General features: G+C 41.8%; 13 protein-coding genes and 1 long non-coding RNA gene across 42 annotated transcripts in view; 5 read left to right on the forward strand and 9 right to left on the reverse strand.

Annotated features, from left to right (window-relative positions):
* The window catches only part of LOC106743900 (protein abrupt-like), a 93,805-nt gene extending 91,502 nt beyond the window's left edge, over nucleotides 1-2,303 (reverse strand). For 5 of the 6 annotated variants that reach the window (XR_001374409.1, XR_001374408.1, XM_014618187.1 and 2 more), the window contains exon 1: nucleotides 1,613-2,303. The gene's annotated coding sequence lies outside the window, so the exon portion shown is untranslated. The remainder of the gene's footprint in view (nucleotides 1-1,612) is intronic. The other variant, XM_014618189.1, reaches the window with a different exon arrangement.
* Nucleotides 2,304-6,489: 4,186 nt separating this feature from the next.
* On the forward strand, nucleotides 6,490-100,681 carry LOC106743884 (voltage-dependent L-type calcium channel subunit beta-2). Of its 17 annotated transcripts, none has more exons than XM_014618122.1 (13): nucleotides 6,491-6,703; nucleotides 9,416-10,130; nucleotides 83,387-83,503; nucleotides 86,086-86,205; nucleotides 86,298-86,502; nucleotides 87,300-87,397; nucleotides 88,986-88,991; nucleotides 89,076-89,212; nucleotides 89,586-89,751; nucleotides 89,877-90,246; nucleotides 91,060-91,098; nucleotides 91,715-91,795; nucleotides 94,704-94,792. In XM_014618122.1, exons 2-12 carry the CDS (start codon nucleotides 9,900-9,902, stop codon nucleotides 91,768-91,770), a joined length of 1,545 nt encoding a protein of 514 aa, XP_014473608.1. In that variant the 5' UTR covers nucleotides 6,491-6,703; nucleotides 9,416-9,899; the 3' UTR covers nucleotides 91,771-91,795; nucleotides 94,704-94,792. The 17 variants fall into 17 exon arrangements, with proteins under 17 accessions (XP_014473602.1, XP_014473608.1, XP_014473609.1 ...); XM_014618123.1 differs by having other exon boundaries at nucleotides 91,715-91,777; nucleotides 94,704-94,775; XM_014618116.1 differs by lacking the exon at nucleotides 91,715-91,795 and having other exon boundaries at nucleotides 6,490-6,703; nucleotides 94,704-100,681.
* LOC106743887 lies at nucleotides 71,584-75,100 on the reverse strand. Its single transcript, XR_001374403.1, has 4 exons — nucleotides 74,994-75,100; nucleotides 74,569-74,771; nucleotides 74,114-74,467; nucleotides 71,584-73,181 (listed from the first exon to the last, which is right to left on the reverse strand). It is a non-coding gene; the product is annotated as an uncharacterized LOC106743887 (long non-coding RNA).
* Nucleotides 100,682-105,670: 4,989 nt separating the features above from the next.
* LOC106743886 lies at nucleotides 105,671-143,882 on the reverse strand. The gene is made up of 6 exons (XM_014618134.1): nucleotides 143,439-143,882; nucleotides 141,423-141,642; nucleotides 111,207-111,463; nucleotides 109,831-109,894; nucleotides 109,111-109,359; nucleotides 105,671-108,403 (listed from the first exon to the last, which is right to left on the reverse strand). The coding sequence occupies exons 2-6, from the start codon at nucleotides 141,624-141,626 to the stop codon at nucleotides 108,032-108,034; spliced, it is 1,146 nt and encodes a 381-aa protein (XP_014473620.1). The 5' UTR covers nucleotides 141,627-141,642; nucleotides 143,439-143,882; the 3' UTR covers nucleotides 105,671-108,031.
* A 21,133-nt stretch (nucleotides 143,883-165,015) lies between these two features.
* Nucleotides 165,016-172,974, forward strand: LOC106743918 (LIM domain-containing protein jub). 2 transcript variants are annotated; one of them, XM_014618240.1, is made up of 7 exons: nucleotides 165,016-166,365; nucleotides 166,465-167,440; nucleotides 168,854-168,944; nucleotides 171,264-171,433; nucleotides 171,502-171,564; nucleotides 171,631-171,813; nucleotides 171,894-172,974. In XM_014618240.1, the coding sequence occupies exons 1-7, from the start codon at nucleotides 165,500-165,502 to the stop codon at nucleotides 172,113-172,115; spliced, it is 2,571 nt and encodes an 856-aa protein (XP_014473726.1). In that variant the 5' UTR covers nucleotides 165,016-165,499; the 3' UTR covers nucleotides 172,116-172,974. The 2 variants fall into 2 exon arrangements, with proteins under 2 accessions (XP_014473726.1, XP_014473725.1); XM_014618239.1 differs by having other exon boundaries at nucleotides 165,016-167,440.
* Nucleotides 172,975-174,349: 1,375 nt separating this feature from the next.
* Nucleotides 174,350-176,032, reverse strand: LOC106743919 (uncharacterized protein C18orf19 homolog A). Of its 2 annotated transcripts, XM_014618243.1 has the most exons (5): nucleotides 175,290-176,032; nucleotides 175,063-175,208; nucleotides 174,883-174,965; nucleotides 174,750-174,768; nucleotides 174,350-174,582 (listed from the first exon to the last, which is right to left on the reverse strand). In XM_014618243.1, exons 1-5 carry the CDS (start codon nucleotides 175,772-175,774, stop codon nucleotides 174,524-174,526), a joined length of 792 nt encoding a protein of 263 aa, XP_014473729.1. In that variant the 5' UTR covers nucleotides 175,775-176,032; the 3' UTR covers nucleotides 174,350-174,523. The 2 variants fall into 2 exon arrangements, with proteins under 2 accessions (XP_014473729.1, XP_014473728.1); XM_014618242.1 differs by lacking the exon at nucleotides 174,750-174,768 and having other exon boundaries at nucleotides 175,290-176,031.
* A 1,248-nt stretch (nucleotides 176,033-177,280) lies between these two features.
* LOC106743873 (angiotensin-converting enzyme-like) lies at nucleotides 177,281-180,963 on the reverse strand. The gene is given in 13 exon segments (XM_014618103.1): nucleotides 177,281-177,417; nucleotides 177,478-177,662; nucleotides 178,014-178,136; nucleotides 178,221-178,381; nucleotides 178,501-178,676; nucleotides 178,738-178,862; nucleotides 178,964-179,116; nucleotides 179,204-179,507; nucleotides 179,625-179,768; nucleotides 179,857-179,956; nucleotides 180,135-180,293; nucleotides 180,396-180,533; nucleotides 180,737-180,963. Coding segments are annotated over 13 exon segments (2,004 nt in total). The 5' UTR covers nucleotides 180,836-180,963.
* A 1,483-nt stretch (nucleotides 180,964-182,446) lies between these two features.
* On the reverse strand, nucleotides 182,447-183,641 carry LOC106743855 (coiled-coil domain-containing protein 113-like). Its single transcript, XM_014618077.1, has 4 exons — nucleotides 183,427-183,641; nucleotides 182,992-183,224; nucleotides 182,735-182,934; nucleotides 182,447-182,579 (listed from the first exon to the last, which is right to left on the reverse strand). The coding sequence occupies exons 1-4, from the start codon at nucleotides 183,606-183,608 to the stop codon at nucleotides 182,460-182,462; spliced, it is 735 nt and encodes a 244-aa protein (XP_014473563.1). The 5' UTR covers nucleotides 183,609-183,641; the 3' UTR covers nucleotides 182,447-182,459.
* Nucleotides 183,642-184,822: 1,181 nt separating this feature from the next.
* Nucleotides 184,823-186,964, reverse strand: LOC106743874 (fas apoptotic inhibitory molecule 1). Its single transcript, XM_014618104.1, has 5 exons — nucleotides 186,945-186,964; nucleotides 185,900-186,132; nucleotides 185,697-185,822; nucleotides 185,570-185,619; nucleotides 184,823-184,984 (listed from the first exon to the last, which is right to left on the reverse strand). The coding sequence occupies exons 1-5, from the start codon at nucleotides 186,962-186,964 to the stop codon at nucleotides 184,823-184,825; spliced, it is 591 nt and encodes a 196-aa protein (XP_014473590.1).
* Nucleotides 186,965-187,323: 359 nt separating this feature from the next.
* On the reverse strand, nucleotides 187,324-190,475 carry LOC106743862 (fumarylacetoacetase). Of its 2 annotated transcripts, none has more exons than XM_014618088.1 (8): nucleotides 190,191-190,475; nucleotides 188,984-189,213; nucleotides 188,758-188,898; nucleotides 188,430-188,683; nucleotides 188,131-188,337; nucleotides 187,881-188,026; nucleotides 187,573-187,690; nucleotides 187,324-187,504 (listed from the first exon to the last, which is right to left on the reverse strand). In XM_014618088.1, exons 1-8 carry the CDS (start codon nucleotides 190,272-190,274, stop codon nucleotides 187,428-187,430), a joined length of 1,257 nt encoding a protein of 418 aa, XP_014473574.1. In that variant the 5' UTR covers nucleotides 190,275-190,475; the 3' UTR covers nucleotides 187,324-187,427. The 2 variants fall into 2 exon arrangements, with proteins under 2 accessions (XP_014473574.1, XP_014473573.1); XM_014618087.1 differs by having other exon boundaries at nucleotides 187,881-188,029; nucleotides 190,191-190,472.
* A 379-nt stretch (nucleotides 190,476-190,854) lies between these two features.
* On the reverse strand, nucleotides 190,855-216,355 carry LOC106743944 (glutamate decarboxylase). Of its 2 annotated transcripts, XM_014618299.1 has the most exons (11): nucleotides 216,154-216,355; nucleotides 213,554-213,642; nucleotides 213,155-213,245; nucleotides 209,700-209,936; nucleotides 203,121-203,437; nucleotides 202,741-202,992; nucleotides 202,057-202,124; nucleotides 198,025-198,103; nucleotides 196,581-196,730; nucleotides 196,224-196,418; nucleotides 190,855-195,550 (listed from the first exon to the last, which is right to left on the reverse strand). In XM_014618299.1, the coding sequence occupies exons 2-11, from the start codon at nucleotides 213,608-213,610 to the stop codon at nucleotides 195,377-195,379; spliced, it is 1,620 nt and encodes a 539-aa protein (XP_014473785.1). In that variant the 5' UTR covers nucleotides 213,611-213,642; nucleotides 216,154-216,355; the 3' UTR covers nucleotides 190,855-195,376. The 2 variants fall into 2 exon arrangements, with proteins under 2 accessions (XP_014473785.1, XP_014473788.1); XM_014618302.1 differs by lacking the exon at nucleotides 213,554-213,642.
* Nucleotides 216,356-221,415: 5,060 nt separating this feature from the next.
* Nucleotides 221,416-222,624, forward strand: LOC106743869. The gene has a single exon (XM_014618095.1). The coding sequence runs from the start codon at nucleotides 221,416-221,418 to the stop codon at nucleotides 222,124-222,126; it is 711 nt and encodes a 236-aa protein (XP_014473581.1). The 3' UTR covers nucleotides 222,127-222,624.
* A 2,843-nt stretch (nucleotides 222,625-225,467) lies between these two features.
* LOC106743870 (SIFamide-related peptide) lies at nucleotides 225,468-227,065 on the forward strand. Of its 4 annotated transcripts, none has more exons than XM_014618096.1 (3): nucleotides 225,468-225,503; nucleotides 226,124-226,277; nucleotides 226,708-227,065. In XM_014618096.1, the coding sequence occupies exons 2-3, from the start codon at nucleotides 226,148-226,150 to the stop codon at nucleotides 226,797-226,799; spliced, it is 222 nt and encodes a 73-aa protein (XP_014473582.1). In that variant the 5' UTR covers nucleotides 225,468-225,503; nucleotides 226,124-226,147; the 3' UTR covers nucleotides 226,800-227,065. The 4 variants fall into 4 exon arrangements, with proteins under 4 accessions (XP_014473582.1, XP_014473584.1, XP_014473585.1 ...); XM_014618098.1 differs by having other exon boundaries at nucleotides 225,473-225,503; nucleotides 226,130-226,277; XM_014618099.1 differs by lacking the exon at nucleotides 225,468-225,503 and adding an exon at nucleotides 225,880-225,931 and having other exon boundaries at nucleotides 226,130-226,277.
* A 1,974-nt stretch (nucleotides 227,066-229,039) lies between these two features.
* On the forward strand, nucleotides 229,040-230,385 carry LOC106743876. Its single transcript, XM_014618106.1, has 5 exons — nucleotides 229,040-229,117; nucleotides 229,533-229,717; nucleotides 229,837-229,924; nucleotides 229,998-230,097; nucleotides 230,232-230,385. The coding sequence occupies exons 1-5, from the start codon at nucleotides 229,063-229,065 to the stop codon at nucleotides 230,299-230,301; spliced, it is 498 nt and encodes a 165-aa protein (XP_014473592.1). The 5' UTR covers nucleotides 229,040-229,062; the 3' UTR covers nucleotides 230,302-230,385.
* Nucleotides 230,386-259,741: the final 29,356 nt, after the last annotated feature.

A 259,741-nucleotide genomic window follows, 5' to 3' on the forward strand; every position in this document is an offset into this window, starting at 1 on the left:
AAATTTTTAATTAATCAATGGAAAATCTTAAAAGGATATGTGTAGAAACACTTATGCACAAGTTTAAGCGACTGTAGGTCAATAAATTATTTCAGGTATCTGTAACACATTACTGGACATCTGATCCTGGGTCAGTAGAAAAAATGCATGCTAATATATAAGATATACACATATATATATACACACACATACATACATATACACACACATACACACACATATATATATGATTTTTTTAAAGAACACAAATATTAAAAATCATTCTAATAATTTCTGTAAAATTCTAACAATTCTTTTCCTCGTTCTAATCTTATTAATTAAATACTACAAATACTACAGATACGTTACATATATAGATGTAAAAAATGCATATAGCGTATCATATCAAGTGTCAAATTAATTTATTTTTTAAATTAATCTTTTAAAACGTGTGAAAGGAACGTTTCGACTAGTGATCGATGTCCATGTGTTTGTCCAGCAAGCACGATACCTCCAATCACAAGACCTACAATGCAGTGATAAGATTTCAGTCTTGTCTTAACTGCGGATATCTTTTATTTCGTACAATCATTTAACCAACAGCGTTTATTCAATTCACCTCTCTCATCATCCCAATACTTTCACGTAAGATCATTTTGTACGAATACCGTCCACGTTCACGTTGCTTCAGTCGATACAAAGTCCTTTAGTTAATACAGGTCCCGACCAGCTGAACCGGACAGTCGTTCATGACCAGTCGAAGAGCTTCACCCTAGCAAAATGTGGTAACATAACGCGAGGTCTTGCTTGTTTATCCGTACGACACCGAGCCACGGTTGTTCGTACAAACCTGATACCGTGAATTTCAAATGAGCTGATTATCCGTACCCGCGCGGCCCTCATCTCTCTCTCCTCGCGGATTCAACGTCCGAAAGGAGACTCTCACTGAGCTTGAAGATTCGCGGGATTCTACCGCGGAGCAATCGTTTCGCGCGCGCACCGAGCGCGCACGTAAGCTCCGTACTACATAAAAGCGCGCACGTCGAGCAACGAGCAGGACGGCGCAATTAACGGCGTGGGCCGTGGTCGATCGTGCAATTAACTTTAACGAACGGGCGGCCTTGCGATTAAACTTAATTAGTATCGCGGTAATAACTCGTTAATAATCAGAGCCGTGTGTATGGGAGCGTGGTTCTGTGTGTGTTCACGGCCGTGCGCGCACGTGCACGCATTTACAGATACACGCCGCGTCGTATGTGCGTGCGCGTACGTACGTTGTGTTGGTACACGCGCGTGTGTATCACATCACACGCATGTGTGCGCGCGCGTCTGTGCACATTCACGAGCCAGTGGTGTGTGTGTGGATGGGTTTCATATTTACGTGACGACGACGGCGACGAAGAGGAGGAAGACGATGCTACACGATCTCGACACTGAGCGATGCTCGGGTGAAGACTCTGCTCGTTTCACACCAAATCAAGAAGCGGCAACAAAATAAAGCGCACATTCAGCACCAACCAAAGAAGACAATCGGAGATCAACGTGTAAAATGGAAGCGGCACGACAATGCATTCACACTGGCTGCGTCTCGCATTCGCCTTTGATCTGCCGCGCACGTAGTCTGTGAAATTACCTTCGCTCTCCGTCGGGTCTCTTCTCTCTTAACCGCACTAGCAGCCGAAAATAACGGCCTCTTCCTCGTCGTCGTCCCGGGTGACACGTGAGAATCGGAAGGTTCGGCCGATCCGTAAGCCGGGCGCGCGTGGCCGATCACGGAGCAACCGTACGAACGAAGAACGAGTAACTGAACGGACTTCGGTGCGTCACAGCGGCTACCGGTGTGGCATCGCGCTCCTCTTCATTCTCTCTCCCACGTTCTTCTCGCTTGTTACCGTTCCTCGTCGGGGCACCACTACTCTCCACCGAGAGCGTTCCTCTCCTTCGCGCGGCGACACTGTCCTGTCGCGCGTTACCGCGCGATATACGAATCGAAGGCAGCGCGCGCGCGTTTAAGATCAATGAATCGCGGATCACGCGCACGCCGCTCACACGTAGCGTCAGGAGTTGAACGAGCACCGGAGCGAGGTAACCGACGCGAGTAAAAGCGTGCACAGAACTACCGTCTCTCTCTCTCCCGGATGACGACGAGCGAGGCGGCTGGATAGCACGATCACGAACCTGATTGCGGGGCGGCGCACCGAATTATGGTTCGCCTTACGCTTTCGGCGGTCGCTCGCTCCCTCTACGCGCACGTCTCTGCCCTCCTCGTCCCTCCGCCGCGCGCTCCCGCTCGCACTTCTGTATTTCCCCACTACCCGCGTACGTACGCGGCGGGTACAGCTGGCGGAGCGGTGGATATCGCCCCACCGCGCTCGGTTGGTACAGTGACTCTTTATAGCGCAGACAGCAGTCTCCCACCACCGGAACGCGCTCTGCCACTACGGCGGTACGCTTCTATCTCCCCCCACCAGGAGACGGGATACTCGCGCGCTCGGTAGCATTGCCCCTTGCGAGAGGGGCGAGACGCGCGCGCTGCCACTTTACGACGTAGCTGCGGGGATGATGACGGATACGTCGCTGAGGCGAGGCAGCGCGTGAGGATGCTTTACGTCTTCCGGTGTGAGGTTTTAGCGCGAGAGAGAGAGAGAGAGAGCATGGTTTTCGGGAACGGGCTGCTTTCAGCCCCGCGGAAGCCGGCCTAACGAGGCAGGATGTTTCTACTTGTGCGCCTCATGCCGATTTCGTCTTCCGATATAAATCCGCGTTCGGAACCGAAGTCGTTTCCGCAGCGACCGCTCGCTCACGGATCGGCTGGATCGGGATGCGTTTTCTCTCATTGCTTGAAATCGAATGGACCTCCTTGTCGTGGAGTTTCGGGAAAGAAACGCATTCAGTCAAGTCGCTCGGATTGTTTCCGCTCGAATTTCCGTTGTCCGAGATGATTTTATCCCGCTGGCGCGGGAGATGATAGGCGGTAAAATTGGAGGTATAATTCAACGGAAGGAGGAATTACGCGGTGAAAACGACATGCTTGAAAATTCGTCTCTTTCTCCACGTTTCTTCCCATGTATGTAATTAATGAGATCGATTCTCAGCTAAATTTAACCAGTGTTACCCTGGTAAATTTTTGATGTGGACGTGAAGCAGCTTTTATTCTCGGAGCTGCTGAAGCCTCCATCAGGAAAATCTTAGATATTTAATCGACGTGCTATCTTTGAGACGCTGAAAATACATAGTCCCCAAAGACGTCTTTAAGTGTCATAGTTTTGGAATAGAAAGTAATCGATATCAGAACGAGAATATCTCCTCATAATTAACAATCGAATTATCAAGACGAGATCACATCGCCGTTCGCAACCGCACGCGTTATTTCCTGCGGACTTTCACAATTTTGCCGCAAAGACGTTTTCCATTTCAGAGAGAGACAGTTATCAAATTGTTAAGAATGTTTCGTTGAACATCACTGAATGTGATATCGAATATTTTAAAAACAACGTTCTATAAGCAACTTCATTTCGAGCATCGAACACGACATTATTCAATTATTCCCGAATGCATTTTCCGATGCATGAGGTGTCACGGCACGTGAAACAATTCCGGGAATGCGTTAATCCGCATTAGTCATATGATGTGTAACAAGATTCTTAATGTTGTGCTTAATAGCTTTGTCAATTGAAAACTGAGTACAACAAATAATACTTCTAGATACAGTGACAGTATATATACATAATTACAGTCATTAAATCACTATTAAGTTATATTACTTATCAATTACGGATGCATGTTGTAAGACCGTAGATTACATGTCGGCATAATTTTCCTATAATTGTTCTTATATGTATATATTTTAATGACAAACTAATTGCTTCGTCCGACGTTCTGTTTATTCTTCGTCAGCTTATGAGTCAGTTGAGAATGTAGATTCGCGAGGCAAAATATTTTTCATCTATAAAAGAAATATACAGAAATTGCAATCTACTGTATAATGACAATTATTTCTTTCTCTCTCTCTCTCTCTCTCTCTTTTACATCTTGCAAAATGTGCTTTCTAAGTGCAGCCGCCAGCATGCAGCACCGTGCGGTGTACGCTGAGCCAGCGGTTCTCTCTTGCTACCCCTAATAATGTCACACGATCGATAGTCTATTCCGAAGACACACCCAGGAGCAACTACGTCCTTATCAGAAGGTGGTGAGCAAGCCGGGGCGTCCTCAAGTATCGGCGTTACCGCTGAAGGTAAAGGGACAACGTGGGAAAAGTTGCACGCCGAAGGTGGAGCAAGTCCATGTGCGGAAAGTGCCGTGCTCATTGCACTTTCGCTAACTCCTTCTTTCGTCTCGCTTCCTTCACCCTCCGGTAGATGTCGGCGTTCGCGAAACTGCACGAGGGGGTGCGAAACCGTAACTGCTTCAGTGGACCGCGTGCAATCCTTTCGCGAGCAGGATCTTTCTTCGACTTACACGCGTTAGAACAAATCGATTTCTCTGTAGGAGCAAATAATAATATCGTATTGTTTATAACAGCGCAAATATATCGTACTATGTGCATGTTTCCTTTGCTCTCTCATTTACGTTGTGTTTCCTTCCTTGCCCAAAAGTTTGTGTTTTCTTTTCTCTGTAGAGCGCCTCGGATGGATATATTTCGCACACGCAAGCTATCCGCAAGCCCAGCCAAATTTTACAATCCACTCGGAATTATTATATCGCAACGGCGACGCTATAATTCATAGTAAGCCTATTGTTTCTTAATTACTCAGGTAGTATTTGTCTGTTTATTTGGTAGAAAATTAACTCTTCGGATATGTTCGTTGAAATTTCCAAATCATTCTATAAACGTTAGAAAATTGACAGACAGAAGTGTCCACATGGAATAATACGATTTTTAATATGTTTTTTTCTTTTTCTAATAACCAGTAATTAACTTAATGCGTTGAAATTGTGTACTTCGAAAGTAGCTGTTATTAATGCACTGCGCGATATATTCCAATGCGTTTTTAGCGATAAGTAAATGCGCCGCGCACTGAAAACAGTAAACGATGGTTAAAAACTAATTAGTAAAATATTAGGAAAGTAAAACATCCTGTGTGTAATTGTACGATTTTATTATCGAATCGACACTAAATTGAATATTTACTACTTAGATATATGACGTTAAAAAAATATGTATTTAAATATTTTTTACTTATAAATAGGAATATATATATATATATATATGTTGTTTTTAAATATTTTTAAATATCTATAAATATTAAATTTATATTGGATATATATATATATATATATATATATATATATATATATAATCTACACATGTTACTTGCTTCTAGAAACGTCTAGGAATAGAAATACTAAGCAGTTTATAAAGCATCACGAGGGACGTGATAATATTGTGTAGCTTTAGAATGAAAGGAACGAAGAAATATCGAATTGACAGGTGGTATGATAGTTTGAGGAAAAACAAGGCCACGAATCCAATAACTGCTTTCTGAATAAAATGACGCTAATAGTGATAACGGGTACAGGCGTTATCGTTTAATTGATGACTGATTAATTCTTTTGACTATTCCTTTCCTAATTTAAATCATACCGAAAATTGTCGTGACACGTAACGTTCACGAAACGTCACTTAAGCTAAACGTCGCTATTAAATATTACTCAATTGGATTTATTTATCGCGATTTTCGCAGCTGCTGAAATCCATCGGTACTGAAAGATTAACGAATTAATAAAAACGATCTTGCCGCTATAGCCGCGTTAGCCGGCGTTAAATCGAATTTCATATTTGAATATTCAAGTATTGGAATATCGACAGGTACACGCGACAATGCGTGGATATTTTAAGAATGAAAAGCTCTAACTGTCTATCGCCGGTCATACGACGAACTGTATACCGCCGGTCATACGGCGTTGGCTGTATTATTCCAGATCTATAAACGTCCAAATCACAAATAAATCCCAACATTTTCGTTCCGTTATCACCAATCATCTTTGAAGGGCAAACGATGCGCCGAATATTTCGATGCCCTCAATGTCAGACGCGGTGTTTGTATTCACCATCGTTGACTACCTGTCGTCATTGTCACGAGATGAAAAATTGAGCGCATTTACACCGCTCGGTGCGAAATTCCAAACGATTATCTGAAAACACATCACAGTTCGCACAAACTCCCGAGCGCAAGAGGACACGAACTGAACGATCCCCACAAGCGCAGCCAATCGTCGGTTGCGAGGGCCAAACTGTCATCTTGCCGGACCTCAGCCACGTGTCCCGCGTCTGTCTCCGATCTAACGTCGCGGCGCGAAACGCACCCTCGGCTGCGCCAGCGCACGCGATCGATACCCCAGACCGGGGTTTTCTGTCTGTTCGCGTGACGTCACAGTGCGCGAACCAAGCCGAGGCAAGTAGCGACCGTAGGCTACCGAGGGTGACCGAGGTGATACGAGCCGTGTTAGCAGCAGCCCGTCGACGCGAGCACGACCCAAGCTTTACCGTCGTTTCGACGTAGTGTCCACTGCGTCGGTCTCGAGCGTTTCACGCGGAAATTCATTCCGGCTGCTCGCGAGTCGCGTCCGGTGGGATCGCTCGGTTCTCGCGGGTCCGCCGTTTCCGGATCCCGATCGCGAGCGTCGAAACGACGTCCACGCGCGAAAGTGACAGCTCCGAGTGGTGTGCTCTCACGGGGAACGTCGGGGGACCCCCGGGCTTGCAGGCAGGAAAGAGAGTCCCGTAAGTTTCGACAACGCTGCGCCACCGGGGTACGGGATTACGGGGAGGGGGGTCGGGAGTGCGATCGGACGAGGCGGCAAGGTCACCGCCGGAGCGAACGGAATCGTCTTACGGAATTGGTCCAGGCGTGAGCCGTCCCGTTGTCCCGTCTGATTATTTGCCGGCGCTTTTTCCACCGACACCGCGTTTCCGCAGCGTACAACTGCGGAGAGCGGACGGAAGACAGCGCGCCGATCATAGGCAAGCCGCAACCCCTTCGGGTCGCGGCGCAGCTGAGCTCGACCGGGCGCGACCCACAGCCCTACATTCGCGGTCTGCGGCGTGACCTAACCTCATCTCACCCCACCTTAAGCGAGCTTTCGTCGCCACCCTCCCTATTTCAAGAACCGCGGACGACGACAGGATCTTACGCATCCTCATCTATTCAGCTTCTCGCGCTCTCGTCCGAATTAATCGATCGCTCGTTATCATCCGTCTTGTCTCGTTGCTTTGTAATATCACGCTTTTCAACAGATACTTTCGCCATCCGAAAGACGTCGAAGACCTACTGTTTTGTTGCAGCGGCTTGCGCGTACCCGGATGTTTGCTTTTTCCTCCGTCTCCCTTAATTTTCTGCAATGACGATTTAATTCGCTAATTCTGAATCTTCTTCTCTTGTTACTCTGCGAAGAATGCAATTTAACGTGTGAAGAGGGATGAAACGAGCTTGATTTAAGCGGTTAGTGATGCGATTATCGAGAAAATTGTTGGCACCGTGTGTGCGTTCGGCGAATTGACCTTGGCGAGAAATCAATCATTCGCGTATAGCGATAGCCTAGGGACAACGCCTTCGGATGATAGTGCCGTTAATTAACGACGAACGATTTGACGGCCGCAGATCGACCTCGTTATCGTTGTAACGATCGTCGCGATGATAATGCCGCACCGCCGAGTACGAGGAATTTATGAGAACGTCCGCTTTAATATTCGCCCAGGAAACTGCCGTTGTTCCTAAGGATGCGCCTCTCCGTAAATTGACAACAAAGTGCCGCCTCTTCGATCGGCAGCCGCGATATCTTTCTGATTTGCGGAAGTCCTTGTTAAAATTGCGTTATCCTTGGCTACATGAGGATTGCCATTGCTTCGGTACTCATTGACACTAATAACAATCTTCATTTAAGCGCGCGATTAAGCTATCGGCGTGATAACGCGCGATCATATCATCGACACGAGCGAATATTTCGTTCGAATAAGTATAAAGAGGCCACGAGTGATATTTTCTCGCTTAGAGCTTTGCGATATCACGGCATCGCGAGCTGCGATGTAAACAGAGGTTGCTTTCTAAGAAAAGAGACGTAAGTCGATACAAAGTCTGGCTGTGTCATCTATTATCCTTTTCTTCACCAAACGCGAAATAAGGACAAATGATGATATAACAAGTTTTGTGCTAACTCGCGTCTCTTGCTGGAAAGCAACCAGAGACTCTCTCTGTGTAAATAGAGGAGATGATATAAAGAAAATTCTTAGTAAACTTCGAACACAGATAATCGGTTGAGCAGTGCGTAATAGTGCGATATGGTAGAGAGAGAGAGAGAGAGAGAAAACACGTGTCGCGTTCGCGAAATTGTTCAATCTGATAAAATCGAGTTATCTTCCATACAGTGCGCAATAACAATGACAAAATTGAATTTACGATAAGTGAGGATTATAAACGCGTCGTATTATCGTATGAACCCGGCTCTTCTCGCGTCTGCAAACAACACCGAAAACCGATAAATCATTACGGCGTGTAACGTCCAGTAAGTCACCCATTAAATAGGAGAAAAGACTCAACGTATGACAATTATGAATATTGAAGAAATTCTGGAGAAATATCGCAAAAAACGTAGAAATCCATCGCCTATAATTAATATTTGATTCCGGGCTTTTTATATGCATTTATCTGTTGTATTATCCGGCATAAAATTGCACAAATGGCGAGAGAAAGGAAGAGGAAGAGGGGGGCAGAGAGGAATGTAGTAAATGACTGACTGCGCTTGCGATACTACGATGATGTGCAATTCCGGTGCCGTATTGAAACCTTGTTGAAGTCGCCATGTTGCTCGGGCCTCGGTTTTACTCAGCTATTTGTGTCACCCTAATGGATTCTAAATAAGAGGGAGAAAGTGCGGCTTATCCGTCGAAATGCGCGTAGAGATACCATTAAATCCGGATTTTCATGCAATTTTACACGCCCGGCAAAATCTATCGCGCCTACATAGTTACAACGAAAAGCACGCTTTATCCCACCTTGTTATGCCATTTCGTCGTGAATAATTATGCACCGGCACGTACGGAGGCTAAGGAAGTCGTGGTCAACAGGGAACGTGTAGTCCGCGCTGGCATCAATAATGCGCGCATGCAATTTGCACCATCATCGAAAAAACATGAATGATCTCATTATAATTGCACGTGTTCGTGTATTCGACTCAGACGCGAAGTATCGAAATCGCGTTTACGAAACGCTGCTCAATTGGTCAAATGGATTAATAATTATCAGCTATACCGGAACGTTTCCACGTTTTCTACTCGCGCCGGATTTAACGCTCCGCGGTCGGCCGATACAGCGTCCCGCCAATTCGCGACGCACGCGAGAGAAATGAAAAGCGACACTTTCGGAAAAGAAAAAAAGAGAGAAAAAGGGAAAGGCAAGGTCGAGCATAGTCCCTGATCCCGGGCTGTTTCTATCGTCAGTTTGCAGGTAACCGCGCCGCGTCTCCCCGAAGCCACCTGTGCACTACCCTCGCCTTGAGCGGCACGTGAAGCCAGCGGCATTCCCCGCTGTACTTGCAAGACTAACGGTGCCGATCCGTGGACCTGCCAAGCCGCGAACCGCAAGCGGTCCAAGAACGAGGAAGAGCTCGAAGTCGAGGACGAGCGGTGGACGCGGAAGAGTCGGGTCGTGAGAGCTCCGGGCGGGGTAGCCTTTGATTGTGATGTGGTGGAGCCCCCCGGGGGGCCGCGGGGGCAGGAGGTTAGAGGCAGATCGGTCGTGAGGGCACCAGACACGGCTCGGCTGCCCCGAGGCGAAATCGCCGGTGGGGCGGGGGAGGAGGTAGGATGGAGGTGTGACCTCCGGCGTCATCCCGCCCGACGCGGAGGTGGTGCTGGAGGTGGCGGAGGTGGCGGTGGAGTCGAGCAGCTGCTGCCCGACTCGGAGGAGGAGGAGCCGACGGCGATGTCGAGGCAGCCTCGAGATGAACGGGACCACATGAGCCGTTGCGAGACACCCCGAGACCTCCGTGACCTTCGGAACCGCGACTTCAGGGATTTCAGAGACCTCCGGGACGTCAGGGACGGGAGGGACATCAGAGAGGGACACGTCACCGACAGGCACTACCGGGACGATTATCCGGAGTACGATCATCATCCTACCGTTGCATCTACCTCGGCGCTCACGAACAACCCGGTGAGTGACAGCTTCTTTTCTCGGGGGGATGGATTGTTACGAATAAGCGTAAACTCCAAAATCCACGGATTATTGGCCTTCGTTGGCCGGATGATCGCCTGCGAAGTAGCGCAATTATACCGAAGGAAGAAATGGCTGCGATCCAAGTAAATATTCGCCGAGGAATATCGGAGTGATTATTTTTCTTCGATTAAATCAATATTACTTGTATGTAGCACATTGAAAGGGAAAAGTGCTACATTGCAATAATATTTACTTAATCCAAGTAATTATTCCATTAATTACTTCAATATTCCTTGGCAAATACGCGCAGAGAAAAAGATTTCTTTGGATTTAATGAAATTTCCTCGAAGTCGAAACAAATTTCTCCTCTGAAATGGAATAAACAAACGGATGTGCGATTCAATGAACGGAATTGTTTTGTTTCTCAAACAATCAATATCTCTACGTCAAATGTTATAAATATTATTTCGTCGCCATCCGTCGGCGACAAAATCGCGATATGCCCGCCCCTTATAATAATCAGCGTTGAAAAATAAGCAATACGAAAAAATTCGAGGTAATTATAACTTTGAAATACATCCTGTCGCCCGCCAAATAGAGCGTTGCGCAACGTGATAGCGGATATTTTTGCGAGGGCTCTTTCTCCGCGGTATTATATCTCGCAACTGCATTTCGCGGCAACGCGAAAGCGCAGTCGTTTCTATTAAAAACTTGCTCCCGCAAGCCCGTTTAAAACTTGAACAGCTATTTGTATAGCGTTGCCCGTCTTTCAAACGCGCCGCCGGGAACGAGGAATAGTTATGAACTTGGACTATCAGCGAGGGAGCTTCAAAACCCATCGAAGATTTATACCGTAAATAATTTCCATTGTGTGTGCCGATTTCGTCGCGTGATAATGCACTTAATATGCAACGCTCTCCTCGCGACATACGCACAAATACACGCATAGGAATTCGTGGAAATACGACGCGAAATAATATTATCTAGTATAAATAGAAACACGAGACGCTTCGTATTAATTTCATACCCTGCGCATAGCCAGCAGTTCATATTATCTATCACAACGTTGCGCAATAAAGCGTCGCTGCGCCGTTCGATGCGCCGACTCGCGTCGGAGGACTGATTTTACGGCGGCCCCTTTTATTGGGAAAAAATCTCACCCGACCGTTAGGCGACAATGTGTATGAGGCACAGAACGAATGCGCACCGTTAGGGTGCGATTTTTCTCTCTTCCCGTCGATACATTGACTACCGTGACAGTCGTTTTGTAATGTTGCACGCACACCGTGTTTCACAATATTGCGCTTCGCCCGGATACGCCATCAACACTCGTATCTCGTACACTGGGACTTCGTATCTCGGCGTACACGGAGATTTTACTTCAGCCCGGCTCCATGTATTTTCTTATCAAACAATAAATTCAAATTAACCGGACCTCTGATTAATATCGTCGTTACGATCTACAATAACCATTTATCGCGGTCAACGTGGTGCCGCTATCACGTGCGCGCATACGTATATTAATTCTGGAATTCCATATAATCGCGCCATGATTCGCTTCGTCGCAGAGAAACACGTGCTCATTGATATCGCTATCGTGAGCTTTTATATGCTCGTGTCTCGATCGAGATTGCTTTATGCACGGGCCATCAAGCCGGAACTCTACGATTCGCGGACAACTTACCCACGTGAGCTGATTTCACATTTGCTCTCGCGAATCAACTTTTTGCTTATTTTTAGTTGAACGAATACATTTCATATAGACTGTTTAATTTTCTTCAAATGTATAGGATGGACAAAAATACATTTTATCACAAGCAATTGTATCGTAACAGAAAACCGGAAACGTCGATATTTCTCTTAATGAATAAATTAATCACGGAAAAATTGTGCCGATGAGAGCCTGAAGCGCAGATATACGTGCATAATTAAATGGACGAAGGGATCAACTAATGCGAAGGAATCCTCTTTCAAACTTTCAAAGCAAACGTTTCGGTCAAATTACCGAAAAACAATGCAGATCAAAGTGTAGAAATTTTGATTAAAGAAAAAATTGTTAATAATAAATCACCTTGCAAGAGGTGAAAAAGAGACCGTACTCTTTGGAGCTGAGGAATCAGACTTCGATAAATATTCCTCGCGTCGGAGGATGCCCAAAAAAAAAGAAGAATGTCCCCAGCGGTATCGACCAGAGAGCAGAAATAAACACTGAAATTCCCAAATCCAAGCATAACTCACGGTATTTGGCAAATCCGTGCAAGGTATTTTAGCCGAAGGACATAAACAAAATAGAAAATCCATCTTTATCCGCGGATATCTAAAGGCACGTAAAGAACGTTACAATAGAAAAGATTAACGAAGATTAACGAAGGCAACGCTACTCAAAGTACATAAAGTATGCAAAATTCGGACTTATCGTTGGGACCTCAGGGTCGCAAGAAAATCCTTCAGCGCGGAACCTTTATAATTGTGAAGACGCGTACTACACGAGCGGGATCACAGAGGAACAAAGCCACGAGGTAACGGGCGAGATAACATTGAAAAGTTAAGAATGTACGGATGGAAAAAACTACCAAAGCGTGATCGGAAACAACGGTCGGGAGGCTTTACCTGAGGAATACACAGTTCCATGACGTTTAACGGGAAGCAACGGTGAATGTTCGAACTCTACGAAGCCTTTTTATAGCCGGCAAATACACGTTTCTCGACATTTCCGCGCCAGATATGCGTTTCGCGGGGGCCTCCGGAATCGGGACAAAATGTTTGTTTTGACATTTCTCAAGGAGAATTTTTTTTCCATTAGCTAACTCGGCTCCCCCGTCAATTGATTTATGCGCGATTTATATCCGCGCCTTTCATTGACCCGATTTCTTTCGCGATGGAATATTTAAATGCCCCCCCGCCGCTCAAATAAATTAATAATGCTCCCATTTCTCATATCATGTAACGCCATTTGTACCGCGGCAAAGAAATTAATGAGCCGTAGATGAAAAATACAGATATTGTCCGTACAAAGAAGAAATATCACTGAGCAATTCGCGGATAAATACATATCAGGTCAGGTCGGGAGAAGTTAAGCCCATCTAAGCCGGACCGGCGGCTCTGTGTATCCCGCCTAAAGTACGAGATACTTGGAAACTACACTATTCTTTCCAGTTGGCCGTTCCTCTGTTCGACAGTTGGTAGGCCACTTAGTCGTAACCAATCTTGTCTGCGCGCAGCCAGACCCCTGCGCGAAGTTTCCCTTAAACTCGGAAGGAGGTCAAACGTGTTACGAGACGAAATTGTACAGCGAGAGAGAGAGAGAGAGAGAGAGAGAGAGACTACGCGTTGTACCACTCGGGAATGAGGGATCGGCCTCTTTAATCACGACGTCCGCTTTAGGCCCTCTGCGACATCCTCGGCATAATCGGCGCCGGCGCTTTTCATTTAGCGTTCTTGCATCTTTCATGCCGCGGCGACTTCGGTGCCGCGTCTGCGGCGTCTCTCTCATTTGCGCTGCAATTCACCGCTGCCGCCCTCCCCCGCTTCTCGAGGGTCAGACTCGCTAATGAGAGGGACAGGGACGCGCGTAGCCCGAGGGAGACGCGCGACGGGGATGACAGGGTGGAAAAAAAATGGGGATGTCTCTCCCTCTCTCGGAGAGAACGCTTTTTCACCGAGCGAATATGACGCACGTGTATCGCGAAACTGGGCCATCCCCCTACTACGTCCGATCGCGATATTAGTTTACCCGAACATAATGCTATATAAATCCGCATTGCGATTCACCCCCTCCCCTCCCCCGCTCTTCTTCTCCTTGCAGAAAGCGGTAAATATTGCGAACGATGTCTCAGTTATCGGCGGGCATCTTCCGGTTGCGCGGGACGAATTACAGATATCACGCGTGTCATTATGCGGTCTCAGTTTTATTTCAGCGAGAATTAAGAGATATTGCCGTATTCGCTGCTAACACGAACGCGAATATCAGAGCCGTTCTTCACACGTGAGCAACGGTATCTCGTTGGGAAGTTAACTGATTTCTTCATGGACCTCGAGACGAGTCGCCACGTTGAGCCCGATGTTACCTATTACGCTGATATATATCTCCGGCATGATCGTATGCCATTGCACGTCTGTTTGTGCGGATCGCGAGCACTCACCTCACGTCGCTCGATTTGTCGGGATCGGCTCGGGAATGTGGGACGATTTGATTTCTCTCGGCCGCTCTAATGTTGCTGCATTTTTTCTCGCGGATCTCAGACTTAAGATGCCCGGCCGTTCGCTCGCGTTACCCTCGTTAAGTAGTGATGTTGCGAAAGCGGAGTTGCCAAGTAGATTAGCGCGTACCTGATATATATGAGAGACGTGAATTTATCCGTGAATTTATTCTGCTCGATATATATATATATATATATATATAGTATATTTCGGTCACTCGACGTTATCGCGATCTTATCACCTTCGACGTCGATCAAATTTCGGCGCGCAAAGAACCGTAAAATCCTACGCGTTTATCGCGGGCTCTACACGCGGAAATAACGCGCCGGTGTAATCAAAATATCGCCGCGCTATTTCCATTCACACGTCCATAAATAACCCCGCGTCCCGCGCGTAGAGAGACCTTATCGACGAGAGGTGGTGGGCTGTCAGAGCCCGCGCCACGGTCTCGATCATTTTATTAAGATGTTACCGCCGCTCTCGCCGACTTGTCGAACTGCACGCGGAGTAACACCTCCCGCTCTTCGCGATCCGCTGGTCGAGAGAGTCGTGCGCCTCCTTAATCGATATCGTTAGGTAACGGCACGGGCGTGTTCGCATCCATCACGCGCGCGTTTATCGTTAAACCCTTCACTTACACCGCGCGCGCGCGCGATTGCGCATTCAGGAATCTTGCACGCTTCGTAATCGTACGTCTGTAATTATGCAAATGCCGGCCGGCACGTATTACGCTGGCAACTATGTAGCTGCCGCGTACGCACGATAAACGTGCGTGAACTTAAACGGGACTGCGAACCAGCGCGGACCCAACGGACGACCGAGCGTCATTGCTTTACCGGCTGGACCGGTTGGCAGCCTTTCTTCCCGAATTACCGCGACCGCCTGTTACCGTGGTTTAATGCGCAAGGATCGATAAACACGCCGTTCGAAAGTGAAAATCGCACGGCCGGCAAAGAGAGTGAGGACGGCGCGTAACGTCACGGGAAAATCAGGCCGCCGCCACCGGCCATGTAACCGTGCACGCACGCCCGAGTGTCCGTACGTTTCCAAAATTCCTGATGCGTCGCGCGCTACTGTCTGCGTGCGTGCGTCCGGTTACAGGCCTGCGTGCTGCACCGTAGCAAATGGAAATTCGGGCCCTTCCCCCGGAAATGTTGCCTGGCTATCATCACGTCGGACATTTGTGAGCGTATGTACTCTCGAAAGTGCAATCAGTATGTTATCACTGCAGTCGATAATCATCGGTGGTTCGATAGTCACCATAGTTGTGAGTGTAGCACCGCAAATCGGTAAATTTTCCCCGCGAAAGCCCGTTAACAGCAACGACCGTTCCCATGGAGGAACTTTAATTGCAGAAGCAGTGACAAGAGATATTATTTAGCACTTCTTTCGTATCTTAATCATATTCTTAAGGCGTTGTCAATGATTTTACTTAAATTACTCCTTTAATCATGTATAATTCATTTAATTTATATCGTACTTAAGAGAAAAATACCCTTATTCTGGTGGAAATCAAAGTTGAAACCTCCGGCCCTTGAATCCATACAAGCTACGCCAAATACAACATATGGTTGAATGTACATATATATATATTTCATATATTTATATATCTCTACTACAAGGCGTGTAATAGCGATTTGCAGTGAACTTTTCACTGATTAAAATCAGTAAGCTATAAGACAGAAGAGCTAAATGGAAGTTTTCCCGCTAAAAATTAACGAATACTTACTGATTATCGGTGCAATACTATTTTATTACCTTAATCAGCGACATTTTCACTAATTCGATTTTTGAGAGAGAATATAGATAACGATGAAAAAAAGAATTATATAATTATCGGATTGAGAATATCGATGTTTCGATTGAATAGATCGTAATAAACAAATCGGGTCAACGGATCACGCGTGACGTGAAGTTGCGTTAGTATCAGCATCTAATTGCCGCAATGCGCGCGCACGTGCAACTGGAAAGTAGAGCGTTGTTATTGCTACCGCACGCAATTAATATCTTTCGATCTGCATGCAAAAAGGGCGAGCTATTACTTCCATAATAACTTCACTGCCTCGAAACATGTACGAACTGCATGCCAGGGGTTTTAAAGGATTATACCGTCTACATTTATTTCTCCAGCTGGACTGATTCGATTAGTCAATTATGTTCGTTTGCGATGATAATACGTGAGACTGCAACGACGTTGCAGATTATTCCTCATACTCGGTGTGATGAAAACATAAGTAACAGCGAGAGTAGCGGTTAACAATTAATGAATGATCAATATAATGGATGTGTTCCTTTCAAGAAAAGGTGAAAGGTAGAACGAAAAAAGAAATTATGAGTATAATTGAAGTTATATTTAAAGGAAAAATAAAACTGAATAAATTGAAATTATATTTGTCGAGAGAAGATGATTATATAATTTATTATTACACCGAGAGAAAAGAATATTTGCTGTTACTAGATAATTTTACTATAATTTATAGACTTTTTCGGATTTTTATAGTCATAACAACTATGGCTATGCATTCGTGCAACTATATTTTATAGTTGCCATAAATTAAAATGAGAGTGAAAAAAACGTACTATAAAATCAAATTACCACAAAAGAATCCTATGTATTCATATTTCTGAATAGAAATTTATTATTTATTTTTAACTGTGTTGTTCTTAACGCACTAGCGAATGATTATATTTTGTCTGAAATTTTATTTATTAACCATTTAATATTAAATCGTATTTGTAAAGCACACCTTACTTGGTGAGATTTGAACCCGAGACTTCGGAGTTGTGAGTGAGCTTGCTTCACGTACTATGTCAATTCTTCAATTGATAAATGTTTCATGTATAAACTATATATAAACTGTATATAATGTAACACCGCAATTATATAACTTTTCAACGGTACAATTATAATATTACAAAAAGTAAATAATTAAAATATTAAATTAAAGTACATCAACAAATGAGTGCGCAAGAAGCGGTAGAACGAGTTTATATTTATAACTTGTAATTTACTAATTACAAATATCAATCAAATTAAATATTAGTATAGTTACATACATTTTTATATGGTTATTTCTTTCAAATAGTTAATTCTTTCATTATTTCATTCATTATCATTACCATATGTATAATACAACACGTGTTAAGAATGTTGTTACATATAATATTATTTGTTATATTACGATTGTATTGACTATTTAAAATGGTCACTTTATATTACAACACCATATATTTTCTACTTTAATGTAATTATATTTAAATCATTATAATTCATAGTAAAAAATTTACATAAGTTGACGATACATTATCTATGCCGTAATTATAACCCATGTACAGTAACATCTACTATATTAATGGTTTCTTTCAACTATAATTTTTGAACTATACCATTACAGTTCCAAATATCATACGTGTTTCTCTCCGTGCACCGGCCGTGTTTGCGATTATTGTATTCGCGCGTCTTAATGAGAGAAATCGCCGGTAATCTGAAATGATTCCGCAAAGAGTAACCAAGCTCAAGAGATGTACACACGTTTGTTAGGAAATGTGTACTTACACATTGTGCGACGGAGCGAACATGTGAAACGTCGCGCCGAAAATACAGCGGCCAGCTCTGCCCGTGGAACTATCGGCGGGCGGGCGGCGCGATTCGATGGGCAGCCTGTGGAGACCTCAAGGTAGAGACGGGGCCTCTCGTCGTCTCGCGGAGAATTCTTCAGGGTAGTGGGTCTCTGTGGCTCTCTCACTCTAGGTCTCCGGACCCGGTTCCAGCGAATATAGGTCAGTGTACAAGCCGGCAGGAGCAAAAGGGCTGGACTTTTGCCCGTGAGCACGTCTCGATCCTCCTGGACCGAGACTGCCTCAGTGTCGGAGAACTGCTAACGGCCAAACGGGTTTGCACGGGCGTTCCCTTCCTCCTTACCTTCTCCTCCACTTCTCTCGCGTTTTCTTCCACCAAGAAAAGATTCCACTAACCGTGTCTCCCGGATCTATTCGTCGTCGAAATTATTGTTAATAGGCCGCCGTCGTTGTATCGCGGATATACCAACACCCCCTCCCCCTCGGCCATCTCTCTCTCTCTGGGCCCCCCGAGGAATTCGTCTAATGCGTTGTAGCTTAATGCCTCCCGTAATTAAATACTTATTGCTCGCGGGCCGCGATCAGTCGTGCGTTCGTGTCGTATTTTGTTTCAACCGGCGCGGTGGTGTCCCGCGAGCGAAGATCGCGACGACCAATACGAGAACGATGCGGACCGGGGGATAGTTAACATCCAAATAAATTTGGCGCAACAAGTTTTATCGCGATGTCCTTGCCATTCTCCCGACGTGTCTTTTATGCCGTACATTCATTCTTATAAATAAATCCGATGTTAATCCTCCGAGTCTTTGCGGCGATACGCATTCGTGTAACGCGGCAATGTCTACTTCTCGGGTGTATCGCCGTGTAAAAAGACGCAACGCGCGCGTGATTGTTGATTGAAGAAACAAAACAGGTTTCGGCATGCGCGAACTTTAATTTCAATATTTGCATAAATACGACGGCCACGGGACTCGAGAGTCGCGAATTAACGCGATTCCGAACGTCCCGCATCTCGTTAAACGGCGAGCGGCGATCGGTAATATTAAGTTGCGACGTGGCACATGAGCTATCGCTGGAGCATAGCCAATAAGGACCAAGCCAGGACCCCGGCGCGGGTATATATCGGTCTTCGATCGTGCCGCTTCCCGCGTCCCTCTCCTCCGCGTGACCATGAGTTCCGATTTGGAATTCGCAGTTGCATTCTGATACGATACCTCGAGTGCGTGATGTACCTGTTAAGGCGGCATGTCTGCAGTTATAAATGGCATACGAGGAAAGGACAAAAACGAGGCTCATAAATTGTAGAAATATTGCGATTATCTGCTACCTTTGGGTAGCATTTTCACACACAATTGGGACTGATCGGAATCGTTTACCGCGCTGAAATACGCGGTTTGGTTTTGCTCCCAACTGGCCCGAGCAGGCTCGCATTTCAGTGACATTTCAGTTACAAGTCATTTCATGACTTATAACCTTTATCGACATATATTTCAATCGAGTCGGCATTATACATTGTAGTTATAAATACAAATTCAACGGAAGATTAATTAAGGCGCAAATACATGAGAAATCCTTCCGCGTGAGATCTCGAATTTTCTCCAACTAGCAAGTCGTTTTTATATCTTGTTCATTTTTATGCATGATTTAATCTACAAGACTTGTTTACTCTTGTAACATTCCTGTATCACCAGTGTGTAAATGACGAGAAAGTGCGCATCACTTCGTGGTCAAAACTGGTATAAAGATTCACCGAAAAATATTTCTGATTTACGCGCCTCACGCACAATTTCCTACCATCGAGACGTGACGCGTTAACCGGCTGATAACGCGTTTTCAATCAATAGAGCCGACCGAGCGGACGTGGAATCGACTTAGCAATATATTTATAGACCTTACATTTTTCAAATTAGCAATATCCGGGTAGATCATGGCGGCAACATTTCTCTCACCGTACCGTTAAACCGATGAACAGTATCGGCCACCTAATATCCTTAGTTGAAGAACTCTTGTCGCTCGTGCTTTTAAAGTCGATCGCACATTTTCTTTATTGCGCGAGAAATTCAGTTGTTTAACGAGTTAATGACATTGCTCCTTTCTCGTGAAACACTCGCGGAGGTAGAAAAGACCAGAAATACGGGAAAATATCAAACATAAAGATACATTGCGCGCAGCATCGTCGAGAGCGTCGATCGCATCGATTGTGGCGAAGGAGGATGCAGGCATGGAAGAAGAAAGAAAAATTAAACGCTGTAAAAAGAAGCGGGCGATTCGAACAGCATATCGGACAAACGCGCGCGCGCAAAGGCAAGACTCAGGGTCTTTGTTGTCCTAGGCTGGAAGGCTACGGCCCACTTCTAGACTGTGTTTTGTTACAGCACGCCATAGTTACAATCTTTGTTTCCTCCCTCCAACTCGCGGTTCTTAAACACGTTCTTCTAAGCCGCCATCCTTTCGCTCTCCTCAACCCCAGGCTTACACACGCGCGCTCTTCCGTGTGCGTGCACACGCATTGTGCGCTGCACTGGAATGGCCAGTGATGGGCTTAAGGAGACTGTAATGACGTGAAACTTAAAATGCTCAAACAGTTAACAGTATGTCGCAGTTGATATTTCTTTTAACAATACACAGTACATTTTATGCTGAAAACTGAAATTTTTTTCTTATTTTAACACGGAGAGCATGTTGATTTAACATTATATTTCCGTACTGTTCAATGTTAAAGTAAAAATTTCGGTGGACCGTTTTTAACGCAGAATTGTTTACCGCGTACGTTGCATTCATTTGACAGTGTGTGAGTGTAGTAATCATTCCTCTTCATCAATTATATAGCTGAACAGGAACGCCAACGCGACGTCTGACGCTGATCTCATCTTACTTCAGTTACGCGGCTCGCGACTTTCCTTTCGCCACGTCGCGAAGCGATACGCGTCTTCCTGAAATACGTCCGTTCGTTCGCGTTGTATTGTTCGTCTATACCGTGTCGCGACTTAAGGCCAATCCTACTTCCAACCGGAGACCGACGAGAGGCTGCTTTAAGCCTCGCGCAAAACGTCGCCGCTGCGCCGTCAACGACGGCCGCGACGGCGGCGGTGGCGGCTGGTGCCGCTTCTGCCGTCTCATCCGGTACACCTGCGGAATTAGCTGCGAAAAAAAGCCTTCGGTGGGCCGCATGCCTCCAAAATTGCAGAATTATTATTCTTCTTGGAATGCCACGGCACGAGTGTCGCCGGCTTGCATTAGAGAGGACGCGCAAGGTGAACGACGGGAATGGAAGGGAACAGGGAGGGGGAGGGAGACACGGTTAAACGAGACGGGTCAAAATGGAGGTAAAAGAAAATAGAGTGACCGGCGCGCGATGAAGCGGGCAAAAGGAGGGTATTTCTCGGGGCCTTAGGACTTCCCTTTTCTCGTGACGCGCATGCCCTACGGCCAAGTGGATGGAACGGAGCGGCTGGAGCGAGCGAGCGAGCGCATGCACCCTCTCATGCCTCTGCACCTGATCGGAGGGGGAGGGGGGGACTCCTGCCGCTTAATTGGAAAGATCCACGAGGATCGAGCATTGTGTTCGCGGACAAGAGTCGCGTGAAGCACGCGAGGAGGTGGCATGATCGCGGCTTAGTTTGATGGAAGCGCCCCGCTCGACAGCGAGATGAGAGGGTTTCGCGGCGCGATAAGCGATAGCCGGGGATGCAAGGTGAGTCGGATCGTTAACTCGCTCGTTAACTGGCCGGAGTTCTCTTGTTTGCGGCAAAGCGTTACGCGTTACGTAATGAGTTAATACCGCGGAAGTCCGCAGCATCCTTTCTCTTTGTTCACTTCCGCACACTTTCAAGTACGACGAGCGTATTATCACTGAGACTTAGTCAATGGTCGCCGGTGGTCACGTTTATAAGTATAGCACTGCAAATCAATAAGATCTTGCCGGTAGCCTCGGTGAACGGCAGCGACCGTTTTCACCCGGTAAAGGTCTGACCGCGCTAAAAGAAAGTATTCATACTTTCTTGTCGTATTCATCTTCATTATCTTGCAAGTGTTGTCGGTGATTTTTTGTCCGACACGTTATTAATTATGTGTGATTTAATTTATATTGTATTTGTAAAAATGTATAAAAATATTCTTACCCCTGGTGGAGCTCGAATCTGAAGTCGTCCGGCTCCTGAGTCTGTTATCTTACGAATTATATCAAATGCGATCTGCGATTGAGTGTGTATACATATATTTATATATAGTTCACAATGAATCTTCCATTGATGAAAATCGACGAAATGTAAGGCTAAAGAGATATGTGCCAAGTGTTTCCACGAAAAATCAGAGAATGATTATTAATCGTCGGTGGAATACCGATTTACCGATTCAATCGCTATATTTCCACTAATTCCATTTAAGAGAACAAGCGATCAGACGTTCTTTGCGTCTTCACCCGCCCCCCTAAGAGGATTAAACACGGCGCGCCGGCTGAACTGCTATTCTTGTTGCTTTCGAGCGGCGCGTGGCGTTGCAGGGCGATTAACCGTTCCTGTTAATAACGCGAAAGATCCTCTCACGACGCTTTCTCGTCACGAAATTACGCGCAATTAAAGCCGGATCCTTCACGCGCTGTGACTTTCAGCCGTTCGTTTTTCCGCAAATTTACAACTTCATCGTGCGCAACGACGGCCACGGGCCGAAGTGTGAGCAATGCCGCGGTTTTCAAGTTATAATGGGGATATTACTTTGCAACTCAATGAACGCATGCGCACGCGTTATGGGTCGATTATACATATGCGCATACTAATTTTAACGAAGAGACTTTTTATCGCGTTTTTATACATCCTTTAAATGACCATAATAATTTCCTGTTTAGAGGCGCGCCCCACTACGCCTGCGCTGCGGGTAAGGCGCTAAGCGATATAAATAACGCCGTTACGTTTCACCGGGCGGCTGTTTACAAGTTACCAGATTGTAAATTATTAATGTCGTGGTCTTATTGCCAGATTACTTGCACGGCGCTTTTTACATCGCGCGCGCGCGCGCGCGGTGTGCAAGGCTCCGTGTATCGGTGTATCGTAACACGCACTCGCGCGTAATTCCAAATCAACAATTCGTCGGGTCCGACGGTGGACGTACATATCTCACAAAGAGACCGTGGAATTCCTTCATTTCCGTAGAGCACCCGCAACTTTCTATTCCCCACGAGAGGTCCGAGAATTCGGCGTGTCCTCTCGCGCAGGCCCGAAGCTCCGGGAAGAGTATAAACGCGCGAATCCAGCGAATCCGCCATAAACCAGCAGAGAGTCGCAGATCCGCGAATCCTGCGGCAATTCTCGATCCTCGCAACGAAAGAGGCCGCGAGGATCGAGTCCGGTTCGCATCCTTACGTAAAATATCGTGGTGGTATCCGGCCGGACAGCCGAATATTATTTCGCCTCGTAAAGATCCTGATGAGAACGTCGGGCCAGGATTATTTAATGACGCGTGTATCTCCGGTGCACGCAGTTCGCCAGGTATAAAGGTAAGTAGGGTGGCGCGGAGAGTGGTAGACTAAGAGGGGACTCCTCAGGTATGCGAGTGCTCGACGAGCAGCAGCGGCACACACCGTCAGAAAGCACGGCTGTATGAGTGGGTGGGATACGTGCATGCATGGAAGACGAGTCTTCTCGTCTTGAAGCTTCGAACAAATGACAGGGGAACGGAGAGGGCTGACCTTCTCTCCACCGAAAAGTCCTCTCCCCCCTGACCCCCCCCCCCCCNCCCCCCCGGCCCCCCCCCCCCCGGCCGCTGGTGTGTGCTCGTCCCGCGCTCTGTACGCGGACCCTTCAGCCAAATCGAAACAGGTACCACACCGGTCGACATTTTGAGCGGCAGAAGAGAGGGAGGACGATGAGGCAGGGGGAGCTCTCGGGATGGATGAGGGGGCGTTTTTCGGGTTCCACCCGGTTTGCGCGTCGATTTTTTGGCGGCTGTTTACCGCTCTCGAAACGAGTATCCTACCTGTACTATAAATATACGCAACGGTGTACCATCCACCTTGTTACCACGGGGCTCCTCACGAAACGAAATCCTGTCGTGGTATGTGCCTCGCGTGTGAGAGAGAGTTCGTAACTAATCGGATTAACACGGATAATAACAGCGAAATCTTGAGATTAATTTTCACACATACATACGCACACACACACACACCATCACCGTGATAAGCGCGTGAATATGATGAAAAAAATAATAGCTTTCCTGTTTCCTTCAACATTTTTCTCCTAAACGAAATCAGTGAAATATCACTGACTGAATGAATAAAACAATATTTCGCCGATAATCAGTGAATATTCACTGACTGTTCACGGACACACATTTCCACGTCCTTCCGTCTTATACTTCACTGGTTTTGGCCAGCGGGAAATTTATTGCGAATCACCGTTTTGCAACAAAGCTATATATATACACGTATGCACATGCACTCAACCATATATTGAATTTGATACGTTGAATAGTTCGTAAAATAGCGACTCAAGAGCCAGAGGTTTCAGATTCTGGATCCCGTCAGAATAAGAATGTATACATTTTTATGAATATTATGTAATTAAATCAATTAAAAATGATACACATCACTGAGAACATTTCAAGCAAAATTATTGGCAACACTTTAGGAATAATTAAGATAATGAAGAAGAATAATTAGTATTCCTTTCAATATTTCTGCAGTCAGATTTTACTGATGGAAACGATCGTTGTCTATTAACTGAGCCTATCGGCAAGATTTTATTGATTTGCAGTCCTATACTTGTAACTACCACCTGCTTCTCAGCGATAATACACGGATTACGCTTTGGAGGATAGGTATATTTGCATCACTTTAAAGGAAAAATGTGCGGCCTAGTTCGGTGAAAAGGAGCTTCATAATTTGCATTCGCCTGAAATCCTCCGAAACGCAACGGCCGGGCATTTCGAAGCCGATGAACGATAAGGAAGGGGGAATAGTCGGAGCGAGTGCGAACGTGCGGTACGTACAATATAACCGTAAGGCGGTGCTCGTTTCCGAAAATAGATTGGTGCTTGCATGCACCGCGCCGCTGGCGTTTACGATTCGTTAAGGTGGCCGATTGTGTCGGCGCTGACAAGTTTATTGCGATCTTTTCCGCGGCGGCGAGCAACGCGCGGCACAATACCGAACATCATAACGCGTTGGCAGGTTATTGCGCCGCGGTTGCAAGCCGTTCCTCCGGTAATTCATGGATATTTATGGAACGCTAAGTAGCACCGGCGACCCTCTCGCCCTGGCAACTCTCTCGCGCCTCTCTCGCGCGCGTCCTCGCAGCCGGACGGAATCTATTGCGCCGCCAGTATGCAGGATTCGGCCGGGCTGTCATCCGGAGATTGTGCTCCGGCGAGTAAGACGAACGGTCGCGTCTTGTCACTTTCAAGATTCCACGGGCACTTTATCACGGAGGATCTCACCCCGCAGCCCTCTCAGCCCCGATTTACTTACGGACCGGGAATACGAGACCGGCTACCTGACGTTAAGGATGAAGAATCTTCGAAGCCATCCAGAGAGAACTGACCGGTTCCAAGCAATCTGAGCCGCGCCGAACATTAGTGACACTTCATTAAGATAATTCGAACGGATCTCTGAACAATAGCTCCCCTTATTTCCTAGTCGAGGAATAAAATGTGACGATACAAAGGATGTGGACACGGAAAGTTTACACTTTCCTGAAGGAAGGATTTGTTTCTCCATGGGACATTTGTTAGGCGCAGCTTCTCGCGTTCGCACCTTGTGGTACACCATCGTCCTTCCCCCACATCCCAATACATATCTTAGGTCTGTTCTTCTTCGCTGGACTTCGCTCCGCTAGCTTGTACTAGCTCTCTTCTTCTCCTCCTCTCACCAAGTCTTAACTGTACACGTGTCTCTTTCTAAGTTCCATAAGTGTACGTTAGCTCGACGAAAAAGAACAGACCTTTTGATCGAACTCTCGAGTCGACCTTTCGGCAGTTTATGTAATATTTTTTTTACGGATTCGTACTTAAATATTTGCTCGGAGGACTGTCAAACATCAATTACCGTCGACATCCCACAAATGTCCTTATGTTGCTACGAGCTGACGAACCATCTAGTAAACAGACAAGTTCCAACCGCGAGGATCCTCCGGTGTTGCGGTAATCGAAGTCGCCCGGGCCGCACTACGCTCCTGGCACACTAATGGTGTGTCTAAAGCGCCCAAGGGGAACAAAATGAATTTTGAAGGGCAGCGCGGGACAGGGGGTATGCGTTCGGGACCGAGGCTCCGAAAGGCGAGGGAAAAGAGTGGAAGTCTCGAGACTGGCTTACGACCGCTTCTTGCTAGAAACGCATGAATAATGCAACAATTGGCCGGAGCGACGACGAGCCTTTGTTTTCGCAGGCCCTTCGTTACCAGCCGCCAAATTGCTCGCGACCTATCCACATCGCCGGCTAGTCACCGACCAATTTCTAGCAGAAGACAGCGCCTGCCGTATCTCTCTCTCTCTCTCTCTCTCTCTCTCTTTGTTTCTCGAGCACGCGCTATCGCGATTCTCTCCTCTTTACTCGCCGAGACTCGACGAATAATTAACAATTATGGATGGAGCATATTAGCCTGCGTCGCAGCTGCACTTTGCACGCAGAAGGCTGTCAAGGGAATAGATAGCCCTTTCCGGGAAACAAGTTACACCAGCAGATTAGGGGATGAAGGCTCTGTGATTAATTCTTAACGGCGCGTCCCGTTTTGGTCCGGGTTTCTCTTTTTCTCTTTTGTCTTTTTTCATACCAGTGAGGTGCCACTTCTATATTTAGGGACGATAGCAAAGATCGAAGATTTTCGCGGTCTTTTGTTTTTAAGTTAGGTTATAGAATTTAGTGAAGAAAAGCGCTAAAACCGACGTAAGTACAGTAAACCGACACACCCCTAGGTTGTAAACTGTCTAAACCGGGTTCTAAATCTGGCGGACAGTACATGAACTTCGTCTGCTGTGTACATTGGTTAGAGCTGAAGTCGCAGTTTCTGTTTGCTAACGCGCTCGGTTACGTTATTAGCGTCGTTTGATTTTTCGTTGTGTCGAAGTTTTGCTGAGCTTTCTCCTTGTGAAAGTTCAAGCAACAAATCGGCGGTAAATAATTTATTTAACGATGCTGTTTTATAGTGTAAGTTTTGAACTTTTTAGGTCACTTTGGATCTTGCGCCAAGCTCTATTCTCTGTCATTAAACCACCATCTAAGAAAAGTTAGAGTTTGGTTCCATGATCTGAGATACTTGAATTAACTGGCCTACAACCGACATAGCTAAACTTTGCTGTGAAATATCATTTCACAAAATACAGTTGAAACTGTCGCAGTGATTTTCCTTTATTTTTTGTTTGTTTGTTTAAGATGGTCAGGATATAATAGATTAAGTAATACACATCGTAGAATTGAACATGTTTTTAAATATCTGAAATTAAAAATAACATGTGAGGATATACAATAAAAACATAAAATAATGTAATTTCAGTATTTTAATTTTATTTTTTGTTATTGTGCTATAGGTATCATGGTTATGTCAATTTTGGGATCTAGTTTTTAGAAGCATCAATTATCAAACATGAAAAAAAATAGTCATTCGCAAAGAAATACATAATAATTTCCATAAGATTATCATATATTTTCGCAAAGAAATGTTGCTGGTTTGTGTTTTTGCGCGTAAAATTTAATTTTATGCTTTCAGCATTACTTTAGAGTTCAGAAATAAAACGATATATCAATGTCTTGGTGCTCTCCTCTATATTCGACATTTAATTTCATTAAATCAAGTAAACAGCTTTGTTTTCCTTAATGCGATGAATGAATATATTACGTTTTTCTTCATTTATTATTGCGTACAAGTATTTATATATGCATATGCCACGCATACGTAAGTTACCTCGCTGATCATATCGGGCCTCGTGAACAATATTTTCACCCAGCGATCGCCCTCGGGGCAACAACGGACACCCCGTTGAGCGCGTTCCGACAGGATACCGGTGCCAGATCGAACACCACCAGCGAGGCATCCCAATCTCGATCGCGATTGAGGCCGAATGGTTGCTCCTTAGCGACGTATTGGTGTAGGTCGGGCAGACTCGCCCCTTCGTGCCGTTCAGATGGCAGATTGCACTCGCAAGCTCGCCCCCATCGTTCCATCCACACGGAATCCGTTCTGAAAACCGGTAACTAACTTCTCCGGAACTAATGGAATTCGGCCAAATGCCGTGGATTTGAATTTGGCTCCCTTCGCATTGATTATCGTCCAGCTCCGTTCCCTCCTTCATTTTCCCGGCCGCTGGACCGACCCACCACGCCTCTTCATTGCCTCTTTCTTCATCCATTTTACGAACAATACTTTGTATTAATTGCGTGTATACCGAGGACCGAAGCAGGTCCCGATGCCCCAAAGTGTGTTTACTCCAACCGTCGTGTTTTCATCGTCAAGTAAATACGAAAATATGTGTATATTGTATTCCCATAGCATCGAAACACGAACCGCAGAATCATATTCGAGTTTCCAGTTTCGCTTCAGCAAACAATCGGTTTATTAATTCGTCATACTGTCGATATAAATCGATCATTCCAGTGACCCAGCTTTCTTCCGTAGCCACGATTCTCGCGATCTCAAGGAGTGGTTTCAGGTCGTTCTCGCGAAGCAGGAAGTCGCGCTAAGTCTCGCAGTGCATGTACGTAGATTCCAACCAACAAATCAAGCGGAACATTTAAGATTGAAAAAGTTATCTCCGCAATGAGACAATCTGAACGATTCTACCGATCGTTTTAGATCGTTCCAATATCTCCAGCAGCTCATCAGAGGGGAAGAAGCGTCCAAGTGAAAGAAAGTGCAAGTGAAAAGAAATAAAAGAATAAATATTTCTTTATTTCTCAGAGGGAGACTAAAAGATTATTGCATGCTGCGAGTAATCGTACGATGCAAGCGGATGGCGTGCGCGTTTGTCTATTTGAAATTGGATCAGCCATAATTGCTCGAACGAGTCGGGTACGTTTCGCAACGTCGCGAGAATAACTCATTCGCACCGTAAAACCCGGAACACACGATGAACGGTACATCAAAAAATCCTCCGCATAAATGTCAAGCTTCCTCGAGACACCGCGGCGTATCTGCGGCGGGGAGCAGTATATCGAGGATTCGCGGACTATGAACGGAGGAATCACGAAAAGGACAAGGAGACAAGCATGAAGAAAGAAGGCTTCAGTGCTCCCGGCTAATAAAGAATTTATAGTCCTTGTTACCGGTACGGTTTCTACGAATTAACGTTGATTACCGGCCGGGCCGGTAAAAACCTAGAGAACGAGATATCCCGGTACGCGCAGAAACCGATTAAACGAATTCATGAATAACTTAAGAGCGTTTCACGACGCACCTGTCCCCCCTGCTCCCCCTCCACTTCCTTAATCCCCTTACTCAAGCTACGTGACAGTTTCGGAGTCGTTCGCACCGGCTTCGTAACGTACTCATTTGGACAGAGCTGACAACGTTGATGTTGGAATTTTGATGTTTGATGGAAGCGCGTGATGAGGGTGTTACGGTCTTAGATGCTATACCCCTGTAAGAAAAAAAAAAAAAAGAGCGCTCTGTGGATAATAATATTTGGATAGACAACAGGTGGAACTGAACTTCATTCTTGAGCTTCAATGGAACGCCCATCTTTAATTTTGGGAGTGGAAGCGGAATGTCTGCATAAATTACATAATTAAAATCTAAAGAGCGGAACAGGTAATTAGAATAATAAATGTCTTCTTTTCCCTCTTTTTGTCTCTATTCTCACAAATATTTTTCCTCTTTTTTATGATGTGATCCACGCTAATGGCAATTTTCATGATTATATAAACTTCTAATATAACATTGCGCATTGTCATTTAAATCACGAGTTGTTGCACACAGGGCCACCACCTCCGTTCCATTTGTATGGTATTTTATTGCTGTGCATCCTCTTATTTGACGTAAGATTGTCTACTTCCAGAGCCGATAGTAAACATTCCCATTCTCGTTCCTTCCTGCGGGTCATAATAAAAGTTACAAGGTATGCTAGGCGCGAACCTTAATCGAATTCCAAATTTTCGAAAAGTCTCCCCCCGCTTGCCTTTAGGCCTCCTTCGGCGGCAGCAACGACTTCGTCCTGGAGCCCTTAATTCGCCAGTAAAATGCGTGCAGGAATTAAATGAAAGTCGTAAAACCTGGCGACCGCGCCTTGGTATAGCCGCGAAATTGCCTTGCGAGTTTTGTTTCGTTTAGATGCTCGTACGCTGCGTAGCGCACGGAAGAGAGATTTAACGTTTTATGGACGTTCACCGGTGATTTACGCGATATCGACTGGCCTGGAGATACCCGCAGGATATCGTACGATTATACGATAAGAAACATTACACTTGGCTATTTTGGCTTTCTCGTAATAACGGACGATTCTTAGCATCGTGCACTTACGAGGCGACATCAGTTTCAGCTCTCTGTGTTTGCATTTCAAATTACTCTTATCGGAATTTCTACCATTCGGTAGTCCGAAAAATACGAATGATACACGCGAATTAGCAACGTTAAAACTACACTTTACATTATAATATATGAATTTAATAGGTATTATATATTTTTAAATATATATTATCATATATTATCTACAATTATCTATATACTGTTTCTATATAACTCTATATTCTGATTTTTATCTTATAATTTGTATCATATAATTATAGTTGTAATTATACCATATTATAATTATACTATTTACACGTATTTTTTTCAACAGGATTAATTTATGAATTTGCAACGAGATTCGATTCAGGAATCGTAGTGAATAAGTCGTTAACTGCAATTTTCAGTATTACGAATTGGAACTGATCTAACTTCAAAGGCAATGACGCACGATCTGTCTGAAAGAAGAAACAATACAGTGAATATTAAGTATGACATTACTTCCTGGAGATATACGCGAGAACTTAAATGAAACTTGTCGGCATCGTCAGAGTAAATTAATACAAACACGACCATATACAAAAAAGGGGGAGATAGAAGATTCTCCTTGTAAAGTATAATTTACTTGTAACGCGCGATTCTTAATGCTGAAATACGATAGTCGTCTGCGAATTAATTGCGGGGCACCGTGCGTAGAATTTTAACGTGTCGCCGCGCGATGTAAATCACGCGTGATGATCGAAAATTGGATTTCTCTTAAGCGATCGTAAAATATTTTGCCTGCATTTCTCTCTCTCTCTCTCTCTCTCTCTCTCCTTCCCTCCCTGTCTCACCCTTTCTCTTTCGCTCTTTCATTTTCTCTCTCTCCTTCTCTTTCTGCGCGCGCTCGCTTCGATGGCATTATCCTGGATTTGAAATGGAGCGACTGTGGGAGAGCAAAAGGGAGATAACTGGTTCTCATTTGCCGTTCGCTTGTTTATGATTCGGCGGGGAATTAGTCGCGAAATATACGCGAAATATTCATCGGCGATATATACGTAAAACAGTGACGCCTCATACGCGTATATTTCTTTTACGTGTTGACAAATGCTGTTATTGCGAGCATAGTCGAGCATGAGGAATAATAAACGAGTCGAAGCTGGTCCAGACTTCGACGTAATCGTAACCTTTCTTCTAAAGTGGAAACACACAGCGTGCGATGTCGCATTTCACGTTCCCGTTCCAAGGTCGTACAGTTTCGTCGGATGGATACGTACCCACTCGTCACATAGAGCTCAGTGACGCGTGTTGATCGCAGAGACACCCGGTACACGGGCAGGCGAGCAATGCGCGATTCACGGGACTGGCTTTACCGGGCGAGCCGTTAATGAAGATAAAAATCTAATTAGCTGGCCATAAACGAACGTTGAGAATTTTTAAAGCCGTCACACCGACATGTAGCCAGGCGCAAATTCATGAGCTTCCTCTACGCGCGGTAAAGAGGCTCTTTTCGATGCTGACGTCACGCGGGTGAGAATGCGGTCAGTCCGGATGGCACTACACGATAGTCCTAGAAGTATCAGCCCAGGAGGCGATGTGATTAAAATATTCGCCGTAAACGACGGCCGTTCCTCGAGATTCAGCTCATTGCTCGTTACCCGTGGTCTGTGTTAAATTAATCCGCGGTATAAACCTCGCGACAGAGACGAAAATACGATCTCCTCGTAAAATATGATTTTATTATTCTCGCGGGCGCAAAAATAATGCGAGGCCTGAAAAGAATGCGGAAAGGAGACTGCTTGATACCGACGGCAGTGCGGCACACAACATGATGAAAAACACATACGCCAGATAATAAACGTATAAATTATGCTTCGCGTGTGTCGAGCTGATTATTATATGGCCCGATTAGGCGGAGATAAATTAGAAGAATCAGACACTGCAACGTTTCGTGAAAACGAAGCGAGTTGTTAATTAGTCCATACTTCCAAGAAATTCTGCAACTGTGTCCGACACGCCAATCCTCTATTCAATGCATTCGCGGATTATATCACGAACAACAAAATGCCGTCATGCTAACCGTGGAAAGGCCGAAGGAACTCGCCGCAGGAAGCGGCAATTACAGTCGGTGATTTAAAAAGTCGCGTTATCCTCGGGACCTCGTTATGTTTGCCGCGTATTTTTCATGTTAATTGAAAATTCAATTAACTCGCGATATCGACGCACACGTCCCGTCTTGAATTCATTTACCGGTAAACGCGAAGAAGTTCGGCCCGAGACCAGCTCGTTTCTCTGCTTCTTCCGACACGTCGAGCGTCTTAATCCATAAGAGGGAACACGCGGGTATAGTGGCTTTAGGGACGCCCTTGTCGGGCCTTATTAAGTATTTAGAGAGCATAAGGGGTCCGCACGTTGCTTCACGGCCGCTGTTTAACCGCGCTCGAATTACCTCGCCTTGTATCCTCCTCATACGAGGAGAAAAATGCGTCGTAGACGCACACACGCAGAAAGAGAAAGAGAGACAATCGCCTTAGGAAAATTAATAGGCGGAAGTACAGGGATTACTCGACGTTCCGCCGCGTTCTGCCGTTAAGTCGCGATACAACCAGGTGCAGCGGGCCGATGCAGATGCAAAATTACGCCGCTTGTCGTGAAAACTTCGATCTCGTGCCTGAAAACGCATCGAACGAGGTAGCTTCGTGCGAGGGACCTTTGAAAGTGAATTTCGCGAACTTCCGACAGCGGAATGCCGAGAAAGTAACAGCCTTCGTGTGGAAGATGAAAATATGCACTGCGTTAATGGCTCGTTGTCGCGTGTCGGGGCAGAAGAAAATCGATTATATTAATTATTTTATTTATTTATTTATTTATTGAATTAACTTCGATCTATATGTGCAGCATCTGAGGCTACGGAAAGAAAGAAACGTGACTCGCACGACTCTTTGCCGGCCAAATTATCCACTCTTCTGGAACAGTCGAGTTTTGGTGATTTGTGTATTACTGTTACGTCGTCGGGGAAATTTCCGTATCGTCTGAGTGTTTGAACGGCTGCTCGGATGAACAATCGCTGCACACGTAGCGAATTTGCAAAGCGATCGAGGGAAGACGTCCGGATCTTAAGTCAGAGGTGATTTTCTGGAGCATTAGCTGCGGGATTCAATGTTCGAGAGACGGTGGATGGTTGCAGCAACAGCTGAAAGTTGCGACGCGATTCGAGGGGATACGTGCGTATAATAAAGCGCAAGCACAAGGGGTGATCAATATGGGACACGCGCCACTGACTCGGAAGAGCTCGGTCACGTTATTCTCAGATTTACAGAGCATAAACTATAATCCCCCGACCCCCCTGAGAGTGTATCCTACTAGCTTCGTGCGATGAATTAGTGCTCAAAGGCGTTGGGATTCTGCATCCTTTAGCGATACGTTTCGCATGCGTTCTGGTGTTCGCGCGATACTCTCGAGCGTGAATCTTAATGCCTGCCGAAGCAAATGCTATCGTGTTGAAAAATATCTGCAGCTTTAACGCGTATCACCCGACCCTGAGCTTTTGGTTTGTGTTTTGTGATTATTACTTATTTATAAAAATATCCGTGAATCCACAGTTGCCGCCGAAACGTAACGTTACACTTATTATTATTTCACATCAATTGCTAACTAGCATTGTTTAAATAAACGATATACACATATAGCAAAGTTTTCGTATCTGTTATTAATTGATGTGGATATTGCATTATAAACATGTTATAATGCGAAATAATATGAGAAGCAATTAAATTATTCAATGACGTGTATCACTATGTGTTTAGTATATCTCATCAATTAATGAGCCCCTCAACATGATTAAAATAAAGTAATTAATATCGCAAATTTAATATTTATAATAACTGTAATTGTATAAATATATACACTCCCTCTCGGCACTGCCATAAATACAGTAATTAGTTTCATTTGATAACACAGGAAATTAACGGCGGATTGCTTCCGGATATAGTCATTTGCGATATATTAACATCAGTATTGTCGAACGATGAAAATAAAAGGGAAAGATTCCAAGAAAGTCTTTGACAGACATTTCCGCATTGTTACCCAATTACAGCAGCAAACCTGTAGAACATAGGTCCGCCGGAAAGTGTGTACAATTTCTAGTTTACCAACCATAACATCACCCATCATACATATATATTTTCGGAGGAGAGAATATATATATATATATATATATATATATACATACACACATACACTTGTGATTCACAGATAATTTCATCCGTTCGCCACGCAGCAGCCGCACTACTCTTTGTTTCGGCTTTCTTCGTGGCGCGCCTTATACCTGGCTGTTGCCCGAGAGTCGCCGGGAATGAAATTATTGCTGGATACACGAGTTTTCATGATGCACCCCGCGCGTCTCCCTCTCGCCGGATCGCTATGTTTTTTCGGCGGCGCCGATGAGCATTGACCGACCAACGGTAATTTCGATGCGTGGCTCTTCGAGAAAACTCGTTAGGCATCGCCCCTCCTAACGCTCCCCGCCAGGACCGTACTTCATCTCGCGCGCGCTCTATGGAATGCATTTCCATTAATCCGCCCCAAATCCATGGCGAATTCCATGCCGGATGCAGTTCGGAATGTGACGAGCTCATATTGGACTCCGGATTTCATAATCACCATGCAGCTGCACGAGTATGAGCGATCCTTGAATTATCAGGATTAAAGGAATAGTTTGGAAGGATCATAACTGTGAGAAATTATGTAATGTAGGCATACATCGATATTATTTATATTTATCGATTAAGGTGAATGAAACAAAATCTCTTTCTCTCTTTCTCTCCTCTCTCTCTCTCTCTCTCTCTTTTTGTTTTCCAACTCACTTTTATTTAACTTCTCTTTTGTACATAATTGAAAATGCTAATTTGCTTGATTAGGCTTTCGGGTCAGCGCATTCATATATTTATTTCCGACGTTTCATCAATATTCCAGTCCACTTCTTCAGAGAGAGTAAAGATATGAAAGTGAAGAAATGACACACTCCGTGTATAGAATTTTCTTACACTCCAAAAAGTCTAAAATGTTCGACATTTATTATAACGCATTTACTTTCGAGCATTTCGAAATGTCTTCAAGGTACATTTAAGCGTTTAATTACACATACTTCTTTTTAAACTTGGGTATATTATCGCACGAATATATATAAATATATATATATATATATNGACAAAACACTGCCGCTTTATATAAAAATACGTAATCTTTAAAGAAAATGTCGTTCGTTTGCGAAATCACATTCAATCTCTAATAGAGGAGAAAATAATATTACGGCTCTTGTAAGATGTTGTGGCTCCCTTATTGCAGTAGCTATTTAATAAATCAATAATTCAAGTTAAGTTTAAAAGTCTATTCGTTTTGTAAAAATTGTCATTTTAACAGTTTGCATCTACCTTTTGATAAGCAAATTAGTATCTATATTAAAAATCTACGGTTATATTCATTGTTATTTCTTTTAAGAGTTTGTTTTGAATAAATATATAAATTTATAATAACACTGTTTTTTTAAACAAAACTAATTTTTTAATCTATTTTAGTTGGGGGGCCACATCACCACTTCTGTTCTTCTTCGATCCATTATGTAGTGTCGCTATATTATTATAAATAACGATCTAAACAATACACACTTCATAATTTTGAGTCTAGAATCGATTGAACAATTTGTGACGAGTATAATCGTTAAATTTTCAAGTAAAAATATTGATTATTAACAAAGTTATTGTACAAAATGTAAATGGCAAAAGGGGCCGTAGTACCATCTTCTTTATTAGTGTCAAATTCACATTATTTATCAAATGCACATAATAAGAGGGTGAGAGGATATCATATTTATAGAAAGGAAAATACAGGGGTCATCGAAGTTAAGCCCATTTGTATCCCTGACCTCTGGGTTCGGGTCGCCGAGGGTTGACGGAAGGTCAAGTAGGACGTCACCAATACCCTGCACTCATTGAGGACGAGCTCCACCGGTAGTTGGAACAAAAGGACTATCTTAAAGGGATGCATGTAAAGGTTAGCGAAACATATGTGGATAGGACGTCCGCGAAATGATGCCGGTAGCGATGACCGGTCGGTCCGTCCGTCCGTCCGACGTGTGCACGTAAAAACCATAAGGAGGATTAAAGTAGCCTGTTGGAACAATAGTGCAGCTAGAGACGAATAGGAAAGGGCGAATAGTAGATCCTCAGACCGGTAATTTGTTCGTCGATCAGATGGCGCCTGCGTGACCGGCGAACATTATGGTCGAGTAAAGCCGGCTCGAAATTCAAATTCAAATGCGCGACCGCGTACGCTGGTAAGGTAAGGCATAGCTCGCGGCTGCTTTTCTACTAAACCATTTTGATTATACTCATTACCCGGGCCCTGCCCAACCTCGTCGTCCTCCCTTCCCCCTTTGCCCGTCTCGCTCACTCTCTCTCTCTCTCTCTCTCACACACACACACACACACACTCTTTCTTTCGCTCTCTAACGCCTCTCCCCCTCTAAGCTGGGCTCCTCTCCTCGAAAGTTTCTAAAGTGGTCGAGACGAACAGACCTTCGTCTTCTGTTATTCCCGGAAATCGTGGCCCTCGGATCGTCTTTGATACGCCATACGTGTGCGTGTAACTCTTACGATTTACGATGGCAGACGTCGAGCGCGTCTGCGTGAGGTCCGATGGGTTATTTCTGCGCATCTTTAGGCCGGCAACGCGCGGCTTTTTTTATTGGTCTCAGCTTGCCGGAAGGTGTCGACTTACGATACAGCATTGCGTAATAAATACGGATAGCGCGATCTCGCGAGTATCGGAGAGAAAACGTGCGTACAAAAAGTCCCGTCCCACTTTGCTCTCTCTTTCTCTCTCTTTCTCTCTCTCCCGCTCGGAGCTCCTATGTTACGTGTGACAGCATAACCCGGCAAGCGTAACGTTATAGCGTACGGTATAATCGGGTCGTTTATTCAGAGTCATGGATAATGCTCCTCCAATAATACATCTCGGAGACAATCACGCGACTGGGACAGGTGTTGGTAACACACAAATGAGTCGTGGGCGCGCGCATCGCTAAAATGAGTCTCATCGCGAAACGATTTCAAATTAAAGCCGAGCGGAGACGAGACGTCTTCTTCTGTACACGAGCGGCGAATTATTGAGTGAGAAGCGGGCCGCGTCTCCTGCGCGCGAAATCGTCTATTCCAAATATATTCTTCGTGACGTTAATTGTTCCGAAACGGCGGACGGATTTCCCGACGAATTTCGGCGTACAATTATATTATCACTCGTACGTCGTTACGGGAACAGGGGAGGGATTATTTTTGCCGGGAGCACATTTTCCGAAGATCTGCCGGGAAGTACATTACGCTGCTCCCTCCTGATGGCACGGAAAATAAATCAATAAACGGCTGTTTAGTGCGAGCACGGTGTAACGCACGGCAGGAAATACTTCGCAGGAATGATTTATGCCAGTGTAACAAGTGAAACTTCAGCGAACGGGCGAAAGTCTAAATATACATATTGGTTACCGTGCGGAAGCGGCTCCATCCTGAAGAAAGGTGTCAACAGAAACGCATTGGCTGGCAATCGATCGGCTGTTCGCGCACTTTGATCGCGCATATTGACGAGCGACTCCGTGCGTTACACATTAGAATCTATTTAAAACGCAGCCAAAAAAAAGCTCGTGAATAAATCCACTTGTTTATCACAAAGACTTATCGCCGTATACAACAGTGACGAAATTCGAATTTGATATTATTTCTACACCCGTTACACAAGATTGAAATGCAGAATTCCGCACACATTTGCTGTAAAAAAATCACGAACGGAATAATTATGCGTGCAATTATCATGTGTTTTCATCGTTGCGATAATTAGAAACATTGAGTTAATAATATGGAAAATTACGTAATTGCGATACTAATTATAAATCTTATCCTTCTTATAGGTAGACAGAGAACGTTGTGAAGGTTTCGTTATTTTTCCTGCCTCTCTCTCTCTCTCTCTTCCTAGAGAAATATATATTCGCAGGTAGAATATTTTATATGTTAGATATTTTTAGTCACGTAATAATAACGGTAATTACGCAGTAATAGATAGATCAAATGTTATGATAAATCAAATCACATTTTTAAATTTATTTTGCTGTACACTGTTACCGTACTTCTTATCCTCATTGAGAGAAAGAGATAATTTGAATAACTATAATCTACATATTTATAGTCAACTTTGGTCTTAATTATAGTTCTTTCAAGCATGCAAAAATAGTGAAGGGATAAAAAAGCGGTATTTATAGTTATAATAACTATGACATTTATTCGTGCAACTATATTTCATGATTGTCATAATCCGAAATGAACATAAAACGTACTATAGAATATAGTTACAACGATGAATCATGGATATATATTCATATTCCTGAATATGAAATTTATCATTTATTTTTAATTTTTATTTTTAACAGCGAATAATGTCAGCGAATAGTAATTTTGCCTGAAATCGTATTAGCCATTTAATATTATATTGTATCTGAAAAACACGTCTTCTTGGTGGGGATTCGAGAATCCGAGACTTCTGGGTCGTGAGTTCTTTACACACTACGCTAATCCTACCACTGATGGATGTTTTATATATGGTCCATATGTAATGTAAGCAGCGCAACTTTTCATGTAGTTTTTCAACAGTATAATTTAATACTACAAGAAGTAAAAACTTAAAGCGAACAAGTAAAGTAAATTAAAATATATTGGCGAATTAATCATGCCATAATTATGCTTAAAATCATTAAAATTCACGATAAAAACTTTACATTCGTTGGTCGCATCTATGCCTATATATTGTAATTATAACCCATATAATAATAACACATTACATTTACGGGTTTTCTTGACTATAATAATTTCTTAGTTATAACATTATATATATATATATATATAATTCCAAATATCATACATTTTTCTCTTGGTGTAATTTTGCAATGAGCGCGTGTTTGCGAAGTAAGTGCATTTGAAGAATCGCAAGTGACGCTTCACAGACGACATAGCATGCGTCATTCCGTAGAAGCGTCGACGAGCACTAAATGCAAGTGCAGTTGTATAGCGGAGGGAAGCGCTAACAGAAAGCCATTATGGCGCGATCGATCGAGCGTCGGCGCTTTGCGGAACAAAGCAACCGAGATTAATTAGGAATCGTAAGCGGCGACGCGAAAATATTGGAAGCCTTATCAATCCGACCGCATCTAAATATAAGTAATAGCGATAATAATAACGTTGCTGCGTAATGGCACCAAAGATTTATCGAAACCAGCGGACGCAGAGCTTGCATACGGAACGGTAATAGCGTACGAATGCTCGGGACGCGCGATGTCACGCGAGTGAAATCCCCGCGCGAATGCCGCGTGTCTAATTACGGCGTATTATAAAATTTATGGCGGCCTAAGTGAAATCTCTGCGGCGTGGTAAACGTTTAAATATAGGCGCTAGTTAAGCGCGGAAGTCAACATCGCGAGGTATCTGCGCGGGGACGCATTGATCGATGGGCTTGCAGCCTCAGCGAGAGAGAGACAGAGAGAGAGAGAGAGAGAGAATGCACTTTCTATGTAATGAGCGGCTCGTATAATAAAATGCAATCGTAAAGTGTCTAACGTCCAGTTGATTGTCCGTTTAGCCGCATTTCCGGGGGACACGCTCTCTGTCGACAGAAGTCAGCGACGCACTCGACCTTGGATATTTGCACCATATCTACACATGTAGGCCGTGCGCCGGTGGTATTTTTATTTTTTCAATAATATCGTGAGGATATATTTGCAAGACTCGTATTCTCGTCGTCGCCGTCGTTATCGTAAGCAGGCTATTAATAATATCCTGCTCGGGAGTTTGATCGAATTAAGTAGACGAGGTCTTTTCCGATATATAAATCATACGCGGAGTATTTCTTTAAGATCGCGACGTTCACCAGCCGGAACTTTACGGAAGGTATCAACGGATCCTGCCTCGCGTAAAAATAACGGAAGACCACGAGAGAAAGAGAAAGAGAGAGGATATTATTGGCAGTGTTAAAACATCACATGTATCAGTACTATGTATTAACATCAGAAAAATGTCGCAGCGCGCATAATTTGTTATATCAGGAGATACAGTTAGACCGGACAAAGTGGCACTTTCTATACGCGCAGCGGACAGGTTCTATTAATGTCGCTTAACGTGAATGTCTGACCGAACGTGCACTACGTGCAGGCACGTATTGTAAAATTAAAGCCACAACCTGCGGGCCGAGCTGCCTAGGACGTCAGGCCATATAATCGGATTCCTCGGGGAGCTTCTGATTAGGCGTACTCCGATCAAATGCGACATTTCCACATTCTCCGTGTCATCGGATCGGTGATGCTTGGATTTAACGCGACACCCGTGCATTCCCGATGTCCAGACGCGGGAACAGCGATTTGTTAATTAATTATGCCGCCGTGCTCGATTAAAACGTTATTAGGCACCGATCCGGTGGGCCAGTGATCGGCAGTCCGAAGTTCCCGGAATGCGCTTTCCAGCTGCAAACGCGTGATATTCCCAATACGATCGTCTTAGGAAGGGATAAGAGGGAACACCCGCCGGACGACATTGTAAGGACTTGCGACATTCGCGGCAATTATCCGCTCGCCGTCTCATTTGCGATTGTAATTAAGATCGGCGCGGCGGCGGACGCATTGGACCGTTGCCGTCGCGGATCGCAGGCCGATTGCGACGCGGTTCGGGCGCGAGTTGCGATTTCATTGCGGCGCTAATGCGACTAAGTGCCACTCGTACACCGGCCGGTCGTGCCGCTCGTTTAATCATCTTCGTTTCTTCTCTCTTCCTTCTTCGTTCTCCACGTAGCTCCGTCGTTCGCGACTTTCCTCGGCCGCACTGACAGTAACGATGCGGGCTGCGGCTTACAGTTGCCGCACGAACACGTATCGCGGAGTTAAATAAGTAAGTCGAATTCCTGTCGCGCGTGTTAACTTTGCACCCATATGCGCCGGTTCTTACAGCGAAGTTGGGTTCACTTGAACGGCTCTTGAGAAACATGCAGTTAAACGTTTAAGCAATAAATTAAATCCAATGTAAATGCAATGTAAATTCGATAAATATATAAGATATATATATGCGGCTTTTGTGCGCAGCGTTCCTTCGATTTGGAATGTTTCAATAACACAGAGAAAATATATGATCTCAAGCTATTGATCAGATTATTCTCACATGTATAAACAAGAATATTATAATATTCTTAGGAGATTTTTCATCTCGAATTGAGCGTAATATTTGCGTCGGTACAAATTCAATTAAATCAAGTCTAAAGATCTTCCAAGTAGATTGTAACATTCTTGCTAATATTCTATTCTCTCTAAAATCTTCTAAGAAGATTGTAATATTCTTGCTTATGTATGAGAACATTTATTTTTAATGTAAGGCTAATTTGTTTTTCCGTGTAAGATTTTCCGCGTAAGATTAACTTTTTTTCCGTGTACACGGTAAAAAATTAATACCGATTCAGGCCTTATATTCTCACATATAAAAGCGAGAATGTATAATCTTATGAAAATAAAATTTATTTATAAGGAAGTTCTATAAAATGTTCGAAAAATATCATATCAATAATTGTTATGGGTTGAGAGAAAAAAAAATATTCGATTGAAAGAACGATATCTACAAACTGATGCGATTCTTAGTTTGGAGATATCGTTTTTTCTACCCAATATTTTGTCCACTCCATTCGTGAAAATTATTCTTGAATAACAAGAATATGATGTTTTCATCGGACTAGAATCCCCCCAATATGGGGGTAGAATTTCTTTACGTGTAAGCAAGTGTTTTATCTTTATATAAAATTATATATTCTTGCTTATAAATACTCGAATATGAACCTTGAATAAATACTAATTTCTTTTCCGTGTAGCAATTAATGCAGCTTAATAAGATTTCCAGGGCTGTAATTTACCGAGCATGTAATACTGACTAGGTTTACATGCGACTGAAATATGCAGCTTCGTTCAATCGGGTTACACGAATACGCGGGGAGCTGCCCAATGGATCTGGGCCGAGTCTTATCGGTAGGTGTAATTACGGGTCAATTAAATTAAGTACACACGTGTCCGAGCGTGGAGAAACGACTTTCATCGAATTGATATATCGGTGCCGAGCGCGATTTTGCGTTATTTGCCTTACCGCAAAAGTTACGGATCGATATTCACCGGATGGGAACATGTTTCATTTTCAGCCTGAGCCACAGATAAAATGTCGCACGTTTGTGCTTTGTAATTAACCCACTCAGCGGATTATTAGCGAGCGAATGAAATCTTGCGCGAGCGCGGAGCACTTTTGCCTCGTATTTTGTTTCGCGCCGCATTTAATTAAAGGCGCATAGATGGATAATTTGACGCTCAATAATCCCTTTGTGATAACGACGCAATAGTTATGTCTCAGAATCTAAGAATAATGTTCCGGAAAATATCAAAGGTGAAATGAAAAAAGGTGCGCTTTAAAATCATTCCTTCGATAAACTGCCGAAGGAAACATCGTCTCGGTCCTTCCGCTTCCAGCGTCCTCAGACGTTCCCAATATTACCTGATGGCACTTTTCCTTGAAAAGATGTACATTTTTTCTTCGAAAAGATCGTACATTTTTTCAACCCAAGTCATACGTTTCGTTTCGGCGATTCTAAGTAAATTCCTGCGCGGTTTAACTGAAAGGACATTTAGGATTTTGAGGGTATCAATCTTTACAATCATCGCGCAAAAGATGGTGTGTCCCAATTCGAAATGCTATTCATTGTCGCTTTTATAAGTTACCTTTTCCTTTCCACCGGATGCGAAAAGTCATTTTACGGCTGGTATGAATCCCACTTTCCTTAAAAGAGCCCGCGGTTGCCACGATAATCTACCAGTCCGACTTTTACTCACGTAGAGACGGCCCCTGGTCGCATGACTTTTACCTGCTCGGATGATCATTTTTTTCTTGACGTATCGCGCTCGCCATTGCTCACTTGACGATGCGAAATGCAACGGAAACGCGGTCGCGCACGCGCGCATCTGGCGGAACGCCGAAGAAAGGGAAAGTGAGTGACACGCGCCCGTGTCACACACGTTGGACACGCACGCATCATCATCGTTATAACCACAGCTGACTGAGATGAAGCCTCGAAATAGGAGACAGCCGCTCCATTGCCGTGGCATATAATATCAATCAATCAATCAATTTCTGCTAACAATATTCGCATTATTTCATCGTCATCATTTTTTCACTCACCCCAGGTCATTCGATGTTGGATCCTCCAAAAAGTGAAATATACAATAGGGATAGTTCGTCATGAATTTAGCCAAAAATGCATCCTCTACTAAACAAACAGTAACGCAGACTCACGTTGGATTCTCCGTAAAACTTTTTATCCCGCCGTAAATTTGTTCCTATTTCCGTATATATAGGTTTCTCCTTTAACTCGCTCTATCCTCTGTCCTTTAGAATTCATTCATTTTCTTAAGGCAAGCGATAAATAATGGCCCGTTTGTCGACAAAAGCAAAGGTAGGTAAGCGGACAATAAGAAACGCATTCTTAGAGATCGTCTCCTCGGAGAGAAACTTACCGAGGGTATATAGGCGGGCTATGTCACCGCTAACCACATGTTGCAACTTTTCAGAAACCGACAGATATAGAGAGAGTAGACCTTTGTTGGTTGCGCGGCTTTGACGCGACTTGGTACTCCCTTTGGTACCCGAAAAATGTCCCTTCTGCTCCACTTTTTTTTACTCCCGCTTTTGCGCCGGCTACGGCGCGGTGGCCGCTTTCTACCGCTTCGACGTCTATTACTTTGTGCCCCGGACGCTGTTGCCGATTACACCCCGAATTAGGCGATGCGGCACGTACGTGTAACTCACTTCAGCAGGCCGCTCGGAAATCGCGCGGTTCTGATTGCATCGGCAATCATCGTAATAAGGTGGACGTGCGTGCCGCCGGGCCGCGAATGCGGCGCGTTTCTCGTTGTGAGGTGCATCCGAACGGCGACAAGTTCCACCTGAATTCCCCGGCTCCGTCGATAACGTCGTTAACGCGATGCGGTCCGAGCGTCGTGAGCCACTCTGGCACGTAGCTGATGATTTCGGTATCAATAGCAAGTGGCTAATTGAGCCATTTTGCGCGAGGCTAAGCTGTGGTTATTATAGTGCTCTCCGGCCGTTATAACGCAATTATCAAAACGATAGCGTTTCACCTTGACGCCTCTCTATAACTCGAAGAGTTCATTATCAACCTGCGTTGGCTACTTGCGTCGCGATTACGGTGCATTAAACGTAAGTTCCGCGATTATGTTAACTTTGTACGGTTTACGTGGCAAAATATCGATCTTAAGGCTCCTAGTCGCGGTCACTTTGTTCGATGACGTCACGCCGAGGAAAAAGTCGAAATATTCAGAAGCAAATGTTACTCGTGACATTTCTTCCATATCTGTGGGTTATGGAAAAATTTGACTGTGATGACTGAATATATATTTCTCTGAAATATTTCTTATGAATTGTAGGAAAAATTTCGTTTAGCTCTTGCTGGAGAAATAAATTTACTTGTGGCAAATTTCTATCTTTAGTAGCAATATAATATTTAATTATAATTTTGTAGCAATATAATATTTAATTATAATAGGGTTGTGTTTGATCATTATAGATAAGTGACATTTATTTCCGGAGATTAAATTTATGTCTTAAAAACAAATCTTTATTTGCTTGGATCTAAAGTTACTTCTAGCTGATTCGCATTGCATCATGCAATATAGCAAACTAGTAGCAGCGCGTTGTTGTTCCGTAAATTGTGAGAAGGAATTAAAGTTATTTAGAAAGAGTTAATTTATTTGTTGGAAATATTTCGATAAAAAAAAATTAAAAATTTTTTTAATTTTGATATTTGCAACTAAATAACTTATGTCGAGGAAATGAACAATTATTTGTAATAAATAATATTTATTTCAAAAATAAAATAGGTGATTTATTTATTAGGAATAAAATTTTGTTTCGCTGTATTTGAGTAAGAGATTTATTTCTATGAAATAAACCTTATATCCTTTATATCCCATAAATAAATGTTTAAATATTTTTTTTCAATGCGGAAATAAAAAAGACGCTTGCTCCAATTCTTATAGAATACAAAATAAAAAAGGATATGTCTGTAAAATGACACTTGTGATCGATTGAGCATATTTGTAAAATTTTCTGAAAACTTCTTTTCTGTTCTAACAATCAATACTCTGAAAGAAGACTACATTGTTACATTGAGATAAATATTTGCTAAGGAGTATTGGAGTAATTATTTTAATTAGATTAAGTAAAATAATTACTCCAATAATCCTTAGCAAATATTTATCTGAATGTAATATTTTTCCTTCGAGTAGAATTAACTGTGAAGTCAACGTGATATATGAAGCCTAGATAATGAAAAAAAATATGAAAAATAGATGAAAACTTTAGTCTTGTCTTACAATTTAACTGATAATATATTTCATGTGGGATAATTTCGCAATTTGATCGTGATTGGATACGGAAAATATTGCTTTCCCATGCCGTTTAATATCTCAATCGATTTACAACGCAAAGTCATCACTCGACGAAGAACTATAAATATCATCAAGCCAATTACGAGAATAAATAACTTGGGAAGAAAGTTCATTACGGGCGAGCTGACTGGCCATTTACTAAAATGCGCTCTCAAACGGATGTGCCGGGCGAACATTAGCGTGTTAAGCGCAACAAGAGCATCGACGTGGGTTGCTTTTTGGCCTAACGATGATCCGGTAAGGTGAAGAAAGATGGTTGAGAAGCACGGGAGAGCGAGATATCTAAGCCTGGAATGTAGCATAAGTGCACCGTCTTGGTTGGGTCAGCACGAAGGGGCGAAGCTGGATTTGACTTTGCAGTTATGTTGCACGCGGCATCTCCTTTCAAATATGTTTAACTTGCTGTATATTCGGGAAGAGGAAAAAGGAGGTGCGGAGGGTAGGACAGTTGAGATGAATAGGAAAAACGCACCTATGGGAGGGACGAAGACGCGTCGTCCTCCTTCAACTACATATGGGAAGACAGAGGAAAAGAAGTAAATTTGACGAGGGTATGATGTTTCGCTTTAATATCTACCAGCAGGTAGACCTCTCATTTACTGGTTTTCTTGTCCTTACCCTTCGTCCTTCGCTTTGGAGAAGAATTCGGAGGTGTTTTTCTTTGAACTTCTCGTAAAACCAATTGTCCGGATTCATAGATACGCAGTTTCTTCGTATTTGAAGATGAAGGAAACGATAGAAGGAAACGAAATATTAGATACGTGCAAAAGTTTTAACTCTTTTCGCAAATTTTTGCTTTATTTTTATATTTGCCAAAAGGCTAAGACATTTTTTAGTATCTACATCTACATCTATCTGTATCTGCATGTATTTGTATCTACATGTATCTACATCTACATCTTTGAAGTTAGAGAATCACTTATCGATGTTCATAAATAATCGTTATGGTAAATTGAATAATGTTCACACAAAAAATCAAGGTAACTTGTAAAATTCGAGAGAATACTTTCTTCTTGGAAGAAATGTATCTCCGGTACTTTTGGAAATAATATATTTTCGATATCTTGAAAAGATATCGAAAAGGATGCAGAAAAACTTTTGGCCAAGAGAAAATTTTTGCGGGAAATGGCAAGAAGTATTTACCTACGATTAGAATAAGAAGGATAAGAAGTTTGCCACTGTTCGGTACTAGGAATTTCTCCATTCCAAGAACTCGTTGTTGAAATACTGTTGTTGCACTCTGACAAATCGTTCATTCAGTTGAGCCATGATCGAAGTTACAGCTTCATTGGTTATTTGCAGTTTATAAATATATAAATATAAATTTATAAAAAACAAAAATAAATAAGATAATTATAAATAGAAAGATATATACACATCCTTTTCTCAACACTAAATTCATAGGTTTCTACTTTTATGGTTGAATATTTTGTATCTGGCGATAGGAGAATCAGGCCTGTTATATAATTACCGGGAATGAGAATAGATGAGAAGGAAGCCGAGACATCCGTTTGTAAAACCACCTTTCAAATTACTCTTCATAAAAGGTGTCTTGGAAGATATTCTCGTGCAATATCCTCAATACACGTTATACGTAGAAAGGACTAGCGGCGATCGTAAATAAATAAGTGGACGCAATCTCGCCGTGGGCGATTCAAATAAATAAATGGCGGCGTGTGTATTCTAGCTTATGATCGTCATGGATCCTTTGTGTCTGAGGTCCATGCACATCGTACAATGTCTGAAGACTCCGATATTAGGATTGGACACGCCGCATACCCGGAAAATCAACCGAACCTTCTTTATTTTCCATGCGGTGTAGTGTTGATGTGTGTGCTTATACTGGGTGTCTCTCAAGTACTGCCTAATATTTTAGAAGTTTATTGTTAAAGTTATTTTATGAAGAAAAGTTCATATGAATTTCATTAACAACCATTTTAATCACTTTTATTTTTAATAATAGAAAGTGCTTCAGACAAAACTTGTTTAGTTTCATCCGGTGACATCTGACGATAAGATTGTTTTGCTTTGGTTGTTTGGTTGAAAGATCAAAGACATTTCAGTTATGGTTTCTTACCTTGTTTATATTTTCTAATGTGGATCGTTTCAAAATTCTTTATTTAAAAGTGCGCACGCGAGACAATGGCTGGTCCAAGATAAATAATTATGTGGCCGACAAGGATTATATCCCAGGAGTTGGTACTTTTATTATTTCTCGCAAGTCTAAGGTCCGGCAAGAACATGTGGTTAGGGTCCTATATCTTCGAAGGATCTACGCACATTTTCACTTAACCAGGTACATGTTTCTACCGACATCAAGACGTCCCAGCAAGTCGGATCATTAATACTGGCCGTTAGACAGTCTTCAAATATCCTTCGACCATTTCTTATCTTTTCTTTTGGATTTATCAGTATTCCCTTGTAAAATTACTTATTCGTTCTGACGTTTTCATCCGGTTATTTGAATTTTGGCACTCAAAAATGTTGCGAGTGTGTAATACCTTGCAGATGACGGACGTTTCACAACAAAGACTATTGTTTCAACAATAATACAGATTCCTTAGAACTATAGAGGACGATTTAGAGATTAAGGCCGGTATTCATAGTCGAATCTTATATTTAAGACCGTCTTAAGTTCATCTCCTGGACATACCTTGTGATGAAATGAGTCGCACAACATCTGAAAATGAACTTAAGACGGCCTTAAATATTAAATCCAACTATGAATACCGGCCTAAAAGTTGACACGAGCAGTTTATTATTATAAATGCAACATCATGCGATATCAATACATATAGTATTCTAAAAAATCATATTCATTTCCTATCCGAAACACTTTGTCGTGACACAATAAAATAATTAATTAATTATCTAAAAATTATACATTCCATGATTAATTTACTGATGCTTCGTGAAACGCGTTTCACGTTTTGCCGACGACAACATTTACAGATCAAATGAAAATTGATGGGGCATATATCTTTAAGATTGATAATGATGTAGCATGCGGTGCGAGATGTTCACTTCGACCAGATACTGTTATGTACATGTAAAAGTAACGGATACGTTTTTGCGACCATCTTTATTCATGACTCCTTTCGTTATTGAAAGTATACGACCGACCGCTCCATTCCGCCGTCTCGTGGCAAATAATTTTCAAACCTCCAATTAACTAGTGTCCCCAACATAACTGTCCTCCTGTCGCCGAACGAGAATTTGTCTAAGGTTAAGCAGATCGACTAACGATACAGTCGTATCTAAAGAACCTGTCCGCCTTCGGTTTCTCCGGGTTGTACGACGCGACCTCGCTAAGGAATAATCGTGGGCTCGAGTGAAGCAAAAAGATGGCACACGATCTATGTATCGTGAAATAACGGTATGAAATAATTAAGAAGCGCTTACGAATTCGAGGACACGATATACATAGCTAAAATAATGCGCCGTTAATTGACTCATATGCCCGCTGGAAGAGACTGAGGAATGTCCGCTTGTTAAATTCGAAAAATCATTAAAGTCAATAATAAATGAGAGTAAATGTCGTTAGGCCAGCAGATAAATTTTAATAAATTACGCATTAATTAATTAACGTATGATATATAATATGATAAGTGATGTAATATTATAAAAATATCATCGCGTCGACTGAAAATTTCCAACACACCGACTGCTGTGTCGATCGACTTTTCTCGAATTAAGAGTTTAATGGGCTTTCAGGAAAGATCGAATGGAAGGGCCACGCTGCATGAGGGTCGCAACGATCTGCAGTTAGTGAATTTGTGCGTACCTCCAAGATCGGCGATCGTTGTAAGTAGATCAATCGTGACGCTGCCCGACGCAAGTTGAAGCTTCAGAATGACCAAAGTCCATACATAAACTGCAATTGCGCAGCACACTTTCGGCCAATATCCGAAAACTGCTTCTTAATTTACTCGCACTTCTGTAGATCGTGACACACGTTTCACATTAAAAGTATTGAATCACGGCTACACATGTACACACACATGCACCACATCATTATATTTGCAATCATGAATTATTGTTCATCGCATACATTAATCTGTGCGTTCTATCAATATGAACACATAAAAGCAATATATTTGACGTATTCGAAAGAATCTATCGCCCTTTTTTGCAATAACTAATTAAATGGTAAATAACGAAATAACAAGCTTAATTTGGCTTCCGGGTTAGTGCCATATTTAACGTAGATTCGTTTTCAACGTTTTGTGAACTGGAGCGTTCAGGAAACGTCGGTAACAAAAAAAGAAGAAATTACCTGAACTTTCAGGTCACTTTTCCTCAGAAGTGCGACTGGGATATTCACGAAACGTCGCAAACAAATCCATGTAGAGTGTGGTACTAATTCGGAAGCAAAATTAAAACGTCTCCGCATCGCGGAAGCTTAAAATATCAAGCAAAGTAACTAGTTACTTGTTATAATTAGTAACTTGTAAAGTAACTAGTAACAAGTTTGTCCAGTAGTTAAATTCACTGTCATATTGGAAACTAATTTTTTTACCGCCTCTTCCTTGTTTCTAACGCTTCCCGATTGATGAAATTATTCGTTGATGCAACGCATTCCGATCCATGAAAGCTAATGGTGATGCTCGCCAAACGAATGATACTGAAACAAATGATCGGCCTGCCACAATATAACATCGCCTTAATTCGCCGGGTAGAAGAGAATTGCCGCGGACGTAAGTCGCGACAATGGCACTAACGAGCCAGGACTTTTAAAACGCTCGAAAAAGAAAGCGCTAATTCGAACCTTTCAAGTGTAAATTCCTGCGCAGCTCCGCTCCGTGGACCCACGCTTTGTGAAAATGAGAGCGTAACGGGTATGACTGTTCCGGTCTTCGATTGTCGCTCTGCGACTTCTTCGTCCGCCTCACGCCGACCGTTTTTAATCAATTAGCCGCCTTGCAGCGTTTAAAAAGAGAATAGCGATTTCTTACGAATTTCATTCTGTTTAAAAGAAGGATAGGGAGGGATTGAAAATAGAAGCCGACCGTAAAGTTCTCGACAGTATGAAAAACTTATTGAAACTTTTTGCGGAATTTGATGTACGTAAAAAATTTGATGTCCCGTAATACGAAAGAAAATTTTCTGCAAAAAGTTCGGAAAAACCACGCTTGAGAAAACGTATTTGTTAGACGATTTAGTTTAGATCAATTACAGAGGACAAATTATAAATAGAGAAAGGATGTTAAATAGATTTATTGTACTCTTAAAACACTTTGAAAACGTGAAACGTATTTTTCGTCCTACGGTTGCGTATCTTGCATTTTCGGCGGTACCTCGAGGTACTCCGAGTTGTATTTAGAAAAGCATTAGTTACGTGAAGGGCGAACATCCGACAGCTGCAACTCGCCGTTGCGCTTACGTTACACGGTGGCGCGAGCGGCCAAGCTTGCATTAGTGCAATGACGGCTGCTATGGCGTGGCAGAAAGGGGATGTTCTTGAAGCGAGAGGAAGGATGAGGGACGGGAAAGGATCTCTTTGTCCTCACAGCGGTACTGACCTGCTTCACTGGCGTAGACCCCACCGAGTCTTGAATTATCGAGTGTCCTTTCGAATGCTGCCAAGCATATAATTTCTTCGGACTATCTTCTCGCCGTAATAATTATGATATTATTCATTAGTGACTGCATTAGAAAACGGTGACTACGGAGAACGGTGATAATCGGCGCGATGGCAAAAATAAGCGACTGAAAAGATCGTGAATGACCCAGCACAAGAATGTGAAATGGTACAAATCGGGTACTATCACTATTACTAATCCATGTCAGTCGATAAATTCACAAGCGATCGTATCTCGGAAAATATTCTATATTCGTGACTCTACCAAAATGTAAAGAAAATCTACAGGAATAGCTTTAGAACATACTGATATTTTTAGAAGAGTATGGATCGTGGCCTTGTATTGTTTCTCTGACAATATAGTTTATCTGATACAGTCTGATATTATCTCTACCTAACATTATCTGATAATACCTAATATTTTCTACTATTTGATGTTATCCATATATTACCTGATATTATGATTTCTCAGATTTGAAATGTTAAGTAGTATTCTTTATCTCTTTCTCTGAGTAACGTCACGACACACGTCATAACAACGATCGGAATGAGCTAGAATATACACACGTTTTCGTCTCGAAATCGTTTCTCTCTTAAAAAGATTCTTCTTTAAAAACGGTGCCCGTTCTACGCCACTGACGGTGTGTGCGAGTGTGTGTGTGTGTGTGTGTATGTGTGTGACTTATTTTTCTCGCGATACGGCAAGGGCCCATCGAAACCGGCGAACTAGCCTCTCGCAGCCCTGCTGCGTTGCGGTTAACTTCTGCCATGCGAGGCCCTCCGACTCCATCTCTCGAGGTATTGTGCACCCCATTGCTATTTTCTGACAGGTACCAACGCGAGTCCACCTACGTACGTAGGAGGGATTAGCGTGTAAAATCAGAATGCTGCTTCTACGGGCTCGTGAGCGCGGGTGGTGGAGAAGGGAAAGAGGAGGAAGAAGAGGAGAGAAGGGAACCTCTTTCACTCCGTTCATTGGTATTTTATTATCGTGGCCGGCCGAGATACTTCGTCCACCAGCGGACTGTTAAGCCCGGGGATGATAAATTTTTATAAAGCTATTCTACCGTTAATAGTCACTTACTTTCAGTCAGATTCCTACGAAACCTGTTTTTTAGTAAGACCGAGGTAACGCACATGCGTGACTGCGTAGTACATTGTGACAGGTCGGTGTACACGCAAAACCTACTTACCGCCAGGCTATCGAGCGTTCATTTTTTAGGCCACCTTTCCAACACCGGATTTTTAACGTGCGACAAACGACGCGTGAAATATTGGATTGCGGATTTGAATACGTTGCGATAATAGACAGGTCGGACGGGTTTTTATTTGTCGTCTGTCTCGCTTCGGTGCAAGAAGCGAGGAGCTGACGTGCTTCATTACGTTCCCAGCGGCACGGAATTGTAATCCCTCTAATATTGTATTACTCCCTGCCATTTCTCGTTTTTCTTCAGCTTTAGCATTACCACCAGAGGCGCCATCGTGCGAGAAAAATTTCGTAGAATTATCATGCGACGATCCCTTTTATAACGAGCTTCGAATTCCGCTGTACTTGTGCCGATGTCTGAAAAGATCGGCCATATCGATCTTCCGACAAAAATTAAGACTATCTCTCGCACGTTTGAAAAGGATCAGGTGATATTCCTCTGGTCAAGTGGTCCCATCCTCTAGTCTTTTTCATTTACTTTCGAATGGCGCACAAATCGTGACAACCCATAATCCTGATCTAACTTTTTGACTACCCGTACGGATGTATACGTAAATATCTTCAAAGCCCTTGTTGCCCTTGCTGTGAGAAAATTTACCCTCTCTGTCTCTCTCTTTTGACTTTCTCTCCTGACTTTCTTTCTTTTTTCGTCGTTCTTTCACACATATAATTCACTCCAAAGAAGAGTGATCATTTCTTCGATGTATACGCACAAGCGGGCCCTTGTTCGTTGCGGGATTCCACAATTTGTCCCGAAATCTTTATTTAACCTCCCGAAAGTTAGGTTAGGTTAGACGGTCCATGAGACCGCCGCAGCCGCATTGCTGTAAAATCTTTTCAAATAACGCGTCTTACCTGAGAGAGTTCTTTTCGCTTCTCCGGCCGAGGTGTTTCGCATCTTTGATTCGAGATAAGAATCTCCCGTCTGCGCGTCCGTCGAACGGCCGCGACGGTATTTGATGAGGGGCGACAGGGCGCGCAGCGGCGTGAATGTGCGGTGAATGTTTTTCTCATTGCCTCTTTACACTTGTTTGATCTGTGAACGTGCAAGTCTCTCGCGCTCGACGCGCGAGTCTTTCGTGCCTCCCTTGCGAAGGACTACCGTGAGAAAGCCCGAGGACTCAACGCACGGATATTATTCAGTTAAGGGAATTATGAGGGCCGGAAGTGAGTTGCTTTTTTGATGGGGCATCGGAGATAGAGAAATTTCGGGTACGTGATGAATTATGATGATGAAGTATCAGAATGGCAGGGGTGTCGGGTATCTGTAAATAATGCAAATAAGACCGTGATGAATATCTGAATTTTTCTATTAATTAAAGTTACAAATTTATAATTAATCAAACTTATATATAGCGATTATTTGGCGTCTGCAGAATATTCGTGAGCGACGGAGAATCTTGAAAAATCTCGAGATAATATTTCGAGAAAAATTTCATGACCACAAGTAAATAGAAGAATGAAGGAAAGAACTTCAGTGCCTCGCGTTAGGATCGCTACTGTGAAACATTTCGTGGTACTACGGTGGAATGTTGCACTTTAGCACGGGCCATCCTCGCGAGATCCCAACCTCACCGTTTCTTTGATGAACCCACGAATTCTTCTCGTGCCTTTACCTATCGGGAGACGCGGTAACGCAATCTCAGTAACCAATAGCGTTGTCGGTAGAGAGTAATCCCCCTCCTATGGCCCGAGAGGAGCAACGAGCTAAGAAGGCCCGAAAATATCCACGAAGCGTAAAATGCGGCTCCTATATACGTATACATGGGTACATAGGCGTCAACGTATATAGGGTGTGTCGGATAATCGACGCAACTAAGATGTCTAAATTCTCCAGTTTAGCGACTTATTTTGCAAATTGTTTCTTAACTCTTCAATTTTATAATACCAATACATGCAAAATATAAATTAGATAAAATAATTATTTTATTACAAAATCATTTCTCAGCGCTGAACATGATGTAGATATCGTGCACGCACCACACACACACACACACACACACACACACACACACACACACATATATATTTATATATTTTAGTATATAACTTGTACTGTATAACTTGACGCGCAGAATCTTTTCCTCAGCATATATCTGATATAGGCCCATTTTACGATGCCTTCTTTGTGCGTTGGGGCCTCACCAGGTAAGCTGGGCGATGCGATGCGATTCATAATGCGGGCGCTAATGTCCACTTACTGCTCGCAGGCCACCATGGGCCTTCTACGACTATTCGGCTGTTTTAGTGCTTTACAGCTGCCATAATACCTGCTTTCTTCGGTCAAGTCAGGTAGAAAAACCTCCAACCCAAAAGCAAGATTCGATACTACGCCTCACGATACGCTATCGCATGAACGTACATGCGCTCGTCAAAAGTTATATTACTTTATGCTTGCGTGTAAAAATATTTATTGGCTGTCATTTTCGGGTCAGTTCGCTTAAACCGTTGCACTCTCGCAGATTTAACCAACGAGGGTTTTCTCAGTTCAGTTTTATGATTAAATTGAGGTTTGATGTAAAAGACGACGAGAAATGACCGCGAGCGAACACTCATTCATATATTCAGTGAAAATATTCCAACAATAACGTATATTAAATTATCAAACAACTTAAAATGCACTTCGCACATATTGTCTGTTGTAACAATACTTATTGCCTTGATGGAGTGAGACAATAATATTCAACTTTGATTAATAAAAGTCTATTTATTTAAATTAACATGCGTGAAATTCACATGTCAGATTTTAAGCGCGATGCGCGCAGCGCGCGTTTCTGCATATTACAAGGGGGAAAACGCAACAAGATCGATTATGCACGGTTAGATCCCACCTGTAAAATAATGAAGCCCATAATGAGAGGTTTTTGACTGAAGTTTCCGTTGATTTGCCGATCGGCAACGAAGTGCTCATTGGGTGGTCTCTCATTACGATCGTTTTCTCAATGACTCCATAGCACAGTCGGTCGGAAACATATGGTTCCTGGCTCCGTTGATTCACGATGACTGGCCCTACAGAGGGCGGTATTGTATAACTGACGAGTGATTTTTCACGGTAGCGGTCCGTCAAAAAATTCACTCTCGTTCCGCAATTAGGTCTCATCGCCACAAAAACATGGCTCGATTTAACGCGGGTAAGATCGTCGAATCGGCTGCAGACGATGGTGATTTGGGCTTTTAATATTTTTGGAATAGGATTGTCCCGATCAGTAACAACAAAACTTTCAAATGGACAAGTTGCGTTACGGGATTTTTATAAATATATTAACGTCTTCGCAAAGAGAGAGAGAGAGAGAGAAGAGAAAAAGAGACACAATCGACTGGTACCTCATTTGGCAGAAAAGAAGAAAAAAAAAAACAGATGCAAGGATTGAGCTTCGGGGTATGTCTGAAAAAGAGCTGTCGTCCATTATTTTCGCGTTTCCGATGGCGATTCGAGCGATAATAAATCAAGTGAATCTACCTCTCGTCTAACCATCTCCTCTTCTTAATGCTTATCCATCCTCACGAACGACGTTCGTTTGAATGCCTAGGCGGGTTAGACCGATGTGAGAAACAAAACCAATAATCACGCATGGAAGCAACTGCCGAACGGAATACTAGTCTGTATCTTTAAGGGAACATTTCGACGTTCGTTGAGCAGCACAGAGGGAGTCCTCAAGGATACTCCCGGAACTCCCCTCGCTCTAATAACCGGTGGCTCGCGAAAAGGGGTAGCTCTCGCAATTCCAATCGCACGGACGGAGGAAGCTGATAGAAGGCTGACGGGGGAGGGGGAGGGAGGAAGAGCGAGTAGATAGACCAGGACGAACTGCGGCATTGAGCGGTGGGGATACCGGCAATTATCATTTCTTGTAGGAGCCGGCTGTACCGTCACAGACACACAGGCGGTTTTGCAACATTCGGGCCCTCATTGTGGCGTGGTTCCTCCGAGTTGCCTCTTTCCCCCGTCTCTCTTTCTCTCTTACCGTCCGTCTCCTTCCGCGCACTCTCTCTTCGCCTTTCCGACCGCTTCGTCCCGCATACGCTGAAACAAAACAAAAGAGATGCACGGCGCGCTTTCAAGGATAACGACTATGAGGCCTAGCCGAGGAGCCGGCGGCCATATTGTGGACAATTGAAACCGTTGCACCGTTTCTCGGTACCTGCAGCTGCGACAACACGGACTCGTATCACGCACGTCGCAACAACGCAGATGCCCGTCGCCCGGGGGCAATTAATGCGCTCTCACGTACGTCCTACCCGGAAGAAGGGAATTGCGGGCAATTAGATAAGTCCCGAAGGAGCGGGCATCGCGCCACAGATCTTGCGATTCGAATCAGAGCACAAAGTTTCTTTCGTGGCTGCTGGGTCACAATGAATAATAAATACTTGTATCGAGACACTTTTTCATCTCGGGGGGGGGGGGGACACCCAAAATTATAAAATTATAATTTGCTTCACTCTGTCAAAATATACGTGATGTGCGGAATAGTTGTGATTAGTTTTTTCACGCTCTAGCTTTGATATTACTTGCAATTCTATTAACAATTGTTTTTCTTAAATAAAATCTACGCGTTAGAAAAATTGTTCGCTTCTTCTCGAGAGTGCGCGGCGGATAAAATATCCACGGCATTGCGGAGGCGAAATATCGTAAGCTTCGAAGTATTTTTATTCGGTGCCGTCGGACTGAAATGTGGCCAGCCACGCGGCTTTCACACTCCGGCTGAACAAAGAATGCATTTGCCGTATTTAGAAGCGGGATTTCTCGAGGACGAAAAGAAGGAGGACTAAGTAACTCGATGCCACTGGTAGTGATGCAAGTTCGGCACCAATATTTGAAGCTAAAGAGGGGAAGGCCCGTCTGTGAAACGTACACTGTACAACATAGGTCGTGTAACTATGCGCGTAAATGCGCCCAAAGAGACCGACTTGGTGTAACTGAACTCTTTTTTCCGCCAGAGAGCGGCAATAATTTCTCTATAATCGGGCAAACTTTCCAAAATATCTATCACAAATATATACACATATAATCTTACGTGTATTTCCTTCAAAGATAAATATTTAACGAATATACAGGATGTCTGGCGCAACGCGTACGTCCGCTCGTGTGCAGGTAGAATTCATCAAATTGAACAAAGAAGTCCTTTACCATTTTGCAAACAACACCCTGTATGCGTGTGCGCATATCTGTAAACAATATCTTGAATAATAGAAGACAATACATAAGAGTATATATTTGTAAATGATAAACGATATATATCTTTTTTATCTCTCGCTGTGTGTGCACTTAGCCGGGCTAAACTCGCGACGATAAAGAGGGACTCGGACGAATCGCCTCGAGCATTTCGGAGTCGTGCGTTTGTCACGTCGCGCATTACGCTCGCCTAAATGCGCGCGAATCGCCGACGAATCTTTACGATCGTCTGTCGTAACGGTAGCGATTACTCTCGGCGCGCCGCGAACGAGGATATAAAAATCTCGAGCCCGGGGGAATAAATGTAAATCGCCGAATTTTTCAAGATGGTGCGAGAGGCCCGGGTCGGGCGTCGCCGGTAATGGAACTTCGACACCGCCGAGGTCGGCCGCAGCGGTGGAGGGGTGAGGTGGAGTGGGCCTTACTGAGCGTAAAGGACTTAGGCGGGCCGAGCGGGACCCAAAAGTCGTCCTGCATGGTCAGAGGATCCAATCTCATTTTGTACTAGCATGCCTCGCTCACTCACCTTCGGGCCTCGAATTACTGACTCTGCTCTTTCCTTCTTTCCTTCCATCTCTCTCCGCCTTCCTGTCTTCGCTCTTGCCGCATCCTTGTTCCGCGGAGAGCGCTCCCTCCGCGGCACCCTCCCTGCTTCGACGTTGATCATTATCGCCAGACATTCCGAGATGCGTCCGCGGTGCAAATGCAGCATTACCAGGATGCAACGGTCTCTCGCCTCGATATTTGTAACTTCGAGGAGAATAGAACAATGCGAATAAGTGATTTCGAACGGGTTTCTTACGGGTTGGAGGGTTGCACCTTTCTCTCCGGGGAGAAACGCTTTTCCTTTATTCTCCCGCGGTAGCGTCTACGATAACTACCGCTCGAACAAATCGAAATCCCGTTTCCATTATCCTTCCGTTTATCCTCCTTGTGTAAAATTACACGTCTAATGTATCGCGCTACGTGGGATAAATAAAAACACTCTTCGAACGGTAACAGGAACGACATTTTTCACGAAAAGCACGGGAGTGCCCGTGCGGTAATTGGACTCGTACATTTTTCTGTATTTCTCGGATAGAGACTGAACGAATGCGGTATCACTTTTTTCCTCGCGTCCCTCGCATTTAGTCGGGCGCACACGGAGGAGCGGGCGTACGCGTGAAAGGATACGAAATAATATTCCGTGCGTTTATCTGAATTACATTATCAATTCATGTTTATTGTCGTTATCCGCCGGCCGGCGATATCTCGATGGGGGCGATTCTTCACGCTGCACTAAGGCCGTGCTAACAAAACTGACTGGAAATGAACTCCCGACGGCCTCATCATCGCCGGCTCGAGGAGCTCTATCCGGCTGCCTCGCCTAACACCGACGCTTCCGCGCGTTGCTCATGCACTAGAGAAGCCGTGTACGGTTTCAAAGAAATGAAAGAAACAGAAGCGGCCGACGTTGATGAATGAAGCTGATGAATCAGATATCCCCCGTGAGTATCCTCGAAAGGCCTTTCTTTACGATCGCGGGCGTCAAGATAAATAGGTCCTCCTTTTTATTTCGCTTGATATACCCGAGGCAGTTATTCGGCCGTCGGTGTATGTCGGATCGAACGCTCGGGTTGACTACGCTTTCGAAATTCTCCAAAGGATTCGGATTTTCGTCCAGCGCCCGCGAAAGGACCCAGGCTCTAAAGTATTATTTTCAGCAGATTCGAGGATATCGACGGATAATTTCATCCGGAACGCGTCGTGGCAAGACGGGGCAAATAGTGAATGATTTTTATAGTCGTCGATAATGTTAGGAACGAGAAACGTAAACGGATTTTTTGTCAGATAATGAATCGGGGGAAATATCTTGGGTAAAATCGCTATACTTATTTAATTAGCGTTATTTAGTCGGGGGTATATTTCATACTGCGGTTTAATCGAAGCGAATTCAGCGGCTTGAAAATGGAACGCCAAGGGGGAACGGAATTTTTTCGCGATAGCGCGGCCAATCTTCACGCGATCACTCGAAACTTACGCGAGCATTGCGCACTTTTCGCGATCCCACCCGCCGTGCGAATTATCACTTGTCCAATGATAACTCGCGACACTATTCGCCGGCGTCCTATCACGCGGGTATCTCCACTAATTGGGATTTCGCAGGATCGTAAGTTGGTCTGTGCCTAAAAAAGAAAAGAAAAAGAGAAACGCACGGCGGCACGGGAGAGGGCGTGGGTCCCAGCACGGTATGACGCGATAATGTGGTACGGACCCCGTTGAGATGGAGGGAGGGGGGCCGCGCGGGTGAGAAAAAGGCAAAAAGAGAGAATCGGACGCGAGGAATAAGAAGAAAAGAAACCGAAGGAGGTGACGGAGAGGGGAGAGAGAGGGGAACGGGTGGTCCTGCCACACTGACCTTGACTAGGCCCGAAGTTGAGGTGGGTTGAGGTGCTGCCGGGCCCTCTTGTCGCTCCCCCTCCCTCGTCTTCCCGCTCTCTTCCGAGATCCCTACCGCCTGCTCCCCGCGGCACTCCGTGCGCACCGACGGGCCCCACCGGGCCTGCCCTGTAGTTCTGCATTCGCAGACTCCTCCATCAAGGACATCACAAAAAGTACATTAGACGAAAACACGTTGCCATTATACCGCGGCGCACCGCGAGAGAGCGAAAACGCTACGTCTGCGCCGAGGCCGGTGTGCACCGACACTGCAGGCCCGACCGCCGCCATTCGGGCCCCCGCAACACCGTCGAAAAGGCCCACGGGCATCTCCCCTGTCCCTCTACGACTACGCCTGGATTAGGCCGCGCTCGTGACTGCGAGGCGTATTTTTGGTAGGAAATCAATGAGAAGGAAGCCGACTGGTCTGCGAGGCGAGTGTGATCTTCTCACACTTTTCTGGTCAGATTTCCGCGATTTAACGTGCACCACGCGATGTTGCATCGTATTTTGCTGATTAGAATAATTTAAGAAATTAAGGTAGAGACAATCGACGAGATAATACCGTTATTATGTTAGTGTGTGTATATTTTTTTTGAAGGGACGTGCTGTAATATGACGAATTAAAATCGTTAGTATTTTTTATAGGGAAAGGTTATATTTCTGAGATATAAAGTAGTAAACTATGGTATAAAAATGCACGACGAAGCCGAAATAAGATGTAAGAGAGATATCAAATAATGAATATAAGAGTCAGAAGTAACGGTTGTGCAAATTTGGTAGTCTCGATCAAAACAAGAGATTCACACGGTCAAGAAGGATATATGAATTCATCGTCAATAAAAATTACGAACACTCAATTATCGTCTGAAACGAAGAGGTCGTTCTTTTTGTTAAAACAAGTGAAAATGAAACGCCGTCGAATCTGACATATCCTGCTTGTCGAGATAGGAAACAGATGAAATCATTAGTATAATAAAAGAAGTTATTACGATAAGCATGTAGCGCCGTTAAACCACAGCCGGTGATTGTGCACTTAATTCATGAGCACAGAGAATCGTAAGGTGGCGAAACGCGCCTTAACTACCGCCTTTACTTCTGGCCCTCACGCTGCACCTCACCACTCACTCTCTCAAGATCAAGGTCAACTCTCGGGAGATGACTGGACTCTTTAAGCGACGTACCTTTTCTTCGTTACCCGTTACGTTTCTCACTCCGGCTCACATACCGTGGCCTGCTTGCGGAAACACTCGCGCGAGCAACAACGCGCGTAACGCCGGCTAAGGACTTTAGCACGCAATCTTGCGAACAAGACGATAACGTGGCAATCGCGAGTTGTAACGGAACGCATTATTGCGTTAAATTGCCTCTGAGTTCTGCGCGCCATCATTATCACAGTGAAAATTCTAATAATCATCACGATATTAAACTTAATTTGGCACTCACGGGTCAAATTGACCCAAGAGAAAAATGAAGACGCTATAGTTGTCAAGTCTTCAATTATTTCACACGCAAACATGGAATTCTTTTCTTAAAGCACGCAAAATTGTGCACTTCTTTCTTTGTCATGTAGAATCAATATAGCATTTTCTCTCTTGAACTATCTCCATTTTTAAGATATTTGCGACAAATTTATAAAATTTATCTATATTATACAATCAGAAATATAATATCTGTACATTATGCATAAGCACATTTATGAATATTTAAGTAAGGACATATAAAAAAAGGTTACTGGTTTTCATAGAACCATAGTGTCGAACTAAGCAATGAAAAGTACGGGTTATAGTTAATTATAGTTAATTATAACCGCGACGTAAACAACAATCTGGATATGTTCAGCAACATCTATTTAACAAAAATAATTGAGAGGTTTTGAATTATTCGTCATATTTTTAGTAGCTTTAATGATGTCAAAAATCAGCTAACTCTTCCTAAATTGCGAGATTTTATCAAAGAAGACATTTACAAACTAATGGGATTGCTTATTTTCGTCATATTAAAATGTATTAATTCTTCGTAAATAAACAACTAATCCTCGTTTCTTCTCGCAACTCTCTCGGATATAAGCGTGAGAGACATTTAGCGCTCGTTTGCAAATTCGAACGTGATTTATTAACAAATAATTTTCGCGACAAGCTCGATTACGGAGCACTACAGACGACTATGATGCCGAGAGTCTGATTCTCGCTTGAAGCTTTCTCCAAAGTAACTATTAAGTGCCAACAACGGCTGTGGCGTACCTAATCCCCGACGCACCTACACATGCTCCGTGCGCGATTTAACGGATTTATTATCTACCTCGATGTTATATTGTGCGTGGGCGGCCACCGTCGCGTCGACGTTACCTTCATGACGCAGCCTGATACAACTTTATGTTTCCGAGTGATTCGGTAAGCCTGTTCAACGCCAGCAACCAGTAAAGAGAAGCGTATAATTTATAATTTTGTGTTATCAACGTAATATGTTATAATTTACGAAGCATATCAAATGTAGCATACTTTGTTTCGAGTATGGACATCTTATATTCTCGTTTAAAAAAATTCGATACTGTGTCCGTACATGGAGAAAATATTATAGTAAAAATTATCAAAATTTAGTAATGCTGGACCATACCGGGATTAAGACCGAAATTATTATGTATGTTTTACTCTTTAATGATGTGTATAATAAAATACATCACTAAAGATTACAACATATATCATGATTTCAGTTATAACTCCGGTATGATGCAACAAATAAAAAATTGTGTGACAACTTTTACTACAATATTTTTTCCGTGTATATAAAATACAATAATATATCCTCTTTAAGTTTGACATTTTAATTATTTAAAGAATTAGAAATTACGCAGGCTAAGTATTTTTCCAGGATATTTACGCACACAATTTCGGTATGATACTAATCTTTTTTTTATGACGGTAATGGCAATTCCTTGTGGTTTCTTCGTATCTAGACATTAAAATCCCTCTTCGGAAAAAACATGAGCGTGGTGAAACGTGCAACGTCGCCTGGTGCGGGGCGAGGGTTAATTGTATTATTTAGAGGCAAAGTGATTTGTAGCGGGAGGAAACGGCGAGCAAACGAGTTTCCATATATGGCGGCGGGTTCACCTATATATCCGTAGTTCGTCCTGTGAAAGTCGTGCTGTGTACTCAACGTATTCTGCACCCACGTAGCATGATATCTGATCATTATCACGCAATATTTTAATGGCAAGTTTCTTTTGTCGTAAAATTTTCTGTAATGTAAATTTTGATAGGAGTGCTTCATTAGGAAGAACTCTGCAAAAAGTGGAGCAAATCCTCAAAGATGGACAAAAAAGGATATTCTTTCCCGTTGAGTTTGAAATGTAGACGTTGTTGCAATGGAATATTAATTCAGACTTCGTTACCATTTCGACGAATGAGAAATTTAAACTGCTCCAAATTTCCGTCCAGCTATCAATAGTGAAATTTGGCATCGTTAAAGCTCGTGTATTTTCGGTGATGAGGTCATAAACCTATTTTCCTCGCAGATATTTAAAGAGGAAATTTGTCTAAGAGGAAATTTCACTCACATTTCTAAAAAACATCCTCAAAAGATTTTTCACCAACAGTGAGATATTCTATATTTTATTCTGTCAGTACTCGCTAGATATTGGCGTCAAAGCGTAGCTTGCTTTCTGGTTAAATGGTTTCTGATACGAGCATCTAGAATTCATGAAATCGTACGATATTTATGGAGCGAGATAATCGATACTTGGTTTTTAGTCACACTCTTTAACTAGTTGAAAAATAATGTTTGTTCTTAAAAAGTCCATGACATATTTGTCACGTACAAGTTTAAACTTCTGTGTCGAGACACTAAGGTGTCTTTCACACGAAAATACATTTGTCATTTCGAGTATGTGAAATTGTCTTATATTCTTGCGGGAACAAAATTAGAATTGACACCATTTAAGTCTTTAAACGTGCCGCCGAATGCGTGGAAGGAAAATGTTCTAAAAATGTCAACAGACACATCTGCGCGTACAGAGCTGCATCGATCATCGCTTAAATTGTAGAAACTTTTAGATTTTTCTCTAGAAATTCACGTTCGATGCTTTTTTTTTCTTATCATTCAGAAAAGTGCCTCGAGCGATTGAGAAATTGAAAAACTCGTGTATTAATACTCGAAACTACTTTGAGAAGTTCCGTTTTCTAATTACTCCTTCTAATTACTACTACCAACGGACTTGCCGTGTGCAGTGAGATTGCCCACTGAAAATAAATCCAAACGGATTTCGCGCGCTCTTTCCCCGCAATGAAGCTGTCGAGTTTCGTGGTAGCGCGACAGCTCCGTTGACAAACGATATACTCGGGCCGCATTGTCAGACGGATCGATTGGCGCTCGTCAACCTGTAAATAGAATTGATAAAGCGTCCAGTCATTCCTGACGATAGGATGACTTTGCCGGCGTCATTACTAGTGGCATCGCGTGTGCGCGCTTCTGCGATGATACACTCGATGTTTCTCAGGCCATTGAAACGCGTTTCTCATTCAACTACGGTGATTCGATTATAGTATTCTGCGACTCGAACAGTCGGAGATGTAACGAAAATTTCTGCTTCCCACGGCGATGCATACTTCGGTGTCGCACGTGAGAATCATCTTCGATCTCGGTCGTTACCTACATTGTAAGATATTAGCTCGAACTCTCAGAATCTCACGCGCCTGCTTGGACGTAATCTCTCACATCTCAATTCAATTCATCCTTTATCTTGAGCGTCCGTTTTCGAATTAACGCGGCAGATGTTAGCTTTTCGGAAAGATACTCCCAGGTGCGCGTATTTTATTGTACGTTTAACGAGTCAAATATTACAAAAAGATACGTGAACGTACCCGTAGGCGTTACCCACGTTTCGGGCATAACTCACAGCAAGTCCTTGGCATTAAATATGTAAATGCCAGGCGATCGGCAACGCGGGCGTTTAATTCGTCGGTGAATTGCCAATCGCGCGGGCATCTCGTCAATTGGATTTCGAATGGCGTTCCATGAAATCATTGGCCGGTAATTAGGTTGCGCATAATGACGGCAGCCAGACAAACAAGGTTCGTTTGTGCGCAAGAGGCGGACGCGACGTTCGATTAAATTATTAAAGGTTGATTCGCATTTGTGCGTGTTCTGCAGGCTTCGTTTGCGCGGATGAATTTACGGCCGGTCGTTGAAGCGAACGAAAAAGATGAAGATATGACTCGGTCGGCGCACAAAAGCACTCGAAACGTGTAAAAATGAATTTGCCCTCAGAGAGAGAGAGAGAGAAAGAGAGAGAAAGAGAGAGTCTAACAATCGAGCGGATTTCGAGAGTCGTTTGATACCTGCTGCGCCATTTGCGATTAACACATCGTCAAGATAAATAAATATTTAAGCATCACGGAAGAATTGAAATTTGATCCCGGATAATTGTATTAACACATTAACGGCGGGCGATCTCGACGAAAGTATGATAGGTAGCGCGGCGGCCGCCCGCCTCGTTTTTCGGCCTAGAGCGGGCGATATTTTGTGTGATCATAAAAACTTTAAGGTACAGTCGAGCTAAATCGTATTTACTACGACTCCCGCCTTTAAGCAGCAGTCGAGCTAAATCGTAGTTACTACGACTCCCGCCTTTAAGCAGCAGTCGAGCTAAATCGTATTTACTACGACTCCCGCCTTTAAGCCGCAGTCGAGCTAAATCGTATTTACTACGACTTCCGCCTTTAAGCCGCAGTCGAGCTAAATCGTATTACTACGACTCCCGCCCTTAATGTGTTAATCTTAGAATGTATGAGATCACGCGCAAAAGCTCGCACAAACGCGCACATACACACACACACGCATATACACACATGTTCCTTATTGAATGTTATTTTAGTATACACTTGAATGTAATGCGTCATACGCAATTTATTTGCGTCATGCGCACTTCATTCGCGCAAGACGCATATACTTCGCTGAAAGTGTAAATAGGTAGTTTAGGCATTATCGTTATATAATCATGCGAGCGATATTATCAACCGTGATATTTAATCTCGTTCGCATTCCTTGAAACGCACTTTTCAAACTCATTGACATTCACAAAGTGGCTTTCCTGGCGGCGTGCGTGATAGTAACTTAAATGCTTTCGATTAAATCGATTTTTTTCTATCCATCCACAGCGGAAACATGCATGACGCTAACGGAAAAACGAAGAATAATGCATACGGACGTTTTATCTGAGTTTACTAACAATCGAAGCAATTTCCAACGGTGATATAGAATATTACAAGCTGACGACCGAGTGGGGAAGGGATGGGTAGGGGGGGAAAAACTAAAACCGATTAGAAAATCGGAGTTCCCGCTTACGCAACGCGAGTGTTAACGGCAATTGGTGCTCGTACGTGTACGCAATCGTCGTCGTCGTGCGTACATAACACGTACTTATGTGTACGCACAGCGGTTCGGGCATGTACGGTACTTACATGCCAATGACTGTAAACACCCGGAGCGATTGCCGAAGTAATTTGTACGGAGCGCATGTTCGGATACGCGCCGCTTACACTCCAACAGATGTCGAACAGAGCCCAGGTATTCGAGAATTCCGGGCCGATTTCTCGCCTATATCTTGGCTTTTACTTCGCCGTGCCACCAGTAATAACATTATTATCCGGCGTATCGGCGCGCCGTCACTTTGTGGGTGCCGAGAAATTGAAAGGAAATGGCGTAAACCTGTAACCTGCACGAACGAATGCTTGCCGTTACGTGTCTCGCCTTTCCTCCTTTTGCGTGATTTTTCGCGCGACAGAAGTTTTGCCGATACGTGTCGCGCGGTAACACACCGCGGTATGTCGATATGCTTCCCGATATATCGGACGATTTATTTAGTTCGTAATGAAAACGTTCCCGGGGCTACAAATTAAAGAGGCACGTTTCGACGAAATGAAATTTGATTAAGTGGGCATTCGAGTTATGCTAGGGAACGCGTTTACCTCGTTATACCGCCGGGACCAGTTCGAAGTAGTTGCCGTTTATCAGACCGTTCCATTTCGACGAGGAGTTGTAACTTCGACACGGACGCTAACCTGTATTCCACGGGGGAAACTTCAGTGGTGATTAGGGACTCCAAACGTGAGGTGTAGAGTATGAAGTGACAGATAAGGCTTCCTGTCTCACAAGATACGAGACAAATTTTTGGTGGTTCTCATCGGGTCATAACGCCCAACGTCTTTCAATCGCTCTCGAAAGAGTTTCGACTCCACCCCGGTAATTATCTGACAAATAATTAAATATCAATTCCACAATCATTATAAACGTAACAGCCATCGTTCTATTGTTCTCGAATATCTGTGTCGAAGAAAGTAAGGAGAGACCAGGCTTCCTTCGACGGGAGTGGTAGAACCCGATCGCAAGATCGCGGGTCAACCGGACTCCTTAGCCGGCGATATTTCTAAATCTAATCAACGTGATATATACTCGCGGGCAAACCTCTTAAGGGCCCCCATCTCCTCGAATATCCCAACAGAGGTTGTACCTGAGCATTTACGTATGCGCCGCAATAATGCGTGTGCGCGATACACCCACGCGTTTAGTGTGTGAGCGGCAGAGCAACAGCAGCGGCTGCGGCGGCAGTTCACGACTACGCTTTTGTGTGAAGCATGGAGGTGAGATCGGTACTCCGAGGGCTATAAAAAGAGAAAGCTGGACGGTATTCCACTACGCGCACGTATCTAGGTACCTTTCGTGCACGCACGCGTACCTGCAACATAGGTGTAGCCGGTGCGCCAGGTGGCCGCCAGGTAAACGCGGCTGTAAAACGCACGGCGCGCTTCAATTTCTAAGCGATCTTGATTCTCACTCTTCAGATATGTCTACATTTTCCGATCTGACCATAAATAATATATTATAATTCAGTAGCGCCACGACAACAAAGTTTTAAATTTTAACTTGACAAACACGCCGAAGGAGGATCTGCCGAGCAAGGGAAAGAGGGGTAAGATGACGATCTTAAGGTTTGCCGATTGTCTCTCATTTTTCTAGTAACGTAACAATGATTATCAACATTTTCTTGAGTAATTAAAGCTTTGCGTATTGTAATGTGTAACTGTGTAACCTGAAAGAAATATATAAATAAATAAAATTTGAATTGAAATTTTTCGAGAATGTGTCCAATTCGTCATCTTGCCCACCCATCTTGCGCTTGCAGATTATGGTTGAATTGTTAATTCGTCTGCATGCGGATATATAAAATCGAGATTCGATTTCAAGAAGTCTCCCTCGTAGACGCGGCGCGTTCCTTGGCAATTCGTGCGTTCAGGTCGCGTTTATTCTCTCGAATCTACGAAATTGTCCCCATTAGCGACGTGCGCGCCCGATGCACGAACCGTGGTATGAGCGTGTGAGAGAAGGCGGTTGTAAATCGCACGACACGTTTATTTCTAAGAGCATGCACACGTCGCTTTTAACAGACCGGTATAGCGTGCGCCTAGAGCGACGACCAACGTAATTATCGGGCCGACTCCCGTCTCTCTCCTTCTACCTCCGCCACTCTCCCGATCCCGTATTGCATTATCTACGATACAACGCCGCACCGAGATCATGAATCTGTACATACGACGTAACGTTGACCCACAAATTAAACGAATCAGGTAATCACAGTATTATGCATGGTATTATGCTTCTTAATTTAATACACTCGCCGGCAATATTCCTCCTGACGTTTTTGCGTGCTCATTACTTTACACTTGTCATGCGCGAACGCCCCTGGAATTCGTTGAATTTTCTGAATAAATGAAATATTCCTCCAGCTTTCCCCCATTTGCGCGTATACACCGGAGCGGGGGTAGGTATGAGGTATTTTTCTGGATGGAGGAGTCACAATGCGATCCAGTATTTTCATTTGCGTTCCCGTTTCATTTACATCACAATGCTGGTCGCTGGTCCGCACGCGGGACGCGACCAGGGATCAACGATCTTCTTTAATTTCATCGTCGTAACGATAATCGAGCTCTGATCGCATCTCCGATTACAGTTTCGACGTGTATTGCCGCGACTCGAGTTACTCTATCTCTGAAGTAACCGAGTCCTCGGGCAGTTGTCGGTCGTCCTTAATCGTTCGATTGGATCTAATTCGCCTTCATGACTATCTGTGTCGTCGTCTTCGTTGTCGGTTCAAGGCCATCGCACATTGAGGCGCGTCTAATTCGCCTCTTTCCTCGCGGCGTATCCTTTAATCGAGCCGCGAGTAAACTGATAATTGTACGACGGGCCCGGCGATATACCACGTGAATTCTCCTGATCTTATCGCCCGCCTGCCAAAACTTTCGAGAGAGGATGCTCAGGTGTCCGCCATCTGCTGTCTATCCGCCGGCCTACGGCGAACTTAGCACCTTACGTACTCGCGCGCTCACCATTAGGAAAAGTTTACTAGCCGTTCCTCCGGCCTGCATTGTTTCTCTTTATAGTAACCCGAGAAGACTCGGCCGTTATAAATATCGCGGCGGACTCCGGCTATTGCGATATAAAAAGAAAATCGCGTGCAAAGTCGGGAATATTTAAAAAAAAACACACGCACACACACACACACACACATCACGTTCTATTTTTTGCGGTCTGATCTTTCGCAAATGGTTAGAGACCGTTATTCCGAGAGTGGGAAATTTTCTCCCGATTACCGTGGATATCGTTAACGACGCCGGCGAATATGCGGCGAGATTAAGAAAATAAGTACGGCCGTCGATATCGGGTCAAACTTTACCGCTTCCAATTTCCAATATCTTTCCTTCTTAGTTGCGAGTATCACTTCTTTCGCGTCCGCTCTTACGGCCGCGGGTAATAAAAGGTTCTGATATCGGACGGATATTGGAGGCTAGGTGTTTTCCTCGTGGTGTGAAAAAACTTAGGGTGCGCCGGGACATTCGCGCATTATCGGTCGCCAGCAGCACGCGGCCGGTTCGAAAGGAATAATTCCAGGTTCTCGATAGCGATCGTCCGCTAATTTGCCGCAATAGAGAACAATTTGCGGCTCGACCTTTTTCTCGTGCCGCGGCGCCCGCGTGTTGCTGCAGCTGCGAGCGAGCGTCACGAAAGTGCGCGGGTACGCCCGATCTCGTGCTCTGGAAAAACTCGAAGCAGCACGCGTCGTAGGGCCAGGCCGGATTCTAAATCTGCCGCGAGCGCTTCGTCAAAGCGGCCTACATTTCCGGAGGCAACGACGGCGAGAGAGAGAGAGAGAGAGAAGAGGGGTGATGCAATCGCGAGAAAAGCGAAGCAGGTGCAGGTACGCGCTAACAATGTGACCGAATAGCATATGCAACGGGAGACGAACGAGCTCGTTAGTTTTGGCCGGCCCGTTCCTCGAAGTAGCAAGCGCGTTGCCAATTGTTAAATCAAAGTAAAAGTAAGTACGAGGTTTCGGAAAGAGAGAGAGAGAGAGAGGGAAAGAGCCATGCACAATATTCGAAACAACTACTGGAATTCTCTATTTGGTTTTTATTCGTTCGCGTTTATGTGAATTATATTGTAGCGTGGGTCTGATAATGACGGGAAACCGTAATTCCATTTTGATTACCCCGCAGTATCTCCCCGGGTACTCACGGCGGACATTCCGGCGTGCTCAAGTGGTACGCTACCAGTAAATCTTATCGCGTTATAATACCCGGCATCTCGCTTAATGTGCGCATTGTGCACAACGCGGCCGGCGTGCGGCAACGAAAATACCAGCGGAAATACCAAGACGCTGGAATAATTAAAGCGGGAAACGTAACAGCGCCCGAGAGAAGCGCGCGCGCGTCGAGCTCGTGAAGCAACGACTTTCGGCTCCGTATATTTAGAGCACCATCGATTCTTTCTGAAAAGAGACGTCCTGCCTCGACGACAGCGTCCATTATTCAAATCGAGCGTTGCAGAAGCCGATCCGAGGCGCTCTTAAACGGAGAACATTGACGATTCGTTTGCGGCCCGAAATGAGAAGGAAGCGTCTCATTATTCGCGAGGAGATTGCAACGATGGGATACGCTATTTTTGTCCCATTCGCGCGGAAATTCAGTTCACGTTATTGAGAAATTGACGCGACTTTCTTAGCCAGCATTTGAAAAATCCGACCTCATAAACGCTGCATGCATAAACGATGACACAACCCGCTTGCTGTCATTCTTATTTATTTCTAGCAGATGCAAAACATGTTTACTTTGCTACTAAGAGGTTTCAATAACAGCTTAGAAAGACCGTTTGTTTCGGACCTTTCAATTTTGACGCGTTGATTCATCGTAAATTCGTAACTCGATTCGATCGTTTAATCATCAAAGAGATATTTTATCTGAGCTTATTTCAGAAAGAGAGAGAGAGAGAGAGAGGATTATATTTCGTTAGCGAAGTAAATTATTTGAAACTGATACAGACAAGACTGAATTACAGACATCTGGTGAAGTTTCATGTTTTTAGAGTATTGTTTTCAGGTATCACCGTTCGTCGGTAAAACAGAAGGTGGTACATTTTCGTTACTAATCGAGGGACGGTTGAGTCATAATCTATAGTCGCTACAAGTACCTACAGTTACATCAAAGATTCCGGTTATCCCACCAGGATAACGTTTCAACTGAAGATTTTGCAAAGTGACCTTCCCAAGGATAGTTATCCAGAGATAATTATCCAAAGATCAGATGATATACAAAGTAATAGTGCACAGCTCAACCTGACATTGCGGACACCTCACGTGTTTTTTTGACACGTGACTATCGCACTACGTTATATGAGCCGGCGCATAGTTTTCGTACAAGATCGTACCCGGGTTATTTGACCCGCCACTCGATCTTCGCCTCCTGTGAATTGCGTCACTGTAAAATAATCGATAAATTTCGTTCTCGGCAATATGTTCAACCTGTCAGGACGGGCGCTACATTTTTGTAGCCTTAGTCCGAGGTATTTTTAATTTAGAATTCAAGTTAAACATTTCGATGAAGTCAGTTACATATTTATCAATTTAATTTGAATAGTAAAATGTTAGAAACATTCTGAGCAAAGTCTTTCAAGATAATTGTTGTTATTACTGTGTCACGACTGTACGTCACGACAATATATATTTGAATTAGAATATGTTATTTGAAATATCGATTAACAGAGTTTCATCTAAGAAACTGTAAGAACTTAACCGTTCATAGATATCTCCCGATTCCTTAAAATAAAAAAAATATGCATTAGCAACCTCAACGAAATTTTATAAATCCATCAATGTTATTCGTACCGAGCTTACTGCCAATAGAGCATTCAAAACAATTCTGAGAAATACAACTTGTAAGAGTTGAGCAAAAATAATTACGAAACGCTGAAATAAACTGTCACTTCTAAAACTACATTCGTTGCAAATCTTTAGCATAGTTTAGAAGAAATTTTCAAAATTTTTTTAATATGATGTAGGAATATTTGAAGGAACAAGTTAAATAGCACGCGAAAGAATTTCTATTCGTTTAACGCGAACCAGGTACAGATAGCGAGAAAATTCAGGTCTCAACAAACACGACATCTAAGGTGACCAGTGTCACTTGGCACGCAAATCGACTCGTCGAACCTGAAGACGTCGGCGGCGCAATCTATTGCGGCTAACTCCCGTCACCCGGAAAATTTCCCGGTTTCTGAGTCTCGCGAGGAAAATTACGATGAATCGACGTTACCCGTTTCGTTGGCAGAGTTTTCGGTGTGGCGGCCGCCGTTTTATTTATAGCGGAGGAGGTCGCGGTGCGTTCCAAAAGCTCCTCGACTCACCAGTAGCACCAGCACATCCACACCGAGCTCATCTCGCACCAGATTCCAGAAATCGTCGTTTACCGATAGATCGGACTTGTCGGAAGAAAAATTTTTCTCGAAAATCGCGAGTCCACCTCGCCGATGTGATAGCTCGAGTTCGCGACCGATACATTGTCTGGATTGAGATTCTGCAGCTCTCTGGAAAACAAACACGTGACTTACTGGTACCGTCGCGGCTGGGTTGAAAGTGATTGATTTAATATTGATATAGTGTAGTTGGAAACTTTGTGTCGCGACTTTGTGTCGCGAAAAATGTGTCTTAGTTTACTGACAAGTAAATTGATCGAAGGCCTTGCAGGTGTGTAAAATACAGCGATTAATCATCATATCTTAAGGGATTAACGTTTCTCGTGATTGTTTACTGGATTGCGCCAATTTTACAACTGGATTTCTAGATCTTTGAAGATTACTAGAAGCTAAAATAATTTATCATGAATTCACGACGCCATTTTCAACATTGTTCTATTCGTCAAAGCAATTTTGTATATTGTATATAATAAAAATAAAAACAAATGAGTTATTTTAATCTAATCTCGTATTCTGCACTTCAAGCAATTAATAATATTTATTGTGAAAAGTTCATCTGTTCAGCATAAGATGTAATCGTTGAATGATATCTATAATTGATAATTTGCATTCAATTCCCACGCTAAAAGTTATAATGATGAGTCAAGGTCAGGGTTAAAGATTTATGTGTCTGATATATTCCTGAGAACGTCAGAGACTGTTACACTTACGTGTCGGCATTGATCCAAAGATTGAACGATATACGGACCAACACATCAATCTCCGGTTTTCACGAGACAGAGAATCTAGATATTACTCATTTTCTCAAAGGTAATGTCACTCAATGAGACCAAATATGTATGGAACTGCATTATGAAATAACTTCACTCAGACTCTAAAATATCAAACACAATTTCTTTTACTAAATCTTGATACATTTTCAAGAAGAACAACTTGTAACATTACGTGTGGATCATTCTGTACGAAATAAAATTCTTGCCAAATCCAGTAAACAAGCTCAGAAACAACGAATCTTCAATTAGCTATTGCAGAGAAGTGCTTACAATCAGTCATTGCAACAAAAGACAGCTTTGTTCCTAGAATCTTCCTTAAGTGTCTGAATCACGGTTCGCTGCCATTTCGATGCATCTCTTCCACGTAAAATGCGTGCATGGTGTGGATCAGTGTTGGGCTAACTAAGAGAAAACAAACGTTAGGACGTGATGAACGCGATTTCGAGTCTGGGCTCGACGTACTTTGCGCCGGAAGTCAATGGACTCGCGAAGCTGACGAAAACTGATCCAGTCAACCGGATACGTCGGATACACACGTGGCAGATCGGTTTTTCCCTCCAGTGTCAACGAGCGTCCATAGCTTTGGTTGATCTTCATTTCCTGTCCGATTCGCCAATTACCGTCCTATAACATGGCACACATGCGGGGACCACCGAGACGAGATCATTACAAGCCTTTTGGGAGAAGCCGGATGAATCGTAGGGTAAACGTTTTTATAATATTACCTATTGCTGTTTTTTTAACGGGAACGTGATGGAACGCTGAATTCCGCGCGTCGAGTCGGTCGAGTCTATTTCCAGGAGGAGAAGTGAGGAGATATTAATGTGCTGCTGAAAATTTTTCTCAAAATAGCCGTTCTGTCCTTCGATTGCCGAAAAAGTCGTCTTTGTAATCGCGATAACTGCCAAGCGCGACAGATATCTCGTGTCTGGAAAATAACGAGGTCAGAGCATTCAGTGGTCGATGGACCGATGATTACGGCACCTGTTTTAGCACAGATGTATTAAGGCACGACTTCGTGGCGATAAAACAGAGATCACGCGAATAAAAACGGGTCGACATCGTCCAAAGACGCGTTTTATTTCAATAGCTGTAACATTTGCATTGGCGAAATGCCATTTATTGGTAAGATTGCACTATAGATACGTACGTATAAAAGCGAGTTCCAATTCGATCGGTTTGCGTCCGCTAGCTGTATCGCGAGCATGCGCGCTTCGTCTCTGCAAGCACAATGCTCTTAAATTTTATTTTTGCATAGCGCCACGTGACCGCGATGAAAGGAGCTGCCGTCACGCTCGTATAGTTCGTCGATCATTTATTTACGAATTACGACTTGAGATCAGAGCTGTTGCCCTCGGATACCTACAAGATACTCTCCAGATTTAACACGCTTGCTTTCATCCGCTGAAACATCGAGCGAGATTTGGAGTATATTTTTTCTGAAAAAAAAAAGACTAATAAGAAATTCAAAATTCGAGATCTAGATTCTTTGAGAAATACGCATACGGAGAGAAATGAAGAGATTACAAGAAACAGAAAATAATAATGGAAAACGAACTTTTTATGCGTAAAAGTGTCGGTGAGTTTTGTGAGAGAAGAGCGCAAAGTGGTATTCGCGATAAGCGAATAAAGCTGACTGCTTTAAGCTGACTGCAATTTAGGCTGCGAGGCGAAAGGCAGCGAGCCGCAAGGGGAGGAAAGCAGCACGCGCACGCACCCTGCGTGACCTACATGGATGACCCAGATTTCAGCTATGTAACTGATTGCTGAAAATAGTGAAATTTTTCGCTTACTTCGTTTTTAACGAGGAAACTCGAGTGTTATTTCCGTCTCGCCGCCGCCATTAAAAGACAATACACCGTGTCGAATCACAGGACATAAAGCGACCCAATAAAATTGGGGACGCGTGTGAATATTGCCGCTCGGAATCATTAACATTTGCACAGCTCTTCATAGTAAAGTTCCAAATAGGAGCGACAATGTTGATTCGGAATCTATTGTCGATGACTGTCGGAACGATAAAGTATCTTTATCGCTGAACAATATTACAATGTAGAGTACCCGCGATACAGAGGGTGCCGTTGGTCGGCACCTCTTTCGAGATAAGAGTGGCTACTTTTTTATCTGCAATCCCCGCGATGCTTATGACATATGGGACACTCATATACGAGCGCGACCCGAATAAAAATGGATCAGCTTGAAGAAGGAATTAAACGCTGTCTCGTTTTAACACGCTGCCGACGATAATAAGAGCAGCCAACTGGGCAACATATTGAAGAGAGCAAGACCGAGCTAGATAAGAGCTCCCTAGGTGTTACTCATCGTGACGGTACTATCGAACACGGTTAGTCTCTCAGATAAATATGTTCTTCCGTCGTTCTCCACACTGGGGAAACTGTCCCTGCAATTCCGATTTCCAAACGACGCGAGAAGGGACGCGTCGATCGAGTTTATGTTTTCACCGACTTCGTCGCCCATCGCGTTGCATCGGATCGTGCTCGGCCACGTGTGTAAACGCGAAGGGGAACTCGAAATTGTAACACGCCCCGCGGAGGAAATGAGTTTTCCCTCGCGTTTTCCGATTCAGCCCAGGCTGCTGCTCCTCGGCTGCTGCCATACCACGCGGTCGCCGGTTCTATATCTGTATAGGGGAAAAACGCGTATACCGGGTGGTTGATAGGACACGTTGCTGTCAGGGTGCAGTGGCCTGGCGTTATCGTGCGCGTCGCATCGGGTGGTTTGCGGAGGAGGACGCGGCGGAGCCGGGGCGCCCCGCGGATCGATATAGTCACGGGGGTGTCGTCCGACATCCGCGCTGGCGCCCGCGCGCGGACGAGTCGCAAAACGTACTATTGCCGGAGTACCGGCGACCCGGCCAGGAGTGCGATTCGCGAGGACCACGTAGTGTCAGTGCGCGCAGGCACCGCCGACCAATCGCTCTCGCGGACTCCGCGTCGCGACCGTCGTTGCGAAGGCCCGACGCAGGGGTGAAAGCTCGCGTGTCGTGGTTACGCGCGATGCCACGCACGCGAACCACCAACGCCTCGGGAACGATGTTTCGTTTGCGGTGCGATCGCAGGAACCCTTCGACATTCACGAGATACGAATTTTGCCCCCTTTGAATCGTCGCCCGAAAGCGTTCTGTGATATATTGGAGTGCTAGTATAGGACGCGGTTTTACGTGCGCTCAAGGTGCTCTCAGAACCCCTGAAACGGAAAATAGTCGCTTATATCGAGGAGGAAAAAAGGCTTTCCAAAGTGAACGGGTGATCCATTCGGTGCTTGCATGGGGTCTTCTTGGTGTGGAGGAGAGTTCATGTATGGGGGTGAGAGGAGAGAGAGAGGGAGAATGTCGAGATTAAGGAGAATAGCAGAGGAATAATAGAGCGGATAGGACATACGCAGATAGAAGTTAATAAGACCGACGCTATTTGTCGATCGGTTGGCGAGCTGGAACGTGGAAACTGTACTCGAGGTTGCACGATGTCGTTGACCTGCTTCCAGGCGCCACGGTGCTGCGGTGTACCATCGGTTTAGCGGCTCGGTGTAGGTCGCGATGAAGAGTTTTGATTTGTCGAGCTCGAGGTGGATTTTATTTCATCAGTTTAATTGATCTTTTATATCGGTCGCGCCCCGTCGATATTTTCCGAGATTCTTCCCGAAGATTAACGCTTGAGAAGTAATGGCCAGCTCGAAAAATCTTATTGATCCACAAAGCGATCGGTGTTTTGGCCCAATTCGTCTCGCACAGTATGATCGTGAAAAGAGGAAGCTCTGAATGCAGAAAAAGAATGTACAGATGTTAGGCTCGCAATGGCTGTTATTCGTGTTTGTTTAGCTGAAAGTTAAACTCGCTGAGAAAGGGTGCGTAGTACCGGGTATTAATATCAACGTGCAGCACGATACGCAATTAAAGTCGCTTAAGCTAATTAAGATGTAGATTTCGCGATATTTTTCAGGTTTATAGAACAGGTCTGTCTCCATCGTTTCTGCTTTTATTCTCACTCTGAAGTGAATGTTCTTTCTTCGTGATTTTTCAGTCGGGGAGAAAGAATCTTTGATTAACTACATACTAATTCGCTAATACCTTCATTTCGAGAGCACAGTGTCGAGATTTCAATCGGAAAACAAATTCGGCGAACGGATTCCTAAGAGGGTCAACAGTATCGATTGTCCCAGAATGAAGTTGATAATTCAAGAGTCGATTTCGTTTCCTCGAGTTGCTGCACTTTCGTTTGACATGTGAGGCCAATGACGATGCCATTTGCGAGGGTTATTTTTACGGTGGATTAATTAATTACCTTGATAGACGTGGTGATCAGGGAGTTGCGTGACGATGCCAGTAGACACATAATTCTTTTGCGGGGTCACTTTGCTACTCCAATCTAATTTCTACCTTTCCATTCTTATTACACGTCAGGGTTTTTTGCCAAAGGTGATGAGAGGCCGATAAATGGAAGCCGTGAAAGCCTCTCTTTGATATATTATAGAAAAATTGCCTTCGCGATGACGTCACTTATATTTACCAGGAATTAAATTTTTAATTCCTCTTTGCACCTTATTGCACGTCATAATCAGATTATCGAAAAAATTGTACACTTTCTTTCAACTACATTTCTGCTTCGACAAAATTTTAATTTTTATCTTAGCACGTAGATGCGCAACAAACTTTTCTTGGAAAGTTTTCCATCATCAAGTTTGCCGTTTGAATGTTGCCGAAGAAAATTAATCCGTCCTTTAACGAAAAAGAAAATCATTCTTTTTGATTACTTCAGTATAATTCTTAGAGATATAAATAATAAATTTTTTCTTTTTTGCGTAATCGGGATTTTTTGATAAATTAATATTGGAAAAATGTAAGTTTTCTACATACGAGGCGTGTAAATAGTCGATTTACGTAAATAGCGCCGTTGAAGGCCATCTCTGATCTTCTTTACCTCAAGGATTGTTCAACAACGAGGACAATCAGTTGAAAGTTTGTCGTCAAAGCTGCCGACAAACAAGTCAGATAAAATAGAGCATTATCAATTGCGAAATTTAGTCAATTAGAGAAGTTAGCATTGTACTATGAAAAGATCTATCCTTATCTTTTGCATGATACTTCTCAAGTTCTGCATAAGTTTCAGAGTGACAAGCAAATTTGTATATAAATGAAAATTATATTTCTCCTGTTTATTATCGATTTTTCCTTTGGATGAATAAAATAATATTGTTAAAAAATTTGTCTCTTATTAGAGATGGAATGTAGTTTAAAAATTTTTTGAGATAGAGAGAGAAAGAAGGATAGAGAAATATTTTCGCTTGTCTTATTGATGAAAATCATATCGTTGGACAAGTATCGGTTGTTTCTGAATTATTTAATTCCAACAACACCCCATCAATGTTCCCGGTAGTTTACCTTTTCGAAAATGAAAAATGAAAAATGAAAAATGAACTACGCAGCGAACGCGTAAATAATTCACTGGTGAAATTATTCGCTGATAGTTGTATAAAATCCTGTCACGACGTTTGTGTCGGTCTGATGCTTGCTGTATCACGTGACCTAATAGGATTATCGAATTGCGCGAGCAATGAAATTTTCAATCGACTACAATTACCTTGAATATTTTAGGTGGTTAATGGAACAGACGCTGATCACGTTCGTGGAATTAAGTAGTGCGAATTTATATCAGTCGAATCGTAGCAAAAGTGACGGACCAAACTCGTTAAGTGCATTCCGTGATTGTTCAAGTGGAGTGGCTTGTGAACGTAATAGAATCTTAATGGGTATCAGGGGCCGGTAAAAATGGCGTCGTTGTAAATTGATGGTCTTCTACTTCTCTCTTCGTTACAAAATGTTGCAAGTATATTTATCCATAGTTCGAATAATCATCAATTATCGAAGCAACCGGAATTAAAACTTCCAGTTGCTATTAAAACATCTTGTCACCAATATAGATAGGAGCCCTGAAGCGTGGCAATATGTATTATTCATTATCACCAAAGTATATGATGTGATGTATAAGATATTTTTATTTTCTGCCGTTGCTGTGTGATTTATTGATGCTGTGTGCTTACGTATACATTTTCGGCGATGTGGGTCAGACAATTTTAGGGAGTGGCATTGAGTTCTTCGTAATCGTTCCACGTTCCTTCGTAAGCAAATTTGGCCGGGTCAATTGTAGAACAGGTCGGATTGAGGAGCAGTTCGATTCCGTATGACGATTTTTATTGCTTATTTTTAGGATATTATATAACGCTTTTCAATATAAGAACAAGGTACGATTAAGGCCTATTAATTAAGGAATTAATATCGCGTTAAATTCCGTTATTTATCCGCGTGTGTCGTTTCACGATTGATTCTTTACAAAATACTTCTTTACAGTCGACGCAAATTAGATGCTAGGTCATCATCTGTTATACTGAGGATTTGATAAGAGAGGAACTTTTGAGAGAGAATCGGGGACTTGATAAGAGAGGAACTTTTGAGAGAGAATCGAATTTTATTATTATTTTATTATTATTCGCCATGAGCCCGGAATACACCGTAGCTTGCTACTGTGAGACGATGCTGCTCGTTCGAGAATAGATCAGGACTTGTGCTTGGATGGCTTGCAAACGAAAGCGAAAAAAGCCTGAGACGCGACAAATCTGAGGGAAGCTCTGGGGAGCCCCACGCCACTGCGCCATTCAACATGGCGTAGCGGCGCGAACTTCGAACGTCAGTGCAATATAAACGTGTATTCCGACGAGAATCTCGCACTTGAGGAACAACCATGAGGTAGCGTGTGCTAAGCGAGAGCTTAGAGCACCAGCCGGATAAACTTCGTATCCGAATCGGGACGTAGGCGGATAAGGACCATCAGAAGAACGGCCTTGGCGTTCATGCTGGCGAGTCCCGGCGATGATTGGATACAGTCAACACAATTCCGGCTATAACAAGCTATTCACCCAGGTACATCGGAAATCCATAGATCCTTCCGTTCCTCTTTCTATGCTACAAACAAGCGCGGGAAAAAGTGTCGGCGAATTTCAATATTTTTCTATAAATTCGCATCGGAGCTTATGTTGACTCGGTTCTGTTTACTTCACTAACTGGAGAATTTCAAGCGACAGATCCATGCTGTATTTTCTGTTGATCATTTTGCGTCTCGCGCTTCCTCTATTTTTACACTTTGTTTATCCTTTTCTTTCTCCTTCAACGTCACTCGTCGCCTTTCGCAAGGCTGTGATAAAAAAAAGGCAAATTTACGTTCATACAACAAGAAAACAACAACACCTTTCCGTCCTTTTATTTTCCTCGTTGAGGAACGACTGTAATTAAACTTCGCCATCAAGGGACTCTCCATGCGGCGAGGACGGGACCCGTATAAAAATAACTGACTATCGTGACCGCACTTTGAGCAAGGAGGCGCAAGGAAAAGTGCTCGCTCACGTCAAAGACTCGTTGCTTCCTAGACGTATAGGATATTCTGCAACGTTTAAGGCTCGCATTAAGCAGTGTGGCGTGAAGCTGAAGCGATCATCCGTGCAGTCGTTGCAACGCAGCGACGCTTTATGTCGACCGCTCGCTCGATCGAGGCTTTCCTTTTTTTTCGCTTGAAACCAAGCTTTACTCGGGCGATATGTTTTAATGGCCTTGGGGCTCTTTATCCTTGGTTCATTTTTCTCAGATCCGATGTTTCTTTCGATTGTCGTCGGCGAGATTCTACGTCGTAGTCTTTGTTTCGTACGTCGACCTTATTCGACACTCTTATATTAATTCGCAATTCATCTCGCCGATATAAATATAAATACAGCACAGAAAAAGTAATATATTTCATCGTGTAAAAATATCAATATATTAACTGTATTTGTTAAACGATATAAAAAATATAAGACGCGGTCAGAATCGTCGACACGTTTATTCGAACATTAAATTGGCATGTAACATCGAGTAGCAGTGCATGGCAATGTAATTAAAATCAATATGTCACATCCTTTCAAAAGATCATCAGGCAGATTATTCCAATTTGGCGAAGTCAATCTTCCACTTAGCGAAAGTCCTGCTATCATCTCACAGAGCACAGGAATCTTAGGCCACGCATGTATACACATTTACACACAGGGGTGAATACGCGCCGTCACGAGGTGGTAACTAAAGGCCGTTGGCATGGCTACGACCTGTTACGACCGAGCAAATTCGTTTCTCGAAAAGCTCCTTTGATGTGAGGGAATGTGCCGGTAGGTTCTGTCGAAGCGATCTCTCGGCCATTTTATAGTTTCTTATTGGTGTAAATCGCGCATAGTGCAATTGTAAATAAACGAACGATCGAAAAAACAATACAATCACATTGCAGAGTGAAGAAACATGCGGTCAATGTGACTACGTAGCAGAAGAATTTTCATTTCAGACATAACTGAGCCGAAAAATAAAAAGAAATGTCTATTTCCCTCCCTATATTGGTCTCTCACGTTCTTCGGACAAGTTCTGCTTGAGATGTCACGCGGTTCAGGCGACAGAAAATCCTTCCGAGTGAAAATATTAATTTATTTCTTATCATCATTATTTCTAATCTAAAACAGTGATATTCCTGTATTACACTTGATAGGAGAATAATTACGCGATTTGTATGAAAACATTACTTCCATAATTTAACAAAACATATTACGAATCTACGATCTACGAATCTACGAAATAATCGGTCGGAAAATCGCTGCCATTTTATCGGCGTATATCGTCGCACTTCACACGTCAGCCACAATTCCGTACTATCCATATCAGACATGCGTAGATCTTTTTTCTTATTTCAATTTATTTTAATTTTCAAGAAACTAATTAACCTTTATCCAACCGATTTCTTTTGTACCAAGGGGATCCTCGTCGATGCTCGTAGAGTGTAAAAGACGTCATGAACTACGTCGTAGAGTATCTTATCACTCACGGTCTTACGAACAAAGTCGCATTTTGCATCACATGATAACACTGAGCGCGCAAGTAACGTTTAAATATACTGTTTTTCAAAGAGTGGAACTCTTCTGGAAATACTCAACATTTTGAGATATTAAGCATTCACAGTTGATGCGTCAATGTTGACATTTTTTTACATGGCTGTGCTCTAAGTGGCATTTAAAGAATTCCAGTTGAATCACACAATCAGGATATCACCGTTGCTAAGCGGGATATATATTGTGTGGAACGCCTCATTGAAAAGTCACGTCATCCGCTTGAAATACCGCGTATGTATATGCTACAGTAGTGATAAATCGATATTTGAAATTTCTTGGGACTGTTCTACACACGATAATGTCTAAGTCTCGACGGGAAACTTTCAATGTCACGCGTCAATAGGTAATAATATTTAGAGAAGTTCGTACGAACCGCGCGAGGGGAGTAATCATAATAATTTGCAGCGAAGGAGAACGTTTCGCACCACAGAAGTTGTATGGAAAAGTTACTTAGCTGATATCGCCATATACGATTAATAAGGAATAATTGGCGAACGTTTCCTACATCTTAAAGCTTCTTGGAAATGTGCGCGACATTTCGCGATGAAATCTAATAAACGACCTGTCTGATTCCAGGGCTCGGCGGACTCGAACTACTCGCAGCCGAGCTCGGATCTCTCGCTGGACGAGGAGAAGGAAAGCTTGAGACGCGAAAAGGAGAAGCAGGCCCTCAATCAACTCGAAAAAGCCAGGGTGAGTGATTGATCCTCCCTGCGCTGCAGCGTGCTAAGCGTGCACGGGCGCGCACTGTTTCCTTTTCGCGCGCCCGTTGATCGTCCTTTATCGATCGAACGGACGTCTCATCATCGTCGTCGTATTTCATTGTCGCGTCATAAACACCGTGGATTTGCATGAGAGGCAACGGGGTCGGATGCGTCTGCGACGGAACGTAACGTCGGGATAGGAAGCGAAGGGAGGAAAAAATAGGACAGGGCTCGGCGCAGTGTCAATCAGACGCTTCGCGTAACTTCTCCTCACGCCCGCTCCTCCCTTGAGCGGTGAAGATAAATCTGCGGTAAAGTACGACCCGGCCCAAGATTTACATGAGCACTGCTGCTTTCAATGTTTAAACGCGGCGGTAATGCCGACGCTTTCGTATCGAGAATTATCTCCCGAGAAGAATGCGCGCGTGGCTTTTTTAGAAATACCTCAAAGCAGTTGTATCGTAAAATGCCGTATTTTTAGTGGCGCACACACATCAAGGGGGCCGCTTGTAAATTTAGTATTTGTCAAACAAAATTACTTCTTGTACGTGTTCCTGTACATTTATTTCACTACTTAAATAATAAATATTAATTTGAAGTAAATTTGAGGTAGACATATGTACACAACGTTACAAATATGGAAATATTATTACTTTTTATTTTTTATCTTTTTATTGACGCTATTTTTATGCATTAGTTGATTTAATAAAGATGCATAGATAATAGAAAGAGGTATATAAGTGTTGAAATACGTGCACATGTATATGTAAACATATACTGTGATATTAAGGGTTGATATAGAGGTATTAATATAATATAAAACATCATAAAAATTTCAAAATTATTGACCATTTTGTTTTGAAAATATAGCCATAGGAAATTTACAATTTATAGCGGTACCCGATATATATATATATAAACATAAAATTAAAATATTTATATATTACTTTCTATCATGTGTGCACATCTATTAGCTAAACCGATGTATAAATGAAGCATTAATAAGAAAAATAAAAAAGAAATAATATCTCTGTGTTTGTAATATTGCAGGTATATTTCTCTTAATTTCGCATAAAATTAACTAAACTAGCTAAGTAAGTTAAATAAATCCAAATCAGCTAAATAAAGTTATAGAAAAGTGTTTCTTTTCAATAAATAATAAATATACGTAAGGGGATTTTATATGCAAATTACTTCACATCGCTACTAAAAATCCGACTTTACGATACATTTGCTTTAATTAACCGCGAGAGTTTCATTTATATATCGATAAAAATCTAAATTCTCATTTTTACTTTTTACCACGTGTTGCGAGGTAGCATTATATCGGAATAAAACTGACGGTCTTTAAATTTACATTGAAAATTTACAGAGGAAACAAAATTTATGATAATACTTTTCGAGTAAAATAGTTTTCTCGTAATATATCGGCGTGTATTAATTTGAAAGAGTATCTATTGCAACGAGAGAAAGAGAGAGAGAGAGAGAGATTCAGCCGCGATTACCTATCCGCGGCAAGAAAGCACGAGTCATGATTATCAACTTCCATGACAATCGCGGTGTCGTCGCGTACCAGCGTGTTTAGTTACGTCTCATCGCCCCTTCGTCCGTGTTATCGACTTTTCTATCGGGTCACGGTGCAGTCCCTATATCGCAATGTGTACACAAACACGGATAACTATATCGCGTGTGTGAAGTGGAAAATAAAAGCCGGCCGCTGATGACAAGCTTCACGGCCGATCGACACATTGTCAGCTATGCGTGGACGCATTGCCAGTGACAACATCATCGCTTTAATAAAGAATAAAAGACTATTGCGCGGGAACGTGACGCGAAGCTCTTCATTTTTATTGCGGCGAGCTGTCCCTCGAAGGTCGTCTCCCGCCAATCAATATCCGTTCACTGCTAAGTCGAAGAAGACTCGAGCGATCGGATCCTTGTATTTGACGTTTGTGCAATTTCATACTTCACTCGCACCTGCCACTCGATCTTGCGCCTGTGTCCGTTACGTATCGCGAGAAGAGATCTCCGCGAATCATTCCATTAATTTGATCTTGATAATCGTTATAAAACAAAAAAAACACGTGTATTATATTTTAATGCGCAATATCTTACTATAACGTCGAAATAAATAAAAAATAAAATTAGTTTAAAAAATAATAAGATAATATAAAATATAATAAAAGTAAATATTAATATAGTATTTGTGTTTGTATAGCATATGTACTGTTTGTTATGTTGAAACTTACTAGCGAAATTTATTTTTAATAAGGCAATATCCAAAAAACATGTGTGTGAGTGCTTAAAGTAGTTGTAGCATAAAATGAATATTTTAGAAATTCGTTGAAACTTACATAATATATATATATATAAAAATGATATTAAATAAAATTATATACAAATTTTAGAATTATTGACAATTTGTTTTGAAAATACAACAGTGTAAAGTTCATAACTTATAGTAACACTCGAAATACATATATATACATTGCACGCCACAACCATCTTTAAGCGGGTAAACGATTTTTTCTGATTGTTCACGGAAAATCATAAGCTCAATCTACGTTTCAGACGAAGCCGGTAGCGTTTGCAGTGCGAACCAACGTGAGCTATGACGGATCCGTCGACGATGATTCACCCGTCCACGGCTCGGCCGTCAGCTTTGACGTTCGCGATTTTCTTCACATCAAGGTACGGGCGCACGTTCACTCCGTCTTATGAATGTCCCTCCTGTCGCGCGTTTTATGACTTCCGTTCGCTTACGAATTGCACCTCGTTTACAGGAAAAGTACGACAACAACTGGTGGATCGGCAGGCTCGTGAAAGAGAATTGCGACGTGGGTTTCATCCCGTCACCGGTGAAGCTGGAGGCTTTAAGGTTGCAGGCGAACGCCGCGCGTGGCTCGAAGGGTCTCTACTTGGCACGAGGGTCTTCAGGGAACCTTGAGAGTGGTATGCCCTCACGTGGTTCCACACCACCTACGCCAGGTATCCTAGCACGTCCTTCTTTCTTTCCCCCAAAACTTACGGTGTACCCAACCTGGTGTACCTGATCGGGAACTCTATCAGCTTGACCCTCGTCGATCCTCGACAGTGAATTACAGGCGGACGGATCGTTGTTACAGGCCGGTTTTAAAAATCAAAAACGATGTGACGCGAATAACTTTTGCTTTTGAGATCCTAAGTATCCTACTACTTCAGTCTCACAAATACCAGCTTCCATCGCTTGTATCGTCCCGAGATATATTCTAGATCGAGAGCAACCCCTGTGTGGTCCGCAAGTTGATGTAACCACCTGAACGGGTGGGATTACAACGTTAAATAACACGTTCAGGAATGAACGTCGATGCGATGATAATCTGTCAAAACGTTAAAATCAACGCGAAAATCGAAGTTCCTTTTCCTATGGTTGTTTGCGGCTCACACGGAGATCTTCATGAGCGACTCCATTTCTGCTCTCACGCGAAGAAAATTGCTCACTACTGCACCTGCTTCCTCATACATGCTCTACTTATACTTTCTATTTCATTGCTAAAGTCATCAAGGTAAGTCACCGTATTCGTGCTGCTCATCAACGCACGTGCAACATTCGATTCTGTCATAACTGAACCTCAATAGTCGCTGCCACAGGCGGACTCAAGCATAAATTACCGAATTACTACATCTAGGCTGTATCATCAGTTTTGAGTGCTGCTTAATAGCTTCATTGAGAGAAAGAAGGACTCGTCGGTTACTCCGGACACGAGCAAAATGTTTGAGTAATGTTGAACGTATTCTTTTGACAGGTGACGACAGCGACAGCGTCGGGAACGTGCGACCCGGCAAGGCGACCCTGACGACACCACCTGCGAAGGAGAAGCGGAAGAACTTCTTCAAAAAGCCGGTAAACGCTCGGCGAGTTACGGTGTCGCGAATATCTAATGCACCATGCACATCTTACTCTTCTGATTCGTCGGCTTTTATTCTACACTTGGATCGAGTTGCGCACGTGGAACTAGCGTGACGTTTAACGCGGTATATTGTGCATAAAAAAACAACGGGAATCATTATCTGGATGTCAAATTGATAAAACTTGGGAAGTGCATATCTTTACGGCCTCTTTAAGTCGATGTTGATTATTGCTGAAGATAACTCGCATCTACTCCTCTTCTTACGAAGAAGACTCTTTTCCTTAAGAAGGAAACGTTGCTTGGTGAATGCGTGATTACTCATTTCTACTCACGCTAGTCTAGCGTGCAGACGATCCTCGTTTAGCTATGGGCTAAAACGACCTTGCGACTTCAGGCTTCGTCCATATCGAAGTAATTTATTTCTGGCGACGGAGGGGAGAGAGGATTTTATAATATCTCGAAAAAATCGTCGCGCAGAATGAGAAGTTGAATCTTAGTGGCGCGGAAATATGCGAAGATAACGTTGTACGATGCCAAGAATTTCGTCTTCGGCTGAACACGCGTATGGACGCTGCCTAAGAAGCTAAATTTACCAGTCGACGCTAAAAGATATCATGGTCCTCCTGAACACATTTAGAATTATTTTTGTAAATGTGCATGTGTATGTAGATGTGTGTTCGCGATTATTATTAAAGTCCACGCACGTGCTGTCTTAAAAACATTATTCCGAGCGCCGACGCGCGCCTCGGAGCGCGTGATTAATCTTTTTATTCGAGTGAAATACGCCATGATGGAACTTCTAGATGTAAACTCTGTGTTTGACAACCTGTGGCTTGCAAGCTCCGTGAGCCGGAGGCCGATGCAGATCAATTTTGTTAAAATAAGTCTGTTATATTCAAAGGAGAGATTTCTTTCAGACAAAAATACACAAAATGTGAGACCACCTCTCGAGAGACTTCCGTTATTTTCTCTCGCACTCCGACGGCAAAGATAATAGCGCTTGCTTCGTAACATGTATGATTTCTTTACATTTAGATTACTTTTGATTTAAAGTCTCACTGGGCCATGTTACTGTCGATTGAAGTTTCTGTTATTGCCAAATGCCTTTTACGAGTCATCCCCATAACAGGACCAACATATGTGATCACATGGTGCCAGTATATGTAATGTTGAATGTGGGACGATTTCCGGCAATGACTGGTAAATATTGTCGCGCATTAACACATCCGTCGATCGATCTATTCGCCTCCCCGTCACCACCGCCATTCGGCATCCGTCCAGCGATCATCTTTATCGGGCGGCGCGCATCGTCGGGAGGATCGTTCATCGTCGTCATACAGTAGAATCTAGAACCGAGACGATTAGCTCATAGGAGGTTGTTAACACCTTAGCTCGATATCGATAGTTACTAACAAAGCTGCTTGGCCAAAGTACCTTCGGTACTCCAAGAGAATCGCACATGGGCTCGTTCGTTCGTTCGTGCGGGGAAGGACTTTGGCCGTGCAGGAGGTCGCATGTGTCAAGTCGACGTGGCCATTAACTGATTTCAATGTTTCAATGTTGCATACCGTGCTCACGCAGTCCTACGTAAGTGAGACTATCCTGGGACTGATCCCGGCGAACGGGGCTCGTCTCGATTGGTCGGACTGACCGTTCGCTCAATTTTTTCAGGAGACGACAGCTCCCTACGACGTGGTACCTTCCATGAGGCCAGTGGTGTTGGTCGGGCCGTCGCTCAAGGGCTACCAGGTGACGGACATGATGCAGAAAGCGCTCTTCGATTTTCTCAAACATCGTTTCGAAGGCAGGTCGGTCGACCCTTTGAGACCATCGATTCTATTGTTTCTAAGTAGGCTGCTCCTCCTTTGGGACCAGCGAGAGAAGGAACCGGGCGTCTCTTCGTCTCATTTCGTTCAAATCTTCTTATTGTTTGTGTGTAACTAGATACCTAGTTCGGTTTATTATACGCGCTACTGCTACAATATGTTGCGCACAGTGAGCGCGCCGTGTATCAAGTTTTGTCAAATACCGTGAAGTTATTTAATATACAACACTTGTGTGCGTTTATACTTTCCGTTACTGTGGTGTGTTTCAGAAGAGTTTGTAGTTTAGTAACGCTCACTTATATACTTCTGTAACACCTTGCGAATTTTATTGCATACAAATAATCGATCGTTACAGGATTATAATCACGAGGGTAATGGCGGATATTTCGTTAGCGAAGAGATCGCTGCTGAACAATCCAACGAAAAGAGCGCTCATGGATCATCGGACCAACAAGAACAGTTGTTTAGCGGAAGTTCAGCAGGAGATCGAGAGGATTTTCGAGCTTGCCAGGACTCTTCAGGTTTGTGGGAAAAATTCCTTAGAACGATGTTTCGAGAACCATTCATTTCGGTCGTCCGACTCGCGTCTATTAACTTTGATATGGTGTAAACGAACTGTCCTTAAGCCTAATTAAACCAATTCCAGTTAGTTGTTCTCGACTGCGACACCATAAATCACCCGTCGCAGCTGGCGAAGACCAGCCTGGCGCCCACGATCGTCTACTTGAAAATTTCCTCGCCGAAAGTCCTGCAAAGGCTGATCAAGACCCGAGGAAAATCGCAGATACGTCACCTGAGTGTACAAATGGTGGCCGCGGAGAAGCTGTCACAATGTCCGCCGGAGATGTTCGATGTCATCCTGGACGAGAATCAGCTGGAGGAAGCATGCGAACACGTAGCCGAGTACCTGGAAGCTTATTGGAGAGCCACGCATCCGCCAGACATCTCCACGGTGCCACGTGCCGTGCCAGCACCTGATGCACCTGTAGATACGTTAACGCAACGCGTGCCATCAGGTATGACGATTAACACGATCAGTTAGACGCCATTGATTAACTCCGTATAAATTATTTCGGAAATTCCTCGATTCGCAAATATTCCCTATACTTGAATAACTAAGACAATTGATTTTTACGTGCAAGTTAATTTACAACATTGTCGTCGTGATATATTAGCGTCTTTGTGCGACCTACTTGCAATATTTGCGCATCAATGACACGACATTAGATTCGGAGATTTACAAATCGGTCAAGGGCCGTATCCGTTTGTCGTAAGCAATAACGGATTTTGAGTCAGTGGGAGATTTTGAACAGCACCGGTGTAAAATATCGATACTGACGAGCCAATACTTCGGTCGGTCGCAATGGCCTTGTGCGGAGATTATCGTCGAGGAAAGCGGAGGGCAATGTAGAAACGAGTGCGAGACGATATATTGTTCTTGGCAACGATACCATCTGGCAAAACGTAAATTGACGCGTAATACGTGGACTGACGTCTTTGGCATCGCCGACCGGAAGTCGGTCTCATCTATAAACGAGTGTGACAATACCTGAGACAAAGTACAGACCGAAATACTGGTTTCGAAGAAACGACTGTCGAGTTTTGAAGCGCGATGAGAGTATTTTGGAAAAATTCTCTAAGATCCGTGTTATTAATCGTTAGCACTCTCAGACATCCTCTTCTCGGACGCTCCCCCCCCCCCTTTCCCTCTTCCTCCGAAACGTCCTCTTTTGATGTCGTAACCCCGCTCGCGCTTCTTAACCCACTCAAAAGTTTAACGAACCCCAATTTTGTCACTAACACTCGACACTTTCTTCTTGTTCTCTCAGGTGCCCATCACGAGAGTTACTACGGTCACGAGCCAAGAGGTAACCCAACCTTTTCCTTCGAGCACATCTCTGTATACACTCCGTACTCTTTGTCTTTACCTTCATCCAGCGAAGTACATCACTAGAGATGGTTGCACGTTGACGTTGCACGCATCCACTTTTGAAGTAGAAACCTATATATATCCTCGAAGACTCGCCCTAATAACATGCATCTGCATTCTGAATTAGCTATTGCATCTTGAGGTCTATGGCAGCTCTATTACGATCTCTATATTGATATTATATAAATTATTTTCCATGTGTTACATACTCTAGAATCTATTATCTCTTTGAAATCTTCCTTATTTATTTACTTTATATCTATTATATTTAATGTTGTTTTTTTTCATTTTTTTAACACTTCACTTTATGAAGCGTAACTTTGTCATGCTTTTCGATGTTATTTGTAATCTTTAATTGACGTAGAATTATGCATTATTATACGTTTCGCAGGATCTGTCGATATTACTGAGCGGTCTTCGAATCTTACATTTTACATATCATTTACTCACTCAAGACGACACTGACGACTAAAGCTGCTTTTACAATTAACATGTGTCCGTCCGTCCGTCATCGAATCGATATCATTTTATCCTGACGTTGTATTTCTTTTCAGCGGCAATGTACGGATCAAACGTAGGGGTCGAAACGAACATGTATCCAGTGCAGTGAGACCGAGGCGCGTTTATTCTCCCCTGTTAGTGCGGATAATTCTACGTTTCGTTTTTATTTGTGCAATCGCTCTCCCCCCGATTCTTTTCGTGCAGCCACGAAAAGATCTCCCTTCGTATTTGATATATGTTAAATAATCATTAAACATGTTTCTCGTATTTAATCGCAACTTACTTCGTGCACGCTGCGCTGTCTATTAGCACAGTCACAAGTATTTCTTGTTTATAAATTTCAACTAAAGTGTTGAACAAGCGAATCCTCAAGTATAATGACACCTTAATTATTGAAGAAATCATACTTTTCTCAATTTCTCAAGATTTGAAAATTCGCAAGCGTGGAATTTAATATATTCGACTAAATATTCGTCTAAAGATGCTTTTCTGCAAAAATTAGAATATACTGATTCTTTCGAATATTAAGCATCAATTCAATTTCGAATTTTACAAAAATCGTGAACCCTCGAGACAAAAATTTGTCAAGATCCACGCACGCTTTCAAGCTACGCCAAACTAACGCTAAAGCTGTTACGCGTTCACGCGAGGCAGAGAGCCAATGATGAATTCCGTTCGATTTCACACTCTTAATTCGCCCCCTTTGCAAGTACTCGTAATTATCGCGAGTTTTTTATGTTCTCTAAGTCACGTTGCGATTTCCGTCTCGTCTTGCGAAAGAATTCGCGAAAGGCATTTTACTCGCGGGGGTGCCGCAAAGAGCAGATATCATCGGCCCCTGTTGTCGTCAACAACGAGCTCTGACTCCGATGTTCTCTTTGTTTACGTGTAAAAGTGGAGGCGGTGGCTGCCACGGGAGTCATCCGAAAAGAGGGCCAGTACGACTATGGTCGCGGTGACGAGACCAAGACGAAACAATCGAGTTAAGAAGGCCCGAGAACGGGACATACCTGTCGTTGTGCGGCCGCTTCTACTTCCTCCTTCATCGCGGATGCGATTTTACAGCGTAGACCGGCCGAATTGTACGCTTCATCCGGCCCGTGAATATTAATTCCGGGTGGATGCGGTTGAGAGAATTAGGGACCGTGTAATAGGGATACCTTTGTGAGGGCGCGTAGTAAGTACAGATGGGTTTGGTGCATGGGCCCGGAAACACGGAACCGACCCGATTCCGTCTCTCTCTCGAGCAGAGAACATGATTTATGTACCCCTGTTACTTTATCCTCCTTCATGCAGTGGAGTAACCACGGATTCCGTCATGCAGATAGCAGTCGTGCGCACGAGGGCGCTTTCACGTAGAATATAAGACTTTGATGTAAATAACATGACGATTTTATTCTCCGCGTATCTGTGCTCTGCTTAAAAGTTTCACCCTCGAACCTTGGAACTGCGGGAATGTGGGAATTAAGATTCGATATTTTTCGCAGTCACTTTTAATATTCTTTTACAGTCGATTATGTCACATGCTTTTAAGACCAGGTCGAAAACCGAGTTTTAAAAGGCATTCATTAATTCACACGTTAATTTACGGTTTAAATTTATGTGTATTACAACGGTTATTACTTTATTTACGAATAGTTACTTGCATTCGTTAAATCTATTTAAATAGATATCGCAAGAATCATAAAAATCATTAATCGGATTGCTGCTGCATCGACTCAATTATGCCACTGTGTTGCCCAATTTTATTTATTTATTTTTATTCTCGCCCACGAGACAACAACACCTCTATCCCGACGAAATTATATTTCGACTGAACTTCCGGTCCGGACACGCTTTAAAGTTGTGTTGCTAATTATCCAACGTTTCCTCCTGAGATTAATTTAATAAAATCTATCATCATTTCTCGTGCATTTTTCTTTCTAGATGAGATATTACTTTTGGAAATGAAAGTTTCTAGATTTTTATGCTGTGTTAATGAAACTTGATTGGATTCAGTTTCACCTCGTTGACGTCAGAGTCTAGCTTTGACGTATCGTAATCTATGCCTCTCTTGTTTCATTATCCTTTGGTTGTGCGAAGTAATGTTGAAGTTTCTAACGTGTCGCGATCGGGAGTCTAGTCGTTGTCTTCGTTTACCTCCCCGTTTAATTTGGTACATTTCACCAACCAAGCCCTTCACCAACCCCTCTCACATAGAGTAGGACTATAGAATAGCTTAACGGTAGAGATTAACGACGTGGCCGCGTGAGTCGAGAGGACAGAAGTTATGGAGGGTCTCCTCATCCTCGACATGATCTATCATCTCGCGAGATTCATGTACCGAGGTTGCATCAAAGTGTCGAACACACACAAATACACTCTTCTACTTCTCGATTTCTGCGCACCTGCGCAACGGTAGCTCGAACGTCGGAGTCTTTGCGACATATCTCCCTTTTCTGTTTAATTTTTTTCTCTCGCTTAGAGCTTGCATGGATTGAATAGCGTGAGATGTTGAAATGAGTTGGCTGGAAGTTGGCTGGAAGTTGGACAATTTGATTCATCCCTGTTGCTCACAACGATTAACCACTCGTGACCCGGCTGGCGTTCTTTTTCCCCATAGGATAGAGTTTGAATGACGTGAATGTGTAAATAGCTTCCTTGTAGCGAGATTTGTACTTGTCAGTTGACTATTACCCGAAACTATGTGAATTCCATTTTATTCGGCAAGAAGAAAAAAGAATTCAGAACGCGAAAGCTGATATAATTCAGAATACGTAAGTCGTCGGAATAAACGTGCGTCTCCTCAATATAGTACTGTATCTCGCGGTACACGCTATTGTATTTGATATTAATATTCTCTTTGCAATAATATCTGAATAAACCGTAAAAAATATCCATGATTTTGAAAAACTCTTCGAAGTACAGTTTCAACAACGAGTTGCTTAATTTCACGAGTCTTGTCGATAAACGTGCGGAAATACTGCCGATGTCGCTTGTGCAAAACACTCGGATGTCGTCAGCCGTGCATCGCGATCTAACGTTTCTCTACCTGACACACAGGATCCGGCTCGTACAGCGGTGGACACGTCAGCGGCGGGACGAGAAGATCGCGGCTGGAGCGAATGGATCGCGATCGGGGCGATCGCGGGGAGCACGATTACGGCACCGAGGAAGAGTACGGCGTCGACTACGGCAGTGCCTCGAGGCGTCGTCAGCAGCAGGACTCGCGTGCTCTTAACGCTATTTAGGAGCTGGGGCCCCGGGGCCTGTCGCTACAGCGCTGTCCCCACCTGCGCACCACCGCCCTTTAGTGAGCTCACCTCCCGGTAACGCTGCCGAATGTAGGAAGTGCGCAACGCTACCTCGCGATAAGATCGCTGCGCTCTGTTAGTGGGGCTGTTTCCTGTCGCGCTACTCGCTAAAAAAGTAACCAAGAGAGAGAGAGAGAAAAGCAGAAATCCAGAAACCTCGGCTGAATGCCACGCCATTTCCGCGCGCTCTTGACCGAGCGAGCCTAGAAACACACCGTGTATCATATCGATTCTCTATCCGAACGCACCTCGATGACCTCGAAAAGAAAGAAACACCGTCGACAACCTATCTCCGCGTACTCTCGTCCGACTGGGGAACCTCGCTGTCTGTTGTAAACCGCCGGTCGCCCGCAACGTGCACGCTAATCCCGCATTATTATGTTCCACGCGTTCTACGCTTTCACCTTCATTCGCGCTGCTTGTAACCGCGACTGTGTAACACACGACACCTCATCGCCCGATCGTAGCTAATTCAGTCGCGGCTCTGTAACCGTCGCAGTATTTTCCGCCACGCTCGGAGCGTGCGTTCTTATCTTCCGGGAGCTCCTGCGCCTGCAACACCGCTACAATGTTTGCTGTTCACTAATGTTCTTTTACATCGCCGGGTGGTTCAATAACGCCCACTGTCGATTTCATTGTATGTGGCTGGCGCTTCGTCGACTGTCACGCTGGATCCCAATGCGAGAGCCTCAACAGGCCTAAATTCTGCGGCCGTCTCGCGCGATCCAAGACAGAATCACATCTCTTAAGATCGGGTTTAAGCGGTGATCGACCTGATCTGTCACAACCGAGAATTTTAACGTGACACTTCCCTTATTATTCTCGATTATCTACGAATGTGATTATTAATCAATTCGTTCGCTGCTTAGATCTTGGCTGGATCTTCAATGGCGTAGTATAAGCTTGCAGCTTTTTGCTCTAAGTAGTAAATCGTAATGCAATTTCTAGCGAAAAGCGTTTCCAGCTCTACCAAAAGTCGCGATTCCTAAAACTTGTTACGTTATTGCGAGTTTGGCAGCGCAGAGAGCGCCTTTTGTCAGAACTTACGTTTGATCGCTCAGAGCAAAAGATTAAACGCCTACTACCTCTATCGTAAATCCGGACTTACTGCTCACACCGTTTTTCTGTGTCCAACACGTTGCCAACCGCACGTGTTACACTTCATTGGCTTTGAGACTTCGATAAATCATTTCTAATTAGATAAATGAGAGCGTCACTTTAGCAAACGGATAACGAAGCTTCTACGGAAGCTCACGCTTAATATGAACGGCATCGCCCTCGGCGTGTTAATAATGAATCAGCGAAGGCTGTTCCACTGTTAAAAAACGACGATGAAACAAACTGAAAGCTTTCCTTCCCTCTTCTGATATGCTGACGTTCATCGACAGCGTGCACGTACGGCTACCAGGGTTAACACTCACTTCGATAACCGAAAGCCGCTCATTGTCGAACTACGCGTACAAATACACAAGCAAGGTCGTCGTTATTCCCGCGCGTATCCGGACGAGTTCCGTCAGCGCATCACCAATCGCACACGTCACCTGTACCTGCGGAAACATATTTTCACGTCTTTACGCCGCGTCTCGCTTCGTCTCTCGAACGAACCCTGATCAATGTCGCCTGCCATCCTGACGATGTTATCCGCGATTGCGGACTTATACTACTGGTTGATCACACACCGCCGAATAATCCACTCGCACAAAATATCATGGAAGTGTACACCGATGTGACGTAAGCTACATTTAAGAACTCTGGCTGTATTATGTCGACCACGTCGAAGCATTCATCATAACGATCGCCGTTAGCAGTGTCGACCGCGCGTTATAATGCTGACACCGTGTGATTGTTAACCCCTGACGAGATGATGATGATATATCTCTGTATCGCATCCTCGTGAGATCTCTCTCACGTCCACTTCGCGCCGAGGAAGAACAACGTTGTTGAATAATCCCTTGAAAAGATAGGCACCCCGGCTCTATCCAGTGCTCCTTCGTCGAGCGCGCTACTCAAAGTCGTTCGCACACTCAACCGAGGACCCTGCACACTTTTTTCACGCGAGGATACCGTACTCGCTCTCGAATCTTCTCGCACAGGTCTCGGGCACGACTGCGAAGGAAATCCGTAACGCGAGAAATGATCGGGACGACTTCAACGCACGCGACGAGACGCCCCCTTCATGTTGAATTGACGATTGGGATTTCACTCTGGTTATCAATTGCGATCGGTTAATTAATTGTTAAATCGGTAATCTTCATGTATACATCTCGACACATACACAGACTCTCGTGTCTCCGGTGGATTCTACTTCTAGATACGTATTACTTGCCAAATCCCAAAATCATTGCGATGAGGATGGACTTCTTCCAACGTTCACGCGCGAGTTTTCTAAGTATATCGAGTGAAATCATCGCGAAAACACACGTGTTAATTAAGGATTCGAGTATAACGTAACGATCGTTTATTAAACGATCTTCCTGACAGGAGCTTTGGTCGAGTCGAAACGATCTTCCAGTGTCCTTGTCATCGCAGTACACGCAGGACAAACCCCATTTGCGGAACCAGCTCGACGACACTAGTAGACGCGCGAGATAATCGCGTGGAACGAAGAGACCAAGATAGAAAGTGCACTCGAAAGAAAGTGAAGAGAGAGAGAGAGCCCTGGGGCCTTAATTCCTGCACTGACTCCTCCCAGGCCCCAAAACCACATCTTTATGTGAGACAGCGATCGGCGATCGACGCGGAACCGAATGTCTTCTCGCGATTGGGAGAAATCTACGAGAAACGATTGATTTCCACTCCAGAATCGAATTGTAGAAAACGATAAAATGACGATATTGATCGCAGCCGGGGCGAACTAACGATCGTCTGGAGAAGCGACCCGCGATCGATGTAACAGCTAATTCCGCTCGTAATTGAAACGAAAGTAGAGAAAAAAAGAGCTTCAACGGGTCTCCGAAGCTAATCGCTAAGATTTCAATTCGATCGTCGATCGTGGCAGCAAACGTCGCCGCCGTAATTTAACGATCACCGCTGAGGAGCGATCCACGATCGACGCGGCTCCGCAACCTCTCGAATTTGATCGTAGAAACTGAAATCCGCCGTCAAACGTGACGGCGCGAACGTAGCTGAAGCGACTTAACGATCAAAGTAGTGATAGTTACCATCGATCACGTAATTAAATTAGACGAAATAACGTAAAGACGAGGTCTTCTGGGGGAATTTTTCATTTGCGAGACGAGACACGCTGACGATAGCTCGAGATCGGAAAATGTTGGTGCGCTGAAAGTTGCTCCGTTGAAAGCTCCGTTAAAAGTTTTCGATCGGGCGCGTCGACAATCTGTCGCGCCGCCAAAGATATGTTTATACATTTTATTAGAGTTATGCAACAGTGTATGTGTACGTACGTGTGTGTTTGTGTGTATATAAATACACATACGTTCACATATACGACACCGAAGAGAAGACACTTTGTGTATATAGTATACATATATACATATAAATTGTACACAAACGGCAAGTGACTGTTCTACGATATCACTCGGCAAATTTTCACCGAGATAAGACAGGTTCAAAGAAAATTACTATTCAACGGAAATGTGAATGAAAATTATCTGTTTGGTCCGTGGGTAATGATAAACTCTCCATTATGAACAGAATTTCCGAATTGTCGCTGCAAAACATTGGAAAAATTATATTTGTACCATATATTTTTCATCTCACATACAGCTCACTATTAACTAAATTTGCGCTGTTAATTGCTGCAATTAGAAAATTGAATTTTCTTATAAGCACTCACAGGCGAGACAATGTCAGAAATTTAAAATATTGATCGGCAACACAAACGACCCGCATTTTTATTCACATTTCCCATCCACGGCATCATGTAAATACTGTAAGAAGCCTTTAACGAGTGCCGTTTTCAAGTTACTCATCTGTGCGGCGTTGACACGCTGCATATAACAGGGGTTATAACACTCAACTACTTGTAATTAGATACTTGTAATTAGATCTTCGATTTGTTTTTATGCTAAAAATATCATGAAAGGTACGAAAGGCATTTACAGTCACGCGAGACCCTCAGCACACGCGACATGCTCATCGCGAATATAGCTCGATCCCGACGTGTAGGAGCTATCCGACCGATTATGATGAAAAAGAAAAAAAATAGAAGAAGAAAAAGGATCGAACGTGTGTCGGCCCGTTTTGTACAGGCACATAAATGAAGTATTTCCCGCCTAGGATGACGATTATCCCGCATTTTGCTGGGGACAACACAAACGTAATATTCTGACGAAAATAAAAGTTCTTAGGACGTTCTCGCGGCCAAGTTGTTCGAAATAGATCACAATCATCGGCATGGATCACATCATTTAGAAGAAATTTATCGAAAACTTTCCCTACGTGGCGGCTGCGTACAAATGCCGCGTTTTTTATTGGTCTATGGTTTTAAAAAACTGCATTTTTGAGTTTTTGCTCGGAGAGATCAAAAAAATCCGTGGAAAAATTGAAAAATCTGGATTTTACCTAATTTCTTTCATTCATTCACGGAAGGAAATTGAAAAAATCGCGGAAAAATTGAAAAAAAAATTGGATTTTTTCCAAGCCTTTAAAACTATAGCGATGTCTGATGTTATGTTACGTCACTGTAAGAACTAGCATAAACTAGGCGCGGGTAATCTCGGTTTCGTTTTCTTTCATACGTTTTTCGGGTAAAACCATTGTTCCTTCGAGAGTCGAGTAACTGAGTAATTGAGCCGTTCTTTTAGAGGAGGAAGAAAATTGGTTGAAAGTACACGACCTCTTGATCGTCGGGTCTTAGAAAATTACTTGCGTAGACTTGTTTTATTCTAAGCGTCGCAGAGTTCACAGAGCATGAATAGATTTTTGCACATTTCTGCGATCGATTCTCGATGCGTTCGTGAAGATTGTAAATTATCGGATTGTGGTTTGAACTCATATAGGTCACTCGTTTGTTTGATTGTTCGCTATTTAAACGTTAGATAGATATGTATAGTTGGCAAAGAAAGGAAAAGAGAGAAAGAGGAAGGAAGTGTGTGGCGTTTGAAGAAATGATTTTTATGGTTAAATAGTGGTATAAAGTTCATCCTTAATTGGTACCTACTTGCGATGTGTAATCTTTTTTTTTATAATTGTATAAATCGGTTCGAAAAGAACTCAAAGTAGAGAAGAATATAATTGCGTTCCGGGAATTTGGTTTCTCCTTCGATCTTACTCAACTCAGTCACATTCAGCTTTATTTAATTAATTAGAACGATTAAACGTTACTTGATAATATGTTTAATTAAGTTACTTAATGTTATTTAATCGGTTAGTTAGTTTATTTCTTACGTTATTCGATCGAGATGTATCTGCAAATGATAGTTCAAGAACGTTAGTTCACACGAGACGTTGAATTTCACAGGATCGCGCTTGATGAATCGGTACCGATTAAGGACACACCTCTAGGAGGGAGCGTGTCGTGAAACACGATTGATTTGCGCACGTTACGATCATGCTGGTCTCTTTTAATACTTGAATCTTACAATTAGATAGATACATATTTATACACGAATATATCTCTGCCTCTGAAGCAACTCGAAGCTTCGCATAAATTTCGTGCCGACGTAAAGCACTGCGTCAGTATCGCTTGTCAGTGTCGAGGATGTAAATTTTGTCTTAGGCTGAAATTTTGTAAAAAAAAAAAAAGAAGAGACACACAGGTATAAATATCTAACGTCGCATTTGAATAAGGAAGTCGAGAGCAGCGGATATCCCATTCTTCGGCAAACGATCGCCTGAAAATCACCGCTGAGTACGATCGACGCGAAATTTTCGTAACGAGCGACACGGCGCACGTTTCGGGACGATTAACGATCACGAGGTCCTCTCGCAGCCCAGACTTGTACATATTAGGTAAAAAGACGTTTCGTCACGATCGCTGTGAGTCTATTTGACGAAAGATACACACGCTGTGTCCGCTTCCGTGCGACGAATTCATTTCTTGCATCGACTCGCATCGAATGAGACAAATGAGAGATCGGTACTTGGTTTGGTTACAATAAAAAAAATCGGATTTATACTTTCCGTGACTTTCTCCGGTGTATTTCTTTTTCGTTCTCGCTATTACACAAGTTCGTGAATAGTTACATGATATTTCGTGGGAACTAGATCTAAAACATGTTGAGTATACTTAATACTTTGACTGCTACGTTGAAGTTGAGCGTGTGAGTTTCATCAGGCCCAGTTTTTCTGTGTGCCGCGACTCTAACACATTGCCAGCCGCACGAGTTATGCTCGACTCGGTTAAATCTTAGTAGAATTACTATTGAATATCTAATTGAGTAAATAAAACCGTCAGCCACAATCGGAGAGACGTGACCTCCTGCGGGAACTCACGTATCGCCCAAATGCGAGCGACGTGGCGTTAATGTGTTAATTTTGCTTAATTAACTTATAATAATTGAACTTATTAAAACTTATAATAATTTAAAATACAACCATAGTGCTAATTTGCATTACGGTGAAATTCGGTGATGCAGTTTCCCGCGTATGAACATCATTCGTTGCGAGATCGAATATATCGCTCGATTGATTGATTGATTGATTGATCGATTCTGCTTGTTTGTGGGCCAAGCAAAGGTCTGAGCGAACGTCTGAGTAAAGTCGTACGCCATAGTCCTAGTCATGCAAGATATATCTTGTAGACACTTTGATTGTCGAGATGCAAATTTTTATAATATTTTGTAACTCCTCGGAATAAGCAGATGAAAATTCACACATCTGTGAGTATATTGAAGGACTCATTCACACATACACACACACACACACACACACACAACACGCACGCACGCACGCACGCACGCACACGCACATACAGATATATGCAGATACGGTCATATATACATGTACATGTGCGGAAACGTTCCTTTAGTACCTGCGGTGAAGATATCGGACTTGAGTTTAAGAACGATCCATCCGTTACTTTCGGTATCGTTGATAACGTTGATCTACGTAGCGTTCAAGTAGCGCCGAGAATTCAGTATGTAGCTCGATGGAAACGATCCTAAAGAAAAATATCCCCGTCCTTCGACCTTACAATTTGCTTAGATCGACGCTCGTAGTTTCTGCGTGTAGCCACACGATCGACTGAAAACCTCGCTGTCGGGAAAAATCGCGTCGTCGAATTTTCAGATTAAGAAGGCACGATTACCTTCGGAGGATTTTTGCTGGAAAGCTTGTCATCGTTGAACAAATTCGCCACGGCACGGCGTGAAATTACAGAATAAACTTGAAATCTTTTCTCTGGCGAGATTGATACGCGACCCATTCTGAATTCGTATAAATTTTACGCGATTACGCTGTGTTAACGAAAAAGCGCGATATTTGTGTGTCAATTGGCGATATTTTTTTTTGAAATTCGACGACTCCAAATTCGATCGGAGCATGGACTTTATACAGAGTACATTTGAGTAGAGAGTCCCGTCGTCTAGGCGTTATGCTAGATAAGAAGCTTTGACTAGTCGAGGATGATCATAGGCGAGGCGAAACACTGAAAGTCCAATTGGGAACATACGAATTTTCTGAAGACTAAAATGATTCTACGAGTATCGAGACGTTAGGTGAAAGGGGAGCGCGAAGGTTGGAGGCGCAAGAATGAACGTTCGATGTTGCACTTGTACGAACTGCGCGTGTGTAGGGCGCGAACTGACCTGATAATTGCGTGAGATTTGGTTCGTTGGCTCGCACGTATAATGGTAATTATTCGCTTAGTTAATTAATAGTTAGTTAATTCCGCCATTCGGATTGTCAGGCGCTTATAATCGCTCGCGCGCGCATACTATCGATGCGCTCGCTCGCGAAGCTTTGCGCATCCGGATATTTATTTGTTGAAGTTGGAGAGGGAGGGAGAGAGAGAGAGAGAGAGAGAAAGAGAGAGAGAGAGAGAGGAAGAAAGAGAGATTTTAATAATTAATTGCTATTTGATTATATATCGATGATTGATTAATGATAACGGTGATTACGTACTGAGTATTTAGTCGTGTGCACGTGGATTTGTAAGACGGAGTTGTACGGAGTTGTGAGGCCGCTTTTAGCTTCGCACGTGGGCAGAGTGGAAATCTTGAAGCTACTCGCGGATCTAATTTGATTTTGTACGACGTGCGCAGGTGTAAGATTTTAGCGAATTTATCGTGGCGGAATCGTCGACGACGATCGCTTCGATCGATCGAGAGGCCTCTTCGAGACGACAAATAACCACCCTTGTCGGCGCGAAGATAATCCGATCGATCGCTAACTATATGATTAATCGCGTAATGGGTACTTTGTAATTAATAATTCTAGTCTCAAATGCAATTCACACACGACGGCGGTAGAATAAGATCCCGGTTATGAGATCGCAGGTTTTTCAGTATTTCTTAAGATAGGATACATTTCGATCGACGTGGCAACAAATTTTGTGGATTTTCGTTCGTCGATTTGCAGCATGCGATGCTAGAAATGCGCTGAGTCGTCGACGACGATTTCCCTCGTTCGTCCCATCGACGTGTTCACTGAATGCAATCTCAATATGGTTGGAAGGTCCAAACGAGGATTGAGCATGGGCCTCTGAAGTGCCTCCGCGACCCAAAATGTCGCGAGGCACATTCGGCCGGTGTGAATCCCCTCGGTGTGCTTAAAATATCGCGAAATGCCTGTCCCTGTATCGAGCCTTAAGGCTTTCGCAATAATATTGCTGGCCGCGGTATGTGGTTTCGAAAGTATAACTGTATAACGAAGAGAGGAGAGCGGCAGTGTAAGATTGTGCGCGCGGCAGCGTCATGCACATCGGCCCGAATCGACCCGCGAATGCGTCCTTTGCTCTTGTATAATTATTCAGCAAGACGACGTTTCGTCAGTGAGTTTTATTCGATCACAGCGGTGAGAATATGGCTCTGGTTCTGCATTCGTATATTATTAAATTGTAATCTTGTGTGGCTGTTCGAAAGTACACGGTGTGCTGCTTTTTGGTCAATCTAGATTGTATTAGAAGTATTGTTAACGCGATATATTACGGCATCGTCAATACCGTTAAGTGTGCTCGCGAAATTCGGACTTTTCATCGCGCGCATCGCGAGAAAATAATCGTCGATTCGGACCGACTAGCACTTGTGCGAGGACCAGACGCAATCCTGTCGTATGCGTGGGGATCGTGTCGTCGAACGAATGATAGACTTCGTGTACGCGCGAGCGTCCTCGATAATTTCCTTTCGTGGCTGGTTCGTCGGATCAAAGATTTTCTCTGTATATTATCTATATTCCTGTCGCGAACGCGCGATCGGTGTCGCCCACTGATAAGCACGCAGAAAGATTATTTAGCACGTGACTAAACGCGCCACGTGACCTATCCGCGATCCATTCGTTTTCCTCGAGGAAAGAACTTTATTTCACTGTTGTTGCACCAATAACGGAAAAAAAGAGAGAGAAAGAGAGCGAGCGAGCGAGCGAGCGAGAGAGAGAGAGAGAGAGAGGGTATGAAAGTGAGCGAAAGAAAGAGAATATTTGTGAACTATTGCGTTAGATTGTGCCAGTTCTATTTCTACTATTCGATTATCTAATTGTTATGATTGTAAGGCAGATGCAAGATGTATTGAGGGGAAGAAGAAGGGAGAGAAAGAGATTGAGAGAAAGTCAGAGAGAGAGAGAGAATGAGAGAGAAAGAATGAGAGAGAGGGAAGGAGAGAGAGAGAGAGAGAGAGAGAGGAAATATGCGTGCGTGCGTGAACGAGCGAACGAGCGAATGAGAGAGGCCGATTACAGAAGAACACAGTTTGCGTATAATGCGTGCAGTTGTTCGAAGATGGAATTGAGGCGTCTAATTAATGAGATGTTGTAAATTGTTCTATAGCAAACGAAAAGTGCTACGGCCGTTGCAGCGCACCCCTCAAAAAGCTCCGAGCAGCCACGGCGAGCAACCACTCGCTCCCTGTTTCTTATATCGAATCGGCGCGCTATGCGAGTGAGCGGAAACTCGTCGGAAACTGCTCGGTGACTTTCGAGGAACGCGGTGCACTGATCGTTTCGATGTTGATATGTCAATGCTGTGATGTTATCCTTTTCAAACTTAAAAAAGTATATTCCCAGCCCCCCCATCCTCCTCCTCCGACACGTCCCACCACCTACCCTCCTCCCTCCCCAAAAGAATCCTGCAACAGGAAGAACCTCCCCTCTCGAGAAACTAAATATTTCTATTACTGTAATTCCGCATAGCCCTTAAAATAGCTAAACTTTAATCGTATTTAATGTAAAGATTATGATTGTTACATCTCAGTGATTATCTCCTTCGCCAGTGACGTCTCGGAGAGATAAAAGCGAAAGTAAGAGAGAAAAGTGCGCGGAATATAAGGAGGATCCAGTTGTAACCAGTTGTTGTGGACGATCGATCGGTCGATCGTGTCGATTCTCTCCCACATGTCACTGGTACCCGAATTCCTACATTTATCGCATTTGTAAATAAAATTTTTATCATCACATGAGACACCGTCGTTATATTGCTTCCCACACAGGCTGTCCTCGATCAATCAGAAAAATATTTTAGAGGGCAGCTATGCACTACGAAAAATTCTATCTCACAGTGAATGAAGTTAAAGCAATCGTCACATTGTCGTCGGTGCGAACGCACAATCGTTTTTTTTTAAATTTTACGTACAGGCGGAATAAGAATAAGAACACAAGGGACGATTTAGGACACATAAATCATTATTCGATATTTTCTCTTATAAAATATGAACAGAGATAATACAAAAAGGTATTTACACTCTACGTAGGTACATTAGCTCGAGAACGCGGAAGTTGCGACACGAAACTACGTCCCATCGACGCACGCCACCACTGACGAGATACGCAACAAGGATTCTTCTATGTAAATGCACATTCGGCTGCCGTAATAATCGACGCGCGTGTCACACTTTCATATACGCATCGTACCGACTCTTTGGCAAAGAAGGATATAAAGAAACCCGGTGGCGAGAAGATACGGCTGATCTTCGTTCATTTCCTTCCGTGCGGAAATGACGAAGTCGCGCGAATCGCCATTACCGCATAGTAACTCTCAAAGTCTTTCGCACAATCTCAAATGTTGCATTACCACTGCACGGTTGATTAGCTCTGACGCGATAAAGCTGTTTGTTTCTCACGACGGCGAAAGAAATTGAATTGCGATCGGCAAACAAGAGGGCTTAGGAGGTTGAACGTTTAATCAATTGTTTTCGTAATCACGCGTGATTAGGAGGAACGATATGTACATACATGCACTGTTGATAGCGATTATTTCTCACGGGAGTTCTAATCAATGCGACAACAGCGAGTGTTGCTTAAATATTTGCCGTTTTTCTCTTTCCGCCCGTCAATTAGTATTTACACACGCAGAGAGGATATTCGGTAGTCTGTCGGCTCAGATTGCACGAAATTTTGCACAGAAGAGAGCGCTATCAATAATTTAAAATTGCTTTCAAACGAGCTTAACTAGACGCTTTACATTTTAACATAAATAAATAATGCTACATTGTTTCATTGACGCTCACATATTTCAAATACGTCGCTCTACTTGAGCGCGTCTTACTTTTGAACTGTGCGATTATATTTTCGCCGTTATCCTAGGACACTTGACAATTTATATAATAAAATATACAATTATAATAAAAAAAAAAACAATTAATTTCCAAGGTTTCCATCGTGATCGACGCTTGATGCTTTCTGTCGAATATCAGACAAAAATGTGAGTTCATAAAAATTACATAAATTTTAAATCAGGCTTGATATAAGCGCCGCAAATTTTAATGCGGCGTATATTTTATACATGTATATGTATATGTATATATATATATATATTACGTACGTCTACCTTTGGTACAATTTCCCTCACTACTAACTAATATCGTAAATTCTCTTTGTTCAGTGTTATCGCGGCCTTCCATCAGCCGAGACGCAAGCGTCAAACGAGCGTTTGAATATTCAGAAGTTTGTCGGAAATTCCCGTTGAATTTCATTTAGAATACCACACTACTATAACGGACATAATGAAATGCAGTTGGAAGAAAGATCATCGGCAAGTACAAATGCGTTTCGTGCGTTCATTCAATTATCAATCGAACATCGTGATGTCCGATCGAAAATGATCCTTCTTCGATGCACGCAGATCCTCTTAATAAAGAAATAAACATTTCCTCGCGTGTCATCGTAGCGAGATTGATCGGATCAAGCAAGAATTAAGCAAAATTATTTCACACCAAAGGCACCAATCCTTTTGTACTATCTTTCAAAGATATACATTTATATTGCGCAATTCTAAGTAAAATCGTAAGACTCGTAACTTATTTCCGTAAGATTCGTAATAACTTATGATTGGAACTGTAATTCTATGTGTATCGTAAGACGTACGATCACTTATAAATATTTACGACTTTTCGTAAATTTTACAGCCAACTGTGAAGCTGCTTGTCAAGTTACAGTTCGTGTGTGAGCTTACGAGCACAACTAATAACTAATAACAAGCTTAACAAATTTTCAACCGACCCAAAATATTCACCCGACCCAAAATATGAATAAAAAATTTTTTAATGATATATAAATCATAAAAATTGGCATATTTCATATTAAAAAAAAAAAACCAATCACTTGAATCTGCAAATAAGTTGATGACTTTCATATGACATGTTATATTTGAAATTAGCCGCTCATCATAATCATGAACATGTAACGATAAGTGGTGCAAATCGTAATACATAATTGCAATTTAAGTAAAACCGTCACGTAAAGCGTGAAAAATCAGATTCTTACGAATGCTTCGTAAGCTACGATTTTACGATTTTACGATGTATTTACAAATTTGCTTAGAATTTGCAGCATTAATCACGTCTCAGAGTATTCGTAATATTCGACGTCCGAAAGTTACGCATGAAGAATAATCAAATAGCACTGACGCATGTTGCACCACCAACGAATCCCTGGTAACTCTGACCATTTTGCGAGGTGAACATGCGCGACCGATTTTCTCCGTCTTCGATCGCGCCCGATGCAAGCTCGTGAACGATTAAACGGTCCTCATATAAAGAGATAATTCTCGTAATCGGCGTAGGAAGAGGCAGTCACGTGTTTCGACGAGAGCGGCGTCGACGGGACGCTCTGCGGGAGTTGCTGCACCCGCGGCAGTTGCACCTGCGGAAGATCCGCGGCGTGAGGTACGACAATCCGCGGCATCTGACTGATGGAGCCCAGCGACGTGTGATGTTGATCCCGATGGATGATGTTGTTGTTGTTGTTGTTGCTCTTATTGATAGCGGTGACTTTCCCGGCGAGGTGATGCAGGCTCAGGTGATTGTTATTGTCGAGCCTGGCGTTATAGTTGGGAAGATCGTCATGGAGATTCAGTCTCGACATCGCCATGGTGATGCTCGAATCCGACGCCCACATGCTCTGAAACGACGCCGGGTTGTGTAACGGATTTGACTTTCTATCAAGCCCTTATGAATAATTCCGATGGCAGCGTAATTATACGGATTGGATTTGACGACTACGGTCTCTCTTTGTTTGGGTGTGCAATGCGCTTCGTGCTCTTTCCTCTCGGAAGATCGACGGCGAGAGGAACGTCGAAGCTGAGTCACCACGTGAGAGATAGGTATCGCTTCTTTACAAACCAAATATCACAATCAATTTGAGCCGTGCATTTGTTCACACGTATGCTTCGTAAAGATAAACAAAGCGACTGATGGAGATCACTTGTCAATCTTTTAGCCGGAGACATTTTGAGAAAGTTACATTCGTTTATTCAATAAATCGGAGGGTGCGAAAACATTCTTTTCGTTCAAATGCACCGCATGGGAAAAACTGTTAGGTCAGTAAAATTGACGGTCAAATTCATCGCAAAAAATACTGCGTCGATACAGTTGCAGGCCAAATCGCGATCGTCGAATCAATTGATAACTCATTACGGTAACTGCATAATTTCTTCAGTGGACTAAACGTTGCGTTTGAAAATGTGTTGTTCGCTTAAACAAAATCTCGCTGATTCTACTACTTTTCTTCTCAGTGTGGATTTTTCTCACTCTGATAATGAATACGTTCACGCATTTAAACAGATTTAAGAGCTCTCGCACTAAAGTGGCAATAAATATAGTAAATACCTTCCGCCTGTGTGGATTGTAATCTGGATTGCGTCTAATACGAAGGTGTCGATCCACACTAGTCCACCGTTGCGTAACCTTGAGCGGGGAGTCGTCGGGGTGTAATTTCCTCTGGTACTCTTCACCTTCACAGACCTCGTAGAGAGAGAACTGCTCCACTGGTTCCTTGGAGCTGTAGCAACTCAGCAGCATCTGGATCAACTCGTCTACGGTGGTCTGCTCCGAGACCAGAAGGCTCTTGTACTTAGACTGCGAACCATAAGAATTCCGTTTGCTCTCAATTATTGCGGTAAAGAATGAAACCTCTTGGAAGAAGAATTTTATTATCGCGCGGGGAATGCTTGGGAACAATATAGTTGCCGATTTTACGTACCGTGACCGATACAAAATATGCGAAAATGGGAGGAACGATTAATCCTGATGATTTTAGAAGAAAAGGTACAATACAATAATATAATTACATATGTACCAATGTAATATATATTATACAATATAATTTGCAATTTACTCTAAATCATAAGTTTTGAAAGAAAAATAATTCTGTTTACATATTACATACATTCATAATATATTTTTATTTATATTTGCATATATATATATATTTTTTTTTATATTTTAAAAATATAATATGTTATATCATAGTTTAGTTTAATGTTAAGTGTCGAACGTTAGGACGCAGTTCGCGTCTGTTAGTTTCTACAAAAATGAAAATTTACTTACCCCGGACATGAGTGCGCTGTCGTATATTTTGACGAGTCCGCCACGGCGCGTCTGCAACGAAAACCTGCAAACGAGAGGAGGCATATGTAAGCACACACAAGTTTATACAGCGGAGATTCCGCGACGCGCTGGCAGGAGTCGGTGAGTTCAAAGGACATCAACGAGCGTTATTTCAGAGTAAAAGCACCGGTTTGTGCTGGGAGACAAATGCTCTCGTCCTGTATTACGTATAGTCGCGCCGGAAGTTTCAACCTACTGAGGAAACATCGGCCGCGCGCGTTAGAATTCCTTCGCAAATGAACCGTTCCGAACATCAACGCTGCGCCGATTATTCTTTTCATAAACTAGCGAATTGCAATAATTTTTTCCACGGCTCACCACATAACACGATATCGTATACTTCTCCATCATAATGCACATTAACAGATTGCCAACTGCGCAAATAGTGCTATATCAACTTTTAAGAAGAGTACATTTCGTAAACAATACGTCACGCAGTAATATATCTTGACCTGAATCTTTACAATTTTCGTAACACAGGATAAAATAAAATCTAAAAATAGAAGTGACCATTTTCCTTTAAAATCATTAAAAATTTATTGTCGATTATCGGTCGTTCCAACAATCACTGAGAAAAAGGTAAGGGTAACTTCTACCAAACTCTTTAAACTCCGATTAAGCTAATCGATGAATAATAATGAGAATTGTCAACACCAATTTTCAGTTCCGTAACTTGTCGTTCAACAATAATCGGAAGGTGAATAATTTCTATTTACGTTAGCAAGATAGAACAGGTAACACTTGACTGACGGCAATTTTATATCTCCGATTAGCTTAATCGGAGTTTAGTGAGAGTCACTTTAATACCCATTTCTATCATCATGGCTTAAATCTAATCGACGATTAACTCACTGGAATTAACCGATCGCATTGATCAGTTCAGCTAATCGGCCAATGCGATTGGTCAATTCCGTTGAGTTAATCGTCGATTAGATTTAAACTGTGATGGTAGAAAATTAATTAATCCATTCGATCGGTCAACGATACGTTTACACGACCGTATTATCTCGGTCGTTTCCGCGCGTTTTCCAGCGATCTGTAGCGTTTACGATCAAGACCACCATGGCATTTCGCAAATTCCGCCCGACTTCGCAACCGGACAGACGCGTTCTTCGTGAACCGCGGGTTAAAAGTCGCGGAGACCCACGCGACCACTTGTGTCCAAGGATTATGTTGGTGAGCGACGCTCGCCATTGTTGGCTCGTGCTCAGCGATCCACAGGACGTGCTTATGGACGCGAGCCCTGAAATTACGTCACGAAGCCGACCGAAACCGAGGGAGGGCCGGTGATCAAGTACAAAGGCAGCAAAACGTACTTGGAATCGCCGCGAGGATGGCAGGATTGCAGGACGGCTGGCCGTGAGTCCTCGTCGAGCGGTATGATGGTGCGTACATTGGCCCTTCTCACGGTCACTTCCATAGTTAGGTAAAACAATCGAGGATCACGGTGCCTCATACGGTATTTGTTCAAGAGGTTTTGCACGACTTCGCGACAGGTTGTCTCGTAGGTGATGCTCAAAGTCTTATACTCGATGTCCGGCCGCAGACAGTTGGCGTAGACCTTGATGGTCGTCTGCAACGAAAATCGAAAGTCACCTATGAACATTTGAATATACGTTGGAAAAAGCAGCTTCATAAAACTACTCTGTAAACTTTATAGTATATAGTGTATATTTACGATATAATAATGTAATCAAATCTTAGAGAATCTCCAGAAAGATTTATGTTAAGAATTATCTTCTAAAAAAAGACGTGTATGCTCATCTTTCGCGCGACGCTGATCAGTATTTGGATAATTTGGATATCAAAGGGAAACGAATGCCACCAAATAATGTGTAATATTTATATTATTATATGGGAAACGTTAAATAAAAGAATATCCAACGATCCTCCCAGGTGCGTCTCGTCGACGAAAAGTCACGTGACCGCGGAAACAATAACATATCTAAGTACGTGGAAAAAAATTAATATCAATTCGAGACTCGTATCTTCATATTAAGCAAGAATATATAATTTTATATGAAGATGCAACTTAGTTACATGAAAAAATCCTATACAGTTCCACTAAAAATGTCATATAAATAATTTTTATGAATTGAAAGGAAAGCATATTAAATAGAAAAAACGATATTTTCAAATTGATACAATTCTTCGTTTGAAGATATCCTCCCAATCCAATATTTTTTCCTCTTAATTCATAAAAATTATTTTTTTTACAAAAATATGATAAATACTGCAGGAGACGTTATTTTCGATTTTTCAGTTATGATTCATTCAGTCATCATTCATCATCTGAGCGAATGTTCTTTTTCCTCCGTGATCTCGTTGCAACGCCGTGATATTTAATTGATAATTTTGTACACGTCGTTAGCAAGTAGATTCTTCAAGCACTGAAATTTATTGTGTATTTTTCGTTAAATCGCCGTAAAAATAATCACGGTCGCGAGTGCAGGGAAGTGAAATGAGTGAAGAGCGACCGACGTGGAACAACAGCTGGTTGCTGGACGGATGCGGAGCTACGGTCTACAGTCTAGATGCAGCAGTGGATTTCGTCGGCAGACCTGGACGGTTAGACGTGACTGGGATGTCAATATGAGCTGATGAGTATACAATTTGAACGCTCAAAAAACGGTCATAATATAAAATGCAAGCTTAGATATAAAAGTCTCATTGATCACTGACGAGAAAAATTAACGATAAGCGATAGAGCGCATTTGCAATACCTAATATTCGTTAGAAAAAAATAAGTCATGTTAAATATTTGCCGAGGCAAAAAATACGCCTAAAAGGAGTAGGGGATGATTCTTTTCGAGTTAAATCCTTTCTGACTAAGTTCGGTAGCAACAGGAAGGAAGACGGCGTTTGGCAGGACGGTAAAAAGTTCCAACGACGCGAGTCTCGACAATTAGTCCATAATTAACTCGGAGACAGTTGGCCACGCGCGCAGCATAAAATGCTATCAACCCTTCAGATACGACCGGTTATGGGGGGGGTTCGCGCGCACCGAAAATAAACCAGACACCAGATCACCCCGTTCGCAGATGCCGCATATGCCAACAATCACACTGATACATCCGCTTTTAGGAGGCACTGCTTGCGGATTTGGGGTATAATAGACATAAATTCGTACTAAGAAAGTTATTAGAAGCCGGCAGGATATATATGAAAGAATAGAAGAAATATGTGCGCGTTTTCGCTAATCAATTTATATTTTACCACATTTCATATAAAATTATACGAGTATGTATATATATGGGTATGTATCAATATTTTTATATATTTTCCTACATATATATTTCAGTTAAATTAAACCTGAGATTTAATTTGATGTTTAAACGTACGATAAAGCGCAGTTAAGTGTTGAAATTCTCATAATAAATCATACGTATCTTTGTACTTCCTAAAACTCGCTCTTCCTAATTCGCATCGCTCCCTTGAACACGAGATATTTCAAATGTAAAGTACCAATGTTACAAATCTATCGAGTGTCAGCTCTGATACGTCGCTGACATATGTTTGCAACGTGTTTACACACAAAGGGTCGTCGAAACTTGACTTTTCGTCGGTAAAGCTTTACGAGCCAGTCGTATGGTTTTATCACCTTGTCGAAAGCCTCTCAACACATAGTCTTTTGCGATCACATGCAACCATGCGATTCGAACGTGCCTGTACATTCGTCCGAGAGAAAGAGAGAGAAAGATTACCGAAGCTCGTATAAATTGGAATCGTTGTGAGAAATCGGAACCTGGATCACGAAATCCAGCTGGATCCGTCCGGATCGGGCTAAGCCTCTTCCGCGCGAAACAAACACGTTTTACGGACAATCGTGAGATTACGTTTTCAATGCGCTCATTACAATATCGACAATAGCGCCTATTACGTACCGGCGCAATCGCGTATTAAGTTGAACATGTCGAGGTTAAATTTCACCTTATTGTGCAACGCCACGGGCAGGTCTGTGTAAAAAGTTGAATGTAAAAAGATTCTCTTGGCCATCTCTCACCTATATGTAGATTCAAATTACTTTTTTACATATTTTGGTGTCGCCAGTTATAATGAAATTCACTTTCAACAGAATTCACGCGAATTTATAAATGCCGCGGGATTCTCGCTAGAATTTAACGACGACTCGGAATCGATGGGGAAACGTGAAACTCTACTTATCAAGTAACACTCCAACGAGGCAGAAGGTACACAATGTCGGTGTAAATATACAACGATCCGGCTGCGAAAAGATTTTCATCTCACGACGAACTTTTCGCGGAAACCTCGTGTATGTAAACGAGATTTCTGATTCAGCGGCTCGAATTCCAATGCGCTTACGTTAATGCCGTTTACGTGGATCGCGCGTGCACCAATCTTCGAGCAGATTTCTTTCCTAAACGTGTTGCGGAGCCGAGTCGAGGTGCAAAGATCGTTATGAATCATCGATTCCGTCCAACAGAACTCGCGGTGTTGCGGTGATGACATTTCTCCTCTTGTTATCAGAACATTTGACATTTGAAATTCACAAAGAAAGAGAGAATATTTATCTCAATTACAGAATAGATTATTTAATAAGTAAAATTGGTGAGAATGAGGCATGCGAAAAAAATTCACGTTCAATTCGGGATTTAATCCTCAAGACTTCGATTAATTTATTGAGACACTGCCGGCATATATTATATTTGTAACTACTCTGCTAAAAATTACACAGAGTACCACCTCGTGAAAACAGTCGGCCGACTGGCGGCTAATGAAAGGGAAAAATAATGTGGAAGCCGAGAGGTGTGCGGGTGTCAAAGCAACGGCTGCATCTCGTCAGGATCGGAAAAAAGGTACGACACCCCGTTACGAAGCTCCAATATCTCGCACCCGGTTATACAGAGCGGACAGAAATATGTCTCGGGGATATTTCGGTGCGGCGTTTTTCGAGTCGGGAGTATCGAGCTCGGTTCGTGCGCGTGCGATTGACACTGTCGTTAAAAGCGCCGCCTTAATGACTTTATCGCCGTAAGTATAACGGAGTGAACGTAACATCAACACTGATACCGAGAAGGAACCGGGGGAGAGAATAATCCGCAACCCCATATTTTTCGAGCTATTTTATTATGTCCCACGTGCGCGCACAGTAAGAACAACTCCTTCCGAGAAGTATATTTATATTTCCGATGGTTATCGCCATAAAATTCACCTTGCACAATGCGTCATGATATCATCGTGCGCTATTCATAAAAACGCGCACGAAGGGGTTTCTAATCGCATGCGGATTGGCTTTCGTGCCCTTGATCTTGCGTTACAGTCGGTAACACAATGATACACTGCCGAGTTCTTTGCCATTGAGATGACGTGACGCGGTTTGTGTGCGTCATACTACTTTGCAGTAAGATAAGGTACATCGAGAAAATGATGAGATGAAAATTTTCAGCAATTTAGCCATTAGAAAAAAACACTCCATGTCCGTTTCGATATTACGGTACATTGTGCAAGGCGAATTGCACGGTGATAACCATCGGAAATGTAAATATACTTCTCGGAAGAGATTGTTCGCTGTAAGTGGAGAGTGCACAAGAGTTGAGACATAATAAAACAGCTTGAGAAAGATGGAGTCGTTGATTACTGACTACCCTTCTTCCTTCTCGATATCAAAGTATCGATGTTATTCTTAAACGCTACGGTTTTCATATATAATGAATATAGAAAGTATCGTATAAAATTATCGTGAAATACGGAGCGTTCTTTTCTCAATGACATTCCTATAAGACCTATTTCATTCTGTAAGACCTGACGATGAGTTTAATCGATTGCCTTGTAAGAGTCATAATTATATATCGCGGATAGGAGAAGTTGTCTGACAACCTCGCTTTTTACACAAGTTATACAAGTCGTGGCGGATTGCCTATAAGGAAAATGGCTGCGCTTTTACGTCGCGCCAATGAGTCGTTCGAGTAAATCGAGGCACTAATGGGAAAACCACGCCGAGGAATTCGAAGAAGCGGAGGAAATACCGAAATCTATCCGCTAATACACCGTATCGAGCACACGGTGCGACAAAAAGCGGGACACGGAATGAGACAGTGGGCGCCATATGTCACTGGATGCTCCCGTAATGAGGGGGTCCAATTTAGCTGGAATCCATAAAAATCTCAAACTCGCTCCTCTCTCGCGAGGGAGGAACCGCTCATTCGTGCGCATAGTGTCGTAACGTGCACGTTCTAAATCAGTAAATTAGACATTGCTCTTTTTTATTTACGCTTCCCACTGTCGGCTCGTTCCGTTCGGCCAGCAGCCATATTGCTGTTCTAAATATAGCAGCCTTTATCACGTGCTTATCCTTATCGGCAGCTCAGTTCGCAATGCTCGCCTAGAAACGTCATCTAGTATACGTCTGCCCATTTCAGAGCAAGGTAAACGACACCTTTCAACGGAAACGGTCTTAAACGAGTTTGCCTTTTTTCCAATTGATAAATAGTTTCATACCTGTGCAATGATTCACGCAGTGAGTTTAAACGTTTATACTTTTTTTTTTGGAAAAGGATGGTTATTAAAGAAGAATTCAATCAATCAAAGAATTCAATAAATTTGAACATTTCTCATATCACTTCACGCATAATTAATTTGGATAAATGTATGATAAATCTACTTGATTAGGAAACCAGGAGTTTAACTGGAAATCAATATCAGCGGACGTCCGCATCTTTCCGAGGAAGTGTGAGTTTGATATAAGTAAATGTGTATTTTAAATATAACGAGAAGGATGACTCCTGAGCCAATTCATTCGGTTTTATTGTTCGCGTTCGCTGGCACGACGCTGTCTATTTTTACTTACTCTCTGGCCGATAAGATGAGCAACGTCGACATCATATTCCGGTCAAGCGGTGAGATAGAATTAAATAACGACGGAATAATTTTACTCCAAGATAAAAACAGATTCCTCGTTAAGTTTAAAAACTGCTAAATTGATCGATGAATTATAGGCGGTGGACTAATCGTGCACTGAACTGTCAACGATACGAACGGTGTAATCTAAGGTCGCGTTCAATTGCTCGAATTACGATAGCGTTGGGAAAAAGAAGTAAAACAAGTAAATTACGCGTCTGCTTGCTTTCGCGCGGAACAATGTAAATCCGTGTGACCGTCTGAAAATTCCACATACGCTCTTAATCATCAAGTCTTGCTGAAATTCGCATAAACCACCATGATTTCCGGGTTTCTTAATGAGACCACTTGCACGCTACCGTAAGAATTTTTAAATCACAGTTATATCGTGACTACACGTAAGCGTGCGCACATACATTTCGCAAACACGTAAACGACTTTTACTGTGTTCTTCCATAAGATAATTTCCTTCACCGAAGTTCCATGATATTCCGTACACTTCGACAATAGATCGACAAACGTTCATTAGGATACCCGAGTGGTCAATAATTTGTTAGTTCAAATGAGTATGAAAATATCATGAGCACCCTATAGATTCGGCATATTCAAGATGGGATGATGTCCGTTCATTTCCATGTGACCCCACGTAACCCGTGAACAGCGGTTTCAATGGCTACTACCTTGTATTGGTGTCCCAGGTATGACCCCCCTGCATAATAAATTTCTTATCCCAGCACTCTATTGAATCTTGCGTCTCTTCTTTCATGCGTGGCACGTGCTTTTCGACCCTCAGCTGCCATTTTTCCTTACGGAGCCTTCAGGTACCGTCGTTACTCGAGCACGTGTCCCTCTCGTTTATCCTCCTCGCGGCTTCCGGTCGGAGGAGTCCAGGTTTAAAACAAAAACTCGCTTCTGAACGGATAGAGAGAGAGAGAGAGCTGTTCTGTATTTCTTTTAAAGGTTCGAAATGCTGCTGGTATAATTATCTACAGAAGCTGATCTAGTAAGCATCACACTGCGATTTCAAAGTGTAAAGCTGTATTTAAATTCATCAGAATATTTTCTTATTTTATTATTGTGTTGTTTTTATTTTGTGGGGTGGCAGATATGGATTTGAATAAAAAATCACACATCTTTAATTTACGAGATGTACATATTTTTATATTTACTATGGCCTTCCGGTATCTTATACCGTGTTTTGTACCGTTATTGTTGTGTGTAATATTCGTAAACATCTTTAAAATCTTTTCTTAATTGTTTCTCTTATTATTATTATATATCGCTGATATGCATAGTCTTTATGTTGATATTATAATAAGATAAATTAATTTATCTTCCCGAAATAATACAGGGAAAAAGAAAATTGAGTGTAATAAATAGAAATAAACTACACGCGCGATAATTTGTATCGGTGCATAGTTCGAATATCCATTTGATTTGCCTGCTTATCAGCTACTAAAACTCCGCTACACCTGCAACACGTGGTAACAGAGACGTTGCTGATCGCATATAATTCGACCGGCGGATCACGCGGTCTCATTATTGGCCACCTTGAACATTGTCAGCAGATAATATAGAATTACCAGGTTGTCGCCGGTTTGAATTAATTCGCCGATCACATCGCACTCGCCGTCGCGACGGCGGCTGAACACTCGCAGCGATTATTAACACGCAGGGGAATTATTAACGACACTTTTCCCGAGAGACGAGCCTCCATTGTAACCTCCGTAACTGAAATTACCGCTTCACATACAATTGTCGCCGTGTATTCAATTATTCAATTAAACGCGCGACTACAATTCAAGCTCGCGATCGCCATGTAATTTCCAACAATTCTGCCGTGCCGACAAATTGCTCGTTACATTCGATAATTTCATGCGATGAGGTCCGGACGCAGTCGTTAGATCTAGGACCCTGTGATTGATCCGCACACAATCGCCACTCTCTCCGTTTCCCCGGGTCCCACGTAAACCGTCCTTTCAGGATCACCCGCTGATCCACCGATCTGATCTATTGCATAGCGCGAGTCCGCTGAGAAACCTCTCTCTCGTATGGTGCGGATATATCTCCTGCGGGTTCTTACTTTCGCGCCACTTTCCCGGCGCGAGACAATGCTCGCCACGAAAGCTATGGGAGACTTAATTGTTACCGAACGAAACACATTTCGCACGCTCGGTGGAAAAGCATGTGACTGGAAACCGCTGGAGGCGAGGACGGGCCGACTGCGACTTTCTGGCAGGACGTCACCCGTGCGACTTTTGCTTCCCCTGTGCGGCGGAACGTCGCACGACCCGGTTTACATAACTCCGATCTATAACATGAATAACTGTCGTGGATTGGGTAATGAGCTCGTTTCTGCGAATACGCGGATGTTCTGCCTGGGAAATCGCGGCGTTTTCGCCGACAGGAACGCGGCCTGCGGAAAATCATTTCTGTCATGGCTGGCTGTCACCGTCGTCGGATAGGTGGCTTTTAAGCGATTACGTTCGCTAGAACGAGAAAGCGTTAAATAAGCACATTTAGAAAGGTAATTATCCTGTAGTAATAAGTATCTTTGTTACAGTGGTTCCGGTAAAATGAGAAAGATCACTTTGCAACTGCACTTTATATCACATTAGGACATCCGTGCTTTGACTCTTAAAAGTCTGTTACTTTTTCTTTCTTTGGTTTAACAAAGTAAAAGCTGTTTCATGTTAAGATCACTTGATATTTTTATCTTATATATTAGTACACGTACCAAGTGACTTTCTTTAAATTTACTCAAAGAGTAAATGAGTTTCGAGAATTTTATCGCACAATAAATAATAACAGGCTATCTCTTGCGAAGTTAATTTCATTTTCAAGTTACTTGCGCGGAACGAGATAAGATTAATTAAAAATGATATTTTTCCTACCACCGTAGGAGCTTAATTGGCGCACATAATTTAAGCTTCGCACATAACGAACTCGTATTTTTTTACCCTGAAAGCCCCCTATCTGCTGATAGCGTGAAGGCGCCGGTTTTCACGGTCCCTCTCGTCGGGAAGAGAACGACGTTAAATCGAGCGTGCCGAGGAGTTCAGCCACGAAGCCTCTGAACCCGATACCCCGGGGTCAGGAATTCCTCGCGAGGGTCAATCGCTGTCACTTGCCCGAGTCAAACATTTCGAACAGGCTGATCAGGCGCGACACCGGTAACTGTTTCTTCTCCTTTTCTCCCAAAGTATCGTCAAATTGCTTCGCCAACTTTCAAACGCCTGCGATACCTCCGACATTGATCGCTTTATACTGGCCGAGTCGCAGCGATGTTCCGTGAAAATTGAAAGAGCTCATTAAACATAGAAACTTATTGCTTCGGTTTACAGCCCGACATCCTCAATTTGCACGAAACGGAACTATTAAAACCGGAATATTACTGCAACATTGTGCGCGATTTATGTTCTATTTCCACGGAACAGTAAACTGTTGCATTTGGGTTATAAAATTGAGGACGCTACATCGCATGATGTTGATGGCAGTAATAATGATGACGAGGCAGTGCCATGTAGTGTGGGTCAAGATTATCCTGCGATCTCCTTTACGGATTACCGTTGTAACGGCAGATTTATTCACTTCCATTTTATCGACAGTGCTTTCATCGTTTCATAAATCTTGGTAGGAGGTATTGTTGAAGAGAGCCGTACACAGAAACCATATGATGACTGACTGTCTCAAACGGGTTGTCTCGTGTTCGTATTAATTGGCCCGTGACAGATGTCCGATGATGCGTCCAACAATGTTGACATGAAATAACAAACTATATATAACGCGTGCAGGCATCACGTTATTTCCTTTGTGTAAACTTTTTCTAAAAGAATCCTTCACTTATTATTCGTAAAGAAAAGCAAGTAAGAGCCAGATCGTCTTTTCTGGCGGTAAATTTTCGAATATTATACAAATTTTTTATTCGGATCTTTCGATCCTAATTTGGATCCTTCCGACGATATACAAAAAAGAAGAAAAAGAAAACTATACAAATAGATAAATTTATCCTCAGAATATATAAAAAACAATAAAAAGTCATAGTCGCTGATGGTTCCACAAGACTGTATTAATCGGCGGTTGTAATTGCTCAGGCGTGAGAATGTCTGCTATCTTTATTAATAAGTTAACCAATAATATTGTATAACGTACAAAAGACAAATGCTAAAAACATTGGCTTATCAAGCGGGCATCAACTCCTCAATCTAATTATTCCTAAATAAATATTAGATAAGGATCATACATTAAGGCTGTTTTTTGAAACGTTTTATAAAAAGCATTTCGGATACGTATCTTTCAATATAAGGATATTCTCGGTCTAAAACTTCGATATTATCTCAATCCAATTCATATCCTTTCAATTTATGTTCGAAGGCAACTTCTTCACTTATATCACCTCGTTCTCTTTACGACGAGACCCGCATAATTTTTCCAGTATGAATTTTTTCACGAAACAAGAGCTAAGACTGATTCGATCCGTGTGTGCACTCCGCCGTGAATCACATAGGCGAGAAACAAAGAGCCGTACTTGCAGCGCGACACGCAAGTTGAAAACCACACGGAAGTCACATCAGTCTCAGATGACCAGCGAGCTAAGACACGCGTATGGATAAAAGCGTCAGGCGACGCCGTATTTACGCACGTCCGATGACACGCACTGCATCTCTAACGCTCTACGCTCGCACGTTCCGATAAGAAGCCGGTGGCGCGCAAGACCACACGCGTGCCTTCTCGATTTCGCCGGTCGAAGGACCGTGTCCGGCCGTGGATGTTCGAGTGGCTGACAATCGACACCCGTTTCCGGTCGTTCTGCCGAACACAAAGGACCCCCGATGTCCTCAAGGGAAGAAAAGGGGGCACGTGCCCTCATCGCGTGCCCTGCTTTTACAGGCTCGGGACCTATGTTCCTCGCAATGTGTTCTCGGTACACAGAATATAATACGGCCGTGCTGGAAAGCTTCCTTCCTGCGAACGCGTCGTCGCGTAAGCTCCTTCTTCTGGTGCCATATGGCATCGGGGCTTCTTCAAGATGAAAGCGAAACCGCACGTTACTCATTGCACGGATGAGTGCACGCGCGTGCCGTCACGAGGATGCAATTCGCGTGATAGACGTGTCAGGAATAAACACCCGTCTCTCCAGCCGGAAGCTCCAGCTCAAACACTTTTCGTCAATTGATCTAACGATCAGCAAAAGATGTCCCCTCAACAAAATTCCACGACTACTTCACAGACTTCTCTTCCTTCGTTACTGGAACATACAGATTTAATAGATACATTGATTGTCGCATTTGAGTTGCATCAAGGCCCCCTCGCATATTTCCGGCACGCTCAATGTGTTATTTAAATTCCATCCGTATCAAGATTCAAAAACAAGTTGATAAATTAAGGGAAAATTTACTCGGTCTTATCGTACGTATCTATTTTCGTAATGACGTGCTTATTGTCTCTATTCGGACGAGTTGAGCCTGCAATGACATGCACGTTGCATTATGCAGCGGGCAAATCAGATAAGTACGTTATGCCATAAATTACACGGAAGCACGAGCGGTCGAATTAAGTGCGAAGACCGTGAGGGAAGTACTGCGCAGCGTTTTCTCAAGTGTGTGTGGAAAATCATCATCTCCCATCGCCAGTTCACTGTTTCATGTTTACCAATCTTAATCTTACTAAATTCCTGTGATAATTTTTCTAAAATACGAAAGAATAGGCAAAAAGTGTTCCTGATATTTTTTTGCAAATTATTGCAAACCACAGGATACTACCGAGTCAATTGACGACCGGTGGTAGTGCCAGACAGTTTTATTTTGACCCCTTTTTACGCGGATGGGGTGTGTTGCAGCGGGTCGACGGAACATGGATCGTTTTCGAGTTTACATCCTGTCGCTTCTTAAAAGGCGGAACGGACGTGGTGTCGCGTGCCGACTTTGCGTTTTTAAAGGCGTAAGACAGCTGACAAAGTTTCCTTTTGCGAAAAGAGTGTCGCACTGCTCGCTCCAAGTGTTCATTCAATTATTTCACAGAACAAGCGCGAGCATTTTCCAAAAGTATGATAATTTTTTATTTTTCCACAAAGAGTTACAAAGAGGTTAGAAAAAAATGCTAAATCCAAGTAAATAATTATTTCAATACTGCATAGCAAATTTTTACTTTAATTTAAATCGGATTAAATAAATTTTACTGAAATCAAATAAATATTACTTGAATGCGGAAAAAAAGTGCTACATTTTAGTAATATTGGCTTAATTTAAGTAAAAACTTGCTATGAAGTCTTATAGTAATTATTTATTTGAATCTAGCACTATTTTTCTGCTTAGAAATAGAAAGATACCGTAAAAAATGGAATATAGAGAAATGCAGAAGTAGAAACGCCCCCATCGGGAAACTCTGCCACTTTGCATAAACCATATTTTATTTTGCGCGAATTTTAACACCATCGTGCTCTCGATCTCCGGTTCATTAAGTGGCAATAAAACCGTAATTACATATGCATAGCAGAATAGTTTCTTTTCACAGGATACGCGAAAGCGGCGCTTCTCCCCCGAGAAACGTTACATTGCCACAGGCGAGCAATTACGCTCATGCGTAATGTTGCTTTGTACACGCTCAATGTAGCAATTTAGCAACTTTCATAAAACGAATGTTAAGAGACTTTGACGTGGTTATCCGCGGCAGAATTGTTCGTACAATTAGGCAATTAATCGAGACAAATAAGGAATCATTTGCAATACACGCGTTATTTATGCAAATCAATAACGCATACGGAATTGAAAATGTGCTACAATTATCGTCGTTGTAGACATTAATTATAGGAAGTTTCAACATCTAAAATATAATGTAAGAGACTGAGCACAAAATAGAACGAACATCCTACTATTTCTTTACTTCCTCTCTCATGCCATTACAAAACTGTCCATGTTACTTAACCCCTCCAGTATTTTCTCCTTTCCCAGTCCCACGCATCTCGAGAATCTGGATTAGCCGCTTATTTACATGTGTACGAGTACGTTGTTTTGGTTACTCGTATTTGCCACTTTAACCTGGCGCAGCACACCAAGGCAACAGGAGGTCGGTGACAGAGCATCGCCGTATAATTGGTCCTTCCTCTCCTGCTGATTGTTTTAAACGAGAACAACTCGACCAACTTTAAGTCCCCTGTTACCACCAACACGCGCGCGATTATTAGCGACACACTGCCGCCATGCGTGGAACGTTCGCATCCGGTTCGTAGAGTGTGGTGGAGCGACAAAGCGCCTCTCCTATGCCGGCCCATAGACACGACTCTAATCACATCAAGCGTGACACGCTAGCGATCTCTTGAAATAGGGAAACAAGCATAGTTACTTGCGACTCTTCGAACATCCGCTTCTTAAGCGGAAGACAAATTAAAGCGTAATTGCGATCTCCTTTCGTGCGTCCGTATACCGGTTTACATGATTTGACCTTTAACTGATTGAACTACACGCGTCAAACATATTTGCGAGAGAGAATGTTGATCTGTAGATTATTAACAAATTTTATGTTAAAATAATATGTACTTTAAATTACATACGATTATATTTCCTTATATCAAGGTCGCGAATTTACTTTAAGAAAACAAATCTATTTCTAATTGAAAAAAATAATAAGATTATCATCGTTGATAATATGCATTTCAGCTGAATAGGAATATCGGTCGTTGACTGTAACTCAATGTAAATATAAACTTCGTTTAAATTGAATGATACTCGCGCGCTTACATACATCAGTTCAGTGGCTTAAATTTAGATTCGTGATTAGTCACGGTTTATAAGCGGAAGTATTAAATTTGAGTTCAATTAAATGCGTCTCTATTTGAAGTGTGGAAGACCAGCATAAATATCCAGACGCATGATTACACCAAAATGTCTTTAATGTTTCTCGAATTCCAAATCGCGTTTAAAGCACGTTGAACATTTTTTCAAGTGCAAGTCAATTGGTTTTAAACATTTCTTTTTCTTGACAACGGTTGATGAGTTAACGTTCGGGAACTATTTGTATAACTTTTACGATTTATTCGCCCGCATAACGTTGTTATTTGTAAATTCAGCCTAGGTACAGAATGTTTTTCTAGTTTATCTGGCGCCGGCGACTAAGTGATAATATATCTTCCACTTCTAAAGTGTTTAATGTAGTGCAATAACGTACAGGCTGGGACCCGTTGCCGGACAGTGCTTCCTTCGTGTACGCGACACGCGTGCCGAAACATCCATTAAAGCCTTTCGTCTGCTCTCAAGTGTTGGAGACATAGAGTAGCCGTGGTGGTTTATGTTCGACATGAAAGATCTTCTGTAATTTATCGTGTTGTGTGATACGCCTTGCCGAATATTTTACGCTCTAAAGCGTAACGTGTAAAATATCCCCCTTAATATTTAGAAATGTTCGATATCTACATTATGTGTGTGTGTGTGTGTGTGTATATATGTGTGTATATATAATAAAAATATACATATATACATATAACATAATACATATAATGTATATATACATATATATAATTCTCTGCAATTGCATTCTGGTTCAAACCGTTGTCAGGAAAAGGTAGTCTCCAATTTCACGAAAATATCCGCCAATGAAGTGGTAAACTCGGCATAGAGGGGGAAATAAAGAAAAACTGTGCCATTTCTTTTCCCGATACGTATCGAGGCGATATTCGACGGTAGTGTATAATTTGCTCGCAATATCTGATTTTTCGCAGTGATACGGGCTCGCGGGATAATTCGCGGGAGTCACGAAAGGGCTCGCGAAGGGAACGCGGTCGTGCATCCGCGCGCGCACAATCACGGTCGCCGCTTTTCTTTGTCCTGTTCTCCTTCGACTTTCGTCCAATCACGTCGCCACGCTCCGTATCTTGGCCGCCAACTCGCCCTTGTTCCCAGTCAATGCACCGACGAAGTCTTCCGTTGGACGCACACCTGACCGCGGCTAGCATAACCGCGACGATAACGCCGAGAAGGGCGGGTTATCTCGAGTTAAAGTGCGGGGGTTTCCATGAATAATGCAAAGTCGCGCCAGGAGTCGCACGCCATGAAATTTATACAAAGAGGGCTTAGATTCATCGATTTCTCGACAACAACAATTTGTTCCACACCGCTCGGTTCTATTTCTCCGTAGCAAAATCAACGCGTTATGATAACGTTATGATAATATTATAACATAATCTCTTATAAAGTAAAGAAGAGATTCGAATCGTCGATCGGAAATGATTTATTTAGAGCCAATTGAGCGGTTTGGCCAAAAAATACAAAATATCATTTTCTAAAGATTTTGCGAGTCTCTATGTGTACTGTTTGTATGTGTATAACGTATAATATGTAATATCTGATATAAACTGCGTATAATATGTATATATCTGATATATATCGTCAGATATGTACGACATTTACATTTGATATCTATATCAAATATATATTTATATCTGATATATTTATCATTATACTAGAGACAGGTCATTTGAATAGGGCCTTCATGTATGTTTCGATCAACTCCCAAATACGGATTCCCTCGCCCGAAAAGCCGTTGTGATCCGAGATTATTGTTTGCGAGTCGAAAAAGGCAAACGACGAAACGCGATGACGTTCCGTTTCATTTAACCCATCCTTTTGACTTCACTTGACCAAGTGTCAATAAGTCGTGCGCCACCGCGAGAGTGAAATCCGCCACAAGAAATCTAACCTTAGGTTATAATTTCTCCCCACTCGGTGAATTCCAAATAAATCGAAAAAATTTCACCTGAATTTCCTCAATTATCGTGATCTTTAATATTTATCTTCATGGACAACGAGCGATTATCCGAAGCAAACGTTAAAAGCAGAGAAAGTTATTTACCGCCGTTTGTGCCGTTCATTTGGTCATCGCTGGGGGTTCGAAAAACGCAGGTGCAACGTGCACCTGCATTCGACGTGTTCCTTTTTGTGCAGTCGTAACCATACCTATATATAGGCTGTCGAACGCCGTGAGACTTCGATGAAGTATATCTTACCTAACTATTTCTAGAGGTTCGCAGTAAAACTAATATTGGTGTCGTAATAACTTGCGAGGGTGTTCGACGGGTTCATTGCACCGGAAGTGTCGTGTTCGTGCTTTAACTCTTTCGTCGCGGTCATGAAGAACTTCGGAATTGAGGCAGTTTGTCCGTCAACGATAAAAAAGGCGTACATACGTGAAGAAATCGTTAACTTTCAGTTAACTATAATAGTTATTATCACTATTCCAGTCGTGAATGATAAGACTGCTTTTTCGAAAAAGATCAGAAATCTTTTTCGAGGAAAGAAAAAGATAAATCTCCCGTCACACTAAAAGCAATAAAAATGCTGTGTGATGCTGCTAAATGCGGTTGAAGCAACAAAACTGATTTCACTCAATTATTTTATTATTATTTCATTGAGGACTCTATAATTCAGTAAATACAGCATTTTTCGCGCCACCCGTTACACAGCAGGGAAGAGAAACGCGATATCGCTGGCGCCACATAAGTCAATACATTATTTAAGTCACTGTTGATCGCGATGCTTAACGAATACATTCGCAACTCATCCGTATAACTCCATGAGATTGCACTAATTAAATTTAAACACCCGTTTCATAGATATTTAAAGAAACGAGCGATATTGATGCGCCACGCGCATGACTAGAATATCAATTTATATTTCACCGTTCGTATCGATCTTATTTACATTTCAGTCGCGATAAATCGTAAGAAATGTTTAAGATAAAATTAATCAAATCGACAAGTAGTGAAGTGAGCGGATAGAAATGCATGCAATTTTTTCAGCAGGTTTAATTTCCAGGAAGGCATCGGTATCGTGTGAAATAATTAGTAAGAATTTTATCGTGCGGACATTCCCCTTGACACCCGATACGTAGACTACAGACGCAGATACGTCGCGGTACTGGCGCCGTGGCTATCATTACGTTGTTTAACTCATAATACGGCGTAACATGTACGCTACTGCGCCATGTATTACAACCGTTTACGCGTTTCAACGACCCGCCTCGCACGTGTGCGTGCACAAAGCTGGCACGAGCACACGCGCACGAGACACGGTACGCTGACCGTCACGTCGATATTCCGTGTGCATCACGCGTAGCGCGCTCGCTCCGATTGTTCCAGACGTCGAAACGCAAGTATATCGGCGCTTTAATCACCTCGAGATCCGATCAAGGGTTGTTCCCTTACAAGTGTAATTGTACCTTCGAGAATCTACATCAAGAAAATTCGTATATTTCCACTCTTCCCGGTCATTTCGTTTCACGTGACTCCGGTTATCACGAGTAACATACTATTAACGTAAACCAGATCTCCGAATTTACGGACACTACTCTCCAAATTTCTCGGAGTGAAATTCCATTCGAAAAATAGAGTGACGGCTGAATCACTCGGGTTCGAATAATTTTCCATTCGTATTGAGTGAATTCTCCACTCTGAATCGTCGATTGAATATTTTGATTCAAAACTGAAGAATGAATGCGATATATTGCATTCGTGGGAATAAATTCACTCGAGGTATAGGGACAAAAAATATATAGGGACAAAATAATTACCTAAATTAACTAAATATTAGGGACTAAATAGGGACCTAAATTAACTAAATAATAGGGACAAAAAAATTACCTAAATTAACTAAATTTCAATTATATTGTGTACGGCTAATTTTTATCAATGAAAGCTATTCTCTTTTTTTTCCGTGCGCGACTTCGGTGGCGGTATCTTCACTATCGAGTGAAATATATTAAATGAAATATTATCATTTTTCACTTGTCTTGAGTGAGATTCCATTTCAAGAAAAGAGAGTATCCGGATTCCTGAGTCGATTTATCACACCAGAGAAATTATCCAAATTAACGGGTTTTATCCGGATATCCAAACATGCTGCCCTGATTTAGAAGGCGTGTACCCAGGTACATCCAGCTATCTAAACTCGCGGGTACTACCTGGACACCTAGAATTGACACCGGTGCTTTCCAACACCGGATAATTACTCCTGTTCCACGAGTTACCTTCTGTTTAGTTTTCCTGCATTCCTGCGCGTCTAGTCGGTCGACTTCGAAAGGATGTGCAACATACTGCGTGTAATCCTGCAGCTTCGCTTGAGCTTGTAAAATTGCCATTTCGTCCACGCGTTTATCGTTAAGCCCAAGACGCTTTTCTGCTCTCTCAGAACGCAATTCAAATATTTTACGTATCATGAAGTGATTCGTCTCTCTCTAAAGTTATCGCCCGTAACGCCGGCTCTACTTCAGCACTGAATATAAACTTTTCTCTTCGCTCGAAGCTATTCCCGCAGCACAAGAGACTCCTGCTGTTCTCTCCTCGGCTCTGCTATCCCGATTGTCCTCAAGGACTCGATAGTAACTCTAGATTTTTCCACACCCGCCGAGGAATAAACGGCGCCCACGCTCTTTACGATTCCTTCGGATTCGTAGAAATCTCGCGGTGATAAACCGCGGCCGGGGGTTCATAAAACGCCACGGATTGTCAAAGGTCAGTCGTATGACGGTTATCGGTCGGCGATATGCTTCCCGTACTGCACGATCGTCGATCTCTCTGGGTTATTATATAGTAATGTGATCGAGTCGAGGAGTCAGGGCGCGCGGTGCGCGTCGTCTCCGAGATCCGCCGAGCCATCTGGCGCACAGTGCTCCCATTCACTCTTTCTTTCGACGCTCACTATACCCCTGCTGCTCTCTTCTCCGCCGTTGTAGTAAGTTTCTTCATTCGACTTCCCCTTTCTCGTTCGCCGACGCGCTTCGTCCCGTTGAGCGTGTATCGCCGCGCGATATCAACGCGCTCGTGTGGAGCCGCCGCGATAACTCTGTTTGCGCTCGGCCGTGCTGCGCGCTGAATTATTGCGACAACAGACAAACATCATATTTCTGTAATACGGTGAGCTTTGTCGCGACGGAAGGTGTGACCAGAACGATCCGTTCGCGCTTCCGTTTGCTCGAGATTAGCAACAAAACACACCGGTTAATTTGATTGTATTGGAGCTGCGCAGATGTGTGGGTAGAGAATACCGGTACAGTCGTGGACAGGAAGCGTGCTCCATTCCCCAGGCACAGTGATATCGGAAATTTCGAGTTAGACGCGTCATTTTTCAATGATCGCATCGTGACCGCTCCTTTGGAGCATCCTTGCCGGTTCACGGAACAATCAGCAGTCACAATGCACGAATATTCCGAGAGGATGCTCCAAATTCAGGATTTCCGATATCACTGTGCCTACGGGAATGGGACGAGCTTTCTGTCAACGACTGTACGCTATGTTGGTACAGGGAAAAAATATTGTGGCACCTGGTCTCCTCTTAAATTGCACGTGCAAGAGCCGGCAGTAGGACAAAGGATTACCGATATATGTACACATAGATAGATAGGTAGAATGAAAGCGTTTCTGGTGTAAGTAAGTGTAACCCAACGCACCGTGGAGAATCGATGGTGTTTTATCCGCGATAGAAAAACGATAACGGGACACGGTGCCGAGGCAATTTTCGACGCGAGCATAATAACTCGCGGAACGAGCGGAAAGGCGCGGGACAGAACACGCACAAAACTTCTCATTCTCTCGACAGACCGGAGATCCTCCCGTTCCGGAATTCAACACCTTTGCCGATCGCCGTAATCGGCTCTGATCAATGCCGCCCCTTCACGCGATTCCACCGGCCACCGCACAATTCGGCGCTCACAATATACAATGGTTCGCTTTCACTGCGACATCATCCCCGCGTATCGTCCGCAGAAAGGACGGTCTTCTGCGGTTTCGCACCGCGGCGGCCGAGATGATGCACGCGCGCGTCCGCTCGTTCCGTCGGGCGTTAAACTTCCCAGAGTCGCGAGCGACGAAGAGCGAGTGGAACCTGTTCGCACATCATTATGCTTTTGGCCGAGGCATGGAAAGATCCGATCCCCGGGGTCTCGCGTTACTTCCTCGACCGCAGGAATTAATCACCTCGTCTTGCAGCCCGTCGCGTCGTGTAATTTTTCTCTCGTCGCCGCTGTCCGCGGTTGCGCTTTCATCCTCGCGCGCGAGGAAAGACCGTACCGTTATCGAAAGACTTTTAAAAACCTACTTTTTTTTCGTTGTAAACAGAGTAAATACACGTGCTTCATGTTTCGATTCTTGACGCATCGCCAGCTGATTCGAGATCTATCCATTTCTCGATAATCATTGGTCAACCGATCAACCTGAATTTTTGGCGATTTTGCGAAAAAAACTCTCTCAAATTTTGTTTTTAGATTTTATCATATGGATTATTTTATTATACTTCTATGTCGCAAGAGTAATCAAAATTTAATTCGAGATACAGTTATTGCGTACTGTTTACGAAACGTATGCTTTTCAAAGCCTGATAAGGCGCAACTTGCGGGGCTGGTGATGTGTCAAGATACTTTCACAGACAGCGACATAGAAATTACTTGAAACTCCTGAAAACTAATTTGATGAATCCAACTTTTTCACATTGCCGAAGTAACGTGTTAATTGTAATTGCAATAATAGTGATAAGACAATCGAGTATTCTGCAGCGTTGTATTGTATAGTATTGTACGAAGGAGAAGCTGGTTGAGATGTGAAAAGTAGAACTTAAACACCTTTTAACTCCTTCGATCATCTCGAGATCCACCCCTTTCCGCCCATGCAGCATTGTACCGCGATGTTAGGCCATTATTATGCGACGTTCATAAAGGCCGGCAGAGCCATAACCGAAGAATATTAAATGTAACAATCATCATTGTTCGGTATCGCACGTACGAGAAGCGCGACCATCTGTACCGGAGACTCGCACCGCAATTGACGATCGGCCAGATGTTGCATGATGTACGTTGAGCAGGAGAAACGACCGAGGAGGGATTCTTGATAGTCGCAGAAACAAAGACACTGTACGAATGACTCATGGATTGTTGCATAATGCGACTCGCGAGGAACCACCTGTTTAAGAGACGATTGTGATCCTACTCGTAGAAACGCAGTGAAAGAGAAATGCGCAATGAAATTATAACTTTTAATTGATTTCTGACATTTTTTCAGGTTCCGATCTGGCATACGTGAATATTCTTGAAACTACCGAGATACTCGAATACCTTCAAATTTGTCGAAAGTTTAGTAGATGTCCGGAAACGTTCAGTTCAAGAAATGATTATGGACGTAACTAAGAATGAACGGGAGGGGAACTCCCGTAAATTTTGACGAGGAGAGAAACAGTTATGGAAATCATAAAAGTAAAAGAAATGTCACTGATACGTTACAATTTACATTTCGCAAAAAGCAACAGCGTATATTGTGATTAAAAACTCATGACAAAGTATTAGTAGTGCTTTATGAAAATGAATATAATGAAAATTTTCTCAATTTCAACACCGGACGTCAGTACTTTCACGACCTGCAATGATGTTGGCGTATTTCAGTTACGTAGGAAGATTCTAAATAAATAATAGTAAAATTTGCATGAAGATAGATTTCTGCTCCCCGCCCCTTTAACTGAAATCCTGGCCACGCCCATGAAAGCACATTGTTGCACAAATGTACAAAACGATATCGCCAGATGTATAACGGCCTTTCGAGGTGTGACGGGTCCGGATACTTTCTCGCAATGAGCATCAGGAATCAAGGACATTCAAGCGGATTCCCAGAATGCAATTTCTCGTCCCACACGGTGACACAATCGGGCACTTCGCAGAGTTGTGGTGACATAAGGTCTTTCGACGCCTGGTTGGCAAGTAACCAATAGTATATTGCAAACACATTAGCACGCGCTCGCGCGCTCGTAATCGTATGCAAGATTAGAAACGCCAACGTTGCACGCTTAAATGTTCTCCGAAGAATTTTCTCCACGGTCCGTTTGTATTCGTCTCCGATTGCGGTTATTGTATTGCGACAACTGATTCCTGAAACTAATAAACCCGTTGGGCAGAAGAGCTTCCCGGCATGAATAATACTAATAAGGTCACGAATACTAATTATCGCTTATTAGACCGATGCGAACCTGATATTCAACTTGAACAAAAGGAAAAAAGAAAATAAGAATGAAAGTGTCGCGAACGATATGGCATTGCACGAGCGAAATGTAAAGGTTTACTCGCGAGGTTATGGCTTCCAGCCACAAATCGGAAAACTCTTTTATTTCGCGTCTCCTTTATTTACGAGTCATGATTTACGTTTCCAACGCTCTTCATCCTTACGTATTACTGAAGCTCCCTAGGATCGTTCGTTTTATGAGCGTGTAAAGCGTCGACTTTAACGGCGCGTGGACCACGCTTTCGGATCGTCCAAGTTTAACTAGGCAATAATTCCCGGTAGCATGAGTGTACTCGCGAATGAGTACTTTCGCGTGCGGCGAGCGACCGACTCCGCGAGTGCTTTCACCAGTAGCCCGTGACCGGACCTCGACGGCATTCACAGCTCAGGAATTCTTACGATAAAACTCATGAATGAAATCCGCTCGCTGTCGATTCGCGAGACTCGACCGCGATCTCGCTTCTCGCCATGTGCTGCTTTGAAAAACTGTGAAAAAAATACAAAATACAAAAAAAAAAATACAAGCTCGATTTCCATTATTCACTGGTCTCTCGTCGGTATTGCTTATCAAAAAGCTAATGGAAAAGTCTTCCTTAAATCGAATCAATGAAAATATCTCTGAATGAATCAGTAAAACAGTATCGCTGCGATAATTAGTATTCGCCAATTTTTTGCGGGAATACTTCCATTTAGCCCTTTTGTTTTATACTTCGCTAATTTTGCCCGGAGAAACATTCACTGGAAATGTCATGACGCGTTGTATAGCAGAAATATATATACGTATATGTGTATGCATTCAACCGTATCGTATTTGGCATAATTCGTACGGTAGCAGATTCAAAAGCTAGATATAGCTAGATATAGATATCAGGTTCTGGTCTCATAAAGGTGAGCGTGTTTTTCTCAAATATGATGTAAATTAAGCTAATTAAGCATAATTAAAAATGTTTCAGATAAAATCATTGACAATACCTTAAGAATATTTAAGAATTGTTAAGATAATAAAAATGAGGTAATAAATAATAACTTCTTTGACTGTTTCAGCAGTCAGAGCAGTCAGTTCTCTGATGAAAACAGGTCGCTGCTATCGATAGACTTTTTCAGTGAAATTTTACTGATTTACAGTTCTATATTTATAACTATGACTCCCAGTGACATTTAACTAATCTCAATTATAATAAACTTGCGCTTTAAAGAGATAAGCTTCTTTTAAATATATCACTAGTATCTCCCTCTTCTCCTACGCTGAGACAGTTTTCTGCATCGCGATGACGTTATTCGCGAAAAATCGCACGGTGAATTGATCGTCGGTTTCCGAAACGCATTAGCATTTTCATATTTTCACCTCTCGATCTCCACGATTTTACTGTGACTGTGCAAGATTGCGTATAATTCGATCATGCAAAACGCTACGCGATCGGCGAAACGTACTTGGGAGGCGTATGAACAAACGTCATATTGCGTAATACGCCGATTATCATGACGGTTAAGCAACGGATTCCGGTTCACTGCCGGCTCGAGTGTTAAATCGCGGATGTAGCACTGCGCCATTCCCGCGTGATAATGGTCAAGCATTTCAATTAGGAATTGTCATCCGGTGACATTGAGCAGGACGAGAATGCTCAATCGGGTGAACCGGACTTGTTTTTTTTTCTCGCCGGCCGGAAAAATCTGCTGGTTTTATCAATCAAATATCAGCTCGGTCGTTACGACCGACAGTACGTAAAAAAGTATCTGTCAATGATCCTTTTACTTATTCCGTTTCTGGTTCTAAATGGTAAATAATATTTTTCATCATGCGCATCGAAGCGTTATGTATGTACGCATCACGTCTACACAGAATAATTCGTCATGCTTTTCATTTAATTGTTTCTTCTTGAAAACGTAGGGGCAGCTGCTTTAATCTCTTCAAACCATTTGTTTTCAAAGCCGTTACATCCGGTCGTGGAGGCATGTAAATTCGGAAATTGTTTTTAGAGTTCTGACGAGATTCTTCGTGGTCATCAATTAGTCCGTAGAATCTGTAGTCCGACTTCCGCCACGATTAAGCCGGACACATCGATCTTGCCCCTGTATCTATAAATAAAATCATGAAACGTTTCTCTTCTTTTCGTTTATCTACTTCGCCAGCGTCCGACCCTATTGGCGGTTTTCTTCGCTCTTATCTGTGCCGTTTACCCGTTTTTCCGCGAACTGTCTTCGTATCCGTAAGGAAATAAAACCAATGTACCGGCGTCGCCCATAAGAATAGAACGAGATTCACGTGTCGAACAAGATAACGGCGTGAGCTCGGCGCGATCTTTTTCCCATTCACAGATATTCGCCGTGGAACGATGAATGAGACGATTGATGAATTCGCGCGGACGTAGCGAGCGGAATGTAAAATCGCCATAGCTAATTCGAGAAAATGAAGGAGCAATGTTATTTCGTACCTAGGGGAAACGTAATTGTTCGAACTCTTTCATGTGACAGAAAATAGGATCATCGTCACAACTTTTCGTGATATACTGTCAGTACATAATATATAATACGCCATTTTAGTTTAGTAAATAGTATATTAATATATTTGTTAAATTATAGTATTCATATACGCTCTTCCGACTTCATTTCTTCGGTAAACACGAGAAAGACAAATTTTATCGACATCTTTAATTTGACGTCTAAATTAAAGCTGTATCTTAAACCCACGAGTTCATCTTTAGCCCAAAATGTATCTCATGGTACAGAAGCCAGCCTCGAAAGATAAGGTGACAAGTTAAATTTTATTTTCTTAATATTTCAGTCGATAACCGAAGGTTTTTGAGTTCGTGTGAGATTAGTTTTATCATGGCGCGTGACTAATGTTTTCACTCATTAACAACATATTTCCATTCCGTAATTTTGAACATAACAGCCGTCTGCATCTTCATCTAACACGTGCGATACCAAGTCGCGATAATAACTTGCTCATGTCATTATATTTCCATATTTTCATAGAAATAAACAGCGATTCTTATTCTTTAACGATGACGTGTCCGAGGCATTTCCCGGCGAGGATCTCCGTGGATTTCTCACACAGTATACGGTATCCTCTCGCGGCGATGTGCGTTTTTCCACGTGTAAACTAGGCTGGTCTCGATCCGGGCGGATTATGGAACACCATCGCCTCAGTTACGTCGGCGATGAGGAATTCCACGCTGCCAACGACGAAAAACGGGGTGGCCTGTAGTTCTTACTTTTTACCGAAGTGTTTTCATACGCCGGCAGCGTGTTTGCTTAAGAGATCGTCCATTCGGTAAAGTCGAAAGCCAAGTTTCGGATCTGTCCCAGAGAAGGAGTTCATCTTGTTCGTCCCGAGAGAAAGAAAAAGAGAGAGAGAGAGAGAGAGAACGCACAAGCGGATAATAATCTATAATTATCTCTCCGGAGCAGGGGGAGGGGGGACAGGAACATCGCGTCGCGTTCGGTACTTCCGTAATAGTCGTTCAATATGGCGTTGGAACCGGATTGACGAGCCGATCGTCGAGAAAGGGTCCCCCAATATGCAATCGGTGAATTCGTCGATAATATATCGTAGAGAGGGGTGAGGGAGGGAGAGGGAGAAGAGGGAGGGTCCTCATTTTCTATTCGGAATAGCATCTTTTCTTTGCCTATCATGCTCCGTTGTACAATTCGTTCCGCGTTATAAGAAAGATATCCTTGGGTCTGGACAAGGACCCCTGCTTGAGTTGTATCCTGATCATAGGCCATTGCGACCGGTCGTTCGTCATCATACGGGGCCTTTGCCACGGTAAAGAGTCTCGACGAGGATAGCGCTTCGTTGTCTACTCTTTTTTCCGTTTCTCTTTCCCGGCGCTTCTTCCCCTCTCGCCGTTTTGCCATCATGCGGGCGAGGCGGCATGTAATAATTAAAGCAACATACCATTTATCATGCTCGTTCCTCGTCCTCCCCCTCCCGTACCACCGTGAACAAGCGGAATCGGAGCAGGAAGAGAAAAGACAATGTTTGTCGTGGATCCGGCGGATTCGCGGAAACGGCGCGCCAAATGGATCTCCCGATTCTCACACGTACGTGCATATAGCCATGCGAACGGCATTAACTTGATTGCGAACTGCGGAATAATGGCCAATGATTCCCCGGCAAATATCTGTGTAATTGCCGGTCTCTGAACACGAAGGACGGCGCGACCAGGTGCAATGTTAATCAGAGTGTACAGCCGTAAGAGAAGAAAATCGAGAAAAAGATATTGCCGCCGCGAGTATCTCATACGATTCATGCCCGTTTCTATCATCACGGTTCAAACCTCATCGACGATTAACTGAACGGAATTTGACCGGTTACATTGATCGGTTCAGCTAATTGGCCAACTGCGATTAGTCAATTCCGTTGAGTTAATCGTCGATTAAATTTAAACCACTACGGCGGAAACAGACATCAGTCGGACAAAGTTGACTGACACTTTCGCAAGTAGACGGATTTCAATTTCAAGATTTTTCTTCGGTTAGAAATATTTTCCGAACGAGTTGTCAACGCGGATACATTTATGTCTGCGTATCGAATACAAAAAGGTAAGCACGAAGGTATGTCGATGACACGCAGTGATCTCGCAGCCACGCGACCTTGGATTGCGAACATCTCGGCAGAAGCGAGAGAGATCCGCTACGTCGTGAATCTGACCTTCCTCGAGCCACCGATGCGAGAAACTCTTGTACTCCGCGAGGGAACTGCGGGACAATGACGTTTTACGAAATACACACAGAGATTATAAGATTTCGTCACTTCCGATTATCGTCCTCGCGGCGTGAGCGCGACTCATTTGCCGAGGAAAGTCGATCAAGCGACACGGATGAAAATAAAATGAAGTTTTATATAAGTATACTTCCGTCTCGTAGCAATAAGTAATAATGACGGAAGCTTGATTTTGACCGAGATGATGGAATACAGAGTTCATCGAAATATAGTCCAACGGAATCGGCTCGACAAGGCGATGTGGAATCACGAGACGGCCGGAAACACGGCCTACCGCGTCGGATATTACAAGAGCCGGGACAAGTGCGGAATCAAAGGCGTGACGAAACACGGAACTCGATCCTGTGTGCGTAAAACGTATAGCTAATTTATTCGATGTAGGATTCAGTCGCTTCATTAACGCCGCACATTGATATTTGCTGATACCGAAAATAGGGAAAAAAAGACCGCCGGTCTGCAGAAAAAACCGCGAAAAATGAGAAGATCGGAAATTGGCGAATATCAAACGACGCCGCATCTCCCACGTGTCTAGTGTTTCAGCGCGCGTTAATTGCGAAAAATATACAATTTGTGAGCGAGAGCGCCGACAATTGTTCCAAGGTTCCTCTCTGAAAACGCACCGCCTAATCGTGAGCCGGCAATAAAGAACCAACGCAGAGCAGCAGCGAATGCGATTAAGTGGATCCACCATGGTTACCGTCGCTCGTTTAGTTTTTCACTACGCATTGTGAACTCGGTTGCAATGTGTGACATCTCGGTATGCGGGGTTCTCACAGAGAATCACCATGGCCCCGTCGACAAAAACTGCGGGACACGCGTATCTCGTGCTTCGAAAAAGGGAGGTCCGTCCCTACTCTCCGCTACATCTCGCGATAAAAAGATGATACTTCTTGTAACGATGAGGACGCTTTCGGGATTTACCGTGGCACGAATATCTCATAGTTAAAATTTCATCCCGCGATCGTACGAGGTACAATGTGAAATTATTGCTTGATAAGGAAAAATCGATTCCTATCTTCACAGGGAAAAATTTCAAACGGATTAATGTAATAGAATTATTACGTTGTTGTGCGCACGATTGAGTTACAGTTACGGTAATTGCAGATATTAACGCATTGCGGACGGATGACGAGATATCTCGTCTTTCCTATTTCGTCGTTAGAGGCCGGATGACGAGATATCTCGTATTTCATATTGCGTCGTTAGAGGCGAAAACATACCCGGCTACTGGATACGGTTAGCAATAAAATGTCTGGTCCGCAATGTGTTAATTAAACATTCGTACTGCCTACTTGGGAAAAAAATTAGTATCGATTTAAGACATATATTTTCATATATAAGGAAGAAATGTATAAAAATGATAGAAAAAAAAATATATAAATAAAATATACTCGTGTTATTCAAGAATAATTTTCATGAATTGAAAGGAAAAATATTAGTAAGAACGATATCTTCAAACTAAAAATTGCATCAGTTTGAGGATATCCTTCTTTCTATCCAATATTTGTTTCCTCTCAATTCCTAAAAATTATTCTTGAATAATAAGAATATGATATTTTTTGTGGAATTATGTAGGATTTCTTCATAGAAGAGTAAGTTTGATCTCCACATAAGATTACATGTTCTTGCTTATGCCATGAGAATGAGTGTTGAATGAATACTAATGTTTTTTTCCTCATTCCCTCTTAATTATGGAAATATTTATCACGTGTGATACGCGTGGCCGGTATCGCGAACGAACTAACGGAAGCCACTTGTACGTTTTGCGACAACCTTTGCAACCCGCGTGCGAAACAGGTCAGACAAGAGCAAATACAATGAAAGGTCTTCGCCATGTGCGCATCGAGGAGAATCGCGCGCGTAATATCTAGAGCTCAAGTGGAAACGGGGATAGTGACGTTTGCGTTTGAGCGCGGTTATATTTTTAAATGCACCGACCCTGATCGTAATCAGCCGTGTGAAATTGCAAAAACACAGTCGCTCTAGAAAACGCGCGCGTTTCGCCGCTCACGATCGTCTGTTATTGTTTTACCACTGAAAAAGTATCCGCGAAAAATATTATATACCTTAACGTGAGCTCCTCCTCGACTTACTCGGAGATCGTTATTTTAGGATGATCATTCGATCGAGGGTGCTCGATGCTCCTGCAGAGGAGACGAAATTTCGAATGGCGACAAAGACACGTGTCCCCCCACGGTTTGTGCAGATGGCGAGGAAAAATATTCAGGCCCTAACTGAACGTCTTCCTGGGACGAAAGCCCTCAAGAGAGCTACGTATATGTATCTGTTCGCGCAAAAAAGGACGCGAAACCGTACGGCGTGCAGTTATACTATAGGATCGACTTAAGAAGCTGTGAGAAATTATGCGGCTCGCATTGGAAACTGACTCTGACCACAAGGGTAACAAACGTTCCAAATATTCAGCGTTCCTTCCTCTTCACACGCGGCTACAGCTTTATTTATTTTATATTTAATATTTATCTTATTTGCAGCTTTGAAAATAATAGAAGGAAAGCACCAAAACTGACATGGGTATGGTAAGTTGACTTACCTATATTTCTCGGCTATAAAGTATTGGACTATGTCGGACAGAACATGGATTTAGTCGGAACGAAAAAGTCGGGAAATCTCTTTTCATAAAAAAAATATCTAAGGTCAAAGATAACATGTAAGGATATATAATAAATATATAAAATAATGTAATAATTTTTGTTATGTATTTTATTTTTTTGATAATTTTCTATAGTTATATATCATTAGTATATCGGATTTGGGACTCAGTTTCTCTGTATGTCGGTTTTGGTGCTTTCCCTCTAAATTATAATTTAAAAAAAATTCACTATTCTAATATTCTATAGCTATAAGGAAAGATTTCATTGTCATCACTATCGACTTATCGTTTTGCGTGATCATTACTTCACGACTGTGTTTCAAGGGTAGACGCGATGTACTGCGAATTAAGAGTAATAGCAGATTAGACAACAGAAATAATTGTGGATCAAGTATGCTACTAGCTGACGAATTCATCAACGTTGTCATTGCTGGCGCATACGTGGTCCAGCTGTTAATAAATGTACGGGAATTGTGTTGCTCTCGTTTTCGCTAAACCGCTTTACGTCACACACTCGGTGCCACACGCGCACGAATGACGTTTTGTTCTCCTCGTTTGCTTCATTAAATGTAGCATCATCGCTTTTTACACTCTCCCGCGTTGTTCTTGACCATCTCCAGCAGACATAGCGCATTAACCTCCACGCTCTTATTCACATTACGCGTTTATCGGCTGAATGCTCATCAAACACGAGCATCAATACCTCAAAATAATCTCGTATTTATCGAATAAATTCGTCGCTTCGCAAACGATATGCTGACGTGTGGAATAACGAATAGTTTGTGATAAGTTCGTAGGAACTTTTGCGAAGGATACAAGGTCGCTACTTTTATAGTTAGCTATTTTTATAATTTGACTCAATAATATATTGACCGTTTTCTTTCGATAACCTGCCATCGCAAGAAAAGAAAAAAAAATTAGACTTATACTTAACTATTAGAGTTATATTTAACTATAAAAGAATCGTTTACTTGGTTTAGCTTCCGAGTTAGCGTCGCGTCCTTCATGGATTTGTTTCCTGACGTTTCGTGAACATCGTAGTTCGCTTCTTCAAGGTGAGGTGCTACCTGAGATCGACCCGAGAAATCCATCAAACCATCGGAGACAAATGCGACGCTAACTCGGAAGCCAAATCAAGTAATCATCCACATCGCGGAAGTCTAGGATCATATAAAAAAATCGATTTTGAATTTTTCGGAAAAATCTCTGTGGCATTTATATGAACAACTCCAAAAATTAGGAACGCATTGGGAATTAATCCGAGAAAACGATCTTCCCGATGCGTGAGAAAATAATCACCGAGTACTCACCTGTTGGGGTGCGTTATCGGCCGGTGAAAAGCTCGACAGGGCGGTTAGAGGTGCTAGGGAAGCGCATGAGGACGCTCTCGAGGGTGGTGGTGTGTGACCAGGGGTAGGACTTCCGCTTCCGCAGCTACTCGCCCCGCCGCTGGAAGAGAGACTCACGCTGTCCGATCGCCCTCTCCACGGCGAGACCGACACGTGCTTCAACATTCCTCCTGGTTCTAATCTGTAATCAGGATCCATGGGTCGTTTAACGTTAATCGGAAGTATTAAGCTGGCAAATGTGTGTATATAACTGCAACTGTCGTTAAACTCGACCGACTGTCCGCTCTAATGGATCGGCACGATAACGATGATAACTTTCGATTTTCCATCGTAGATTTACTTTTAATTGTATCACTTCCATCTACGGTATGATCGTCGAACGGTTGATTCATATTGAAAGATGAGTCAGGTGCGTCCGATATAATCAATGAATGAGGTCGACGCGGGCAGTGATTCGTAAAAAATTCGCGACGTAAGGAGCTCACGGTGGGAATAATAATTTTACAACCTGCTGCCAGGACCGTCAAGTCCAACGTCAGGACTACTTTCGACTACTACTTTCGTCGCAAAGAAGACGAGTGAAATTGTCATTTTACGTTTCACTCGTTTGTAGATTTCCGGCGGTCGTAGGAGCGTCTACGTGGGACCGCATAGCAACGTGCGTTTCAATTAATCTCTTTATGCGTTTCCTCTCGCAAGGTCGTAGAAAAACCGTAATTGGTCTGGCGGCCTTTCGATAAGTAGTGTCCAGCGATTGTGATTGCTAGGTTACACAAACGTGGAAAGTGGCGGGAAGCCTGCTCACAGAAAAACCGGACGCATGCAACGGTACACTTTAAGCACGCCTGTGTAATTTGTCGCCGGAGTGAAACCAGACGGTTGCACATTTCGTGCATACGTCCATCGTGTGGAAAGCAGGAAAAACACTTCTCGTGTTTGGTGAAATATTAGGGTCCAATCCGGATGTCCAGAAAACGTCGAACGTGCAAAAAATACGGATGCGTATTCTACGAACTGCAATACTTTAAAAAGAATCCAATGGAATAATTCTCTTGTTCTACATGTACGCCGAGAGAAAAAATATCTACAATTTAAACAAATATTTATACGGTCAATGCTAATACATATTTATTTAAATTTAAAGTTTTTTATTTAAATATATTTATAATAAACGATTGCTTTCATGAAAAGCAACGATTTAAGAAAATATATATTTTCTCATCTAAGAAAAGACTCAGAGTAAAAACATGCGTGAAAAAAATCTGGTTGCATTAACCAGAAAGGGAGCACTCAGATGCGTTCTGGTTGAAGAAAACAAAATTTCTGGTTCTTAAGACCCAAATATGGTTCTTATAACCAAAACTTATAACCAGAAATTCTGTTTCCTTCAACATGTATCTGGTTCTTTTTCTAGTTAATATAAACAATTTTTTTTCCTCGTTTACATTAGCATCAGTAAATATGTATTAGTACCCACCGAAAAAATCTTTTTTATTTCTTAGATATTTTTTTCTCAGTATAGACATTTTTTCATACATTCTTCAGAAATTATGAATATGAATAAATAAAAAAATAGTAAAACCATCAATTTCTATGATAAACCTTTTGATGTATAGACGCAAGCTCAAGAGACGATATTTTTCACCGAGTTCCGAAGCACAAATTACATTTCAGTTTTAACCTACGTAACTTTGTTATCAGCGAACTTCGTTATCAGTGAACCGATGTGCGGACTGCGGTCACGTGCATCCAAAGGATGCAACGATATGATATCACGGACGCAGAGAAGGATATGTGAGATGACGCGAGATGCGGGAACCGTATATCTTTGTTTCTAACATCGTGAAAGAGGCAATGTGAGATATTTTGTTGTAAATATCGGATACAAGTCTGAATCTAGATACATGTATGCGTATATGTATATGAACGAAACACTTAACATATATGAAATTCTGCGCAAGCTCGAAATATACTCACTTTTACTGATTCGCAGTCGAGTGATCCGCGGTGTTCGTAATAGCGCACGCGTCAACACGCGGGAGTCATATTCAAAGTGAATGTACAAGCAGCATCGATCCAAGTTCACTGTCTCAAACCAGAAGCTAGCACCTCGTATCAAGCCTCAGGGTGATTTACCCGATGGTCACAACACACGAACGGATTCACCACCTCATCGCGTCGGGGGAGCGTATTTGGAGGGACTTCTGGCGCGCATTTCGTGAACGAAACTCTCCACACATTCCGCACGAGAGGTCCTCGGAGCAGTTATCCAGGGAGTCACTGTGTAACGAACGATCGGACAGAGAGACGAGAAACGTAACTCTCCGGAACGAGGAGTGTTCGGCAGAGTTGGAAGTTTGACTTGAGGTTTCTGTTTGAAACGCGCGCCGATGGATACGCCACGGTGTGCGCTCCGCGAGCGCTCCGTTACAACTGGCGAGAATGCGCGAGTAAGCCAACATAGTAAGCCTCGCGCCGACGGATGGCCGAGGTGGAGGAAAGAGAACGACCTTCCTGTGTAATATTTGCCGCTGTGTGCGTGGGTCTGTGTGTGTGTGTGTGCACGCACGCCGACAAGCTGCGGGGGCGACATTGTCTGCTCAGGTCACGAAAGGCCTATGTCCACGGAGCCAGCCGCTCGTAGGGAGACGAGTCCTACCCTTGATGCCTCTCCTTGTCGGCGACGATGAGAACGTAAAATGTTTCTGGGATATACAGAAAGGCGGACGGCTGTTATTCCTGTTGTGGAGTACTCGCTCGCTGTACGGAATAGAGAGATCGCCATTTTTAAATGTCAAACATTGTGGTATTGGTATGTTGATGTTTATATGTTCGCTTTGGGGTTTTCAAGATTATTGCTATCGCGATATTGGTATGAATTATAGTTTTAAAATTTCGGAAAGAAACCGCTCTTTCCCAATTTTCCGCGGATTTCTTCGGTTTCCGCCCGAAACGTAGAAACGTCCGTTTAGAAAAATTCACGCGTGTTCGATCAAAATTTGCCACATTTATTTTTTTTTTCCCCGTAAAGAAAGTAAGGAATCGAAAAAGATTCTGCGGAGAAATTGGAAAATTCGGGGTTTTTCTGAAACTTTAATATTCGTTTTCCCGAGCTATCGAATAATATATCGAATAATATATTGCGAATTATATCATACGTTGGACGGAATTACAGATATAACTTGATACGAAGAAAGTAACTATCGTTGCTGATAACTTAAGGTATTTTGCATGTTATCAATAATTTACGGTGATTACTATTCAAATTGGAGAGCCGGAGAAAGCACGGTTCGCTGTTATGAGGGAAGAGTAATTTTATTGCAAAAATAAATTAAGATCCAGTGTTACGTGGCGCACACTCAGGTTCCGCGTTGTATTGTGGCAAGAGAGGTGTGCTACACGCAATACACACTGCATATCGCGCAACTCGGTCTCGCACCGTGGGGAAAAAGTCTGATAGAGGTACCTCAGTCGTTACGGATAAGCACGTCCGGCAATTTTATTTTCTATTAGTTATTCCGCGCACAAGATTCTTTGCGGGTTCCACTCTGAGGTAAGCGACGTGTATAAGAAGCTATTACGTGATGGCGGTAGCGTGTGCTCGTTAAGGTGATCGTCACTAGAGGACCTGAAGAGTGTCGCGACAATGACTTCACATCTACAGCATACGAATCGTTAATGTGAGCCTCCTAAGAATCTCTTTCCATCAGTGTTGAGACACATCTTTGCGATAAGTTTGTGCTCTCCTTACCTGTAATCGCGAGGGAGACACGAGTGAGTAACAAAATCGCAAAATCTAAATTTTAGTCTTTTGATATTTCCGAACGAATTATTCGCATTGATTTTCACGGAGGAAATATTCATTTCTGAAAATACTCAATCACTGCGCGGGAGATAAAATATTTCACTCTCTATTTCCAGATAGCACATATTAATTTCAAATACGTTTTTTAAACGTGTGTAACGTTTTACAATCGTGTTATATACATCGAAAGAACGTATATGAAACTAACTGTGTTATCCGGGTTGCTCCTTTATTGCACGGTTCAAGAGAGGAGAGGAGGGTTCATATGTATTTTTGTGTAATTTTTCACTTACTAAAAAATGAGCATATTTATAATAGTACACAGAAATAATTAGTCTTAAATCAATGACAGATATTTTCATACATAAGCGAGAATATCTATCACTGTAAGCCTATTTTTTTTCCGTGTAAGCGCGTAACGCGTTGTAAAAATCGATTAGCTGCTTTTTTTCATGCTGATGGCACGAAAGTTAATCGAGACTCCGCGATAAAGACGACTAGCTGATATCCAAACGATCGGACCATTCATGGGGCTACAGACTGCTTATCTGACTCGACCAACAAATCTTCGCTCCTACCACCTCGCGGCGATATTTTACATACGCGCCTGTACCTGCCACATTCGAAAAGAAAAGGAAAAAAATAAAACGCGAGAGGCGCGTCCTACGTGATCGTCCGACGAGCGACTGCATGGGCGTCGAGCTCTCGTCGCAGAGAGAAGGGCTTACGTCTTCGCGAGGGAAAAACGAGAGAGACGCACGTGGGAGTCGGCACGATTCACTCAATAGCGGTGCCGGCGCGCTTCTCCTTCCGATTCCTTTAATAAACTCGTTACATCGCGCGATCGTAACACGCCCGCCAGGAAAAACAATGACTTGCCGCTGAGAAATTCGTAGATACGCGGAAAGTGCGTTAATACGCATATAGCGAGAGAGCGAGCCGCCATTATACTGCGCGATCTAGATCGGAGCGTATATTTGCATTTGCGTCGGTATAGATGCAATCGTGCCTATTCGCGTACCGGAAGTACGAATGAGCCTCCCCCATTTCCGGTTGTGCGATGTTTCACGACTGAATTTTCCAAATAGATGTTGCAACTGCCGTTGCACTTGCCGATAGCCGTCATCCTTCGAAGTAATCTTGTAATAGAGTCGTTCGAAAGAATCGGCCGCTCCGCAGGTATTTGGGAAGATGCAGGTTTCAGAGCGGGAGAGGAGGGAAGGAGCGCGCGATTAGATACTTGGGTGGCATTTACGGTGCCGCCAAGTGCAGCGCAGGGTGGTCGCACGTGTAATTCGAGGCCAATCTCAGGCGTATAGGCGTGTCGAAAATGAGGGTTATTTTCGAAAATAATGCTTCACTGCATCGTAATTTCACTGGAAACACCGAGCAGGTCATAATATACACATGTATCTATCGCGTCACAAGTTGAGTTTTCTCCGGTTTCCTTTTAATCACATGATCTATCATGGATTCGGGATTCATAGATGATACTAGAACGGAGACGCGCAGCGTTTCAGCTGTTTCAATGAATGACTATTTTTTCTCTTTTTTAGAGAAATATAAAAAAACTTAATACTCGTCATGTATATTTAATGTTTGTTAATATTAATATTTATTAGAATCGTATTTATATACAATGTAATTATATTAAATAAAAATATAATATAATAAATTATATTGTATAATAATATTTGTGTAATTAACCCTTCAAATTATGGATTAGATAGACCCAGTGAATCCGAAGAGCTATAGCGAAGAGAAATGCGTAACCCATGAGTTCCTTCCACTCCCGAAAAATCGTTTAATAGTCGCAATGCATAATTAAACATTAAAGTGGAAGAGTTATACTTTATTTTCTAGAATTTCGTCAACTCCTTTCTTTTCGCAGTTTTTTTAGATGTGGAATTTACAAAATCGCACAAGACGACCCTATTTACGGTGTTACCGGCTTTTCAGAAGTATATGGTTTTTCAGAAGTGTGTCGAAAGGTTAATTCTAATTCTAATTTAATATTAATTTATACACACGATGTAATTTAATATTCAATATTGTCAGTTTGTCATTTCGATAGGAAATTCGAGATGCACTTTTCCAATCGCAAGACATGAGTTTTCAATTCGAAAGGTCAGTTCGCGTTCGCTTGTAGATCGCGTATCATCGCACGTTGTCTCGAATATTTTCCATCGACCCCGGCGGGGTCGAGAACCGACAGTCATGGAAAAACGTCGTTCATCTAACGGCGGCATGTCCGTAAGAAGAGCGCGCGAGAGCGACTTTGGTCCCGAGATTGCAGCGCGCGCCGGCGAGAGCACGAGAGTCCCGTGCAGCCACGCGTACTATCGCGATTTCGTCGTGCAACACGCGCGCCTTTTGTCGCGAACACAAGGGGCCTCACTGTAAAAGGTCCTTCTTCCATCGGCTCTGGCTTCGCTCACGACGATCCCGGGGAGAAAATTCAATTAGCTCCGCCAGGCTAGATCACCGTCCACGCCGCGCGGTGCAGCTGCAATCAGCAGATAAGGCCTGCCTATGCGCGTCGGCCGACAATGCGAAACGAGTGTGCACGTACGCGCATTGAAGTCTCGTGAAGCAATACCGGCTTATCGCAGACGCGCACAGGTACGGGCCCTACGCGAGAGTCGATCTGTCGCGCACCGAGCCGCTCTCGTGACGAACATTTTCGTACGTGGTTGCCTGCAGGCGACTTCTGCTACGATAGGCGGAGATGGGCAAGAGATTTGCATCATATTGTGGGATAATGCGAGAATTGCCGGCCGTCAAGGCGACGGAAAAATCTCTAACGGTAAATGGGGTGTGAAGATCTTTCTGCGATACTGGAATCTCCTAAGGTAAATACAGAGACGCTCGAATATCGCGGTTGAGATAAAAAGAAATGCAGGAATAAAAAATCTCCGTTCGCGTAACCGAATGAGGAGATGAAAATTCGATAACGAGAAATGATACGTCAGTTATCGCGACTGAAAATGCGTGTCCGAGCATTCGATCGTAGTAAAACTCGGTTAAGATAACTGAAAAGAGGAAAAGAGGATCAAGTGGAAGCTTCCTGTAGAAATCTTTCTGTCCTTACAATCGAGTTTTCCGTCTGGTCTCTATTCTTCCTAGACAACGGAAAATTTTATTACATTCACGGAATTGTTTCCTGCGTGTGAAGATCTCTCGGAAACGTTGTGTTAATTATATTTACATTTGATTTGATTTCCCAGAATTTAATCTCGGCTTCTATTCGTTTATTAACGCGAATTCAACACTTGAGATTTAACCGATTATTCTGTATAATATTGAAACTTTAAGACGCGCATGTAAAAGTGTAATCAGCGGCGATATTTCAATGGAGTTGCAATCGTACTTTTCATCATTTTCAATGCAAGTGACGTAACAGACTTAAATGAATTACATAGCATTACCGCCAAGTGCCTAGTAGTTTAGTAGTTTAGCCTGTGGAACCTGCTGAGGTGTACTCTCCAATAATACTATGTAATTTAACTGCGTTACATCACTTAGAGCTAAAGTGATAAAAAATACAATCGGGACATGTGGTTGAGGTTTCAAACGATCTTCGAACAAAAATTAAAAAAAAATTGCTTTCAATCTCAGTAAAAAAAAAACGAAAAAACAGAAAAAAATTGCATAATTTTATTGTTTTTCTTGCATATTTTGTTGTTTTACTGAGGTTAACCTTGAGAAAAAAAATGTTTTAATTTTTCGAAGATCGCTCCAAATTGAACCACATATCGGAACGCTATTATTTACGTTTTCGCGAAATTCGCAGATTTTCGCTGAATTTTTACGAGCTACTTTGCATGTATATAACGTCACATGTAATTGTGCGACGAATTCGAGGTCACGAAATACACATGAGCGACGATAAAGATATCAGCGCATTTGTCCATACGCAAATTCCGATGCGCAAAGTCGATTGACCACTTGAGAACCACTCGAACCGACGAGAGGGAGGAAGTGCGAGAGGGGAAATCGGAACCATGGTGGTCAGTTACTTAAGCCGTGTACGCACGACGAATGCAACGAGCACGACGAAGCGTGGTATGCGCAGGATACCATGGAACTTTGGTAGAGCAGCGGTCCAGCCCGGTGGGTCCCATGGTGTAGCGTTACTTTCCCACAGGCGAGGCTTCTCCTCCGTGTGTGCGATTCTTACCAGGCGTGCATCTATCATGCACCTGCACACCCCGCTCTGCCTGTATGCGTGCACGAGATGAGGGGTGCAACGAAAGGGGCATGTATCTCGCTTTGCAAGGCGAGCCTGTTGTTCGTCAGCACCGAAACCGAAGATCGACGTAACCGAGTGTTACCGTCCGAAAAAAATAATTTTCACCGTAGAAACCGCCAATTTCGGCCGTTGTAGGCAACTGGGAGCGAAGCGATGTCTCACGGAGGAAAATGAACATCCCGGAAGGGAGAAAGATGGAATTACGATAACTGCAAATTTTTTGTTCTCGACGAATGCAACAATAGTGGAATTTGCATATTGCCACCTGTCGAGCAATTTTCAGTTGTGCTTCAAATTTATAAAATGAAATAGTTTGTCGCAAAGACCAGAAATTCAAAAATAGATACATAGAAAAAAATGCTAGGTTTAAATCAATAATTACTCCAATATTTCTCAACAAATTTTTACTTGGATAAATTAGATAAAACAAATAGTTTATTTGGATCAAGTAAATATTACTTTATTATTTATTTGTTAAGGAGTATTGAAGTAATTATTTATTTGAATAAATTTTACTTCTCAAAATAATTACAATGCAATATGAATATTAAAGCTTTGTGTGTTGGCATTTATTACTTCTTTTGTTGCGCGAATATTCTTATTTAAAGCACGTATACTGTTAGTCAAACGTAAACAGCCCCTCCCGTAGGAAGTGATGGTCCAAGTCATCAATGATTATGGAGGGGAGAAAGAATACTCGCTAGGGTTCCCTCCAAATAGATGGGACACGGAACCTTCCCGGAAATGAAGCTTGTCACGCAGAGCGGAAGCTGGATCCTGCCGCATCATGGAATGGCTGTTAAAGTACATCGATCGTGGTCAGAGTGTCCTCGATTCCTGAAAGAAGGAAGAACAGCTGTTCTTTACAAATAGCGCATTTTATTTATCCGCCACCTTCACAATTTCCGATGTAATTCTCTTCTTGTACCCTTTTTACGTCTTTTGGAGACAGCTGCAATTAACAGAAGAACTGCGAGACGTTATATCGAGTGCTAACTGCATATTATTCTGCCTACATTTGTTATATTATAATGGAACAAACGACGAAAGATTCCAAAAGTCATTCTTATCGATAAGGGCACAAGAACAAAATAAATATGAAAATTCAATTGGTCTTCCATCAATACACACACACACGCACACGATAATACGAAAGTTAGCAAACATCGGGTGTTATGGAACTCTAAAATCAAATCTGTACGACAGCCGCCGTTTACGAAGCCCTGTTCACACTGAACGTATATTTATCTTTCCTTTACTGGAATACAGAGTCTTTTCTGTACGAAAAGTTCACGCGACATCCTTCTCTACCCTTTCAACACAATATGTGCCGCAGTTTCGAAGTAGCGTTGTTAAGGACAATATGTACTTTGTTTCATATTTTGATATTATTTCAAACAACGTTTCTTTATATAAGTTCCTTTATATACGTTTCTTTATATAAGTGTATCAATATAAGTTTTTATTTCGAGTTGAATTTTATATATTTCAACTATAAACCTCGTTCTCTTTCCTACTTACGTACTTCTTCAAGATAGGATCAGGAAGACGAAGCGAAATTGTATACCACAAGCCAGGTGTGCGTTATTAGCTTCATCTTCATCTTGTATCTAGCACGTAGATGTTATTAAGACAGGAAACTTCCGCGTCTGGTAAAAATAGCTCAGTCATCCTTCAAATTATGATACTCTCTATTAATCACTGATTCCTGACAGCTTAAAATTGCAACTTTTACTTTGAAAAAAAAGTACGAAGTACAAACACATGAAATATGAAAGTACACCGTGCGAAAAGAACTTGATAATTATGTTACATATTCCTTCGGAAGAAATTCATATAAGGTTCTCGATGCTTCGAGATGCCATTAGATACTTAGCAAGCTCACGCAATCCAGCCATCGATTCTGCATTAATTGATTTAACGCGATGTTTCGCAGAAGATGAAAAGTTGTTTCCTCACCATTATAAAGATTTTAGTTAGGGATTATTACGATTAATTGGCCATTGTTTTGCGACGATAATCTCTGACGAAATTTTTCGCATTAATGTACCATTTCTAAATTATTCTGATAATTTGATTATTTTTCTATCATGTAATTTTAATTTTTTTTACGTAATATAATTGTTCGGTAAATAGTTTTTGTCAAACACAATATATTATATTATATAAATGTACTGAAACACATTTTCCCGCAACGTTGCAATGCATAAATTGTTGAGCCATGACAAATTTATAATAATATCATATTATATCGCCTCTCTCTTGGTTGTGCAATTGATTAATTATTTCCTAACCCGCATTGGTGGCGGGTATCCGTCAGGATTTAGGAATGGTTGCGTGCATGTAGGTCAGCTGCTATAATTTCCGAGATGATTGACTTACATTACACGCTCCGTGAACTTTCAGATTTCTTAAGACGATTGACAGAGGGCAAGAAGGGATAACTAACTAGCAGATGACGTGTTCGTTCTTAGCAGACCAAAAAAAATTTTACCCCGAAAAAATAACGGCACGTTAATCGAATTTCAAAAACTGCTTCCTGAGGTAAGATTTCCATATATTTTGTCATTATTAATCTTGCTTTTTTATCGTTGCTTTTAGCCGTAATTAAATGGCTGTGGTTGTGCAATTTACGTTAACATTGCATTGTTACGTAACTAAAAATAACACGCATCGATCACGCTCTATGCAATAACAAGGAATGAAAAAAATGTATAAGGTGATAAGATCATTTCGTATGGAAACGCGCGCCGTTCGTGACGAATGACAAGTAAGTTATGACTAGCGGTGCGAACTCATACTGTAAACAGTCTAGAGCGCCTGCCGAGAAGTGTTCTCAGACAATGGACGCTGCGGAACATAAATCGTCTTTGCATAGACGTCTATCACGGTCAAGAGTCGTATATCACGGCACCGCTTATAAATTTTGCCACATACATATTTTATCACGGTATTATCGACCCGGATCATTCTACCTACTTTATACGATATTAAATTGCGAGCATATGATAAGTAAAGCGCGATAAGAAAGATCAGATTAAATAACCAACTATTCCATTTTCCCCAATGAAGAGATAAATTGAAATAGACACGTCACATGTTTTGCATTGTTAGCACTATTGAGAATTTTATTCTGAAAAAACGCCTACTTTAGAGAAGCGATGAAGCGAAAACTAATAGAAGAGGCTGTTCTGGTAATGAGAGATTCTCCGTTACCAGAATATCTTTGGTCGGGGGTTATTAAGGAAATGACTTAAATTAAATAGCTTCCACCGTGCTGTCACGGGGATGAAAAAGTAGGGGGATACATACACGTGTGCACGTCGTGTAGCAAACACCGCACCCTTGAAAGCCGCGCCCTTATCCGGGCGCGGCCGCGAACATTGCACTTTCCACCCTTAAAAAGGACGCGTGCAGGCACGGAACCATTATAGCTCATGTTTTCACGTGATAAAGCACTTCAATATGATTATACAGAGCGGACCCTGATGAAAGACGAAACGATGGATTGATAGTCATGTTCGTGGAAAAAAGCCGGAACTTCGTGAGACAGGGGGACTTAATAGCTGAATCGCATTACGGTATTATAGAAGCCGCGCAAAGTCATATAAGTGATGTGTCGTACTTCATCCCGGCATGATCAACCGTAAAGTTAATTACACATTACGCTATATTATTGTCGCATTTTACGTACATTATGGCAAGAACGGTGAATGGGATTAGGATTCAGCTGGACTTCAGCGTGAAACTCGTCTGCCGACGTCGTGCTTCCGTTTGAACTCAACTCGCATCGATTAGATGTCCTGATTATCAAGATCCAGTTATTCTCTTCCCCGTCCGCGATCCCTGTATATTCTCTCAAAACACTCCTGTAACTTCCATCTGTTTCGTCATTCAATTTTATCCGCTTGTCCGCAAAGTTATCAATTTTACTTTTTCGCACGTGACTAATATGCAATTGTATTGTCGTTGGGCTTATTATTATTGTTATTACTCGGGTGCAGGTAATTAGTTCCTAGGGAAAAAAACGGTATCACATGTAGAATAGGTGAAACGATCGGTCTCTGGAATAGAAATCCAATTAGTGGATGCGTCTTAATTTTAATGAATGAACTCGCAGAGTTACTTTCTAGCTCGTTAAGATTGGATCCTCCTTGTCAAACATTTTCACCCGTTTCCGGGAACGAGTCAGTATTTCCGGGACAATGCGGTCACGATTTCGTGGCGAACAATGACGGCCTGATCTGTTTCACGTGGTCTTTCCGTGCATTTCCGGCATGATGGCGCTTAATTCACCTCCACTTCCGGCGGAACCACACCTATCAAACCGTAACGAAATAAATGGCAATTCGCTATTTTCTCAAACTACTTCGATCTAGTTTCGTATAATATTACGCACACCTACATCGTCGCGTACCTTCACCTTTTCCAAGTCGGCTAATCCATAATATGAAAATAATTCAATTACAACGAAGAAAGGAAAAAAAATCAAGACAGGGAACACATTTTGCTTAACGCCTTATATGACATCCTTAACATCTTATTATTAGTTATCTTCTTATTTTTTATACGTTATATTCTTTTTTAAGTTGATTTATATTCTCTGTGTAAATATCTTAAGTATATTATTTCATTTTCTCAGCATTGCTACTATGCTGTTGTGCTATTATATTATTTAAAATTTTGCTGCATTTGTTAAAATAAAATGATTCATATTGTCCAATTGATGAGATTAAAGCAGAAAAATTACTTATATCGACAAATGTTGCAAAATCTAAAATAGTAAAATAGTTATGCCGTAAATAAATATCAGAATTCTATTCAACTATATAATTTTTAGTATTTCTCCAAAGACTTTCAGTATGTCCTGCAAGTAATTCTTCTGTACTTGCTGCCGGAGTACGAGAGCGCAAATCTCAGAATCGCGACGAAGTTGGCGCAACTTCCTACTATCGTTTCGTACCGCAACCAAGAGTAGTGCCGGAGATCGTCGGCTCGAGTTGCGTCTACGCACTTACGTTACTGGATTGTACTTGCGTACCCACGCGCGATCGTAGAAGCCCGCATTAAACGACACGGCTGCGGCAGGATAGATGCGAAATATTGTGCAACGACGAGGCGAGGCGAGGCTCGCGTATAAACCGAGGAACGGGAGCAGAATTTCCGCCGAACGGAGGGAAGAACGATTTCAGCGATCGGTAGCACTGCTCGCTGAGACAGCCGGCAAATGAGCGGTGCCCCGCCGTATCGCTTTCAAAGATAACGGTATGATGTAATGAAAGGAGATATATATGAAGCGATGCGAGCGCGCATGAATTAACACCATCGCGATGCGCTTCTTATGTGAGTGCATATTGCGGATTCGCGTTACATTCGCGAACAGCTCGTAACTAATTTGCGAGTAGAATTGGTCGCGGTGAGACCAGTTCTACGATCGAGTCGATGGCGCAATTTTTCGTGGATTTCACTTTCCGCTCTTACGTGAAATCCGATCTTACGTGTATACAGAGAAAAAGATTTCTTTAGATTTGACATTTATTTAATTGAAACAAATTTGCATTTTGGTACGGGGCAAACGAGTGTTTGATTCAACAAACCGAATTGTTTGGTTTCTCAAACGATAAGTATTTTTACGTCGAATAACATATTTCTTTTGTATTTTCATTCCAACATTACAATGGTTGTCACGAACAACAAATTATTTGAAAAAAATATAATACTAAATTGGAAAAACATTAAAGAACTTTTTTGTTTCAGTAGAACAATATTTGATATATAATGAGATAAATTTTTCTTATCGAAAAGGAATATATTATTTTCTCTGTAATAATAAAATTCTCCCTGTCAAACAACATGGTTGTTGGCTCTAGTAAAGCAACAATACTTTTATTGAAACAAAATAACTTTGATTGAAACAAACGACAAATATTAATCGTTGGCGGTTTAGTGTCTAGTGTGACTGGACAACGATTTGATTTCAGCGAATCTTATATTTAGGCTTCATATCAATATGTTTACCAATGAGTCTTTCTTATTTTCAATATGTGTCATTCTCAATATGTCTCACTCGCTCTCGAGAGATAAGCCAGAGCAATTCCTGTAACGCCTACCGCGAGCCACAAAGGGTTAAATTATGTTGTTTATATTAAACAAAGCCAAGTCACACAAACATACCAAATCCAAAGAAATCTTTTTCTCTATATATTTTTCCCTTCAGTGATTTGTCTCTAGAAGACTCTACACTACCGAAACTTCATTCACGTTTTCTTAATGGCACGAAACTGTGTTATTATGAAACATACATTGCAATTGTCGACGCAACTCTGCGTATGGTACCGCATGACGAATGCAAAAATAATTGCAGCAACCGGGACACTAACAGGCAATTGTTGCAACGCGCACCATCCATCGCTGACGATCTGCTCTTAATACGAGTCGCATTAACGACGCGCCGAAACAATGCAACGTTTCGTTGCCGAGCGGGAGTTCACAATTTCAGCCTAATTTAATCTAACGTTAACGCTGGGAAAATCTTCGTGGCGATAATTGCGGAGAGAAAGTCGCAAGAACGAAAGACCGGTATGCTAATTAAAACGACTTGTCGTCCCGCGTTCGTAATCATTTTACGCGCCGTGCTTCTTTTATTTTCGGCAGAAAAGGTTACGTGAGAATGAATTGTAGTCCGCCGAGCCGATGCGATAAGTAAGTGTCAAAGTGAGCCTAAATTGCTCGTGTCTATGATTGATCGCCGGCCAATTATGCGACTCGTAAAATATAATGGAAAGCAAATATTGGCGACCCATTACGGGGCTGGATTTACGGACGCGTGCGTGTTGACATTCGTGACGACGTTCGGTGTCAAGTTGCGCTGGTGCATTTTGTCACGTTCAGGGACAATTCTAGTTATTGGTTGTACGTGTTTTAATCGTATGTCTGCGGACAATGGAACTACACGTCAATAGGCGATAAATCACAGGGTAATCACTAATCTCTTGTCTAAATCACCGTTCAAGATCCGCTTGAACCATTGTCCTCCAACCGACTAAAGTCTATAAGTGAAATACGAGAATAAAGTACGTGTAAATTGGAAACCAACGACACAGGATTGCGAAGTATTGTTGTCGTAACGATAAATTTTTTCGTCATTCATCTTCGTTATTTTGAACGATTAATGTCGACATGGAATTCGCAAAGGGAACGCTTAAAGTTGTTCAACGTCGAATAGAGACACGTTTTTTTAATATAAAATGTAAACACGTGACACATCGCACGCAGATATGCGGAACGCGTTATGTTGCGACGATTTCTGGGATTTACCGAGTGCGTCAGTTTATTCCGTATGCCAATAATATCGATGTGATTTATTCCCGAATCACGAGCGATATTTCCACCTTGAATAACGCATACTTCTGATTCCCAACCATTCAGTGCGCTGAAACTGAATTTTTCCACGGTGCTGTGCAAATTTCCTCTTACGATTTCTTTTTTAAACACACATGTATCGCAATCGAGATAAATGTATTATTATGTATAGATTATAAAATACGGTATTGCGAGACCTAATCTCCGGTTGTGCAACATAAATTTACAAGTCGAGCTGAAAGTTAAGGAAAGTTAAGGAACGGTGAAAATCGTTTCATATTTATTCACAGACGAATTAATGGTTACCGACATGGTTTATTTCCGCAATAATACATTAATCTGTCTGAAGAAAGTAACCTACAATAAACGTAAAAGAAAAAACAAAAGAATCCTCTCTCGCATTTCGCGACGTACTTTGAGGTTTGATTACGCAAGTGATAAAAAATGTACCAGTTATTTATAATTATATCTAGGACGGTACAGTGTGGAACGACAATTCCAGTGAATGACGATATGTAGATACTATTATCACGTTCATTTAACTGACAATATATAATAATGACTAGTGGAAGGTGTTATCAGTTGACTTCCCGGAAAGTTTTAATCAACATTGACAATCTTACCTTTGAAACTGTTCTCTTCCGTGTGACAAGATAGAAGTACAGGAAATTGTTGCTCTGTTAGGATAAGTCAAACATTTCTCAGGTTGGCCTCGATTAAACCGATCGCGTGTAACGTCACTCGGATGATTCGTTCGATCCCGTGTGAAACAAAGCCCGTATCGGTATCGGTATTCGGTATCGCCAAGCGGATAAACCAATTCGGTCATTCTTTCCAACACGGCAAGGAATTCTATAAATATATATATATATATTTTTTTTTATAAAAGATCTATACTTTGCTATATTGGCGAATATTTTGCTTACTACGTTATCTGGGAAGAAATGACGGATAATCGGTAATTTCTGTTTTGTATGATGAGAGCAACAACGTGTAATTATTATGGCATAACTAAAAATAATCAGCATAATAAACGATGGATATCGAGCATAAACGTCGAGCATCAGTATCACCGGCCGTGTGAGGGCGTTTCTGGAACACGTTCTTTGCATTCACCATGAGAACACGTTAATTGCCGCTGCTTAATTTCAGGATACCGTGGAGTTACGATCGAGTTTTCACTGCGGCGATGGTTACGCAGTTCCGGCGGAGGCCGACTTTCTGAAAATATCGCGCTCGCGTTTCGTATGAATTTAATATTTCCGTTGTGCAAGGGGCGCGCGCCTATGATTTACATCCTAGCGTAACGATCGAAGGAAATTGAATGCTTCTGCGTTACTCGACGGTGATAGATAAACGATAAGAGAAAGCAGAATGCTGTGGAACAGCATTTAATCGTGTCAGTGCATACAAACGCGATATGTTAGTGACATTTTTTAATGACATTTTTAGTGAAATAATAAAAAGATATAACTGAATGGTTTTCATAAAAATCTAGAAATTAGCAAAATTAGGACGAATAAGAGCTTATGTACGGGTGTAATCGATAATATTCAAACCACAAACTAATATATCGTGATATTTATTCAGTCCAGGCGTTTCGATTCTTAGTTGGATCCTTCTCGACGAACGCAATTATTTATATCAAATATTAATGTCAACTTGGAAAGACAAGTTGCAAACAATCTATGTAATTAATGTCTATTGTTAACATGAATATTATTTGATAATCTTTCTCTCTCCTCACGCTTTATACATTTTTTTTTAAATACATCGTTGAAGAGGTTTATGCGGAGTTTTAAATAAGCCTTTTATTTTGACAATCAAATACGGAGATTACAAGCAATTTAACATCTTACTTTCTTTACATACATGTCCAACTGTTATACTTAAATTGTTCATATTTTTTCATGTTTCATCACACAGATGCATCGCACTTGGAAATCCGAATCTGTCGACGACCGAATACCGTCGAACTGGCGGCGCGTGACCGTCTCGTATGGCTTCGACGAACCGAGACTGGTCCTCGTCGATTCTCGATCCCCCGATATTCAATGACTTCTAACAGCAGGACGATAAAAAACAAATCCACGACAATAATGGAAAGCTTACAGTCATCCCGATTCGCGTATACCGTATTCGAAATACAAGCATCAAAGCAAAAACCGATATATATATATATATATATATATATGTAGCTGAGTCTGCCCAATGTTAACGATCTCGTGGAGTATCTCTATGAAATTTAGCACGTACACGCGAGAATCCGTATTCCCTGATAAAATCGTGAGCCACACGCATGTGTGTGACGATTTGACCGTATTTACGTAGTACACGTTCGTACGAAATAAACAGGAGGTACCGCACATCTGCCACGATGTAACGTGGGAAGCGTCCTTCGCGTATAACGGCCTTTTTGAATCGCGTGAGAGAACCAAATTAAGTCTTTATTGCGTATATGCACCGGCTTTCTGGGAGAACGCGAAGTTATTTTCTCCTTATTCCTCCGTGTTCCCAAACAATCTTCGATCCTGTTCCTCCTTACCCCACCTGAACTGTCTGCTGATTCTAGTCGAATGATAGTCGATCGTCTCGAAAGAGCACAAGACTTTCACCGTGACATCGTCAAATTCTGAAAACTCTGATCCGCAATATTGAAATACCTGTATCAAACTAAAAAGATTTGTCTCTCGTAAAATTGGGCGTTCGATGATTATATCCCTCGAAGAATGATATTTGTGGTATGATCCTTATGACAAATACGAAGGATCTAAGGAAAAATCGTAATAACAGTATTCGCTTTTTCTCGCTCTTCCCTCATTTCACCGCAGGTTGCTCTTCGTTGTAAGACCGCGATGATCGAAAGCCAACCAGCCGGTCGTGGTTCTAGCTTGTGCAGAACTCTGAGAAAGGAAAGCGGCCTCTTCTCTTTGTCAGGAGAGCCTATTGTCCTCCGGGGATGGATGGGAACGGCGGTCGCGCGGATACTGGATGTGTCTCAGGATTATTTCTCCGGGCATTTGCGGCGGGGGAATCATCAATAAAGATGTAGGCAGGATACATGAATTCGATCCTCTCTACCGTTCCAACGTCTATTTGCATCAAAATGAGCAACTAATTCGGTGCATTGTCCGTCAAGTGAAGCATATTAATTCGTACAAAACTGTTTCAATTAACAGAGGTGGATGCGGATCTCATGTGTGAAGTTCCTCCCCAGTTACTTCGGGCAAGCGTTCACTCCTTTACGCCCGCCGCATTGAAGCCACTTGATTAGATTCGCAAAAAGTTCAAGCACGTATCCTTCCGTTCGAATGTATTCTTAATGAGCGGCGAACACGTCCCCCGCGAGAAAATTATACAATGAAGCTAACAACGGTGCGGATCGCGTAATTTAATTTAGTGATGAACAATTTACAATCGGTTGGAAGTAACGTCACTTAATATTTCGCTTCTATATTTACAACATCCTTTATTAGAATGTTCTTCCTTCTCTGCTCACTCTTCGCGAAGGACTATTCTCGTCACGACGGTAAGTCATGACATTTCTTACTCGAAGGAAGAAACACGGATTTCGCTATATTACCAATCATCATATTTATTAACCTTCATATTTCGTCATTTCCTTCTTCCCATATATCTCCGTGAAGGTGATGGCTTTTTTGCGACACTCAATTGGAAGAAACCACTCGGTATCGTAATCCAATTATTGAACTACCGAAATAACAGGGGACACCACACGGGTGGAGTCGATCGTGTCCGCTGTTTTAAAACTCCGGTGTAAATCCCGGGCGGAAGCGCAAAAGAAATCGCACGGGGAGAGACCGTGTGTTTCACAAGAGTGAACCGGTTTCGGGCCAAATTCTTGTCAAGGTAGCGACCGAGCGGAGCGAGGTGTACCTTATCGACACACGCGTGCGTGTGTCAAGCGACACGAGCGTGGACGTGGTGTGTGCGAGAGGAAACGTGCGCACACGCGTGCGACCGCATGCACTCGCTATTGGAACGCAGAACCGACGACGACGAGACTTCCAGCACTCGGGGCAACCTGGTAGGTGCAAGAATTCGATTCGACGGCGGAAAAAGTCAGCGACGAAGGAATGCAACGTCGTTGCAAATGGAGAGAATAGATCGCCGCGCGGAATTCCGTATCGTCGAAATTCACGTACCTCTCGCACAACCTGCGTGCATTTCTTTCATAATTCGCACTTTACGACCATATGTCCCGCATGGACGTTCCCTACTCTTCGTTACACTCTGTTTCCTCACGTTTGAACTCTACTCGCAAAATGTTGCGCTTCGCCCAATTGGCACACTCGCGACTTTTACCGCGTGATCTGATAATAAACAGTGGGATCATTGCGAGATCCGCGATCGACAGTGAGAAGAATTAACAATTGTCGGCAATGGCTGTGCGCCGCCGCCGGAGAACTTTCCATCGACCTTAATATATATGAGGACTTTTCGACTCCGAATGGTGAAATAGACGTCGTTCTCATTAATCGAATTTCTGCATCCGTGATCGAAAATATGCAGAGAAAGCGGGAGACTTTCGATACACTCGACATGTCTCGCACGTATCCTCCGCATCCTGCTACCGCGAGATACATCAGGCAGTGACGAACGCGAGCCGACTGAATTTTTAAATTGTCCACGTCTACGTAACGTTGCCGGCTGTAATTGCTGGCTAATTAGATGATCTCCGCGCCGTGATATCTATCTTGCGTTTCCTTTTCTATGGAATCACTCACTTTTTGCCGAGTCAGCGCCGAGAGACAAATCGTTGCGATGCATCGTGTACTTACTCGTATATGGCGTGTAGACATCATATTACGCGGATGAATGATTACGCCATACTGACACGGGCGTGTATGGAAATATATGCGTACTCGCGAATATACGAACAACACATCCGCATAAAGATACGCACAAATCCCATTACACGATATGTGAGCGGTAAATATTTGTATGATTACATATGCCCGTATAATACATTTTATGAGTCATTCATCCGTAGTATCTATTCCTACATGTTCGGGCACGTACTTCCTGCCTAAATCATCTCGTTAGCGCTTGCTTCGGCGGCCACTATGCGTGCGTACGTGTTCGTATAAATGCGATCGTCTCGTTTATTGTCGCATCGACTGTGACACGTGCATCAGCCTTATGTCACACAAGGCTTCGTGCTCGACGGGAACGTGCTGTCGTGTCGTGCGTGTTGGTCACTGCACTTCCGCCCGGGACGCAATGCGTCTTGCACAGTGTGCACTTTACGTCTGGCTCACGCGATATTGCCGCGACGGGGAAAGGCAACGATAAGGGATTAAAGTACAAGAACCATAATTTCGCGCCTTTTCGTCTGTATCGTTTTTAAAGCATCGAATAACGAGAACGCATCTTTTAAGCCCGCCATAAGTAGTTACTTCAAATCTCTCTCAAATAAGAGACTCGGATTTGAATTTAGAATTGAACGTAAGTTTTACTGTTAAATCGCGACTACAAATATAATGTTATATATATATATTGATTCGATTGAATGATTGAATTGATATGATTCAATTGAAAAGCACAGATTTAATTCTAAATTAAAACCTGAATACCTTACATGGAGTAACATTTAAATGACAACCAGTGACATCAGGCTTAGATTCGTATTAGTAGTTGTTACTTGAAACTTGTTTTATGTGAGATATTTCAAGATTTATGATATCAGTTAGATCAAAAATTTCCAGCAGAATCATATATTTCACAGTAAATGCTATTCAACTGAGAGACTCACGTTTAACTCTGAATTCAAATACGAGTGTCTCATTTGAGATGAATTCAAGTAACAACTATTCGCAGACCTATCGATGCGGACTTCAGAATGTTATCATAAAATCACGAATTATCACGAAATGAATTTAGAGATGAGAGCGTATCGTTCATCTTATCGATCCGTATTCAACTTACATCGCTGGAATCGAGAGCGCTAGTGTCTTCGTTCGTAGAACTTCGGGTGTCCGTAAGCACAACAACAGGAAGGGGACATATGGGCAACGATAGACGCTTCTGCGCGATTCACGGATTAAGAAAAAATCGAACGCCGTGCAAGCCCGAGATTGCGTCACGAGCTGGTATCGATCGATCGATCAACCGGTATTAGCCAACGTGGTCGGCTAGCCGCGCAGGTGCCTAGCGAAACGTGGGTGCCCACTGTCTCGTGGGTGGTATGAGAGGGCTTGAAATCCGTGTGTTTTTTACTCACCTTTCGGAAATATAAGGTTTTCGTTGAGCGAGGTCACGACGCCCACGTTATCGTGGTGGAACAGCTGCGATATACGACGAGTGAAAAGTTGGTTCCTTTCCCGCGTAGGACGACAGCGAGACGCGGTTACAGCAAGTAACACACCGGCGCGACGTCGTAACGATCAGATTAGATGTACCGAGACTTTTTAATCGACAACCGTGCGATTGTTAACTGTTCAATTGCCAGCTTGGGGCCAGCGATCAGACGGTAACTTATGGCTCGAGGGATACTATTGCCGGTAAACTTCGTAGCGGCATAATCTTCGTGTTCAATTTGGGGTTATAAATTTAGCGAGCGAGAATGTAATCGAAATAATAGGGGCTAATTGAAGTGAGATTATTATATCGCGCATTCGACAAATGGCCGAAAAACGTTGTAATACGTAATCGTTCGTATCGTTACCTACGCGTTGCGTAGGTCTGTATCTATTTATTTCTCAGGCAAGGATATTGTTATTCCCTCGCGCAATTAGGTCTCAGGAAGTGTGTAATTCTGCGTGTGCAATCCAGACTTGAATATTATAAATGAAACTGCGCGCGATACAAATGAGCCATTCATCTGAGAATGTTACAGTTTAACGTAAAGAGAATAAGAAAATGAGGATTAAAATGCATTATGCGCAATTAGTTTCATCGCCGACCCGTTTCTCAGAATTCATCGATCACGAGATGAATCGTGTACGATTGCACACAAGCCCCTGATTATCCTGAATCTCGGATCCCTCCGCGATCGCGCTGGAAATCGTTATCTCTGTAGGCTCTGCGCGAAAGCTTATTAAATTTAATTAGGAGGAAAGTAGATTTAAGACGTCGACGAAGAATAATCTCTCGGATTAAGATATCGAATAATAATTAAACGCAAGGGAGCATTCGCGAAAGGGACGACAGGGTCTACGGGAATGTACAGATAAAAGCAATTAATCTGCAGTGACGGTAATTGATATTTGAAAAATATCTCCCGCGTAGAATTTATCGCGTATCTTATCGAAGATAACGTGAAGGTAGACCTATCCTCGTTTTGTTCGCGAAGTAGTCGTACACCAAGCCGAGTATAAAGTGGATAGGAGACGCAGCGGAATTACATCGCATTATTATTCCGCGCACAGTAGTCGCGACTGCATGAAAACGCGCGAGGCGAGACATCGTGTCTTCGTCTTCGGCTCATTCTGACCTTAGGCAGGGTTTAAGAAACCTGTTCCGAACGTCGCCCATTATATTTGCATTTTCCCTATCTGATATCGCTGAAAAACAGAAGGATCACCTCCTTCTCGTATCTGCGACTAAAATCTCCGGGGGTGGGAACAACTTAATCTATTTAGAAAAAGGTCCAGCTAGGAAAACCATGGATCTCCCTTGGGGAATGCTAGAAAATAGTAATATAATATAGCATTTCTATGCAAAATATCTGGCTACTTTTCATTCTTGTTACACCAAGTCCAATTCCGCACGAATATGGTTAGTTGAGTGAATGAATGTCGCCGATGCTAAGAAGAGGATATTTTAATCACATATTTTCTAATCTATTATATACTATCGCATCATTCCACAGGGAGAATCCAAGTGTATCTCGTTCAGTCAAATTCTGTTTGGAGATAACTCAATCCTACGTTATATCCCACATATGGTTCACGGGGAATCTGACTTACCTCTCTGCTTCCACTGTGGCACCACCGATGGCGCCACCGACTGCTGTCGGTGGTCTCTCACAGAGATACTTGAAGTTCCCTTTCTTGTTGAGCAGCGACACTATCTCGAATTCTGTCGCGACAGAAATGCCAATAGTTACCGTCGGGAGTATCACGGCGCTGTGTCACTTAGCGCAGGTCCCTGTCTTGACAGTAGGCGGTTCAGAGTCGCTCGTACGTGTGTCGCGTGTGCATGTGCGTTGTCGCATGAATTTTCGCAGGTGGTGATTTTTCGGTGCCGCGACGACAGGGGCCCGAGGTGTGCGCCGGTCGGCGTGTCGGCACTCGAGGAGCACCAACGTGAGTCCGAGGCGCATTGATCGAAGGGCGTAGCCCGAAATCAAGGGAGAAAAAGGGGCCCCGAGACCGTGTGCGCGTAACACGTAACCTAGCGTTCGGTTTCGTGCCCATCCCGTGAGAAAATTACGAGAACACGCACGTAAGGAGAAGTGAGGGAGTAAGAGAAGAAGAAGAGGAGGAAGAGGAGAGGAGGAGGAGGAGGTTTGACAAGCGGACCATCGAACTGGCGCAGCACGACATTACACAATGTCGAGTCGATTCTCGTCGGTGGCGTAGTTTCTGTAACGTGTGCGCGGCTGGGGGTTGTGCATTTTGTCAGTGAGCAACGTTCGAACGAAAATAGTTGCCAATGTGTAATTCGGCGGACACTTCCTACGTACAAAAGTTGGGTTATCTGCAGCTTGACGATGAGACCGCGGACACTGGTGGTGCGACAGTTGCGGGCAGAGTCTCGGGCTCCAGGCCTGAAGGCCAAGTGCCTGTATCGAGGAACCTAGCTAACAGAAACGATGCCAGAGCGTCTGGTAGACCGGTCGGTGCTATCGAGAGCTTTATCGAGGGCAATACCTCGGATATCGCCAGGCAAACAGCCTCCGCCGACTACAAGCTGTACGAACGTGAGAACATAATAGCCGCTTCGAGATTCGCTACGCCCAAGCCAGTGGAGCAGATCAGTGCGCAACAGCAGCAACAACAGCAGAGTCAAGCTCGCGGGAGTCTCCAGCAGGTTCCTGTTTATGAGAACATAGATTATTATCAGCAACAGAGCCAGCCGCATCCTCCTTATTACCATCCAGTTGAGTCCCGGAAAAGCCCCAAAAGCAGTCCTAGAGGTTCGTTAGCCAGCGAGTCTTATGAGGGAAATTTTAGGAAGGCTCAGCCGCAAGTACCAACTGGTAATCGTTATCAAAACACATCACCTGCCAAGGAATTACCACCGTATGAAGCACCGCCAGTATACGAGAACATACAGGAGGTACATTTTTCTGATAATATACAAAACAAACCGGGGCCTCAGGTACCACCTAATTATTATCATCCGGCGAACATCAATGGTGGTGATTATGTCGTTATGACTGGGAAAGTTAATCAGTCTCAGAATCAGCGCGGAATGACCCAGAGTTTGTCGTATACGCAACAGAGAGGTGGAAGCGCGCGTGGCCAGAGTTACGATGCTTCAAGTTTACAGCGATCGATCGATTCATCCACATCCAGGTACTTACAGGGCTCATCCTCCGCTTCTTCAGATCACCAGGCTGGAAGGAGCGCTTACGTTCCCCCTTCCGAACTACAACCGCCAAACCGAAACTTCAGTTACAGCTCTGATCAGCAACAGCAACAGCAGCAATCTCCTAGATCTGGTTTACCATATCACAGTGAGTCCCCTCCGATACGCTTGCCACCTGAACCTCACCATTATCGCAGTGCACTGGACAATACTATGAGCGGACAACAAGGATTTCGCGCCACCAATCAGATCGACAGCCAATCCTCGCAGTTCCGGCAGGATAATACTCAGAATTACAAGCAGTATATCGAACCATCCTCAAGAACGTCAAATACAAATTTCCCAGGGGACACACAAGCCAGGAATTCTCCGGTGTACGGAATTCGTCCAGGAGAGCAGACAGCGTGCCGTAATTCCCCGTGTTATTCTCCAAATCGTGGAATGCCTCAGAATGAGAGGAATTATCATCAGGAGAACCGGGCTGATTTTCCTACGAGAAATTCTCCCGTTTATTCTTCGAATCGTTCCGCAGAACACTTGAGATTAGGCATACAACAAAACGACAGGAACTACGTGCCAGACGTGTCAGATCCCCCAGCTACCAGGAGCTCACCTCTCTACTCTCCAAGTCGAAGTGATCCTACCAGGGCCATTATTGGCAACAACAATACTACAAGAGGATCACCGAAAACAAGCCCAACGCATAGTCAAATAACATCAGATATTAATTCGCAGAGTATAATCAATTCACCTAGACATGGGCCGCTTTCTTTATCTAACAATACCATTGGGAGTCCTGTACGTGGGCAGGTGCAAGCCCCTGTTACTAGTGCTGCAACTACTACCAGTGAAGCTGACACTAATATTGGTCCTAGGATAACTAGTCTTCCCCCTGGCGTCACTAGTGGAGTTGCAGGGCCTGTTTTTTTAAATGCCGGTGTACCTGTACTACAAAGGCCCTCCGATCCGGAAGCAGAAGAGATAAAATCTGTTAGTCCGCCGATCAAACCTGCATCTGGGAAAGGATTGCTTCCCTACAATGTCATTCCACCTAGACCTTCGGTAAATTTATCGCTAATGCTTGCAACATTTTGCTTCACAAGTCCTGTGCTTCTAAAAATCACGTGCTCGTATAACAAGTATTTATTGTTCTGAAAATTCTATGTGTGTGTGTGTGTATGTGTTATCTTTCATCCCAGATTCTATACGTCTAGCAAACACTCGTCCTGTCGCCTTGCTGCATGTTTTTCTAAGAAAGTAACGAAAATGACATATAAATCAGTTATAGTGCACATCATGATTATGCTTTTGTTTAGTTTAATGAGTGATGAGGACTGTATGCATGAAATTCATGTAAATAGATGATTTTATCACATCTTAAGTTCGCTGAGATATAACTTTAGTTTACATAAATCTCATTCTTCTGATAGACAATCCAGATTGTGCGAGAGAGTGTCCTTGAGGAATCCAGAGGACATCCTGTGGACATATTATAATAATCCCAGGATCTCCTCCGGATGTTCCTAGGAGTGGCAACTGATCCACTCAAATACCTCAAGGTGAGATATTACGTATAGGACATTCTAAAGGAAAAAAGAAATCTATAAAATGCCTCATAATTAAAAATAATCACATGTATGCGTATGAAATTTCTACGACAAAATATATTTCTAATAACACGCTCAAAGAGCGAGTTAGAAATGTGCGGTAGGATGACCTGAATTTACTTAGAATGATCCTGAGTCTCCCACGTCTCGTGCTGTCTGAGAATACCGTGTTTACTTAGATCAACGTTTGTTAACGATGACCTCCCGAAACAGCGTGTATACTTCCGAAAAATCGTGAGTAACTTCCAAGGCATGCCTCTGCTGCGTTTTAGAGCGATGATCTCATTAATGCCGACGGCTTAATCATTCGCATTTTACATAACGCTTGACCTATGCGACGATAAAATAAACGCGCGGTTAAGCGAAAATTCTACTTGTTATCGTTGAGCTTCTTCGCTTGCACACTTCTTCACGCTGCTGGCCTGTACAGGGTACTACGCGATATCTTTTTGTAACAAACAAACTTTTATTTCCGCCTACTTTAATACTTTTTACGTCCTCGTTTGCTCGCCTTTTTCCCATAGCTCCTGTATCCTCTCGTTGAACGTAGAAATCGATGTGACGTTAACCGTGTGTGTGGGAACAATAGCGTTTCGCGATATTCACGTAACGATTTTACGTTAAACGTTTCAGTATAAACGGATAGAGTCCGCGTGTAAAATCCTCTCGAGTGCTCTTTCATCGATTAATATAAATAGAGCAAGTGGCAAATGCAAAAGCAGCTATATTCCACATCGAGGTTTCGTCACGATCACTGGTGTGAAAAGTTTCGCCATTCCATAAATTCACTGCGTAGTAAGCGCCAATTACGCTTGACACTCGTGCATCTGCTATTGATAAGCCACCACGTGCAAACCACTTTTCGCAGGGGCCAACGGAAGCGGAGAGAAAGATAGAGGAACTGACGAGACAGTTGGAGGAGGAAATGGAGAAGCAGGAGGAGGAAGGAGAATACTTCGGTGAGAAACCGATGATACTCGTATCGCTCATGCTTATTCGGTCGTTCCGCGAAACCTTATCGATACTTCGTGTGCTTTTGCGCGGTAACGTCTACCGTAGACGTACGTAACCAGTTGTCACGCGTACTCAACTATTTTTCCCCGACGCTTTTAACGTTATCCGTATCTTCGTTCTTTTATGTCCCTCGTGTCTCCGCGGGTTACGAGGAGAGGAGGGCGATCGGAAGAACGTCCATTGCGGTTTCGCACGATGCAGCGCGGCTCGATATTCAGCGTGCGCGAGCGCGAATCCATAATTCCAGTTATTTCGGGGAAGAGGGATAAACAGTCGCGGAGCGACGACACGCGCTGTGCCAATTCCCACGGCGCGAATTCCGGCTGGTAGACCGGTTTTCGAAAACGGAGTCTCGAGTTTCGAGCGGGGCGCGGGCACTTTTTACCGCGACACTTCGTTGACATTCACTCTCTCGCGCTTCCACCCACGTATCCCTCTTCGCGCCCCTCCCGCGTCAAGGGCCGAGGACGAGTCTGCGCCACGCACGTGTATGGGACGCATAGGTGCGTGCATAAGCGCGTAGACCGTCTTAGTCTTTACGGCTGTTTGAAAGCCTTAAAGTAGCGTTCATATTAGCATTAATAGGCGAGACAACGTTGGTGTCCCTCGATGATCCCGAGCTAGCGTGATCATTCCTCCGGCTTCGTGGTATCGAGTTCAACGATAACACTCGCGATCGCGCAACTCGCGAGATCACGTCCAACGCGAAATAGGGAAACTCGATCGCTTGTCACAATCTCCCTCCTATATCTAATGACATTAATCCGGTTAACCGTTCAGTTGGAAGAGCTTATTCCAAATCCGTCGCGAAAGATGACGTCGCGCTACAGAAACTGCTGTTTCACCTTGATCGATCAAAAAAGTCACTCTATATGTAGTATAATGATATTCTTTCCTCGCGAACATCTTATTGAGTGAATCAATGAAGCATTCTCAAAATGTAAAAAGACGAATAGAGCGGTTAATTGATAAAATGATTAAAACGAGTTCGAAGAATTCGAAGCGAAATTCACGAATTCGCGACTTCAAGCTATAAAACGCAAGAAGAAATGCTGTTATGACGATAAATCATGTCTGTTTTCGTAAGGTAAAAATACCAATGTCTGGACACGTACCTAACTCTGCACGCATTTCTATCGCTTTGACGACTTTAAATACGAATATTTAAATTTTCAACATAGGATATACATATGTACGCATATTAAATATGTACAAATGTTTTATATGAAAAAATTACACATTCGTATATAAAGAGCAAACCAGCAAGAAGCAAACGACGAAGAATGCCCGCAGTTAAGTACGTATCCAGGCATTGGTACATTTTACTTCAATCATCCTACACTGTTATTATCAGATGGACTCTGTCATCAGCAAGATCGAACTCTGCTCGGTACCTTGCCTCGTTGAGACGAAGATAACTAGTCTGAGTTTTTCCCGAAGATGTCGGAGATAACGAATGGAATCACATCGCGATATACCGATCGCTCACAGTTAGATGATAGATGTGGACGCTGCCTAACGCGCGCAATAAGGAACCGCGAGCACAAGCGGACAGGAACCTCGGTCGGGCGAAGCAATGTCAGTCGAGAAGTGGCAGGCGTTTAGGCGAACGTAATGTCCCCCTAGTCGCCTTCGTATCTCGCGAATGGGCTGTATTCTTCGTGCAACGTCCTGTACGAGTCGCGGTTACGTCGGGCCGGTAACTAATCGCGTTATAGATAGACCAGTCCGACTCGTTGCTCGGATTCTAGTCCGGCGAGGACTGGTCTAGCAAAACCGAGTCGCAAAATCGAAACGAGCAGTGTGTCGGCGCGGGTGCGTGCGAATTACGAGAGCTCGTTCGCCGAGGGATGGCAGGCTCGCGATTACCCATCGAGAGCTGTGAGTTCGGCTTGGTTTAACCTCACCTCGACGTGAACAGACATTTGGTGGTTTTTGATAGCGATCGAGCCTGATGAGCGCATTCGTTGCGCCCGTGGATACGCGTATTTTTAACCCTCGACGGTGCAGCTCGATTCTCTCGTGTTCTTGAAGTCCGCGCGCGCGCGCTATTGTATCGGCGAGAGCGGTTTTCAAATCGCGTCCCGGGGAAATTGCGCTCGCTCAAACTGTCCTCGTCGGTCAAGCTCGAACTTCGTTTGAATAACCGTCGTACATTCGATAAGAATCAGCGGAGCCGATGTTATGTTAATGCTCGTCGATTATTCAGCGACAAGCGGCATAAATGGCACGTGAAGTTTCGCATTGATATTTCTTGCCGATAGGTATTTGCCATACGTGCGGTGAGAAAGTGACCGGCGCCGGACAAGCTTGTCAAGCAATGGGCAACCTCTATCATACCAATTGCTTTATATGCTGTTCCTGCGGAAGGGCGCTCCGCGGCAAAGCCTTCTACAACGTTCACGGGAGGGTTTATTGCGAGGAGGACTATTTGGTACGTAGGCCAGCTCAATACATTGCAACAATCGTCCGTTTAACTTACGAGCGCCGTTATGTCCGCAGTACTCCGGTTTCCAACAGACGGCCGAGAAATGCGCGATTTGCGGTCATCTCATCATGGAAATGGTAAGCGACGGGATCCGATCGTAAGTCCTCGTTAAGCTTTAACTTGTCACTCACTGTTTTCCATAGATACTGCAAGCGATGGGCAAGTCGTATCATCCAGGCTGCTTCAGGTGTTGCGTGTGCAACGAATGCCTCGATGGCGTTCCCTTCACCGTCGACGTTGACAACAAAATTTACTGCGTGAACGATTATCACAGAATGTTCGCTCCTAAGTGCGCGTCTTGCGGGAAGGGAATCACGCCGGTTGAGGTGCGTCCGCTCGAAATGATCTCGTTTGCTGCGTCACTCGCGGCGTTCTTTCGAATGAAAATGAAAAGGAATTCTTTCAGGGCACCGAGGAGACAGTCAGGGTAGTCTCCATGGACAAAGACTTTCATGTGGATTGTTACGTTTGTGAAGACTGTAACATGCAGTTGACCGATGAGCCGGATAAACGGTGCTACCCACTCGACGGCAGGCTTATGTGTCGTGCGTGCCACATTCAACGCCTATCCCACACGCAACCGAGGGCACCGCAACCAGTATCGGCGAGCTATCAATTTATGGGCTAAGTTGCACCGGTGGTCGTGCTTGAAATTCTGTCAGACGGAACTGCGCGCGTAATGATCGTCCGATAACGAATAATCCGTGGGAATTATAACTAACAAGCAGTGTTCAGCGATATTCAAAATTCCAGAAATCTGAAACTATGCATAATGTAAGGCAAATCGACCTAAGAACGGGACAACTTTTCGTCGGTGCTCAGAAATGGTTCGACAGACGGGAAATATTCTCAAAACTATGAGATCAACCAAATGTTACAAGCAGAAAATTTTACATGATTTCCTCCGGCCTGTAGTGGCCGTGGACTTTCGAGAAACATTTTATAAAACATTTTACCCCTGACTACCCATAATTTTTAGAATTTTTATTCTTTGACTATAACTAAAAAGACATTTTAAGACAATTCTTACATAACGAATTGACATTGAATTAACATCAAATCGACATCAAAAACGCCTACTAAATCACATCAATTATATTCCGATTTGGCATTATCCGATATCACTAATCTGATTATCTTTTGATGTTCTGAGTTTCATTGTTCTCGATGCTAATTCTACGTCAATTCCATATTTTTACACAACTATATACACAAATGGAGTGATGAAACTTTTTGGTGAAATAAGTCTTTTGTGCGTGCAGCGCGTGTGACACTCGTGTCGTACGTACGATTGCTGTACAAAATTAAAAGAAAGGAATATATTGGCTGTAATAGTGGTCATTGTTTTAATCTATTATGGTACGTATTCATACACCGTAACATGCTCATATATGCTATTATAATCTTATAAAACACAGGATATCGAATCAATATATCATCGATAATAGCAGCTGATAAAATATTACACAATAAAGAGATGACAACGACTGCCGATTATCTTTCGTACTGGATGTACGTTTTTCAAATATCAAAAACAGAATATATTAATTTACCTGTTTTATAATTTCACGTAAAACGCTACTTTGACACCGTGAGACTGCATATTAGAGAACTTGAATCACATTACACTTTGGGATTACTACAATCAGTGGGAAAATAAGCGAATAGATGGTACAGATAAATGGTATGTCTAATATATACGAACCTTATTTATTTATCCAAAATACTTTCTCTTGCGAATGCAGTGGTCTCATTACGATGAACGAGTTGCGCAGGCAACTGTGATATAATAGGATAATAGTTAAGCAAGAATTCCGTACTTCTTAGCACATGTATATATATATCCGCCACGTTTTTTATCGCATGTTTATCATAACTCAGACTTATATACGACGGAAACTCGGGTACATTCCTGCGAATTCCCTCCGTCGATCAGTTATCATCGTACTTCATGTATCATTCATTGACAGTATTTATTAGAATAAATCTAATATCGTCTTGCTGCAAGAACTCGCGCAATATTGAAGATTATCGATTAAATAATGAAATACAGTATGGTATATTTCGAGGGCTAACTCTTAGATTGCGAAACGCTCAGAAAGCAAGACGATCGCTGTGTGGCGCGGAACAAACGCTACTCTAACATTACATGAATATTATAGTTTCTTAAGAATATAAGTGCAATGTAACAATTACATTGTTGAGTGGGAAATGATAACATTGTTGTAATGTTATTGTTAGTTGGTATTTTACTGGGTGGTCGTTACGATGCGGCACTTCCGTGCGCGAAGACGTTGACAAACGAGAACGGCCAAGGCCGCTGCTCGCATGCGGTGAGCGTTGAACTTAAGCGCGTTATTCGCCCACGTGGTGAGGACTTTCGTCGAATTTCTGTAAGCGTGGCTCGCTTATTCTAAGGGTTGTTAGTGACGCGTTTGAAATTTCCGCGGCACAAAGAACGGAGGCTGAATAAGTATATTCGGAATACAAAAGTGTGCGGATGTGGTACCAACAGGTGACAATATCGTAAAATTGAAAGACGCACAACTTGTGAGCTGCCAAAAAAACTGTCGTTACTCTCTTTCTCCCTCTTCAAGGTTAATAAGTATAATTCATAATCAGTTTTAAGTAGTTTTTAAGCTGTAGATAAAAGTGTAATCTTATTTAAATAACCGTGTACGGTATGTATAAATAGCGAGCCTTCAATAAAGACAAATAAAACTGAAGAAAAGGATGAGAAAGCCTCTCCTGGGGGAAATTACTAAACGGATCTGACCTTGCAGTCGTTAATGTACTTTACGTACGATATTTCGCGCTTATTTGTAGAAATGAAGCAGTTTTGGGTAAAGAAGTAAACAAGTCTAGGGGGTGATTTAAGATAAAATATTTATCAGAGCACAATAATTTACAACGAAAAATGTACATTAATATCGCCGTATAACAGAATCCCGAGCTACGCTAAGCCCAATTCGTAGGTCTGACATAGTGCGGGCAATACATTAGGGTTTCGGCGGTTCTGTGTTTTGTCGGTCCGTTTTACAATCTGCCTTGAATTTTGTCTTGTGTTCCACTGCACATTTGTTTGACTGTATTGGCTATAACACGATTAAAAACAATTACGAAGAAAGCACATTCTACGGTAGAGATGTGAACGACTACTACGCATATTAATCGCGCGATACATGTAACAATATTTCGCAAAGTGCAAAAGTGGCGGAGATCAGTACAATGTATTTGAAATTAATTGTAATTGGTAACCTACTCATGATTTTGCGCGCAGGCTGTACCGTGTGAGCGTGTAAAAGGAAAACAGACAAGAGATATGTTTCAGACAGAGACACAGTTTATTTTTTCAATCTCAGTAAATGACATTGCACTTCGGTCGCGTTACTCACCTCTACCGGCTGGCGTCTGAATGACGGCGGTGCCTTCACGTAGCCTAATTTGCTGAGGTGTCTAACAGCGATCGTTGTTCCTCCTGTGTTTTAACATTAGTGTTTTTTTTTTAAGTAGAACATGTGGCACAGAGAGTGCATACGCAGTTACATGTCATGTGAAATGTCAAAACTACGTACCGACGGTGACAGTGTATCTAAGCGGCGTAAATATCTTATAAAGTGCATAAGTTATGGCCCAGTTGCCGGCACTAGAATTACGTACTAAATTGACATATTTCTCGCTAAAATTCAGATATTCCAACAGCTGTACTATATCCACACCGCTGAAAACATATAGTTTCATATGTGACCAATCGCCAAACTCTAATCGCATACACGCATAAGCCGGTTACATTTATACGTACTTTCTAACAGCAGTGTAAAATATAGCTACCCATCCTGCGGAGGTGACAAAGTGTACAGGTATCAATATATGCCAATAGTCTTTGGTCATTTGCTTCATCTTCTGAAATATTGTTACTTTCTTTTCCGCCTGAGGCTCCTGACAGTCGCCCTCGGATTTCTGCTTAAAATCCGAATAGTACGCCAAGGTAACGCCATTCTTATTAACGTTTTCTTTCAATGACTTCTGACACGCCAGTATATGATTTACGAGGCCTAAAGAATTACGCGATGCAATCCTGTGAAAAGGATACCTTTCGGCAAGCGAAACAAGCCTTATAGTGCGTACTGCGTTGGTTGACGTTCGGAATATTCGTATGGCTTTCCAACTTGTCGTCTCGATACGACACGGACAACACGCTGACAATGGGAAATATTTCGTCAGCAATGTCGGGACGTTGCGTAAATCAGAGGTGAATCTTAGGCCGCGGACCAGGATTATATCCATGTTTAAAAATCGCCGCTGCTTTTCCTAACCAACAATTACGACACTCTGAGTGTGGCAGCCGCACACGTGAGAGAAAGTAAAGATGTTCACGTAGGAAACTTGACCGGGGAAGCTTCTCGACCGTTAACGCATCGATGCATGCGCTCCGACCGTCGTCGGATTCATCTGCGAAATTATTCACAAACTCCACGATCTTTTGACACGTAACACCAGTCTCTACTTCGCATCGATCCCAGGCATCATTAACCGGACGATGTATCAATACCAGCGCGAGCAGTGACATCTGTAGGTTGGAACGTTAACGAGACTCGTGGTCTTTGTTCCGCACATGTTTGATCACGGCAGTCGGTTCGGCAACGTTACGCGGGAACGCACGACAGCCGCGCGGCAACAGGTATTGAACCGACAGGAACAGCTACCGGCAGGTGAGTGTACTTGTTAATGTTACGAGGCTAGAGATCCAGCAAGCGTTACGTAAACTTCGATGCGTTTTTATCTCTTCTCTTTCTTCCTTTATTTGTATCCGAAAGATAGACGAAGAAGGAGAAAGCTTCGAGACATTTATCGCTCGCCGGACCGCATTCTAGATGCAACATGTGCGCGAGGAGGATGGTTATTTACTTAAAGTAACTAAAAGTTGTGTGCTCAGCCATCCGTGTATTGCGTGAGATGGATAGACAGATAAGATAAGACAGCAATAATGTAAGATACCTTCTGCTTTGCGACACCGATCAATAATCTTGCCGATATATGCAGAGTTTATGTATTCCAAGATACAATATGATGCCACTGTTGAAGACTATTAAAATTTGATAGGATATTGTTGATAACTTACTATCATAGGCAAGTGTTGACGTTCATCCACAGACTCAAAGAGTTGGACTGCGCGCTCGTGACATGGGACGGCTGACGACGAGATTGAAGGACAGATATGCTGAATCAGATAATTCCGTTGTCGTGCAATACTGTAGTAGGGGGTGATGCAGAGGAAACATGATAGAATGGAATGTAATGAGAGAAAGAGAAAACATGTTCAACGCGTAATAGCTCTTCGTTTGATTCTTCCTACTAATTAGACCTGTCAATTAGACCTGCTCAATTAGACAAGGATAATATTTAGTTCTCTATCACTCTGTTTCACTGATTCTGATTTCACCCCCTCTAACGGGAATGTAGTCTATTTCTTTAATTACACGTACTTATCGGACGAATCGGATTTGGAAATGTTTAATATTACTTAATTATAATTGAACAATTATATGGAGTTCTTACCAAAGAAAATATTTTCAACGGCACCGAACCACACACAAGTGCCATCATTGGCATCGCTGCGCTGATACGACGTGGATTAAACGAAGAACGTATATAATGCAGGATTTTCTTTCTAAATAGGTTTTTATTATGCATGTATAATAAATCAACTTAAAAATTAATGTTTATTATCATGAGATGTAAGGAGATTTACACACGTATAACTATATTGAGTCGCCGTATATGCAGTAATTATTAATAAATAAAAGCTTTGCCAACTAAAAGCAGCAGAGAGAATAAGCTGCACAATTCAAGTCGCTGTGCACTATTTTGATACCATTGGGATAACAGTGCTGAAACAAATTGAAAAATTCCTGTACTCGCAAGTTACACTTTGCACTTTTAACAGATAACGCTTGACATTGCCAGTTAAATATTAATTTGAAATCAACCTCTGTCGTCGTTGCTTGCAATCCAACCGATCACAGGCTGCATCTCATTTTGTCGTCTTAACCACACATTCAAAGGCTCAAAATACTTGAGCATGGCACCAGCGTCTATTCTATTCGTTCTACCTCTCGTCATTTGTCTGACAATATCTTGCCACGGTCTCGAAGCTCCCATCGACAACACGTCTCTGTAAATACAAAAATATCTCGTTTTAGATCGATAGAATATTTGATATAATTTTGTAATCGCTATTTAATACATTCGCTGCCACGCTCCTCGGGCATATTTCCTTCTACCAAGCCGCCAAATGTGTTCTCCGCTTTATTCACAAGCCAAGGCTCCAAATAAACGTGCTTATACTACGGATTAACTCTTGCTTGGCAAAGGAGATCGGTAATCGACATACGTATATATTCGTAGTTGGCTTGTAAGACTCATATATCAATGACAAGTATACTCGTAGTTGGCAGGGAACGTGTTAAATGACGATTTAGCAAATCTTACTATAATATCCACGTTATAATTATTGTATACGTACGATAACAATCGACCCGCCTCTCGTGACCTGTAAAGATCGCAAGCATGCAGTTCGCCAATGTGACCAGAGATTTCACACAATGACTGGAACAATTGGAACTGTAAAACAACGCCTACGAAGTACCTAAAAATTAACAAGTGCATTACAGCGACATGTTTTCGCATAAATCCGTTTAAAGTGACAGGGTGAACATATATATGTCCCTACTTGGCGTAAGGACTGTCCGCTGGAATATGATACTTTGCTGCCGGATCAAAATTTCTTTCGGATCTAGGCGTAGGTGGGACAATACCCTGATATTGTAATCTCAGTTCCCACCAATGTGCTGTCATGTCTTCTACGCCGTCGCTAAAGACGCGCCACCTCCACTTAGGAAAAAATAGCATGCACTTTTACGACTATTTAATTATTATTCAGCTTACATTCTAGCTCAATAATCTCCCATTCTTAAAAAAAAAGCATACTATGTATAAAAATTACACGTTACCTGATCTATTATATAAGCAAACGGTAGATAAGCCACTTTGCGAAGAGCCATTAGCATTAAAAAGTTTATTCTACCGTCGTAATCATCTGTTAAGTTATTGTGCAGTCCGATTTTGTGTAAATGTTGAGGAGTAAAAATAGATAAACCTATCGCATCGCTAACAGCTTCGTGAAAACCTGACGAAGAAATGATCGTGACAGAAAACCAAGCAGTATAATATGCATAAAAAGGACGTACCTGGAATCGCTTCGTTTCGAAATAGCAACGGATGATCTTTATATTGCAGATAATATTGCACATGCGCCATTTCATAGTGCGTTGACAATAGATCCTCCAATGTAACTCGGGTACATTGCTTTATCCTGTAATTATATAAAAGAGATATAATTCCGGAAAATCTAATACAATATAGAAATGTTAATCTGAAAGAAATTAAACTTCGTAAAATAGTAAAAGAACTGACCTATAATCGATTTTATTGCAAAAGTCCCACGCGCTAGGACCACATTTCACTTCTCTGTCGATAGGTTTTTCAAACATGGAAAACTTCCAGAATTCCGGTGGCATCGGCTTCATCCCAAGTGAAGTAAAAAACTCCTCAGCTATTTGAAACATCCTTTTCACCGTAAAAACATTCCCTCGTAACGTTATTCATATTACATAAATTTATAGGAAAGCGTACCGTTCAATTTTTTAGGCATACCTCAGTGGAGTGATACTTTGAATCATCATTTCCAAAGTCACATCGAGCTTTCTGCTTGCAGGGAAAGGTTGCACTAGTTCGAACAGACCTTCCCAATTTTGGGCCCACATATTTCCCAGAACGTGCGCCGGTAAAGGGCCGTCCTCGCGTATTTTGTCGCCGTATCTTTCGATTAGTTTCGATCGCACGTAAGTAAAAAGATTCTTATACAACGGAGTTATAGCTGACATCACCTCTGCTATGTTTTGTTTGAAATACTCGTCTTCGAATAAATCTCTCATCTGGTCTCCAGCATCGGCAAAACCTGCAAGAAAACATTTTGTGAAACGTTTACACGTTTCTCAAAACGCATTATTCCAAGAATATTCGTAAGATGAGTTAAAATATTATATCTATTGCAATTGGTAGAAGCTATTCGTACCATTTAATTTCGCCGCTCTATTGGCCAATTGAACGTATCTCAAATATTTGTTCAGAAGTTTTGGGCCGACCGCTTCATGCCAAGCGTGCCAATAATACAATAATTCGTCGTAGTTTTTCGATTGTGCCATCATTTCATTTATATCTGGAAATTTTCACAAGCACGAAAATGCATATACACATCGTAGTCCGTATATTTATTTCTGTATACAACATTGATTTGAAAAACTAACCGTGATCTAGACTCAAATTACAGTCTGCATCAATTTGTTTGTACGGGCATATTCTGGCTTTAGAATAGATTTCTTTCATCTCGGTTATTAAACGGTTTATCTGAAAGTTAAATAAATAAAACTAATAAAATTTAACTGTGATGGCATGAGAATTATTGATACTTTTTAACACTTAATGACAGAGATTCTAGTCAAAATCAAAGAGTCACAGCCACATTTGTGATTAAATAAATTGAAAAGAATTCGAAACTATTCTTATTACGACGGATTCAACCTACTTCATTAAATTTATCATCAGTCAAGGAACTTCGACCTTTCGTAGCAATCATTTTAAGTTCCCTTCTTGCTAAAGGGTCTGGTATTCGACTCCAAGCAAAAGTAACCGCTTTACGCCAAGAAGCTCTTTCGAATTTTAATTTTAGAGCTTGTTCATCCACCTGTGAGGACCAGAAAGACCAACAAATTTTATGAGAAATTCAGTAACTTATAAATTATAATTATTTCGTTAATTTGTGTATCAGTTAGAAAATTTATTTCACCATTTTTTGGTGATTAGTATCAGTAACATTTGTCGCGAAATTCCACTGGGCCGTCATCACTCTCGTGCACATTAACGAAGCTGCGCTGTCATATTCTCTGAGGAATAAAAGGGCGTCCCCTAAATTCACGTTGAGACCCTTCGAATAAAACGCAGTGGAAAATAAATGAAAGACTTAAAGAACATTTAAAGAACAATTTAAAGAACATTTATTACACAATTTCCGGCGTAATTAACCGTCGTGTTTTAGAGAACAACAATTATGATTTTCCAAACGTGATTGATGTTGAAGAACACCTATTTTTTATGAGGAAATTGTGAGTCGATTCGCCTCAATCTTACCTCCAAATATTTCCCATGTGTTTCCCCTTGCAGTAGAATAATAAAGAAAGTAATGAAGATTCGGATCCCCACTGTCGTCATTATCCGTTGCGGATTCATCGCTGCACCAACAATTGATGTGCTAAACTTCGTCGCGCGTGTCTTAAGATGTTTTTCATTCTCAAGAAGAATCTTGGCTTGCCGCAATGTGCAGGAATAAGCGCAATGATAACTTAAATCAAAAACCTAATCCGTCCCTAGCAAATCAAATATAATCCGAAGGAAATGTGATTATAATGTCTCACGTCGAAAATTTCAGAGCGGAGATGAATTGTCGAGAACGATATCCTACCCCATACGGACACCACAATATTCCTTATATTTATAGACTTTCGAACGATCGATCACGTTGCTGTCTCGACAACCAGTTGAAGAATCAGCGGTCCAATGTTGTCGCGGCAAAACTGAATCGTGGCAGAAAGAGAGACGGGCCTATCCGGCACGGATATTCCACGGGCGAAAAGAGGAAGGGACAGGCGCTATCGGTGCGTGAAGCGTAACCACCCAACACCGCATCGCGGCACACGCCAAAATCTTCCTCTATTGCTCTAACTTCGCAATTGCTCGATTAAATATGCCGTACGAGTTAATCCGCCGAGACTACTCCGCTATTACTATACTATTACTCTCGCATTTAATCTATAAAAGCGCAACATATATAATATTCTTTGTGTTTCACTTTCGCTATTAGTGAATAGTATAGTTGAAAAATATTTTGCTACAAAATCATTTTTATTAACACGTTGACTGCCACGGAACTTTTCACGATTCTGGTCTAAGAAGCCAATCTGATTTAATCAAGTAATGAAGCGACGAGATAACTCGTAGTTGGCGTCCTGGGCAAGTAAACAACCTACGAGATATCTCGTAGTTGGCAGTCAACGTGTTAAATAATGTATCGTTGAAAAAAACGTGTATATACAAGCTGCTTAGTGATGAAAAGTGCACTTTACGCACAGCGGTACATAACCCAGTTGGCTTCATCCTGTAAGAAGACACCGTAACTTTAATTACTCGGTGGCGCAATCAGTGACGGCAGGACAGGAGTAATTGGTGTACAGAACTGTCTCTCACGTTTAATGACTAATCTGATATCACTAGTCCGATGTTATCCTTAATATTAGTGTCAGAGAAGTAGCAAAAAGTCTAAACTCTGATGCGTTAATTTATGTATAATACGTACTTTAATATGAAAATCTTTTGTTTTAAATAAACATATCTTTTTAAATTTATCTGTGCACAGTATAACGTAGAGCATAACATAGATAATTGGATCTCAGGTGTGGAGATAATTATTAGGATATATTTACATAGCAATTTTAGCTACTGAATAAGATCGGGAACGAGGTTGCGATGTCTTAAACTCATGTCCGCGAAAGGAGTTATGATTCGCTGCTCATAAGCATCTGTCCAGAACATTTCCGACAACGGTAAATCCATTTTCTACGCCTGCAAATGTGGAGACATATTGTACTTCCGTGATTACACGTGATTACACGCGACTGTATCTGTTATTATTACATGATTTATATTTTCAGTCCAATTGTAATCAAATTTTTCGGCTCTCCTAAAAACAGAAAATCCAAGAATTAACAAAATATATTTATCGAATAAAATATTCGACCAACTCAGCATGTTTTTAACAATAATTTAATATCTCTACGTGACACATTCTGTGCAGTTACTATCTGCTGGATTTGAAGGTTATTTGCTGAATCTTCCTTTGCCTGAGTAATCGTTTGTGAACATTCTGTAATTCATGTAGTTTTCTATGTATTTTGATGCAATCCAGGACTTCCGGAACCTAAATTTGTAATCGAGCGATAGCTTTTATAAGAGATTAAGTAATGGATATTTTTTCGCATATGTACGCTTTTTTAATTTTTTGACGTTTGTTCAAGCAAAGAATAAAAAAGTGTTGTTGCAACAATTACGCATAACATATATAAAGAACATTACACTAAAATTGTCCATCAACTCCATTAGTGACTTCAGCTGCATTTGCGTTTTCTCTTTTTCCGCGTTTACGGTAGCTCGTTCAGATTGTAATTTCACGATCTCGTCTTTTTTGAAGACGATCTTAGCTTTCACTTCATTCACAGTGGACATCAAGTTACTTAAGTTCCTCTTGTGTTTGGTCAAAGCGATACTGTGATGACCTGTGTGAAACGGGACGATTTACGTATTGCAATGTTCGTAGGATAATTATTGGTTACCTGCGATTTTCTTCATTTCGAGCATATATTGAGTCTTCTCATCGATTTTTCGTATGCAATCTTGATTCTCTATGTCCAATTGTTCGAAGTCTACAGCGCGTAGAGCCTCGCCGAGTTCTTGTCTACGCTTCAGCTGCTGCATGGCTTTCCTTTTCTGGATATTTGTGGTTGTCGCCTTCAGTCTGGTTCGTCCTATTATGGTATCGGCTGCTTTCAAGCATTCCTCTATGAACCTACGAGTTAAACTCATACCTATTGTCTTTATCAGTTTTGCCATTTACATATAATAACCCATAAACTAATTTATATTAGTAACGTAACATCAATGTTACAATTTCCCACTCATGCGTTATATAACTATTACATAACGCATACGTTCTACTGCATTTGTATTATTGAATGGGAAATTATAATTTGATGTTATGTTACTGTTAATCGGTGTTTATTAGGTAGCTTCTGTGGCACCTGACAAACTTCTCGGCCGGTATTTTCCCCGTAATGCTATCTACACCTTTTTCTACAACATCTTTTTCAAACCTCTCCCTTGTTTCGAAAGTTTCGCGAATGCTAGTCTCATTTTCTTTCATTTGCGCCTGCAGATGTAACTTCCTCTGCATCGATTTCCGTTCATCTTCTATCAGTTCTCTTGACAACTGTTGAATTTCAGTGTTCACCATTTCGATGCGATTTGCATACGGGATTCTACGATTCGATGTAATTGGAGAAAATCTTCGATAATCGAAGACACGATAGTAACGAATGTTACGGCTATTTAGTAAATTAACTTTGTTCCTCCTCTTTCTATTCTAGGTGCTAAAACATTTGGAATGGCATGTCGACTTCCTGATTGTATACTGACGATGCTCGTACTGTCCTTGTCTTGTACAGTTCCAACACTTCCGCTCATAACAGGTGACGGAGGAACGTGATGTGGCATGATTTTTTGCATGCGTTTAGGGGTTTCTAAGATTTGCGCTATTGCTGAACGAAATATATTAAAAATTCAAGTTGACAATCATATTTCTGGAATAACGTTAAAGTTAACATAAAATTTTAAATATGACGATTCCAGAAAAAATTTAAAGAGTGAGTACATATTAAATGAAAAGATTACTTTGAAGGCTCTCAGGATCTTGACGCATAAGATATCGTTCGAAAACGTCGTTTTCTAGTCTCAGAAATAGATTTGTTTCAGCGATATTTACGAGTGTCTGCCGTAATTCCTCTTCTGTCATATCTACAGAACGCTAAAATATTCTTCCACTCTTTAATTCCATTCTTCTACGCTGAGAATATTCTTACCTTCGTAATAAGATTCATCTGGTTTAAAGGTTAAACCTAATGATCCCAAACTAAAGATACTGCTTGGTTGTCGCGACATTTTTATTTTGCAATCTTAATCTTTACAGATTATTCAAAATGTTACATTATGAGAACATTACATATAATATATATGTGGAAAATTATTTTATACATTTTACAATTTCTTTCGATATGTGTCACGTGAACAGAGATATAAACCTTTTTCAACTGCTTTCAGGTACTAGTTTCCAGTAAGTATTTTTAAGAGATTTGAAACAAATAAATTTACATTTTCAATGATTTTATTATACTTTTAGCTTACAAGACGTATACAACATTACATGGCACATTGATGTGGACTAAATCTAAATATTTTATGACAAAATAATATTTTTGAAAAATATGTTACACATTTGTGCAGTATATTTGTACGGTAATACGTATAATTTATAATTGATAATATCGTGTAGTTATCAATTAATGTGTAGATAGAAAAATCTAGCTGACTAAGTTACGACACATGTTTCAATTAGGATTCTGCCAATAGAGCTTCTTGCATTATTTCAACATCATTTATATATAAGACATATGCTATACCGATTTCCTTTTGTTCTGAACTGTACGATCTAATTGAGGCCGACAAGTCATTAACGGAGAAGAGAATTTCAGCACCGCCGTCCATAAATTCATTCTGTGAAACAAATATATTTATAATTCGATAGAAAATATAATTATAATTTAAAATCTCATACATACAAAATTGTGTATTTAAAAATTATTAAATTTAATTATTATTAAATTTCGTATGTAATGTTGAGGAACATGTAAAATTTTAAAGTTGCATTATGTAATAATACTTATTGAAATATAAGTAACATACCCAAATAGCACAAATGTTCAAAAAAACATCTTATACAATAAAAAATATTTCGTATTTGTGTTAAAATCCTTGTTAAAATTTCCATGTCAAGTTTTTAATATATCCGTGTGTTTAATTTAATATATTAAGTTTATGTTATCTCAATATTTTATGCTGATTCGATATTCGACATGTGTAAATGTTAAAATAATACTTTGTGTTAAGTTAAAACATACAAAAATTTGTGTGGACTGTTTGAGACATGTGAAATATGTTAAATTTAACACAAAATTTTCACTGTATAAAGACGTTCCAGAAATATTAGGATATCTCTAGGATGTCTAGGATGTCTCGTGAATATTTGTACTATATGGGTGGAATACGATATTTAACACAAATTTTTTATTCTACTTTTACCTCAACTTCCACCTCCTGTCCATTCACCCAAACGCTATGTGTTTGTTTGTCTGCAAATGTCACGAAAACAGATTTATGAAATGTTTAAGACGATATTTGACACGAATATAATATTTTCGTTAATTACCTAATACAATTCTATATTCCTCATTCTCAACTTTAGCCAACCAGGTCTCCAATATTTTTGTTTGCGACTGGACAAACTGCTTGTAACTCTTTCCGTTCACCCATAATGAGTAAGAATACTTCAGGCCTATTGAATTATCATATAATAGAATAACAAAAAAATAAGATTTTTCATCTCAAGGATGAACTTCGATATTGATCTACCTGGCATTGGATCGACTCTGATCACAAACTTGGTGCTATTGAACATAAAGATTTCGTCACCGACGAGACGAAACATCCAATCTCGGTGAACTATTTCGTTGCCATCAATTTTTACCACACGCTTGCCTGTTGCAGTTCCATGCTCAAACTCCACCACATGATTTCCATCACTCATAGGAACAGTCCATTTGGCAGTAGGTTCGTTCATTGAGGTTTCTAAATGATGGAGACTTCTAAAAACATGTAAAATAACACATTATAAAGTACACAAATATATAAATAAAATAATATTTTAACATAAAAAAATAATATACCAAGAGAAAGAGAAAGAGAAAAAGAGAGAACTCTTTCCCACATAGCACAACAGCTAACGTTAACATTGTTGCAACATTAATATTGCAACAATGTTACTGCAAGTCTCTATGCTATATGGAAGCGATTAGTATTATCAATTTCAACTACTTGGTATCCGAGTCTTGCAATAACTGAGTATACAGCTAATTTCAAACCTTATTATTATCTTTTATCTGTTAGAATTATTTGTTAAAATTATCTGTAGAGAATTATTTGTTAGAAAGATTAATAATTTGTAACGTCTGAAATTAACTGTACACTTAGTTACTAAGAGACTCGGGTATTCAAGTAGTTAAACTGACAGCACTAATAGCGATCAATATATCATACTTTAGAAACTTTCGACGACAATAACAAAGATACAATATTAAAGGTACAGCTCGTGTTAGAAAATTTTGTATATAAATGCGATGAACGACGCAAATAGACTTGAGTAAAACATGTTATTAAGCGAAAAACATAATTGTTATCGTTATTGTGTATTGCTGTAATAGGGATTCTTACTGCTTTACTGCTCACTAAAGTACACGTATACTATTAAACCTTTATATTACGTAGCTAGCATATATGAATTTGCGGCAACAAAAATACTTATCGTTATGAAAATGAACTGCGACGATTTGTGCATTAAGTGAAAATAAACAATTAAGAATAAACAAATTCCTTACTTAAATCTATGTATTTTACTCACCGAAGTAGAGCGCATGCCATGTCTCTTCCAGTTGCACCTGTACTGGCCTCGTTATTGATCGCCCTTACCTCGCGACTATCCTCACACAATCAATAATCGTCATTTTATCATACCACATAGTATAACTTCTTTACATATGTTGTAAGGAAACAACAAGTTTCCTTAACCGTCTAGTTGTTTCGATGTTAAGATATATTTATCGACAATACGGAAAACAATATAAATAATTAAAGTGCAACGCAGTTATAGTAATTACATAATCTTTATTTAGTATTTTGTTACATGCGTACGTGTGTAATTAAATCTTATATAATTTCGATTAATATCGTTATCTTTCGCAAAGTTCATTGTTGATAAAAGAGTAGAAGGATTATATATGTAAGTATTATAAAAATTTATTATAATGCAAACACATGATATATAGAAGTAGTAAAATCTACACATGTGTATATAATAATAATATACGTTATAGCCCCGGCTTATTTAAATGGTGCGCGCGGGTAACAATTTACCTGCACACGATCCAAATCCAATTCTGTAACCATCGCCGACACAGTAACCTGAGAAACAACGCTAGTAAATTGATACGTAATTTCAAATATACGGTAAAACTATTTTATTTGCTTACCGCGAATGATAACTTCATCACCATCTTGAAGGAATTTTCTTGTAGTACCATCTTTCAATGGAACATTCTTCGTTCCTTTCCAGCACAATTCCAACATAGAACCGAAAGAGTCCGAAGTCTACAATAAATATTTGATATCATCACAATTCCCATAGCAGAAGCTTACAGCAATACGTACGCAGCTGTATGGGTTATACATGAACAATCATATATAACTTTTTGAAAATAATAGATGTGGAGGGATTTTTTGTGGAATTATAAATAATAAAGGTATTTAACGAATAATAGTAGAAAATTTTTGAACACACCTCTCCACTTATAGTACCGGAAGCCATTAAGTCACCAGGATTAATGTTGCATCCGGTGACAGTGTGGTGCGCCAATTGTTGTCGTGGGGTCCAATACATGTATTTATAGTTGCTCCGGCATACAGTTGTGATTACGCCACTCGAAGCTGCTAAAATAAAATTATAATTGTCAAGAATTAATGAAAAAAAGAGAGAAACGTGCGTATTATAACTATAAGGAAAGTGGGAAGACAATAATTACTCGACTTACGTTTAATATTAACTTCTAATTTAACGTCAAAGTTACACGACTCGGAATGCTGTAAATATGGGAATGGTATTGGATCTTGGACCGTATTAGGCACTTTGAAGGGTTCTAGAGCTTCCATCGTAACTATCCACGGAGAAATTGTAGTTCCCAAATTCTTTGAATCGAACGGACCCAATGGAACGTATTCCCATTTTTGGATATCTCTCGCTACAAAATAATTGAATGCAGAATTGAAAATAATATAATACATGTTTGAAGCAAATGTAATGAGATAAATTTTGTATCGTAACATATCGTACCACTCCAATCATTCATCAGGACTATTCCAAAAATGTGATCGTAAGCATTCGAAGCTGAGACAGTATCACCAAGATTTGTAGATGGTCCGCCGATAAAGAAGGCAACTTCGAGTTCAAAATCCATCAGTCTACAAGGGCCGAAAACTGGTGCGGCGCCTTCGACAGGAAGTGTTTGACCACATGGTCGTCTTATGGGTGTGCCAGACACAACAACGGAACTTGCTCTTCCGTGATAGCCGACAGGCAGGTATTTCCTATGTATATACTGGTTTTAATTGGCACAGTTTGCAAAGTAAAATCAAAATGTAATAATGCAGCGAAAAATTACCAGTTCGGCATCAGCGCATTTTCCTTGCTACGGAACATAATGCCAACATTTGTTGCATGATTGATCGAGGAATAAAAATCTGTGTAGTCGCCAATTTTTGCCGGCAAATGCATCACAGCATCCTTCTGTGCGACTAAAACTCTAAAAAGGAAACGTTAAAAGAAAAATTACGATGGTGATTCAAAAATATGCATTTACTATTAATTTTGACTTGTTGTTTCCTCACTTAGAACGAATTTCTGCATTTTGCAAGGTTTGGTTGCTGGCAGAAAGCAATTCTTGAAGTTTTGATCTTGCTTCTAGCCATGCTGGCCTCCCGAGAGACATAAAATCATTAAGACAATCACGACGGAATACATCCTGTTTCTCTTTCAATAGCGGCCCATCGAAATAATTTGCGATAGCACTCAAATTCAAAATCTCATCACCGATTGCTACACCTATTGTTTTTTCTGGCTGAAATATTTTATATAAACCGTTTTATGTAATATTGTTTATCGTATATATGTATTAATAAATAAATTAAATTATTAGAAATAAATGAAATCGATGCTTTTATTGATAAAGAATCTAAACTGGTAATATATTTATATTTATATTTCATATTATAAAGTAATATACATTTTATTGAATTTTAATATCCAGATGAGGTATTCTAAATTTATCGAGCGACAGTAATGTATCAACTGATGATACCACATTAAAACTATCTGCTACTAGACGGCGCTAGGTACTATGACTTTACACTAGTCACTAGTTTACACTAGTCATTTGATATGTGTACTAACTAGTAACTTTCTATTAGATCTTAATATCGACGATGCATGTAAACAATGGTATACTAAGTTCATTCGATACATCTTTTTGATGTGTATTGCACCAGTTTAGTATACCGTCGTTTATATGCATCGTCGATATCAAGATAATCTAATAGAAAGTTACTAGTTAGTATACACATGTCAAATGACGGAGTAAACTAGGCCTATGATAGCTATGTTGCGTTCAGTAGAATGAAACATTTAGCAAATGACTAGTCATTAGTGAACCTGATTGGTGTTTATTTTTAAATCTAGCTAAGATCCGGAAGTATACACTAATCAGATTTTCGAACCACTAGTCATTTACTAAGCGCTTCGTGTGGGTGCGTGTATGTATACGTGCGTGGGCATGATGTTGCATTCATGTGGAATGTATGAGATATATTTCATTTTTATGCAAGAATACGTAATAATAACAAGAAATATTATTTATGCTATATATTTTATTTTATATATTGTAATATATCCGGAATATATTACAAAAATATAAACAAAAATATATATATGCACACTTCACATACGATATAACCTATAATTCCATGGCAAAGATAGTCGTAGCTGTGTCATAACGGACATGATCAATGTTTATCCACGATGCAACATGATTTTACTTACCTTCTCCTTTGTAGAGAAGATTCCGTACGGTAAATTTTCGATCGGGAAATCGCAATCTGGCGAATAATTGATGAAGGATTTCATGGTTACTGCTGCTGTTAACGTCTGCCGTCGGAACAGACGTTCTCTTGCGTAAGAATGTTGCGACTGTAAGGTAATCAGCTTACGGAGACTCGCTCGGGTCTGGGGTCGACCGGGCCGGATAATTTATACACCTGTTTACGATCGTCACTGTCGATAAGCCTCCGGTTTGACTGGTTTCTTGCATTAAGGCGATGGAACCACTCTATCAGTTATTTTTCCATCATCATTGTTTGTCACTGTGCCACGAGTGTTGATTGGTTAAGAACGACAGATAAGTAGCAAAATATAATTATTGTGTCACGCGGAATATTATATCACACAATGCTCCTCTCATCTTTTTTGATTTAAAAATTCCCAATTTTAATTGGGAATGAACTATTTTTCTTAAAATCTAAATTTAATGATTTTTAATCAATAAATATTATTAGTTAAATTTAACAATTCTTCATTTAATCCAAATTTCATGACTTTTTCGGATTATAATTTTTCACGAAATTTAAATGCGCAACGAATTTTGAGTTGAAAGTAAAAATGAAAAATTTGTACGAATTATTTTGTATGAATCTATAGGTAACTTGGGATAACAGCAGTTTATTAGACATTGATATACAGTGGATAATAAGGGCAATTAGGTGAGTAGGTGGTATTCGAACAACATTATGACGTGCCAGCAAACAATCATCGCAGCATATTCTCTCAACATTCGTTTCTCGTTTACATATCAACAGAGTTTTGCGCACACGCGTGTGAACATATATATATATTTTTTTTTCTCTATGTATATATAAATGTATTTCTCTCTCTTTACGTACAGTATACAAGGATAGCTTTCTCCTCGATGATGTTTCGAGGCTTTCTCGCTAAACACTAATCGTTACTCTCATCGTTTGGAAGACATGGGACTTTGTTGTTGCTTGCTTTGCTCCATTATCAACTTAGACTAATAATTAACGATAATGATGAGGTCAAGGACTTCCAAGGTCGGCATGATAAACCACCAGTAAAGGAACTCAATCGCATGAATGAACTCGTTATGGAGACTTCCTACCTCGTTAACGCAACCCAAGCGAGAGATTATTTGCTCACAAACGTATGTATTTCTCGTCGATGTAGACTGTCGAGAAAAGCCGAAATATATCGATAATCACTACATACAATGTCGTAGTGCAACATGTATAGTGCAGTGCAAAGTGCTGCTAAACGTCACAAGAACTGAAAAAGTGCATGGAGTGCATGGAATTAGACGGAAGTATGAATTATTAAATATTTCCGAAATGTGCATGTTATTTGAAGATGTGCATTTCTAAAAATTACTTTAAGAATACTCTAAGAATTAAATATGTGAAGCGTAGTTTTCTCTTCGAAATAACATTATATTTAATTCTATCGTTCCAACAATGTACGAAATATTAAAACCAATAAAGTGGCTTTTTATGTACACGTCGTTCTTCTCTTTTTCTTTCATTATTCGTTATGCGAATTTTGATATGTTGGGCTTAGGGTAAATTGTTACTGTATGTATCATTTTAACAAATGTAATTTCCGTGATATCCACAGTAACACTTGCAGTTTCAGCTTGTAATTATATAAATAATATATTTTCTAATAAGAGTTAGTGCTTTACTATATTACTATATTAATACTATCGCTGATATCTACCATCGATAACATCGACTTTCCGGGCTATATTCCAATTCCCCGTCCAGATGCATTCAGAAGTATAGCTTTAAGTGATAATTCATATTACGTATATGCTATACTTCTGTGCGCACCTGGGTGGGGAATTGTGGAACGCGCTCTTAAAGGTTTACGTCCGACGTAAAACGCGGAATTTAACGTATTAATCAACTAGTTGTACATGCAAATCAAATGACTGCAAGTCTACAAGGACGAGTATACTTTCTATACAAATATATCGCTCTTTCCTCAAAAAGAAGGTCATTCACACGGGAATTTGTAAGACGTTTGTATTACGAGAGTTATTCGCTTCTGATTAGCATTGATCGCTATGTCGGCAGTGCCAACGACTATGACTAAAAGAACTCGCAACGCCGATAGAATTACGAATAATAATTAACAATGTCTCGATAGAGCCTCTTTGCAGGTATCGGTTTGCTGGTCAGATGAATCATTTAATTCATTTTCCTTTCGAAAAATACATTTGTCCGCCCCCCCCCCCCCCNCCCTTGGCGCATATAGTCATTATAGATGAATTGTGTGAACTCCAGATCAATAAATAAAACATTTAGTGCCGAAAACGGTTTTTCAAACTGATGTTTGTCGTACGAATTGTAAACTATTTTAAAATTGTTTCGCCAACATTTTTTGATACCCTTTACGTGATTGTGCAATAAGATACGAGTCGTTTTGAAAAGTAAACATTATTCATGTCTTGACATCAAACACATTACGAACACAACCTCCAATTTTATTTGCTTCATTGATGCAGAGTTCAACAGTATCGTACTTTATATTTTATATATTATATACGTTTCTTTATGGAATTGACATCGCTCGCTATAATCCGTCAGCCAAGCGCCGTCATTTAAGTACGTACGATTAACATCTTTGGCATTAAGTTACATGTAACAGGACATATCGATTATTCTCTACTTCGATAATCACGCATTAGTTCAATCCCAGTACTAATTGCGGCTCCCCATTTCTAACATGTTTGGCTAAGTGTGACTTAAGCTAATTGCCACGACGGCACGATAGTCGTCGACGGAAAAAGAAATGCGTTGAATTACCGAAAATGTACATAAATACACTCAATTTCCCGTATAGTTACACCTAGATATTTTATGTTACTTACGCGTTAAATACCTTTTTTTTGTTACTCCGTACTGGCGAGTAAGTCGAAATCTATAGAGTCGTTCGGTTGTAAGTGTCGTCGAACAGATCGAAACGCTTGTCGTCGTTTGTAAATTCACCATGTTCGTAACGTATGTTATAGAACTTTTTTCGTGACGTGAAACAGCGGTCAAACGCTAATAAAAAGTGTATTGTATCGATACATATATATATATATAACGGAGATAATAAAATTACAAGGTTATATTGTTCTTATAAAGAATTAATATGAAAATCTATGATATTGGAAATAATTATTGCATCAGTTCATATTGTTACGATGCAATTCCCACTTCCAACTATTTAACTACATTAATAGTGCTTGAATGAAGAACGATAGATAGATCTCTAACAGAATCGACGAACTAAGTAACAACCGTTCGCACGAATACTTGAAAAAGCATGTACTTTCATGGGTTTGTGTTTTGTATTCTTAAAATCTCAACACTAAATATATATATATATATATATATATATATATGCTTTGATATTTATATATTTATATACTTTTTTGTATATTTATCTATATATTAAATAGTACTCTCCGTTTTCGATTAAAATTGTTCAACAGTAAATTATAATATACATACATTTGTATATAATGGGTGCAATCCATCTCATAACGTTATCTTCGCAAACAATCGATAAATTATAAACATTGTCAATACTTCAACGAAATAATGCGTAGCATTAAGTTTATTTTCTATAATGAAAAGTAATATCATTTGTGTTACCTATCATATGCAATATATGCCACGTCGATAAAAATATTATATTCCGTAACTATTGGCTGACAATTCGTTGTAACTCATACAACGAGGACAGAACAATGCTTAAGCTCAGAGAGATATAGCTTACAATTTATACTCTAGATAATAAACCTCTACACCATCCGATCTGTTTTTTCATTCCGTATGTTATATATTTATATAGATGTTAAATATAAATAAACAATCAATTTTGATTAAATCGCGAAATAAATCTTCTTATTGGAATGTGCTTCCCTTTAGCAACTTTTGAATAATTTTAAACAAGACTGTTGAACGATATTAAATGTGCTCATAGTCATTTAACTATAATAAAATACAATTTAATATATTCATAAGTATAACATCAACAAAAATATTGTTAAATTTAAAAAATTGTTTATACACAAGTTGATATTGTCAAACATTTCAAAACCGATTCGATATATATATTGTCCGAAGTGGCACATTTGTGTAAAAATTAATTTGTTAAGCGTAATAAATTAAGCGTAATCAAATTTGAACACACTCTCTTTATGATTCATGTTCCGAGATAAAGTGTTTTATTCGGATGTTTCATTTGAAAAGCAGATCTACACTATTATTGCTTCGGTTTATAAGAGATTAGTAGCTTTATCGCTCGTATGGATATGCATCGAGCAGCGAAAAATAAGAAATTTGCGTAGCTTACGGCCGGAAGCATCTCTAATTCTGTAACTTGACTCTTCGTTTTTTTTTTTCGGGTATGACGTGTATTTCGTTTAAATCTAGAAAACTTATACTATGAATATCTCTCCTCGATATTTTCAAGGTGCTCCCGCAAACTGTTCGCAAGATGGAGAAGCATTTAGCTACACATCAACCCTTCACCAACACCAACACTTTCCCTCCACGTTCTCAATGAGAAACTTATGCGAAATTAAATTATTTCTATCGTCCTAAGCAACAGTTATACTCTATTAATTAATTTAGACTTGGCGAAGCTTCTTATTGGATGACGAATGAACGTTTATATTTTACGGCCAGACTTATGATACTCCGGGAAATACAGCAAGGAATTATTTTGCTAATCAACTCGATCAAAATTTAAACACCAAGTCAACACCAAATCAATGTTACCATATCGTTTACTATCAACACTCGCAAGACATTATTAGTCTCTTAATAAGTGAGAACTTTTACGTAAGTGAAATAATTCACATCACTAAAGAAATATTACATCTCGAAAAAATCAGCAAGAACTGAATGGAGAACTATTATAATAAAGAGACCGCACATATCCTCGCGTTTTATACTCATATTGTTGGTTCTGAATTTTGATCTGAATTTTGTATCTTTTGTACACATCATTTAAGGGTGCGTCGCTAAATTTTCGACGTACCCAATTAAACAATTACGTGACAGCGGTGCGGCTTGGCCAACGGTGTGTGTGTGTGTGTGTGTGAGTGTGTGTCAGTCATCTAATCGTATATTATATACGATTAATATCTATGGACAAGTTTCTTACAAATCATGACCCAGTCGGTCCATCTCAGCCAGGAGAAAATCAACGTCAGCTTCCGTCACGGCAGCACTGGAAATGATGTTCCTGAAGAAGTTGGGTCGTCGATCGTCCGGCTGATAGCCAACCATTAGGGTACCAGATTGCATCATGCGACCTTTCAGAATTGGACAAATCTGAAAGCACAAACGGTTCTTTCGTTTCAAAATCTCCACATAAGTTTCCCAAAGCTATCTTGTCACATTGTTACTATTGTCGTTACTCAGATGGCGCGAGAATATTTTATGAATGGTCTATGAATATCTTTGTATTACGAATATTTGTACAAGGTATTGCGTCAACATGTAAAGCAATATGCCGCTGCAAAGGCGCACATGAGAGATTGAGAGCATGCTGCACTCGAACTTGAACCGATTGCGAGCGCGTTCTCACTCTCTCATATGTCCCTTTGCAGCGGCAACCCAACATACTGCTTTACATGTTGAGACAACACTGTATATCTGAAGAATATACTAAAAACATTATTATATGTACATTTTTCTTTTATTGAAAACCAAACATTTCTTATTATTTCTTCGAAATAATTGTTCACTTCCATCGAACAGCGTGGTTTACTCTGATGAAACAACGATATTTTCATTCAAATAAAATGATATTTGATATATTAAATTACACTGTATTCATAAGATATCCGATTCAAATATTCTGCAATTAAGAACGCTTGTATTTCATAAGAGTATTCATAGAATATTTTGTGCTATTTAGATATATCGTTACTAGACCTGCTTGGATCTTCGTCAAGTGTTCTTTGTATTTACACAAAATGTCATTTACTCATCGAGCGCGCACCTCGCCTAAGATTTTTATCCTCTCCGCGGTGTGTGGCATGTTTCGCACGCGTGTAGGCAGGTACCAGAAGCAGACGTTCACTAATTCGGGCTCGAGAATCAAGTAATACTTGTCGGGCATTTGTTTAATCCTCCTGACCATGTACTCAGTTAGTTCCATCAGCCGGTCCATGTGCTTCTCGAAACCCTCTGTGCCCTAATAGTGACGAAACAGCAAAGTGACAGTACACAGTAGCAAAGACACGGATCTCCGCACAAGTGTGCGTATATTACTCGGAAGAATAGAGAGGGAATCGACATGTAACGGGGGAAGCGCAAGCACAGAAGCTTTTCGCGGCAGTGCCGATGGGTTTTGTACCTTGGCGCGCCATTGCAGCCAAAGCTTGAAAATGTCATTATGACGTCCGCATTGAATGACCTTATCGCCAGTGTCGTACCTCACGTCGTATAGCTTGTCCGTCATAAACAGGTATTCCGCGGACATTTGGTTACAGCTGATCAGCAGGCCCTGCAAAATGGAAACAGCTCTCGCTTTCAAAACAGACGGCAGACGGCGCGTACGTTTTTCCGATAATGGAGCATTTCCAGAATTGTTTCGCGTGATTTCCGATTGACAGGCGTTGGAGGAGGAGGAGGAGGAGGAAGAGGGCGAGTCCGTCCGGGTCGATATGACGCTTCAACACATGCGCACAGGGAGAGGAACTCAAGATATTGAATTTACAAAATGGTGGACGCGCACCACCACACCAATGCTGTGTGCTGTGCTGAATACCATTGCTGAATACCATTGTTTGGAATTATCTTTTTTAGCTCGAGCACGTTTCTCTATGAATTGATATTAGAGAAATTCTGTACGGCGCATGTTTGAATTCACGTAATGTTCTGTATTGAAAGCAGAAGAAGAGACTCTTTACGGCTTAATTTCCGTTGCAGCTATTTTTTGTATTGTTACCCTCGGAGTTGCAAAAAATGAATGCTCGATCGCGCGCACATTCAGATTAGAAATTGAAATAAGTCAACCTCTTCACATTAGTGAGAAAAGTCATGCGTATTCAGTCATTTATGCATCTGTACCGAGTGCAGTAACAATGCGACTGTCAATGTTAACGAAGCGTTCCTTGTACGCCACGCTTCAACGTCAACAGCGACGCAGCCCGACAAAAGCACGGCGCGCTCTCCCCCGGATATCTCGCGGCAACCGGTGCACGGAATTTTAATATCCGAAGGGGAAGTTCGGAGTTAGCAATAACTGAGTCGTGGGGGGAGGGGGAGGGATAGACCCTCCCTGGCGGCACGCTGTAGGCGGACGGCAACATATGTTATCTCTTAGTTTAATTAAATTCCTGTAGTGCCGGGCGCTCCGGCACGTAGGTCTACCCCTCGGAATGCGGCTAGTGTTGTGTCGTCGCCCTTGCGCGATGCTGGAATTTCAGTGTGCGCCCGAGCACAGACAGAGGAATTCTCAAAAGTGCAACGTCTTGAATATGTCGCGAATGCAATACTGTTATTCATTTGAATACTTACTTTACGTTTCCATTTGTTCAAGGGTGAAACTCCCTTTATTCTCTTTTCTTATTCTTATTCGCGAATCTGCTTTTCAGCAATGAAACGTCACAGAGAAGGAAAGTTAAGTGAAATGCCAGAGTTCGAAATAGTATAAGCGCTTCGTAAAAAAAGAGAAAAATCCACCACAGTTGTAATATGATGTTCCCGCTTAAACTTTAGCTTTGAACTGGCTATCAATTCTTTCACATTAGTGAAAATATTATCCGGCTAATCACACATATAATGACATAACTTACGTCTTCCTTAAAGTGAATACTGGAACATTGAAGTAGAGCTCCCATAAGTTTATGAGGATTCCATGTCACCGAATCAGCCCTGTGAAAAATTATACGTCGTTGCAATTCTATAGAACTCCATTTCGCCCTATTTGATGTACAATTTTTAAGGCTTCTAGCGAATAATAAGGATTGCACGTAAGTCAAATTAAGGTATTTTTGTTGCTATCCTAAATTAATTAATTCCATGTTCGAAAAATTTCCTCCCAGTCTTTTTTACACGAATATAAAATGCGCCCGTGGTCACAAAGCATGTGGCCCAAACGTTTTTTAAGGGAAGAGTCATTCTTCTTCTCGCCTTATCAGCAACCTGTCGAAGCGGGCCGTTCCGAGCTAAATAAAAAAGCTAGCCGACCTCAGCTGGTCGTCAAACTCTTATCCACTCCCACGGGAACCAATAGGGGATAAAATATGAGTTATCTTCCCGCCACGCCACAGAAGAGGTCTATCAATTTGAGAGCAGAGCTATTAATATAGCCACGGGACCGGATTTAACCCCCTGATCCTTTGGGACCCACTACGACGGTAAAAACCTTTAACCCTTCTTAATCCTTGAAGAAGCATCGTGAAATGTGAGAAATCCTCCTTCGCGTACCTCGGCGCAAATTTGCGCTGCGCTTTAGATACTTAGCAAGATCGGCTTTTATCTCTGATGGAGATAAAGTTACCGGATTTATTGAAAGATGGAAACAATCTTTTTTGCGACGTACGATTTTTCTATAATTATGAAACTTGACTTTTTAAATGCACACGCACGAGTCGCATGCTGCAGATATGATAGATGTTTGATACTTGGCAAATGGCATGTTTATCGCGACGTTGGTTCCCGCACACGGGTTGAGTGCCCTGTGGATGATGCGAGGGTACTCGAAGCACCCTCGAAGCACAATTCGTGTCACTAGCAGACATTCTACATTATTCACTCATGTGCATCCTCCTAGATGTTGCAGATCGGCATACTTCTGCTCGTTTGGTCCCGAAAGATTTTATGCTATGTTTTCTTTTCTTTTTATTTGTTCACATTCTATTTCTATTTTTATTAATTTGCTAAATTTGTTAATTTATTATTTTTCCTCTAAGTTACGTTAAATTATACTTTGGTGTTTCTGTTCATCTTTATTTTTCATAGCGTTATATCAAACAATATATTATTATTTAGAATATTCGCGCTTACCTAATTTTTCAGAATATACATGAATATATACAGTATATACATAAAATAAAAGTAAAATATAGACCTTGTAAAATATTATAAATGTGGACACAATAATATGTTGAAGAAAATATTTGCACGTACTCATTTAATTCAATGATATATCATCTTTTGATTAGTTTACTAAAGATAAAATAAAATGGTGTCTTGAAATTTTCCGCTATGTTTTATGACACACCTTTTATATGTTGTGAAATTGCTGTGGATTTTTTGCAGCCAATTTATGAGTAATAATTTAATAAGCAAATAGAAAATATTCTTCTTATATTCAGGTCATATTTAAGAAGCGTGTATAAAGCTCGAGTGATTAATGCGATTCACAGCTGGAGCTGTGTTACGCGTGCGGCGCCCTTCTATTCGCTTTTAAATTCGTCCAAGGTGCCAACCCCAAAAGCCGCGCGATATATATTACAGGGGATGCTAATTACCCGCACCCTCAAGCGCGATATGCGTAGACTACGTGTGGAAGTTTTCTGTTTGGTAGCGTGAACTTCACGCTTCCGATTCAGTAATGATCAAAATAAAATATTGACAGAAATTAATTCTCATCGAGTTACCGCATAACTGTACAAAATATCAAAAATATAAAATAATAATTAAATAATAATAATGTTCACAAAATAAATTACAATGTACAAGCATTTTACTATCTTACAGCATACGATAATAAAAGTGCACAAAAGCAAATAACAACACCTTTGACATTTTAATTGGGGAGATTTTTTTCTTAAAATATAAGAAAGACCTAAAAAATACTTTGGTGTCGATAAATTTGAAATTCCAACTAGTCTTTCAAACATTGTAGAAATTTGCGGCACTCTGATGCATCACTGTGTTGGAGCCGAATTCACGAAATTGTCAAAATTAAGCAAACGGCCTGATTTCTACTCTCAAGGTTCGAAACGTACTCCCCAGACTTCGAGCTTTGCATAACCGACGGCCCTGCCCAGCTTGCCCTTTCTAGCACGATTTTTTTCGACCGAGAAGGTGAAATCACGGCGTTCTTTCTCGAACCCGTGCAATCCGGGACGCATATAGTCAGGGGACAGAGAGGGCAGAGGACCGGAGAATGAGAGAGGCAGTTCCCTTTGTACGAGTTTAATCCAGCATTGTCAAGGCACCGACTTTTATTTCAGCCTCGCTGAGGAAGGCACAGTGGCACGCGGCGCGCCGATATAAGAGGAGAGTTCTGTTCTGCAAATGTGCTCCAGGGAACTGATCCAGCTGTTGCTTGTGCGTCGGATCTTTCTCTGCACGTCGTTCGTTTGCCATTTTAATCAAGACTTCCAGGAAGGAAGTTCCCGTCGACGTACAGTCCACGTAGAAAAATCGCGAACATGCATTCCGATCTGTAATCGGCGTCGAGGGAAAAAGAAATCGTGCGATTGCGATAACTTCTAAGTAGACTCGAAATATGTGCGACGAAGTTTGCATTTGACGGCTATCTCGATGATCGTGCAAGGCGAAAGATATTTCGCTGACACAGCAAATCTGTCAGTTATTATGCGAAGAAAAGATTTGTTTCGACAGCAGAAAGGTTTATTAATCACTTTTGCTGAATATGTAGACAGAAAAATAATTTGGTTATGCCAATTAAATTTTATCATTGTCGTAACGACGTTTTGCTACAACGGCAACAATTATCTTTTCCGTGTAACAAATTTTTCTGTTGTAACGGACAAATTTTCTGTGCCGGCAAAATATTTTTTCCCCGTATGTAGGCGTAACATGTGCTTCGTCAATTCTATAACAAGAGATAAATAAATGAATGCACTTGTTCTTGAACGGTTAAGAGACACGTCGCTTATCAACATTTCTCGGAATACCGTAGTCTCCGGCAGACGAAATGCTAAAATTTTCTTTTTGTACGTAAATTATTCCCGCGAGATTCCTAGCGCCGCTTCTCAAGTCAGGGACTGTCTGTCATTAAATCGGGGGGAGCAGATGCGCCTGGATGCAAATCGCGGATTAATCTCGCCAACCCCATGTGTGCCTCGTGCGTACCCCTGACCCCTATCACAGCCCGGAAGACTCCCCCGTATTCGCATCAACGGAATGCTAGGTTTTCTCACCATTTGTAGCATCGCAGTGAAATTTCTTTATAAAGATCTCTCCGTCATAAGTATTTTTATTCACACACGATGCGGAAACGTATGTGATATATTTTCCATTGTTTCTCAAGGATCGCCAGGAATTTTCCGGATCGACGAGTTTATTGCTGACGCAAGAGACCATTTCGGGACAATCTGACGCCAGCCCCTCGTAGCATTCGAATCGCTGTTTATGCTGGCAATACATTATGGGATGACGGCCTTCGACCATTCTCATGTAAAATCATTTTTACCGCCCGACGTTCGAGCTGCAATTACCTCGAGAGGAACGTATCGATTTTATCCGCGACGTGCATCGGATCAGAAGCGTTTTTTTTTTCAAGTAAGTCCATCGTAATTGAGCCCAACTAAGCCCCAATAAACTATAAAATACGCGGACTTAGTCGTCCCTACGTCGAACATACGCGCGCTATATTCAGTCAGAGATTTGAAAATCAATAAAATTGTATACACGGTGACATATAAAAGTCATGGTAAAAACAACAAATATGCGAGACTGCGGTGCTCGATTTAACGGTGAGACGGAATCGTGCATCGATTTAACCAACACAAAATTAACGGGTTTTGTATCTTGACTTTTCATTGCAGTTTTGTTATTTTTTGTTATTCTTCGGGATGCAGAGGAGAATAAATTAAAGCAAAATTCAATATTTAAATTTTAACGCTCACCGTTCGATGCCAGTCAATCTCGGGTGTCTGTACTTTCTGGACAGAAGCAGCCCACCACCCCAGGCCGCCTGGAACAAAAATGGATGGGACATGAAAAGTTAAGCACAAAGCTCGATGACAGAACGCGAGAAATTAACTCGAGATACGCGTGGGTGAGCAAGATGCGGGATTCTGTCAAGCGCTTCTTAATCTCTGACTTATAGATCCGGCGTTTTCCGAGTTTCCCGACGGCTTACCCGCGACTGTCGAACACTTTAACGAAACTTCTGCTGCTTCCCACATTTATTATTTACGTTAAAGCTCTTACGCGTTTGGCATTTACAGCTCAAATTGCGTTCGGACGAGGCTGATTGCATAAGCGCATCTGACTTGATACACCTTTTACTATTCAAGTGAGCATCCTTAAGGTTATGTACATTCTCAATTAGATAACTCTCTAATACATAATATATAATATAATATGTATAATGCAGGATCAATAATGTACACATACACCGTTACTATCGTTTTTAATATCATGTTTAAATTACTATTAAATAAAACTATGATATTACGCTCATTTGTTAGAATAAAATAAAAGTTTAATATAAGTTTAATATAAATATTTCCAAATCCTTTTTGAATAGGAAAGGAGAGAGAGAGGGAGAGAGAGAGAGAAGAAAGAGAAGAAAAAGCGTTACTCACGTCGACGTGCAACCAAAGCCTGTACTTTTGGCAGATATCAGCTACCTCTGGGATCGGATCGAACGCACCAATAACTGTCGTTCCCGCCGTAGCGTTCACGAAGAACGGTATGTGACCTCTGGCCTTACGCTCCAGAATCAATTCTTCCAGCTTCGATGGAATGATGCGACCACGCTCATCGCAAGGCACCATCACGCAGTTATCCGTTCCGAGACCGCAAACGGAAGCGCATGATTTCACAGAGTAATGGCACTGTGGGCATTAACAATCCGCAACCGATCGTAAACAACCTAACTAAAAATGTGCCCGACCGACACTTCAGTTCTCGTGAAATCAGAGAGACTCACTAGCTGATCGCTAACGACAAGTTTCGCATTTACCTGATCGGACGTAAACATAACGAGCTGTCCTCCGATGGCAGAGAGCCCTTTTTCTTTATACGTCGGAAACATCTTGTGTCTGGCAGCGAGGAAAGCGTAAAGATTGCTGATGGACCCTCCAGGAGCGAGGATAGAATCACCGCAGTTCCAACCTATGAACTCGCGCATTTTTTGTAGGACGACGTGCTCCATCAGAATAAATACGGGAGCGATCTCGTAGGTGAACATGTTCGTGTTCGCTGTAGCAGTTAGCCACTCGCCAGCCATGGACACTAAATCAAGGCCGCATGATAGCTGATTGAAGAAATGTGGATGTCCTAGAAGCATAGAAGAGAAAAGGATTTACACAGAAATTGTGCATTCTACACAGTTCCCAATTCGATGATGTAATTTCGCGGGAGTGGATATCCCTGTTGTACGAAAGTTGATACAAACTAAGGAGTCAAAAATTAATTACCACCCCGCCGATAAATCACTCCGCTAGTCACGTCGTCGAAAATTAATGCAGTGATTGTTGACAAGTGGCTCTCTTAATAGTAAAAGTAATTAATAACGCTGACGTGGCACGTGTCCAAGTATTATCGTACTATATATCGCGATCCTGTCTGGCGTGTAGGTTAAAGGCATGCTGAAGGAAAGGCGGCAAGAGAGCTTTAAGCTCTTCACGAGTATGTTGTCATCCGCTCGGCTGAACATCGCGCGAGGATCAAACTTAATGCTTCTATTCGATGGGAGCCGGGCCTTCTGATGCAACTAGGGGAGCTAGTACTTTACTTTCTCGCTCTCTTTCTGACGTAAATGCGTAGCTATGCCAGCCTTTCGCTCCACTATTTACGCCACGCATTAAAAAAGGTTTCGTAATTATTTTGCTGGAGGGAGAAAGGAAGTAGCGCGTGTTTTCATTATGACACAATATCAATTTCAATTTGTTAAGAAAAAAATGTTTATGAAGGAAATCTGAAGAAGATCTGTCAGATGTAAAACAAGAACAATGGCTGCTGAAATTTGCAAGATTATTTTTCCATCTATTCATCCGGAAACAATCAACGAGACAGACATCATACAGACCGATCCCTATACTATCAATTTTAGGATAAGGCAAATCCCTTGATCCTTGGAATATGATGGATTTACTCCATTGAATATCCGGCGTCGGAAAGACTTTGACCCTTGTGTGTCCGATAATCTTACGCTCTCTCGCACAGCGACGCGCTGATGTGTCGAAAGCGATTTTACAGATGTAAGACAGATCGAAATATTGCGAATCAAGAAATAAATTGAAACTATTTTATGGATATATTAAATGGGGCACATATTTAAGTACAAAACGCGGGCAGAATATTTCGTCATCAACAATATCATCTTCAATCTAACACGACAAAGCCGTGTTAGGTGAGACACGCCATGTGCCTATTGGATGCGTTTTAATCTTCTGGTATTATGTAGTGATTGACACATGGCACCGATCTCCGCAAGGTACGGACATCCCCTTCACTGACGCTTACCCCGAGCCTGGGATTTACCGCGTGGCAAAGTCGAACCGACGTTAAAGGCCTGGAAGGATAATCTCCGATTTCAGTCGGAGGATTCGCGAGCGCGGACCACGTGTTTCCATTAAAGGGATTCCATTAATGGAAAACAATTGTACAGTTTTTAAGTAAAGCGGCTGCGAAATATTCAACGAGAGTTTCCCTCAACATCGTTACAAATATCGCGCTATTCGACAGACATATCGAGCATTACGTGCGACACTTGTAATAAGAATTCAATATTCATTCATCTTAAAAAATTGTTTTCTTACTGAGCATTTCTATTTGCCGCAAATGCATTAATGAGCTTCCATTCTTTATCTACCTTCACGAAGGCTTTGACTGTTGTACTGATATTCCAGAAATGCTACACGAATCATCTCGTAAGCGCGAATATCCAATGGCTCGACGCGAAAACTACCCCCAAACGTGACATCAGACGGTGGCATTTGAGCCGTTTGTCGTACTGTTATTCGCAATTATCTCGGTCCGTGGATCGTGGCACGCGTCCGGTTTAGGGGTGCGCAAGAAGACGATTTTCTCTCTTCTTTCAGCCTGACAGAGGCGACGGGGCCACGTTCCGACTAAGAGCGGAGAGCGGGGGTCGATGGTCCGAAGCGCCCGCATTTTGCGCGTCACACGCGTCGCTGCTCGACTAGATTGTTTGCAGAGGCTCTCAAACGCCGCACGCGCTCTGCATCATCCAGGAAAAACCAACACATGCGGCCAACTGGTGCGAGATAAGCTGCTTTGCATTATGCAGATTCGTGTCGCGGGTTTACAATCACGTGAGCATTCTTAAACATTCTCACGCGGAAATGGCGCACCCACTTTACTATTCTAATCTGTGTTATTACCTCGCACCTATTTCCTCTTCTCACTTATGACTTTCGCATTTCGCATGCAAATCTTGGGTATACGTGTGAATACATAACGACGGATAAAAGGAAAAAAAGTGCAATCTGAGATCAGTCGATCGGCGATGTAGATTCGAAAGGATGTCAATTTTAAAGAGGATTCTTTAAAATCTTTAAACATCTCTTTGATAACAGTGCCTTATCGAGGAGCAAGTTAAAAGCTATAGTTAAAGTATTGAGAAATTCAAGTAGAATATACCGTAAATTTAAGTGCATTGGAAAATAACGTCTTTGCGTATAATTTTCTTCTGCTGTTTTCCTGAAATTACACTTTTGCGGCGCTTAACCATTTCTGACACTATCTCGATATTTAACCACGATACAACAAATGTTCCGTCTCAATCGCCCAGACGTTCTTCATGGTGATTACGCCATCCAGAGTATCATTTTCCGACTAATTTGCTGCTTTCCCCCCACAAGGTCGGCGGAAAGAGAAAACGCGAGGAGAACCTGTTTCGAGCAGGCTGCGGTGATATATTATGGGGCTCGGGATTTGTATGGAGCGAAGTGTGTAACTCAGGCTTAACATTAATGCGGAGCGATCAATCATACCGTTCATCAGGAAGGAAACATTGTGCCTGGCATTGCTGTTATATTACTTCTATAAAGAATCTTCAAAAATGTAAATACTAATGATAATTGCTTTTACATCACTTTGTTTAGGATATATCGCCAGATCAGTACTTATATCTCGCCGATAAAGCATAAAAGTATTAGCTTGAAATCATAGGGCGTATGATGTGCCTTTGTATATATGACACTTACTATTATTTATTAATCAATATAATTTATTGGTGAATTTCGTAGAATTGTTTGTTTCATCAAATTCGAGCTCGTTGTAGCGAACGAAATTGAATGTAATTTTTCTCCCGACAAGCGAACGAATATGTTGCATGCTCCTGGCGTTTGGTATGTTCGATCCTTTTCGGACGGGAACCATCATCGCCCGAATACCACCCACATGATACAGCGACGATGTTTTTCGCACTCCGTGACGAACCGATTTATCGTATGTGTACGTGCATTCCACGACGAGCTATCGATACCAATTTAAATTCCTCCAATGCTGCATCTCTATACTCTCTCGCGCCCGAGCTTCGCAAAATGCTGCTACAGCCCCTATTTCGCGCAGTATACCACCCTCTATAGCCGGGTTTTGCTCCCTATTTACTGTTCTCCCTCGACCCTCAAGGAAAAATCGTGTAGAAATGGCTCTTAATTACACCGATCCTATTGAATTCGCTACTCCGTGCCGCGGTACCACGTGCAATAACGCCGTACTGTGTTTTTTTGTCTTTTATTATTACACTCGCTGCACTTATACGCACGATATACGGTTTAAGACTTTTCATAAACTATAGCAACAACGGAAGTCCTATCTATTATTTGAATAATCAGCGATTACTATACTGTTAAACAAAAGTTATTTCGTATAATTTCGTAATTTTTCAGCGATGTGAATGCGATTAATAAGAGAGAGACTGTTGAACCTTGCAGCTGCGTAATCATAAAAACCTTAGATGACAGAAATGGATTATTTCCAGTACCGCGAATAGTATTCGGCGTATAGACACGGTTATGTGATCTAGAAAGAGTAGCATTCTGGCGCGTTATCCTTCGCGTTCCTCTTCGACCAAAAGGAATTTCGATTTGTCGCTGATTGTACAGGTTGCGTTTGTACAAATTTTCTGAGTTGCAGTAAATAGAGCGTGAATGTTCCTACGGGGATTATTGGAGAAGTTCCAATACCAAACGTTATCATTTTCTACTGTATCGAATATTGGCCTAATGTATTTAAACGATGAGAATGGCCATTAAGAGTCAATGCATGGCTGTTGTAATGCAATAAAATTTGTTGTATTACAATAGAGAGAACCGTGCATTGACTTTTAACGGCCCTTTTTACATTCCGTTCTTTTCTTTTATTGAATGTCCACAGAGCCTTGTTAATTTTTGTTGTATTCTTTTATATATATGCATATATGATTATAATAAAATATGCTAAATCAACGCCCAGGTCAAAATTTTGATTATATGTTAAATTTATTTTACGACACAGTAGGAGCTAAAATAACAAAATAGGTTCAATATTTCACAATTCTAACAATTTATTCCTATTTTGACTTTGATAATATCTTTAATTTCCGTTTTCGCCGTTTCTGTTTTCGCCGTTTTAGGGTCCAAAAATAGATAGAATTAAAATTAAATATATTGAATTGCAAGTTCAAGAGAAAAGTTAATAAATGTCAATATTGTCAAAACAAGATTTTCATTAGTTTATAAACTATTTACAAATAGGCGCAGACTGTCCTTGAGAGCGTGAAAGGAGCGTCAAAATTTCGACTTGGGCACGCAATTAAGATCAGGCTCAAAATTGAAATCAAAGTTGAGATTTCCTTTGATTAAATGTCTGATCTGTGTGTCCGCGAAAATTAATTAACGCAGTATTTTTTACATTTCTATCCTACATTTTCTATCCTACATTTTTATTTCCCCAGGATTCCTTAATTATACCGAGAACATTCGGACGTTATGTTTCTTACAATATCTCGCATTGTTTTACCAGTCGTAATATTGTCAATATTTATTGACAGATTTTTCCCGCTACCGTTATCGATCTCTCACATGCCTCCGATAACACCCTTCGAAGAGCAACTTTTACATCGATACATATCGCGTGATATTCTTCAAGGACAGGACAGCTTCCTGTAGCTCAGAACCCGATATGCGAAGGGCTCTCGAATCTTGCGGCATATAATCTAATAACGAGTTTTTGTCGGCACGTATCGTGCACGCGCCCTTCGATACCGAGGGGATGATCACCCGCCCCTTGCTTCCTTTTACACAGACTGCAGACAGGCCGGATTCCTAGCCTAAGTTTGGGTAAGGTCTCCTCCATTGTGCATTACCATCTATTCAGCCTAGTAATCGAATCCTACCGAGATAGCAAACTTTCACGCGCGCCGAGGGAGATTTGCGGTTGACTTTCGCTATTTTGCGGTGGCTCTATATCACAACGCAATAATAGTTTCGACAGATCGATGTTATCGCTACATTTTTACGAATTGAAACTCTTCCCGTTTCAATGAACATATTTGTTTCGTTTCTCATGCTTTATCGATGTGAAATATGCATCTAAAGAATTTTTTTCGAATTTTTCTTTATGATCCACGTAAAATTTATGACAAACGATGTGCGGATTTAATTAAAAAACATGGGCGGCAAAAGTGGAAGAATTTAATTGGCTACATGATTAAACAATGAATATGTAGTTTATTATATAAGAAAAATTATGTTACTGCTTTATACGGAGAGTCTTTTTCCAATTAAATTAAAGTATTCGCGATCAATTCTCACGATTGGGGCAGTCGACGCGATTAAATGTAAAATCTTATCTGACAGTTTTCAAAAGCTGCGAGAATATAAGGGCAACGGACAGGAAGTAGCTTCCAGTTAGGGTGGAGAGACTTAAGTAGAGATATTCTATCATTTCCGTAATACGTAACATAAACACGTGGCACAGAGATATCTCAGTTTTTTTCGTTCCCTGTCCACTCTCGCCTATTTATTACGAGCACAACGCTAGGGTGTTTATTTCGAGTGTTAACTGACGGCCGTCGGGCTTCGTTACTAGTGTCTGTCGTTGCCTTATCTTCACCCCTGCGAGCGCGTATGCTAAATTGAATATGAAATTATGTGGCTTATCGCCCTCGTGGATAGGGGCGTGCGATAGCGCGGTGTTAAAACGCTCCTCCTGACAGGGGTGCCTGCATTTCTGCAGTATTTTTTGGCCTATTATCTCCGCCAGCAGCGGGCCCGTTATGCATTCAGAAAACTTTGAAATAATTTTAACGCATATTCTTATGGTAAAAGGTAACCTTCGAAGTAAATCTTTCTCGACGGGTGAGATAAGTGGAAAAGTGCTTAAAATAATAGGAACTGTTCATCTTTTCGAAATTTCCATCATCATCATCGACGCGTCTCTCCGCCTTCGAGTCAACTTGTGTAGTTTTGTTGAGAGCCGATGCAATCGCGTGCACAATTGAATATTAATCAGTAGATACTTAAGAGAGATGTTTGATTAAAACTGCGCAGCACACATACGACACGAGACAGGAAGAGTTTGTACTTACCGGTTTTCACTTGATACTTCAAAGTCATTGAACAATCCAATAGCAGCTGTTGAAGAGTCAGTCCGGTGTCGGGGATCTCCAGATCCAACAGCCGCATCATGTCGGCAGGATGATGAAAATCGAGGACCTTTGCATTTCTATCGTTTGTCGATTTGACGAAGTCCAATAAGATGTCCACCACTTTCATCAGGAACTCTCTGGTCGCCGGATAGCCTTCTACATTGTGTGGCAGAATGTCTGCGGACAAAATAAAAAATTGCAAATACAAAATCTTATGTCATCATGTATTAGACGACACTACGATACGCAGTGACGATCACTGTGGAAATCAATTGCTGGTGTTACACGACTATGTGCAAATCTCGAAAACTCGTAGTTTCAGAAACATTCGATCTTTGCGGTATAATCAAGCTCGTATCTTGATAATTTATAAGAAAACGAATACATGCGCAATATGATGCAATAGCAATGATGCGATAACTCTCTAATTGTTGGAATCAAGTGAAACCACTTCTACCACAGTGATATCGATCGGTTCCGTATTGATAAGATTCCTTACGGCCGTCGTTCCGTCGCTCGACCTACCGTCACCGACTTTGACATCATCCTCGGAGATAACGCGCAATTAGAATGATTTCACCTCATCAAACAATTGAAAGTATAGACCTATATTGACACACTCTCACTTGTTTGGTGGGATGACACCATCTTATCCATGTTTTTCCTTTTTCTTCTACAGCCAGTAAGTCCTTCGTGATATCGTCATTTGGTGTTCGACGTTAGTATGACTGCATACAATTCTCGTTGCTGTATGAAAATCATGCATCATGCAATTACACGGCCTATTAACGATATATTAACTTGAATTTTGTATTTAATATTTAGTAATAATTTATGTATATCTTTTACGATAATAGGATAAAATTGAAACAAATCTCATGCTTCAAATGTACTAAATTTGTAGCAAATAATATGGAAATTGCATTCATTGACATACACCTTGGCATACACACACACATATATATATATATATATATATATTCTTGTATAATATTTTGCGTGTTATTTATACGTAAATTTGTACGTGAATACGTAAAATACGTGAAAATACATCAACGTTGAGATTTCCCCTAATAATATATCGGTTGAATTATGGAGTCATACAAACGCGAAGCAATGAAGACGGAACGAAGTCGCTGCAGGACATTTCAATGTGCTCATAGCAAATCCTCGGTAAATTGAACTGTCCTTCTATCGCGGGGCAACCATAAAGTATCCCATGGAGTAAACCACCCCCTCGTTCCCCATTGCATTAAGGTGATCCCATGGATAAACAGCCCAGCTACTATGAGACTTTGCTTTCAAATTATTATTTAGCATTTTTAGAGGACGTGACGCAGACTCAAGATTTTTAAAGGGATACAAAATTGTCCTTCCGTTTTAACATTGCAATTCCTCTTAACATTGCAAGTATATAACACTGTTATCTCTACACATTGCTGCAACGCTGAAGGGAATTATAAATTATAAAGTACTTACTTATAATGCTTTAACTTCTTAATTTATTATCAATCTGAATAATAATTTCATTAAGAGATTTCGTTAAGAAGAGAAAAGATTTCATTAAAAGAAATTGCAATTTTAAAGCGTAATCTGTCCGGCAACGTTTCCTTTAAAGCGGATCTTCTCTCTTTAAGCGACAGAAATGCTTTTTTTCAATAATCAGCAGAGTGCTGAATAAGAGCCAAGTAGAAAAAGAGGGTTGTCCACAAACTTATGGTGAATCGCCTTGAGCCTATGGTTAGACAAGGGAAATCCCCGGCTTCCAGCGGTCGGATTCAGCTAATCCCGCTCCATCAATCTAATGTCCGAAGATCTCCGCTTTTTCCTCGAGGTTTATAGTACTTCTCAAGGTACAAACAAGCCCGGCGTTCTATCGATCAAGATTTCATTACACCGAAATAAGCGTCGTCCAATTAGCGTCTGTTTTATGCGCTAATTATTCCCTTCCGCAGTAATAACGTGACAGTAACAGGTCGCGCGAATATTTTCGGAATATTTAAAAAGCAATTACAGCGATTTGTCACAATACCGGTAACTCAATTCGTGAAACTCACTGTCTCGCAGATTTTCATAAGTAAGTATCACCGAGCCCGGACTCGACACGTCTACCGTGTTTATAGTCATTTGGCACCAGATGCGTCTGGACCCTCGCATTTCGACTTTAATCAAAGCGCCTTCTGGGGGTTGTTACACGTGGCAATTAGTCACGTCGATTTATAACGTGGATTACGACGTTAATTTACAGTAATGCGGCAGATTTTGCATCGCGACGCATTCTCAAGCGAAAGCTCGCTAAGAGTTCCGCGCGTGATTTACGAGATCACTGGCTGTTTCGTGGAAAAATCATCCTTCGGGGAGAAGATATATCGAAATATCTAGAATTCCACATGCGGCACGCGCGTGTCGTTATCGCCCGCTAACACTTCCCGAAAGACGAAGACGACAAACCCTTCCGCATCCCTGCGGCGTGTAATCTGTCCTCAACCACTCGGCGTCTACCGGGCCTCTCTTTGGAACAATTCTAAATCCTCTATTATTATGCACCCTTCCGAGTCACAAGCCTCGTGAAATCAGGACAATATTGTGACTCCTGGATCCCGCTCTGGAAAAGTCAACCCTGCGCTTACACTAATGCAAAATTTACCGTCGGCGTAATTTGCTTTCCTTGAATTTTAAACGCTAAATAGCACAACGGTATTAAAATCGATGGTATTATTAATTTATCAAGTTATGTAGATCGTAGAAGATTTAGAAAGAGATAAAGCGATATTGTTTGACGAAGGATTCCAGCAGTCGCGACGTTCAAAAGCGTCGCCACGAAGAGAAATTAATTAATCACAGTGAACAATTATAATCAACAATTTTACGTGATATAACCGACAGCAATGTTGGACCGATTCGATGTCCCGAAGTCGAAATTTCACGCTGAGAGAATAGTGCAAAACTCGGAACGAGACAAATAAGTTACAGCGGTAAATTCTAAACTCTAAACCTAACGTTCGATTTCAGTTCTTACCTAGCTGATTCGAATAGTCTATTAACGTTGTATTCCTTTAGCTCCTTCTTTGTTTCTTGTTTGTTATTGATCGCGAGGCTTCGGTATCACACGAAGACTAAAGCCGATAGATTTAGAAGAAATATACTGAAGAAACATACCTTCGAATAAACATCGAAATAAACTTGAAACATTAAAGACAGGCGCGCTATACAGCGACAGCTGTTGCTCTATAGTGAATCTTTCGTTTCCGTAACAGATATTCATGCGACACTCGTTTATTATTAGGCAAATCTGCGTAACGTTTATTTTCATGTCTCAAAATCATGCAATGTTCTAATAAAAATCAGCTAAAGCTCGACGATACTCTCGTAAAAGCGTTTTTACGATCACTCACCCGAATACTTGAGGTTGCAATGCTCCTTGGAGAGCGAGTAGGTGTTTTCGGAGCTCATTAGTCTGGTGGGTGAATGCGTTCGTGCGAAATTCTGAAATCCAAAGCAAGAGGATTCTATCTCTTTAAGTTGCACCTCGCACGCTTACGTAACATTGACATCAGTTAGACCGAACCTTGCAGCAGTAAATAATATACGGGACAAAAGTAACTTTCGCTAAAAACATCAGTGTGAACCAAAGTACGATCGTTCTGTTTCACCTGCATATAAGCTAGCCGTATCAATTATCATAGTGAATAACGATTATCGCTTGCTGGGGGCGTTAAGAAACTAACTGCATCGGCCTAAGGATCACTAAATGGACAGACGTGATGAAATGACGTGCAATGCGGATGCCTTACATATAAGTATTCCTTGATTGCTGTTATTTTAGTGCCGATCATTTGCACATTGTCCATGTCTCTGCTTGTGTCCCTCGCCTCAACAGTCCCTACAACAGTCAACAACAGGTTCCGCTTCAGTCACGACGTACTGCGACGCCGATCCTCGGCGAGTTACAGCGGGATTGCGAAATTGTTAAGCGTTAATATACCGCCGTGGTAGCACGATAGGCCGAGCGACCGAAGAAACATGGACAGAGAGCAGTTCGTCGTTTTTCTCTTTAGTAATTCTACAAACGTAAAACTCTAACACGTTCCCTTCCGTTTTCGGTGCGCTCTGAACTCGACCTCTACGCTAACTGATATTTTTCTCATTAAGAGTATTCTGTTATCATGTTTGCAATATTTTTCAAGCCATTAGCTGATTTCCGTAAGATATGGTAATGAGTTTTCAGTTTTTATGATTGTATTTAGAAACAAACCGGCACCAAGACACCGTTGCACTTCTTATTGTAACAAAAATGCTAGAAACTTGGGTACGAAAAATGTTAGAGTTAAAACAAAACGAATAATAACATTTTATGAAGACTTCCTCAACAAATCGTATCTATATATAGATTTTTTCAATAAAATATATCATTTAATTCGATTATGAACGCAAAAATTACGCAAAACGCTCGAAAAGTTCTATTTTATTTGTTTCATAATAAACTATGGTTTCTTTAATGTATTCTGTTTTATTCGATATCTTGTTTATTGCTCTTCAATTTTTCGAAATAAACTTATTTGTTTTGTTCCACTGAGCATTTTATATTTTGAATATTTACTTTTATAATAGATAACTTTCCAATTCACAAAAACCGTAAACAAAGTAATTATAACGTATTTATCAAGTTCCACAATGTATACAGTTTTTGCTACACGCGACGAATTGAAAGTCGCATAAAAACGGTCCGGCAGGGAACGTGTTAACGCTGTCGCGACTAAATTATAAGGTATACCGCAAGTTCCAAGAGAGATATAATCACAGTTCATGATTATTTGATTTCTCTTTCTTAATAAAATATACTAACCGAAGATGGGACTCGTTAATTTCTATGTTAATCGAAATAACATTCTTATGAATATCAAGAAGTCAGATCTTGCTCTCTGAGCCAATTGAGCGGTTCTGGGAGCACGAGAAGTATAAACCGGAGAAAATCTAAGATATCCACGGATTATTTTACACAGCATTAGAACGTGCAATAGAATAAAATATGAAAGAGAGATTAGAATATCTATGAAAAACATGCACGTTCAATAAATGCATTCGAAAGAAAAGTATTTGCAAATCGAGCGTTGAGATATATTCTTATGTAATATTTTGTTTCTCGGATCAATGCGTCGAAGCTTCTTAGATTTTGGAATTGAGCACATATTTTATATAGATAATTTATGTCGAGATCTGGGAGAATTCAATAACGGGAACAAAGGAGTTAGTGGATTCCTTTTGTAGTTAAGTAGAATTTTGACTTACAATGTGCGAGATTATTAACAATAATATTTCACTTTTCGTTCAGATCTTTCTCCGGGTACCTATTTTAATCCTTTCGGTACGGCAGCATCCATCCAAAAAACTTTCTGGCCGAACGTAGCGGTACGTTCAGTACAGCTCAGCTCGAGAATCGATTTCGCGCATTTTTTAAGGATCTGCTGTCAATTAGGGTTACTCCTCGGATTCAACAAATATTTAGCAGCAGGTGATTGTAGTCGCTCTTTGAATTCAACGAACGTGATCATAAGTCACTCTTCAGATTCAAGTGCTTAGCGACGGGTGCTTACATCCTTCGTATCGAAAGGGTTAAATTTTCACAAATAAAAATGGTTTTTACATCAAATTATATTCGACATTTTTCCATTTTCGATGATTCTGAAGCCGATTCAGTCTTCACTTTTCCTGATCCCAAGAGAATTCTCATAATGATAACAATTTTTTCCAGTTTGTTCCAGAGATGAAGGATAACAATTGTTACATTTAGAAAGAAATGATTTCACTGCGCCATTCTATGAAGTATGTCAAGTAGATGAGTATTGAGAATTTTTAAAATATGACTTAAATTTAGGCAAAAAGTTTGCGATGTTAGAAGCTGCTAATATGGCAAATATAATGAAATCAGCTAAGGCTCTAAACTATTTTTATAACGATATATAGCTTTGGGCTGATCATCATGCTAGAAAAAAAATGAAAATCACGAGGTCGGCCTTAAACATTGAGGGTTTCAACTTTGATCGTTTTTCCCTTATAAGAATCATATAGTAAAACGATATTTAATTGCACGCTTTGCACGCTTCAGTATTTCGAGCTTGCAACTGTGTAGCTCCTATTTTCTTGTTACTCTTATCATTAAATGAATTTCTATAAAAGTTTTGAACGCATGTCCCGACTTTACTACCAACTGATCAACTCTCATTTTGACCGCATTTATTCTTCGACTGCTACCCGATCTATCCGACATCTTTCAGCTCAAATCTAGCAATATATGAATCACGAGTTTTATCGAAAAACATACAGAAAGATATGGTGTTTGAGTATAACGGAAGAGAAATAAACTACCTAATGATACAAGTTTCACCGTACTCACTTAATCCCGTCTACTGGCTCCTTCGGGTTTTCTTCGCGACCGCTTGGTGCTTCGACTTCACGATTTCAACGGGTTTGCTGTCGCTTTGGCGCGAGCGTGGACTTTTAAGGGTGGAATACCGACGAAGTGGCGAAACGACGATGGGCTTCGGGGTGGTTTCCAAGGGACTGCTTCGTGCCGAAAACGCCTGGACGACTCTCGAGTCTCGGCCTGACTCGACCTGCCTCGAGTCTGCCTGACCCAGTTTCGTCTTGCACAACCTACGCAGCCACCCTCTCCAACCGGGGGTGCTTTTACGTAGGCGTGGTCGTGTCTGGTCGCGACTGGTAGGAGTCGGAGGGTGAAACGTGGTGGTGGATAACAGGGCGTGCCGCTGTACCACCAATCCCGGTGCGAACGTCACTTTTGACGTCAGAGGGAAAAAGAGAGTGGAAGAGAGCAAGCATGCCAATTTCTCTTCTTGCTTGTTTTTTTGTTTGTTTCCGGGGCTTTTTTTTTTTGTTTATCCTAGCCGCGTGCGGTTCTCGCGACGGATGTATTCGCTACCGACACTTGTGCGTTTATATTTCGTTTGCTAGCTCAGACGGCGGTCGAGATGGGAAGAGTCTCATAGTAGTCGGGAAACGAGAATTTCGTGCTCTCGGCGTCGGCGATGCGCGGAAATGCGGAGAAAGAGAGAGAGAGAGAGAGAGAGAGAGAGAGAGAGAGAGAGAGATTGAGATTCGAGACGGTTCTGAAGAATGGGACGTCGCTGTCCATAAATTTCAAGGCGTACGTATCCCAACAGACGTATCATAGTTATACTACATGCCTTTTGAGGTTTTGTACCTGCAGACTCCTGGCGAAATATTAGCTATATGGAACATATTGTATATATAATTACCAACCATATGCTGGATTGTGATAAGTTTTAAGAATATTGATCATCAAGGATAAATAATTGTATTGACGATTACGTTGTAGTTCTGTACAAAATGATGAATATAATGAGTGTCCTTTTGAAGAAGGATTCATCATCATTATACTTTATAATAGCACTTTAAGCTCTTCAGTGTATGTACATAAATTTTATATATAACAGAGTAAGTCTAAAATATAGAGTGATTAGCACGTCATCGATCTAACGGATTGGAGAACGTTATTAAAATGGTAAACTTTCAGTTCGCACATTTAGAACAAGAACCGGGCACTCATTAGGGTGCGCAACGAGCTACCGTGGAAAAATCGAATTGCTGATTGTCCGATTTCTTCCGTGGAAAATGTCGCGACGCCTGCGTCGTCTTCCTCTAGCTAAGGTTGATCGGGGGCGAAGAACGCGAACAGGTAGGTAAACAGGGACGGCGATATTGGAAGAGGAAGAAACGGTGGTTACATGGACCAAGGGGATGGGAAGGACAAAATGGACGGCAACCAATAGGGTGCCGGGACAAAATGGCCGTCGGTGAATTTAATCAATACCTTCCTCCGTCCTTCGTTGTGGGTGGAGGACAGGGCAAGACCCAGAAAGGGCCAGGAACGTAACTAGAAATACCGAAGTGTACGCACATACTCGTCTCATTGAGGTCAATATATCTTGCGTCTTATGTAGGAACGTAAATCCTCCACGTGGCCACATTCGATGTAATGCACGAGAAGTTATTGAATTCGTTGTACGCTGCATTCAATATTTCACGAGAAGAGACCATTTCTGACTGATGTCAGAAATCTTTACCAGAAAACAGGTCACTATTATAAAGTATCTTTGTATTGTAGAAAATATGAAATATACGGTGAATTTCATAAAATGATATACCGATACGTCTTTATTTCGGAACTATGGCTATTTCCTAATTGAGTACTTCATGTAATTAGTATTATATTGGTATAACCTGGGTATCCAAACTCACGTATACTATTTAGATAACCAGGTAATATACCTAATATTGATCGAAAAATTCCTCGAAAAATACCTAATATTGATACCACTAATCCAAACCTGCGAATATTACCCAAGAACCCAGGCAATATCCGGAAAAATCGGATACTCGGATAGCATACAGAAATTATGATATTTGAAATTAATACCATTAATTAAAATTCATAGATATTATCCGATAATATCCAAAAGGCTCAGGTATTCGAGTAGTACCCAAGATATCCAGATATTTGAAATTGGCACAACTAGTATATATAACTTCCATAATAACTATAATAACTATATATTTTTATGTGCACATATAAATTTAATTTTTTCCTTTTCAAGACGCACCGTATGTTCTTCTGAATAAATCATGATCCTGGGTTACTGCTTCAAATTGCTCAAGAAAATATGATATTGGTAATATCAGATAACCAGGATATTTATATTTATATTTTTATCATTTTATATAAATTAGCAAAAGTTTCATACATCATTGTAGATATGAGCTATTCGTGGTTCATTGATTGCTCATTCGAAAGTAGCTCTCTGACCTTTTTTAACCTTCTCTTATGCATCTGTTATCACAACATATAGTATAATATAATAATTTACAATGATTTATAACGATCCACTTAGAACTCAACCGAGATTTTCTGTACTGGAAGAAAAAAGATTCTTTAGAACTTGTACTTCGTATGTAAGTAGCAATATTAACAAGAAGGCATTATCGTTGAAAAGCTTTAGCACTAAGTTTTCGTGAACAACAACTACCAGCTTGAAGTGACTGTTTTAAGAGGGGGTTCAAGTTATTTTACTGTAGCCGACAGAGAGGGGGGGGGGAAGAGAGAGAGGTCGATTTAATGGAACCACGGTCAGATAGCATCGATCCCGCATCTACCTCCCATCCTCCGAAGAAGGGTAGCCTCGTCACGAAGAAGCTGACAAACTTCTCGTTCTTCATCGCAAATCTTTCGGGAAACTTTAAATTGAACTGACGTCCCGTGCAACGTTCGGAAAGGGATTTGCCATTTAAATATATATCGTCGTTTAAAACACAGCATATATACGTTTGCTGCGCTATTTCTTTGCTTACCTCTCTTTTTTCCAAACTGCAATATACACAAAGTACCTTATTTAATGCAGAAAAAGATGAATGATAAGCATTATTACCAAATCTTAGGAAATACGTTGCAGTACTCACTTATTCGACGATTAATCATCGGCTATTTCTGTAAGTATCAAGCTTTATTCAGCTTCAAAAGTTAAGCACTTATATTGTAATGAATTGCCATCGACTTCTTTTAATCCATCTTACATTTCTCCAACCATACCGCATATGTAAATCTTTGAATATCACTATTATAAATCATGTCGTTTGTAGATAATTGATAGATATATCAACTTACGTTCACATTATTCACATAGTTTGAAGCAGAATATAATTTACAATATCTTAAATCAAAGATTTGTGCGTGTACAGTTAGACAATCTTTTTACCAGATTTATAATCGGCATGTGCGATTCGAGTGCAAATGCCACATGTCTTTCATTGATTTATATCTACTTTCTGCCTGGATTTGTGTTGATATCGACATTCCATTGATCCAATAAGTAATAAATAAATCCTGTACGATATTGTGTCGCCACCATCTTATCGATAATGCAATGTCTTTCAACTTCACTTTGCCCGTGAAGTTAAAAGAATATCCTTTATCACTCCCTTTGTAGAATTTCCGCCACTTTGAAAAATATTTATCCGCTCATCTGTGATAAATAACCTAATTCTATTTGGCTGAAATAGCTATTATCGTGAAAATTGCGTAACTGACAGAAGAGAATCGAAAGTTTCCTGGATAAAAATGATGACTGAGCGAAAGACCGATATGAAATTGTGACTGATTCATATGCCACTGGTACGTTGCTCGTCCTCTTAAATCCTTCCTTTTAATCTATTCGTGCGCTTATCTATTAGGTTATAATCTTTTTTATCTAATCTTTTCTCGAAATCAAGCGCTCCATGAACATTCAATCGAATTATGATCTTTATAGCACAGATGTTGAAAAGTTAATTATTTCATTTAAACGCGCAATATATGTTATATCTCTTACATATGGCGGAATTAATATCACTATTAGGAAATTTAAAACAAAGAGATGTTTTCTTTCTAATGTATAATATCGGATATATTCATCCAAAGTTACTTTGTTGCTTATTCCTATATAATTATGTGCGCAATATGGACATATTATGGATGATGAAACATATAAATATGACGTATAGTATCTTCACAGATAGGCTACTGAGTTATTATTTCTTACAGATTAGCGAAGATATAGATTGTTTGAAAATGTTATCATCTGTCGTAATCTCAAGGCGTGGGTTGTATATGACTAAACTGTGCTGATTGATAGAGCTTTAATGCGATGCGAATTATCGATGATCAAGCAGTTCAGTCGGCAACGCGCATTACAAAGCTGCAAGTGTCTCGCTTGATTTAGCGCGATTGAATCCAACTGAATTGACACGTGTTATTATTGTAAATATTATATTTAAATAAAGGTGAGTTCGAGCTCTTCAATCTGTCTCGTCTTTCTTGACATTCGCAAAAAGTGAAGAAAGGGGCAAAAATTCATGTTATTTATAACAGTGCAAAATAAGAAAATAGTCTTTAACCGTATCAAATATATACAAAGTGACTGTGAATATTTCGAATATTCCAAATATTTCCGGAAACATTTCATTCATCACACTTTCATAACCTGATTTGTAAGATAAAATATAGTTATGAAATTATTGCATATATATAGTTTACTATGTATATATTAATTGTCTTCAGTAGCTATACATACAAATAATCAGTATTACCATAATTATTAGTTAAAAAATCTCAGCCATCTTTATTATTGATTTATTCACATGGTAGTAGTTCTTGTGAGCGACGTTGTGTAAATCCTCGTGATTATTCTCTCCGCAAACAATAGAGGTGCGTTCTGTAACTCCAAGACATATTTATATCCACGTTTCGGCAGAACGCACATATCCTTCGGCCATTTTCAAGATCAGCATGAAACCCGCAAAACAATTCAACAGTAAAGCCCGATGTTCATCAATACACGTGACGTCCATCGCGGCGGGCGTTAATTACATCATCTAGAATCCCACAACGAGACTGTTCTACGTGTCTCCATCCTCGTTCATCTCACGCAACGGCTAGGAAATCCGGCTCCCTCGCATATACTCGGGAGCGGTTGGACTCCAGGAATTCCTCCTTGGCCGTACGTGTGCCCCTCCCGACTGGCGGCTGGCATCGGAACGTGGAGTTCCACATCCACTTCAGGTATTGATTAGCCATCACTTTCAGATGACGCCTCCGCTCCGGTGGGTGTTCCTGTTGGCGTTGGTGGGCTGCGCCGCGAGCATCCCTCTCGTCGACGACGCATGCGTCTTGCTCTGCCACCCCAGAGCGAGATCGTCTCCCGAGGGAGTCTGCGAACTCCGGGGAGCCCAGTCCGGCTCCGTCCTGGACCTGGCGCGGATTATCGTCAGCCACTGTCTGAAGCTATGCGATCGCCAGCTGCAGTCCTCCGTCCGGGATAGCTGTTTCGCTCTGAGATCGTTCTTCGGCGCCTATCGAGGATGCCGTTGCCGGTCGACGCCCGTTATGCCCACCAACGTGAAGATCCGTTCGTTGGTGAACGAGCTGGCGGAGGACGTCGCCTTCTCTTCACCCCTCGGAGAACTCGTGATATCCGCGCTCCACGCGGCGTTGCTCCGCGAAGACGCCGATGCTGAAGGGTACGATCTGATCGTGGACGATCGCGAATCCGGAGGTCGTCTGGCGCACGATGCGGAGAACGAGAAACCGAGGCGACACGTTCTCGAGCAGCCTCCGGTGGACAACGGCTACGGTCACGGCAGGGTACGTCCGCAGGGTGGTGACCGGACGGACAACACCGCGGCGTCAGACTCCCTGGACGAGGACGACGATAACGTTGACTGGGAGCTATGGTGCATGGAGCAGTGCAACAGCGGCCAAGGCGGTGACGCATGCAGATGTGACATCGTACCGTGATGCTTACCTCACACCGTGATACGTCGAGGAAGAGGTAACGGGAAGGCATGGGAGGGCACGAATTCACATATCCTGTAGGTTAATCGACCCGATCAGGGCACGTTAGGCTAAGTGACTTTCGACATAATCAGGGAGAATTGTAAGAGAGAGAGAGACGCTCTAAGCTGGAGCATGTACGATACCCTTTCGATTTCAATGATTTCAACTGTCGCGACTCCTCTCCTGGTAGTTCACTGTCTTCTAACGCGTAGCAGTATTTCTCTTAAGCGAAACAGTATAATAGATTATTCTTCGGAAATTTCTTAAGCACTTCGCGCTCTATGTGCATTGAAAAAAATTCGATAACTCACTACACAGAGACAAGAAACGTCGGATTGCGGCATATTATAGATTGCTTTTTCCGTTGTAAGAGAAGAACGATTTGTACTTTTCTAGATTTTATATATGTCTTTGTATTATTACTTTACGTACTTGCGTACGATTAATTTTGGATATAAATTTGGAATATAGAATATATATATATATATATATATATATATATATATTTGCTCTATAATATAAAAAATTTTTAATATGAAAAGTTCTAAAAAATTTTTCGTCGATGCCCGACGTGTTAAAGCACATGAAACGCAATTGTGGGACGTTAAGTTAATGATTGTAATAGAAATTATAAGAAATTTCGCTTAACACATATAACATTGATGTAACCTTTTTAGGCTTAAGAATTCTACACAAGGTCCGGTTCATACGATTCGCGTTATACTTTGCCTCGATAAAAAGGAATGTTTATCTTGCAATAATGAGATTTCTGTCGTTATCAACTCAGACAGAGCTTAAGCTTATTTCAGATAACACGTGTTTCTCCAGAAACGCGACCACACACAACGAGACGTACCTAATCGTAACCTACGTGTAATAAAACATGTCTTATTTGTATCTTTTGACGCTCTCTAATCACACATAGTACCGGATATAATTAACGCTTCGAAACATTACACAATAAACTTCGCTGCATTGTACGTAAGAGAGAAACGATTTTAACAGAAGTCTCTTTATATAATTGTATATTTTATGTATTTTCTCTCTTTTTTTAAAAATATATATTTTGCAATAGATAATTACAGCCAGCAACAAAGTATGGTATGACTAAAGAGTTATTCCGCACAAATTTGTTGATTATGTACACAATTGTGACTTTTCCTGTTGAGGCGAATTTATTACTTTGCCTATATGTTGATTAAATGTTGGTCGTTGAATAAGACTCCGGTCGAAGAAATTGCGACGTGTGAACAGGACATCGATGTGTGATATGTGTATTATGCAATAAATTCTATTTGTATGCGCGCATGATATGCAATGTGTGCATTCATGCGCCGGGTGTAATTTACTTAGCAACCGATAGCTTTTACACGACAACATTAGGGATATTAAGTGATTAAGCGACAAGACAAAATCCATGTCTTCCATTTTGTAGTCGATTTGTTACTTTGGCGGAAGTAACCATTTTACGCGATATTACTTAAACGATAAATAGATTGATAAAACACACACAAATAGTTACTTGTTGTTTAATGCGATAAGTCTTGGCATGGAGGCCGGCCAACACGTCATCGATCGTCATTGATTGCTTCCGATCGAAAAGCTATCGGTCGCAGAAAGTGATGTCGATCGTACGATGGGTAGTCGGCACGTTCGTTATCGCCGATTAAAAAGAAAAGTTGTGACGCGACAATAAGAGGTAGATCTAGTATGCCTATGTGATGCATTTTCGATCTTACTGTGCTCTCGGTTATCGATCGACACCTACATTCTTTCTTTGTTTATTATCTGTGAACTTTTAGACACAACAGTGATTAAACAAAGAGTTACTCATTGAGTGCCTGAGAAAAATACCGCAACTGTGTATAATGTATTTAATATTTAATATGAAATAAACCCAGTATCAGAAAAAAAGGAAAACATCCATACAATATATGTAATATGTAATAAATATATAGAATCGACCAATTATCGAGAGCATGATGAGGAATCGGTTATAATAATCCATTATCTAGGCGGTAGATGTAATTACATATAACCTGTAAATATTTATATATTATACGCGTCTTACATATAACATATAAGAAAGATGAAACCAGGAATAACAATTTTTTCGTATTTATGTATTCAATAACGATTTTTAACAGTTACCAATACACATGCAATATAATAATGTAAGCAAGATTTTATTATCCTAAAAGTTCGACAGACGAAAAATAATAAAAGAATTAAAAAGTTCTTCGATAACATATCTTATACTTGTGCAAGCAGTTCAGCTACATTTGATCTCCCAATTATATTTATACTGTACGGCATGATTGTAAATTATGTACATATAATGAGAATGTTTAATGTACACTTGTGCTTTGTCATACAGTGATATAATGTGTGATTGTTGGAATAAAAATGCTGAAAGAATTCTAATTATGTTTCATACCATTCACTATTACTGTAAGGTAATCTTTCATCTAAAAAATCAATATGTATGGATAATGATAAGAATATATATATTTGGTGCAAAATGCTACTACGGATCTCTTGATAACGCAATTAGTAATGTTTTATTTATCCTAAGATAAAATACAAGATATATCATTTGTCGAGAATATAGTGATTCTTTTTACCAACCGATGATAATGTGTGTCTAAAAAAATATGTACCAACTGTAGTTATATGTTATTCATATTATTTGTTGGTTATATTGTTGAAGGTTTAACAATCAGAAAACAATTATTTATCTGATGCTAGAGCTGGTAATTATTTTTGTTTCATTACTTTACCGTTATTGACTACTAGTACTGGAATCAAACAATAATTTTCTAACTAATCTTGTACCTTTGTTCTTCCTATATAAAATTAAATATCTTAATAAACATTTCCGTATGCAACAATTTATAATTTATAGAGTGATATCGTTATATTGCAATGGATAGATTATTTAAGCACTAATATTCTTTGTACTTTTATTGTCATAGTAAAATGGCGAATTTTAAATTGATTTTGATTTGCTTAACATAATTTTCTAAGAAAGAGCAGTTTTAAATGAATATTAAGCGGTAATTAGTTCTATCTATATTATACAGTAATCAGTTCTGTTACGATTTTCGATATATGGTCTATTAGACACGAACGAAGCAGTTTTTATTTCCCTGAAGTAAAAGGCAATCGGGAAGCCCTCAATTTCATTACGCTCTTTGATAGCTTATTATCTCTTTTTTACGTTGCAATATCACACTTCAACTCCCATAGCGCAAACATCCCTCTATAAAAGCAGATCCAACGTTGGAGAGGCATCAGTCGAGTTCCAACCATCTCTCAGGTACAGCTCACTCCAACAGGTAAAAACATCTCTTATAGTTTATTTATAATTGTAATAACCGGTGATTTTAAAATTTTCCAGTTCTGTAGAAGGGCTTAATTTTTGTTGAATATAGTTTAGCTATAAGACGCCGTGACACAAATATTTTCGATTGTAATATCTTCACAATTTCGTAAAAACTTTTCTCGAGGTATCTGCACGCAACGTACAGAATATAAATCGAGCAAGCTGGTCACTGTTGGATATTACAAATTTTGATATTTCTCAACGAATCAATATCTCGTTGGGCGAACTCACATGCAAATAATGTAGGTCGACTGCGTTTGATAGAGACATTTGTCTTTCGACCGTTCTCTCCAGTATAAAAGCTCGCAGCTTTTACGCTGTTTGCAACATTCGGTAGCCGACGATCATCTAAGAATCAGCCAGTGTTTCTCTCGTTCGCTCGTAAGTAAGCTTTCTCGTTTTGTGCGGAAACCTATTCGCCGCAATTCTTTTTAAAATTTATCAATTAGTTCCAGAGAATATTCACAACATATAATAATGATTGTTTTTAACATGACGAACGGAGTGTGATCACGATTGCAAAAGAAAATTACAATTAACAACTGCTAACGAATAATGTGTTTATTGTTTTAGTTGGAGACAAATCAAATCGTCAATATGGTCTCTACTCGTCTCGCCCTCGCCCTTGCCGTCATCATGGTGATCCTTGCCCTCAGCGTAGACGCTGCCTTTAGAAAACCACCCTTCAACGGCAGTATATTCGGCAAACGATCCAGCACTGTAACTGGTAAGCACTAATTAATGAAGAACTTTTATAAAATTTACATTTCGCAATATAAATGTTAATTTTGATACTTGTCTTAGCTTGCGCAATTTTACTTGATTGTAAAGTCAACTCCATCTGTCGGATACACCTATTTAAAAATATCGACTGAGCATATTTGTACACTATATTATTTGATAAAAACTGTTTAAGTTGCACTGGATTTATATCTCACCTTTAATTCTTTATTTTATACGTTACATAATCTTTTGAAAAATTACGAAAAATAATAATTATCTAATATTTTGTAGCGTTCTTGAAATATTCCTTTACTTAAAAATATTAATATTTATAAAATCTTGTTGAATAAAGCCAGGTACACGATCTTCTGTTACTTTATATTTCGTTGCTTCTGGAAAATAAAAATACTAATTATTTAACTTGATATTTTCAGATTATGATGTTACCAGCCGCTCTCTGTCAACCATTTGTGAAGTTGCCAGCGAAACGTGCACCGCTTGGCTACTTCGGCAAGAGTCCAACTGAAGATAAAACTCCGACCCAGATGTTTCACGACCTCACCGACTGATCAATTCATGAAACGATATAATCAACTGAGAGAACTCCTGTAAAGACCCCTAAACATGTGCTTAAAGTTCATCACGTTGTCTCCTGCAAAGTAATCGTTGCTGCATTACGTTACATATCTAATCATAAATTTATATTTATCAAAACGATGTTGTGTAATTGCGACTATTTAAGCTTTTATGATATGTTTATTGCAAGCGTCACGAATAAAACACCATGATTTGAGGAGCTAATTTGCACTACTTAAATTATTTTCCACCTTTGATCTTCTCTCCATCTTATTTTAATTAAACATATAATGCGTTGACAGGGAATACTGCCCAATGTAATTTTACGTTAGTCCGTTGAACAATAATGTAGCTACTATTTCTCAATAATTACGTTATGAAATAATCGCCGGTCAAAATCAGATAATAGGAATAATAAAATATGCTCAGTTTCCGTTAACTGGATAGGATATTGATTTTGCTGTAATTGATCAATTTTACGAATTCATTGGAACTCTGTCCAAAGGTCGACATCCTGAAATGTAGATCGAGAACGATTTAACATGGAAAGCACGTTGCCTCTTTCCACTTACTGGGATAAGGGTTACAATCTATTGTTTCGGATCAAGAAAGAACGTTCACATGTGTTTATAGTGGATCAACTGTAAAAGTATTGACACATATTTGACCTACCTGATTTATAAGCGGCTATAAAATATTTATTATTTATATATTACTATTTTACTTACTAAAAAGTTTAACTACGACAAAATTTATATGTTTTAAAGAAGGTGTTCCGCATTAAAACAATTATTACAGTTTATTTCCAAATATAATAATGATTATTGTAATTGTGTTTAATGGCAGATCGAGTTCTGTAATATCTTAGAAACGCACGATATGCGAGAAATGCAGAATCAAATATTCTTTCGTGCGCAGTAATAAGAAATTGTCAAATATTCAGACGACTAGAGGACAATAGTTCTCCCGCTGATAAAAATCGACGGAGCCATTTATTCTCTATACTATAGGGGAGTCCGTGTTAATTCACAAAGCGCACATGAGCAAAATATTTAATTCCTCTTTAATTCGATATAAATATGGGGAGTTTGATTACGTTAAACTCAGTACGTCCAAGTTAACTTCAGGTAAGCGATATTATCTACTAATACAGTAATCAGAATTGATCTATTTTCTCAATACTTAAAAAAAATGTGCACTTCTCAAGTTTCTCACATCTCTACGACATAAAATTAGAATAACCAATACTTTCTACATTTCAAGGAAGAAAGGCAAATGCCATTCTCATATCTGAATAAGAAATATGCTTCCCATGACATTTTAAGAAAATATTGGCCGCGTTTGAAAACTAACTTCTACTCGCGATTTGTAACCAACACAACCGAGATCATATATTTCAATTGTAACGATCGTTTATATCAAAATGATAATTTATTGAATATACTAATTATATTTATCTATTTACTTTATTCTACGAACGATGTCCTCGGAGATATAAAACATAAATACGAAGCCGGTACATAGCCGGTGCCGATCAAAGCTCACGTAAAACGATAGTTTCACATCGCGATTCTGTAAGTAAGATTAAATTTGCGCCTACGCGGAAGTTTCCCGATGTTTCGCTCCAGAATCGGCATTATCGATCGCACGTTGGTTATTTTGGAAATCCCGTATTTACTCTTATCCACGCGATGGCCGAATACATCGCGACACATCAAACATCCCCTTTATTTCCTACGACTCAGGCATTCTATAGAATGCATTTTATCCGTATGCGAGTTCCCGGTTGAATATTCTCGCGCGTGTTCGGCGCGGGGGAGAACGCGAGAGTACAAACAACCGGCAGAATTCAAATGCGATGGGGTTTCCCGACGTGCAAACTCCTCGTCGATTCTCCTTCGCCCACAATCCTCGGAGCACTCTTCGTCCGCTCTTCGCGGTAATGGAAGAAGCCGTACGCGAAAAATCGCTCAGTGTTCGCCGAACGCCCGCGAGACGCGCATCTTTCCCGCGGGAGCCGCTCGGAATCTTCGGCAGTCACTCACGGATCATCGAGAATGCTACGTCGCGATCGGCAGTTCCTCATACGCCGCAATAATTGTCACGCTTGTGTCTGAGGCGCGTAATCGCTCGCTGACGAGCTATCGGGCGAAGGGTTGCTCTCGAAGACTCACTTGCGTTTCATTCATTGCAGGTGCTACGATCTTCTCGAGATGATGATGCTGAGAAGGAGTCATTCCGGGCAGATCAGAGGTGTTTTCTTTAACGGTAAGCCAATTGTGGCGTCACTCCTTTATTTCCTTGTAAAGTATTCGTAATAAATTTATTGAAAAAACGCGTGCTTATGTTAATTGAAGAATTAACTTCTTGCGTGGAGGTAACATATTCTGAATGTTGTGCTTTCGCGAGCGGAATGTGCACGTTGCTGATTAAAAACTCGACCTAATTTCATTATTTTAAGTAGCGAAATGTTCAACAACGAATGCTTTGAAAGCATTCTACGAGATTGTGTAAAGTACGTATAAATAGAATTACAATGTGTACCTTAGTTCCAAGTGTGAACTTAAGTAAACCTTTACATTCTACGAGTCTGCCAATTAAATCTCAACGCAAGGGGTTGATACTTCACTCCAATTGAAATTTCCAGATAAATAATGTTACATTTTCCGCAATGTTTATTTAGCTTTTCTCGCTGGAGTGACCACATTATTGATCTATCAAAATATCGCAAAGGCGGACGAAGTACCAGCGTTTTTTCTCAAAATCGCAAAAATACCTACCGTACCGCGGGTAGGACGAAGCGGCAAGTTTGAGGACTTTTTTTACAAAGCCGAGAAGCATATTCCTCGAATTGGAAGAAATAGTCAGGTATCTGATTATTAGAATTCATCCAATTTTTACAAAATAATTTCTTCCTCATACTGTCGATCTATATCAGCCTTCGTTCAATGATCGTGTTACATAATGTTTGATTTACGCATTTCAAGTCAAACGATCCTCTACCGCTGCAAAATGAGCAGGAGGCTTATTCTGATTTGACGAAAAGGCGAATCGATTACTCCTCGAAAGGTGTGTGTATTAAATCCATTGATATATCTCTTCGCATGTCTGGCAAGATAATCCTACGACGTATTATTTTTGTTATCAGCGCAAGACTCATGGTCCTGGCAGAACTTCCCCCTTGCAATTGAAGGTCCAAAAGAGTTATGGCGAACATTAGCTCTGTATGCCAGAGACGATACTGATGAGTAAGTTTTATAGAACCACATATTCGATACTCGATACCAGATGCTCGGATATTTTAATCTTCATATATATGTATGTGTATATATATACATCTTTTCACACACATTGTAGTAAATAATTGCTTAATTAATTCAAGTATCGATAACGAAGTGTGGCACAGAAGGAAGAGAACTGGAAGTAAATCAGTGATCACGCAAACCAATTAGCACGAATGTAAGGATCTCTTGTGGCTTTGGGGATGCTAAACGCAAATCCTTATATAGCCATTGCTGCTATGGTGACGGGTTATAATCAAGAGTAATGAATACGTAACTACGAAGTGTGATTTCACTTTCATCCTTTTTCAACTGCTTCCAGTTGAATTTATGATCTTTATATTAATAAACCAATTAATTTCCGACGTTATGATCTGCTTATCTTAGAAATATTGTAAAATATATTCACGAAAAGTTGAAGATCTACGGAGAAATAAATTAACAATTTAGAATATAGATTCTTCATACACATCGTGTTCCAGAAATTTTATTAACTGTCTTCATCAATACATAATGGAATCAATATATACAAATATTTGCCTGACAACAATAAAATTGAGAAGTTTTTTCCCTTTCTTCCCTCCCTTCCTTCCCCTAATGCTCTTGATATCCTCAATCAATGTTTCATAATTAGAATGGTTGATCCTGTAACACTGTTGCTTTATTCACTCACATCTCATTATTACGAGCAAAGAAACATTATGTCTTTGAATGTAATCGATATTTTCAACTTTATTCACATTCGAGTATTCAATGGCAACCATGATCGTATGTTATCCACGAATTTCAGCAAATATTGTTTCCAGGCGTGTTATTGATCCATACTCTCCTCGACGTAATGGAATTCTCAACTTTTCTCAAATGACACTATCGCGATATTACACTATTGTGATATAACGAAAAGAATAAATACGAAATGCAAAATAGTTGATTCGTAATGTCGGATTTTCAGTGGTAACATTAAAAACATAATTAGGCCTCTTCGTAGTGGTAATTAAAAGAACATTTCTCTATAACTTTATTTAACTATTTAAGTAATAAATGTTAATTTAAAACGAAATGAAGATAAATATGTATATGCACAATATTACAAACACCGAGATATTGTTTATTTTTTATTTTTCTTATTAATGCTTCATTTATACATCAATTGAGCTAATGGAGATGCGCACATAATAGAAGGTGATATATTAATATTTAAATATATTAATATGTACATATTTACGGTATTACTACAAATTGTAAATTTCCTATGTATTTTCAAAATAAAATGGTCACTAATTCTAAAATTTTTGTATGTCTCTATATTAGTCTAATATTTTAGTAATTTTTCATTAAAATCCTAAATGTAGTTTAGAAGAAATTAAAAATAGAAGTTAAAAATAGGACACTAACCTCAAAGAGTACAAAAAATGTCATCTTTAGTTGCGAATAGTCAGTAGTCGTTTGTTAACTTTGTTAATTTTACAGACGTGTGAATAATATTTCTATTCCTTATCTATCTATATACGGCTAAAATTTAAAGGGATTCCTAAGAAAATGATTTAACCAACTAGCAGCTACTTTAAAAAATAACCTAAAAGAAAGCAACAAAATGAAGTAAATGTTTGTTGCGGACGAGAAAGAGCCAGAAAAAAAATGTCATATGACAGTGATACAATAATATATACTCGTATCACCTGGACATCGAAATTGCGGACTGAGATGGAACCAGACTGCAACAATTGCAGGGAAAATAATTTTCTACCGACCGCTGTATGTTTTGTTTAATTAATCTGATGCTATGTTTGCACGGGTACCTGTAATTTCCGTAACTTACGGAAAATTGCCCATGCGATCGAACCGATACTTACGAGGGACGACTAGCTTTTCGTTGCAAGGCGCCTCGCCACGGCAGTTGTTCGTTGAAATTGCAGATGCGGGGCCCTCTTCTTCGCGTCGGTCGTCATGTGACAAATAACACTTCGCGATGGCATTACCGAAAACGTGCGTGTAACGATCGAGGATCGATGTAATCGGCAATTATTAACCACGTATAACGGTCGACGAGTCACGAGAGCGGACTGGTATGAGATGGATGGCTGATACCGCCCAAGTTAAACACTTGGAAAGGCAAAGGCTACCCTTGTCGCTCACGACGTCGAACAACACTTGCGTGAAGCCTGGTCGCATTTTTCAAATGCATGCGGCTTTCCAGAGATGAGAACACATGCGCGCACGATCTCTCGAAGCGATAAAGATCTTCAGCATATTTAAATGTACGAATGCAAAAGTTTCCACCGTGCGTTCTCCTATTCGTTGTTTCTACTTTTCGATCACAGAGCAGATTGCTCGAGCGCGGTCTGAAGTAATCGAGTGCTCAGGTACTCGGAATCAAAAATCACGAGTAATGATCGTTCGCAATCTGTTGTTTATTTCCGCCTCACTTGATTTAATCTTTCGTTTCAGTAAAATATCCGCACTAAATACGGTGCTCGAGTACTCGGGTAAAAATCAAACTGGATACGCGAGAAATATCCGAAGCACTTGCGTATCCAGGTAGTGCTCGAGTATCCGAGTATAACTCGGATACTGACACAACGTTCGGTGAAGGAAAGCGAGAAGATCGTCGGTTGCACACGAGATCTAAACGTGCAATTTCGCGTCGTCCGATAAACGGCGCCGTTCGAGACGCGGCACGTAGCACCGCGAGGCGTTGTTTAATGTATACGAGATGCTGACGAGAGCGACGTAACGACAGGCATAGATAAATAGGAAAGTGGAAAGCGAGCAAGCAATGGCGTAGCGATTTCGCATGAAAACGAACGCGTGGCCCCCTCCGGTTGTCACGATTACGAATGCCGCTCCTTATTAGAGGCAGCTTAGGCTCCGTATGAGGTGGAAGCGGTTATGATAATGAGGGGGCAGAACCTTCACAGGCCACGTGATCATTTCCAGCACGTGACGATACGAACGTGGGTGGACTGGACCCGAATGAGGAGGAGTCGTCCTGATGTCGACTCGCGCGAGGTAAACGGTTCCTTGCATCCGCCGTCGATAAATTTCCTTGCGACTCCTGATACCATAAGAAGAATCGCACCTTGGGGCCGGTCGGAATTTTTTGAAAAAATGTTTTTCAATATTATACCATTATCGTTACCATTATAATATATATATATATATTTTTTTTTATTATTATTACATTCTCTAAAAAAAAATTTCATTCCACTGTATTTTTCATTTTACTGTCGATATACAGTTCTTGAATTTTAAATATCTATATTTCTTTAAATATGTAATATTTCAAGTCGAAGTTTTGAAAATAATAAATTCTTTTTTAAATTATTATTTTATTGAAAATGAACTATGTCACGATCAATTTCAATCGGGGCATAAATACAACTGATCGGAAACGATAATTTGCTATTTATGAGGTTAAAATTATCCTTCCTTTCATTAATATAAAATATCAACGTTAGGAAAAACTTGCACGTAACTACAGCCTAGAGTGTCTCATGTTGGGAACCAAGATGTCGCCAGCTAAAGCTACGATACTAAAGCGTACGATACGACACACATTTTAAGAAGTTGTCGTTAGATAGCGCCATTGATCCGTTAAGTATAACCCATTCCGCGCCATCGGCTGCTCCCTGTAACAATAAATTGTTGTAATTACAATAATTCTTGCCTTTAAGGAAGCGCTTTGTGTTTAAGTCCTGCCGCCGCAACCGGTAATTTTAATTCATTATGCGGTAACCACGAGGCGACTTACTCTCTTGCCACGTTGACCTAAATCCCAGCAAGATTATCGGGATGCGGAATTTTTCCCTTTGAATATCTCTCGCAACTTTCTGCGGTGTATCTTCAATTAAAATCTCTTCTAACATTTTCACGATTTTATTTGTGCTTCCTACGAGCCAATCCCAATCGGAAATATGGACGAATAGATCGAGAAGCTTCAAATAATGGCGGTATAAAGGTATCTTATAGCTTCACTTTAGCTAAATATAACTATGCGTATAGGTCTGTTTATGTTTTAAGATAAGTATAGCTCTTAACTTGAACTGTTTGCGACATGGCACAAGTAAGGTTTGATTATTTGCGGGCGGTAGTTACTCGGCTGTAAAAAGATGCAGATTATCTCCCAATATAACTTCGCTCCATCTCTATCCCGGAAAGAGGCGGATAACTTGCACGACATATGTTTAATTTTCCGCACAAGTTATAAGATAACGGTAGTAATAAAAAAAGAAATGAACTCGAAAAACGCAACTGTCTAAGTGCAGCGATCTTTACATTAGTACCATCCTTCGCGTAATGGAATATCGTTCAATCGTAATAATTACTCCCTCGATTCCATGCATAATTCCCGAAGCGGTCTCTCTGTTAGACCGCAATTAAAATCCGCGCGCGTTTGAATCGATATATATCCGATTAAAACCACGACAAAATGTACACACGTACGCACATCGGTTGGTGAACTTTCCAAATAATTATCCCACGTATTATTTAATTTGGCTAATTGCCATTGGCCCAAGCATACACGTTCACGTGATCCAGCACGATCCCTTCGGCGCAACATCCTCGCGCGCATCTCCGTTTTTTCTGCCGGATTTTTTCGCACGCGGTAATCACGCCCCGATGCATAATTCGCACGTGCACGAAACATCGTTTTCTCCGCCGCTTTCCTCGGCCACGTGCGGTTTTCGTGCGGCGATTTTTCCGCACTCGCTTCCCCCGCGGCGCGGCGTGCTAGCTCGTACGAGGGGCGCCCTTTTCGCGAGATGCGTCGTGAGGATACCTCCGACCCCGCCACTACGTCGACGAGTATGTACCTCGAGCGCGACGCGGGACGGTCGGGTTCGCACATAGCAATTTACGGAAACCGCACGTAACGCGCGCCGAGCCGAGCCGAGCCGACACGAGCGTTTCCACGGAGTGTTACGTAACGGATCGACGCTAGATCGACGGTCGGAGTAACTGTATTTTCGAAGAAGCGACCGCCGAGGCGAAATCACAGAGCAAAACCTGGCCTACGGGCAGCCACCATGCTGGTGGTGGCAACGAAACATATCGCTAATTTTTATAGAGCCGTTGCGCGATTTCTACAAATCTACTTACCGCATCTTGCGTCTTACCAAGTGTGTCTTTTCGACAGGTCGAAAAATATGATTAGATAATAAATAATTCCAATTAACTATTATATTATATTATTCTTTTAAGAGGAAACAAATTAGTTTGTATGAGTAATTAACTGTTATTTGGAAGTCAGACGATAACTCGGATGTAGGAAAAATCCCTGCAGGACATTTCTTGAAATGTTCTCTGTTATCTCAACCGAGTTTTAGCATGATCGAGTCTTAAGATAACTGCTTTCGGTCATTTTAACAGAGATATCGTTTTTTATTACCGAGTTCTTTGACGAGTTTTATCTTCTATTATCTAAAATTTTAATTTGTGTAATAGGGATCAAATAAAAACTCGGGGATGAAAAATGGATAGTTTTTTCATCTGGCTCCCAATTAATAGAAAATCAATTATACGAATTGATTTTTTTTTCCATACAGAATATTTAGATACTACCCGAAATACGTAGCTTTTAAATATTTTGTCAAGTATCCAAGTATTCGAGTATATCCAAGATTCTTAGAGAAACAGATGTCATTGCGTACAACAGAATGTGGACCAAATAGAAATTTGGTGACAAGAATTTGGTGATGTCTCGGTTATTGCGACCAAAAAACTGGAATTTTTCCGTCTCTACAACAGAGTTTCTGGTGAAGAAAATGATAACAGATAAAAGATAACATTCAGTTGTCATCCATGAACCGAGTTCTTTATCGTATTCGAATATTAGATACCCGAATGTTTAAGGTTACTCGAATACCTAAGCGTACATTTTTGAACATACCCTAAATGCTTTGAATATTAAACGAATATCCAAAACCTTCAAATAAATACTGTACATCCGAGTATCTGGGTAATAATGACGACGAATTTGAGTATCAGATAGACACCCGGGTGGCCGAAGATAAACATTATCTAATTAATATTGACAACAATAATTGGAAGATATACTTCAGCTATTTCGTCCAATATAATTAAATCCATTCATTTTCACTTTCACAGATAAACTGCTTGTTTTACATACGAAATAATATAGTTTGACGACATCGCGTCATTAACCTGTTCGTTGTTTATCACGCCTTTTTGTGAACTAAAAAATACCACGTGCCAGCTCTTTGTGCAAGTCACTGTCGACTTTAGTCTAATCGGTAGTCGTACAATGTTGCGTGAGGGGCTATATTTTCCCAGTCGTATTTAGTAATCTATTCAAATGACCGATTATTACATTTCGGCCTTGATGTTTTGCACCATTCGGGAATGAAAATGATACGTTAGAAACACGGTCTTTAAAGGTGGCGAGTGGACGTTGCAGCTTACTCTCTCATCCTGTCACATAATCGTGTTCATAAAGAAAACCATCTGCGCCTTTGAAGCATAAAATGTGTATTAATAAACACACATTATTTAAACACACTTTCTTTTCGAACAAGAGGCTCAGTTATTATAATCAACAGTAATACTGTTAAATTATATTATTACATTATACATTACTTTTCCCGCGCGCATAGCTTATGTTTGTATTTTATTTTCGGTCTGTCTACACGACAACACGCCGTAATGAAGCAAATGCCGAACTAGGTTAAGTAAAGCAAACACAATTCTGCAAGCGGCTCGGAGCAGAACTCTGCAGCAATGCAGCGATCTTGACGCACGTAGAGAAAATGGTGCTCGCGCTCGTGAGGGAGAGAGAGAGAGAGAGAGAGAGAGAGATACGAGTGCAAGCGGTAGTAAAAACGGCTCGGGGCAAGGGGCGAGGCTAGCAGGAAGGTCTTCGAGGCGGAAGTTGCATGGCTAGCGCGAACAATGCGTGTGTCCCGCGAGCGGTCGTTTAATAACCCTGATTTGCCGTTTATACGGGAGGTCATGGAAGAGGTGGAGATGGGCCGCGGAGGTACGGGCGAGAGGAGAAGCGGAGGGTGCTGATGATGGGACGAGAGGGTGAGCATCGGGATCGCGCGCAACAACCGTACATAATCACGTAATGCGGTTATCATGCCAATTGCGTAAATATTTGAGCCAATTTGTGGCATGCAACGGACTCGCTCTCCTCGACCCGTGGCTTCACGAGAGACCACCGCCCGATCGGGGCGACCTATTACGGCCAACTTGTTGGCGTTTGCCGACCCACCCGGTCCTTCTTTCTCTGTCTTTTCTATTTTCCCCTCATTCTTGATTTCCTTCCCATTCCTTCCTCCCGCCCGCCCGGATGTCAACGGAGTGACAAAGGAAGGAGGGGGGGGGGGGACTCTGGNGGCGCGGCTTCCTTTCCGTCGCAGCGGAAAGCGTTCCGCTTGCAGTAGCCTCTGATCGTAGCAGCTTTTAGTAACCGTTCGCTGCATGCACCAAGCCGAATCGATGTTAATTTAATATTATGCAATTTCATTTGAATTGACGACGACGAGGAGTCCAAGAAGAGGCGCAGAGTTACATGCGCTTTCAAATGTATCGAAACGCATCAACAAACAGAAGGGTGTTTAGAATCTCTCTATCCATTTATCTATCGTTAGACCATGCACCGAACGTCCGAGATCCACGAGCCCTAACCTCGTGGGTTTTTCTGAATGGGAACGGGAGAGGGATTTTATTTCCAGTGAAATTCTGAAGAGCACGAGAAAAAAAAAGGGGGATGCGAGAGGAATTGGCGCCTCTGCCAGACCACGTAGTTGTCTGCGTGGTTGTGTGTTGCCGGCCAGCCAGGCAACCAGCCAGGACCCAGTTCTTGGTACTTGATTTCGGCCGTAGACTTGGGCTTCCACTCCTGCGTGTATCCGTTTGTCCGCTCGTCTCTCCGTCCGTGTGCCGCCCTCTCATCCACGCAGGTAGAACAGGCGGGCAACCGTGGATCAATTAGGCGAATGCACAAGTGTGGACCTCGTAAACCTGCAGGACCTGCCGACTTCCATTGGGATAGACCTATAGCACTTGCGTGGAAGTTGCGGGCCGGTCCGTTGCCATTCGCCCGTTTGTAAAATCGATGCGCAACGAAACCCTCATTATCCATGCGTAGTAACGAACGTAATTATTCGCAACAATCTAAAATAAATAAGTTTTTTTTTTTCAAAATATAGTTTCAATATCGTTGCTCAACAATATCGAATTTAATTTGTTCTTAAGAGCCCGGGCCCCTTCACACAGTCGTATGAGAAACTTTATCACGAAATCAAACGTGAAGATACAAAGGCGAGACATATGTATAACGGCAACGTTCCGAGAGTCATACAGATGTATCATCATCCGAGTCTCGGATCCTCTTGACTCCTGGCGGTTCATCGATTGACTCCAACAATGAAGACGTGTAAAGAAGGTCGGAAGGTCGCCGTTCCGTATACAAAGCGTCATCGGCGACGATCATTATGCATCTCGGCTGTTGTCTTCCCATCGGCGTAACGCGTCCAGGAGCGTGTGAAGGGATGGCACGAGAATGGGGAGCAGAAAAAGTGGCGAGAAGTTGAGGAGCAGGAACAGAGACGCCTTGTCATGCCGTGTAATGACGGCGGAGATGCGCGACGCCCTGTCGGGAGAGAGAAGCAGAAACCCGATGAGAGAGAACGGGAAAAAGGAAAAGAAGTAATCACAGTCCTTTATCTCCTCGCTGAGATAGAGCCTCCTCAGTTAGTTGCAACAGAGTCGAAAGATATCCCTGCTACTGTCGGTGCGCTCTCAGTCTTGTTCTCTCATTGGCAATACCTGTGCCGTTCACTTATGGAAACGTGAATTCATCTCCCATCCTTTTTCTACAATACTGATGGATGCTTGAATATTACACCTGTTCTAACCTAAACTCTTTATATTTCGTCCAAATTTATCTTGACGTAATCAAGTTGCTTTGAAATTAATAGAAAACTTTATTAGACGTAATGAAACAAAGATACGAGAGCTTATTGTGAATATTTTTAACATTACCTTTAATTACTTATTTATAAGATTTAAAGATAACTTTACTTATTTATAAGATTACTTAACTTTTCTATAAATACGCACGCAATACGAGTTTGCCTTCGAAAAGTCGTCTGGGCCTAATACTATTCTGTTCATTCTTCTTTCTCTACGACATCTTCATAGTTATTTCTTAATTTTGAAAATGACGGTCAGAAGGATGCTACTGTAGCGATATTATCAAGCGCTGCCAATTAATCGTCCCGTGAAAAACACGAATGGAAGAAACCCACGCGGTCCCTGACTCGGCGCATTAGTCGTCGACAGGAAACGGCTTCGAAGATGACGTTTCCTTCGAGGGATAAAAAAAAGGATAGAATTCTCGAAAGTCGGCCCCCTTTCTCGAGAGTGATTATTTCGAGGGGGGGAGTGGTAATTTAGTATTGGGATCCTCTTAAAGTCTACTGTTGGAAATTGTGGCATTAATATCGAATTTTTAGCACGGAAATTCTCCTTTTTCCACAGATTCAATGAAAACTTTAAAGACTATTATTTAGAAATGATTTCTCAATATTTTACTTATTTTACGTTAATTTTCATTTTTTATTCCAAGTGATTACATTTATTTTCATTCTGAAATTAAAATGAAGTATTTTAGTGACTTTACACACTCGTCGTAAATTCTCATTCCCTCTAACATGAAATTTGCAACCCCTCCCGACTTCTTTATAATGACGTTAATCGTCCCTATTCAGGAGGAAATCGTAAATTGTCAAGAAATCTGTGTTTTGTAAACACGAGCCATTATCGTTAAGGTAATCGAGCGGTCTATTGATTCATAAATACCTGGGAGAATAGAGCGGGAGCCGAACTAATCTCTTAATATCTACGAATCTTTGAGGGGCCATGTCGTAATTTCCGATCGGTACGTATCAGGGTGTCGGATCGCACGTTTATGTGATGTCTTTTAAAAAAATACACCCTTTCGCGGAATTTACGCCCAGCCCAAATCGATAAAACTAGACATTAACGAGGCCATCGAAATGCTTTTCATTGCCGTGGCGAAAGGAACTATCGACTGCACCTTTTCCCCAGCTCGTGAGAAGTGGCACTAAGTCTCCGCAAAAAACCCGCCCAAAAAGGAACGAAGAGATTGTAGACCTTCACAGTACTATCGTCATGCCGAGCGACATGTTTCTGAGATAAGAAAAATTTACCAAAAAATATGATTGTTATAAAATATTTGTAAACAAAAAAAATAATCACTAATACAGTATAAGGTTGTCATGTGATTAGTTGCATAACAAAATTAATTTGTTATATTGTGCATTAAAATAAAAAATATTTATACAATATCAGAGATTTTAACATCGTGCCATTGTTTGCTAAATATCGAGGTAATTTTGCAAATATTGAACTACATTCAATGCATAAATCTTTATTAAAATACATCAGTGTTATAGTGAAGAAAATGTCATAGTACTCGTATGAGTTACTGGTCGAAATGTATAGATAAATCGGTGAGAGAAAGATGGCTGGGCCCACGCGGATACGCATAACACTCGATAAACAACCCCCTGTGGAGAGTGTACGGGATATAGGCACGGGCGTTAAATGAAATTAGTGCGGCGTTTAGTTAAGTTAGTCGGTCCGTTTAGCTGATCCTCCGGGTTATAAATTATTCTGGAATGACTTGCACCGAAGCGGATAGAGGTGAGAAAGAAGTAGGAGAAAGAGGCTCGGCCTCAATGTGAAACAGGAGAGAATGAGGCGTTACAGGGCGAAGACAGTAAAGTAACGCGATGCTACATATTAAGAAACATTATTTGTTTCGTTCGAGCACGATATTTTTATTAACATTGTGTCCGTCCGATGAACTTCTAACTCTGTACATATTTTAACGTCAACATTAACTACGTCCCATTCTATAAAGAGAAAGAAAAAGAGAGACACAAGAATCTGTATACATATTAAAAAAGATATATACTATATATATATGATAAAAAAGCAATAAATATCAAAAATAAAAATTGCAAAATAGTTTCATCCTGCAAGAAATATTTGTACGTATTTATTATTTATAGTAAGGATTATATTAAAAAAAAAGTATTTGTCAGTTCCTTGCAAAAACGTAACTGCATATATGCAAACGTAAAATTAAAAAGAAATGTTTGTAGAAAAGATTATTTGACAAAGTGAATAGACATGAAGCATCTCGAATATAAAAGATAAACTACGACTTAGCGGACGAAAAAGGATTAACGGCGGGCGTTAAAGAGGCGTGAAACGTTGGCGCCAGGCGCTCGAAACAGAAAAAAGGAGTTCAATGTTTCGTAATGCGTAAGGCAAGACTACGAAGATTAAGCGACTGTCCGTTATTTCACTACTTTGAAAAGAAATCGGTCACAATTAAGAAATCTCTTATTTGTCTCGGGAAATTCGTAGCGACAATATTAACGCTCTCTACTCTTGTACAAACTTTTTACCATAAAACAATTAGCAACCAAAAACATTACGCTTCAAACAATTCGTAATAGGAATCTGCTGATTACCACGATTTTTATTGTATTAACTGTTTACATTTTGTAAAATTTTTTGGGCAATAAAAATTCCCAAGAATATTGCTGTTTTGTTACTACAGTTGTTCTTATAGCTGCTGTTACTGTTATGACTACTGTTTCGTGCATTGTTGTTGTTGTTACACAAAAAAATGTTATTGAGTCAACAGGATTTCCTACCCCCAACAGCGCGTAATTGGAATAAATCTTCTTCATTCAATAGCAATATTATTGAAATTAATACTTGAATTATTAAAACTCAATGAAACTCATATCAAATATATGGTATTTCAATAATATTGCTTATATTCAACAATTTGCTTATTAGTTTCAGTAATATTGCTATTGAATCGAGAAGATTTACACCAATTACGCGCGCTGTTGGAAATCCTATTGATTTACAAAATACACAAGTATGTTCTTGCAAGAATTATCATAAATGTAAACTGTTGTGTTGATACAACGTATAACCACGCGTCGGTGTATTTTGTGCTGCTGGCACCTCGCTTCAACGTCTTACCTGATAACTGTGCAATACATTCACTAGGGAGCGAGCGACGATTCATCTTTGCCGAACAAGCGTAACGAAGCGGCGTAGACAGCGGCATGGAATAGGCTCAAACCCGGGATATCACCGGCCCAGAAACCTCGGAAGCAATTATAACCGAGTCCCTAAATACCCATCGCCCGGCCACGGGATCTTTGTCTCGTGTACCTGTAAGCCGGCTTGTTTCACAAACGAGGTGAGGTCGGACTACAAAGGTCGGCCGCCGTGGAAGAATCGGGGGGCCGGTTGATCCGCGCGCGATGGTACGGGTCCCGCCGAAGGTGGCCCGACTAAGAAGGCCCTGGAGGGAGACACGTTTTTTGCATCAAATATTTACACATTTTTATTGGGTGCTAAACCCATTTAGGACCACATTCATGGCACCCGCGATCCTATCTCGAAGATCGGTTACGCGCTCGTTAAGGGATTTACTTGTCTCGCGCTGTCGTGATTTGCCGTGCTGTGATTTTCTTCACAGTAGTTTACGACAACTTTCGACCGCCCTCGCGTAGCTACCTGTGCACCGAGAATCAGATCATCGTCCGGGTGAGACGTGTAGGAAGGCGGCGAGCGCTGTATTCACGTGGGTATACACAGTCAGGTTTGATTTATCCGATTTTTAGAACGTGACTAAATTTTACGATGTTTTTCAAAAACAATTAGTTTCTTCAAATCGTCGCATGGAAATAGAATTGGTTGGATTAACGACAACGAACGAACCGAACGCGTTTTAGTTGAAGGAAGCAGAATCTCTTATAAATTCGGTTCTTAAGAACTCCAGAAATTTGGTTTACCTCAACCGAAACGCGTTTGGTTCGTTCATCCTACGTTAATTCAATCAATCTTTCTTCTCCGTGTGCGTAATGCCTATACTGACTATAGGAGTTGAATTGACAAATGCGACGAAAATCTGTAATTGTCAATCTGTATGGAGGTTGCGTTAAGAATGAGGATAAAAACAGAAATTTCTCAGAGTTAATTGATCGATTGAATTTTTATTGTTACATAATACATGTATTTACTTCTTCGCCCGACGGTGGTAGCAACAAGTTTCTCTGATCTATGTTCTGCGAAGGTGGATCAGCTTGGAAACTTAAAGGCAAAAGCAGCTCCGCGAGCTGATGTTTCCGTGCTGGCTGGTTTTGTGCCGGAGGGTTCGCGTGATCCTGGACGTATCCTAGCCCGACTAGCCAACCCCCCGAAGGGGCCTTCTTTCGAGGAGATCGAGAATGCTCGAGGATGCACAGGGGCCTCATCCTGAAATCCGGGACACGCGAGCCTCGCGGGAAATTCTTGGCTCTATACCCGGACTCCCTACTTCTCGGTAAAGCGACTCGTAGCCGCGGGCGTTGTATCCTTCTCTCGCGTCTCGTTCGTGCTCGTGTTCTCTCTTCCATCGACGGATCGCTGAATTCTCGTCGGGTACATTTAGGCTCGTTAATTTCAGGTCGAGGGATTTTTCTTACAATACAATACGCGCCTGTGTGCATGCTATAAAATACAACTCAGATGGAAACGGTCGAATGAGGAGATTTCAATGCGTTAATTCGGTGAATGCGCTTTAATGTGTCTTTGCGATATTTAATTAATATCTGAGATATTTTACGATCAAATATAAGTTGAAATCATTATTATCGTAAGTAATGTATATCTCAGAGTTATGGGATAAAAGAGCGGCCTCGAATAATGAGATATTGACGTATTGAGTTCTTCGATCGAATGACCTTTGCGAAACCGCATGGAGGTGTAGAGGAAGTAAAATTTTCCGCGTTATATGAGCTATAATCAATCATATCGTGGGAAGTCGGCAGGCCGTCTGATTATACGATACACGCGAATCGCGCGCGCGCGACTGTTCTTGCAATTAAATACATTGATTACCGCGCGGCAATTAAATACCTAGCATAATTAGGATTACACAGGCCGGACATTTAAACAAGATAAAAGATAAATTGAGTAATTATATCCGCGTTATATACGCGCAGTTCTGTCCGCGTGTCAAACTGTGGCACATGTCCAATTAATAGAGTCCGTGTATTTAAGGCGCACACATGGCAGTTCAAAACACAGTCTTGTGCGTATATGTTCGTCCTCGGATTAATTTATTACATTATTAACACGCGCAGACAAGCGTTGAAACGCGTAAACGATGTTTAATTCGCACGCCAATCCGCGCGCAACGCTGCGGTGTCAAAGGTCTTTCTTGAACGTAACACGCGACCCGTGAGTCGCGCTGCGAGTTACCCGAAAGGTTTGCACGCATCGTCCGGACGGAGACCCTCGATGTTTAACGAGAGAAACACGGGGACCGCTCGGTGAAAATGATCCGACCCGGAGACACGGCCGGGATTGTCAAGCAGAGCGAGAGTCACGGGAGAACAATCTTCGCGAACTCGCGAATCCGAGGTTGGCGAGTGCGATGATAACACGTCTGTCGGCGCTACCACTGCAACCCCATCTACAATGCGCGAAAGGGCATGATCAAACCGCTAGGATACGAAGGTAGCGTACGAAGAGCGCTGGGGCGCGTGGTGAAGCAACCCCTCGAGGGGACACCGTCGCTGCGCGCGCGGCGGCAGTGATGTGTGACGTGGCCTGACGCGATGTCAGATCCCGGTGGTCGTGTGGGTACGTCGCGGTCGTACATGATGTATATGGTGCGCGGGAATAGGGGCGGAGCGGAGACAGATGGGCGTGCGGAGGATCCCTTTGAGGCTGCCGCGCGCGGCGCCAGTGCCTCCGTGCCCTGGAAGTTCTTCTTCTACCTCACCTTGTCCCCCCTCCCGCCCTTGTGCCCCACACCTCCGGAGAGCCAAGGACCGGGCTTCACTCCTACGGCTACGCAATCAGGCCCAGAAGAAGCCGGAGAGCGGCCTCAATCCTTCCCCTGGCGCCACTCTTCAGCACTGTCTAAATCGTCTTACTGTCGTGGAACAAAAAATTTTTCCCGCTGGCCGGAGAGCCGACCGCTCTGCGGTCGGCGAGGATTCGGCTCTCCTTCATCCCCTTTGCACGCTGAACCGCAGCACTCCCTTCGTACAAACCGGATAGTTCCTGCATTCGGAGCAAACACGCGCGTATTTATCGGGTATTCCAATCCATGAGCACTACTCGGATGTTCGAATACTATCCGAGGTTAATGGATAATGGCTATAAATCCGGCCTTTTTTTTCAGAAGCATTGATAGAAAATGAGTAGTTCATTTCGGCGTCAAACATACTCTTTGACCACAAAAGTAATCAAGAGAACCATTTCTTTAGTGTTATTATACTATATGAAATATGCTTGACACTGAAACTAAGCTGAGAATTTTGCCTTTTATTTTTCTACGGTCTACCTATATCAGTTACAGTGTTCGAGTACCCTATGATAACCGCAAAGTCAGGTACTCGGACACTCGGAAAATATCCGAAAGACTTGGATATACACGGGCACCCGGATCCTCGGGTACCTGGATAAATATTGACATCGTTACACTGAACAGTTTGCACGCAAATCATTCATAACCAGGTGAGACTTTCTCTTTCACAAATTTCCTTTAAGTATTGCACAAACAGCTACTGGAGTTGTGACCGGTGAAGTTATCCTGCACAAGACTGTGAAAAGACCAAACCGCTGGAGGAAGCGTTCACACCTCGGAGAAATAAGTGAGAGCGAAAGAGATGGGAGGGAAAGATGAGAGAGAGAGGAAGAGAGAAAGACAGCGAGAATCTAATATTTTTATAAACGAATAACCTTTCCGGTAGTTACTTTATCCGAAATTCTGTTCGACGCGCGTCTCGTTATAATTAATGGATTTTTAAGTGGCCAATTTATCGGTGCCGTCAAGCGGGAATCGAAGCTCACCGCGATGAGATAGCGAATTGTGCAAGATCATGTGGCAACGATCGATCGAGTGCATCGTTACGAGGGACGCTCGACTTTCCGGCTCGTCCCTAGGCCTTACAACTTACTTAGCAGAGTGGGGAAACGGCGTTTAGTCTTCTGACTAATGAACCTGCGAGACCTGAGCACCCGGCAGATTGCTTGAGTTTCGTTTAAACTCCTGTGGAAAGGATCAACCAGAAAGCTGAAGAAGATAAATGTTGAGGTACTCGAATTATAATATCCCCGCATCCGAGTATGACTTGTTCGCGCTTTTTTATTTTTTCGAGAAGATAAGCTCAATATTGTTAAGCTGGAAGATGCAAAACAGGAAGAATTCGAAATGTTATGAGTATGGTGCGGTGTCAACATTGCAATTAATTTTAGGTAATATCGAGAGTATAGGAAACATGTTTGTTTATTAAGTTTTTGATCAGTGAACGGTACAGATTTTTTCACGTTATGTAAAAAGAAAATGAAAAACAGCTGCCACTTTGACGGTCACCGTATTGTGGGGTCTGGTCTTTGACCCCCGTTCTAATCCTTCCCAGAAATTAGGTGAATCGAAGCCGATACCTTGTAATTAATAAAAGAACCTAATTCTATATGTTACAAAAATTATATGATGCCGCGCCGAATTTATCCTTTTCACCAATAAAGGGAATCGATCTCTTTTTCCCCATTTCTGTAGAAAAAGTGCGCACGAAAGTAGATTCTTCTGCTCCACAAATGCCGATAGGAAACTCGATATAAGTTAAAGGAAATTAACAATGTGGCAGCTGTAAATAGTTAATCGCCCGATACGCTATACACACACAAGTACTTTCTCGCACTAAATTTTTCTCTCTTTACAAATTTTTGACATGGTTAATGTTGCACAGAAAATAAAAAGAAAGTCACGTTCGAAGGTGTGTACTTTCTATAAAGTCTGGCGAGGTTGCAAGGAAGTCTCTACCGTCGGGCGTCTTGATTGATTGGACAGTAACTAATGAGCCGCGGCTAATTGCGCGCGGTAATATTCGCCAGCAAAAACCAGGTAAAGCACACATAGCTGACCCGTGACTTCCCTAAGATTACAGGACTCCCCACGCCGCTTCCTGGCCACGACCTTCCGCCCGACCTTCCCGATTCCTCCCGCTAATTATTTCGGCTACCCTCTCATCGACTCCGTTTCTGTCTCTTCCGACTGATTCTTCTTTGTTCTCTTGGCGCGTCTCTTTTGGCGCCTGGCATTCGCCCACAAATCTCTACTGTCTTGGCGCATATCGAAACTTAAAGTAATGCAACTCAATCTATGGATAACCTCTTAATTCACAGACTTGTCTAATTACGGCTCGCTTTTATATTATTAGTAATGTTCGATATGCATAATCATATCGATACTGGGACGTAATTTCTAAACGTCATAAAATCGCATCTATTTCAACATTCTGAATATGTGTATTTCGGCGAGAAAAATTATTAATTTTATGACCAATAAATTGATTAATGGAACGGATATATCAGAGATGAGATACAATATATATTACATGAAATATAATGTATATCACGTTTCGGCGTGTACGTAAACGAGAAGTTCTCAGATAAAGGGAGATTTGTGGGCATTTTCATTCCGACTTCCTAAAACAATACGCGGCAGTAATATGACCGACACTGAGAGGGAGATTGTACTAATTTATTGCGCCAACTATAACGTCATTAACCCCCGACCGGGCGCCATATAACGACGTACAGTCACGTTTACAGCGATCGAGAGGCGAGGGACTTTTATTAGATCAGCAATAAACACCAGCCCCCAGGGTTATCCGTCGAATATAAACGCCGCCGAAACAGGATTCGCCCACTGACTCCTAGAAATCCCTTCTGGCAGCAGACTAGAAAGCAAAGGGGCCAATTACATTTCGAGGGGGATGAGTGCCGTGTCGATTCTGGTTAGAGACGACGGTATTAACCCTCGACCGGGCCTTTTTAACCCTACGATCTACCTCGATGAAACTTCACGCTCTTCCTTTCATTAGGAAAGGCCATATCTAATTCAAACAGAAAAGAATCTTATATCAAACTAGATAAGGTCCACGTAACGTTGAAACCAATGATAAATTAATAATTAGATAAATAATTTAAGATATTATATACGTTATTACACAGCACACATATAGCGAAAAATATATAACTTCCTTTCTCTCTCACCCTCTCTCCCTTCTCTTTTTCACTTTCGATTTAATATTTCTCTGATATCTTCGTAATTTTCTATGACGAGTATTATTTGCCGTGCGACTCGAAACATTTCTCGCAAAAGTTATCGATTTTCTTACATCGAGCATTATCATTTTATCTTATCGGCTTTTTCTGGTTTCCATGACTAGTGTAAATGAGAGCACATTTTCCGGTATACAATAATAGCACATGATAACCGTCGGCAAGGCATGCACGTAGCAACAGTTGACTCGACAATCTTTCTCTAGAAAAAAAAAAGCTAAACGTTCTTACGACAGTTTATATATATCGAAACGTTTAGTATTTGCAATGTAAATGCAAGTGACCGCAGTTCTCGCCGCGCGGGCCCATCATACAAATGTAAATAAAAATAATCACGCGCCTACTACATTGTAATATCTTCTCGCTTAAATGATTTCCTTATCTCAACAAGTGTGCCTATCCAAATTGTGACAAGACCAGGGACAACACAGCCGTCGGTATTAGTATAGCACTCAACTGCTATTTTACATAGATTTAACTTCAGAATCCGCCAGAAGTTCACGCATTGTAGAAAGAAAAGAAAATCGTGACACACCTGTTATAATATGCGTCATGATAGTTAAGACTCCTGAATATTTCGCGATCCTCACGATTCTACACGCGCCACCCGATCGAGATGAGGTCCGTAAAACATCGACGAGGTCCTCGCAAATTTGACGACGGCCATGCTCATTCTGCAAGGCTCGTCCACCTTTATCGTGCGTCCGTTGCTCACGTAAGATCGATCTGATTCTCGTTCTCTCGTACTGGCTGATAGCGTGACAGCCGCCTAGGCAGATGCGTGGCAACGAGTTGACATCGAGCGCTGCGGGCTAGCGTGGCTAGAGCTGCTCCTCGCAGACACGCACCCCGACATTCTGGTGGAGCAGGGGCGCGAATAAAAACAAAGAGAGCGAATGAGAGGGATAAGAAATGGATGAGAGAGAGAGAGAAAGAGGAATAATAAAAAAAAGAGACGGAAAGGTAGGGAAAAAATACAAAACGAGAAAAAAAAAGAGGGCTCGCTAAGACTCGGGCGTGCGCGTGCGCTCGTGCATGCACGGCACGACACGGCGCAGGCACGCACGCACACTGCTCGACTCTCTTGTTGTCTATACACCGGGCCCGATGCACGACGACGGCCCTCGTCGTCTACTACGACATATAGAATAGTAATGAGGGACAGAGATATGAGGCGGGTCTTCCCGCCGCCACGGGGGAAACCGAGCCGGTCGCGGCGCGGCAGTTCGGAGCGTCGTCACGCGAGAACGCGGCCAGCTGACGTTCTCTCTCGCTATTCCCCTGCGCGTTCTCCTTCGCGCTCTCCTCGCTCACCTAGCCTTCTTTTTATCGTGCCTGCGCTCTCTTTTTCTTTACCTCTTCGACCAACTCTTTCCACGCACCCGGGTGTTTTCTCTCTCCCTCGGTTGTGCCGTTGCTGTTGAATTACGATCGCCTCCCCCCCTCTCTCTCTCTCTCTCTCTCTCTCTCATTCTTTCTGTCTTCGGTGGTGTTCGTGTAATTCGGAAAATGTCCCTAAAACCGGAAATAAAGGGAAAATTACAAAGTGAGCCGAGAGAGGTCAATTTTCTAACTGTTCTTTAGTATTGTAAACAAATGGGAAAAATAACGTTACAAATCAAACAGAATCAACCGTTAATTATCGCGTATATTAGCTTCACAAGTAAGACCATGAAGGCATCGTTATTTTTATGCTTTCTTTTTTTGAACTGTTATTCTTTGGTCGGTAACATTTCTCACGTTTTCTCATATTTCTTTTTATTTTTGTATCTTTCTATTTCTCGCATTTTATGTCAACGTTTTATGCCATTTCGATTGTCCCGTTCATTTCAAAGCTTCTCTTCCTTTTTTCATCATCCATACACCTCGACGATGATCGCAATCCACCCCTTTTGCGAGAAGGTTCTCGCTCAATTCCACCCATATACCCTTCGTGCGTACCTTAAGTTCCTTTTATCAACAGTCCATCATGATCGCTTGAGAACTCCAGGTGTTCGTCACATACACAGTGTGACACACAATGTGATACATTCGCAATGGCGTGCGTGCGAGCAAGGCCTTTGTGGAAAGTCGCGGAAATTGCGGGTAATCGTAAGATTCGATTAGGCATAAGAAAGAGAATGGAAAACGCACCTACTCCCCTACTACTGATAGTGATATCAGCTATTTTTGTAACGGCGAGTCAACAAACATTTTTTTCAGCTTCTCTATGGCTACAAATTACTTTTCTTTAAATTGTCCGGCGCGACATTGTTTGGCGTATTAAATCGAAAGTGATGTCGATTGACTAATGAAGAACTGATACACTGAGAAATCCATTTAGTTGAATCAACTAAATTCTTGTTTGACTATGGGCAAATTTGTTATTATGAGCCAAAGGTTTGGTTCTTTGAAACCTCCGAAACTTCAGAGAACCAAACCTTCGGTTTCGACAACTAAACTTTGGTTATTATAACCAAAAAATTTGTTTTCCCATAGTTAAGCGAGAATTTAGTTGATTTAACTAAATGGGTTTCTCAGTGTACTTTAAAGCTCTCGATCGGCATACGGCTACGGATTCTTTTTGCATTCGCTTGTTACATTACTTGTTATATTAATTGTAATATTAATTAAATTGCAATTTATAATAATTATAAAAGTTTAATTGAGAAAATAGATTTTCTTATAAGTCTCTGATACTATAACTATAATGACAAATGTGACAAAGTATATTATATTTAAATTACTTTCATAAATAAAATTACTTGATGTTAGGCGAGTTTTCTAATAAAGTGTTTTATCTCTACATACACATTTCCCAGAATAGAATGTAGAAAAGTTTTTTTTTTCCGGTGCAGGTGTCCCTTCGTAGAAAGGAAATTTTCTTTTACCGCTATGGCAGATACACAGGAAGGACACACCTGAGAATGTCGTACGATCGCACCATGGGATTGCACGCGACTACTGCATTTTTTGCTCCTAGTACTGACGACCCTTCTGTTATATTTTTCACGCGTGCAAATTGCTGTCTTCTCCATTTCAAAGCTTCACCCTTTTTACGCAGCGCACTGCTCGCGAACGATTATACTCAAAGTCCAGTTGGCATCGTAGAATTCCCTTTTTTTCATGATTGCCGTTGCGTGAAGAATCCATAAAATGTGATTAAAAAACGTCTTTCCCCTTGACCGTTTCACACCTATGCGAAGAGAAGAAATTAGCTACTTGCTATCGCAAAGTGTCTCTGGGGACTACACGTAATAATTACAGCGCAATGATCACGCGTTCTTACTCGCTTGATGACATTTTGTCAATGAGTTTCTAGTTGTCATTGATACGCACGCACGATGTTTTAATTCAAATATCAATTTAAAACTTGTGACATTATTTGCTGAGAAAGCCATGATATAATTACGGTTGTGATATATTTACAGTGGAAATACCTATACGTTGCACAAATATACGTGGCATAGTTTGCGTAGAGCATAATTATAGTACACACAACTAGTTAAGTTCAAACGGAGAACGCAGGGATGAACGTGTAGGGATGTCGAGATTCGAACCAGAACCGAGAAGACCGAATATCCGTCGGAGTTAACAGTTTCTCATTGAATCGAACTCCTGGCAGGACTCATCACACCCTACGCAGTCACATCCTTGCACCCCCACCCCGAGAAAGTCACCTTTGACGTGGCCGATGGATTCTTTTGTTTCGGACGTTCATTCACGCGAGGGCGAACACCTTGACAGTCAGTTTTTCCTTCTTGTCTGCGTTAGGGAAAAGATGAAGGGATGTACGGAGATGGCAGACGAGCGAAGTAGGAAAACGGTCGTACTTAATTGCAGGGGGCGATCGTACGGAAGGGGCCAGCAGGACGACACTTCGCCGGGTCTAATTCTTACTCTTCCGACCAATTCGAAGATGTGCCGTGACGTCGACGGAAATTAGGCACCTGGCTCTTTTGGGAAATTAGAGCATCGGCTATCACCGACCGAGTATTAGATTATTAGTTTGCGGTAATTCGTGGCTTTTTCATCGACTGAGAGCTTAACCCTTAGCCGTCAAGAGATACGGTAGTGTCTCGCTCCAAGTGGGTGGGAGGAAAAGAGAACAAATATAATTCGGTGTGTGTTATTCGTAACAAACAAAAATATCCCGACTACGTTTTTAGTCAAACACTTTTTCTCGAGCGAGTCGTCTCGTTTGGAAATTAATCGAGATATCTAACATATATTGTTGTGCTTGTCAAGAATGTTTCTTAAAAATATTTCTACGCGCGTAAAGCTCTCATAAGTATATTCGTAACTCTACTGTCATTACATAGTATCCAATTTCGAATCGGCTCGTTACATGATAATCAATCCTGCAATTTCAATTGCGGGCAATTCGACTTATCCAGAGCGTCTCTCGCACCACGTCGCTACTAGCCTCATTCATCTGCCGGCGAAGGAGCCGCATCCTCGCCCTCTCGTTTTTCGTCGTGGCTCTTCGTTCTTCCCCTCGCGCGTCCATCTCCCCCCGGTGTCTTTTTCTTCGTCCTCAGGGGCACTCGTGAAAGTCTCTTTGTTCGAACGACGCCACGTCCTCGTTCGCTTCGTAAGTCGCCGACTCCTTGAAGGCTTTTGACTCTTCTGAGTACCGATCGAACGACTCACCGTGAGATTCACGATTCCGCCGTCTCTCNCCACCCTCCTCCCTCCCCCGTGTCCCGAGCCGCTGCTGCGCGATGCACTTTTCTCAAGATACTATAAGTACAGTGGTCGGTTTTTAGCAACAATTCGAGACTCCGGACAACTTATTTTACACAAAGTTTTAAAAATTCATCGTGCCAATGGTCTAATAACGATTACTGTTATATATCGGAATTGTTATTATTAAATACGATAAACTTACGATTGAACCTTTTTTATGCAATGACAGCCGAAATTAACAGAAACATAAAAATAAGCTTGGACATTATTGTGATATCGTACTCGATACAGTTATTCTTTCTTTCGTCGCTTGGTATATATCGATAATATCTTCGCTCTCTCAAGCTCTACGCGCCAAGTGAATCCTCTTGAGTCGGTTTTCCGGCAAACATTAATAACGTCTCGCGTTCATACGATCCTCCGGTGCGATGTTTTCGCTATTTCCTTGAATGATGATATACACCTCACTCGAAAGAAATATTTCGCGCTCCTACCTCGGATGCTCTATATTTTCACTGGCCAGCGTATTATTAAATTCAATACCGCTGGAATCCTAACGAGGAGTGTGCTTCTGCGATCTCGTACTGCCGATCTGTAATTTCGAGCCCGCATGAGCGGAAATGCACACGCACGCACACACGTGCGCGTGTGCAGAGTCGGGTGTTTTGAAGACGCGAGCGGCGCCTGGTGAACCGAAGGCGCCCGGCGCGCGATATCGGATTAATAGAGTCGATTGTTCGACTACCTTTAAAGTGTTCCTCCGACGAAGCGGTGGGCGCGGTGGGTGGATCTCCCGTGGCCCGTGCTAAAAATAGAGGACGTTTTCGGACGTTAGAACGAGCGGTAATGCCGTGTAGAGCACGGTCAAACACAATGTTTGCGGGCGACGCCCACCTATACTCGCTTCGGCTTTTACTGCCGAGCAGTAAAGTACGAAAATTATGATCCGAGCTTGTCACTGCTCCGGGCATCGAGAAACTCTCGAAGACCTGCTACTCGCACTCTCCGCGTCTTTCTCCTTCGTCCCCTTTCTTCCGTTCTTTCTTTGTTTTTTTCTTTATTTTTTCATTCTTTTTCATGCCGCTTCCCGCACGGCGTAGATATGGGTGCAACCTTAAGCGCCGACCGCGCGGATACTATGCTTCGTTGTTGAACGTACGTGATGGAAAATGCATGATGCATGCGAGCAAAGCGCAATACGATTCAATCGCACATAAAAAGATTAAATTATACAACGCCCGGTAATGGACGAGGCAAGTAAGAACGTTCATGGAATGCGTGTATAGCATGATTGATAACGTCCTTTCAGTCGTGTACGTAAGAGCGCTTGAGTGACATATATTGTGTGTCTAAGTAGTTTTCAAAGAATGTAATAACAGATTTCCAATGGTAATAATAACAACAGTAATATTAATTAATACATGATATTTATAACGAGATACTAATAGATAGATAGGAAGATATCGAGCAAGGAATCATGTATAGTTCCCTTCACTTCACTTCACTTTCTACAATTTTGTATATATACGCAAGCCTTTTTACATATATTTGCTGCTCGACTATGGTCTCTCCGCAGCGCTTTGCGTGTGTTCATTCACACGGCATGGCATACACAATTTTCAAATCAATTCCCGATCATTGACTGAAATAATATAATAACACAATTCCATACGACAATTAAAATATTAATGACTGTACTAAGAATAATGGGGATTCTCACACAAGATTGCATTTAATAAAATAAAATTGATTACGCGCACGCTACCATATTTTCGTTATCCTCAGCGAACTGAAATACACCATTGATAGCTGAATGCCCACACGGGACCATATTACACGTGGAAAAATTTCGCTCTCTTTCTCTCTCTCTTATGTTACAATTTTTTAGATTTTTGATCGCGATTAATCTTTAACGAGGCGCAATCGTCCTGAGATGCGTATGACAAAAATCAAGATCGCCGTGCAATGATCGAAGAGGACTTCTCTACCTTCTAGATGTTTTACTTCTTGCGATCAGGGCACTCCATACTTAAGCGTAACAAGTATTCAAACCGTCATTACCAGACATATAGGATGGTAGGAAAAATGCGTCGAAGTGCGGTAAGCGGTGCACCGATCGACGGTCACGGAATCTGCGAAACTACGAGCGAGCGGGAGAAAGTTCTCGCGAGATGCAAGTGCAATTACAGCGAGTGATAAAAGTGCCACTTAGCACTATAATCTGCACTGTATTTTTACGTCCTTTTGATTTGACAGAGAAACGACAGGCAACGAGAAATCAAAATGCCACTTTGCGCCGCAATTTGTCCATGCGTTTTCACGTCGCGTCGGCATTACCCCTTCTTTTTTCTTGCGAGTAAAACTACTCGAGTTACGAGTGTTTCTCGCAACGTGCGACAGACATTCTTTCACATTTGACGTCGCGTAAAATTGCGAATTCGCAATATCGTGCAGAATATATCTCTCTTTCATTTATTCCTCGTTCACCGCCGATTGTATGTGCGATGCACATTTCTCGAACACCCTTCCCTCGCCGACTCCGTAAGTCGGAAAAAAAAATCACTTACGTAACATTTTTTAACAGCATTATAAGAAATGAGAAAAATAGAAAAATATCTAAGCTGGACGCGAACTGACGTCGCAGTAGAGCTTTTGATAAAAAAATAATCGATTCAGCTCAGTTGGCCGCGCGACGAAAGTTCGGCTGTTTCCTAACAGTATCGTGAATTACGAAACGTCCCGCGTAAGAGCGAAAGAAGAACACCGGCGCGTCGCCGATTAGAGTTAATCATCTTATCAAAGGAAACCGGGGATATTTTTAAAGCGCGCTGGCTTCGAGCGCAGACGGGCCGTCAGCTTTAGGAAGTCTCCGGCGAAGCGGAGGGAACAACATTGGGTACCGCCGACGCGGTCCTCTCGTCGCCTAATTGAATGGCATTTTATTTAGCACAGTTCCCCGCACTCTGGATAGCCGCCATTTACCTCAATTACGTAATTCACCGTACACAACCGGCCGCGCAGCTACCCACCATGGGCACATCGCATGGTGATGGCGTAGCCGATGGGCACCGGGTGGTGGTGGCGACGGTGGTAGTGGTGGTGACGGTGGTGGTGGTGGTGGCGGCGGTGACGGCGACGGTGGTGGCGGTGGCAGTCGACTGATGACACGTGTTTGCGCTACCGCCGCCGTGCAATTAGCCCCCCGATGTAATTTCGCGCCGTAAGAGCGTGCCACGCTCTTTTGGCCTAGTGCCGTTCCCGCGGGCGCATCGGTACACTGGTATTACGAAGAGGGAAGTGATTCCCGTCCGGGGCGCACGTAGGTAAATTCGAGCCCCGTGACGTCCTCGAACTCTCGCACTTTTGCGAGCGCGATATCGCGCGCTTTCCAACGTAATTAGCAGCGCTATCGCTATGCCCGCTCGGTCGGCCTCTCGCCGAGGGAAAAAATCGCTTCGGAAATGCAACAATATGAAAAAGTCCCGTCATCAATATTGTGATTACGCGATAACAAGTCGTGCTGTAGAGACGTCTCTCTCGGAATATCGATAGATGTATACGATGCCTTCGGTATTCACGCAGACAGCTATTTATGACCGGTAAAATTGTGTAATTAATGTTGAGTTCTACGGAGTATCGAGAATGAGTGTTGGTGTAATTGAAGCACCGAGTCGGTATACCGGTGAAACGTGACGCAATGTTAATAGACGAGGCATTATCTAGCGAGTAATATCATTGTAGACGATAACCACGCTCGAAGCAGCAATTGTGCTCACTGACTGATTAAGGATAATTATAATCCAGAAAGAAATGTCTCTAGGTCACTGTGCTACGACGACGAAACGCTCAACAAGTTCCTGTTTTGAACGTTCCGCGTTGTCGGTGTTTTTAAATGTTACCGAGTCCGGTTTCGAGACGAAACTTGTTTCACAGGAAAATTCTTATGAGAAAATCACAAGTACAATTAACTCGGAGGGAAAGGAAATATTTAAGGAGAAAAGAATATCCGGTTAAACGTCTACGTCTGCTTCCACTGAAAATGTTACATTTATCATCAGCCATTCATGAAAAGGAAGAAGAATCGGCCAAGCGACGCGTAACCAAAAATCATTTATTTTAATTACGAATGTTAAAGAGGCGAGGCGGAGACGCATGAGCACGAGACAATTTGCATCAAATTAATTATACTGGTACGTTGTGTGGTGTCGATAGTCAATGAGTGCGTAAGTACGCACTAGCCGGCACTATTCATGAACAGGATCTGATCTATCTTCACCCGTTCACCCGGCTACCACGGTATGTTCGCAGATACTATCGGTGAAAAGCCCTACCTCATTACGAACCACACTTCACGGTGAAGTTATTCCACGCTTCTACTTACCGCCATACCTTCATAACGCCAAATTGTCTGATAGAAACTTAATCGCGTTAATAAGATGTACGGCAAATGGTTGCATAACAACCGTTACACGATATATATGCGTTTAAGGATATGAAAGAAATTACGGCAATATCCTCTTTCTCGTAATGATTCGCATTTAGATGTAAACTTGTAGATTGTTACGGCGATCGAAAGAGCACGTTTGTTCCATCCGGATGCGTCGGTGCGTCCAAATAACACCGCACCGACGCGTACTTGTTGCATCGGCTAATCGGCTGGTGGATCATCAGGATTCGGTCAGCAAGGATCCCCTTGTCGAATTAGTTGACGATAAGCAGTACACTATCACCGCTTCCATCGTCACTTGCAATGTGCATACATGGCAGCAGAAAGGAGAAGGAAAAAATATCAGGCCGTTCAGCTCCACCTCTGTCTGCCGGCGGTCCACTCCCTTCGTGGTGAGTTAATGGGCGGAGCCAAGGACATCTTTTGCCGCCAACGTGTCGCGATGTTCGCACGGACAACATAGCGCAAGTAAAACGGAATCTACACGTCTTCAATCTTAATGATCGCGATTTCGACACAAAAGAGAAATGGGCATCTGTTATACTCTAATAAGTCCCCGAGTTGCCCAAATATAACATTTGAATCGTTGTCACGTTCTTTTGCAGAAAGATGAATCCAGTTATCATACAGGTTTGAAAAACTAAATACTCAATGCCAATACCAAATGATATTTCAGTATTTGGAACTTTGGGTGTTATTCCTGTATCCTAGTAATAATGATACTCTTTCAAGTATCTCCAGGATATCCAGCTATTTTAAATAATATTCCAGTAACCGAAAAACCCACTAGGCTGAATACTGAAAAAATATCAGGATAAAGCAACCACCTGGTTTATGTCGGCTGTTAAATGAAAAATGGACACATTTTTAATGGGTAAGTTTTAGAAGAACTAAAATACCCCAATCTCGATTCTAATAATGTCAATATTTTGGTATCCGTATGTTTAGAAAGATATAATCCGCATAAAATTCTCCAAGATTTTTCCGTATAAAGCATAGATTCCAAATAGAAAGCCCAGAATTGTCTAAATAGATAATCTCGCTACGATATTAATTGGGAATCCTTTTCTTATCTTAAACATGAGATAAGGCCTCTTTTCCACGATGTTGACTGGCCGTGCGCTGCAGCTTGTTTCGTGCGACTGCCATTGCTAGAGTCGAGTAACAGTTTGACCAAATATCGGATTAGGAAGTTAATAAATGGAGTTATATTTTTTTAATGTTACTATATTTAATAGCGCGCGCATGGACCCGTGCGTGCGTACGTGAGTATGTGTGTGCGTTTGTGTTTGTGAATGAGTGCATGTGACTGTGTGAAATTATAAAGCGAAAATGTTTCGTATATTTTGTTCAATCGTAGAGTAAAATGAAAACCTAAAAAGTCCTTAGGAAGACGTTAGGACTAATACCAAAGAGGATTTATTTATATTTCTCATTTAAAATAGTACGCTTGAAATATTATACTTCTAACTCCAGAACTTGCGTAGATCTTCCTACTAGGATGCATAATTATTTTGAGAAATCAGACTGAACCCCAAATCCAAAATCCCAATTCCAACAGATTTGTCATACGAGTTTTTGTTTATTTGAATCTCCCGAGTATTTCCAGAACTGGCTATTACAAGTAGTGCTTAAGTACCCGGATAGTAACAACAAATTCGAGTACCAAGGAGATACCTGGGTACAGCAACTGCCCGATTTATACTGACGGCACTCGTAGACACAGTTGGATATACCAAAATACAAAAATCAATCCTAGAATGACGATACAAGGAAACAGACATGACTGAGCAAACACGCGAATAGGGTTGTCCTCGACCGCTGAAAACGGACGATGAAGCGCGATAAACAATTATCCCCAAATTGAAAAATTACTCTATGGAAATTCAACGAGTTCTCTGTATTCGCATCCGAGGTTATCAGCTTCCGAAGACTATCCACGAGTGAACAGCGACTCGCCGAAGCCCGAATCAACTCGGAACAATTGAGACGTCGCGTACTCAATAATTGGAACGTCACTCGTCTCACCTCCAGGCACAACGAGTCTGATAGTGCGATTCGGTTAACGAATCCAACAACGAAGAGAATAACAAACGCAATTCTATGAGGCCGGTAGCCCGCCGAACGATATCTCTGGCCTTCCCCGCGTATTCCACCGACGATATCTACCGAAGCCAGCACGCGCGACGAACGAGAAGGATTCTCCAGGCAGGTATAGCGAACACCTTTGCGTTCTAGTCGCCCCGAGGGCGTCCGGGTGGACGTAGGCAGAGTCGCGTTGCGGTA

The sequence above is a fragment of the Dinoponera quadriceps genome, unplaced genomic scaffold (genome assembly GCF_001313825.1).
Source record: "Dinoponera quadriceps isolate SergipeBrazil2010 unplaced genomic scaffold, ASM131382v1 scaffold1070, whole genome shotgun sequence".
NCBI lineage: Eukaryota > Metazoa > Arthropoda > Insecta > Hymenoptera > Formicidae > Dinoponera > Dinoponera quadriceps.

Excerpts from the sequence above, each read along its gene's own strand:
- LOC106743874 (XM_014618104.1), bottom strand. The coding sequence starts at position 186,964 with ATGGCATGCGCTCTACTTCG. Across the intron at positions 186,133-186,944 it reads ATGGCATGCGCTCTACTTCG|AAGTCTCCATCATTTAGAAA; the intron begins GTGAGTAAAATA and ends ACATGTTTTTAG. Across the intron at positions 184,985-185,569 it reads GACAGGAGGTGGAAGTTGAG|AATGAATTTATGGACGGCGG; the intron begins GTAAAAGTAGAA and ends TTTGTTTCACAG.
- LOC106743870 (XM_014618096.1), top strand. The coding sequence starts at position 226,148 with ATGGTCTCTACTCGTCTCGCCCTCGCCCTTGCCGTCATCATGGTGATC. Across the intron at positions 226,278-226,707 it reads ACGATCCAGCACTGTAACTG|ATTATGATGTTACCAGCCGC; the intron begins GTAAGCACTAAT and ends TGATATTTTCAG.
- LOC106743919 (XM_014618242.1), bottom strand. The coding sequence starts at position 175,774 with ATGGATATAATCCTGGTCCGCGGCCTAAGATTCACCTCTGATTTACGC. Across the intron at positions 174,966-175,062 it reads TAGATACACTGTCACCGTCG|GAGGAACAACGATCGCTGTT; the intron begins GTACGTAGTTTT and ends GTTAAAACACAG. Across the intron at positions 174,583-174,882 it reads TCAGACGCCAGCCGGTAGAG|CCAATACAGTCAAACAAATG; the intron begins GTGAGTAACGCG and ends ATCGTGTTATAG.
- LOC106743862 (XM_014618087.1), bottom strand. The coding sequence starts at position 190,274 with ATGAAATCCTTCATCAATTATTCGCCAGATTGCGATTTCCCGATCGAA. Across the intron at positions 188,684-188,757 it reads AATGCGCTGATGCCGAACTG|GAAATACCTGCCTGTCGGCT; the intron begins GTAATTTTTCGC and ends GTATATACATAG. Across the intron at positions 187,505-187,572 it reads TGATGAAGTTATCATTCGCG|GTTACTGTGTCGGCGATGGT; the intron begins GTAAGCAAATAA and ends GTTGTTTCTCAG.
- LOC106743884 (XM_014618116.1), top strand. The coding sequence starts at position 9,900 with ATGTCGAGGCAGCCTCGAGATGAACGGGACCACATGAGCCGTTGCGAG. Across the intron at positions 86,206-86,297 it reads GCGATTTTCTTCACATCAAG|GAAAAGTACGACAACAACTG; the intron begins GTACGGGCGCAC and ends CCTCGTTTACAG. Across the intron at positions 91,099-94,703 it reads CTACGGTCACGAGCCAAGAG|GATCCGGCTCGTACAGCGGT; the intron begins GTAACCCAACCT and ends CCTGACACACAG.
- LOC106743869 (XM_014618095.1), top strand. The coding sequence starts at position 221,416 with ATGACGCCTCCGCTCCGGTGGGTGTTCCTGTTGGCGTTGGTGGGCTGC.
- LOC106743918 (XM_014618239.1), top strand. The coding sequence starts at position 165,500 with ATGTGTAATTCGGCGGACACTTCCTACGTACAAAAGTTGGGTTATCTG. Across the intron at positions 171,434-171,501 it reads ATTGCGAGGAGGACTATTTG|TACTCCGGTTTCCAACAGAC; the intron begins GTACGTAGGCCA and ends TTATGTCCGCAG. Across the intron at positions 171,814-171,893 it reads AGGGAATCACGCCGGTTGAG|GGCACCGAGGAGACAGTCAG; the intron begins GTGCGTCCGCTC and ends GAATTCTTTCAG.
- LOC106743876 (XM_014618106.1), top strand. The coding sequence starts at position 229,063 with ATGATGATGCTGAGAAGGAGTCATTCCGGGCAGATCAGAGGTGTTTTC. Across the intron at positions 229,718-229,836 it reads GAATTGGAAGAAATAGTCAG|TCAAACGATCCTCTACCGCT; the intron begins GTATCTGATTAT and ends ACGCATTTCAAG. Across the intron at positions 229,925-229,997 it reads TTACTCCTCGAAAGGTGTGT|CGCAAGACTCATGGTCCTGG; the intron begins GTATTAAATCCA and ends TTTTGTTATCAG.
- LOC106743944 (XM_014618299.1), bottom strand. The coding sequence starts at position 213,610 with ATGGACAATGTGCAAATGATCGGCACTAAAATAACAGCAATCAAGGAA. Across the intron at positions 209,937-213,154 it reads TTGCAACCTCAAGTATTCGG|ACATTCTGCCACACAATGTA; the intron begins GTGAGTGATCGT and ends TTTTGTCCGCAG. Across the intron at positions 203,438-209,699 it reads GAAGTATCAAGTGAAAACCG|GACATCCACATTTCTTCAAT; the intron begins GTAAGTACAAAC and ends CTATGCTTCTAG.
- LOC106743855 (XM_014618077.1), bottom strand. The coding sequence starts at position 183,608 with ATGCAGAGGAAGTTACATCTGCAGGCGCAAATGAAAGAAAATGAGACT. Across the intron at positions 182,935-182,991 it reads CGAAATGAAGAAAATCGCAG|GTCATCACAGTATCGCTTTG; the intron begins GTAACCAATAAT and ends CGTTTCACACAG. Across the intron at positions 182,580-182,734 it reads AGTTGATGGACAATTTTAGT|GTTCCGGAAGTCCTGGATTG; the intron begins GTAATGTTCTTT and ends TTACAAATTTAG.
- LOC106743886 (XM_014618134.1), bottom strand. The coding sequence starts at position 141,626 with ATGTTGAAGCACGTGTCGGTCTCGCCGTGGAGAGGGCGATCGGACAGC. Across the intron at positions 109,895-111,206 it reads CATCCTCGCGGCGATTCCAA|GTTTTCGTTGCAGACGCGCC; the intron begins GTACGTTTTGCT and ends TCTCGTTTGCAG. Across the intron at positions 108,404-109,110 it reads ACAATCCACACAGGCGGAAG|AGCATGTGGGCGTCGGATTC; the intron begins GTATTTACTATA and ends GCGTCGTTTCAG.